The sequence below is a fragment of the Sceloporus occidentalis genome, unplaced genomic scaffold, assembly GCF_023333645.1.
Source record: "Sceloporus occidentalis isolate IW3139 unplaced genomic scaffold, rSceOcc1.0.p SCAF_6, whole genome shotgun sequence".
NCBI lineage: Eukaryota > Metazoa > Chordata > Lepidosauria > Squamata > Phrynosomatidae > Sceloporus > Sceloporus occidentalis.
Window position 1 is genome coordinate 61,709,869 of NW_028316986.1, and position 220,132 is coordinate 61,930,000.

The window sequence follows — 220,132 nt, forward strand, 5'->3', positions numbered from 1 at the left end:
CCAGACTTTTTCAATTAGATATTGATGGGGGAGCCGAAAGAATGCTTAATTTAATACTGAATGCATTCCTGACTGGACCTTCTTGGAAGATGACTGGAGCATGTTTTAGTATATTGGCAAAACTTGGAAACATTACTTTTCATGTTGCAATGCCCAGAATTCACATACCACCATGTTCAACTTGTCCAACTTGTGTCAAATGATGGGTGGTGCTGAGGAGGGGAAGAACAGAACAGTTTAGATAATGTGACATGAATCAAAATTAGCTGAGTGTAGTGTGGTAATGAAGGTAAGAATGATGAAGAAATTTGCAGACAGAAAAGTGGGTACAATAAGGCCTGTCTTGCAACCACTATAGGTGTCCCTCATCATCCAGAGAGTGATGTATCTATAACTTGTAACTTGTATCTATTAAAGTACTGTGACTACTATAACAATATGATTTGTGAAACAACCTTGAAAAGTTAGTGTCTTAACACATGCTTATAAATAAAGTTAATGCTTATTTTGTTTCCAGAAGAGTATGGTCCTGAGTGAGTTCAGTAACTTCAAAGACTACATGCCACCAAAGATAAAACACATAAAAGAGGAGGACACTGGGGACCCCAACCCTAATTCATTTAAGGGAAAATGTATTACGGGTAGAAGTGGGGCAAGTTTCAAGAACCAAGGGGTCTTCAGATGTTTATGAGGTAAAAAGATAGTCTCAAAGCATTGATGGGAAGACTGCCTTGGTCACTCCACCAAATGTATAAAATGCTTTAAAAGTCATTGGCCAAATATGTCAGCCACATCTGCTGTTGAGAAAATGGCAAACTCTCAGAATGGCTAGGAATTACACAAAATACCCATGGAAAGTGAGAACCATTTTGGTGACATATTCCACCTGTCCAGCAAAAGGAAGTGTGTGTGTGTGTGTGTGGGGGGGGGGATAGATGCATTTTCAGAAACTGAAAGAAAGTGCGTGTGTATCTTAGCACAGTAAGAGTGCTAAGAAGGATTTTTTTTTCCTTCCGTGCATGTCTTCTCTCTTTTAGACCTCTTTTTGATGGTCTAAAAATTGGGACATGGATTTGTTTGTAGCTGTCCCATGCTGCTTCTCTCTCCATGCTCAGCTTGGATGCAAATCACCCCCAATATTAAGAAATGCCCTAAAGCTGTACTGATCTGAATTTCCAGAACAAAATAATCCCAGCTAACCTGTCCCCTGAAATTTCTCACTACTTGAGTAACCACATTGGGTTGGATCTAAAGACCATTCACAGATGGAAAGATTCCCCTTTTCTCTTCTCTCTGATTGTACCCAAACTGGTAGCGATCTTCTCCTCTACCAGCAACCTGCCACAAGCCCCAGGCCTCTTGTTGAGGTAGCCCCCTTAAACTTCTAAAGATGCTTTTTAGGACACAGGTGGCTGCAGAGATAAGAATGATAGAATTTTATTTCCTGTCATGACCTTTTTAAAGTTAACATCATAGGGCCAAACAACACAGTATGGGAAACATATATCTTACTTTTTACTCAAAAGGAAGTGTGTGCAGTCCCACTCTGAAGCAAGACGACGGCAGGCATATATATGTAGTTTGACCTTGCATATTGCAGTCATTATTTTAGTGAGATAATCATTTAAATTCAAGTGAAATGCACTAAATCTCATTATAATGGACGTGGTGTTTATATTGTTTTTAAACGGTCTATCAGGTTAGAGGCTGTTTGGTTAACTGCTTATTCTTCCAGCCCAAGTTTTTGCAGACAGCTCAATGGATGTGGGGAAAAAAACCCAGCAAAAGAGGAAATGAGAGAAGAGGGATTCTGTCTGTTCTTACATTAATCAGATATGGGCAAGGAGAAGAGAGAGAGGAGTGAAATAGATACTGAAAAACTAACTAGTAAATATAAGAGTGACGATGTATGTTTCATGCAACCCAGAGAAGTTGGTTATCTCAGACAGACAGCAGGACACAGATTGGTATCAAATATATAGACCAAACAGATTCTGCCTTATTTACTTGGTTAAAACATAACTGTCTTCATCCCATTACTTCACTAGAGATATATGTGTATAAATAGAGATCATATTCCTTTTCAGAGCAGATGTGACTGTGTCTGCCATTTAAATCCCTTCTACACTTCCTACAGAATGAAGAGGTAGATTCTGGTCGGTGGAATCTGGGAATTGCCACTAACTGCAGATAGGGCCATCATGTTTTTGAACACTCCTTCCCTGGAAAATCATTATCCTCATGGCATTTCATGGCTAAAGGTATAAGACACATGAGGTTCATTACACCAAAAGGGTTAAAAAGACACATTTTAAATGATAATTTGAATTTATCATATTGCCCTACTTGCTATCTAAAACTGTAAACTTTAACCCTGCTTCCAGTTTTGGATTCTGTCACCTCAGTCTATCATTCTGTGTAATGGGTAGAATAGACCACAGATTTCTCCTCCGTTTTAAAATTCTGATTCTTGTGCCCTGGATAATAGGTTGCTGACACACTGCGGATTTAATGCAGTTTGACATTTTAACTGTCATGGCCCCATAATCCTATGCAATCCTGGGATTTGTAGTTTTTTCTGGCATAGATCTCTCTGACAGAGAAGGCTAAATTTCTCACAAAACTGCTGATCCCAGAATTCCATAGCATTGAACCATGGCAGTGAAAGCAATGTTAAACTGCATTAATTCTGCAGTATAGTTCCAGCCTGAGTTAGGGATATGGGATATGGGTTGTTGAGATTTACATACCCAGCTGCCCTCCATTTTTGTTGACAATAGTAGTCTGTAGATAGGCTGAGTGAAGTTATTTTGTAGTTTGACATTTTTGTATTTTATTTATTTGAATTGTGTGTGTGTGTGTGTGCGCGCACACGTGCGTGCATATGTGAGATTTGCTCAAAGTCACCCAGTGGGTTCCCCTGGCCAAGTGGGTGTTTGAAGCCTAGTTTTCAGAGTTGTACTCTAATGCTCAAACCACTATGCCATGCTGGCTGTCATCCAGAACTATCATAGAGCTACTGAATTCCACCATAGTCTTTCTATTCCTGGTGGAGATGGGGAGGGGTGAATAAAAAAAAATGTTTGGTTATATCCCTTTCACCAGATGTGAAGCAAATACATCATCTGATGAGGTCTGTCAAGTCATCTAAAGGTCTCTATAATAGTTTCATGTCTGGCTACCTTTCTTTTCTGGACATAGGGACATAGTCAGATGCTTTATACAAGTCATGGAATGTCATGGAGGGAGGCTTCAGTGGCTCTATAGAAGGGCTGCTGGTGGTGGTGGTGGTGGGAGTTTGATTGTTGTGAAGGGGAAAAGGAATACCAACCTCCACAGCAATCAAAAAGTATATGCCACTAACAGGATGCCAGGCATAATCTTCAGCCCTTCTGAAAAGGCTGTGGGATAAATTAATTACTGGTAAGCACAGAAGGAAATATTCCTGTATTTGCAGTCCTAACAGAAAAGGCAATGAATCTTTGTTTTAGGGGAGGTGGAGTGATCTAAGATAAATTATGGGTGAGCGCATCATTGTACAGTCAAATAAATTATGCTTTGATATATGACATACATTCTATGTTAATGGTATCAAATGCAATAGGGAATTTGTTGCCACAGGCAACTGGACAGAGCTGCAGGAGATTCTGATGAACAGAGGTATGTAATCTTATTGAAAAGTGGTGTGGGAAATAAGCAGCAACAATTTAATCCAATTTTACAAATAGCAGGTAAGAGTGACCTGCTGTTGAACTGATCAATTTTCATGGAAATTGGATAGGACCTCAAATCAGGCTGGGTTATTTTGTGTGTGTGATCTGGCACACTTTTCAGCACAGCTTGTGTTGTGAGGAAATAAAATTAAGACTATGGTAGCAGCACCAGTGCTTAATAATGTTTGTGGAACTATCAAGTTGGTTAAACACTGCATAAAGAAAACAGCAAGGAAAATTCTCTGTTGATGTTATGGACTCACAGTTGTCCAGAACATACCAGTGACTGTGTAATCCAGCCTTGTAAAATTCAGTACAGCAAAAAGTTCGTATACTTTGTCATAATTTGCCCCCATCTGTCAAGAGAAATATATCTGAGCATTTTGCAGCATGACAGGTTTTTCTAACCACAGGACTAATGGCCTCCAACGTTTGCCTTCAGGCTAAAATAAGAGTTCTGGTCTGCTTCTCTTCCTTTCTGAAAGTGGATAGAAAAATGACAGATTTGGATGCAAGAGAACCTGGTACAAATTCTCACTCAGCAATGGGATTCACTAGAATGTTTAGGGAAACCATCCCTCAGTCTATCTGACTTAAGAAACTTATGGTGAGAATAAATGAAAGAAGAATTCCAGCACATTTTATCTGTATGCTATAAAATTGCCTCAAAATCATAGGTAGTGCAATGAACAACACATATGGCAGAAACCTGCCTTTAAAGAGGTGGTGAGGGGAACTCCTACCATTTCTTTTTAAATTACTTTATATATTGTAGATCACAACTGTAGAATATACAGTTGGCCCTTCTTATACACAGATTTTTTTTATACATGGATTCAAGCATCCACGGTTTGAAAATGTTAAAAAAAAAAGTATAAATTTCAAATATCAAACCTTGATTTTCCATTTTTTTTATAAGGGACACCACTTTGCTGTGTCATTATATTTAATGGGACGAGTGTCCACAGATTTTGTTATCCACAGGGGATCTTGGAACCAAACCCCAGTGTATAACAAGGGTCCACTGTATTCCTTGCACTCAATATATCTCAAGAAAATACTTATGATGTATATACATAAAAGGCAAGAAAGAGGGGGAAATAATGTTTAGAAGGGATCTGTACTGTAGCAGATAAAATCCTGTTGGGGAGGCTTGTATACAATAAGTAGGAAGAAATTATCAGTTATTTCATTTCATTATTATACTTGTATACCACCTTTCTCCCGGAATGGGACCTAAGGTGGCTTCCAAAGAAAATCAACCTTAACAATAATTTAAAACACAATTCAAAATCCCCACATTAAACACTCTAAAATCATTTTAAAGTTATAAAAGTTTATAAAATAACTAAATTAATTAAATAGAAACACCAAGGACCAGCCGAAAGACTCTGGAGGCACAGGAGCCCAGCTGTCCCCCCCCCCCCCCATGGTCCTAGACTGTATATCATTTATACTGTTTTTTAGGATAGGGAATGGGGGATTGAGAATGGGGATTATTTTCTATTTTACTTCTTTTGTTTGTTTATTGCTATGTAATCTGCTTTGTTAATTTTATTGTTGCTGTGAATTGCTATGTATTTTTGCTATTGTGAATTGTTTTGTTATTTTACTGTTATTGTCTATTTGTTTTGTACCTTCTTTACTGTTGTTACCCGCCCTGATTCCTTGTGATTGGGTGGGATATAAATAATAATAATAATAATAATTACTACTACTACTACTACTACAAATCAGGAAACTTTCACGAGGGCTTTTGATCATGTAGTCCTTTTCAAGCAGCCTTCCTGTCCAACTTGGTGTTAGAACATGTTTGGCAGCAAAAGGGGAAAGATGATTGGAAATCAGGGAAATCAGGTGCCTAAATAGATGAGACAGGAAGGCACACAATGATTTTAAATCAGTTGTCAGTTGTATTATATACTGTATATAAAACGGAAAACATGCAGAGGGTAGCTGTGTTGGCCATTTAGTAAATTCAAACAAAACCCCACCAAACAGTGGTACCTTTATTGGTCAACCAAATGCACAATATACTTGTTGCAAGCTTTCGGAGCTCCACTGGCTTCTTCATTAGGCAAGATGTTACATACCAAACAGGAGGAAAATTAGAAATGTTAGTATGATGCCTGCATTTTGTTGGTTTTGTCCTTAGTTAAGATGCTAAGGGGAGGGCATCTTTAGCAGGCTGGCCCCTCCTCTTCTGGCCATGTGGCAACTGGGCAAAGTCCAAGAAATTTAAAGTCCATTTCCATATCAACAAGGACTCCTTACTAACATCTTACTAACAGGCATCTCTCCCCCTCCCCCCACCCACTTTCCCTCACCTGATTGCTAACACAGTACCCTGCTGGGAAAGCCTGAGGCCATATCGGGTCACTATTATCCCCAGCCAGATTTCTGTGAAGCATCTTTGAAGAGATCATAAATTATGTGTGATTTATTTTTAACTGACCTGGCATTACACAGGAGCAAAGTGAGATTTTGTGAGTGCCTTGGTTCACTCTCCAAGTTCCTAAGGATATCAGGGTGACTGGAAGGTAAGATAGGTGTTAAATATCTCTCTATCCTCTGTAATGACATGTCACCGTACCATCGCCATATGTCCCTCTGCCCCTGACAACTCAGATTTCTGGCCCATTTCTATTAAACTACACTTAACAATAGACAATAACTAAATATAACAATTAACACACCATAACACAGCTCTAAAATAACTAGGTTGTGGTTCCCAATTTGTACATACTAGGTTTATTGAACTAAATAGTTAACTACAGTATAACCCTACTCCCACTAAGGCCATGCCTTACAGCCAGCTTGACCTTACTACATCACCTTACCTACTGCCAGCTGGTTTATTACTATTATAAAGACATATCAGTACCCAGCAATATAAGATTTTTGATCAAGTACATATGACTTCTGAGATAACAATTGGGTATATAATAGAACTTGGGAAACTTTGGCTGATGTTTCCAATGGTTAGACTAGAAGGACCTGGGCAATGCAGGATCTTGGCCATGGTTGCCATTAAATGCTTTTGAAACTCATTAGTTTTAGAAATTATTTTCCTGCTATTCAAGAAATGCATCAGAAATGCCCCAGAGTTCACAAAGTTCACAGAGTTTATTACACGAAGGAGATCAGGAGTTTATCCCATGAATATCCTGGAAAAATTGCGTAATAACGCAAAACGATTTCACACATCTCACAAAACCCACCATTAGTGGTCACAAAGAAGCATTAACGCACATTTCAGAGACAATGCATTTCCGATATCACTTTATTTGCGCAATTGCATGTGATAATCATTCACGCAATTACTTGCTCTTTTTTTTTTTTGCTTTGTTTGCTTTAAATGCTCTTTAATCTCTCCTTAATGCCAAATTAGCCCAAGTGTGATGACAGCTTGTTGATTCTACCTGCAAAACACATCAGTTGCTATAGGAATTAGGCATTCAGGTGATCGTCTCATAACAAAAATCTGCAGTACAATCTCCTATCTGAAGTTTCAATTCTAAACCATGTGCTGAAATGACTGTATTACTTTCTTCAAAGCCATCTGCTGTATTCTTACGGAAATCAGTAGAGAAAGAGATATTGATATAGATTTTTTTAAGAATGGTTTTGCTAATGTTATGTGAACACTCACCACTAGGGTAAGATGGCTTCAATTAGATATGTTAATAGAGAACACCACAGTGACATAATGGCTTTTATTTCTGGTAGTAAATTTTAGCTGACACATCTACCTTTAAAAAAAAATCTGGAAAAATTCTATACTCCACCTATTATGTTTCTTTGTTAGGGGTTTTTCTCTCTAAAATGCCCCCCCCCCTTCCCCCCAGTCTCATGTCCAATTCATAAACAAATAACTGGCAATACTGAAGGAAGACATTGTAAAGAGAAGCAGTTTGAATTTGAACAATCATACTGTTGGACCTTTTAGGTTTTAAACTATAGCTATTATTTCAAAATACTTTGACACCAACATGGACTTTTGAGAATGCTTTCCACTGTATACGCTTCAGTTTTTTGGAGGGAATTGTCTTCTGCCTTCTTCTAATCTTTGTCTGAACTTTACTTGGTGTGTGTGTGTGTGTGTGTATAGAAAGAATTACATCATGTGGAAGTGTGGATAAAAAGAATAAAGGAAATCAACGAAGTAATGAGGGCATGAGACAGATTAAGATGAGAAGATCAACAATGTTCATAAGCAAAACAATGTAGCAGATAGTTTTTCATGGTTTTTTCAGGCTATGTAGCAGATGCCAATGTGTTATATTACAAATGACACTAGAAATTTACCAGAAGGAGGACAATTAACAATGGGCAGCTCGTAAGAGAATTTGGAATGCCAAATGAATTCGAGGGAAATGGAAATGATAGATTTTTTAATGATTTTATTTCTGTAATGATCCTATTTCTGTTCCAAAGAACCTTACTGTTATCACTTCAGCATGGTATAGAGATCCTGGTCCAATGGTCCTCAGACCTTTTGGGGCTACCCCTTCCTTTCCTCTTGAGCGACAATCCTGCTCCCCCCCCCCCCCATGCCTATTTCTTGGTATTAGGACTACTGTTCTACTTCAGATTCAAAACAACTAAACTTGGTCATTGCTCCCTTTGCATCTGTTCACCTTGGGTCACCTTGGGAGCAGCAACCAAGCAGCTGGCTGAGCAGTGAGTAAGAAGCAAAGGCCAGTGCAGGTGGGAGGCTTTTTGACTACTCCTTTAATGTGCTTAATTCAAGGACTGTGCCATTATTAAAAGGCCAGGATTGCTACCAAGCAAACAAAATAGCAATGCCACCCAATCAAATCTTGGTGACCCTGTGGATGAGACATTTCCAAGACACTTGTCCTCCATTGCTCTGCTTAGCTCTTGTAAATTCAGACTGGTTATCTCCCAGATTAAAACCATCTACAGTGCGCCCGCATCATACACAGACACACCATACGCGCCTTTCAGCATATGCTGAAAGCCACTAGGGAGCCCACAGGAGCACGCAGGGTGCAAGGGGCAGCGCACCCCATTAAGAATAAATGGGCCGTGTGCCCGTGGTGCACGCATGCCACCATGCCACTGCACCACCGTGCCAACGCGCCATGCACGAGTCCCATTATTTTCAATGGAGCTCAAGCATACGAGCTTTTTTTATGTGGGGGGTCCGGAACGAATCCCCCACGTAAAGAAAGGGCGCAATGTATTTGGCATGCGGTGTTGCTCTTTTTATTCTATCTTCTACCTTTCCTAGCATTATTGTATTTTCTAATGAGCCTAATGACTCATGTCTTCTCATGATGTGGCCAAAGTATGACAGCCTCAATTTGATCATCTTAGCTTTCAGGGATATTTCAGGCTTGATCTGCTGAAGGAGCTATTTGTATGTTTCTTTGGCTTTCCGTTCACTCTTCTCCAGCACATCTCAAATGAGTTTTCTTCTTAACCACTTTTTTCACTGTCCAGCTCGCACAGCCATACATAGTGAGGAGGAATACAATTGCATGGACGATTCTGTCTTCAATGCTCAGCTGTATATCTTTCCCCTTTCGGCCCATCCACACTATGGAAATAATCCAGCATGAAAACGAGTTATTTCCACAATGAATGCACCTGGTGCAGTTTGGGGGGAGAGGCAGTGAAATACCCTATTGCATTTTGCACTGGGTACCTAACCATTTCTTTTTTTTAAAGACCAGAGTGATCTGGATCTTTGGTAGTGCGAATGCACTGCTGAATCGATCCAGATCACTGGGATCATTCCCGGCCATGAGATGCCACCATGCTGATGTGAAGCAGCACCAGTGTGAATGTTAGACTGGGTTAATATGCCTTAGAGATTCAATCACAGTAAATGCAGTGGGAACATCAATTCGGTATTGCATCACTGGAGAGATCTGCATCTCTTCAGTACAAAAAAGTAAGAGTGAATGCCCCCTTTAGGATCTTTAGGATTTAGGCTCTTGTCTAGTGCTTTCATAGCTGCCCTTCCCATTGCTAGTCTTCTTCTGATTTCTTGGCTGCAGTTTCCTTTCCGATCAATGCTTGACTCAAGGTACGGGAACTATTTCTTTAACTATTTCGATTTCCTCATTGTCTAGGTTGAATTTATCTATCACATAAATACCCCATCACATATGCTTTCCCATTTCAACCACTTTTAGAAGCACTCAGCTACCGCACTGAGAAATACAAAGGGAACTGGCTGGTGCAGACCTGGGCATGAAGTGAAGCAATTTGAAGAAGTGAATGTGCTGGAAAGAAATCACAGGCCACACTAGGCCAGCTTTGCAACTGAGACACTGCTTCACGCTGCACCAGTTTCTCCATTTACTTGACCCACATTCCAGACCTTGGAAATGTTACCGGGGTTTCCACAGTCCCCCAGCCAACAGGATTGTGGAGGATTCTGCGAGTTGTAGTCCTCCCCAAAGCACTTTTCTAAGCTCTGCTGCAGTTTAGTCTCGTAAATTCAATGCTTGTGTTCTCCAGTCTTTTTCTATATTTCTTTATAGCCCCCCTTGATGGCCTTTCACCCCACCTTTTCTCCCCCTCCTTCCATTTGCAGAGCCACTTCTGAGCTTTAGTCATCTTTTTCTGACTGATGGAAACAGCCTGGCCCGGGGGGAATAGGAACTAACATTTCATCAGGTAGTTCATAAGAGGAATTCCCAGGTGGAGGAGAACAACCAGACAGAGGGAAGAGGATTGATAGTATGTACCGCCGCAGCGAAGCTCGGGGGAAATAGACCTGTTCACCGAAAGCACTCTTTTTTCTGGAGAAAGTATTGTTCTGGGCTGCCCAGCTCCCTGAGAGGCCAGAAGTCTTGGAGAAAAGACAAAAAGTTTGGTTCTTGTTATTAGGTGAGTACAAATAGATAAGCATTGGGGGCATCCTAGAATCATAGACTTGGAAGAGACCAGTAGGGTCATCCAGTCCAACCCCCTGCCATGCAGGAAATCCAAATCAAAGCATCCCCGACAGCAGAGATGTAGCCAGGATTTTGGGAAGGGGGGGGGTCCAGACTAAGTGCCACCATTATAATGGGGCTTGGGTGTGGCGGCGTGGCAGCACACACCATTCATTTTATCTAACGGAAGGGGGGGTCCGGGCCTCAAGACCCCCCCCCCCCCCGGCTGCATCCCTGCGGACAGATGGTCATCCAGCCTCTGTTTAAAGAGCTCTAAGGAATGAGATTCCACTACACTCTGAGGGAGTAACAGCCCTTACTGTCAGGAAGTTCCTCCTAATGTTGAGGTGGAATCTCTTTTCCTGGAGCTTGCATCCATTGTTCCGGGTCCTGTTCTCTGGAGCAGCAGAAAACAAGCTTTCTCCCTCCTCAATATGACATCCCTTCAAATATTTAAACAGGGCTATCATATCACCTCTTAACCTTCTTTTTTCCAGGCTAAACATTCTCAGCTCCCTAAGTCGTTCCTCATAGGACATGGTTTCCAGGCCCTTCACCATTTTAGTCACCCTCCTTTGGACACACTCCAGTTTCTCAATGTCCTTTTTGAATTGTGGTGCCCAGAAATGGACACAGTATTCCAGATGGGGCCTGACCAAAGCAGAATAGAGTGGCACTATTACTTCTCTTGAACAGGGCTATCATACTGCCTCTTGACCGTCTCTTCTCCAGGCTAAATATCCCCAGCTCTTGGTAGCCTCCAGCTTGTTGGGGGCAAATAGCGTACAGTTGTAAATCGCTTAGAGGCTGCTTAGTTCAGTATGAAGTGGTACAGAAATGAAGATGCTATTGCTATTGCTAGGGCCTCAAACGGAGGGCTCTCACTCTATACACACTCTAGTTTGAGATTCCACTCTTGTGGAATCTTGGGATTTGTAGTTTGACAGGGGCTTTTGCTTCCCTGGACAAAGAGGGCTGGTGTGGCCTCACCACACTACCAATCCCAAGCCTCTGTAGGATGGAGTTGAAGTGGTGTCAGACTGCATTACTTCTCCAATGTGGACGCCCTTTCAGATTCTTTGGATGCATCCACACTGGGTTTACCTGCCACAGCTCCATGCTATGGAATTCTGGGAATGGTAGTTTGGTGTGGCACCAGAGCAGAACAAAGTAATATCCCCAGAATTTCATAGCATGGAGCTGTGGAGTGAAAGAGGTGTCAAACTGGATTATTATGGCCTAGTGGTTTGAGCTTTGGGCTATGACTCTGAAGACCAGGGTTCAATTATTATTATTAATCTCATTTTATGATATCCTGCCTTTCTCTCGTCCATGAAACCCACTGGGGGAGGGGAGGACTCCCCTTGGGCCAGTCACACTCTCTCAGCCTCCTCAGGGGAAGGCCAGGGCAAGATTCCTGTGAAGAAATCCCTTACTACAATTGGCATCTATTTATGGACAGCATTTCCAATAGGAGGAGAGGGAGGTTTTTCACCTCAGATGGCCAGGTGACTCAGGCCAAAGGCCAACTGGGAAGAGGGGGGGGGAGGGCTGTGCTTTATCCCAAGGCCACCAAGGGCCACAAACAAGAGATGGACTCTCTTTATCCGTCCAGCAGCTCAGGCACCTTCCCTTTGTGTCTGTGAGGGAAGCCCCCTCCTGACAGTGGAGACCCAGCAGGGGAGAGTTGGGGGGACGGAGAACTTTTCTTTTCCTTCCTTCCTTTCCTTTCCTTTCTTCCTTGGGGAAGCCCTGGGCGGGGGCTGAGGGGAGGCGGGGGCGTTGAGGGTGTTGTGACTCTGAGGCAGCCCTTCCACTGCACCAACCTGCAGCCAGTGGCAGAGGCAGAGGCGGCGGTGGCGGCGGCATCCCCTCGCCTTCCTGCTGCTGCTGCTGCTGCTGCCGCCGCCCTCCCGGGGTCCTCCTCCTCTTCCTCCAAGGGACCCCGTTGTTGCTGCTGCTGCTGCTGCGGAGAGAGGGGCTGCTAGAGAGTGCCGCAAGGAGCCGCTTTCGGGCGGACTGCAGCGCGGCGGAGGCAACAAGCTCCCTTCCCCTCCTTTCCCCCGGGCCCCTCCTGGGTCCCCTCACATCCCTCAGGCCCCGGGGAGCCCCCTCCCAACCCTCGCCCTTTGTTCTCCTCCCCACGCCCGACAGCCCGCCTTTTCTTCTTCCTCCCTCCCTCCCCTTTCTTTCTTTCTTTCTTTCTTTCTTTCTTTCTTTTTCCCCCTCCCTTCTGCCTCCCTTCCCTTTTTCTCTTCCTTCTTTCATTCTTCCCTTCCCTTCTATCTTTCCTTCCTTCCCTTTCTTTTTCTTTCCCTCCCTCCCTCCTTCCCTTCCGGGCCTTGCTTCGGGGGGGGGGGGTCATGCCAGGGGGATGGAGGGCCGGGCGGAGTGGCTGGGGGCCCCGCCGGTGCCTTCCCGCCGGAGCGAGGCGGGCTTCGAGCAGCTGCGCCTGAAGAGGAGCGGCCCGAGCAGCCGGGAGCCCTCGCCCGCCCTGGCCCGCCTGGGCTCCGGCTTCTACTCCGCCGTCAAGCAGCAGGACTACAGCGCCAGCGTCTGGCTCCGCAGGAAGGACAAGTTGGAGCACGTAAGAAGGCAGCCCTCGCCTCTGGCTCTCGCTCTCGTTTGGCTTCAACGCTGCTCGAACTCTTCTTTGGATCTTTGCTATGCAATTCTGGGAGTTGGAGTTTGCCCACAACAAACTCCAACTCCCAGAATTCCATAGCAAAGAGCCAAAGAAGAGTTCGAGCAGTGCCAAACCAGTAACAGACTGCCTGGTTCTTGCATAATTTCTATCACGAAGAAGTGGGATGAATGAAAGCATCCTGGGTTAATATAGTCCATAGCTATTTGTTCTTCATCCCTCTGCCATCCCAGATGCAAAGTTTGCTGCATGCTCCTCCTGGGAAGGAGCATGCCTTGAGTTTGATGATGCAGTCGGCTTGCTTTACAAAGGTGGCGACATGACTCTCTACCACAGAAGACAATGGTGCTTTGTATGTAAAAGACCGTAGGGACAAACAAACCGACATAGGAGCCATAGGGACCAAAGGCCATAGGAACAAACCAACTTAACATGAATTAGCTTCTCGAAGGAAATTGCTGCATCCAAACATAGTGTCTCTTCTGCACGCACATGAGGGGCACATTGCTAGGAAAGGAGCCTGTGCCAAATGATGTAATCCAACAGATTCGTCAGTGCAATAGCTGAAAGAAGTGTTACATTCTGTCTATACATTCCTATGAAATACTGTTTATCTTACTAAATAAGAGAGTGTGTGTCAATACGGCTAAATTGTGGGTCGCAGTTGCAGGAAAGTATAATGTGGTAAAGATCAATCAGCCGCAGGAAATGACAGTCTTGAAATGGTATTGTAGAAATAGTGGCCCCTGAGTTCCTTTTTCAGCACAAGGGGACCTTGATTCAACAAGGCTTCCTAATAAAGCAAAAGGAAAGGCTAGTAGCTTTACTTTAATAGGCCTGAAGGTCCCTATCTGTCCACAGCATTGCCTTTTGTTACAAAGTACCTTGGGCTGAGATTGTTATTTGTTAATCTCAGCATGACCCCAAAGTAGCCAAAAGTACCGATAAGGAACCTATTGCCACATAACGCAGCATATTATGAATTTATTTTTATGTACTTTGGATTTGTGATCTGCTGTAGGTCCAGGAGCAACTTTTATAAAACACTTTCTGAAGGAATAGCTATGTTTGTCTGTTGCAGGAAAGTCAACAAAAGAGCCTTCTGTCACTTAAAAGACTAACTCATTTTATTCTGGCATAAGCTTTGGTGGACTACCTCCCACTTCATAGTCCACCAAAGCTTATGCCATAATAAAATTAGTTATTAAGTTGCTTCAAATTTAGCCTTTAAGATGCCACAAATGTCAGTGTTGTCTCTATAAAACAAACTCGTTGAAACAAAATTATGGCGCGCATATAAACATATATATCTATGTGGAACATAAGATCCAGTGATAAGCAGTGCCTCTGGCAGATAATCAGCCATGAGTTTGGATGACAGGCTACTGCTTAAAAACAAAGATAAAAGATAAATGAATAATTTTCTTATATAGGTGACACACACACACATATATAGGTGGCACACCATATCCCATTAAACTAATGCAAGTAATTATACATAGGTTTGGTATATAAACATGGATTTGCATGACTACTATCAACTGAGTAAAATGGCACTAACTTGCAGCCCTCTCCTAGTATAGATGTATACGTATGCAGTAGAACTTGTTCCCAAATAAGCATGCAAAGGATTGCAGCTATAGCGCAGCTCCACTTATTCTGGTTTATAGATTGAACAGAAAGGAGACTGGGCTGACACTGGCGCATATACTGGCTTCTGCAGAAACACTATAGAAAACATTTCTGTAATCTATTCCAGACTGTGTAGCATTTATTGGAATTACACTGTAATTTATAACTGTGTGACGATCTCTAACTTTTTGTCAGGAACAAGTCTTGCTCCGATAGATATTTATCTGTAGCCAGTATACAATATACATTTCCTAGACATGCATGTATGTAGCCACGTTCCACTGCTTGTCAGCTAGTGGGAAAAGGCATGTTAAGAAGGACAAACAAGCATTTTTAAAAGGTCTGCCACTGAATTCTGATTTGACAATCTGACTTGTGGGTGGAGCTAGTTCTTTATATAAGCGATTCACTGTCGTTCAGTTTGATGAGGATACCAGAAAGAGGCAAACACTATCCATTGCCTATTGAAGCATTCATTGACCTATGACAGCAGTAGAGAGGATATCATCTGAACAGAAGCCCCCCACATCAGTGGTGGGAGAGGTAAGGCATCTTGGGATACTTGAAAATGTAGGAACGTGCCTTTGTATTGAGCCAGATCATTGCTCCATCTACTCTAGTTAACTATGACTGGCTGCATCTCTCTGGAATCTCAGGCAGAATTGTTTTCTAACTGTACCTGGAGATCTTGGCATTTTCTGTTGGTCTTCCACCCAAGTACCAATCGGGCTATACCCTGTCTTGCTTTGAGTGTGTTAAAGACTGGGTAGTATGTGAACAATGGGATGCCCATAATCAGATCTATAGGCTGTTGTTTTTAAAAAAACCAAAAGTGAAGGTGGTAGGTGTTCCTGGAGAAAGCTGCACCACAGACCACTGCAGATTAGAGTCATTCCTTTTTCTTGTCACTACTTTTCCTGTCATGTTTGAAGGAGGTCAGGGAATCCTGGAAAAGATTCTGGCTCAGTAGTAGCGTGGCCACAAACTATCTGTGTTTGTGAGAAAACTGCTGAGAGTCCGTTTTTCCATGGATGTTAAACATGGATTTTGTTGGGTGTGGAAAAGATGACAAGTCTTGGTTTGAAGAGCAGGGACAAAACTTTCTGATATAGCTGTGTTTCATGATAAGTCCTATATTAGGTACTGTGAGGCAGTCACCTCAGCTGGCAGATGCTGATAGGAGCATTGGCTGAAGTGCGTTGCAGGAGAGAGAGCAATGTGCTGTGCTGCCTGTCCTGTTGCCATCTGGAGTGGACACTAGGTCATCATCAGTACTGAAGAAAGATACAGCTGCCACCCTGATCAGCATTGGTACATGGAATGAAAAGCATGGATGATCTCATTCTTTCCATCAGATATCAACATATCATGGGTCACCCCTGCTGGGTTTTGCATTTTTCAATGTGTTTTGCAAAACAAACAAACAAACAAAGAAAAAAACACCCTGTTTATTTATGTATGTGTATAGTCTATGAAAGGAGAATTGTGCAAACATTAAACACAGTTAGTCCAATATTTGCACCAACTTTGCATAAGAAGGGAAAGGGTCTGTAAAGCCAGCACCTGGTTTGCCTTGGGCTGGGGTGACAGAAAGAAAGAAACTCACAGAGCATAAAATAGCGTTGGAAAACTAACGCCTTCCAGTTGTACATGTCTAGTACATGTCAGAGAACTCCAAAATGCCACTGTAGAACTTGTGTATTTCTATGCTCTTTTACACCCGTGTTCCATTTCTTTATTGTATCAGTGTTACTATCACGTGTGCATAGGGATCAAACTCTCCTGTGAATTTGAATTGATTATAATGTTCCCACAATTCAGGAGCCTTCATATTTTCCAGAGTGGCTTGGTGTTAATTTGTTGCAGTAAACCAGCAGTCTTGTGGCACCTGAAAAGACTTACAAATGTACTAGAGCTTTGGTGAAGTATGGCCTGTTTCATCAGATGAAGTATTATAACATGCACTATATTTTACTGTAATAAATGTTCTATTACTGCATTTTCCTCAAGATGTTTTATTGCTCAGATTTTGTGTATCACCTGAAATGGAAGACTGGGAAGTGAAACTAGTATTCTGAAATATTTTAGTTTTTTCAACATTTTACCTGAGCAAAAAAACCCACAAACAAACAAACAAACAAACAAAAAACCAAATTGATATAATGTATGAAAACTCTGTGTAAAATCTGTGCAAAGCATACTAACAGATAGTGTACAGTTGGCCCTTTGTTTTTCTGGGTGGGGGGTCCATTCTGGACGCCTCCATGAAAATGGGGGATTGTGCTTATTGAAGCTCCATAGGCTTGAATGGGGCTCGCCCCCATGCATGCAGTCCATACATACATGCCATTGTAAATAGGAGAGGTCTCCGCTCTGCGCATATTCAAGGATGCGTATCTCAGATCTGCGAGGTAGGAGGGGCGACTGTACTGTACTGTCTTCAGATGGTTACAAAGATTTACTGAGTTCAGTTGGTTTTAATTTAGGATATTATTGCATGGCCATTTTTGCCCTGGCTATGCACGGGATGGGATTGCGGTGGAACGTGGGGAAACGGGTGCTACCCTGTTCTTTACCACCAAAACCAGCTGGCAGAGTGTGCCCAGGGGGATGGGTGATAGTTCAGTATTTTATTGCACATGCATGTGTCCCTGCCACTCAAAAAATTAATTTAAAAAAAAAACAAAACCTCTAGGCTTTAATGTTTACCTATTTAGTTTTTTTTTCTTACCTGAGAATCCCCCCTCAGTTTTCCCTTTAACATTATGACAAGAAATGTTTTTCACTTAGCAAGATGTCTGAGATGTCCTCTTGCCCATAGCAAAGGAGAGATGGTAGCACAATGATACACTAGTTTTACAGTGAAAATTTATCTGTAGGGAATGATGAAACAGCATTGCCAATAAAGTGGCTGCTTGTTGTTGTTAATGGCTGACAGGTCAACTTCGACTTACAGCATCATAAGAATGAGAGATCTCCAAGTCACCCTGTTGTCTACAGCCCTACTCAGGTCTTATAAACAAGGACTGTAGCTTCTCCGAATGAGCCTATCCACCTGTAGTGTGGTCTTCCCCTTTTCCTGCTACCTTGCATCTTGCCAAGCATTATTGTCTTTTCTAGCGAATCATGTCTTCTCATGATACAGTGATTTATAGTGAAAATTTACAGTGAAAATTTCTTAGGAAGGAAAGATGAGACAACTTTGCATACCTCTGAGCAAATAGACAACACATCACTGAAAAGGCATGCATTTATATATGGAATTTCAGAGACAGCTAGTGTGTTGTAGTAGTTTGAATGTTACACGAAGAAGCTGGGAGACCAGAATTTGAATTCCTGCTTGTTCATGGAAATCTACTGGGTACCCTTGGAAAGTCACACTCTCTCAGCCTCAGAGGAAGGCAAAGGGAAACCTGCTCTGAACAAATCTTGTCATTTGATAAGCTTGCCTTAGGGTCACTGTAAGTTGGAAATGACTTGAAGGCCTATAACAAGTTAATAAATATAACTGCTAATTTAGAAATAATTATTAAAATTTATATAGAAACACAGCATATGTCATCATAGTGGGCAAGACTACAATCAGGTAAGTGTGAAACTGCTCAGTATGCTGTCGAGTTATTAATTTTGCATAGGAGACTTCAAGGCCCTTGCTCTCACTTCTTATGGTCCTTTACAATGAGTGACTGCACAGCCCTTGAAATAGAAGATTTTTAGACAGTGACCTCAAAAGCAAGTTAACTTATTGCATATCTGAAACAGAAATGCAAGGGGAGCACATGATTTTGGAGTAAATTAGATCTACACAACTTGATACACCAAAATGAGCACAGCCAAATTTACTCTATAAGAGCTGGTTTACAGCTCTAAGGCAGGCAGTAGAAGAAGGAACCTATACCATTGGTTTCATTCTTTGTTTAGCTAATTTGGTTTACAAAGCAGTGATGACACTGGGAGGGGTTTGGAGTGTGTGGACTGCACCAGCTGACACCCCAGAGGAGGGGTGACACGTGGTTGGGGCCCCTTCTTGCTTCAGAGGATGTGCATGTGCTGGTGCTACTGCACCCAGCCTCAGTTCCTTTTCCACTGCCCAGACAACAAGTGAGGCAGCAGGATGGATGAAGAGGCAGGGGAATCTGCCACTGCTGGCAGCTCTTACAAGATCTGCCCGAGCAATGGGAAGCCAGGGAGGGGGGAAAGGTGAGCGAGGGAACAGGCCACTGCCCCTCACCCCCCAGCAGCCCCTCTGCACCTGGTGACACCAAGGGTAGTGACCCCACTATTACAAAGAAATGCAGATCTTGAATAGACATATAATGAGCATTCTTTCCTTGTTTTTTCTCCCCCATCCCCTTTTAGTGAAAGATAGGTCCTATTTGCCCCTTTCAACAGGATGTCATGCAAGGAGTTTTAGAATTTGCCAAGAAAGCGAGAATAAGCTATAATTATGCTTATGTTTCATTTGTGTTTGTGTGTGTGTGTGTACAGCACTTTGGCCACATAATGGAAAGGCATGGATCACTAGAAAAAACAATTATGCTAGGAAAGGTAGGGGGTAGAAGAAAGAGAGGAAGACCACAAACCAGATGGACAGACTCAATCAGGGGGGTTATAGGCAAGGGCTTGCAGCATCTGGGCAGGGCAGTGGAGGACAGGGATTCTTGGAGATGTCTCATCCACAGGGTTGCCATGAGTTGGAACCAGCTTGAGGGTAGCCAACAACAAAAATTCCTTTCTTTCTTTACTAGTAGTCATGATTCACAATGAATTCATATTTGGTTTAATATGATTTTGCAGTTAATGGATAAGGAAATGAATAAATCAGCTTTGGGAGATTGAGGCCTGTTGCAGACGGGCCTTAAAGTATGTGCTGAGCACGTACTAGGGTTAGGAAGCGGCGGCGCTTCCGTACCCCCCCAACCCTAGTACATGCTCAGCACGTACAAAATGGCGCCGGCCGATCCACACGGCCGCCACCATGACTACGTCATGACCACGCCGCCTCCAAATGAGGCGGCGCGGTTGTTACGTAGTGGGGCTGCGCGAAGGCGCTTAGTGCACCCTTTCTGCAGCCCTGGAAGGAGCTCCGTTTCGGAACTCCTTCCAGGTTTGCGTCACTGGGTGCAGCCTTTAGATGACTATGCCCAGTGACACAGAGGAGAAAGGGGCCAAGCGGCCCCTTTCTCCTCCCCGCCGCCGTGGGGTGTCCTTGGGGCTTGAAGCCCCAAGAACAACCCTTTCCAGGCTGCGGGGAAGCGGCCTTTTGCCCCTTCCTCGTGGCCCGGAAAGCGGCGGATCGGGGCCTCAGCGGCTGCCGCTCTGGCCACTGAGGCCCCAATCCGGCGGGGAAAGGGGCAGGTGCAGGCCGCCGCTTTTTGGCAGTCTGTAACGTGCCTTAGTTTTTTTTTTTTTTTTTTTAAAGAAATGACTTTTGTAATTCTTCTTATGCATCCTAAAGTATTTGTGGATTAGCGAGGGCACTGTGATGCAACTTCCTCGAAACAAATACCAAGCTGGTTGCAGTGTGAGAGGAAATCAGTGTCTGTCTCAGAATAAAATGGGTCAGTGTACTGGTGCCTAAGAGAAGGGAAGTAGAAACTCTCTTACTTTGTGGATTAGTTTGGCTGCTTGGGAACTATGGAAAAGAGGAGTGCAAAACTCCCTTGGTTAGCACTGTAGGAACTGAAGCAGAAGTGTTGGCAAGAAGATGGTGGAAAATATCTATGAATTCTTATGTATAGTTACTGAATATGAATAATAGAATATGTCTTTATATACTTATGAATATATAGTTCATTGTGCATATACTGCACAATCCATGTTGCTGTTTGTCCATGATTTACCAGAAGAAGGTCTAACATCTGAATCTTCTTCTTGACTTAAATGTTTAAGCTCCCCTTGTGTTCTGCAATTACAATTAACTTACGAATTGAAATATTCAAATACAAACACTTGATTTATGTTGTTGATATTTTTAGTCTTAAACAAGTGGTTACATGATAAAGATCTTTAATGCTAGAGTTTTAATATGTGAGATTAAATAACACTAATGTGAGAAATCTGATTTATGTCTGATAGGTTATAGTTATTTATGAAGAATGTCTCTTTTTATGGGCAAAGAAAGCTTTCACTAATATTTCCCCTCCCCTGATGGGTGAGAAAGTGAGTTTACCCTGTTTAGTTGCTGTAAATATGTACTGTCAAATTGGATAGTGACCCTATCAACGAGAGACCTCCAAAACATCCTGCTCCACTCTGCTGAGGTCTTGCAAACTCAGGGCTGTGGCTTTCCTGTCACTCCAATTCTAATGGGGTCTTCTTCTTTTCCTACTTCCTACCATTTTACCAAGCATTACCATTATGTTGTTTCATATATTGCCCAGAGTATAATCACTTCTAAGTCAAAGAGGTATCTGTAAGTCTTGCAATTATTGTTTAGTGGAATTCTTGTGCTGTACTTCCATTTGCCTCTCTTTCCCATGCTCTACCAACCTTTATTTTACTCATGCAACTTACAGTGTGGCTATACAATATCAGAGGAAGACAAGAGACTGATGAACAAATCCTTGAAGCTGTTGCTTACTTATGTAATTTTATTTCCCTCTGTAAAAGTTGTTTTTGGATTGCAATATAAATTCTGTCAAGCCCAGACAATATCTAGATAGGAGAGAAAAGGTAGGTCAAAAGACCTCCATGGCTGATGGACCTGACAACCTGAAAGTCTCAGAAAAGCAAAATAAATGATAAAGATCTTCAATCAGCAAAATGCATAAATCATTAAACCTTTTGCAGCAGGTTTTGTGCTGTGAAGACATGACTGGAATTATTTGTGAGTCAAACTGAGTAACAGAACTTTTCAGCTGAATATAAATGGTTTTTCCAACCCTGTATATATTAAATGGAAATCTGGACTAGAGACAGAAAATCAACAGTATTACAACAAGAGATACTGCATCTTGCATCAGTTAGTGTAAAATTACCCTTGCTTTATGGAGGAACTGACTGTGACATAATTGTAATGTGTTTCTTCAAATTACTTCATAAGTTAGTAGGTGTAGTTTTTGATTGCTAAGAAAGGAGGCGGCCAAGTGTCAGAATGCTCCTTTTGACACTTGATTAAATCATCTAGAGACTGGTTATCCCAAGACATGTACTGCTGCTTGGTCTACTGCTATATTAACTGGGCTCAGAGTTCTCAAGTGTCATCTCCAGAGACATATACAAACTTGTAAACCTTCTGAGATACACGTGTATGAATGATCTCTTGCCCGTGGCAGTAGAACATCTTAGCAGTAGCTTATCTTTGCCTCTGTGAATCACACTTTCACCAGTTGTATTGATTATGGGAATAATTGTTTAACACAGAAGCATAAAGAATATGAGTGATCCTTCTTTGAAGAATGGCTTTTATATAAGAGGTCTGCAGTTACAAACTATACCACTTCTTACATGGTCTTAAGTAGCTCCTGTAACAAATAAAGCTATTCATACTAAGACAATTAAGCACACAATCAAAGGAATAAAGTATAAACTCATATACCAGACTTTAATACAGGCTTATCACAGCTGAGAAAGCTTCTGAAAAAGTTGTGGGGGTTTTTTGGCCAAGTTTTTTTTTAATGTATGCCCCCCCTCCCCTTTATCCTCAGCATCAGCATTGGGAGGATGGTAAAGGAAAGCTGGAGAAACATTGTTATAGTAATGCAACAAAGCTTGAGTGAGGAAGGAACAGGAGTAGCTGACATGTACCTGCTTACAATAGGCAAAATTAACAGCAGGTGCCTTTGGAATCCCTTACTGAGCATGTGTGAATAGCAAACAGAGAAAAGGGGAGAGAAGATAAGTCTTATTACTCTCTCCCCGACATGTTCTTCAAATGCATTAATCTATGTTTCACTATCAGAATGTAAATTATTATAAAAGTAGAGACTGCTGGGGAAAAAAACCTTATTTTAATGTGATTTGGATGAAGCCTTGATATAGTCTGTAGAAGATTCCAAAGGTTTTTGTTTATTCAAGGCTTACCTGACCTGGTTGTTTCATTTCACATGTGCATATCTTTAGTTTTTAGAATGAAAAGTTTGCCTAAAACATGGCCCCTTTCTCATTTGCGTCGCTGGCACAGCCGTGTAGAGGCTGCGCCAGCAACGCAAATCCTGGAAGGAGCTCCGAAACAGAGCTCCTTCCTGTGCCACCAAAACAGCATCCCAGGCGCTGTCGCACAGTGTGAGAACATCACTTCCGCGCTGCCTCGTTTGGAGGCGGCATGGTGGTAACGTAGCAATGGTGGTGCCCTTGTGTATAGGGCGCTGCCATTTTGTATGGACCCAGTCCATACTAGGGTTAGGGGCATCAGGAAGTGACGCCCCTTCATAACCCTAGTACGGACTGGGTCCGTACTATAGGCGCGTTTGTAACGCGCCATAGTTTTGGTTTCTAGGGGGAACCACAAGGGTTGGGGCTAAGCAAATCTGGGGTTATAAAGCTTCTGGGAGAGAGAAGAAGGAGGAGGTGAAAGGAAAGAACAAGGGGAAAAAAGTGTTGGGCAAAGATTCATTTCAGTCATATCTGATGCACAAAGATAGAACTGGCACAGGTGTGTGTGTCTTCAAGTCACCTGTTGACTTATGACAACCCCATGAATTTCATAGGGTTTTCTTAGGCAAGAAATACTGAGAGATAGTTCCTTCCTCTGAAATATGGCCTATAATACCTGATATTCATTGGCAGTCTCCCTCCAAGTACTAACCAGGCTTGACCCTGCTTAGCTTCCAAGATCAGTCAGAATTTGGTGCCTTCAAGGTATTTAGGCTCCTTGGCATAAGGATACTCTCTGCAATATTTCACAGATGAAAACTGGAATACATGCTCAAGCCACATTGTAGTGCAGTCAAGAAGGCAAATGGTATTAATCAGGAAGAACAGACAAGCTAGGAGAAGCTGCAGCAGTTTGCTTTCACCTGAGTTTAAAGGGAAAGTCAAGGTTCCACCCCCCTTCTCCACTTACCCCTGCTGAGTTGAGTTGAAAATTACTTTTACATTTTGAACCCAGTTTGTAGCAGCTGAAGCAAGCTGAAGACAAAGGGGAGGAGGAGAGAGAGGCATTTTAAATGTAGCAAAAATGTTGGATGACAGAAGATTAATTGCGACTGCCTCTGCAAAATCAGGACAATCTGTGGGTGTGCAAAAATTGTGCTTATAGTTTTGGACTAGGGGTGGGTCTGGATGACACCATTATAGCAGTTTCACATTGATTTAACTGTCATGGCTCTGACATACAGAATCCTTTTGTTGTTGTTAACTGCCTTCGAGTCAATCCCAACTCATGACCACCCAGTGGATGAGACATCAGTGAGAGAGGCCCCTCCTGAAAAGCCGGCTCCTGGCCTCCTGAGGGACGCTGCCACACCCCCCACACCACCGGGGAAGGAGCTGGGAGAGCTGGTGGAGGACTACTTCTGCTGCTGCCCCCCCCCCCCCCCATGTCACCGGGGAAGAAGCTCCCCAGAACTGTGGAGGACTGTCTTGCCGCTGTGGTGGCGTTTTACCAGGGGGGAGGGGTCAGTGAGAGAGGCCCCTCCTGAAAAGCCGGCTCCCCGGCCTCCTGAGGGACGCTGCCACACACCCCACGCCACCGGGGAAGGAGCTGGGAGAGCTGGTGGAGGACTACTTCTGCCGCTGCCCCCCCATGTCACCGGGGAAGAAGCTCCCCAGAACTGCGGAGGACTGTCTTGCCGCTGCGGCGGCGTTTTACCAGGGGGGAGGGGTCAATGAGAGAGGCCCCTCCTGAAAAGCCGGCTCCCCGGCCTCCTGAGGGACGCTGCCACACCCCCCACGCCACCGGGTGGAACTTTTTTTCCCCCCCTGCTATTTGTATGGGGGTGTTTTCATGTATTCTTAATTGTTTTATAGCATATGATGTTTGTACAGGGGGGTTGTAATTTGTGATCTATGATGTTTTAACTGTTGTATTATTGCTGTAATTTGTGATTTATGATGTTTTAACTGTTGTATTATTGTTGTTCACCGCTATGATCCTTGGAATAGCGGTATATAAATAAAATATATTATTATTATTATTATTATTATTATTATTATCACCAAAACTCCCTGTCATCCACTGCTTTGATTAGGTCCTGCAAATTCATATCCATGACCTCCTTAATAGAGTCCATCCATCTAGCATGTGGCCTTCTTCTCTTTTGGTATCCCTCCACCTTTCCCTAGAATTATTGTCTTTTCCGGTGAGTCATGCCTTCTCATGACATGGCCAACGTACGACAAATAGCTACTGGGCAGCAGCAATAGTGGAGGGTGACACTGGCAGAGGATTTCTCAAAAAAAGCAGCAGTGGCACTACAGCTAATGCCTGTTAGTTACTGCACGGAGGGAAGCACCAGTAGACCTCTTTACCTTTTACCACAAAATCCCTAAAATCAGACAATCCAAAATGAAACAAGAGATAGTGTCAGAAGATGAAACTCCCAGGTCTGAAGGCACACAATGAACTACTGAGGAAGAGCAGAGGACAAGTATGATTAACATTGTGGTTACTGATGCATCTGGACTCAAGCTAAAAGGACATTCAGCTGTTGACATGCTCGGAGAAGAAAGGAAAGTTCAAAGCTGCACAAAACATAATATAGGAACATGGAAGATAAGAAGCATGAATCAGAGGAAGCTAGATATAGTAAAACAAGAAATGGAACTTATAAACTTTGCAGTATTTGGGATGAATGAGCTAAAATGGGCAAGAATGGGACATTCTGAGTCATATGTAAAATAATGTTTTTATCTGGAATTGCAAATCTAAGAAGAAACGGAGTGGCATTAATAGTGATGAAAAATGTAGTAAAAGCAAGCAAAGGACATAATCCAAAGTATGACCAAATAATATTTTAAAAAATACTCCAGGGAAAACCCATCAATATAACCATAATGCAAGTTTATGTTCCAGCTACAGAATGAGACGAATGAATTAGAAAAAAAAACCTCCTCTGAATATTCCTTCCCTAAGAAAACCCTATGAAATTCATGGGGCTGATATAAGTCAAGAGGTAACTTGAAGGCTCATACACAGAGGAAAAGGAAGAAGAAGAAGAAACTGAAAGATTGTGTGCTGGACTCCAGGATGAAATTGTTCTTACACCAAAACAGGACATGTTAATCATAGGTGATTGGAATGCAAAAGTAAGAAACAGAGCAGAAACAAAGATTTTAGAAAAAATTGGACTGTAATCAAGAAATGAAGCAGGAGACTGACTGATGGAGGGGCTCTACATACCATCCTGAAGGGGTGGCCTGCAGCTGCTCCTTTTTGCTCCGGATCGGGGCTGCAACAACCTCACGCTATGGCTCTGGTCTGGCCTGTTGAGGGCACAAAAAGGAGCCGTAAAAAACGGCTCCTTTTTGCACTCCCGAAAGGATGCCATAGCCATGTCAGTGTGGCTATATGACACCCCTTCTGTGCTGCATCATGTGGATGCAGTGCCAGAGGTGTGCCATGATGCTGTGCTCCATCTGGAGTGGCGTGTGGTGTCAGGGCACCCTGGGGGGCAGACTTGGGTATGCATCATCAGGATGCTGCACTCTGATTCTGCCCCCAGACTAGCCTTTCAGACCGGTCTGTAAAGGCCCTGAATTTTGCAAGAACAAGAGACTGCATCCACAAGATCTGAGAAGTCAAAGGTAAATTTAAATCAGGAGTGGGGATGGTCTATGTGTCTATGATCAGTAGAGAAAGACATTACATGACCATAACCCTAAGTCAAAGTCGACTTGACGGCAGGTTACAATGACTAATGAATGCGGAAATTTCTCCAGAATGGTCAGTGAGTATTTATAGTTATTATAAATGCAGTTCAAAGGAAAACTTTGGACTTGTAGTTCAAGTTGTTTTTGTAGAAGTGTTCAGATTTATTGAGGCCTATTGTATTTTTGAAATGGAATGATGGAAGAAACTTGGTGAAGAGAAAAGCCTGGTGTATGATTTGATTCACAGCAGGACTATCTGTCTTGAGAAGTTTCTCTTTCCCTGAACTCTGGATACTGAAATGAGTGAGAAGACAGTTAAGTGGTTACTGTAGTAAACAAACCTTAGTAGAACTATAAGGCAGTTTACCAGTTTAAAGAAGACATAAAATATGATATTCTAATGGCTAGGTGCTTTTGGTGGCCTTCATGAACTTCACATTGCCCTTGAGAAGACATTTAAAAAATCCATCTCTGAGAACAATGGAAAAGTGTCTTTCCAGGTTGCTGTCCCTCAGCATGTCCTTCATCAGTTCAGAAGTTGTGGGGAGAAGAAAAAGGATGAATTAGAAACCAGCGAAATGGATGTGAGGCTGGATAGAGATGCCTGTGGATCCAAACCAGACTACATCTCATTACCAAGTCCCTTCCCTTCCGTTCATTTTCCTTAAGCTTCAGTTTAACAGATTTTTTGCTTATTCGGGGGCTATAGGGATCCCTATTAGCGTATTTGTCTTACTTTTGAGCAAAGAGATCTCTTGCTTTGAACTTGTTTTTGAAGCTACTCCTGGCTATTTCACTTGCAGTAGCCTTTTGAGCATTTCAATTCTTGCTTTATAAACATTTTTGGACAGATACAGCTTTTGCAGTTTCTTACAATATAGTTTATTGATTTTTTTGGTTTTACTTCTTCTTTAGTTCTTTGAGAACCAAACTTCATTTGTAAAAACATTTGTTTCTCTATTTTTATGCGAAAAGTTTTCCCCTTATAGCAGTGGTTCCCAACCTGTGGGTTGGGACCCCTTTGGGGGTCGAATGACCCTTTCATGGGGGTTGCCTAAGACCATTCGAAAACACCTATTTAATTACAGTTATGAATTAGCAACAAAAATAATTTCATGGGTTTGGGTCACCACAACATGAGGAACTGTATTAAAGGGTCGAGGCATTAGGAAGGTTTGGAACCACTGCCTTATAGAGTCTCATAGATTCTATAGACAATAGTACATTCCAGATTAGTATTCCTCAACTTTCCTGTGTACCTAAAGGAGCCTATTTCTTTTTCTTGGTATGGGATAAGTAGCTACAATTTTTCTTTGTGTACATGTGCACACACCTTCACAGACTTCCTTTATTTTTAAAATTGAGTGACTATGGCGCTTTACAGACCACCCAAAAAGGGCAGTCTGCCAGCACTGCTGGTTGCTGCGTCCAGGAACCGCAGTGGACAAACCGCGCGATTCCCGGATGCAACAAAAAAGAAGCCCCAAAATGGGGCTTCTTCTTGCAGCACGGAAATGGCACCGCAAGTCGCTAATGGTGCACCCGTGGCACCATTTCCACCATGCAATGTGCGGACACTAGGTGTCTGCGACATCAAGATGGTGGTGCCTGTGTAGAACGGGCGCCGCCATTTTGTATGCGCTCAGCGCATACTAGGGTTAGGGGCGTTCGGAAATGACGCCCCTTTCTAACCCTAGTATGTGCCAATCACATACCTTACGCGCATCTGTAACGCGCCTATATAACTTAATAAATAATTAACTGAACTTTGACCATGCTGAATAGCTGGAAGTTCTAGGTGGATGCAATATATGAATTAACATATATCTGGTTTATTGGTATATTCACTTGGCTGCAGTCCTATATATACCTACCTGATTGTATGCCACAGTGAAATTAAAGGGACTTACTTGTAAGTAAATGTGTACAGGTTTACGATGTTAAAAGTAGGATCAGTTCTCCTATGAACCAATAATCAGCAGGCTTCTATTGAGAATTCAGAAGTTTTTCAAGATAAATGTTTGGGTCTTCCTTGGTTGGTGGTGAACAAAATACAGGGTTATTCAAAAAATTTGGTGCAAATGTAAAGCATGGTCAACAGTAAGAGATTTGGGGAGTTCAGCAAACAGCTTTTGGCATAGCCCAAGTCTTCCCAACAAGAACTAATTTGGCTTTCCACCATTCTTTTTAAACTGCCTTGTATTTGGAAGATTTTTTGTTTTATGGATAATATTATCTATTATATTTTATGGTTTGTTAATAACAATAACAATATTTATTTGTATCCCACTTCTCCAAAAAGATCAAAGCGGCTTACAATAAAACATCCATAAAACACATTAAGCATACAATAAATGTCTCATTGTTCATTGTATCCCAACCCCTCCCAACCTGTCCACCCAATTAGTAAAAGTAGGGCAGAGGCAGTGGGTGGTTGCTAAATAATTAGTTAGATAGGAGGTTGTTGAAATGTTAAACTGGGAAGGCCTGCCTGAAGAAATACGTCTTGATTGCCTTTCTAAAGCTTTCAAGACTGGTGATATATGTCAGATCTCCTCCAGCAGGCTATTCCATATCTTGGGAGTGGCCGAGGAAAAGGTTTTCTGAGTAACTCCAGCCAGCCTAGTTTTAGAGAACCTCAATGTGCGGGGCAGATTATATGGTAGAAGGCGATCCCGTAAGTAAGCTGGACCCAGGCCATGAAGGGCTTTAAAGGTTATAACCAACACCTTGTACTGTGCCCAGAAATTAATAGGCAGCCAGTGAAGAGACTTTAATATAGGTGTAATATGGTCACCTCTATATCTTCCAGCAATACACTGCAAACCAAAGTGGAATCAGATGGTAAAGGACAATATAAAAACCTCTTTTAAATAAATAAGTGACTTGAGTGTACCAACAAGTGCTTTTGTGCAACACTGGTAGGGAGAAAGCACAAGAAAAACCTCAGGTGTACCCTGCGGGAGACACTACCCTGTACAGATCTTTCACTGGAAAGAGGATGGCAGTGGAAAAGAAGGGGCACAGAAAGCTAGGAAAATATATTGTTAACATGAGCTAGTTACACTTATTTAGCCTAGACTGCTGTACAGTTTGTGCGGATAAAATGAGCAAGGTGAATAATATATGTTTTCCCTAAGTTAGAGGGCAAGATATAAACGTAATAAAATTCACAATAAAATGGATTTGAAGTTGATTCCACAGAATAAACCTTATCTGTTGGCTGTCCTATACAGTTATTCCTCCTTTTGCACGGACTTTGGATCTGCGTCCCTCGCTTACTCACGAAGGGCAAATGGAGGGACTTAAAATGGGGTGTGTACCCATGGCGTGCACCCGCAGGGGCCTGCAAGGGCACATCTCTATTTAAACCAATAGGGCTTGAATATCAGCGGATATCTGTTTTTGCAGGGAGGGGGGTCCAGAACGGATCCCCTGCAAAAACAGAGGGGTTACTGCACTTCTTTTTCCATCAGCAGCTCCTAAACTCTGAGTGTCTACAGTATCTGTGTTCATTCAACACAGATACTGTAGTATTTTTATGTGTTCCATTAAAAAGAAGAAAAGTTGAGCCATTTCAGTGTGTCCACTCTTCTCCTACTTGACAAAATATGATTGTATACATTGGAGCAGCCGCAAAGGAATAAAAAAAAAGAACTTGAAAAATATTGTGAGTTGCAAGCCTTGGGTTGAGAGGCATACACATATGCTCTCAAAATTTCTAGTTTTTCCTAGTAAGAATTGTTTAACCCTTGTTTTATTAATTAATTAATATTATTTATGTATCCTGTTCCACTAAAATTGAGATTCAAAGCAGCTCAAAACTTAGAAGAACAAGACAATTAAGAACATTGAAAAAGAGAACACACAAATATAATAAAACTATTTGCAGCATTAAAAGCAGTCACACTTTAATAAAATAATAAATTTTAAAGAAACAATTTAAAATATTAAACAAGCTGTTTTTAAATTATTTTTGAATGTTATTAAAGGGGAGAGGTGGGTGGTATGTCAGGAAGATACTATATAATCCCTATAGGTGCAACCTACAACACACAAAAACCAATATAATATACCTAGGTGTCAAGACTTGCCTTCAGAGAGCTCTTCATATATTGACATTAGCCAATACTAGACTCACTGAGATTTCCAAGAGGTCCAGTCCAAGATAAACCCTCTGTTCAAATTTTGCAAATCCCCACTACCTGTAGCTGTAGACTGGAACTGAGATGGGGCTCTGTGGTACCATTTCTCATTGTTCTCAGCAAGGTGTAGCCAATCCTGCACAAAAGTTTGCCAAAAGAAAGGACAACAAAGATCCTCACATACCTCCCTGAAGACTTAGTGGCTCTTAGCGTTTAAGAGCAGAAAACTGGCATCATGTCACCAAAAGTGCAACTTCTTTGGATTTGTTCAATGTTTTCCATGTCAGAGGTTAGTATGTCAACCATGTCAGAGGGTGGAGGGCATGCCATTGTACTAGGATATATACATTCTGTCTAATATGGGAAGGCAGCCCCACAATATCCATCAAACTAAAGTCCTTTCAACAAATGTGCAGATTTGTCACAAAGAAACCTATAAGTGGAAACAAATATGAGATGGAATTGCAAAATGATGAATCTGACCTGGTTCCCAAGAGTCAGCTTATTTCCCAAGGGTTAAAACAAATGGTCCTACTTTGGGAAAATATAATGCTTCTGTTTTTCAAAATGGTGAAGGGTCACCATTAACAGTTTTGGTCCAGCTCCTTACCTGGAACCACTGGTGACACAAGTCTTTTTGAAACTGCTGTGGTCAATATCTAGACCAGTCTCTCAGGCCTAATTTAAGTGCATTGTATAGTTTGAATGCTGAGTAAGAAGGACTCTAGGAGACCAGGATTTGAATTCCCACACAGACATGGAAGCCTGCTGGGTGACGTTGGGCAATTTATTGCTTCAGATGGAAGCAATGGCAAACCTCCTTGGAATAAATCTTACCAAGAAAATGCTATGATAGGATCACCATAAGTTGGAGCTGACTTGAAAGTACACAAAAACCTGCTACAGTAACCTTCAGCAAACTGCTTCTGTATGATTGACCAATCCTCTGTGTTTTGGTGGTAATGAATAAAAGGATTAGCGATGTGTGATGTTTGGCACATGTGGTTACTTCCTGTACCAGCAGCTGTAGTGGTGATAAAAAGGTAGTATAGCAAATAATGATGGGATAGAGGTAACCAGCATGTAATATAAAGAAGTGTGGTAAAGGATTACGGAAGAGTAGGGGGGCACATTATCTTTCCAGGACCAGGAAACCCTGGAGGGCTTTGCCTGCTGTTGTAAAGAAAATATTTTTTGTCCCCAAACACCCTCTATGGAGCATAGGGGCATGTCTGGAGTCTTACTTGGTCCTCATGGGGTATTTTGGGATATTTTAAGGTCCACATTTCTTTCAGAATAATTTCATAAAATGCTTTTATAGTTAAAACAAACTGTCTCCCCCTCCCTCTTCCCCCTTGTTCTTTCTCCACTTCGCCTGCTGCACTGGTTTAATGACTCAATAATAAGTGGCTGAAGGATAGAAGGATTGTCTTCATCCTGCCAAAGCGATGTATGAAATTGTCTACATTGTTCACAGGCTGCATATTTTCTTGGTTTTCATGTTTTATTCTCTTTTAATTGGAAATGAGCACCTGTTCCTATATTACTTAAGCTAGCAGTCACAAACAAATAGCAGATGCACTGTTTCCTCTTGGGATGAATAAATTATGTGAACAAGTAGAGGGAAAAATCATGTGTGGCTGGCTACACAGATATGCTTTTTAGTGGGTGATACAAAAGACAAAGCCTTTGCCGTTTCTGTTTTCATATGGTTAATAACCTGAAGAGAAGAAAGCTTTGGAATACACAATAAAAATCTATAGAAAAAAAGCTGCTGCAATAGCCTTATAACATACTAGATCTCCTCCTGCAGCTGTAGATCATAAACAGAAGACTGCAGCATTTGGGCAAACCAGATCTAGAGCAGCATGACTAAGGTTGTGAACTATACTGACTTCACAGCATCAGTGATAACATTTCCCACAGCTTTTAAATCGTACATGAAGCAACTGTAGCCTTCTCTCCCCGCAAATTGGATTAAGGCTGCAGTGTTCAAAAATGGATGCTTGAACTGTGCCATTTTCCTTGTCTGGATTTCCTACCTAGCTCTTATTTGTCACCAGTGGAGTGGAGGGATGGCAACAGCACTTTGAACCAAGAAAAAAGACACCAGAGGGGCTTTAAATATTTATTCAGCATCAACAGTTTGAACTGTGATGTGGGGCTGGCATAGTTGTATTTAACAATTGAAACCTGACTACACATCTGATTAAGATCTCCATATGTGACCTCTATTTTGGGATTGTCAATAAGGGCAGTTCACCCCCACCTTGATTTTTTTTTTTTGTCCCCTCAAGACAACTTTGGAGTTGTTACATTTCAAAGCTCTGCAGAGGACTAGTATGGGAAAGATTCAGGATCCAATGTTACATATACAGTTGGCTCTCTGTTTTTGCAGAGGATCTGTTCTGACCCCTCCCCCCCCCCAAATGGAAGCTCACACTTATTCAAGCCCCATAGGCTTGAATGGAGCTTGCCCCCATGTGTGCAGCAAGGAGGTCTCCCCTCTGCATATATTCAAGATCCATGCATTAGGAGGGGCAACTGTAATCCGCTACGGATTGCATTTTTAAAAAAGTTCTTTTCAGTAAAAATAAATACTTGTTTTAAATAAAAAGAAAGGTATGCTTTACATTTATAATTTTATTCATACTATAATTATATATATAATTTATTTAAGTTTTAAAAAATCTGTAATTTCAGACTATAATTTACTTAATTGTGTTAGTTATGTGATCAGACCTTATTGACTAGTAGGATAACATCTCATTTATTTACTGTGCTGGTCATCAGTTAGTTGTGTCATATGTTTTGTTTATAGTATATTTTCCCCTTCCACCTTTGAGCATCATAATTGAAAGTGCTATCATCATGATTGTTTGGTCTGTAGCCAATACTTTTAGTATGCTGCTTAAATGTGTAGCCTCAAAAGATCAATTTTATAATTAGTTGTGAAGCAATAAATTTGGACCGCATAGGCTGAAGCAAAATAATTTTATACTGTTTTGGAAGAAATGCTGGATTGAAAGAGTACCAGAATATAAGGAATTGATCTCAGAGCAACTTGCTGCAAGTTGAAGAGCTGGAAAGCTTTATAATACATAATGTGAAATACAAGTATAAAATCACAAAATCATAGAACCATGGCATTGGAAGGGTCCCTGTAGGCCATCAAATACAACTGCCAGCTCAATGGGAAATCCAGGTAAAGCATCCACCGAAGGTAGCTGCTCAGCCTCTTTTTGAAGATGTCCAGAGAAGGAGACCTGGCCACTTCTCCAGATGAGGAAATAACCTGATGTGACAAATATCATACATGGTTAATCCTTTTATTCATTACCACCAAAACACAGAGACTTGGTCAATCATGCAGAAGCAGTTTTCTGAAGGTTACTGTAGCATGTTGTTATGTACTTTCAAGTCAGCTTCAACTTATGGTAATCCTATCATAGCATTTTCTTGGTAAGATTTATGCCAAGGAGGCTTGCCATTTCTTCCCTCTGAAGCTGAGATAGTTTGACTTGCCCAAAATCACCCTTTAATTTTATCCAGATGCTCTCAACTTGGCTTCCAGGATTGATGTCCTGGTTCTCTTCACTGGTGTAAATGTCCCTGACATATAAGGCTACTCCCTGCCCTTTCTTGTTTGGCCCATTTCTCTTAAAAAGTCATACCCCACTATTACAACATTCCAATCTTAAAACTCATCCCACTTGGTTTCAGTGATGCCTATTATACCATATTTGCTTTGTTGTGCTAGGAGTTCAAGTTCATCTTGCTTCTTTTCTATGCTCTGTGCATTAGTGTAGAGACATCCAAGACCATGTGTCCCTTTTACTTGCTGCCTGTGCAAGTTTTTTTGCCTCCCACAGTTGGGTCCTTGCACTGTTTTCCTTGTTCCCTCTATGGCAGTTTGACCATTTTCTCCAGCCCTTATTCCTTCCAGAATATTGTCTCCCTCCCCCACATAATTCAGTTTAAAGCCCTCCTGATCAAATTCTTAAGACAGTTGGCAAAAATGTTTCTGCCAACTGGCGTGAGATGCAACCTATCCCTTGCCAGAAGCACCCCCTCATGGAACCACAGCCCATGATCCAAGAATCCAAATTGTTCTCGGTGGCACCATCTGCAGAGCCAGTTGTTTACAACTGCTATTTTCCTCTCCCTTCCTGGACCATGCCCTTCAACTGGCAGAAGAAATGAGATGACAACCTGTGCATCCATCTTTTTCAACTTCCTCCCCAGAGCCTCATAATCCCTTCTGATATTCTGAAGGCTGTGCCTTGCAGTATCATTGGTTCCCACATGGACCAAAAGGAAGGGGTAATGATCAGTAGGCTTGACAAGTCTTGTCAGCCTCTCTGTCACATCATGGATCTTTGCCCCACGGAGACAACACACCTCCCAAGACATCTTGTCAGGCCCACAAATCACTGCTTCTGTACCCCTCAGCAAGGAGTCTTCCTCCACCACCACACACCTCCTCCAAGGCTTAGCAGCAACTATTCCCTGTGGTTGTACTCCCAGGCTCCCCTGCTCTGTCCCTGAAGTCTGTCTATGCTGCTCTTTCTCATCATCCCTGATAAGGGAAATAGCTTCAAATCGATTCTGTAGCTGCAAGCTCCCAAACCGATCCCTGGTTTCCCTACTTCTCTGTGTGACATTCCTCTAGCTGTCTACCTCCTGTGTATGTGAAGTGACCTTCTACCCAGCAACTTTCTCTAAGTGGTCCCTGTCCAAGACCATTTGTTCCAAACCTCTTGCTCCCTAATATGATGAAGTGTAGCTATCTGGGCCTTCAGCTGCTGGGCCTTCTCCTCCAAGAGGGATACCAACTTGCATTTGGTGCATGTGAAGTCCCTCACATCCCTAGGCAAAATGACAAACATCCCACAAGTGTTGTAGGCTATTCCCTTAGTGTCCATACTGAGAAGTCTTAAGTAATCACTGAAACAGGACTGTGGGCTTCCTCCTCAAAAAATCCCCCAGTAAACACCAACGTAAAAGGCCTCTGATGGCCTGCCCTTTTCAACAATCTCCGTCAGTGAGCTCAATCTACTGGGGTATAATAAAAATAATAAAAATTTTATTTATATACCGCCCTTCCTCAGATCAGGGCGGTTTACAACATTTTAAAAACATTACACACCATTAAAAAACATTACAATAAAAAACAGAAAAGCCCCGAGATAGCTGGTCCTCTTGCCAGTGAGGAGGAAGGAGGTCCATAGGACAACTTAGTCGGGGAATGCGCTACCAAAAAGGAAGGTCTTCAGATCCTTTTTGAATTGGGCCAGGGAGGTGGCCGAGCGGAGCTCTATGGGCAGCGTGTTCCAAAGGGCCGGGGCGGCGATGGAAAATGTCTTCCTAGTAGTGGAAACAAGCCTGGCCCCGGGAACCCTAAGTAGTTGCTGCCCAGATGTTCTGAGGGTGCGGGACGGAATGTATGGGGAGAGGCGGTCCTTCAGGTATCCTGGGCCCAAGCCATTTAGGGCTTTATAACTTTATAGAGATCTCCTGGCTGCTAGCTTATTTTGAAGGCAAGTTTCTGACTTACTTCCTCTGAGCAAAAACAATACAGAACAAAGTCCTTTTTTTAAAAAGGAAAAAAAATTAAAGGAGAACTTCTAAAACAAAGTTTGCAGTTCCCCTGCTGCTTGGGTTGTGATTCAGAGAGAGGGAATAGCAAAAGTCAGCAAGTGGCACTTGAACAGCTACTGAGTCAGCTGATTGTGGAGATGGGCTTGAAAGCAAATTTGGTAAATGGGCCCTGAATTTGGGTAATTAGAGCCAGAATCAAACATTGAACTGAAACATTTTTCTCATTGGCTGAGCAGGTGGTTAAATGTGCTCAGTAACTGGAACAGTTACCACTATTTCTGCTTGGTCTTGCATCCCACATGAGTTTACCTAGGGTTGCCAGAACACAGGATTTGGATCTGAACCTCCAGTGTTAATGAGTTTTCTCCCAGTGGGAGATGAAAGTGCAAATTCTGCACTGCTGCAGGCAAGAGACTAGAGGACTGTGTGCATATCTCCACATCAACAAGTGGAGCAGCAGCTTGTAACAAATTGATAGGCATAATTGATTTGTTACCTCAATAGACTCTCTGGGGGATTTATCTATTTACTTAGCTTCCTTCTTCACTCTATTCCAACTATAGTGCCAGAACTCACCCTCTGCTCTGCATTCACATTCTACCTAGAAGCAAGTAGATTAAATTAAACATTCTTTTATCTCATCTCTTTAAGTAGGTGAGAAATATAACCCCCCGCCCCCATTTTTTATATTTGGATTTCTGTCTTGATTTCCAAACATAAACTTATGTTCTCTTTCTGTGTTTGTGTATGTGTATGTTTAAATGACTAGCTGTGTGCCACTATGGTTGGCACTTAATGCACAACACTTAACGACATTACTGGGGACTATCCCTAGCTCACAGGTTTTGGTCTAGAAACCTCAGGGTCTGAACAAAATGGGTGCTGAAGCTTTGAAGCCAGCACTCATACAATACAATACCCAAGACTTTCTTCTCCTTTGATCTGTTTGTCCTGAGACCTGTCTCTCACCTGGAAACTTGGGGAAGCAGAACAAATCCCTGAAACTTCAGCAGATACCCTGAGACCTGGCAACCCCACCTGCAAGTATTTAGACTGAAACAGTATATAAACATGAATATAGGTTTTGTTTTATTTTTAAATGCAAGTAGATATTTCAAAACATTAATAACACAGTTGAGGTACAATAAACAGAAAGTATAACATGACAATTCAACTCTTAAAGGCAGCCTAAATATAATCTTGAAGTAAATAAACTAACTAGTTAAAATTTTGGCTGCAGGCTTACTCTATATACTCATGTATAAGTCTAGAAATTTTAGTCAAAAAATTGACCCAAAAATCCAGGCCTGACTTATCCAGTGTAAAATCCTATTAAAAACCCATCCCATTGTCTGAGTAAAGAGTATAGTCCAACCCTGGAGCATCAAAAAGAAGCACCAACCAGTTCTACTCTCTCCACCACGGTGCCGCTTCTGGCCCCTTCGAATGCCTTGGCAGGAAAATGGCAGTGGACAGCTCTTTAGCATTCCCCTCAAAGGAGCACCAAGAGTAATCAGATCTTGAAGCATCTGAATAAGACATTTGTGTATGTTTGTCAGTTTTTCTGGTTTAACATCAGGCAAAGTTATCACATTAAAGTTAAAGACTATAATGGCTGCTAATGTAGCTGCCATTTTCTTGGCTTTGCCTTTTCATCTTTTTTTGACAAGTGTGCATTTTCTTAGCCCTTCCTGTGTCTGGTAGCTCTCCCACATACCATACAACCACCATTTACGATAGTTCCCTCCTCATCAATCCAGCTTTTAGGGTGAACACAAACTGTTATGCCTGCCAGAATTTTGTTTGTTCTTTGGCATTATTTTCCTTTGCTTTGTCATTTACATTCTTGGTTACATGTTCCTAAGTTTGCCCTCAACTTATCCATGGACCATATCAAAAGCTTTACTTTGGGCCCAAAAACCTGAATTTGACTTATACATGAGGTCAGAGGTCAGCTTAAAGCTGAGTGTATTGTATACAGTATGTCTCTCTGTAAGTGGAAACAATAGAGACTGTTTAGAACTTCAATAGTATCTGTGCTTTCTCTAACAGTAACTCTCTGAAAAAAATAACAGGAACCTCTTTTCATGTAGGTGTTTTTTCTCCCTTGACATTAACTGTGACCTTTCTGCTTATCATCCTTTCTGTTCACCATTCACCTTTTAGCATTATGCTTGCTTTGCCTTCTCATTAAGCCTTTCCAAGTTACATGTTTTACAATGTTTCATTCTTCACCTTTATTAATGCCATTTAGCTATAATTTATTATTTTCTCTTCCTCTCCCTTTCTTTGCAATACTTCCTAGAAATATTTGTAGAAGCTCACAATTATCTAAGTGGCATACTCTACAAGTCCAGTATTGCTTCAATGTACTCTATATAAAGATTTTATTGACCTTGTTTTTTACCGCACATCCTCACCTTTTGCATGGAAAATGAGAGTGTTTGGCAATTGCAACCACACAGCTCTCATTACAACTTCCCAACTGTACTGTACAATGTGGAATGGGAGCTCATTCTTAACTTCAACGGCAGCAAGCAGTGAGCTCTCTAGAGAGCTGGACATTTTTAAAATTCTGAGTGAAACTAATATCTTTGGGAGTTTCCAGCCAATTAACTAACTCAGCTTTCATCTGCCTCAGCTTCTGTGCTCTTAGGGCTTTCTGATTAATTGCTTCAGGGTGTTCTGCTGGTGTAGTGTTTTTACATTTTTGTGCTGATCTGTTACATTTGATGCACAATTCACTACTAAGCTATGATTACAATCTTTCCCAAGTCGCTGTTTCATGGGACTAAAAGCAGCAGAGGGGAAGAGATTTCATACTGAGTGACAGAATGATCAGTACACTGCCATCACTATTATTGAGGGTGAGATTTTATAATCACCTAAGCTTCATCTTTAGAAAGTAACTCCAGGTTATCAGATACCTGGAAATCAGAAGTGATCATGTGCCTGACATTTCTACTATAAGAATTCTATTTTTTTAAAAATAAACAGTGGATTTTCATTTATTAAAATCAAGAAAATTGAGATGCCATTTAAAAGATGATTGAGTATTTTAAACATTTTTGAAAATGTCTTTCCATTGCTATGATGTCTACACCATGACCATTCTCTGCATGTCAACAATGTGAAACTGGGCTTTGTCTGTAGATGTAAACTATGTTTAATGGAAATTTCTAATGGGATGAAATAAAGATTAAATTCAACAAGTCAAAAGGTCTCATAAAGCAGTAATGAGCAAAGTAGTAAGGGGGAAACATGTATCATCCAGTCACTTAAAACTCATATTCATAAAGACAATAAATCCTAATAGACTAATTAAAACTAGGTTGTTCCTGGACAGTCATATAAGCTGTCATAATACCTGTTTTTGTGTTGCATCTTTACATTGCAGATTTAGATTAATGATAACAATCTAAGGTTTCTCAATATAGGCTTACTGGACAGCACAAACAATATTATTTCAGAGATTCCATTCAAATATCTAAGAAATAGAATATAAGGTGATCATTTTCAAGGATTAAAATTAAATTGTTTTGTAGTTGTTAGTTTTACAAGATATCTATTCAGAATGTCTTTCAGTGAATAGATGAGGTACTTTGAATAAAAGATTGGTGCTACTGTTTGCCAAGTTTCTTGTAAAAGTTCTGGCTGCAAATTCTTCCCTTCCTCAGAGCCATTGCAATTTTCATATTTTGAAAGATTCTCTATTATTTTGCTTTCAGTGAATTCTTATTTGAGGAGAAAACATATGGAAATGACTACTTCTGTAAAAAGAAAAAAGTACACAACTTTTCTAGTTCTGGAAATTGCAATGCTCATGTATTCTTACTTTATAGGTTGCACCACTACTGTTGGTACATCACTCGCATGAACGGTTAGACATAGCCATTCTATACCATCTACACCAGCTTTTTCTCACAGTTAGATCTTTCTCAAAATCTCTTGTCTGTTGCCTCATTTGCTTTGAGATATCTAGTCTGACACTTTTGTGATCATCTGGCAACATATTGCTCAATGTACTTGAGTGATTTGATTTGTTTTGTATTATAGTAGCAAACCCGCACCATATACCGTATTTTCCGGCATATAAGACGACTTTTGAACCCTTTTAAATCTTGTGAAAAGTTGGGGGTTGTCTTATAAGCCATGTATAAGGAGGCCGGAAGGCAGCTCCGCGGGCCAGTGCACGCCCGCCCTGTGCCGGCCTTCCGAGGCCTCTGAGGAGGTCGGGAGGCAGCTCCGCGGGCCGGCGCGCGCCCGCCCAGTACCAGCCTTCCGAGGCCTCTGAGGAGGCTGGAAGGAAGCTCCGGGGCCCGGGGCCCGCCCGCCCAGCACCGGCCTTCCAGCCGTTTGGAGGCCCGCTGGCACACGCATGACCTGCTCCTTCCTTCTCAGGCCTCTGAGGAGGCCCAGGTCTCCACAGAGGCCAGAATAGAGCAGTGCAACCTGGCGCGTGCACCCGGCCTGCTCCGTGGCCTGGCGCGATTGTCACTGGCCTCCTCCTGCCTTCCAGGGGTAGTCTTGTACGGCGAGTATATAGCAAAGTCTATATTCTTGTTTTAATAGTTGGGGCGTCGTCTTATACGCCCCGTCGCCTTATATGCTGGAAAATACGGTAAATGTAATATTAAGAGAAATGATGCTAGAGGAAGTACCAGTTGTTGTTTAAGATAAAAGTAAGCACTTAGATTGCCTTAAACCACATTGTGGCCAAGATTTGGATTTTACAAGAATAGCCACCTAGTATGACTAAAACAAACATTTTTAAAAGATTTGAGAAACAAGAAAAAACAAAACAACCCAACACCTTGCACTAGGCCCCTATTCTAGCCATAGTTGCCCATCCCTGATTTAGAAGGAGCAATATTCACAGGGAATTCTCTTTCACAAAGGGCAATGGCTTACTGCTTTCCTCTAATGAAAATAGCGTAAACACACTGGCATTATTGTTATGCCATATATAAGTGTAAGATAAATATATGGCTGCATATATCTTTGGTTGTTTTGGAGGTTGATATTTTCTTCCTCTGCAGTAACTAAAGCCCCCAGGTCTCATTATTTAGCCATTGTAGCTTCCCCCATGGCCTTTTAGGGGCTGGTGGAGAGTAGGTGGCGGTGGCTGACTATGTCCTTATGGCTAAGGACAAAATGATTATCTCATCTGCTGAGACCTCTGGAGTTGATATCAGTGGATGATATCATCAGTTTGCATCTGGCTAGGATGACATAACCAGGCACGTCTCCAGTCACCACCCCCACCCACCCCCACACATACACAACAACAACAACAACAACAACAACAACAACAACAACAACAATATCTTTATTTCTATACCGCTTTTCCTGGGATCAAAGTGGTTTACAAATTCAAAGCAACTATACAGCACAGGATTTACAATATAAAATACAATCAGAAGTACATTAGGTTAAAACAACATATAAAAGCAGTTAAAATCTTGAAATCACACTTAAACATCCTAATACATTTCACATTACAGGATAGGAGATAGGAGGATACATTCTCTATGATGGATCAGGAGGGTATGCTAAACTGAATGGCCGTGGTGGTGGTGGTAGGGAGGCTGCAGAAGCTAAAAAATGAGTCCAGATGGTAGCAATTTCTCCATTTTACTTGCTTCCTTTGCCTTTTTATAATATGGGGCAAGCCATATTGAATTAGAGTGGAGCTTACATCTCTGTAAACATGCATATTAGTGAAGTTGAGAGAACAACTTAGAGCAGGCCACTGAGAAAACAGATTGAATCACTCAGTCCGTAGCCTTTACTTTCTGGGGAGGGAAAGGGGATATTTATAATACAAAAGAGAAGGCACAAGCAATGATTGTAACTCTCCCTTCCACAAACAGACAAGTACCCCTTTCCACTTCTGCCATCACAAACACCTAAGCAGTGTTGTTGTCTCCCTTCTGCACATCTCTCTTCTTCTGCTCTTTTCTTCTATTGAATGTGATGATGACAGCTGCAGCAGCTGCTGCTCAGAGGTGGAGGGGAAGAGGGAAAGGAGACAGCAGTGTTGGTTCTGGTGTTTTCACATACCACCCTGTAAGGAGGTGGTAGCTGGCATCTTCTGAATTACTTTGTCCTAAGGATTCTAGGAACAAAGTCATTATGGGAAAGGAAAGGAGAAAAAAATGTCTGTGCTATGGCAAACATTTCCCAGCTATGTTCCTACAGGCTTTATGTTGGCTGCCCCAATCTAGATCCCACACATTGCCTCCTCTTTTGGTAACTTGCAGAGACTGGCAGACTTGCTGTGGCAGCCACTATTACTATAGTGCTACCAGACTGAAAAGTGAACTGGGATCCTGTACCTTTAATGAAAATGTAGAAGAAGCAATTTCAGCAGTTGTTGCTTGTCATACAACAAAACAAGGAGTCACATTTTCTGAAATTCCCTTTTCTAAACAAACATTAGACACTAATGATTAAAATTATAGGAGCCCTCTCCATTTTTCATTTTGACAACACTAGATACCATGTCCATTTTCATCCCAGGTTTGGGAAGGTGGAGAAGTGCCACCACCTCTGAGAAGGAGAGAGGGCAGAGAAGAGGAGAGGCATGGAGCTGTAGCTGCAGAATGGGTTTGCTGCTGAATTTTGTGACATATTGCCTGGTTGTAAAAACCTCTCAGGTTTCTACTGAGCTTTTTTTTATTATTATCATTCAGGAGTTATAGGGCCAGTACGACCAGCACTAAAAGCCACCTTGTGGGCGGCATGGCGTTGTGCTATACACATGACACACACCCTGACGCTGCCCAGACATCACCTGGAAGCCACCCGCCTGCCCACAAGTGGGCTGGCTTCACGGCGCTCTGGCAGCACACCACAGGAGTGCAGAAAAGTTGTGGCAGCAGCAGAAAAGGCACCCCTTTGCTGGCTCAAAAAGGAGCTGCATTTTGCCACAATCCCATGTATAAGGAGTTGTGGCTTTACATGAGCAAAGCCCTCAAAGGCAGTCAGAATCATAAAATCATAGAGTTGGAAAAGGCTACAAGGGCCATTCAGTCTAACCCCTGGCTGTGCAGGAATAAATAAGCCAAGCACTCCCAGCAGATGGCCATCCAATTTCTGTTTAAAAACCTCCAGTGAGGGAGACTCCACCACATTCCACACCACACTGCCGAATAACTCTTAATGTCAGGAAGTTCTTCCTAATGCAGGGAATCTCTTTTCCTGTAGTTTGAATCCATTGCTCCGGCTCCTAGTCTCTGGAGCAGCAGAAAACAAGCTTGCTCCATACGAGATCCTTTTAAATATTTTAAATGTTTAAAAGGTTATAATGTCACCCCTTAACCTTCCTTTCCTCAGACTATACATTCCCAGCTCCCCAAGCCTTCTTCACAAGACATGGTTTCCAGAGGCACCTGCAGTCACTGCCATCCTTTTCTGCCCTGCATACAGATGAAAAAAACAATACATTTGGCTGGCAAAAAGAACAGAAGAGAGGAGAAAGAGGAGATTGTGGATGCTTCCAGCTCTGCCAGACCATCTTTTCTCCTGAGGAATGGGCCTAAAAATCTCAGCATCTGTCTGAAGAAAGACCTGCTGTGTGTTCTGTTTTCACTGTGGGAGAGAATCCTAAGTTCCATTTCGGGATGAAGGGAGGGCTGCTCATGCCAATCTTTATGTAAGCCAGCAGGGCTTCTGTTCCCAAGAATATATTATTTCTAAATTGGTTATCAGAATATGAAATTGTTACATCTGTGACTTTTTTGCTATGTTCTTTCTATATTGGGTAAGATGCGGGGTGTGAAGTAGCTTTTCTCAAGGCCATGTGGCTCAGTCAGTCAAATCTTGTGCATTAAAACATTAAATCTTTCTATGTTATGGAAGGGCTAAATATGGTGCCAATACAAGTGATTTTCTGTTCTTCCATGCTAATAGAATTTGGCTCAAGAAATTATTTTAATGCTCTTTAATAATTTGTGCCTTTTCAGTTATTGGTTAAATTGTGGATGGACTTCAGTGCATGGTTACATTTAAAATAGCAGTTCATTAAATAGTTATAAAATATCATTAACAATGTAATTCTGTACCTAATCAGAAATACCACTACTGAGAAATAATGGAATAGTAATACTGAATTAAACAGGACTTCTAGGGTTATGTTTATTGGATTGCAATCTTTATAGCTGAAATACCTCTTAAAATACTAAAAAAGGAAAAAAATATATTATAAATGAGTATTAGTTAGATAAATTATAGAATCAAAATAATTGAATTGGAAGGGACCACATGGGCTATTTAGTCTAACCCCCTGCCATGTGTGCAGATGTGTACATGCATATCACAAAGGCACAGCAATTAAATGAACACATGCAGACCACTATACCAAAAAAAAACCGGTGTTAGTGGGTTGACTGACAATTTATACATATTATTTCTCCATATACAACCCCATCTTTCTGTATTTCAGATTTCTGATTACGCATCTTTTCCAATCAGGACCCAGCTTTTACATAGACATTAATATTGCTGTGTTCCTTTGAGTCGTTTCTGATATGGCAACCCTAACGCAAACCTATTATGGGTTTTTGGGGGGCAAGATTTGTTCAAAGGAGGTTTGCCATTGCCTTTCCCTGAGGCTGAAAGCATGTGGCTTTCCCCCCAGCGGGTTTCTTGGATGAGCTGGGAATCTAACTCTGGTCTCCAGAATCATAGTCCAACACTCAAACCATTTTGCTATACCACTGTATATAATGGTCTGTATATATAGTCCAACACTCAAACTACTACATCATGCTGGCTTTCACAAACAATACATCATATTTTATAGGTTTCAAATATTTTCTGAAACGTTAGCATTAAAACGTTAAGATTTGTAATTAATTTGGTACAAATGCAAATACTTGATGCATTTGCAGTACAACAGCAATTTCAATTGACAGCTTGTGCAGCAATGTGCTCCCTCTAGTGGTCAAAAAGAGAGGAGATTTTATTAAAAAATTACAAAGCAATAGTATGGATAAGGAATATTGAGGGTGGTTGGTTTGGTTGACTTTGTTGTTTGTCATCTGTAGAAAAAAAAAATCCCATCAGTTTTTCACTAATGGCAAAGTGCTTCACATCCTTGAAAATACTACAGGAGGCTCATTAATGTGACTGCTATCTGATTTATAGGATTAGATGTAGAAGAAAGTACAGTCAGCTCTCTGCATCCATGGATTCTGCATCCATGGATTCAACCATCCAAGGCTTAGAAATATTTCTTTTAAATATCCAGAAAGCAAACCTTGATTTTGTTATTTTATAAAACAGACACAATTCTACTATGCCATTGTATATAATGGAAATTCAGCATCCACAGATTTTGGTATCCATGAGAGTTCCTGGAACCAAAACCCAGCAGATACCAAGGGCCCAGTACTTCTTCCCATGAAAAGTAAGTGCCAGTCCATTGTGACAGATGTGTTCCCCCATCCTTCTACACTCCTTATACTTTTTGACATAAGTTCTTTTTATATTGTCACCCTTGTCAGGAACGTAGCCAAGGGGGGTGTGTCTGTGGGTCCAGACCTCCCTTCTGTTAGATACAATGAATGATGTGTGCTGCTGCGCTCCAGCCCCGTGGCACTTAGTCTGGATCCCCCCCTCCACTTCCCAAAATCCTGACTACATCCCTGCCCTTTGTAGTTGCTGTTCAATGTCCTAATATAGTTAATATTATAGAGGCATATTGTATTATTTTCTTATGTACATTTAACTTAGTAGATCGTATATGTGAGTAAACATTTTGAATGCCTACACTATGCTCCAAAGACAAAAAAGAAATTGTGGAGTTAATCCGTCTCAAACAGATTTTATCTTTTCTTTATTATTTCCCCCAGACCTGAAGATTTTTTTTAAAAAAGCATCTACCTGGATAAGCTTCTATTTACCCTCTCTTCTTGCTTTTGTCCTTCTCTTCTTTCTTCAGAGTAGCATCATGGTGTGGGAGCAGGGCACTGGAGCAATACATTGCCCTGTTCCCTTCTTCCTGCAGAACCTCACCAGTTGTTGCTATTGCCTTGCCTCCTTCCCTGTGCTAACTTGTCCCACCCCTCCATTCTTCCCTTTCCCGGACTCTACTCCATCTCCTCTCTTGTTATTTACACTCTGCTGCTGCATCACCAATCCTTCTCTCTTGCTCCTTGCACCCTGCCACTTTGTTTCTCACCCTTCTTTCCCACTTTTCCCCCACTCCCCTCTCCCTTTCCTCTTACGCTCTCACCTCATCTGGTGAGGTCTGCTTCTTCCACTTTCTCACTTGCATCACTCACTTTCCCTTCCCTCCTACTTCCTCCCCTAGCCTCACTTCGCACTCTTGAACCACTCCTTTCTCTCTCTTCATCTGTTCTGCTACTTGCACCACTTGCTCTCCTGTCTTTGCTACTCCTTCCATTGGTTCAACCCATATCCTTGCAGTGTGTCCCTTCCTTGCATCTTGTATTCTGGTGCCCACACTGCTGTCTCTTGCTTTCACCTTATTCCTTTCTCAATTCACTTTTCACCCTCAGAGTTCACCCCCCTTTTTTTCTTGCACTCTGCTGCTTCCCTCCTGCTCCTTACCCTAAAATTACCTTTCCCTTCCTTCTTGTACTCTGCCACCTATGTTGCTTGCTTTCCTGTCTGTCCTACTATTCCTTTGCCTCACCGTGCACCCTTATGGTGTGCCCTTTCCTTGCTTCCCTGTGCACTTTGTCACTCACACAACTTACTTTTGCTTCCTTCAGGCTTGTAGTTCCCAGGTAGACTTGTTTCCTGCAAGACAAGTGACATAAGAGTGCCTCCATGTTTTGCTCCATATCCCGACTTCTACAAGGGCTAGAGACTTACTTTATTTTAAAGAAATGAAAGCTTGAAATTATGATCCAAATAGGCACCACTCCACTATTAGAGTAAAATATGGCTATCCTGGTGGTATGGCAACCCTACCTGAGGACTGAGGTCTTCTATGGAAGCCCTCCTCTGTCTCACACCTGTGGGAGCATTAAACTGTTGAAGGGCATAGGACAGGGCTTTCTCTTCCATGTCTCTCTATTTGTTGAATGTCCTTTTCCTGGAGGTGTTGTGTACTGTTTGTCTTGGGCTCAGAAACCAAAACCTCAGTGTAAGACAAAAAGCTTTATTTAGAAGCCCAGAGCAGTTCACAGCATTATGGATATTGTTCATTATGAGATATTTCAGTTACACTATATTAAAAAAATCACTAAGCAATTCAAACCTTTTGCCCCTTTACACCTGCTTGTTAGTAATTCCCAGGCTAGATAGCTATTCTCTTCCACACACACCCAACACAACATGTCCCAGCATTCAATTTCTTGACAGAAGGCATGGGTGGGGCCAGTGTTGATTTTATTCTGTTGCCAAGCCAAACTATGACATTTTATTAGGCTCCTAATAGACCTTAGCAAAAGTAGGTGTTTGTGGTTTATTATTGTATGCCTTCAAGTCATTTCCAACTTATGATGTCCCTATTTTGGCAATTTTGTTTCAGAGGGGGTTTGCCATTGCCATCCTCTGAGCTGAGAGAATGTGACTTGCCCAATGACACCCAGTGGGTTTCCATAGTGGAGCTGGGATTCAAACCCTGGTCTCCAGAGTTATAGCCCAAGGCTCAAACAACTACACCACATTGGCTCTCTACATCTACAATGTTTTAAACTGTTTTAACGTTTAACCTATTTTACCGTTTCAATTTGTTTAGTATGTTTTAGTCCATTTAAATTATTTGTGTTGTTTTTAATTCTATATTGTTTTAATTTTTAACTAAATTGGTTTTAATTATACTCACCCTGAGATTTCATGATAAAGGATGGTGTATCAATAATTTAATAAGCAAACTATCACCACCACCACCATCATCATTATCTCCAGTTGAGGTCCAAATTAAAGATGATATTTAAAAATGTCTTTACACTTAAAAAAACCTAAACAGTAGCACTGTGTGTGTGTGTGTGTGTGTGTGTGTGTGTGTGAGAGAGAGAGAGAGAGAAGGAAAGAAAGATACAGCAGCATGATTGCAGCCAGCAGGGATGGGAATCTTTTTCGGTCTACATAATTATAATACTTTGATGTTAATTAAATTGTCATGGCTCCCTCCTATAACATTGTATGATTTATAGTTTCTTGAGGTATTCAGACTTCTCAACCAGAGAACTCTAGCCTTACCACACTGCAAATCCCAAGATTCAATAGGATGGAGCCATGGCAGTTAATGAATCAAAAACTATAACTGTTCATAGTTTTCTGTGGGTTTTTTTGGGGACTATGTGGCCATGTTGTAGAAACTGTTCAGTGTGAGAGAAAACCCCATTACTCTTGGCAGTACTTTGAGTACTCCTTCTGACACATAGCAGTTTCATTGAGAGTCATTAGCGCCAGATTTTAAAGTTTATGGGCAAAGATGTTCCTTGAGATGTTAAGATGTGTAATGGCTCTGGGGTCATATCCTGGGAAGATCTAAAACAAGAACTAGAGAATTCATATGAGGGCAAATACATGTGCCATGGGATTTCATTTTTGCATGCTAGAATAAAGAATTTCAAAGTTTGTTAAATTATTATTTCTCTTCACTGGGTAAGATAAAGATAGTTATCTAACTTTTTTATTTTTTCAACTTTTATCGTAGCATTTCTACAAACAACCCTATTATTTTTGTATAAAAATGTTTTTTTTTGCAAAAACCTGTATTGTTGTTGTTGGTTTTTTTTACAAAAACCTATACTTTGTTCAGAAAACACCTTCTGTGTGTAAAACTTGGGTGTGTATGTGACCGCAAATTCAATTTTTATAAAGAGTCTTAAAATGTGACAATTTTTGTGGCAGTTGTTTTTTTTAAAGATGGTCTCTGAGTGTGCAGACCCCCATTGTTTTTGAGGATAAGCACATTTGTACTTATTTTCCCCCCTATTCCTGCTCCCATCTAGGGATCTCTTGAAGTGGAAACAGCCTTTCTAGAATGGAAAGACAGAAACATCCAGAAACATCTTAATCCCATGTGATCATGGAAGCTAAGCAGGGTTGGACCTGGTTAGTATTTTCAAGGGAGACTTCCATGGAAAACCAGGTGCTGTGAGGCTGTGTTCAGAGGAAGGAAGGCAATGGCAAGGCATCTCTAAATAAATGTTGCCAAGAGAATCTCATCATAGGGTTATGGAGTAAATTTTAGGGCACATATAAACATTTCGTTCTAATAACTTATATGAGGAGTTGTAGTTACTGCACTCTTATCAAAAGCCACTAGAGGGCACATAAAGACAAAGAAAAAATCCCACTTAATGTAGTAAGAGAGAGAAAGGGATGGGTCTTTTAGACTCAGCCTGTCCCCTTACCTTGTGATCATGCTTTCTCTCTTGGGGAAGAATGTACACATGGTATAAATACCTGCCTGTTTCATTTTAATTGTTCAGAACAAAAGTCTCAGTTTTTCTTCTTCTGTGAGGCAAAACAGAAAAAGAGCTTTGCTCATTTTGCATAATATTCACTTTTGTGAAGCAAATTTTGGTAGAATTGCAGGACTGATTCTTGGGCAAATTACTATCATTATTGTCTTGTTGCAGGCACTTTTTGCAAGGTATAAGCACTGGGTGACTCATTTCTGTCTTCTTTGCTTCTTCTGTCTGCACGTATTTTGCTAAATGAGATACTGGTTTTTTTCACACAGGTTTCCTGCACAAATTGTGGGGGAAATTCATTGGAAAAAACCTGATTCCCATTTTTATTCTTGTACAGGAGGTGGAAAACCTCTGTTATAGTGGACAGTTCTTTGAGAGAGTGTCTCAATGTGACCGGACACTTTTTCTTGTTGACATGAATTATTTAACAAATATTGTTTACATCCCTAGCTCGCTCATGCCTCCTTGCCTCAGAGATTTTGGCATTCTGGAGTTTACCATTTCCCTTCTTGTTCAGGCAGTTACTAAAGGCCATTTCTGCAGTCCAACAATCTCCATCCATTTCTTCCTCATCTGGAGTCAACCTTGTGTTGAAACATCTTTTGCCCTCTCGCCACCCAAGACTCCTTTTTGTATTAGGTCCAGTTCTTGGTTTTTCAGATGAAGAGGTCAAAGAGAGGTTATGCTTTTGAGGTGAGTAAGGAGGTAAGTAAGGTCAGATAGTGGCATAGCTTTGGCAATACTCTGATACAGCCTGTAGGACTTTGACAGCTGCCATTCATATCTTAAGCTGAGGACAGAAACAAATTGAAAGCAAAGGTGCTTATTTCAGAACTAATACAATGTCTTCTCTCCAGAATGTCTATCAAGTAACTGGAACCATTCTTTACCAGCAGCAGTTTCTTTACCAAAGGCATTCTTTCTTAGCTGCATATTTAAAGGCAATGCCACACTGTAGTATTTCCATCAGGATGTCACCGGGGCACAATGTTGCTGTTTAGGTCTCTGTGTTCTGTCAGTGTGTGAACCAAACAGAGTGCTCTGATGTCGAGGAGCATTTCCAAGCTTCAAAGTGATCCTTAAGAGGGAGTTTGAGGCTACATCCACACTGCAGAAATAATCCAGTTTGACACCACTTTCAGTGGCATGGCTAAATGCTGTGGAATTCTGGGAATTGTAGTTTTATGAGACATATCCTTCTCTGTCAGAGAGCTCTGGTGCCACAAATAACTACAAATAACTACAATTCCCAGACTCCCATATCATTGAGCCCTGGCAGTTAAAGTGGTGTCAGATTATTGTTTCCGCAGTGCGTATGCAGCCTAAAACTATCAAGGAAAGGCATTTCCCCAGTTAGTTGAGATTATAATCATATCTGTCTTATTAAGACTGATCTTAAGTGTATTTGCTTCAGTCATTCGTGCCTGTATCTGCTGAATATATACATATGTACAACAGTGATTCACTTACCAAATTATTGGTGGTTCTAAACTTTATGTTTCTGAGTTATCACATTTCTTTTCAATTTAAATATGAGTGCAATAGTGTTCTTGGGCTCTGTCACAATGTTCCACATATCATCTGTTTTACTGTGAAACTTGTAGGAAAATGAGGGCTAGACATGATGTCATTGGATCCCATTGGTCTGTGGAACAATAATATTCCAGCAGCAGATAAATTTGTGCACTCCAGTAACCAAAGGACCACTCTGCCTCATTATCTGTGCTGGAGAGGCACAGTGCAGGATTGTAGCCACCTTTCTGGGCAATTGGAAATGAATTCAATTCCATTTAAATTGTCACTTTTGTAAATTTTTAATTGTACTGTGCTTTTAGATTGTAAGCTGCTTTGAGTCCCAATTTTAGGGGAAAAGTGGGATACAAATAAATATAATAATAGTAATTGTATTATAAGTTGCATCACTCTTGGTCATTGTGGGGCCTGTGGATTTGTCTTGTTTTGTTGGTGTCAAAGACACCAAAATAGCATTACAATACCCTTTAAAGCCCCTTTAAGATATTTAGGAAAGAGTTTTGGAAAAAAGGGCTATTGGAGGTAGTGACCTAGGGGTCACTAAGGCCAAACTGAATTGCCTCAAGGGTGATATGTGGCTTGGGATGAATGTCTGTGACCCATGAGATAAGTAATCAGGGTGGGTACCATGATCCCATACTGTCATTGGGCATGGTACTCCCAATTCCTAGTGTTCCCAGTGTCATCCATCACCAACACACATCACTAGTAACTCCTGCTGGTACCATCTCTCCACTTTCTACTAGACACTTTCTTGTTTTCCCAACAAGTGGAAAAGCTTCATCTGGGCATTACATTGCTGTTACTTTAACAGGGTGGCTCACTGTCTCAGGTAGGAATCTGAGTGTGCTGTGACTCAGGTCAGTCAGATGGTGCTACCTGTTGAAAAACAGAAGTTATCAGGGACAGTAAGGATGCTGCTGCTCTGTAAATAATCCAAGCTACTGTAATAAGTGGTAATAAAGACAATAAAAGGTGCTGAGAAGTCTAAGAAAAACCTCAAGAGAATTACCCCCCCCCCCAATTCAGGTAAGTTGTCCAAAGTAGTATGTACCCTGAAAAAGGCTGAAAATAAAACTTTGTAGCAGTATGATTCCACTTGAACTGCAATAATTCTATCTATCCTATGGAATCCTGGTATTTTCAGTCGAAGGAGAAGCAATTCAAATTCAAATTTAGAGAGCTCCTTTTCCATTGGATGCTGCCATGGCAATCAAAGAAGAATCATAGTACTATAAGTACAGTGTAGAAGGACCAGTGCAGTGGCTATTAAAATGTGCATTGTAAGGTACAGCTTTGGGCCTCTGATTTTGGTAGTGATTTAGAAGCTGGCTGTTGAACTATCTTGTGTGTGTGTGTGTGTAGGAATCTTTCTGCCTGTGAGCTATCCTTTGTTCTTTTCTTTTCTGCTATGTCTGATTTTCTGTTCTGTTTTAATGAGTAATCTGTGATGGTAATAAATATGGATTGACTGTCTAGTCAATTGACAGAGAACATACATTGTTATCAAATAATTAATGTGAATGTTTATTGGTCCTCTCCTCCCCCTTTTTCTCTTTGCAAGTTTTTCTTTGCGCTCCAGAAAAGCTGGACCACTGGAAGAAGCCTTTGTTCATGTAAAAAAATAAAAGGAAGCCAGGTTTCCATAAATAAATCCCCATGTTACTTTTCTGTTCAGTCTATTTTATTTGTCAGTCTTTTCATGCTCTTATTAACCACCTCTCTATCATATCCTGCAGTTATTTTCCAGTGTCTGGCACTCTCTTGAGTAGCTGTTACTAATAAAAATTTTATGAGATCCTTAAGATGTGTGTCTTTATTTTCATCAAAAGTAAACAAGATGTGATATTAAAAAGCTTTGTTGTACAGATTGGCAGGTTATGTTTGCTGCTTTCATACATAGCCTTCCAAAAGTTTTAACATATGAATAAATATATCATATATGAATAGCATCCCTGTGACACTATTGCCCAGCCAGCATACTGGACAAAGATATTTTTGTTCATGTTGTCCAATTTAACTGGGTTTAAGTACCATCTGTGGGTAAGCTTCAATTCCATTTGTCTTATGTTGCTGAAATGGATTTCATTGGTTTCATACACCCCATGTCTTTTCTTTCTTTGTTTTTTTTATATATTAGACCACTACTAATTTAGAATCAATACACTTTTCTAAGGCTTCCTTTTGTTTCTTGGTCCTTGAAAGTGTGAGGGAACATAATTTTTCAGTGTGAGAGAGTTGTATTTTTCGCTCTTAAAAATGAAAACAAACTAGAGATTTGTGTGATGCAGTGCTGGAGAGAGGGCTTTATATCCAATTGTGATTGCGTAGCAGATTTGACATTCAATTTTCACCTTTTTATTCAACCAGCTGCAACCCCCCCCCCCCCTTACATGTTCTCCTGAAAAGCTGCTGTTGAGAAGAAGCAGTTTCAGTTCAAAACCAGTGCTTGGCATCAGTAGTGCATGAGGACAAAGAAATTGAAGCTAAATTGAGGCCCCTTAAGAAGAAATGAAGCCACTTTAAAACAATGCCTCCAAGTCCCATCCCATATGCAACCATACATTCTATTACATTGCCCAGAAATGAAATGGACACTGACCAATAAGTATCCATTATGGAGGAATCCAGGTAAGGCTTTTTCCACAGAGATCTTACAATCTAGGCATTTTAGAACCTTGTCTTGTAGTACTAATAAATAATAAATAATTTATTTGTATCCTGCCCAATCAACGAGGAATCCGGGTGGCTAAGAACAGTGGCAGTGCAATAAAAATACAATAAAAAACAAAGTAACCCCTTCCCAGCCCCCCAGCTATATAAAGCAGACAATAACAGTAAGCAATATCAATGCAGTTGCAATCAATAGGAATACATAAGAATGTTACAAGTCAAACAAGGTTCATAGAAAATCCTTTCCCCAACTCTTTAGCACAAGTCCACATCAAAACAATATTAAGCGAATTAAATATAAACATAACATAATGCCTGATAGAAAAAACATAAAAATAGCAATTACAATATGTCAAAAACCATAATTCATATACCATAATAAACATCAAAAACTACAATTTATCACAATTAATAAAAAAACAATTATAAGAGATCAAAGTTTAAAAGAGGCAAAAACAGTTTCCACAACAGCCTGCCAGGCTAACGCCCCAGGAGCCGACACAGGTGCCTCTCCACCTCCTCTGCCGAGCAAGGGATGGATGGAGTGGGTGGGGGGAAGGCACAAGCGGAGGTTCTGAGGTCTCTGCCAGGCCAACGCCCCAGGAGCCGACACAGGTGCCTCCTGTCCTCCTCTGCCAAGTGAGGGACTGATGGAGTGGGTCTGTTTGAAATAAGTAAGAAGGCACTGTCTACTTCCTTTACTCACTCAGCCAGTCACCATCTGGCCCTTTCAGTGATCCAAGAAGGGCATAGTTGTAGTGAACATGTAATAGCTCTCAGTTCTTAAAGGATCCATTGCACATCCAAAGATGTACAAACTGAAAACAATCCATTATTATTGGACAAGCAGGGCCCAAGATTACATCTTCTGAGAAACTATTAACTATAGCATCCAAGTTGGATCAGCTCTGCATGATTTTATTGGCAAAGTTCCATGCAGATTCTTCATAGTGGGCAGTTGAATAATCTGCATTGTGTTCTCATGGACTAAAATGCAACAGATCTCAGATCAGTTCCATTGGGCAGCTCTTTGAAGATGGCGGAAAAGAATAATTTTTGGGTGTTCAAATATTGGGAAGGGAAGATTTAGGAATGGAGAACACATTGTAAAGAAATTACAGGTAAACCAGCTGGTAAGTACATAAACAGACATGACATGGAGTTTGTAAATTTGTTATTGCCCATTGAACAGTCTAGTTTATCCATTTTAGCATTCTTGCCAAGCAAACCCCAGGATATATTTTCCTTTGGGTCATTATAAGTTGGAAATGACTTAAAAGCAACAACCATGGCAACAATAGAATAATAATAAAAAACTAATAGTAAACAATAATTATTAAAATATTAATCTTTAGCAATAATTAATAAATAAAATGGATCACAATTAATCAGCCTAAAGACCTTCAAGGCAATGGATCCTGACTGATCTTGGAAGCTAAACAGGGTCAGGCTTAGTTAATAATTGGAGGGGAACCATCAAGGAATACCAGGTGCTTTAGGTTGTATTTCACAGGAAGGAAATATTGCTTGTTTAACAAAACCCTTAGGCAAGGTACCTTCAAGGCATACACAAATCTCATTTAATGCAGTGGCACAGCTATGCATTTTTTCAGAAAAGCGCCCACTTTACACCTTTAGTGAATTAACACATAGTTATAATTCTCTGATAATGAGGCAGATGGTATCATAAATGTGTGGATATGCATAGCCTAAGAAAATAATGTTCCTATTTCAAAACTATGACACACACTGACATATATATGATATAAAATAATTCGACTGTAGTTGCAAACCACTAACAATACCACCTTTCCTACACATACATATAGGAGCACTGGGGAAGAATGGTAGCCATGTGCCCAAAATAACAGGTCAGAAAAAGCTGAACTGTAAGATTTGAACTAATCAGACAGTGATTCATCGCTATATTTTATTATAAAGTTACGTTAATTCCTAATTCAACAAAAATATGTGATGAAGATGATAGTTTCAGCTTATCAGACTTATCTATTCCTGGCTGGGACAGAGTGGATCTTTTAGGCTCCCTTCCATGGGCCAGAAGTGAATCACTTTAGGCTACAAGAATGGGAGTTGCTATCCAACAACATCTGAAGGACCACATATTCTCTGCCTCTCATCTTAAATCTGTTTTTGAAAGGTGGTGAATATGAGGTTTTGTTTTCTGGGTTTTCTTTTTCTTTTCCCGGCTTCTTTGTTCAGGAGCAAGGGCTTGAGCCTACTTGAGATAGATGTGCTGCTACTGGATTCCTAACTAGTCTGAGTACATTGAAAAGATAGATTTCAGAAAGGAGCACCGGGGAAGAACCGTAGCCATGTGAACAAAGATAATTTAGGACATAAAAAGGTGAACTGTAGGATTTTAACTAATTGGACATCCATTGCTAGCTTCCCCCCAGACATTTGGGTGTAAGGAACATTCTTCCCACCTTTGGATCAGAATTGTGGGCATATAAATGTTGAGGGTGTGATTCCCCCCCCCCCCCATTTGTATGTGTTTTGTGCATATGTGCAGAGTTCATTTGTACAAAAATGAGTGAACATGGGAGGAGAGCAAAGAAGGCTTTTTCCCCCCCTCTGCCTTATCTCCCTAAAGGAACTGAGCCCTCCCAAAAGGCATCCTACTCCATCCTGGCCTCTGAGGGGGAGAGAGGGTGGGCCAATGCCATCAGGCCTATCCTTAAGATACAGAGCCCTCCATCTGTCCATCTGCCTTGGTCCAGGCCTCAGAGGGAGAGAAGAATGCTGGACCTGATCCCCTTCCCCACAACCATTCCCTTCTCTTTTTGTGTCGTGTCTTCTTAGATTGTAAGCCTGAAGGCAGGGAACCGTCTAATTAAAAGATTTTATGTACAGTGCTGTGTAAATTTACAGCGCTATATAAATAAAACTTAATAATAATAATAATAATAATAATAATTGTCTTTGCAACCATAGGCATAGTATCTATATGAATACTGTGTGTGATATTGTGTGTGTGTGTGTGTGCGCGCGTGTGCGCATGCATGTGTTTCCACAATGGATATAGATAATTTCTTCTGCCTTCTCATTACTACTATTTTTATTTTTATTTAATTGTAATATAAATAGACCACATTTTTTGACATAGACCTCTGAAAGCAGTGAATGATGATAGAAAAGTTCCAATAAAACTACAATATTCTACTGTATTCAAACTAAAAACAAAACAAACAGAAGCAAATAGCAGCAATTAAAAAACCTACCTACAAAGAAACCCCTCTAACAAGAGAATTAATGAAGAGATTAAGCTACTACAAAAACAAATTGACTTGGAAAACGTAACAGAAATAAGGAAAAACTTAAAAATGCCAAAGCAAACCACATTTGAACATTCAAACAAAATTGGTAAATGGTTAGCACTAAAACTGAGGGAGGGGAAAAATAGAAGTATAGTAACTGAGATTAAGAATAAGGATGGGAAACTGGTCCGGAATGAGAGCATAATAGAAGTCTACCAGGATTTTTATGAAAAGCTTTATAAACCGCAGATTATAGATAAAGAGAAAATGGAAAAATATTTGGATAAAACTGAGTTGTGTACACCATTAGAAGATCAAATGAACAGTCTAAACTGAGACATATCCATAGAGGAAATTACTCAAGCAATAAATACCTGTAAGGAAGGCAAGGCGCCAGGCCTGATGGCTTCACTGCCAAATTCTATAAGACCTTCATGAACGAATTGATGCATCCTCTTAAATGCACTATGAATGCTATTTTAAAGGAGGGAATTCACAAAACGTGGACTAAAACTTGTATTGTGGTCATTCCTAAAGAGGGTAAAGATTTGTCAGATCCTAAAAACTATAGGCCTATCTCCCTCGTAAATTTAGATTACAAAATTTTTGCTTATATTAGCTCAGAGATAAAAGATTTCTATGCAAAATTGGATTGACATAGATCAAAGGGGGTTTCTCCCAAATAGACACATGGGAGATAATTTGAGGATTATACTGAATACATTAGAATTTTATCAATATCATAGCGATAGTAAATTAGGCATACTGTTCGCCGACCTCGAGAAGGCATTTGCCACTGTGAATTGGAGGGTTATACATGGATTATTAATATAATAATAATAATAATAATAATAATAATAATAATAGTTTATTTTTATCCCGTTTTTCCAACTTTTGATCAAAGTGGCGTACAGATTTAAATAGAAAATACATCAATATAAAACAAGTAAAAACTGCATTTAAAAACAATCTTGATAACAAAAACAGGGCCAGCTGAGTAGGGAAATCCATAAACATTGCAAAGTCATCGACACAGGGGGTAGAACATAAAATGACATCTCATGGGGGGAAGGCTTGGGAGAAGAAAAAGGTCTTAAGATTCTTCTTAAAGAGATCTAAAGATGTGGTGGAGCGGAGCTCGTCAGGGAGATTGTTCCATATTCTAGGGGCTGAGATAGAGAAGGCCCGTTGCGAGGTCCTCGCATAACGTGTAGTTGGGACCTCCAGCAAGTTCTTCCCTGCCGATCTGAGTGTGTGGGGCGGATTATATGGGGATAGGCGGTCCTCCAAGTACCCTGGGCCCAAGCCATTTAGGGCTTTATAGGTCATTGCCAACACCTTGTATTGAGCCCGGAAGCAAATAGGCAGCCAATGGAGATCTTTCAAAATAGGTGTTATGTGGTCTGACCTGGAACACCCAGCAACCAATCTCGCTGCCATATTTTGCACTAACTGTAGCTTCCGGGTTTGGTACAAGGGTTGCCCCATGTAGAGCGCATTGCAGAAATCCAGTCGAGAGGTTACCAGAGCATGTACTACAGTTTCAAGGTCCCTCTGGTCCAGGTAGGGGCACAGCTGGCATATCAGCCAAAGCTGATAACAAGCGCTCCTGACCGCCGCATCCACCTGAGATGACAGCTGGAGCGACGAGTCCAGGAGCACTCCCAAGCTGCGAACCGAGACCTTCAAGGGGAGCATGACCTCGTTCAGGACAGGATGGCAAAATTCACCACCCAGACCTGGGGAACCTATCACCAGTACTTCCGTTTTCTCTGGATTCAGACTGAGTTTGTTTTCACTCATCCAGCCCCTTACCGACTCCAAACAGGCATTTAGAGGCGAGATGCCATCCCTAGTCACTGCATCAGTCAGAGACACAGAGAAACAAATTTGGGTGTCATCAGCGTACTGATAACACTGCACCCCGTATCTCCGGATGATCTCTCCCAGCAGTTTCATGTAAATGTTAAATAGCATGGGGGACAGAATAGCTCCTTGAGGGACACCAGATGTCAGTTCCCTCTTATCGGAGCAAATGTCCCCCAGCTGCACCATCTGGAATCTACCCAAGAGGTAGGAACGGAACCACTGGAGCGCAGTGCCCCCGATACCCAACTCCCTCAGGCATTCCTGAAGGATACCATGGTCAATGGTATCGAAAGCCGCTGAGATGTCCAAAAGCACTAACAGGGACACGCTTCCCCTGTCCATGCCCAGATGGAGATCATCGACTAAGGCGACCATGGCAGTCTCAACTCCATAGCCCTCCCGGAAGCTGGTTTGAAATGGGTCTAGAAAATCCGTTTCATCCAAGATCAATTGAAGCTGGAATGTGACCACCCTCTCGATTACCTTCCCCCAAAAAAGCAGCAGCGATACAGGCCGATAGTTGTTATAAATCAGGGGGTCTAAGGAGGGTTTTTTTAGCAGGGCTTTCACAACTGCTAATTTCAATTTAGATGGAAATTGTCCCTCTTTTAGAGATGTATTAATTATGTGGTGCAACATAATTAGCACCACATACCCCCCCGAGCTGCCAGCCATGAGGGATAGGGATTGAGAGAGCATGTCATCTTCCTGACACTTCGAAGGATCTTGTACACTTCCTCGGTACTAACAAACTCAAAGTGATCCAGTTTAACAGGGTCCACGGAAGCTCTGGACACCTCTCTAATAGATTCTGAAGAAATACTGGTGTTGAGATCAGCCCTTATCCAAGAGATTTTATCCACGAAGAAGCTGTTAAATTTGTCACACATTAGACAGAATGAAACTCACACATAAATTTGGAAATTGGATAAAAGAGATCTATAAGTTGCAAACCGCCCAAATATGTATGAACGGGCAAAGATCTCGAACCTTCCCTATAGAAAGAGGCACGAGTCAGGGCTGCCCTCTTTCCCTCTTACTCTTCAACCTGGTAATCAAATTGTTAATTAAAGATATTAAACAGGACAATGAAATTAAAGGCCTTAAAATTAAGAAACATAATTTTAAAACAAGGGCATATGCAGACGATTTGGCTGTTATATTAGATGAACCTAACCACAGCATCGAATTAGTTACGAAGAAATTTGAAGAATTTGGCGAGATTATAGGGTGAAAAATTAATAAGGAAAAATCTGCTTTCATAACCAAAAATCTTACCCCTACAGAGGACATAGAAATACACAACCTAACAGGAATAAAAGTTCAGAAAATAGTAAGGTATTTGGGAATAAATCTGACCAATAAGAACATAAATTTATTTGATAAAAATTATAAAATTGTATGGGATAAAATCAAGAAAGATTTGTGCAGATGGAGTGGAATGAAACTATCACTCCTTGGTAGAATAGCGGACATCAAGATGAGTGTATTGCCCAAACTAATTTTTTATTTTCAAATGATTCCGATATCGATTAAATAGAAAATATTCAAAAATTGGCACAAAGAACTCTCCTTTATTTGGGATGGGAAAAACCAAAAACCCAATTAAAAGCATTACAAGATTTGAAACAAAGAGGCGGCTTAGGGATTCCAAACTTGGAATTATATTATGATTCCTGTTGTCTTGTTTGGCTGAAGGAATGGATTACCCTTAAAATCAATAGTCTGCTGGCTATAGAAGGTGAAGGCCTCCATTTTGGATGGCATGCCTATCTCATGTATGGAAAAGACAAGATTAATAATATTTTCAACACCCACTGTATTAGAAGTTCACCAGTGGACGTCTGGAAGAGATATAGAAAACGATTAATACCAAAATTACCTGATTGGGTCTCCCTTCAGGAAGCCTTACAGAGAAGGGAAACTATCCAAGATGAAAATTGGCTCACTTACAAAGTGTTGCTGAAAGGTAATAGAAAAGAAGCGAAGATAAAAACCCAAGAAGAGTTGGTAAGGGGGGAGGGTCATATAATTAATGGATTTCCATATAGGCAAATTTTTGAAAGGTTTCATTTGGATAAAAAATGTTTTGGGTTCATGGAGAAAGATAAAGAACCAGAGATTTTCAAAATTATTACTTCTGTGACGAAAGAGCTAATTGGGAAAATCTATAGAATCCTGCTGGAAGAAAGCTTAGAACCCGAAATAGTCAAAGAAGAGATGATAAAGTGGGCAAAAAACATCGGTCACAACTTAGAATTGACAAAATGGGAAAAATCTTGGAATAATGTAATGAAATATACAGTATCACAACGAATCAGAAAAAACTATTCCAAAAGTTTTTATCGATGGTATTTTACCCCTGAAAAATTTCTAAATTATACAAAAACAGTAGTAACCTATGGAAATGCAAAAAGAACCCAGGCACTTTATTTCACTGTTGGTGGTTGTGAAAAGAAGTTGAGAAATATTGGGATACAGTTAATGATACCTTGTCAGAAATATTGAACACTCCTATGCAGAAAAAAACTGAAATGTACTTACTGAATATGTTTGATGAAGCTATAGAGAAAAAATATGGTAAAATCTTGTTCTATTCGATCACCTTAGCAAGAATAAACCTGGCGCAGAAGTGGAAAGATGGAAAAATGCCTGACAAAAAAGATTGGCAAATCAAACTCTATGAGGCAATAGATATGGACAAATTAACATTGGTGCTAAGAGGAGAAGCGACATGCGGCATGGATCAAATTTGGAAACCTGTGACAGAATATCTTAAGAGAATATGGAACTCTAATTCACTGATGAAATAATGAATAACACCGTGAATGGTATAATAGCAAATGGGAATATTTTAGAATGTCATCTCAAGGGGGAATATTAATGCTCTTGTTAAAAGAAGAATAAAAAATTTTAGGCTTCAAATGACACCGATCATGGTCATTTAGCCATGTCAAGTTTTCGTTGTTTATGCAATATGTAGATGATCGAGTGAAGATACAAATCTATACTGTAGAAAGAAAGTTACTTTTACTTTGAGTTTATACAAACAGCGTTCAAAGGAGAAGGAAGTTATCTTATGTTGGGAAGATAGTAAGAAGAGTGGATGTCAGCAAGAGGAATTCAGATGGTATATGATGGAGTGAGACAGAGTGAGAATTGAGAAGTTAGAAAGTTGTGAAGATAGGAATAGATTGTTAGGAAAGTAAAGGGTACAGGGAAGTATAGGAAGATGCATAAGGTATGAAGGTTGACTCTGTTGAATATCTGTAGAATATATGTTAGTGTGTACATGTTTTATTTTGCAATTGTATGTATGTATGAATGAATGTTTTTATTAATTCAATAAACCTATTTAAAAAACCTATTTAATACAGCCAGTATTAATACATTGGTATATCCCGTCAATGCACATGGTTAAAAGCCACTTGAAAGAGTGTTTTAAAGCCTTGGTCATGTCAAGAGTGAAGAAAATGACAAGGGGCTACACAGAGAGTGGATACATTTAATAAGTTAAATAAATTATTTTTGTGACAGCTTGAAGCATTGAACCCTCCACTAATGATCCTGTCCCATACACTGAGCCTCCACTTGCTTTTAGAGGCAGGGATCTATAAATATTTCCTATCATAAAGGTATATTTATCCATTCTTCTCTGTCTCAGCAGTCCATCTTCAGGCAGCGAAATGATTCTGAGATTTTTAGAAAAGAAGCAAGGTTTAAGGCAGGGGTCGGCAACCCCCAGCCCACGGGCTGTATGTGGCCTGCCAAGGCCAGGGGACTGGCCCGAGCCCGGTGCTGCCGCCGATTGCCAAAGGCCCCGCATCAGTGGCAATCCGGCAGCACCAGGCCCTTCGCGTGGGGCCTTTGAGGACTGCCGGCCTCCTCCCTCTCGTGTGAGTGGGCAGGGCCTTTGGGGGGCCGCCGGCCTCCTCCCTCTCACGTGAGAGGCTGAAGGCCCCGCTCACTCGCACGAGAGGCCAAAGGTCTCTTGCGCAAGTGGGTGGGGCCTTTGGGGGGCCGCTGGCATCCTCCCTCTCATGTGAGCGGCTGCTCACGTGAGAGGCCGAAGGCCCCGCTCACTCATGCGAGAGGCCAAAGGTCTCTCATGCAAGTGGGTGGGGCCTTTGGGGGGCCGCCAGCCTCTTCCCTCCTGGACCTCTGCCTCCAGCAGGTGAGTGAAGGAAGGAGGAAAGGAAGGAAGGAAGGAGAGAGAGTGGAAGGGAGAGAAAGAAAGGGGAGTGGAGAAAGATAGGGTAGGAGGAAGAGATGGAAGGAAGGAAGGAGAGTGGAAAGGAGGGAAGGAAAGAAAGAGGTGTGGAGGGAGAGATGGGGAGAAGGGAGAATGAGAAAAGGAGGAAGGAAAAGGAAGAGAGGGGAGGAAGGAAGGAAGGAAAGCAAAAAAGAAAAAGGGGTGTGGAGGGAGAGACAGGGAAGGAAGGCAAGGGGAGAGTGAGAAAGGGAGGGAGGAAAAGAAAGAGAGAAGGTAGGAAGGTGTGGAGGGAGAGATGGAGAAGAAGAAGGAGAAGGGAGAATGAGAAAGGAAGGGTGGAAGGGAGGAAGGAGAAAGAGAAGGGGAGATGGGAAGGAAGAAGGGATGGACCTCTGCCTCCAGCAGGAAGGGAAGGAAGGAAGGAAGGAAAGAGGTGTGGAGGGAGAGATGGGGAGAAGGGAAGGGAGCTAGGAAGACAGGAGGGAGGGAAGGAAAAAGGAAGGGGGATGAGAAAGGGAGAGGGAAATAAAGGAAGAGGTGGAAGGGAGGGAAGGAAGAAAGGGGAAATAAAGGAAAGGGAGGAAGAAAGAGATGAATGGAAGGAAAGAAAGAAAGAGTAAAAGGGAGAGTGAGAGAGGGGGAATAAAGGAAATGGAGGAAGAAAGGCATGGAAGGGTAGTAAGAAGGTGAAAAGGAAATAGAAAGGGAGGAATAAGGAAAAGGAAGAGAGAGACGGATGGAAGGAAAAAGAGTGGGAGAGAGGGAAGGAAGTGGGAGAATGAGAAAAGGAGATGGAATAAGCAAAAGGGAGGAAGAAAAGAGAATGAATGTGAGATGGGAGGGCGGCAGGGCCGGCAAAGGGGGGGAGGCCTCCAGCGCTGGCGCCCCCATCAGCTTTTTTGCCAGCCTCTGACAGGGCCTGGGGCCCCGTCAGGGGCTGCAAAGAGGGCGAGGCCTCTAGCGCTGGTGCCCTCGTTGGCTTTTTTGCCGGCTTTTTTGCCGTTGGTGCAAACTGGAGCCCGTTCGGCCGAAGGAAGGGACCGAGGAGGAGAGGGCGGGCACATGCTTCCTCCTCCCCGCGGGGCTTCGGCAGACCTGAGGTGTCCTTCAGAGGACACCTCAGGCCTGGCGAAGCCCCGCCCCTGGAGGCTGGAAGCTCCACCCCCGGCACGCGGCCCCACCCCCGGAGGGTGGAAGCTCCCCCTCGCCTTTGGCCCCCCAGTTGTCTGAGGGACAGCAACCCGGTCCCCGGCTCAAAAAGGTTGCCCCTGGTTTAAGGTCTCAAAGACATTTGGCATTGGTCCAAACAGTATACTATCTCATAGGAAAAGCAGAATTAAGTTATGTCTCAAAGCTTTTTGGTATTCTGATTGTTTATTCCTTTAAGTTTCTGAGTCATCTAATTGCTTGTTCTTTTTGCCCTGAAAATTGTTTTTCATTTCATTTTAAGAATATAATATAATAAATCTTTATTACATTCATAGACCAGCACGAGAGCATTTTACTTTAAAACTAAGCACTGTGGGAAAAGAAAAAACTATCTCCAGCTAGCATGTGGATGCACATTTTGCCTACAACACAAGCTATCCCACTTTCTAGTTAAGGGTATAAGGTGGTTAGGAGAAGCCCGTGTTTCACATCACTGTGTATTTATGACCATGGATTTGGGTAGCTTAGTAAACCTTTGTGCAATCATGCAGATAGGTACTGTGACATTTCTGCTTTTAGTCAATCCACAGAAAAAGCTTTAAGACTCTATACGAATCCCTTTTGAATAAAGAGGTGGGGTCCGTTTTCTACCTCAACAGTGAAAACATTGTAATTAAAGCAGATGTATCTTTATATATATATATATAAACATACAAGCACATCCCAAGACTTCTTGATGCAAGCCCTCCTTTTTCTTGCCTGGATTGGTTGATGATTTTCAAAGCCTCAAAGCTTGCAGCTGAGTGACTGAACTGAAAGCGGTGGTGATACAATTTCCACACATCTCTGTGCCTCTAAAGCCTCCAGTGGCTCCTCTAAGCAGTAGTACATCCACAGCTTGTTTGACAGTGCTGGACTTCACGGTATCAGAATGGTAAGAAGCTCTTTTCTTTTTACCAGGTTAAGAACCAATATTGCTGCTTAGAATAGAAAATTATCGGTAGTAGGATCTGCTAGGGAAAGCAGATGAGTGTAATTATTTAAAGCAAACTGCAAGTGGCTAACAATAGCACTGTCAATATTTTGTTGGAAGGGAAAAGCAAGTTGGTGACAATCCCTGGCAGTGATGATGTACAGTTAAACAAATGAGAGGGTTGCTGTTTTAAAGGAGTCTTGGTGAATAAAGGTGGGTGTGTTTGTGTTTTCAGTAGCATTGGTATTTACGTATTCAGAGGTAAATAAAACAAGTGTTCCAGGAACAACACTGATATGGATTTACTCTGAATGGCTCAGTAGCATCTATTGATTTTTGTATGACTTTGAGTGGGTGTGTTATATACGCTTGCAATTGGTAATATGTTTATAATTAAAGCAAAGTGTTGTAATAAGCAAACATCCACATGTATAAATATATAACATAGCTAAAATCATAGTAGTATACACAGTGTAATTATTTTACACTGAAGGATCTGTGTGTGTATTTGAAGTTGTTAAATAATTACTAGCAGCAGGAGAAAGAAGGTTGCACAGCATTCTTTGTAAGCATTTGAATCCACCCTAACTGGAAAAAGAAAACACAAATGTTCATATTTAAACATACAATGAAGCCAGTCTCCTACATGAAAATGTAACCATTTTAATAATTTATCAGAATAAAATAAAATAATAATGAGAGTACAAATGCAAAAGATGCACACAGCACTAAGAAAACATTTACTGGAGTAGAAACCAGTAAGCAGTAAGCTGCATTTAATTGACAGCTGAAAATATATTATTCTCTCTGTACTTTAAAGAAAAGAAGACAATTTGACACAACATGTTTTTTATTAAGCAGAACGCATCATGCAAAACCACTAAACAAATATTTTTCAACAATTTTGATTTCTGAATGCCAGCAGACATACACACATACCACTATGTACACTTTCAGTTGTGGCTTCAGTACATCCCAGTATCCAAAGAAATCAACTGGTAAATGGCTGGGTACAAGAGTCAGAATTGTAGCATATAGTACAGAAAACTGACTAAGCATGCTGTTTTGGCAGAAATTAATCTCATGCTATTTGTTCCAAATAAACAACAACTAAAGGTTCGTTTTCTTTACTATTTCCACAATATATCATACTAAGTGGACTAGACTGCTTTAGTGTACTGATTTGCTCCCTTGCTGTATTTGTTCATTTTTTAAAGCACTGTGCTAAACTGAACAGATAATGTTAAATAGGTTTTAAATGTAATGCTTATATGAGGTGACCTATCAGTACTTGAAAATCAAAATGAAAAACATGGTCTTAAGTTTCCCATAACTGGACATAACTCAGGAGCTATCTTCACTTTTCTTTTCATTAAAGAGTTATGTCCAATTATGGGAAACTTAAAACATTGTTTTTCATTTCAAAGAATAGTGTTCATTGGTTAGGTTTAGGCAGAATATGACTGTAACATACATATAATATGGGTTGCTAGTATACCAGGAGCACCTGAATACTTTTCTGACAAAATATAAGATTATGAAAAATCACGTAGAGGTGAAATAATCTATCTGATCTTTATGTATTTTGTTATGATAATTTATACATAATGAAGAGATCCCAAAGGTACAAATACTGTATGGTATTCACCTCTTTGCTAATTATATTATAATATTTGGAACATTTTACTTGCATTTTTAAGGCCTAATACTCACGTGTTAGACAATAACATATAAAGCTGAGACCTAACCTTCTCTTGATAGTAGGATGTTAGGAACAACAGGACAATTCATACAGTTGTAGCACAAAGAGATACTGACTATGCTATAGAAGGTAGCCTATATATTAGGGCAACATATAGTCTTTTGTTAATCAAGATAGAGTCTTGAATTGTTCCCAAGAGGGGGAAATGTGAAAAATACATATCAATGTAAATATGTTCACATGTACCTTCATAAGATAAGCTGCAAAAGTATGGATGGAAAAGGCAGATGACTGGTGACACAATTGCTCCACAGACATATGCCTTTTGGCAAAAATGGGCTGTGATGTTCACCCTTTAAAACACTGAAAACACAGTGTGAGTGAAGAGGGAATATTTAAATTTTTTTTTAAAAAAATTCAAAAATTAAATTAAAAATTTAAATTGTTTATTTTTTAAAAAAAACCACATCTTACCAAATTTTCACTTTAACCACATAAAACAATGTACATGTACTAAATTTAGGCTGTGTGTATGATACCGCAATTGAAATATATACAGTGCGTGTGCTGGAGCCCCATTGGAAATAATAGGGCACGCACCCATGGCACATGCCTCATTACTTCTTCCGGGGTGTGCAACAGGCTTTTCTGGTGTGGCTTTCAGCATATGTTTGCCAGAAGTTTACATCACAACTATTGCCATTTCATTCAAGAATTACGATTTATGAATAACATCAGTACCATAAGTCTTACTAAGGATTCTGTATGGTGTGGTATGGGAAGAGCTCAATGTGACACCATGAGTTACTGCACTGGGTGATACCAACCCGAGTGATGCCACTGACAAAAGCTAAACAGTGTTTGACCCAAAATCTAAAATGTGTGTTGGCATTTTATTTACATGCTGTTTGCCTTGAATTAATACAGCAAAAGTTGTTATATTCTTTAACCTTACAAATTTCTATGGTAAACCTACACTATTTACATAATTTTGTATAGAGACTTTTTTTAAAGAAAGAAATGCAGATTTTTGTGTTACACATTAAATCCAATGCCTTATATGGCTTCTGCAAAGGGGCATTCATCAAAAGGTACTGTGTAAAGTGATTAGCAAAATGAATCTGAAAACTGAATTTTTTTCTGTTGCTGTGTGTAGAACTGGATGGAAAGTATCCATTTGACTGGCACATCAGAACTGCAAAATCCTTACTTTTTTGAACTTTTTTTTTGCATGTAATACTTTATTACAGACATGCCAGGAAAGCTAATTCACAATAATTTCAAGCATGCAGGAATATAAAACTGTAACAGACCACAACAGCTCATTAGCACTCCATGCATAATACTTTAAAGATTCAGACATTAACAGAATGCAGTGAAGCACAACCACATACATTCACCGAAGCAGTACCAATTTTTGTAAAATTAAGGTTTGAACTTTTTTGAACTTCTGAACAGCAATGTTACTGGGACATTCATTGAAGTCATAGATTTCTAAGGTCACATAATAGCAAGAGCATATGAGGGATTGCCAGAATTCTCTTTGCATTTGGTTATTGAAATCAGCTTCAATGTCCAGCTAGACAATCCCACCATACACTGCACTGATACCTGGTTTTGTGAGGTTCACAGGTACTACACTAAGATAGAAAATGTTGCTTTGATATTTTGGAATTGTGTTCTAGGAAGAGGTATTTCTCAAACTATCAAGTCTCCTGTAGCATTTGTTACCTCTGTCTTAATTACTTCAGTTTCCAATCCATTCTTTATTGCCTTCCTAGTGCTCCTGCAGGAATAAACTTGTATTGTAGAATTTTGAAGCCTGAAAATAACAAGAGTTGCTATGGGAACCAATTCTTAGCCTTGGAGGGGATCTTCTTAACTCTGTTCTTGGGGGGCAAGGGAAGAAAAAGAAGAACAGAGATTGGGGCCAAGAAGTACAAGATCTAAAGCAGATAAAAAGACATTACTCTTGAGTCACAGGGATTTCTACAATAATCTTAAGGCTCTGAATAAGCATTTCCTCTGTGAACATACAAACCTTTAGATTCTGAAGTAGGCAGTATTTTTATTCAGATTCATTCATATCTGGGTTTAAGACTGAGTTTGGGTCTGCAATATGTTTGGTCACCCTAATGGAAGGCTTACGCTAGGGAAGTGTCAGGGAGAGCACAGCCCTGTTAGTTCTCCTGGATTAAGGTATCCTAGCTGTGTGGTTGAATTGGATATAGTTTGGTTTAAGTTTAAGTAGGATGTTATTATGATGGCTATGGTCCTATCCTGCTGTTTGGTTGCTGGTAGAAGTGGACAGTTGATTTGATCTATGGCATCTGGCCTGTGTATGTCAAGGCTCTAGCTTGTCTTCCATTCCCCGTTATATTTAACAACTTCAGAAAGTCACCAGGGGAAATCATGCAAAGGTTAGGGCTGCAGTGTAATCAATATGTGGATGGCATATATAGAAACCATGGAATATTTTGATAGGAGGTGATACTAGGCTGGATAAGGACAAACATGCTAAAGTTTAATCCAGACATGACAAAAGTACATCGCATGGATAATTCTTTGAATCAGAGTAAAGAGATTCAACTGGTATTACATGTGGCAGCACTTTTAAGAACTCCATCCATATTTCTGGACCCCTTCTGGAATAGTAGCTGACTGTGGCAACATATTTAGAATAGTAGGCAAGAGTGCTTTTTACCAAGTTTAGTGGTTTGTAAGCTACAATCTTGTCTGGGAAAAGTGGACCTAGATTCACTTATGTATGCTCCACTTAGAGGATTATAGCAGTGGTAACTCAACATTTTTACCTTTGGGACTCCTCTTTACATCCACATGTGGACATTGTGCCCCTTCCCCATGTAGTATATGAATAAAATATTTTGTTTATTTAGTGTGTATATTTTCATTCACACATTAATGTATCTTCATATTTTTACATTTTATTAGGAAGTACTGTACAAATTTGAACAGTTTTATTTAAGTAAATTCAATATTTAACTCAGTGCGCATGTAAATTTTGCACATAAAAAGTTTGGAAAGAGGAGGAGGAGGAAGGGAGGATCAAAGTCTCCAAGTCTTGTGTCCCTCCTCCCCCCTCCTGCCTTATGGTTTGAGAACAGACTATAGCAGTGATTCTCAAATGTTTTACCCCTGTGGCCCCCTTTACATCTACATGCAGACTTTATGCCCCACTGCTCAGTATAGTAGAGGAATAAAATATTTTGTTTGTTTAGTGTACATATTTTCATTTGTACATTCATGTATATTCATATTTTAACATTTTATAAGGAAATAGCATCATCTAAATTAGAACAATTTTATTTAAATAAATCCAGTACTTAACACATGTATACATTTTATACATACTATTTCACACAGCCACACTCACATAAGATAATGCTCACAGATATGTACACACACAGTCATGCTTTCATTCTTTCTTTCACTCACATGCATACTCATTTACTCTCTCTCACACACACACAGTCACACAGAAACATTTTCTTGTGGATATATAAGTATACACAAGTGCATATGTGAATTTGTAAAAAAGAGATGAAGAGGGTGACTGAGTGTATGTGTGAGAGAGAGACAGAATTTGTGCATGGTACTGTGTGTGAATGAATTTATCTGAGGAGGAGAGTTAGAAAAAGAGCATTACTGAGAATGCGTGAAAATTAGTGACTTTCTGTGACACACACACACCGAGAGAGGTACCAGTGTAGTGTGTATGTAAGAGTATGTTGAGGCTGCAGCAATGTCTCATCCTGAGAACTGGGGCAGTGACGGGAGAGGAGGGGGAAGAAAAAGTGGTAGCTTGGGATGCTCTCCCTCAGAGACCACAATCCAGTCAGTTTATACACTCTCCTCCTCCTCCATTAGAGAGAAGCAGCTGCTCTCAACAGTGGCATTCCTGCAACGGGGTGACACCCAGTGTGGAAGGATGGGACTTCTGGGGTGGGTGGGACTTCTGGTGGGGTTTCTGGAAGTCTAGGGCTGGAAGGATGTTTGTGAGGGCCTCAGCTGTGCCCCCACGGGCCAGACATGGCCCAGGGTAAGGTGGTTCAGGCCTACAGTTTGAGTAACTCTCATGCCCCCTGGGAGTCCCACCCCACCATTTGAGAACAAATGGATTACAGTAATCCAGTGAAATTTCCCAGATTATTGTAATTTACTGCATGACAGATATCTTTGAAAATGAGTTAGAAACTTCTGGGCCCTTCCTGGGGCAAGACAATTAGATCTTATTACATCAAATCAGCTGTACTGGTTGCCAGCACTTCCAGTCCCAATTCAATGTGTTGATTTTGAATACTAAAGCCTTAAATGGTTTGGGTCCAGGTTATTTTAAAGATAATTTTTATAGTCATCTCAGTTTTTAAGAGCCCCTCTAGGAGGCCTGCTCACAGCAAGATCAGTAGGACTGGTGACTACTAAAGATGGGGCCTTCTTGATATATCTCCTATCAAAATCCCTCTTAAGACAGAATTTCAACTATTTTTCTATTGGTGGTATTTTAAAGAAGCTTTCAAAATTCATCTCTTTTCTTATGTTTTTTACCTGAGGACCTTTATGTTATTGGCTATCAACATAAAATTTGAATCTGCATTTTATTGAAACTGGTGTTATTTGAACTTGTTTAGTTGAATTGTTTTGAACTAAACATGTTAACAGTGCTTTTATGCTGTAAGCCATGTAGGAAAGATTGGTTTTGAAGGTAGCCTGTCAGTGCCTGTTTTGCCTCCAGAGGGAAGCCGCAGCCACCAAACCACATGGCTTCCTTGCGGAGGAAAAAAGAACCCGCAAAAAGCAGGTTCTTTTAAAGCTGCAGGGGCGGTGTAACGAGTGTGGAATACAACAAAACAAGATGCTGATTAAAGAAATAAAGAAAACATCTGCCTCCCAACTACTCTTCAAACGCATGTTTGACTATCCTTGAACAGTCCATTATAGTAGCATGCAAAATGTCAGATGAATCTCAATCAGTAAACATGAATAATAATATGGATTTTGGTGCTGATAGCATGCAGTATGTACTATCTTTCTAAAGTGTTACCAAAGAACATTTATGATAATTTATCTCATAACATTCTGAGTGAGAAGGACAGTGATACAATACTAAAATTAGATCCCTAAACCAACACTCAGCCAAATGTTACATTAACAATGCATGTATCTTAAAAATGTTTATAATCTCTCTGTGTAATATTGTGGCACCTGTCTCTTGGTGAGGCTTGATATTATAAGTGAGTCAAGTGTTTTCTGAACTTTTAAATATATAAGTAATAATAATAAGTTTTATTTATATTGTCCTGCCTCTCCCGACGGATCGAAGCGGGATTACAGTCAAATTATGCAATCAACAATAATTCTAAAACAATTGTTTAAAATCACAATATAAACCATATGCAATCTAAAAAAATACAATATAAAATCTCATTGACAACCTGAGGTAGACTCCTGGCTTTCACTGGCCTCTACACTAACCATGCCACAAGATACTACAAGATTCTTTATTAAACTGTAAGTAGACCTTACATGAGTTTTAAATTGTAAGGACAATATTGAAGCGATGGTGCAGGGGCAGAGCGTAGTGGTTTGAACATTGGACTGTAACTCTGGAGACCAGGGTTTGAATCCTAACTTAGCCATGTAACGTGGCCATGTAAGTCCACCTTGGGAAAGTCACGCTCTCTCAGCCTCATAGGATGACAGTGGCAAACCTCCTCTGAAGAAACTTAAAATAAACCCTGTGACAGTGTTGGAAATGGCTTGAAGGTATGCAACAAGAACAACAACAATGGAGAGGCAGAATAAACTTGAGGATTTAGTGTCACTCAAAGAAAAATGCTTTTGATAAATTGCTTTGGACAACTTTTTATTGATACGTATAAATTTCCCCTTGTCCCTGTAATATACCTAGGATTATGCTTAGAAATCAACTACTAACGGTTGCAGTAGTCTATGACTAGATCTAGTCAGGAGTTAGGACCAATTCTATTTTCCACTCTTGAAGGACAGTAGCAATATAAAGCACCCTCAAATCATGTGGCCCTCCAGATGTTGTTGGACTGCAGATTCAATGGTACATCACCATTGCTCATGCTGACTAGAGTTAATAAGAGCTGCAGTGCCACAGTATGTGGAGGACCATGTGATTCCTACCCTGAGCTATATATATCTACAAACCCCAGATCTCTGCATGCTCAGAGTTTTCAGATATACATAACATGTAAAAATCCTCCCTCTTCCAAGGATGACAAATAAATAAATAAGTCAGGAATATTAAGGCATTCATGCCATACTAGGAAGGCTTTTACGTATATGCTTCTCACAATGGAGGAGACTTGACTTGGACACAGGAACTGATCAATCATCTAGTCTCCCTCCCATTGATCTGTGGCTTTACTGTGCAGAACTCTCCAGTACTTTAATAAAATACTCTGCAACCATCTTATGGATTCTTTTTGAGAAGAATTTACTGGTCACTCTTGGACAGGATGTGCAGCTAAAAGGAAAACTGGTCAAACTTGGTATGCCAGTTGGTGTTTTTAAAATAAAGTGGAAATAGAAAGGTGATTAAAGGTTAAAAAGATTGCTAATGGATGCCTGTGTAGAATTAGACTAACAGTAATACTATTTATGGCAACTGCCCAGACAGTCTTACTGTAAGATAATGGACATTCTGTATTTTCAGTGGAGGATCTTTATTGTTCAGAAAGAGTAGTTTTATGACTTGCTATGATCTTTTCCAAGGGCAGAACAAAAACACTAACATTTTATTCCCATAACTATTAAAGAAAATGGGCAAAAGTCATGATTATAAGCAGAAAAAAGAATCTGTAAGGTTGCAACATGTATCTACTTACTGGGAGTAGGCTCTATATAATTCATTAGACATGTGGGGAGGAGGGGATTGCGTTTGCTTAGATATGTATAGGATTGCACTTCTACAGTTTGAGGAACATGAGCATCAACATCAGAAGAGGGGGCTCCATCTCACAAGAACTATTACTAATGTCAATGCACAGGTACCCTCTTCTCTACACATGTCACTTGCGTGTGTAAACAATTTTGCATGTGCTAAACCCAATTCTCTCTTTTGTCACTAGAGTCACCATTGGATGTTCTCATCTGCATTCCATTTTTAGCATTATCATCAAAGACTGAGGATATGTTTGATTTTGTTGGCCAAGCAGGCTTGTCTCACACCCCTTAGATGGTGTTTCAATGTTGGTAAGACAGTAATTTAGGTCCAAATCACACTTAAGAAATACTCCAGTTTGCGACCACTTTAACTGCCCTGGCTCACTGCTAGGGAATTCTACAAACTGTAGTTTTGTAAGACATTTAGCCTTCTCTGTCAGAAAGCTCTGGTGCCACAATAAACTAGAATTCCCAGGATTGTCTAGCACTGAGACAAAGTGGTCTCAAACTGGATTATTCTGCAATGTGTTTTGGACCTCAGTGAAGAAGTTTTTCCTCAGCAAGGTCTCCATACGTCTGCAGAAATACTTCCCTACCTTTGCCTTAGAGATGCAACTCATCTTATAGAGGCAGGTCCTGCGTACTCTATTATCTTGTTTAGGAGATTATCACACATCTATTTTCACCCAATCTGGGCATAGTCTGGGCATCTATGATACTTTCCCGTCCTTCAAAAAGTATGCCAGGAATCTGAATCAGGTACGCGATGTGGCTGAGTTGGGCAAAAAGGCATGCAATAAGATCCGTTTTTACCCATTCAATCTCATGCCCAGCCAAAGCTTGGATCAGGCAAAAATAGACGTGCGATAATCTCCCATGTTAGACTACTTATTTAATGGGTTTGAATTACTATTCCCTTTTCTTGCTAATTTATGCCACCAGTTCTGCTTTATGGTACTTTGTTCTGCTTCTTCTATTTTCTGGGTTTGATCTAACATTGATTACTCTTAGCCATCTTGGAGTCCATTTTGCAGCTGACAGGTGGAATATGAATGTTTCAATATATAAGGCAGTGCTTGTTGTTCTAAATTACAATTATTACTATCTCCTTGGTGCTGTGCATATGAATTTGTGTGGATACATTCCATGGAATCACTGTGGTATTATTTCTATTGTTATGTTTTGATCTGTGCTTTCTAGCATGATAGTATGTAAAGTGTGCTCCCCACAGTAGTGTGTGCTGGAGGAGTTGCCACAGCAGTACTCTGGAAGTAGCTGTAAATTTTGCTGTGTTACTTGTTGCATTTGTGGCTATTTTGTTTTTCTTTCATCTTTTCTTCTGTGTACCCATATATTCACAAATACATCACACTGACATTAACCTTGGTAGAATACACACTGCTATACTGTACTGTAGCATCAATCGCTCTTCCCTGTTCAGTTAATACTAATCTTTCTCTGTAATGTGCACAATCAATGTGCAACTCACATCAATGATTTGTAATTAGCTGTAACAGGTAAACTACACCTTTTAGATTCTAAAATGTTTTCATTTTCCTTTAAAATATAATATTTACTCCATCTTCTGGCTTAGATACAATGGCTGTTGTTGTTGCTTTACTGTACTTAAGTTTTTGTATTAGTTTTAATGTTGAATGACTAATGCTCTTCAGTAAACTTTAACAAAGATTTTAAATAATTTTTTAAAAATGCACTTCTGGCACTTAAAACAAACAAAGTTCAGAATCCAGATATTTATTAATCTTTATGCATATCTAACACATTTATGAAGCTCTTCCCCTTCCTTGTTATAGGAAATATCTTCAGGATTTTATTTCTAGCTCTGCATGCCCATGGAAGCCTTTGCTTTGTTTACAACATTTCACATAGTTGCTTTGGAAGTCTAATGAACTCAATGTCACTTCTTATTAGACATTTATAGAATTGTACTGTTAAAGAACAGCCAACTATATTGCATTTCAAACATGATGAGACTTCCAAAAGTAGCTTATGATATGGCATGAAAGTCTGGTTAAAATAAATAAACATCAAAAATCTCACAAAGCTTGCCCAATCGCTTATGTAAAGTAACTGTTTTATTACTGTCTTTTAATCCAAACACAGTGTTGTGGAAGTTGAAGCTCCTGGATTCTAAATATTGTGTCACCATATCACATTGTTCTAAAATTACAGGCATTACAACACTTGGAGGCACAGAACTGGTTGCCATTGCTGCATGATCATATGATATATAATATAAAATATGATTAAATTTATTAAATAATTAAATAAAATTATTTTGTACAATTTATTTTTTCATTTAAAAATGTCATGAAATGGGGAGAGGGAATAACTGAAAAAAATGTATAAAAACTCTTGTAACCTTGGCCAGTATGGAGAAAACTTACCAAACTCCCTTTTTTCTGGAGTGTAAGAATGAAAGAAGATTTACATCCTTAATAAAATGAAACTGAAGTTTCATTAAAAAATGAAATTGTAATCTCCAGCTGTTGGCAATTGAGGTCAGCAGATGCCAAAGCTAGCACACAAATGCAAAGTTCAAAAAACAGTAGTAACTAGATTTTCTAATCACCCCATTGCTGTGCAGAAATGAAATTATCATATTTGCTATTGAAATGGAAGATGGGGAGATACTGAAGTAAAATGTCTTTTTAATGATGCCCAGGTGTCACACTGTTCAGTCACTTTTTCATATGGTTCATTTGCAATGAAAATAATTCCTGAAACCCTCCATTGCAAATATCCTTAAAATGTTTGTTTGACAAGTATTGATATGGAAACATTAGTAGGGAAAAAGATAAATCATTCTCAGGAAGATATAGTAACAGTGAATTGATCTCAAGCATTCATAAATAATAAATTGGCCTTGTCAGACAATAAAAGTTATGTTAAGATCTGTGGGATTGTGTTGGTATTTCTTCTGCTTGCAGGTTTAAACAGTGTGGCACAAATTGCTCTAATCTTTGAATTAAGTATGTCATAATATTTTAGCCTTTGCACTTTTTATGCTTAAGGTTCATCTAAGTTCTAAATACCTGCAGTTTGTTATGCTCTAAAGAAAGAATAACCATCTAGTTAATTTGTGAATATAAAAATCAGTATGTAGAATAGAATTGGATGCTGGACTAGATCTCTGTGAGACTAGGGTTCAAATCATTGCTCAGCTATCAAAATCCACAGTGTGGTTTTGGGCAAGTCACACTGAATCAGGTGTTAGAGCAAACCAAGGGGAAACCTCCTTTGTATAAATCTGGGCAAAAAAACTAGGATAAGATTGCTATAAGCCAAAGTTGATTCGAAGGCACATGCTTATGAATTTGTGTGGATATGTTCTAAGACATCATTGTAGTATTATTCCTATATTACTATCATTGTGATAGAGCTTTGCCATCTAGCATGAGTAATAAAAAAGTGTGCTCCCCATAGTGGTATGTGGGGAGCACAGTTTACAACAAAAACAGCTTACAGTGTTTTCATTCTTTTTATTCTATATCAGTTGATTTACCCACCCCCATATTTTGGTTCTATCAATAATACAGTACAAATAAGTTCTGGGAACTGTGATCACAGCAGAAGATCCAGATTCAACAGTGTGGGTGGAGGATAGTGACAAGGACATGATGGCATTATTGCCTAGACAGATGATTGAAAAGATGAAGTAAAAATGTCATGTAGTAGAAAGACTACCACTCCCAAAGTCAAAGTGGAATTGCAAACTATGCAATCCAGTGCAGACAACAATGCAAAGTAGTCTGTTGTAGATCAGTTTAACAGTCAATCCGGCTGTGGACATAACGTTTATAATAATAATAAATAATAAAAATTTTATTTATATACCGCCCTTCCTCAGATCAGGGCGGTTTACATCATTTTAAAAACATCATACAACATTAAAAACATACAATGAAAACAAAAAAAAAGCCCCGAGTTAGCGGATCCTCTTGCTAGTGCGGCGGAAGGAGGTCCGTAGGACAGCTTAATCGGGGAATGCGTTGCCAAAAAGGAAGGTCTTCAAATCCTTTTTGAATTGGGCCAGGGAGGTGGCCGAGCGGAGCTCTATGGGCAGCGTGTTCCAAAGGGACACTGAAATAACACTTCTGAGGGGAGTTTATATCAGGTGTAAAATAATTTTTTTTTTTTTTTAAAATTTTTATTAATAAAGTTTAAAACAATTACAAATATACAACAAAATACACAATACGATACACTTTATCACGTGTCACTTACATTCCATCACATACATCTATCATCCCTAAATACCGATCCTACATAGTTATATTATATAAATCCTCCATCTAATAACAAGTAGAATAACCTTATGTCTCATCTTCTTAACTTCTTCTTGGCTTCCTATCCTTTACTTACCTATGCCTAACCATATTAACTATCTACCTCTATCCTACTTTCTTTCAATACTTTCTATCTTCAGTACATTCTTTCTATCCCATTCTCTTCCTCTCTTGCTCACCTTTCTCATTCATTCTAAATTGACTTCCTGCTTACCATTCTTGTTACGGCTTCATTTAATCTTACTTTCTTAAAGTCTCAATGAACACTAGGGTCTATCTCTTTTGTTCTAGTTTATATCTAAATATGTATGCTTACTTAAATTTCCTTTTAAGAATTCTATAACTTCATTCCATTCTTCTGCAAATTTACTTTTTGTTTCGTTCCTTAATGCCTGTGTTAACTTATCCATTTCCATTGCATCATACAATTTCAACAACCAATCCTCCTTTGATGGTATATCATTAGATTTCCACTTTTGTGCAAAACACACTCGAGCAAGGGATATCATATAAAATACAATTTTTTCGTATCTAGTATTAATTTCCTCTCCGAATATTCCCAGAAGATAAAATTCCGGTTTTAATTGGATCGTAATATTCAGAATTTCACTAATAGTATCCTTTATCATAGTCCAATATTTTTTCGCCCATTTACAGGTCCACCAACAGTGGTAAAAAGTACCTGTTTCATTTTTACATTTCCAGCACTTGTTTTCTTTTGTTTTATATATCTTTGCAATCCTATCTGGTGAAAGGTACCACTGATAAAACATCTTATAAAAATTTTCCCTCAAATTTTGGGAAGCCGTGAATTTATATCCATTTTTCCAGACCTTTTCCCATTGTGATAATAATATGGGGTGTCCAATATTTTTTGCCCATTTGATCATTTGATATTTTATCACTTCTTCCTCTGTATCATATTCTAAGAGCACTTTATAAGTTTTACCAATTATTTTATTTTTTTCAAAAGCCAAAATTTTCCCTAATTGTGTTTCTTTTCCTTTTTCCTCAAATCCATAAGTTTTTAGATCCGTCCTAAATCTTTCATAGATTTGCCTATATACTAACCATGATCCCTTCCATCCTTCTTCTATTAATTTATCCTTTGTTTTAATTATCCAAATCCCATTTTTATTTTCTAACAAATCACTATAATTAAACCATCTGTTATCGCTAATCATTTCCTTTCTCTGAAAAGCTTCGTGAGGTGAGACCCATCCACTTATTTTCGGTAATATTCTGTCCCTATATCGATCCCATATTCTCATTAGGGACTTCCTAATACAGTGGTTCGTAAAATTCTTACTTTGTTGAGTTTTCCCATACACCAAATAGGCGTGCCATCCAAAATTTAAACCATCTCCTTCCAATTCTAGTAATTTTTCATCTTTTAGAGTTACCCATTCTTTGATCCATGTTAACACACATGCTTCGAAATATATTTTGAGATTGGGAAGATTTAAGCCACCCCTGTCTCTAGCATCTTGTAATGTTTTTAACTTAATTCTCGGTTTTCTCCCTCTCCATATGAATTGACTAATGTCCTTTTGCCAGTCTTTAAATGGTTTATCCGAATTAATAATTGGGATCGTTTGAAATAAATATAACATTTTGGGCAGGACATTCATTTTAATAACTGATATTCTTCCCAATATCGATAAATTTAGTTTATTCCAATTTATTAGATCTTCTCTTATTTGGGACCATAGCTTCTTGTAATTATTCTCGAATAGCTCTGTAGATTTTTTAGTAATTTGAATTCCTAAATATTTGGTCTTTTTTTCAACCTTTATTCCAAATTTCTCCTCTAATTCTCTCTCTTCATCATTTTTTATATTTTTTGTCAGAATAATTGATTTATCTTTGTTAATTTTACACCCCGTAATTTTACCAAATGAGTCTAATATTTCCAAAAGAACTTCTAGACTTTCCCTGGGGTTTTCCATTATTATTATCACATCGTCTGCAAAAGCTCTAATTTTATACTCGTATCTCTTTATTTTTGCTCCTTTCAGTTTAACGTTCGATCTAACTTCTTTTATCAGCAATTCTATAACTAATAAAAATAATAATGGGGAAAGGGGACAGCCCTGTCGCGTTCCTCTCTGAATACCTATAGTTTTTGTTCTTTCCCCATTAATTCTTAGTTGGGCTTTTTGATTATCATAAATTTTACCCACCCAATTAATGAAATTTCCTTTCACATTAATTCTCTCCAATACTTTCAAGACCAAATCCCAATTTACTGAGTCGAAGGCTTTTTCAAAATCTAAAAAGAATAGACCCAATTTTTTCTCATTATGTTTGTCATAATATTCCAATGTATTTATTACCATTCTTAGATTCTCCCTTATATATCGATTTGGTAAAAACCCTCTTTGTTCTTCATCTATTATTTTGCCTAAATATACTTTTAGTCTTTTTGATAGTATTGAAGCAAATATTTTGTAATCATTATTTAAGAGAGAAATTGGTCTATAATTTGCCGGATTTAACTGATCTTTCCCTTCCTTATGAATCAGGGTGATTTCTGCTTGTTTCCATGTTTCCGGTATCTTTCCAATCAAAGCCTCGTTCATTACTCTTTGCAAAGGTTCCAAGATTTCGCCAATAAATGTTTTATAAAATAGTGCGGTAAATCCATCATTTCCTGGTGCCTTACCACTTTTACATTTCTTAATTGCTTCTTGGATTTCCTCTTTTGTAATTAGTTTATTTAGATTCTCTTGTTCATCTTCCTTAAGTGTTTGGATCTTACTATTAGCCAGAAACTCTTGTATTCCCTTCTCTTCTTCTTTTTGCCTTGTATATAATTCCTTATAATATTCAAGGAACACTTCTTCTATCTCTTTTTGTTGTGTTAGTATCTGATCTCCCTTCTTTATCCTATTGATGGTATTTTTTCCTTTTTCTTTCCTTAACTTATGCGACAACCATTTACCTGTCTTATTAGCATGCTCAAAATTATTTTGTTTTGCAACTTTTAAGTTTCTTTCCAATTCATTAATTGCTTCTATTTCTAATTGTTTTTTCAAGACTTTTATATCATTGAGTATTTTTTTATTATCTGTTTTATTTTTCAATTCTTCCTCCTTCTCCTTTAGTATGTTGTTTAGCTCTGTTATTTTTTGTTTTTTCCGTCTCTGATATATTATATTTTGCTGAGTAAAAAAACCTCTTATTGTAGCTTTAGCTGCATCCCATACTACTGCTGTGTCAACCTCATTATCTAAATTTTCCCTAAAAAATAAAGTTATCATTTCTTTCGCTTTTTGGACCACCTTTTCATCTTTTAACAGTTCTTCATTTAATTTCCAGAGGTATTTCCTAAGTGGTTCCTTCAGATTCAATACAATCGGATTGTGGTCAGATATCTCTCTATTTAATGTTGATACCTCTTCTATTTCTTTAGTCAGTGAATTAGAAACTAAGAAAAAATCTATCCTTGAAAGGGATTGGTGCCTTTCTGAGTAAAAGGTAAAATTTTTCTCATCGTTGTGTAGATGTCTCCACGTCTCAATTAGGGAGAAGTTTGAAACTAACTTAAAAAAATTCTTAGGTAATTTGCCTTGGCTCATATCAATTTTCTTTTCAGAGGCTCGGTCTAATTTAGGTTCAATCACCCCATTGAAGTCTCCTAATAGGATTATGTGTTCGTAGTCAAATTCTGATATTTTTTTGTTTAGTTTGGCGTAGAAGGTATTTTTACTTTCTTGAGGTCCATAAACACCTACTATTAGTATTTTTCTTCCTCCCCAGCAAATTTCTACTCCAACAAATTGTCCATTTCTGTCAGTAAATATCTCCCTTGATTCTAGATGGTTTCTGACATATATTATTACCCCTCTTTTACTTTTATCAATCGAACTTATATATTCTTTCCCTAGTTTATTGTTTTTAATCAGTCTAATATCTTTTGTTTTTATGTGGGATTCCTGTATACAAATAATATCAGAATTAGTTTTCCCTAGATATTGGAATACTCTCTTTCTTTTCTGGGGCGAGTTTAGGCCTTTTACATTCCACGATAAAATTCTCATATTTTCTCTATTTCGTCCTTAGGTGTAAATATGTATATACGTATTAAAGGAAGCAAGACGGCTTTTTCCAAAAAAGATTTAAACTTTATTTAAATAATATAGTTTGTTTAATCCAACAGTAAGAAGTCAATTAGTTGCTAGACTAAAATTTTAGTTAATTGCCGGGAAATTTAAAAAAAATAATTTCTCAATCAGTAAAAAATATATGAATTTTTCTAACTTCGGGACTTATTACACTGTTAAATGTCTTTCTTAGTTCTTCACTGTTTCTTCTGTTATCTCCTCTTCTTCGTCATTATTCCCATCATCACCATCTCCTCCTGGTTTGTCTCCCCCCTCATCTTTCTCTCCCTCATCCTCTGTTTCCCTTTTCAGACCGATCAGAAACAGTCTTGCTTTCTCAGTCGAATTTAATCTCACTTTCCTCTGTTTCCAAGTCACTATGACTCCTTCCAGATCATCCCATTTATAAAGAATTTTCCGGGCTTTCAGTTGCTCGATTAAGAAGTTGTATTCTTTCCTTCTTTTCAAGATTTTCCCAGGGATGTCCCTTAAGACTGTAATCTCTTTGTTTTCTATCATCAGCTTTGTAGTAAAACTCTGTCTTAGAATTATTTCTTTTGTTTGCTTTCTTACAAAGTAGATCACAACATCTCTCGGGAGTTTTTTGATTTTCGCAATTCGGGAGTTCAATCTGTAGACTCGATCTATTTCCCACGGGAAGAGTGTCTCCGATTCCCCAATGAATTTTGCCAATATTGGCGTGAGTAGGGTATATAAATTCTCATTTACATTTTCAGGCAAGCCCCTCAATTTTAGGCAGTTTTCTCTTTGTTTCAATTGTAGCCTCAATATTGATTCCTGTTCCTCTTGTTGATCTTTATATATTGTTTCCACCTTCATTTCCATTTTCTTCATATCGGTTTCTAATTTTTCCACCTTCCCATTGATTTTCTTCAGATCCACATCAATTTTATCTAGTCTTGAGGTCACTTCTCCTATTTCATTTCTCAGTTCTCTCTTAAATTCTGCTTTTAATTCGTCTCTGGATCTTTCTATTGCTAAGTTTGTTTCCTGATGCATTTTCCTTATTTCTTCCATCATTGTTTCGTTAATTTCTGATGTTCTGGGAGGTGTTTCCAGTGAAGATCTCCGAAGAGTGTTGGCTGGTTTCGCTCCAGTTTTTCTAGTACCCACTACCATCTTGGGTATAGTTCAGGCAAAGTGGATTGGGACCAAAACAAGCAACAAAACAAACACAGAGACAATAATAAGTTCTTGGAACTTTGCAGAGAGTTGTTTTCTTAAACTATAAATTAATGGTTATCCAGATTCAAATTCTATATTGAATGGACTTCAATCCCCAAATTCTCCTTTCGAATTCCTAAATCTTCAAAAATTTCAAACAATTTCAGGGGAATCAGAAAACTAATAATAAAAATCCAATAATTTCAAAAAATTCAAATTTTACCAATTCCTGGATTTCAGTCTTCGATTCTTAATTGCTTATCAAGTTTAAGTTTTACTTTTCTTTCTAATTATAGTTTTGCGAATTTAATTTCAAATCTTTTAAAATTTCAAATTTAAATTTAAATTTCGCAAATTGGTTAAGATTCTAATTTTAAGTCAGATAGTATTCCTAATTTAAATTTTAGTTCCAATTATCTAATTTTCAGTTTATAATATACTTATTTGTCCTTGATCTATTACCCCTCTTTCAAGATAGTTTTCCAATAAAATTATCTGAGTTTACTATAAGAATTTGTATTCAGTTCACCTCCCCTTATTTTATTGCTCACATATAGACAAATTTACTTCTTTTCTTCTATGATCTAGGTGCTCCACCCCCAGACTATCAGACAATGGGAAATAATCTCCAAGGTTTAACTTAAACCCAATCAAGAGCAAGGAACTACTTTCAATTTCAGATTTCAGTAAACTCCAGTTGACCCTTCAACTGGAGAATAAATTCTTATAAATAATATGTAGGGTCTTCCTTTACAATCCAATGAGCTACTTACTTATTACTTTCACCAGATAGTCAAGCTTAGTTTCCTTTTTGGATTCCTTTCTTTTTTGAAAAAGAATCCTCAAGTACCTAAAGAGAAAAGGTGGGATACTATGATAACAAATTAAATGCATATACTACACAATTTAGGACAGTGAGGCCCGACTTTGTTAACTACTCCCCTTCTTCAAAACTTTCTATTATATCAAAGAAAGAGATCACAATTTAAATCTTGAATTCCCCTTTTTCCACCTTAATAAAGCATTAAATTTAATAGAGAAATACAATTAGGGTTTCATATATATCTATATCTATCTATATCATCTATCTTTGCTTTTAGCAAGGGTAGAATCATACATGCACTGTAGTATTTTGGATCAGTTTGTCCTTTATAATATCAAAGTCTATGTAGTCAAATTGGATTGCTTTTTCTTCACCTTTGAATTCTGCTGGTAGTTCATTCAGAAAGGCTGCTTCTATAAAGTTCAAAATAAATAAAGAGAGCGAGGGAAAGGAAGAAAAACAAATTGTTTCAGTCCTTAGTGGAAATATAAGACAATGTTGCTGTCCTTAATATTGTTACTATATTTCCTTCTGGCAGCTAATGCTCTCTCAGGTCTTTCTGCTTCCTCTCTGCTTTATCTCTCCACCTTGGTAGTAATTTTGTCCAGCTGCTTTCTCTTCCTTGATTGAAGCCACCTGCATGAAACCTTGGATATAGAGAAGCAACAAGGAGAGAAGGGGAGGAGCTAGAGATATGGAGAGTAGTAGAACAAAGAAAGGAGGGAGAAGAAAGTAAGAAAGAGAACAAGAAACCAATAAAAAGAAAAAAGAGAAGAGGGAGAAAGAAAGGAGAGAGAGGGAAAGAAAGAAAGAAAAGAAAAGAAGAAGAAAGAGGAAAAGAAAAAACAAACAAACAAACAAACAAACAAACAGTCTTTGTTCAAATTTCAGACTGCCTTGGGCTCCATTATTGTCGTTTTCCACACTCCCTTTCAGCAATAGTTATCTCTCCCACTTGTCTGATGTAGGGTCTCAGTTCTCCACTTTTTTTTTACAGAAGGCAAATGTAGGACGCTTAATTTAATAGTCAGTATCCATGTCTTTGAAGTACACAAAATATACAGCACAACACCGTTTCTCTCCCTTATGGCTCGAGCCTCAGTCAGCAGCTCAAAATCTCACTTAGTTCACTTCGCCTTCTCCCCTTCAAATAGGAGGTTGGAATTAAATATAATCAGCCGGCTTTCTAATTGTTTGATCCTTTTCAATCTCTAGCCTGTAGATAGATCCCTCCCTTTCAGTAGAAAGTATCACCTGGGCAAGCTCTATCTTCTTCTTGTCTTCTTGTCTTCTTTCCAGAGAAAAAAAGTTAAAAGTGGTGGCGGCACTTCTGCCAACAAGCCGCGGCTTGTGGCTCCTCGCTGCGGGCGTGGACGCTCGGGCTTCCCTTCTCGCTTCGCCGCCTCTCGCAGTCCGCGGGCCGCGCCGGCATCTAGCGGCTCGCGTTCCGCGTCTCCGCGCCTCCGATCTTGCTCTCCCTTCTCTCCTCAGGGCAAGAGTTCCGAAGCGTGGGGTCACCAGTCGAGCCCCTCTGCTTCCCCTTTATCGGGGGGACCCGCTTGACCGGCTGGCAAGTCACTCCAGCCAGCCCCGACCCCGCAGCCTACAATCACCCTCTGGAGCCTTCCTAGAGAGGTGATTCTTGCGCCGCCATAACCACCGTATGGAGTCCGTTCAGGTGTAAAATAAATTTTAAAAACTAAATAAACCAGTAAAAAATAAAAAATTTAACCAGGAAGACATGTCCACTTCTTTTGTCTGTTAAATTTGGGATGGGTTGCAGGCCTTCTAAAATATTAAGGTTAAATTGAATTATCTTCAATAGAATTTGGAGCAGATTGCACTTACTTATATTCTCACTTTGGGGGCTGGTATTATTCAAAAATGTTCCATTGTTATTTTCTTTACTGCCATAATAAAATGTGATGTTTTTTGATATACCACAAGAGCCTGTTATTGATGTGAAAATGATATTTGCATTTGGATAATAGCTCTGTAATTTCTGGTGGCTGATTGTGTATTGACAAATATTGCAGTCTTCTTAAGGCCAAAAGGAACTATCTTTAAAATTAATGTTGTATTTAACACAGAGAGCCAGTGTGGTGTAGTGGTTTAAGTGTTGGGCTAGAATTCTAGAAGAACAGCATTCAGATCCCTGTTCATCCATACAAATTCATGAAGTGACTTTCAACTCACACTCTGTCAACCTAAGAGGCAATGGCAAACCTCCTTAGCATAGATCTTGCAAAAATAAAAGCATACAGTCCCCCCAAATTAAAACAATCACCCCTAGGATAGAGTCTACATAAGTCTGAGTTGACTTGAAAATACAGAATAAGAAAACAATTCAACACTTCTGTGTTTGTATCTTTGTCATTTGCAATTTATCCCTACTCTATAGTTTTTGTGGGTTTTTTGGGCTATGTGGCCATGTTCTAAAAGAGTTTCTTCCTGACGTTTCACCAGCATCTGTGGCTGGCATCTTCAGCATATATATATATATATATATATATATATAACGTCAGGAAGAAACTCTTCCAGAACATGGCCACATAGCCCGAAAAACCCACAAAAAACTATGGATGCCAGCCATGAAAGCCTTAGACTTCATATCCCTACTCTCTTTTGTTTTTCCATTGTTTTTCCATTTTTTTCCTTTCTTGAACTAGCAGAATGCCACTATGTGTGGCTAAAATTTAAGATAACAATTTCAAATGTAATGGTGCTTAGAGAGAGTTTACTCAGTCAGTGTAAATAATAGCAAATGATGGAGGGGTGGTGTGGAATGGTGCATCTCAGGCATATCTGCCATTTTGATATTCTTTTTGTATACTTTCATGATGCAATTAAAGTGGAAATAAATGTATTTAATGCCTTTTTTAATGTGATATAACTAAAATGCATGGACTTTGAAACTGGTAGTGTGTGTGCCTAACAGATGCCCTTTGACTTTGAGATTAATTATAAAAATGGTGGAAGGAGATGGTAGTAAATGCAGAATGGTAATACTGTCAGTTTCGAAATCTACTAGTAGCCATCTTGTCTAGTTAGTTTTCATATGAAATTATGCATATACCTATCTCTTAATAATAATATCAGCATTTCCAATAAAAGAAAATATTAGATCATACAGAAATCATGAAAGAAAAGTAAATGATTAAAGCATTTATTCTAGTTTTGTCTTCAAGCAAACAGCATATTATTTTTGTTCTTTTAACAGTTTTTGTTAACTGAATTTGTTTATCTCCTTTTCTTTCAGACTGTGTAAAATGTGTCACAGATAAAGAGTGGTGTAAATTCCAACTTTTGGCTTTTTAAAGGGGGAACATTGCACTTTTCATGGGATTGCTTTTCAGAAACAGTTAGCTGGTGGTTTCAGGAAACAGAGTATTAGAATAGACAGATCTTATTTAGGATGTTTAAGTATTGGCAACATGAACTAGAAATACTTTAAGTGGATTATTCTTTAAAATATTCATAGTACATTAATAACTGTGTGAATGCACTGTGAGCACAGATTGCACATGAACATATTTGTTCATTTATTGAAGAAATAGGTGGAGTGTTTTATGGAGAAAGATGATACTACAGATTATTACACAAGTTCTTTTAAAATGTGTATATGTGTGTGTGTGTGTGGGGGGGTGACACTGTGTTCAGTACAGTTAGAAAAACCTGGTACTTTCAAATAAATCAAAGGAAAAGTAATTTTCTTTATATATTATAACTGCGAGGCATATACTTATGACCATATTCTTAAGACACATAATTTTGTACAAAATACATAAAGATGATTACATAATTTTGTTGTGTTTATATAGCAAACATAAAAATGCCTAGCTTATTATGTCCAGGGATCCATCTAGTCCATTGTCTTGTTTCCCATAATGGACATAGTATCGACTCCTTCTACTGGTTCCTTTGTAGCTCTCCTGTAGAAGGGCACTCTCCCACAGAAGAGTGCCACTGGAAAAAGAACAGAATCCAACAGAATTGGGAGGGATGTACCCTTTTCAGCATCCCCATGTGCCCCAAGAGAGGTGTTTGAGTTCTTGGAAACTCCCTGGAGCCGATGTTAGGGCAACTATAGAAGTTGGGAAAAGGAAGGAAGGAGAAAGAAGCCTGCCATGTTGACTCTTTAGTGCCAGTGTAACAGTGAATTTAAGCATGGCAACAGTACATTTAGACCAAATTATAACCCCAGGGGCACAGTGGTTAAATGCCAGCACTGCAGCCACAAGGTTGTGAGTTTGATCCCAGGGGCTCTAAATTTGACTGAGCCTTCCATCCTTTTGTAGATCAGGAAAATGAGTACAGTGGACCCTTGCCTTATGCAGGGGATCTGTTCCAGACCTCCCTCCCGTGTAAGGCAAAAAACTCATATGTTCAAGCTGCACTGAATATAATGGAGCTTGGGCGTGGTGGCACAGCAGCGTGTGTGCACCACAGGCACGCACGCCATTCATTGCATTGCCATGTGGCTTCAGTGTAAGCTGAAAGCCACATATAGTGCTCCTGCATATGGCGTGGGCACACTGTATTCAGATTGTTGGGGGCAGTTGGCTCCAAGATTGTAAACTGCTTAGGGAGTGCTAAGTTCACTGATAAGTGGTATAGAAATGTACATGCTATTGCTATTAGTTTGTTGAAGGCCACTGAATCTGGTTTATATTATACTGTGTGTACATGTTGTTTCTTCATAAACATTACCTCTCTATGCAGCGAAAACACCACCAAGTAGATGTGGATGGCTCTGAATATTGGTTGCTGGCTGCTTTTCTGTTGCAGTAAATGAAATGTAAATATATTTTGGCAGTGTATTCATATTGTGAGCCAAGAGACCACTGAAAACAATACTCGGAGAGTAGACTATCTTTATGGTTCACATTAAAGATGTTAGTTTAACCTTATGACAGGTTAGAAAGTTAAACAAATGCTTTTTAGAATTATTATGCTGCAGTCACTTTTCCATGTATTTTGGAACCATGTTTATATAGGGTAGGTGCCATTGTCTCTGTTCTCCTTTAATTTTAGTGGACCACTTTAGTATTCTAATGTATCAAAATGTCAGTGGTGCTAAACGTATAAAAGTTTGTTTTGGGTGGTGTGTCTGTGGTCCGAAACACACTGTAGAAATAATCCAGTTTGTGATTGCTTTAACTCAACTGACTCAATGCTAGGGAATTTTTGAAACTGTGGTTTTGTGAGACATTTAGCCTTCTCTGTCAGCGAACTCTGGTGCCACAATAAACTACAATTCCCAGGATTAGCACTAAGCCATGTCCATTACAGCAGTTTCAAACTGGATTATTTCTGCAGTGTGTTTTGGACCTGTGTGTTATGATCTTGAAATAACATGCTAAATAGTTCAAAATATTAGATTTTTTAAACTAGTTTTGTTAAACTCTAAATATATATTCAGTTTTTACAGTCTTTAGAAAATACTCAAGTCATGGGCCTGTGTATCATAATGGAGTTCACATGAAGAAAAACCTGTAGCTACTTGACACATTCCATACCATCTCAAGTCTGATTTCTAATTTTAAATAACAGTTTGATAGTCACTTTTACGTTAGTGCTTGCATATTAATCTTTAGCATAACTTGTTAGGTAAGGTCACACTCAGAGGCCTTCCACAATATTGTACACTCCAGCATTTTACATGAAAATTGCGATACATGTGGCCAAAGGTACATTTACAAAGGGTGCATCAAAGGGTACATGTACGCTGTAGAAATAATGCAGTTTGACACTACCTTAACTGCTATAGCTCCATCCTATAGAATCTTGGGATTTGTTGTTTTACAAGGGCTTTAGTGGATCTCACAAAATCCCAGGATTCTGTAGGATGGAGCCATGGCCGTTAAAGTGGTGTCAAACTGCATTATTTCTATAGTGCAGATGCACACCAAGTGTGATCAAAATGGTACAACATTATTAATGAGGAAAAGTGCACAAGTTATCAAATGCTGCAGCATTTTGCTTTTGTCCAAGCCTACTGGGCAAAAGTGCACGATTCTGCCTCCTCCCCTCTTGTCTCTCTGGCAGAGAACTAAGGAGGAATATGGGAGGGGAAAGTGTATCTGGGACATTTTTAAAGCAGCTGGAAAACTGGAATGGCACCACCTTGAACAGTTGTGGGGTATACAACCAAAGAAATGCTCTGTACAGGGAGCAAGGAGGAATCTGTTGTGATAAATATCTGAATAAGTATGTCTAGGTATCCTGTTCACTGAGTCCTTAATAAATAAATTAATATCTTGACCAGAGAGGTGTTTGGTATTAAAAAAAAGTTTTTTCTATTCATGTTTAAAACAAACAGGTAAGGCTCATTGAACCTTGCTAAATGTTATTGAAGAGAAAATGGAATAAGAATGTTGTTTTCCTACAACAGCTTTTAAAACACGCATAGTACTTTATGGCAAAATGTTTCATGACAGAACAACTGATTCCAAGTAGCTTTATGGCAGCCTTTTTCCACATTATGATTAACATACACATTGCTTTCAAGCAATGGATTCCGGATAGTTTGAGATCAGAAAGAGTTTCTGTTAAGCACCAGACAGCCTCACGTTGTTCAGTTTTTTAAAGAGAATATTATCCCCTGCACTCTAAAGGCACCCCCTTTAAATAAATACCTGTTTCAGTTGTTAAAATGTTACAATTTTTTAAAAATGGGTGGGGGATGTGTTAAACATAGCCCTCTATAAGGTCGCTGTCCGCTGCTTTTGCTTCTGTGGTGTGTCTATTGATGTGAGGCACCAGAACAAATTTTTGTTGCAGTTTATAATTGCAGAACATAGAATATATTTGAAAACCCTAAATACAATTAAATATATAATCAAGTAACCAAGTATACAAAAACTATGCAAACAATCCTGGAAAATGACCAGAATAGCAAAACATTAACATTCTCTCCCTTACAAAAACAACTAGAATCAATTGGTTCATGTTCTAATCTATGGAGCACCAGAAGACAAGATGACTCTTGTCTTCTACATGATATCCCTTCAGATAATTAAAGACATCGGGTCACCTCTTCAGCATCTCTTCTCGAAGTCAAACATATCCAGCTCTTTAAGTCATTCTTCATAAGGCTTGGTTTCCAGATCTTTGATTATCTTGGTTGCTCTCCTCTGAACACGTTTCAGCTTGTTGATATCCTTGAACTTCAGTGTCCAGTAATGGATACAAATATTCCAGGTGAGGTCTTACCAAAGCGGTGGGAAGTGGGACTACAACTTCCCTTGTTATGGACACTATGCTTTGATGGAACTGAAGCTCTTAATGTACTGTTAAAGTTACAGGCTGTGACTCATACTGTGTCTTGTGTTCTGTTGTATATGTTGAGCTGATGGTGAGAAGAGAATGTGTTTTGTACTACACAAAAGCAGCTTGTAGTACTTTATTTTATTTTTATTTTTTTACAAAATGTGATTAAAAGTAACTTTCTTTCTAAACATCTTCTTTCCAAGCTCCAGTTGTATAGCAAGAAAACTGACCAGTATAGGCCACAGATGTGTCAAGCAATGTCTATAAATAAGGCAAAAATGAAATGTCATATTGGTGTATGAATATCTGTCAATAACATTCAAGTCCACATAAATTATTTCTGTGCTTTGATTTAAACTTTAGACACCAAATCAGTTTTGCATCTAAGCTATTATATATTTGCTTGTAAGTTCCTATAGAGTAATGGGAAAAGATATGAAGGTAAAAAAAAAAGGAGACCTGGAAGACACTAGTACACTTCTGAAACTGTGGTCTTTGGAGCACTGGTTTTCAGTGAGCGACATTCAGCATTCAGTTAAATAGTTGCTATGATTTTGTTGAATTTTAAAAATGTATTAAATAAAGTTGGTGAAGCCACCAGAAATGTTCAAATGGTCTGCAAATGTGAGAAATTGAGAATCTATACCGTAGTACAAATTGTACTTTATTCTTGAGCTCACATGCTGGACTTTTGGAGTTTTACTTTATTTAATCCTGTAATTTGGGGATTATTCTAACTGTGACCTCTCTCAGAACATTGTTGTTAGAAATACAGAGTTGGTTGTTTTTTTTTTAAGTTATACATTTTAGAAAAGAATATGGGGTTATAAGCAATGTTGAACATGTGGTAGCAAAATTGTCTTCCCTCAGTTTCCCACTGTGCATCTGGCCTCTTAGGATCCCATTCTCATCATCCCAAGAGTCTCCTTTTGTTTTCATTAAATGTATGCAGGAGTCACTGTGAAAATGTGACACTATCACTAAGCTGTCAGGGTCCCTTTTGTCAGGTTTCCTCTGCCATGGATTTATGATTTTATGTTGATTGTTATTTTGTAAATTTCCTTTCCCGTGGATTTATTATTTTATGTTGAGCTTGTGGTTATCAGTTAGAAGTAGTTTCAATTTTACAGCTTGTATTGATGTTGTAAACAGGTGCAGAGCCTAATGGTGGAAAAAACACATACTGTTACCACAAGCCTCCAAGGTTGTTTAGCCAAGAAAGGAATGCAAGAGACTGAGGTGGTGTAGACATGAAGAGGGCTAAAGGACTGTTATGATTATGAATGTATGAGACAGTTCTGGCAAAAAAATGGATTTCTGTTCTGAGCTGCTGCAATAAGCTCTTTCTGGTTCTTCCACGAAGCCTAGTTATTGAGTTAGCTAGAAACAGAGCATCACATAAGCCCTAGAATTCTGCCACAGCATTTACCAGGAGTCCTGGTACATGGAATGCTGCTGTAAGCATAATCAGCACATCCTGGGTACCAGAACCTCTGGGAAATGGTATTTCCTAAGCTCATGATGCCCAACAAAACTTAGGAAACATTAATGGATGTACAGGAGACTTAATGAGCAGGTCTTCTATTTGCCAAGTAGTATGAAAGAAAGGTCCATGAGACTGGCATAAAATTTAGAATGGTTTTGGGCTTGGCTTGTAATTTTATTGATTTATTGATTTGATTTCTATTGTGCTCTTTTTCTTAAGGCTCAGGGTGGCTGGTAATCTTATACAAAAACACAGAATCAAAACTACTTAAAATCTTGTGAATGAATCCTGTACTGTGAATGAAATGTGATATTTCCCTAATGTATAGATATGCACCTCAATCAGATGGTATATATCTTCAGCCATGCAAGATAGACAGCATCCATCTTCAAATGTGCATAATACTATATACATTGGTGTACATTTAGTTTTTACCTCTGGTTTCTGGTCTAGCTGGATTGGGGTAATTAGTAGACGCAACTTTCTTTTGTGAAAGCTGCATGCATACTTTTCATGGTACTTTATGTGAATTGTCACTATGATTTCAAATGGAACTGGTGGGCTTTCGACAAGTAATATAGCTTACCATGTAGCACCACATTATGTTGTGCATAGTGATGAGACCTAACTTAACAAGTTAACTTGTTAAATTACTAACTCTCTCAATTTTCCTTGTAGTTTCTCAGAAAATCATTAAATTTGAACACTGAAAGTGAAAATATGCTTTAGTGATCTGAGTCATTGGAATTGGTTGGAATTCATTAGTTTGGTTCCTCAGTCCCTACTGTCTATAGATAAGATTAGAATTGAAGGGAATTACAAAGCTGAGTTGTTACAGGTAACTGTTAGGTAGTCTAGAAACAGAGAACTTTCTAGAGTTCAGGTCAGAAGAAGCAACAATTAAGGAATAGAAAAGCTTGGTGAGCCTAAGAGCTGTACTGATAACTGAGATAAGTCAAGGATGATTTGTCTTATCTCAGTTATCTCCCATTCCATTCAAGTAAAACTTGAATGGAATGGGAGTGGAGTCAATAAGGGCAGTCAGGGTCCTTTCAGAATGCTGACTTTCTGGACCTGAAGGAAAGGTGTTTCTCTATTCCTGCATGTGCCTATATGGAAGGAGAGCCTTTCTCAGGGTGTGTGTATGTGTCATTGTGACTCTCTTCAGTAGCTTCTCCTCTGCTGATTAAATTCTGAACTGGGTTTCTGTTGCAAGTTATGATTGTATACAACCTTGCATAATAATTTTTGAGATAAATTGCAATTAATCTCTTTATAACCTTACTTACACTTGTATAATTAAGTGAAAGGTTTTCCTCAAATCATTCACCATGTTTTTCTCTCAGCTGAAGCTATCCTTTTATGTTCATGCTCACATCTCAGTGCCTGTGATTCCATTTTTATCTCAGAGTGGAAATGATTGGCATATTTTATTAAAAAAATATCTTTCTTCCATATCCTAATGTGTGATGCCCATTCTTAAGGCATTAATTTTAATAGGGGTGATTTTAATATGAATTTCTATTGTGGCAAGACCATGAAAAATAAGTAAATGTTCCTATCAAGATTAAGACACTATATTGTGGAGTGATTTTGTATAAGTTTTCAGCTCAAACCAAATGAGGTTCTAAAGGAAAAAAAACAATTTAGTCTATAAAATTTGTTATACTAACATTCGTTACAACATATTCAGTTCTTTTTAGAAGTATGAGAATTATAATTTCATTTCCTAGCATTTTTATTGTCTCCATTTTAATCTCCTTAATCTCTTTCAGTCCCAGCAAAAATGCATTGTGATCTTTGCACTGGTTTGCTGCTTTGCAATTCTGGTTGCACTGATATTTTCGGCTGTGGATATTGTGGGAGAAGATGAGGATGGACTTTCAGAAAAGAACTGTCAAAATAACTGTCGGTAAGAGGTAACAAAGAAAACTTCTCTTTAGGGGTTGGTGACAATATCAATATGCCAGGAAAAAAATAGAAACTATACAAGGTTACAAATTTGACTACGTTTACTGAAAAAAAAATGCTTATTTTTTTGTATGGTTGGTCCTCCACATTTGCAGCTTTGACTTTGCAGATTTGATTATTTGTGGTTTTGATTAATAGGTTCTCTCTAGGAATCTCTTAAGTCCTCCAGTGCAATTTTGCTGGAAGTTGGCCATAGAGTTGTGCTGGAGAACCTAGAAGTTCCTGGAAAAAACACTTCTCTGTACATTTATAGGTCCTCCACCTTGAATCCTTGATCAACCTCTGGCAGATGTTGACAGAATTGCACTGAAGGGCCTGGAGATTCCTAGAGAGGTGTTCAGTTTGGTAAAAAGAATACTGTTTTTTTATTTGCAGTTTTTTCAGTGTGGAGGGACCACTGTATTGGATTCATACATCCAGTGCAATAATCAGAATTTCAGAATCTTACTTTCAAAATGTTTGCACCTGATAACACAAACTGTTTGAACCCAAGGTTCTTTTTGTGTTAACAGAAAGCTTTTTAAATTGCACAGCGCTTAACATCATTCATCAACATGATTCTTCCCATTGCCTATGCATAGCCAGATTGTGTATTCCTTTTACACATTCCTCTCTCTCATATTATATCAACCACATATTCACATGAGAGAAGTTCAGAGGTAATTTAGACTTCAATGTAAAAACTTCTTTAATGTCCAGTACTATAGCCAAGTACAGTGGCTTGACTGCTGACCCATATTAGCAGAATATGGCCTTCATAGGCCCCAAACAGACAGGCTGAAAGCACTGTGTCGGTGCCGAAATTAGGGTTCCAGAGCGTACAGGAACCCTAATACGTATGGACGGTGCTATCTTTATGTGGCGCTGTCCATACGTGGCACGCATGCATGACACAAGCACGGTGCCGCGTCCACAACTCTGGGTGCCATGCTTGCATTGTGGACACATCATAGTGTGCCAATGGTGCACTGATGACATCCTCTCCCCATGCCCAAAAGAACCTGCTGTCTTTATCCACAAGATTTCTTGTGGATAATGATTTGTTTATGTGTTTTTTTAAAAAAATCAAATGAAATAATTCCCTGGGTGGGAAATAAAACATGGTGTTTATCACACTATACTCTTATAGTGCTACTATTCCACTTTAACTGCTCTAGCTGCCTCCTGTTGCATTCTGGGATTGGCAGTTTTAAGGAGGGGTATTTAGAATTCTCAGGCAGGGAATCTGAGGCAGGAAACCCCCAGGATTAAACATGATACAATTAAAATTGGAGATTAAAATATCTATTAATAACACAATAAAAATATAACGAGAACAGAGTGGTGGGCTAATACATGATGTGAGGAGTGACCATTCTGTGGCCGGATGCAGGAAAGTTCCATACAACATTCAGGAAAGGCCTGTCTATGCTGGCAACTTGAGGGATCTCGTCCGGTAGGCCGTTCCATAGTCTGGGAGCAATTGTAGAAAAAGCCCTCTGGGAGGTAGCAGTTAGTCTGGTTTTTAAAGGCTGCAATAGGTTCCTCCCAGAGGACCCGAAGGTGTGGGGCGGATTATATAGGAGTAGGCGATCCCTCAAATAGATTTGACCCAAGCCATGTAGGGCTTTAAGGGTTATAACCAACACCTTGTACTGTGCCCAGAAAATAATAGTGAAGAGATTTTAGGACAGGTGTTATTCGGTCACTCCTAATTTTTCCAGTGACCAGCCTGGCTGCCATATTTTACACTAGTTAAAGTTTCCGGACTAGGCACAAGGCACTAGCCTTCAAGTCATGAAGTTACCAGTGAATGTACTACAGTTTCTCGGTCCTTTACTTCCAGGAAAGGGAGCCTGGGATGGTGGTGGGACCAAGAGAAAGCCTTTTCCTGAGGATCTTAGGGTTCTAGCTGGTTCATATGGGGAGATACGGTCTCTCAAATAGCATATTTAAAACACATGACAAACACACACAAAGCACACTGCTTCACACACTGCAACTCCATAGTTAAAATTTAGAAGCCTGCCTAAATAAATACACTATCTATAAATAAATAAATCAAACAAAACAAACAAAAAAGCTCAATAAGACATGTAAATTACATTTCTGGGAAAGGAGTAAATGCAGGAAAGAGGCCACTTTAATCCTGTACCTGACTGCCTACAATCACTTAGCCTAGAGAAGGATTTACAAAACTTAAACTTTGCTGAAACTTCCATTCATTAAGATCAGAGAACTTCCTGGAGTTTAAGCTGAAGAACTGCACAGTTCTCTGAAGCTTTAAATTTAGCAGCTTTTAGGAACTTTTGTATAGCACTTTGATTAGTCGCACACACACACACACACAAAAAGAAGGAAAAAAAGAAAAATAATAGACTTAGATTATAATTTGATAACATTACAATTTCTTTACAGGCTACTTAAATAAAAATTTTTTAAAAAAATTCTGTCCCACCCCTCTGTCCAGGACAACCAGGGTGGCTTACAAATTAAATCCAAATCCTAATATCCCACCCCCCTTAAAATACATTTTATCTGTACAATGAAACATCTTGTCCAATCCCAAAACAATCAAGGATATTGGAGTTGCTAGGGCATATTTCCAAAATTGCATGAAGCTATTTATTCAGAGATGTGCCTGTCTGTTTTTGTTTGTTTGTTTGTTTTTTGTCCTGAGAACAGAAAGAACAGATAACTCAAATAAATGCATGAACAAACTGACCTGTGGACATTGAAGAGAAAATTTCAGAACTCCATTTATCCCAAAGTTTAAAACATTTTAAAAAGTAATTATTTGCTTCTGCTCTTCCTCCTTCCATTTATTACCTAAACTAACTTGCTAACGTTATACATTATTTGAAGAGTGCTACATCATTACTACATTTTTTCAATATTTAACTTTTTATGATTTTAAAAGTATGCTTTAAAATACAAAAGTCAGAGTAAAGCCTTAATTGTATCACTTTAGTGACAAAAAATGTGAGCTTTTGAATTCTGGAATTATTGATCAGATATAATGGTATAGGTCTTCACTTCACTGAGGGCTCTATTTCCTTTTAGCAAGTAGGTATGACTACCAATCAGGCTTTAATTTTTTTTCCCATCTAGCATAACATCTAAATTTACTCTCAAGGTTGGTAGACATAAAGATTGTCATGTTGTTCCTAAAGTTCTGCTCCAAACTAACTCGAGTCTGCTTTGTCCAAGGCAATGGAGAAATCTAAGGTAACATAGGCACAGTACAGACTGCTGAGAAACGTCAGCCTGCCAGTGCCTGTTTTTACTCCGAAGGGATGGCGCAGCCCCCAAACCATGCGCCATCACTCTGGAGTAAAAAGAACCTGGAAAAACTGGGTTCTTTTGCGCCTCCTGAGTGATGTCACGAGTGCGCCAGTGGCACACTCGTGATGTAACTGGCGCAGCGCGATGTGTGGACGTGTACATGGGTGCTGCCATTTTTGAGCTGCTGGCATGTTTTAGAGTTAGGGACCATGTGGTTGCTGCACGGTCCCTAACCCTAAAATCAGCACCAGGACAGTGCTTTTGTGTGGTCTGTACCATGCCATATAAATCTTTAAAGGTTACAACCAGTTTTTTTTGTGCAGAAATGAGAGAGAGAGATTGATACCTTCTCTGTTAATCACTGGATCTATAATCTCCATCTTGCAAGTTAGTCTTCTTGCACAATGCTACATCATCTGGCCAGTTGCAGCTTTAGAGATACATACACCATACTATGGCCCATACACTAGGCCAGCTTTTTGAATTTCTTATTTCTTTCCCTTTTACCAAGACCTGTTACAAATGGGCCTTTAAGTACGGACTCAGTCCATACTAGGGTTAGGAAGGGGCGGTGCTTCCGCACCCCCCTAACCCTAGTACGGACTGAGTCCATACAAAATGGTGGTGCCCCTTCCACATGGGGGCCGCCATGATGACGTCACGACCGCGCCGCCTCTATACGGGGCGGCGCGGACGTGACGTCGTCGCTCCGCGTGAGGGTGCTTAATACGCCCTTTGCGCGGAGCAGGAAGGAGCTCCATTTCGGAGCTCCTTCCTGGTTTGCATCGCTGGTTTGCATCTCTGGGCGCAGCCTTCAGATGGCTGCACCCAGCAACGCAAGGGAGAAAGGGGCCAAGTGGCCCCTTTCTCCTCCTCCCCGCCGCCGTGGGGTGTCCTTGGGGCTTGAAGCCCCAAGGACACCCCTTTCCAGGCTGCGGGGAAGTGGCCTTTTGCGGCAGATCAGGGCCTCAGCGGCTGCCGTTCTTGCCACTGAGGCCCCAATACACCGGGGAAAGGTGCGCCTACAGGCCGCCCCAAAGGGGCAGTCTGTAACGCGCCCAAGTATTTATATTATATGTATCACTTGCTACATTTGTGACACCTTAGTGGTTCAGTTAAGATATCACTCAACCCCGAATTTTGTGTTATGTTCAAGGAATATAATGCTGCCTTTAATTTATTTTATTTGTTTTTACTTAAAAATACAAAACAATCCCCCAATCCAAAATGACTTCCTCTTGAAGTGACACTTTAAGAGTACTAAACAATCGTTACTCAGTGCACTAGAAAGTAATGAATTACTAGTCCTTAAACTGCTTTTTAAAAATAATACTGTTATGCCTTTGTTACACCCAAAAGTAGTAAATTATAGACAATGTTATTGGTAATGTGTTATTTCCATGACAGTTAAAGTGGAATCATAGTGCTATAATTGTTTAGTGTGATGCACTTTTACACAGTTACTCAAGTAATCCAAAAATATTACTGATAACAGAAGCAGTGTGATAATTAGGAGTTGATTGGGGGAGAATGAGAAGCCAACTGCACATTCATCAAGCACTGGGCCTCTAATGAATGAGAAGCCTGGAGCATTTCACTAGTCCAACCTTTGGTAATCTGGCAGTGAGCACAAAACTAAGCTTCTGTCCAGGTGCATTATTCCCTTCTTTACACCCACAGATGGATTAGTGCTTTATAAAACTTTTAATCACTTGCTATGCCGGTGACATTCAATCTAGGCACCCTTTTGTTCTTTCTTCATTCCCTAAGTGATTGGGATAAAGGCTTATGCAATATCTAAGACCGCTTTTATTTCTCCAGAAGCTGAGCCAAACTACTTCTGTAGTTTTTGTGGGGTTTTCGAGCATCTGTGGCATCCCACAAACCTTTCATAATATATTAGTCACATTCAGAATCATGAGACTTCAAATATGATTTTATGGTCAATAGTGAGTGGGGTATATATATATACTGTGTGACCCGTGGTTGAGAGGAAGTGATTTACATGTTAATCTTTGTGTTGGTCTGTTCTTGAATGGCAAGACCTCAAGATGTTTATTTAATTAATGATCCATTGTCTGCTAGGAAAGCCCCTGACCCTGGATGGTTTTCATTTGCATGGTCTTGGTCTTGATTTTGGTGTTTTTCAGGATTGGTAGCCAAACTTTGCTTACTTTAAGGGTTTCTTCTTTCCTGTTGAAGTTGTCCAGGTGTTTATGGATTTCAGTGGCTTCCCTGTGCATTCTGCCCTAATAGTTGCTGGTATGGTCCAGAATTTCAGTGTTTTCAAGGAGCATTTTATGTCTCGGATGGTTTACAACGTGTTCTGCTATGGCTGATTTTTCTGGCTGACCCAGTCTGCAGTGTCTCTCGTCATCCATTTCAGATGCTGGTGAAACATTAGGAATAAACTCTTCCAGAAAACAGTCACATAACTCGAAAATCCCACAAAAAACTATGGATTCCAGCCATGAAAGCCTCCGACTTCACACCACCTCTCTACTTCTCCAAAACCATCTGCGAACAGGTCATCACCTGTTTTTCCCCCCAATATAGTATTGAAGATGCCTTGCTGCCTTGGTTTTTAGATCAAGGTGTTAATCAATGTTAATTTAAGTTTTTTTCTAAAGATCAGATATGTTCGGCAGCACAGATTTCATTAGGATTTCATTTCATTCTTGCTCATGTTTTATCTTCCCCACTGTGCATAATATAGTTAGGCCAGTGTGTTTAATTTTACTCATCAACATTTATTCATTCTTCTCCCCAGAAACCTTCACAGAGGACTTCTGCAATAATCCATTTGCCATCTTTTAAATTCATAGTGTAGGAGAATAAAGGTCATTAAAGCAATTTTGTGCAGATAACCTCTGAAACTATACATTTTCTTTGGATGAAGGACAAAAAGCATTTCTTCATTCCATATATATATATATATATATATGGATTTTGGAACTTTATCTTGCATTATTTGAATGTAGGATTTTGTATTGTTGATGAGTCTGGGAGACAGCAGTAATCCTTATCTATTACAATTCTGGTGACCTTAGAAATCATGTTGTGGGAATGAGTGAATACAAGTAACTGTTTCACTGCTGGTCTATCTCTTTCACTATTGTCTGAACAGAGGGGCAGCAGCTCTCCATAGTTTTAGATAATTTCCCTTGCCATCCTGACTTCTCAATGTATCTGAGATTTAAACTGGGATATTATACAGTGGTCCCTCCACATTTGCTGGGGTTAGAGATGAAGGACCCCCGTGAATGTGGAAAAGCCCCAAATAAAAAACCACTCCCTTTTACCTAAGAGACCACCTCTGTAGGGATCCCCAAATCCTTCAGTGCAACTCTGTGGTCAACATCTGCCAGAGGCTGATCATAGAATCATGCTGTAGTACCTACAAATGCCTAGAGAAGTGTTTTAGAGTTGTGCTGGTGTTCCTAGAGATTCCTAGAGAGAACATATTAACCAAAACCACAAATAATTAAATCTGCAAAGTCAAAGCTGCAAATGTGGAAGGTCAACTGTACATGCAGTTTTGTATCACAGAACTATGACTTTTTCTCTTTATTGAATCATTGGGAATTAGTCATGTGTAAATTAAAATTGATTTGATGGGTTTACTGTAGATCTCAGGTCATTATGTAGCTTCATTGTACTGAAATCATAAATATTTGATTCTAAACCAGAATTTTTTAAAAGGAACACCTTTAAATTATTGATTTAAAAACTATGAAAAACCCAAATGCAATGTAAAAATTCTGATTTAAAAATCAAACTATTAAATTGCATTCCTCCCAAATGGTAACTGATGCCACATTTAACTTTGTATGGAACCCAACCTATTTGTTTTCACCTATCACAGTCTAATTCATGCTTGATACCTGAATTGAGCACAAGAGCACTCATAAGAGCCATGGCACTGTACATGTTGTCTGTGCCCTGGCATTCTCACATGAAGTGACCCCATCTTCTTAAGCTTCGAGCCTCTCTAAGGAGGTCCTAAGGGTCTTTAACTCTTGTTTGAGTATGCATAGAACCCTTTGAGAAACTTATTGAAGTAGGGCCCCTTTTTGTATGGAAGTATCTCTTTGCATTCAGAACATTGGTAGAAGTTGCATACAGACCTCTCTACTCAACATGGTCAAGGTGCCTTGGATGAAAATTAAATTAATAAGCCAAAGATAGTAACAACCAGCATCAGAAGTAATAAACAGCTTCTAACTTTGGAAATATGAAATCACTAGGGTTGGTGTCACTCAATGTGGTAACTCATGGTTTCACCCCCATCAACATCCTCCTGTAGCAGACTGTACAGGAGCAGACTGTACTTAGTGGCTCTTTCCCAGGCCTGGAAGGTTAGCTTGCTAGCTAAGTCCACTTCTGCTGGACCACCACCAGACAGAACAAGGGAGATCCCTCCCGCCAAGAGCCTCTGATCCCACAAAGTCCTTGGCAGCCCTTCCTGTCAGCTCTGCACTGGTCACAGGGATTCCCCACCCAAGCATGCCTAGCTCTCCAGAGCTCTCTTTCAGAACACCATGGAGCTGGAGGCCCGGCCCGGCCCGGCCCGGCCCGGCCCTGCCCTGCGCCCTGCCCTTGCCTTGCCCTTGAAGCAGCAGCAGTCACCACTAACAGTCAGGCCAAGAGATCCCCACTCACCAGTGTTGGCTGGGAAGGGCAACTTATACACAGCAGGCCCAGGTTAATGCTGTTGACTCAGCCACTGGACCACTGCTGCTGCTACCACCTCCATCCTGTCCCTCCTCCTCCTCCAGGGCAGCCCCTCAGCTGTTCCATACTACAACTCCCAGAATTAGCTTGCTGGCTAAACTAGACCAGTCAGTCTTAAAGGTGCTTTAGCTTTCCTCTCCCCTCCCCCCACACACTTTGTAGCTGTAGTTCTTTTTTCAAGTCCCACTTCTCTTCCAGCACCAATGTTTTTTATAACTGCACAAAAATTTTATAGGCAGTCATTTTGGTTTCACCCCCTCTGATTCTATCAGCTGGTGAAGTTTGAAACCCCCACACTTTTAGTGAAACAACCGAATCTTGTCTAACTAAGAACTAGGGATGTAAATTGGAGTCAAAATTCTGCTCATTCCTGGAGAAGGGTGAGAAATATATTTACAGTTCTCCGTGCAGGTGAAGCGTGAGAAAATTAAAATGTTTCATCTCTCACACAAGATAGAGCTCACCCATTCCAATTAGGAAGTTGGTGGGAATTTTCATTTGAAATTCGATGTTCTGGATAGTTTAATGGTTTTATTGCCTCAGTACTAAGCTGATTAGTTAAATAGCAGGGATGCATTTGAATCTGTCTCTCTCATGGGTCTAGCGTTGTTGTTGTTGTTGTTGTTGTTGTGTGCCTTCAAGTCATTTCTGACTAATGACAACCCTAAGTCAAGCCCATCTAGGGGTTTCTTGGCTAGTTTTGTCCATTGGGGGGGGGGTGTTATTGTCTTCCTCTGAGGTTTTCTTCTGACTTACCCAAGGTCTCTTAGTGGTTTTCTGTGGTCCAGCTTGCCTGGTGCTTTTGGGGGGCATCTTAGATCTTAATAAATAAGGCAGAGAATTCAGTGAATTCACTTATTATCTTTATGTATTATCTTAATTATAAAACTAAAAAAAAGAAAAGAAATGAAATCATTGTCACTCTTTGCACAGGGGCATCATTCACACAGAGAACCAGTGATACCTTTATTGGCCAACCGAAATGCACAATATACTTGTTGCAAGCTTTTGAAGCTCCATTGTCTTCTTCATCAGGCAAGATGTTACTTACCAAATAGGAGAAAAATTGGAGATGTTAATAAGATGTCTACATTTTATTGTTTCTGTCCTCAGTTAAGATGGTATGCAGAGGGTATCTTTAGCATGCTGGCCCCTCCTCCTCTGGCCATGTGGCAAAAGGGAGAGTTTCAAAGCCCAGGAAATTTAAAGTCCATTTGCATATCAACAAGGACTCCTCTTTCATGAAACGATATGTCTCCATTCTGGTGAGGCTATCTTGCCTGATGAAGAAGCCAGTGTTTTTGTTGTTGTTGTTTTTATTTATATACCGCTATTCCAAAGATCATAGCGGTGAACAGCAAGTAAGCTAATTAGCATGTAAGCTAATTTGCTCCCAACAGTCTGGGTACTCATTTTAGCGACCTCAGAAGGATGCAAGCCTGAGTCAAGCTTGGGCCCTTTTGCTGGTCTTGAACTCGCAACCTTGTGGTTTCGAGTGAATGGCTGCAGTACAGGCATTTAACCACTGCGCCACCAGGGCTCCAGTGGAGCTTTGAAAGCTTGCAACAAGTATATTGTGCCTTTTTGTTGGCCAATAAAGGTATCACTGGGGCAGTCTGACCGCCCCAAAGAGACCGGCTGGAGGTTCCCAGTTTCCCTCCAGAGGGACGCCACAGCTGTCAAACTGTGCTGCGTCCCTCCAGACCAAAAAGAACTCGGAAAAAACAGGTTCTTTTTGGCACACCGGGACGACGTCACCAGAGCACCATTGGTGCACTGTGATGTGTCCAAGACGCAAGAACAGCGCCCGGGGGTGCGGATGTGGTGTGGCGCTTGCGTCACACATGTGAGCCACGTATGGATGGCACAGTGCTTTCGTCCTGTCTGTTTCGGGCCACTGTTAGCTGTGTTATTGTTTGAATTTACTAAATGGCCAACACAGCTATCCCTGCATGTTTTACAGAGAACCAGTTTACATTCTGAGCCTCCAAATGTTCAAAAACTTGTCCGTTCACTTGCTGTCTTAATATTCTTTTGTAACACACTCCTCTGAAAATAATAAATTTGATTAATAAAGTCAAAGATGAAGCAAATTCATATATTAAGACAGGAGAAACCTTTTCAACTATAAAGGGTTGGCTTCAGTTTCAGAAAAGTTTTCTCGTTGGTTGCATTCCAGTGATGAGTGAGGCCAAAGACAAGAATGTTTTAGTGTAAAGTTCTTACTACCAAGTAATTAAGCTGATGGTGTCATGGGGAAGTGGATGAATCCAAAAAGGATTTATATATAAAATATTGCAAAAGCAGACACAGCATCATGAATTTCATTTTGTAATTATTTCATTATCCTAAGGCATCCACAATCTTAAAATCTCAATTCTATCATGGGAATAAAGAAATCCACCATAGAAATACTACCTTATTCAAATCTATTAAAATACAATATAATTAATGTGACAGATTTTGTTTCTGTATGGCAAAGCATCTCCAAATATTCTTTACCTAAGAAAACCCTATGAAATTTGTGAGGTAGCCACAACTGAACAGATGAACAGAATACATTTTTGTTTTCCTCAACTCTCCTTCTAAACCTCTGCTTTACATATAAATTAATGTAATTATGTTCTGAGAGTAGCTATAGAAATGTTAGTATTAGTAGGTATTGCAATTAGGTGCATATTGCTTTATTCTTTATATTGTTCCACTCGGACACATTATAGAAGAAAGGCACTGTTCTAGTCAATATTCTGTCATTACAGAATATTCTGGACACTTTGGAGTTTCCATTACAATCCTATGGGAAAGGAAAAGATTAATGCCTTTTGGCAAGAAAAATCCTTAATACTGAGTATTAAATAGATTTCACACATTCCCCAAAGCGCATATATCTTGTTTTAACAATTACAGTCCTGAACACAGGATTTTGGCAAAAGTATTTAGCCTTTCTTCTCTGAAACATTTTTCCTCTGAAACATTTAGTATTTCATATGCTTCAGTTTGCTTTAGAATGAATGCTAATTGTAATAGTCAATTGATGCATACATCTAATTTCTTTTGTAATAAATATGTTTTTTCTTGAGAGAGAACAATTTATTACTGTTCTATATATGGAGGTTTTTTGAATAGCACAGAATGTATATGCATGAAGTAGGTTATTTCAATTTAAAAGACCATTTGTAAAGTTATTGTAACAAAATCATGATAAACCATAATAATCATAATAAATTAAATAGCTAATGCACTCTGGTAATGGGAGTTGAAGCTCCAAACTTCTAGTTTTCTTGGTCATATTGCCATGGTGCCTTCAAGATGCTCCAGCGGTGTGCGGCATCTAACCACTGAGCCACTGGAGCGCCTTGAAGCTGCCTACATCTGGGCAGCCATCTGGCTTCTGGGCAGCTTCAGGGCATCATCAGGGCATGCGATGTGTAAATGCCACTTTCTGTTGTTGCCCTGAAGGCATCTTTTAAGGGCTGTCTGTTCCAGCCCTTTAAGTGGAAAGTATTTCTAAGATTCATCCATTTAAAGGGGAAAATATCTGCTGACCTCAGTTCTGACATTCTTAAAAATCTGAAAGTAATGGACTGGACATAATGATGTGTTGCACTCAAGGTTACAATAATGCTGCCACTGTGGGTGAAATCCATGGAGGTGTACAAGCCATTCTTAAAGGAAAGAACAAGAAAGCTATTTTAATGGATATTTGGACCATTTGCTTAGCTTGTGCAGTCAGCACTCTTTTGCTGCAAATGCATTCTGTGTGACATTTTTTGGAACTCTTGAGGTAATGCTTGTTTTTTCTTTGCTGCTTTGCTGGTGGGATGTGTTAAATAACTGGAGTGTCAGTAAAAAGGCAATATACAACTCCCTGGAGTGTTGATCACGCTGCAGTTAACCCAATCAAAGAAAACTTTGATATGTTTGTGGCAACAATAAAAACTCTTTGTGAGCCACATGGAAATTTGGACATAAGAGGTGCAGCACAAGGTCTTTTGTCTGCTGTCTGTGACTTCACTTTCTGTATCCAAAGGGATCTTGTACCACCTTTGCGACTAACTTAAAAAAAGAAGTTGATAACATGAGCTTTTGTAGAGTTCAGCCTACTTCATCTCAGGAAGTAGTGTCAAGTCTACAAAAGCTCATGCTATCAACTTCTTTCTTTCTGTTAATCTCAAAGGTACTACAAGATCTCTTTGTACACTGATTTTTCAGACTTACACTACTATGCTTTTGAATTTTATCACATTTCTGTGCTACCTGTACTTCTGGTGTCATATACTTCAGGAAGTTAATCGTATACAGCAGTACCAGCCAACAAAGGTGCCAACAAGGTGCTGACAAAGCTAGAAGTACTGAGAATTTTCTGCATGAAGATGACAGACATAGACCCAGTACATATTGCCAAGAAGTGGTGTCCAGACAGCGATTCTGAGTTAGAGACTGCACACCAACCGCACGGTCCCTAACCCTAGGACGTCATGGCGTTGTCGTAATGGAAGCCTCTCGTCCATATGGGGGCCACCATCATGACATAAGCGATGTGCAGTGTATACATGTCACTGCACGTTGCTTACATCACGAGTGTGCCAGTGGCGCACTCGTGACATGTGCACGGCATCCCAAGAAGAACCTGTTTTTTCTGGGTTCTTTTTAGGGCGGAGGGATGCCGCACAGTTTGGCTGCTGCTGTGTCCCTGCGCAGGAAAATCGGCCGCCTCCAGCCAGCCTTTTTGGGGTGGTATGTACCAGGCCTTAGTGGAGCATGCAGCTGAAAAAGCACTTTTAAAATCAGATAAATATGTACAGTGGGCACTCCCCTTATGCGGGGATCTGTTCCAGATCCCTCCGCGTAAGGGAAAATCAGCATATGCTGAAGCCCCATAGGAATTAATGGGGCTCACGCTTGCAGAGCACAACGGCACAACAGCGCACCTCTGCCATGGGCTCATGTCCCATTAGTTCTTCTGGGGCACACCATGGGCTCTTCTGACACAGCTTTCAGCATACGGTAAAAGCCGCGTATGGCATGCCCGCGTAAAACGCAGATGCACTGTAATTGCAGTAAAGATAAGAGCCAGGTTCAAGAAGAGGATAGCAGGGGAGCAAGCAAGTGATGCTGGACTCCCTTTGCAAGGAGAAAATATGAGGATGATGCTTTAGTGCAGTGATGACTTTCATTCTGAACCTCCAGATCAGATGAAGAGCCATTGAGGAAGTAGCAGCCATGTCTGAGGCTGTGCAAGCAAATAATCTCATTTGTGCCACTGAAGAAGAGTTAAAGGTATCCATTCCAAAACTGAATACTTTCTGTCTCCTAGAGTGCAGTTTTACTAGAAATACCAAGGCTGAGAAGGTACATGCAGAGAGCAGATTGATCTGGAAGAAGCCAAAACTGGGCAATATTAGATGCTTTGAAAGTCATAGCTGAATAGAACTTCCTAGAACCTATCTCAAACATTTCACCTAGCCTAAAGTTATTACTGATGATCTGTGTGTCTATGGCTTCATGTGAGAAGAGCTTTCCATATCTGAAAATTATAAATAACTATTTTCAGTCTACCATGGCTTTCTGATCTTGCTATATTTTCTAGTGAAAGTGAATTGGCAATGGCATTAAATCCAATGAAGTGATTAACAAATCTGTAACTTTGAAGGCCAAGAAAGGAAAGTTAGGATTTTGTCAAGATGTTCACTAAGTACTGAAATGCTTGTGTATTATTACTATTATTATTGTTGTTGTTGTTGTTGTTGGTATTATGCCTTTTATGAGTATCTTTCCATATATATTAAAGTTGTAAAGTTGCCCCTCCTAACTCGTGGATCTGAGATCTACGACTTCAGTTATGTGTGGAGGGGTGACCTCTGTCATTTCTAATGGCCCACACACCCGTGGCATGCTTGAATATGTGTGAGCCTCCGTTTTCACAGGGAGGTCTGGAACAGATCCCCCATGCTAATGGAGGGCCAACTGTAATTTAAATTTGCTAGCCACATGGCAAAGAAAGTTAATACATTACATTTTCTATAACTTTTAAGCATCTAAAGAAGAAAGTAGTTCAAAGACACAAATATAAATCCTTTAATATTAAGTGTCAAAGCAGAAAGATATACATTCTAGACCTCTGATATTTATGGAGTCTGTGAAGAATTAATTGAAAATGCTAGCTAAATTCATGGGTTAAGCTTTATAGCATTATGTCATCAGACCTAAAAAATCTCAGGACTGACAAATTGCACTTTCCCTTTCCTGATGGAGAGTATGCCTTCAAAAAGAGTACTGTCCACTGAGAGCTTTTCAAATATAAGGCTGTCCTCTCTAAAGCAGGCCACATGATCACCCTAGTAGTCACAGAATAAATGTATGTGAAAGCTCAATTTTCTCTTAGCCACTGGTAGTAGAAATGGTGCAAAACTCATAAGGAAACATAAGCATTCTTGTAGAAGCTAAATGTTATCCATAATGATGCCTAGTTCAGTTGCTTCATTAGGCCTTCAATAAGGTTAGAAGAGATAACTTGCTCTATTTTTATCCTGGAACAGAAGTGCAAATTATAGGTCATACCCCTTTGTTCTATTTTCCAGTCTTTAAATTGAGGATTCAGGATGTATTTAAGGATAATAATTCTTGTCTAGTTATATCATAAGAATGTCCTGAGATTTTAAGTAGATAACACATGAAAGCAATTCATAATGGAAAAATGACTGATATGTATTAAAAAGTTTCATTCAGCCAAAAGCATTCTCCTTTCAAAAGGGAAAAATGTAATAGCTTTACCACAGTCTTCTGACAGATGATAGTGGTGATGATGATGACTTTAAAAGATTCATTTGTGGCTTGCAGTTCCTAAAAGAATACACAGTATGACAATATTAATTAAATCTTGTTAAATAATTTTAAAAACTAAAAACCTTGCGAGAAGCACAGTAAAGATGGAACCGGTTTGGCAAGTTTGTGATAAAATGGTTTGTGACACCAATCAGTTTCTATGAAATCTTTCTGAATGTATGCATTATGAAAAACCCAGCAACCTGTACTGACATGTAAGAGAGAGAACAAAAAGGAGAGAGGTTCACTGTTGCAGAAAGAACCAGCAATGTCATCTTAATATTACCATGGGGGTTTGTAGTTATTTGCCACCACTTTTCATTTTTTACAGTAGTTTGCATGTACAGTCGGCCCTCCCTATCCATAGATTTTTTATCCATGAATTCAAGCATCCACAGCTTGAAAATATTCCAAAAAAGTATAAATTCAAATAGCAAATCTTGCTTTTCCATTTTATATAAGGGACACCATTTTGCTCTGCCATTATATTTAATGGGACTTGAGTATCCATGGATTTTGTTATCCATGGAGGATCTTGGAACGAAACCCTTCCTAGCAGATAACAAGGTCCCACTGTATATTGATTTGTAGTTCTTATGTATTTATGAAACAATTGCTTGTCAATCTTTGTGTAAGTGGCTCCATAAATTATCAGGAATTTGAATGAGATTTCCCAGGCCAGAAACTAGTATCATAATAAACATGGCAAAAGGCACCAATTGTCTACTGATATGTTAACATGTAATATTTACTGATGACAAATTTGGGAAATTTTTCCAGTTCTGGTTCTTGAGCCCTTCATTTTCTTTGCATCTTGTACCTCCGAGCTTCTTGCTGAGTGGAAACAGCAAGAATCCCTGAATTTATTATATTGTAGCTTTTAAAGTTACATGATGCTTAAGCATTCTCATCTTGTTTATCCTTGCAATAGCCTTCTAAGCTAGTTGTTATATTTATTTAAAATATTTATATCCTGCCTCAAGAAGTGAAGTCTTTAAAATTTATGATTATATTATTAGCAGGTATCGTTTTTTCTAGAAAATATTCTGGAAAAACTGCAGCAATTAATTCTGTTGTGAATAAAGCCTATGCAAGGTTTTTTTAAATTTATTAAATGCTGTCAGGGTGGTTGACTAAATCAATAGTGTGTTCTGGAGATACTCCTCTGTCCCTGTCTCTTCTCATTTCCCCAAATCAGTCAGAGTTCAGAATAAGGGAGGGGGAGTAAGGAAATCAGGGTAGGGAGAAAAGGTAACAAAAAGGTATTGTGTCTTTAGAGTAATAGAAAGATCTGTTCCATGGTGGTACAGTAATGATATAGTGATACAGTTTGCTGATATTAGAAGAGACTGCGGAAAAGAAAACTGTTCTTTTTTCAGCCATGAAAATGTAAGTTAAACTGAATCTGCACACTGAATGGATCAATAATATCATATCCACTCATGTTTGGTTCCAGGAATCACTATGGATACCAAAATCTGTGGGTGCTCAATTCCCATTAAATACAATGGCACAATAAAATGGTATCCCTTCTATAAAATGGCAAAATCAGGGTCTGCTTTTTAGAATTTATGTACATATATGTGGAATATTTTCAAGCCATTGATGTTTGAATCTGTAGATAAAGAATCCATGGATAAGGAGGGCCGACCGTAATTTCACACTCTCCAACTGTTCCAATGTGACAGTTCTATATTCTGTATGACAGGGCCAGTCCAGATTAATCCTCTTTCGTTCCACTTTTTCATCTACTTTTAAAATGTCCCACTTCCATTCTACTCTTCTTCCCCCTCCCCCATTTACTTCAAATGTTGCAAAATAATTCAAAGGACAAAAGTAGTTTGCACTCCGTTAAGCCAGCTGTAGGGAGGTGAGTGAAGAGATGGAATCTTGCCATTCCCAGTGCACTCAGGCAGAAGTTGCACCCTCTCCTATCTCATCTGTTCTTCCTCATTAATAACTTTTGCCATCTTGACCACAGGCTGATATTGCTTGGTTACATGTGCCCTGGTTTTCATTTGTGAAATGTTGGAGGGTGTTTAATTTTTAGAACAGATTTTATATCTTTGTACATGGTGTAAGATTCTTTGACTCAGGCGACAAGTGGGATATGGGATGAATGTATGAATTAATGAGATGTTTACCTGTTTTTAGTTTGGAAGTATCAGTAAATTCTAGGAATTCATTTTAGGGTGCTTTCTTAGAACCACAAAGAACCTGAGAAAGGGAAGGAAATAAGACACCCTTTTCTGTTGAATTTATCACTGTTTCTTCCGGGGGGGGGGGGGGGGAGGGGAGGCAAGTTTATATTATAAAATTTTCAATATAAGGAAAGATTATGGTGGAAGTAAGCAGTATTCCATGTCAGATAAGGTCATCAAGTATTTGTATAGCATGTGAAGCAAGAATGTAGTACTGTATCTTGAAGGGTCAAATGGGAGGACTTGCTGTACTTGTTGTTGTTGTGTGCCTTCAAGACGTTTCTGGCTTATGGCAACCTTATCATGAAATCTTTTTTAACCTTTTGTTTTATGAACCAGATAAAAGCTTTCATTACTGTAGATAAAGTTTCCCAAACTTGCATGGTAAATTAAATGATTCTGTGGAGGGCGGGGGGAATCAGAATGCTAGAGCATAAAACTATTGCCTTTATACTAACAGTCTTATCACATGACAAAAGAAATCTGACACATAGTGGGAGAGAAGAAGCTTTCTCCTACCTCTGCACATGCTGTCGGAGACCTTATATTCTCTTCCCAAGGCAGACAGTCATAAAAGCATGTCTTTTGTCATACTGGAAAATTTGGCAAAGGGTATACTTTTATGACTGTCTCTCTCTGGAAGGAGAATGGAAGTGCTATGACATATGGAGAGATAAGGAGAAAGCTGCTTTTCTCTTGTTGTGTGTCACCTTATGTTTGTCATGCTATAAGGCTCTAAGGACCTTATCGCACACACAAATTTAAACGTTCTAGGGACTGGAGGAGGATGCTCGTGTGCGTGCGCGGCCGCCCAAAAACGGATTTTATCGCACACAATTCAGTCCTCCAAGAGGCCCCGTTCCGTCCCCCGTCGCGCACCCGTTCGCGTCCAGTCCTGATGGGCGTGATTTTTGCCTGACGGATTACCTTCCGTCGGCAAAAAATGGCGCCCATCAGGACAGGACGCAAACGGGTGCGCGCCGGGGGACGGAACGGGGCCTCTTGGAGGACGCCTTCGTGTGCGATAAAATCCGTTTTTGGGCGGCCGCGCGCGCACACGAGCATCCTCCTCCAGTCCCTAGAACGTTTAAATTTGTGTGTGCGATAAGGTCCTAAGTGTCTCTAAGGACTGACCCAGGAGAGTTTAAAAAACAAAGGTTTGTGATAACATACACTTGTAAATAGGGGTTTTTTTTTAAAAAAAGAAACTGTCTTTTTTGTATCTCCTCAGAGTTGCTCTTGTAGAAAATATTCCTGAAGGCATAAACTATTCCGACAGTGCACCTTCTCATTTGTCTCTTTTCCAAGGCTGGATGAATTTACTTAATATGGCTAAAAAATCTGTTGACATAGTATCTTCCCAATGGGACCTCAGTCACAGTCATCCATCTGCATGCCAGGTATGCATTATTTTAGTGTCATGTATTTGATTATCTGCTTGTTTTGCATTTGATACTTTTCAGTAGCTGAACTGTTGAGATATATTTTAAATTGAGATATCTTTTTTGTTGTTGTATTGATGAAATGGCTAATTTGGACGTTTCAAATGGGCTGTGAGTAAGGTTGCCAAGCTTCAGGGCCTATCCCATTTTCTCTGATTCTCAGGATGAGTGGGAGGAATCTCAGGGCTTGCACGTCTCACCTGGCAACCCTAGAATTAAGTGAATTCTACTTAATTCCTTTTTATGTGATGGATATACAGCCATGGAGCTTCTTTAGAGTCCACTGCACAAAAAAGGCATAAACAAGAGGCTTGGGAATCATGGTGACTTTGTTTAGGATAGAGCATTGGAAACCTATACTCCTTTTCATTTGATTTTGGGTTTTACATTTCATTTATTGTGAGGAATAGGATACCATATTTATGAACAATGAGATCCAACCATTTCCACTGATTCTATATATAGAATAAGATGTAAAATAATATTCAGATGTTTTGTGCTCCTTTGCTTGTTGGGAAAAAATCACTTTTAAAAGTTGACATTGACAAAAATGATTTTTAACAGGGCCATCCACATAAAGCAGCCAGCTGTTGTCTTACAAAGAAAGCAATCACTGTACATTTATAATCAGCACTCTTCCAAGGATCATTTTAAAACCTCCTAAGCGGAGTAACCAACTATGCATCCAGAACTAATAATAACTTGACTCTCGGAAATACTAGAACTAAAGAAAAACTACAAGTTGGATTTCTTGGATAACTTAGGATAAAACTAGATGTAACACTAATATTGACCAAGAAGTCTGAGTGGTATACCTCCCAATTCTTCTGCTACAGTTAGCTATGTTCCCCTCCTGCAGCCCCATTGCACCTGACAAAACTGCTCTGGCGGGCTGGGAAGCCATCTGGTGAAGGTGTTTAGCATGTGAGGCAGGAGAAAAAGGAGCAGGGGGAGAAATTTCCAGTTTTCTTGGTACTGGATACAGAAATACGCATTGAATACAGAGATATGCCATTGGTTCTTGGCCATTCATTTTGTTTATGTATCTTTGCCATAGACAGATAAAAATAGTTGAGCAAATCTCTCCTTCCTTCTCTCATTTGTGGTAGTGAGGTGACTGGTAAGGAGGGGTCAATTCTCAACTACACATCTCTTTGAGTATTAAAATTGCACACTCCAACTCATATTTATATGTTGACAGAAAAGATGTGAACAAAACCTATGGCTGCTGTAGCATCATCTAGTTTGAACTTTAAAAGAAGTTATTTTATATTTTGAAATGGGGCTGCATTTTTATTTATTGATATGATTGCATTGTAAAAAGTGGAAGTTTAGAGATAAGAAATCCAGTGTAAAATTCCAGATTTTTCAAGATCTGAGTATTTTTTCTAGAAACTAGAGTGTTCTGTGACAAATAAATGAGAATAAATGTTTCATTTTCACCATCATTCTGTCCCAAGAGTTCAAAGAAGGTCACAATATCCCCTTATCTCATTTTCTCCTACAACAACTCCTGTAAAATACTTAAGCTGATAGTAGCTTTCTTAAGACTTCTAGTGACCTTCCGTTGGCTGAGCAGGATTTTCAAATTATTTAAATTTTGTGGCATTAAAAAACTGCATATCTTACAAAACACTCTTATTTAAGTTGAACACATATCATCAACTCTAGTGCAACTTGAGATATGTCTTCCAGAAGACAGTTTCAAGTTCCATTTAGGAATAACATTTTATGATATAAAGACTCAAATATATATTATGTTATATTTGCATGTTTTCTTAATTTAATAATAATTCCCAAATGTTTTTCCACTTACAGGGGCAGCATCTTTTTGAGAAATTACAAGAACTACTATCTCAAAATATTGAGATCAAATTAGTTAGTGATATTCTTCATAAGGAGTCTAGATTATTAAAGGAATTGAAGAAAAAAGGTAAGAACAATTTCTATTTTGTAATATAGTACTTCCACATTAATAAATGAAGGTTGTATTTCTCCTTGAAATGAGGGAGACTATTATTATTGTTAATAAATATTCAAAAACCTTGGCTGGATTGTCCCATATAAAGATAAGTGTGCTGAACCTATATTGATTTCTATGGGAAAGTTAAGTCCCCGCATAAATATTTTTCATTTTGACAAATGAAATTTATGTAAGTGCTTCACTCTGGCTCTGCTAGATATTAATAAAGGAACCATGTTGTTGTATATAGATGATGAAATCCGGTATAACTCCTATCTAAAGTAGATCCAGTATAAACAATATAATTTTAGGTAGTTGTTACTAACAAGTCCTGTTCATGTCATTGGATCTTCCTTCTCTAGGGCAAATTTTTCCCAAAATCTAGTAGGGCAACTTAGAAATTGGTGAGTGCAGTCATCATAGGCTTTATGTGGAACTCTCAGTTTCCTCACTAGGGAAACTGTGAATTATCTTTACATAGACAACAAGTCTATGATTTCATAATGGTGTTTTCTTTCCGTTTTATGCAATTGTTTTTGTTCTGTATAATTGTGAACCAGGACAATGGTAAAAATTGGGTACATCAGAAATAGAAACATACTTTGTCAATGATACATTGTTAATGTGTAGTCATGGGATAGGTTTTATATGGGATGAGTATTGTGATTTTATTGTGGTTTTAATGTTTGTAATTTTATATTGTTTTAGCAGATGTTTTAATTGTTTTATTGCAATATGTTTTTAAATTTTTTATTTGTGAGCCACCTTGGGTCCCTTCGGGAAGAAAGGCAGGATAGAAATTAAATATAAATAAATAAATAAATAAATAAATAAATAAATAAATAAATAAATGATTTTAATTATTTTTGCATGCTATACTGTATCTTTAAAACATTTCTGTGCATTCATAGTAACCTTTTGCAGTGCTAGATCAATCATTAAGAATAAAGACCATTGAAAATGACATACTATAAAATTAAACATCTACTTGTAGTAGTACAGGATTACCTAGCTACTATAAATGAATTCAAGTCTTCAGGGGCAGATTAACTACATCCAATGGTAAAGAACTGGCAGAAGTAATGTCAGAACCACTGGAAATCATCTTTGAGAATTATTGGAGAACAGGAGAAGTCCCAACAGACTGGAGAAGGGCAAATGTTGTCCCAATCTTCAATAACAGGGAAAAAGATGACCCAAACTTTTATCACCCAGTCAGCCTGACATCAATACCAGAAAAGACTCTAGAACAGGTCATTTGAAAAGACAGTCTATAAGCACTTAGAAAGCACTGCTGTGATCACTAAAAGTCAATATGGATTTCTCAAAAACAACTTATGTCAAACTAATCTTTTTTTTAATAGAGTTACATGCTTGGTAGATGAAGGGATGCTGGTGATGTATTGCATCTTGATTTCAGTAAGGCATCTGACAAGGTCCCCCATTATATTCTTGCAAAAAAATCCTATAAAATATGGGCTGGCAACCTGGAGTGTCTAGTGCTAGAAATACTTTGATTGTGTATTCCTGCACAGCAGGGGGTTGGATTGGATGGCATTTGTGATCTCTTCCAACTCTATGAGTCTGTGCATATGCGTGTAAGAGAAAATACCTGCAACTGAAATACATTTATGAATAGTATGTCTTATATGAAATACAGCTATAAATACTTTATAGTTATAATTATTTGGAGATTTAGCTTTAACCATTAAATAGCTTTCAGGGTTTTGGCACATTTTATTAACAGGCATGGATGGACATATGGGTGTTCCTTCACGCTCTCTCTCTCTCTGTGATATAATGTGCAATCTTTATTTCTTCCTATGTGATGTGATGTGGTCAATCCCTGTACTATTTGGATCTTTAGTTTTGTCAAATGCTGATGTTCTGTGGTGTAAGTGAAAAAACACAAAAGAAAAAAAAAAAAAACACCAGAATAATCACTTTTTCCAGTGCCATGTATTGTTTTGGTCTCATCTCAAAAAGGGAAAATATTGATATTGACAATAAGAGCCAGACAATATTTCCTTCATAGCAGCTGCAGACACTTCCTATGAAGATCCTAAAGAGGACATAGCTATAAAACTGGCTTAAAGTCAATTTAACAGTCTGGTATTATTTATATAAATTTTAACTTTAAACCAGTTTTGCTATTATCCCTTCTCCTGAAGACCTCTGGGAATTGTAGTTTTAAGACACTGATCATTATTTATTGATATTTCTCACATTAGCTGCTTTCAGCATTAACATTGTCAGCGGCCCTGAAAAGAAGGAGATGGTCTTTCTCCAACTGACTCTTTTTCTTAAGACTGCTTAATCTGTTAGCCTTCCTAAGATTGGCTAATACTGGCAGGTTCTAAAGGGTTAAAATCCTGAAAGTGGACTTTTAAAGTCAGGACATGGGAAACTTCTCCCACCAAGTGACTAAAATTCATTAAATCTTTCTCTGTCTCTCAATCTCCCCTCTCCCTCTCTTTTTCCTGCTCTCTCTGATGTCTCCCTTCTGTTTGGAGTCTTCAGTATACAGTGCACACTTCCCTTATGTGGGGGATTGTTCTGCCTCCCACATAACGGAAATACTGCGTATGGTGGAGCCCCATTGAAAACAATAAGGCTTGTGCCCGCAGTGTAGTGTGCACACCACGGGTGCGCATGCCATTGCCTCTTTTGGCAATGCTGAAAGCTGTGTATGGCACACCTGCATATAACACGGGCCCACTGTACTCTTAAAATCTGTTCTGGATAACTGGCAGATTGTCCAGAACAAATTTTAAATATGGCTTTTTATTTATTTATTTATTTATTTATTTATTTATTTATTTATTTATTTTAGCAGTCTCTTATATTCCCTCTTAAGATCAAGCCATTCGGGGGAATTATTTGCGTGTTCATGGATCTATATTCCCTATATTTCTCTATCAGGGCCTGTTTCTTATTAAAGCAGTCATGGTCAAACCAACTTAAATACAAAAAGATATGGAACAGATTCCCTTTTTCCCCCCCACACACAAGTCCAACTCTAATTAATATTTTACTTTATGGAAGCTGTTATTTTCACAGCCAGAAAGAAAAGTAATTTTGGTGTATCATGATTGAGACAGTTCAAGCTGATGTTCTCCTGAACAAAACCACTCTGCTCATAAGAGAAAAATAATAATGTGATTTGCTCTTGGGAGATAGATACTTCCCCAGCATAATCTGAGAGCAATCTTGATTGTTGGGAAGAGACTTAAACCATTTGTCTGCTAGTTATTTCTAATCTAAAAGACAATTTTAACAATCACAGGAAAGTTATTAGGATAAGGTATTGTTTGGCCATCGGGGAGATTCAGTTACATTTCACATGAGACAGTGTAGTATTTGAGCTAGTTTTTATATGTTGGTGTTTAGCTAGGTCAAAAATACTTCTTACATGATTGATATAGCTATTTCAGTGAATAACATGGAGGCAGAGAACTTGCACTCTGAGGAATGTCTTATTTAACAATAGAGGGGAAATTGCTTATTTCAAAAAGACTTTTAAGTTCTTCAAGACCAAGAATTGGTCAGTGTGATCATACAAAAATAGGCTTGCCATTTTAAATCATAACTGCATTTTTGACGAGCCAAACTTAATATCTAACACAAGCAAAAATTTGTTTTTCCCATAATAAATTATCATCCCTTCTGTTTCTTATGTCTTGTGGAGCAGTGGCAGTCTGTAGTTCTGGGTAGTTGTGTACTGACTTGATTTAAACTCTTTCGGGAGTGCTCCCATCCTTGATGTTATCATTTCTGCAATTTTTAAATTTACTGTGTACTATTTTCACATATTAGGAAAAATTATGTATACTTTGTTTCTATGAATACTTAAAACCATGCTGATTACAATTGTATCCTGTGTAACAAAGCAAGGAAACAAGCTGATAAAAGAAAATACAGCACGCCCGTGCCATACGTTGGCTTGCCATATGCGGACTTGACGTCATGCATATGGCGAGCCTCCATTAAATGAATGGCACATGCACCTGTGGTGTGCACATGGCACAGCGCGTAGGAGCGCACTGGCATTGAAATCAACAGGTCTTGAGGTCCCACTGTATTTCTTTTACATTTGGGGGTGGGGGGTGGGGGGGTTTCCAGAATGGATCCCTTGCCAAAAAAATCGTGACTTCACTGTGACATAATTCTTCTCCTGACTCTAGTTGTATTTTTCTCTTGGCTATATTTTTGTGTAGCATTTTTTTATTATATTGTACTGCTCAACAAAGTAATGACAAAATATGAAAGCAACATTAATTATTGTCTATCTAATTTTGCATGTATAGAGCTTTTTAGATATCCCAAATGCCATGGGGGGGGGGGGGGGACAGGGAGCAGAGGAGGCAGTGGCAATAGTGAGAGAAGTAAAAAGAATGGAAGAGAGCAATAGAATCCCCCCCCCCCCATCTTAATGAATAATATATAACAATAATAAAATGTGTAACACAACCGGGGCGGCTTACATGTTAAAAACATACAATCCCCACCCCCTTAAAATACAATTAAACAATTCATAATTTAAAACATACCTTAAAATACGTTTAAGGCGGCTTGTCTCTTCATTATTCTCTCCTAATGATTTCGCTAACTATTTCGCTCTGAGACAGTCTCTCCTGATTTTTCTTCTACTACTAATCTTTTATCATTCTCAGCTAAAAAAAAATCTGTGTTTCCTCCTATTTGTTTGGACGAACTCTCTACACTGCTGAACTCTTCCAAACCTGCAACTTGTTCTCTTGATCCAATTCCTTCTTGCCTTCTAATCGCTATAGTCCGTTCCTTACTGCCCTCGCTTCTCTATATCTTTAAGCTCTCTCTCTCTCTCTCTCTCTACTGGCTCCTTCGCTTCGGTCTTTAAACATGCTTTAGTTTCCCCTATTCTGAAAAAAAACTTCTCTCGACCCCTCTTCCCTGTCTAGCTATCGTTCTATTTCTCTTCTTGTTTTTCTTTCTAAGGTTTTGGAACAGGTCGTTTATTCTCGCTGTCTTGAGTTTCTTGAAGCCAACTCCATTCTAGATCCCCTTTAGTCTGGTTTCTGCCCACGACATTCTACAGAGATGACTCTCACAAAGATCTTGGATGATCTTTTGCAGGCCAAGACTAATGGCCTTTATTCTGTTCTTGTTTTTCTCAATTTGTCTGCGGCCTTTGACACCATTGATCACTGTCTTTTAGTTGATATACTTTCTGACCTTGGGTTCTCAGACTCTGTCCTTTATTGGTTTAAATCCTATCTGTCAGATAGGTCCTTTGCAATGGTCACGGGTGGTCAAGCTTCGTCTTCTATTCCATTATCTGTTGGAGTACCCCGGGGCTCTGTTTTGGGTCCCCTACTGTTTTCTCTTTACACATTGTCCCTAGGAAAACTTATCAGTTCTTTTAGCTTCTCCTATAATCTGTATGCCAATGACACTCAGCTGTATCTTTCCTCCCCTGACCCTTCTCTGTGTCTTGAACAGCAAGTTTCTTCTTGTCTTACAGCTATCTCTCAGTGGATGTGCCATTGGCGTTTGAAGCTCAATATGTCCAAAATGAAGCTTCTTGTTTTTCCGCCTAAGTCTACTCTTCAGCACTCCTTCTCTGTTTCTGTTGATGACATTTCTATTCAACCTGTCTAGGAAGCCCGCAGTCTGGATTTCATTTTTTATTCTTCTCTGTCGTGTATCCCCCAAATTCAGGCCACAGCCAAGACATGTAGATTCTTTTGGTATAATATTGCTAAAATCTGACCATTTCTCTCTGCTTCTACTGCCAAGATTTTGATCCATGCCCTAGTGGTCTCACGACTAGATGTTTGTAACATCCTTTCTCACCTCCCTCATTTACTTTTGGTCCAGCATTCAGTTGCATGCATTATTACATCTGCTCACTGTTTTGACCATATCTCTCCTTTATGGTCATCCCTTCACTGGCTCCCTCTCCCTTTCCGTATTCAGTATAAGCCTCTGTTGTTGACTTTTAAAGCCCTGCATGGGCTGGCCACTACTTATTTATAAGAGCTTCTTTCCCCTCACCATCCCATTTGTGCCCTCTGTTCGGGTAGTCAAGGTCTGCTGTCTCAGCTTAGTATTTTTACTGCTCCTTCCCAGATTCGCTCCTTTTCACTTGCTGCCCCTGATTCTTGGAGCCTCCTTCCCCCACGAACACAGGTCATCACTTCTTTAACCAGCTTCAAAGCTGAGCTAAAGACTATACTGTTCAGGGAAGCATTCCCAGGCATTGCATGATTATTTTTGATGTTTTTAATCTGTTGCCTTCTTTGTATTAATATGTATTATTTTATTATTTTGTAGAATGTACGCCATAGGCAGGCATATTTTTATCTATTTTTTCCTATTTTATTGATGGTATATACAGCACTGTGTGAATTTACAGCGCTATATAAATAAAGTGTAATAATAATAATAATTAAAATAACAACATACGAAGAAACAGACAGTTCGGAAAGTGACTGTGGCAGAAATCATGGGTATGACGGGTTTTATTGGTGGCTGGTTATCTATTCAGGAAAAGCCTGCTGGAAGAGATCCATCTTGACAGCTTTTTTAAAGCTGTTTAAGGTGGTAATATGATGGATCTCATCCTGCAGGCCATTCCATAATCTGGGAGCGATTGCCAAAAAGGTCCTCTGGGTGGTTGCAGACAAGCTAGTTTTCATGAGTTGCAACAAATTCCTCCCAGAGGACCTGAGTGCGTGGGGTGGATTATACGGAAGGAGCAGTCCTGAAGAAAAAGAAATAGAGATTGTGACTGTATGGCAACTCTGTGCCTACCTTCCTTACATGTTTGTTGTTGTTAACTGCCTTTGAGTTGATTTTGACTCATGCTGTCCCTATGTACGAGAGACCTCTAAGTCATCCTATCCTCAACCACCTTGATCAGTTCCTGCAGACTTGCAGTTGTGGGTTCTCTGATTGAGCCTATCCATATGGGATGCAGTCTTCCTTTTTTCCTATTTGCCCTCTACTTTCCCAAGCATTATAGTCTTTTCTAATAAGTCCTTATCATGATATGGCCAAAATACAACAACCTCAGTTCAATCATTTTTGCTTCCAGGATTAGTTTGGGCCTGATCTGCTTTGAGACTTATCCATTGGTCTTTTTCATGATCCATGGCATTCTTAGAACTCTTCTCTAGCACCACATCTCAAATGATTTTTTTTCTTTCCACTATAAGCTTTCTTCACTGTCCAGCTTTCACAACAATACATAGAAATGGGAAATTGATGGCATGGACAATCCTAACTTTGGTATTTAATTATATATCTTTACAATTCAGGATCTTTTCTAGTTCCTTCATAGCTGTCTTTCCAAGTCATAATCTTCTGATTTCTTCACTGCAGACTCTTCTTGGATTGATGATTGAGTCCAAGAATGAAAATTCCTGAATGATTTCAATCTTTTATTCACTTACTTTAAAATTATGTAGATTGTCTGCGGTCATAATGTTCTGTTTCCTTGATGTTCAGCTGTAAACCTGCCTTTGCACTTTCTGCTCTGACCTTCTTCAATAATACTTCATACCTGTGGTATTTTCTGCTAGTATTATGGTGTCATCTGCATATCTTAGATTGTTGATGCTCCTCCAATTTTCACAGCCCTTTCCTCTGAGTCCAATCCTGCTTTTTGTATGATGTTCTTAGTATACAAGTTAAATAGGGTGATAAAATGCAGCTTTGCTTGATCCCCTTTCCAATTGGAAACCATTCCATTTCTCTGTATTCTGTCCTAAGTGTAGCCTCTTGTCCTGAGTACAGGTTACATATCAGGACTACCAGATGTCACGGCACACTTATTATTTAAAGTGATTAATATTTTTTTCATGATCTATACAAAGGCTTTGCTATAGTCTATACAGCACAGGATGATCTTTTGAATTTTTTTAGTTCCTTCCATTATTTAGCACACGTTTGCTATATGATTCCTAGTGCCTCTTCTTTTCCTGAACCCTGATTGGATACCTGGCAATTTTTGCTCCACAGATGGTAATGACTTAAAATTCACAAGACTCCCAAATTACCACTGAGAAAATGTGGGCTGCAAATGACATAGCACTGGGAGGCACAATTAGCTTGTGAGCGGTTATGTGTATGGACATTACAGCCTTGTGCAGATGACTTTTTTTTTTTTTTTTGCCTCATTTGGTTGGGAACAGATGTTGAAAGATCATGTTCTGTACTATTTGCCCAAAACATGAAAAATATTGAGAAATGATTTTTTTATATCAGTCTTGTTTTAGAATTTTATTTTAAGTGAAAATCTTAACTGCTTTTTAATAAGGCTGGCACTTTTTGTTGATTGAGTGGAGCTAGTCAGGGTTCATTTCCATTTCTCATATCACTAATTTCTTTGAAATCCTAATGGAAGATCTTTTGAAATGTATCTAATATACAAATAAAATAATCATAGGACACTACTACTCTTCACACTGCTGAATTAGTCTTCTTGTTAGATCAGAGAAGACTTTCAGGAACCTTAAGAGTTTATAATTTTCAATTCCTGCTGCCCCTGCCCACTTGATGCAGGAAATGCAGAGCTGCAACATTCCCCACAAATGGCTCTCTAGCCTTTCCATGAACAATCAGTAGTCCATGAATACTTTTACTGAGAGAAGCACATTACTTTTCTGGGTAACTGGCTCACTTCTCAATTTTCTGTTACTACTGATATTCTCCTAAAGTTTAGTTGAAATCTATCTATTTTTAACTTAAGTTCAGTAGACCTAGTCCTGTTTCCAACTGCAGGAGAAAACATGTATTTGCATTCTTCAGTGAGACAACCCTTGAGGTATATGAAAAGTAGATACATTGACTTGAAGAATCATTACAGCTTGTTTATTTTGTTTGGTTTAGTCCATGTATCTTGCTACATTTTTGTACTGAATATTATCCATGTACTGGTGCCCTTTCTATTTCTCCCATCCACAAGACTACTTAAAAGGTTTACATAAATGTGTAGAATTATGAAATAATTTGTTTGAAAATAACAAATGTGATATCTCTCTCTTCCCAGCTGCTGTCTTTCCCACATACAATGTGTACAATGTTCTGTATAATGTATATCTTTGACTATTGATTGTTCATGGAAATACATCAACTTTTTTATGGATAGAATCATTGCTCTCCTTTAATAGCCTCCCCCCCTTCTCTCTTCTGTTTTTGTGTCACTGTTTTTCTTCTCATACTTCATTATGGTCAATTTTGCATATATTGAAAGGGCCTGCTGTGATGTTTAGTGAATTTACATGTTCAGACATTTGTACTCTGCTCAGTGGAGCTTTAACTATTACAGTGTCAACATTCAACATGTGAGATGCTCTATGGGAATGTAAGCTTATGCTTGCCACAAAGTTCCAATGAGAGTTAAATGCTAGAGAGAGGCATACTCATTTACAGTGTTTTTACTTTTTACATTACTCTAAAGTTCAGCGATAGATGCATTGGGTTGATGGGAGGTGGGAGGTGAAATATAATGAAAGCTCCCACCTTAGATCTCATTTGTAATTCACCTGCAGCATCAAAATGAAGGCTCATTTTCTCATTCACTTTGCAGGAAAGTGTGAAACCAGACCCTCTGATGAGATGATCAACAGAATGAGGGTAAGTCATCCTGGAGTGAGACATAATGTGGAAAGTTAGATGAATATAAAATAAAAAGTTTTTTTTAAGGCAAAGAAAACCCCATGAAAATTACTTTTATGTTCCCATGGAGCTTCCATATTTGAATGTTGACACTTTTGGATTCTTTGTGACCCAGTTAATTGCATTTGCAGTTGGATATGATGGACTTTGACTTTAATCCCAGCTCTCCCAGATACTCATTGGATGATGTGGAGCCCATTAATGTCCACCAGTGTTAGTTAATAAAGGACAATATTAAGTCTTGTTCAAATGATGAGCAGTATGGAGGCCATTTGAAACTGCATTAGCTGTGCAGCTGTTGAGCAGATGCCACCATAGAGTTTTCTCCATTTGCCATAAAATTCCCAGATATCTTGATCAGCAGATTGAGATAGTGAGTCGCTCCTCTCAAATGGTAAATTGCATTAATTATCCAACATGCAAGTTCTGTTTCAAGTGATCTTCACCTGCTCAATCAAAAGAATCAAAATTATTTATGAAATGGAATAACATCCAGTGCAATGTAGTGAACAAGGAAGAGAGGAAAAGGAATTTCAGATCATAAAATCATGTTAAATGGCAAAGTTATTTAAACAAATGCAAAATGGGTTATATTATAAAGTTGTGGATTTCAAAAGCTACTGAAGTGCTGAACTAAGAGATGGAAGAAAAGTTCCATCAAGGAAGGCAAGGACTCCAGTAAACAGAATATAAAGTGTTTAACCTTATATAGCAATGGAGTTCTGGTGGCTGGAAGTGTCCATGTTGAGGGGATGGTGAGTATCCTCCAGATTTTAAACCACAACTTAAAGGGGTTGGCAAAGTGCTGAACCTATTCAAAGGTGTCTTGAATTATTCCATTAAAGTTTGGACTAAAATCTGGGTACATTAACATGTATGCGCACGCATGCACACACACACACACACACACACACACACAATATGGAAGCTACTATGAAGTGTTAAACTTTCTTGTGCTGTTTTCCTGGCTCAGCTCTCCCTCCACACCAAGTTTCATTGCTATGAAATGTTAAACTTTCTTATGCTGTTTTCTTAGCTTCTTTCTCTTAGTTCATGCTGATCATACACTTCAAAACAGTTACTTTTCATATGTTTGCTTTATTCTTGTGCTCATGTAGTGTGAAACATATACAAGACACTTCAAAGAAATAAATAAAATCCACTAATTTGGCATATTTACAAAGTAATAACATTGTTATAAAGGAGCATATATATTATAAAGGCAGCATGTATGCTCATGCTTTATATTTATCTCTATATTCAACAAGTTCCTGGAATAAGTGTAGGCTACAGTTGGCCTTCTACTTTATCCCTTTGTATAGTTCATTGTATGAAAATGAATGGTCCTAGTTCTTAAATTCCTTTTGTTTCAAAGTTAAATCAGAAGATTACTTGAGTTGTCTTATCAGAACTCTTATATAAACATGACATTGGTATGAATCTGTCTGTTATGATGCAGTGCCTGTACTTGAATAGTAAGGGGTACATTTTTCAAGTCTGAAGTCACAAGTAGCATTCCTACTATAACTCCAGTTACCAAGGGCATGGGGCTGTTGGTCTGTATTCTTAGTTTTAAAAGACTTTCCCCATTCATTATCTGTAGTCCATGTATAATTATAGAGGGTTATAATAACATAGCAACATTGGATGGATCCAATCAATGCTCTATTTAGGGTTCTATTCACATAGTAGCCAATCTGTTGCCAAAGGAGAAGCCCACCAAAACGACATGAGTACAACTAGGGATGTAATTCCTCACTAAGTTTTTTCTTAAAAGTAGTAATGAGTAATTTCAGCTTTATTTTTCCTACTGCAACAAAGTCTTCAAAGTTTTCAAAGTCTAGTCACCATTCGGGACTTATTTTGTGCAAAATTTGCATATGGTTGGTTTGTGCAGAAAACAGCATTTTCTTCATGGAAAATAATACTTCAGAAATATTAATTCATGCATAGAAAATGCTTTTTTTCAGCACAGAAAAAGCTGTTTTCTATGCAAATCAACAATGTGTGAATTTTATGCAAAATAACCCCCAAATACATTTTCTTTACAGAAAACAGTATTTCCTACAGAAATTGAAGTATTTTGTTTCCTAACAAACAAAAAAATGCTGTTTTCTATGCAAAACAACCACTTGCAAATTTTATGCAGAATAAGTCCTGAATGGGAAGATTCTTGCTATTCCTGGATTCTTCTTGTCAAGGTTTCCCAACACTCAAAATACATGTCTGTTTTTTACATTTTAAAAAATATTTTAAAATATTCTTTCCCTTTCCTAAGCGCAACAGCACCTTTCTCCATGAATTGATATTTAGAAGCATACTGCCTCTAGCACTGGAGAGATCATAACTGGTAGCTATTATTAGAAAACGGAAAAGATTTAGGTTCTGCCATAATATGTGGAACAGAACATTTGTTGCCCATGCACATAAACTATAGTGAGAATAGACTAAAATAGAATATTTCAGTTTTCCACTCAGAAGTGACATTTGCATACTTGTGCACATGCATGGACAGTGCTGGTAGAAACAAATTCAGCGTGGTGGGTGGAGATACTTTTGTGTCCTTGCATTAGCTGGATTGTGTGACTGTTGTCATCCAGCCTGGCCCCTTTCTGTTGAAAATATTTGAAGGGTAACCTAAAGCCTTGGCACCTATATCTTGTTTGAAAACATTTTTGTGCCCTTTCATTGTAGCTCATAGAAAGCAAGAGTCAGCTCCACCAATGTGTAACAACAATTTCACTGTAAACATTTTTACTTGTTAGTAAGTCCCATTGCTTCCATGAAAAGGGACTCTAATTGCAGCCTCATGAAAAGTTCTGTGATGTAATTGTGATGACCTCTCTTGAAATATATGATTTGCTACTATCCTGTGCATCCTTGTTTGCATTTTGTTGTTTTGTAGATGGATAATAGAGTTTTTATATGGATAATAGGCAAGTTTTATTCACTCATAGAATTGTAGAGTTGGGCAGGGCCTCATCGGTCACTAAGTCCAACCTCCTGCTCAGTGCAGGATCTTCAGCTCCAGCATCCCCAGGAGGAAGCTCTCCAACCTCTTTCTGAAAACATCCAGAGAAGGAAAACCCACCATGTCTCTAGTTTGATTCTAATCAGCTCCATTGTTGACCCACTCTTATTCTCAAAAAATTCCTTCAAATGTTTAATGAATATCTACTCTCCTAACTTCTAAAATCTGACTTCAAACCATTAGTTGCAGGCTTATTTGCACAGTCTGTGTAAGTGAGGCTGCATTATTTTTCATCACTACCATACTTTAATTAATTTCTTTCTCCTTTTTGAAACCTTAGGAGGTTGGATCAACACTTTTTTTTAGAAATGATTTACTTGTGGATTTTTTTAAAGGAATAACTCATTAATGTTATTCATTATTTAAAGCAGGGGTGGAGATCATGTGCCCCTCCATATATGATTGAACTTCTGTTTACAGCATTCCTTGCCATTGCATATGCTAGCTAGGACTGCATGGAGGTGCAATCCAGCATCTTTAGAATCATATAATTCCAATCCCAATTTAAAAGGTAATATGTTAGTTATGTATTTTTCAGAAAAAAAGGTAAGCACTTTTTAAAGTAATTAGTTTTTTTTAAAGAAGGAAACAACACATTACATTGCCCGTTTTACTTCCCTTAAACCCCTTTATTGGATTTAAACAATGTGTTGACAACATCAGTTGATTTTTTTTTTTTTTGTGCTTATCTGTGAAGAATTAGTCTTCTGTTTGGGCAAAAGTGCAGATATGACTTCTATATTTCTGTACAAAAATGTTACATTGTCATCTTCATGGTTAATGTTGTTTAGATAGTCAAAAGCACAAAGCAAAGTTTTGGGAGTTTAGTCAACCATTAGTTCAAGAGCTAGAGAAGTTCCACAGTTTTTTTTCCTAAACAGTGTGTTGATTTTTGTGTGTGTGCTGGTCTATGAAGAAGTGAGTTAGTCTTCTGTTTGGGCAAAAGTACAGATATGACTTCTAAATTTCTGTACAAAAATCTTAACATTGTCATCTTCATCTTCATGTTTGCTCTGTAAAGTTCACTCTCTAAGGCGTGAAACAGATGAGCTAAATAAAGTGATTTCCAACTGCTTACAAGGCAGGGCGTTTAGACAACACACGCCTCGAAAGTGGCTGGAAACCAAACCAAAGCTGTGTTCAGGGGTTAAAAACTGGAACAAAAAGAAGGTAGGATATTCCAATTTAGCCTGAAAAATGCACATCCTCACGCCTGCAAATAAACGCCCTAATATTGAATGCAGGGCTGTGGCAGAGCAAAGACATGAAAGTGTGACAACTCCAATGAATCAGTACAGTGCGCTCGCATCATTCGCGGGCACCTTTTACACAGCTTTCAGATTATGCTAAAAGCCACGCGCCGGGAGAATGAATAGTGTGCTGCACCATGTGTCATGCACGAGCCCCATTCTATCCAATGGGGCTCGAGCATACATGCTATTAGCCTTATGCTGGGGAATCTGGAACGGATCCCCAGCATAAGGCAAGGGTGCACTGTATGTAGAGAGATCATGTAGCACTTTTGAGACTAACTGAAGAAAAAAAGGTGGCAGCATGAGCTTTCATGGACTTCAGTCCTCAGATGCCTATAAGTTAGTCTCAAGATCTCGCTGCATACTGATTCTACAGACAAACACGGCTATATCTTTGATCTCCAATGAATGTAATTTCAACATATAGAAACCAGCTGGTCTAACAGGGGAGCATGGGGTAAAAAGGGATGAAGGGGGCATGTGGGAGGGGGGGCTCAATGATTGTACTTTGCCAATATATCACTCAAACATTGATGCACTGATGCAGGCGGCACATTGCATGTGTGACTGTGTGGCCACTCAAACAGGCGGCCATGCAATGGGATGGCATCTGGGAGTTGCTGATGTTCGGGATTTTGTGAAAGTTGATGAAAGGAAAATTACCTTTTTCTTTGTAGAATTAGGAAAACCATGTTAAATGAAAAAAAAACTTCATATCGACTCTCCATCCTGATATATCTTTGATATACCATTAACAAATTATGTTTTCATTTCATCATACTTCTCTAACATTACTTCTTTTTTTAATGTGACTGCTGAAATTGAACAAGATTTTTGGTCCAAGTATGTTTGTTCTCCTGTATGGTATTGTAACTCTTCATGTGTGACATTGCTGTACACTATTAAAGAAATACACAAAAAAAAAAGGTTTAAACATGTGCTAAGCCATTTAAATCATGTTTATAAAGCTCAAAATAGGAATTCTATAAATGGTAACATTATGAATAATTGAATATAATTGTGTATAATGCATACTTGTATAGCCAGTTATACAATATATACTACACTACATAGTATACCTCATATGCACTAATACTGTGATATAATTTTTTTATTTCGGGGTGACCTTTTTAAAAAAACTTAGGGGAATTAACACTTTTTTATTTGTTTTTAAGCAAAAGTTCATCGATTTATGATACAGGAAACTTTTTTTTAAGTTCAACTTTCATATGCCTAGTATGCATATAGTCACTTCCATATGCTGTGTTTCAAAATACACTAATGAGAATTATTGAAGTCTCTAAAACGTCTGAATTCCTTAGGACTACACTATTAAATTTTGAAATGAAAGATTACATATTCCTTTCATCCTTTTAACTATCTTGTTCTGTATTTTTTCTAGGTGCAGAAGTGATGTACATGAACTTGACTGCTTATAATGATGGCCATTTGCAGTCATCATTCTGGATTGTGGATAAACAACATGTATACATAGGGAGTGCCAGTTTAGAATGGAGTTCACTGGGACAGGTAATTTCAATTGCAAAATCAGAAGTACTTAAAAGTAAACAATGGATAATTTCATTATGAATCATATGATGCATCATAGTTGCTTTTGTGCATGGAAACTTTACATTATAGTTTGTGATGGAAAAAACTCCTAAGCTCACTTCATAATATAATATGGTTGGCTGAACTTTTCCTCAACTATGATGAGAGTAATGGTTCTTCCAAGTCCAAGTTCATATCCTCCAACTGTAACACATTTGGCAGGGACAGACCTGATAAATCCTCTGTTGTCCCACATTTTGAACTGTTTTAAAATGTCCCAGTTTTTCTGTTCTCCTCCCCATTTTCCCCTTTCTCTTCAGCTTACTTCAGTTGCTTCAAACTGAATTCAAAGTGCAAAAGTAGCTTAGACAACAAAGCACAGGGGAAAGGAAAGGTGAAGTGGAGCCTTACTCATCCAAGCAGGCTTAAGCAGCCTCTTCCAGACTGTGTGTACTTCTCATTATTAACTTTTGTCATCTTTGCCACAATCTGATGTTGTTTGGTCACATGTGTCTCAGTTTTTATCTATGGGATGTGGGACGGCCTGCGGTTTGAATGTGGAACTTTAACTGTGCTCCTGGTCATACCATTAGATATCCCTGTCCTATGAAAGGATTCCTTATCAGTGCAGAAGATCCAATTCACACATAAGGATTGTAAGACCTTTGACATTCAGTTAACTAGATCCTAGCATAGGAATTCTCAGAGTGCTTTGGTGCATTAACACCCCAGTTAACTCACAGGTTAAACATGATGTTTGCCATGTGGTTAAAAAGAGAATTAGCTGGTTAAAAAGAAAAAAAATTGCTAGCAGGATGGAGGGAGCTGAATCAGGACCCTAATAAAACTTGGATCCTTGACCCACATCGCAATCCTAATTCGATTCATGGAGGGGCTCCCCATACTTCACCAAGTAGTAACAAGTCTTCCTCTACTTTTGCTTTATTCCTGATGTCTTAGTGGAGATTCTGTTATGTCTAGCCTGTTTAGGTAATGAAAGTTAGAAACAGAACTGGTATTTTCAGCACCTTAAAATCCATCCAAATAAGCAGTTTTGTTTTATTCGGCTGCATTTGTAAAAGAAAAACCTATTCAATTATTCTTGTTGATTGTAGCAAAATGTTGAAAAATGCTCTTTAACCTTGCTATTTATCAGACAGCATACTGCAGTGTCTTGAATAATAACAGTATTTATCAAATCACCTTCTTTGCGTAGGACCAACATTTTTATTTGAAACTAAATATCTTTCAGCTTGTTCTACAAGTGACAGTTTTAAATATGAAATGTTAGCATATTTAGACAGCTAATTTTTTAAAAAATGACATCTCTCATGGAGTGAGAGCAAATATTCTTGTGTCTCTTCTCATGCAGCTAGAATATAAAATGTTGAAATTGTCTCTGCCTTGGAGACATCTTGCAGCCAAAAAGAATCCTGGCACTATTTGTTTCCTTACATGCCTGCCTTACTTGCCATCCATCCATCAATCAGCTCTGCATATAACGTTCTACCAATGTATGAATTAGCTTATGTAACATATTGTAAGGCCTTTGACAGGGTTCCCCATGACATTCTTGCAAACAAGCTAGTGAAATGTGGGTTTGACAAACTGTTACATGGATTTGTAATTGGTTGACTGGCCGACCCCAAAGGGTGCTCAGCAATGGCTCCTTTTCATCCTGGAGAGAAGTGACCAGTGGGATCCCACAGGGGTCTGTCCTGGTGCCAGTGTTATTCGACATCTTTATCAATAACTTGGATGGCAGAATTGGGGGCATACACATCAAATCTGCAGATGACACCAAACTAGGAGGAGTAGCTAATACCCCTGAGGACAGGATCAATAATAATAATAATAATAATAATAATAATAATAATAATAGGATTTATTTATATGCCACCCAATCACTGGGAATCCGGGCGGCTTACAACAGAGGGGATAATAGACGATCCCCTGCCCTCAGGCTTACAATTTAAAAACACATGACACAAAAGGAGAAGGGAAATGGGGGGAGGGGATCAGGTCCAGTGGCTGGGCCTGCCTGGTCAACTCCCTCATAGGCCGGAAGATGTCAGTTATGGAGGGAGGAGTCTCTTCTTCCAGGCTAGCCCTGATGGAGCTGGGCCTGCCTGGTCAACTCCCTCATAGGCCGGAAGATGACAGTTATGGAGGGAGGAGTCTCTTAATAGATTAGACCTTAATAGATTAGAAAGCTGGGCCAAAGCTAACAAAATGAATTTCAACACGGAGAAATGTAAGGTACTGCACTTAGGGCGAAAAAATGAAATGCACAGATATAGGATGGGTGACACCTGGCTGAATGAAACTACATGTGAAAGGGATCTAAGAGTCCAAATGAGTCAACAGTATGATGCAGCAGCTAACAAGGCCAATGCGATTTTAGGCTGCATCAGTAGAAATATAGTGTCTAGATCAAGGGAAGTAACAGTGCCACTCTATTCTGCCCTGGTCAGGCCCCACCTGAAATAATGTGTTTAGTTCTGGGCACCACAGTTCAAAAAGGATGTTGAGAAACTGGAGCGTGTCCAAAAGAGGGCGACTAAAATGGTGAAGGGTCTGGAAATCATGCCCTATGAGGAACGACTTAGGGAATTGGGGATGTTTAGCCTGGAGAAGAGAAGGTTAAGAGGTGTTATGATAACACTGTTTAAGTATTTGAAGAGATGTCATATTGAGGAGGGAGCAAGCTTTTTTTCTGCTGCTCCAGAGATTAGGACCTGGAGCAATGAATGCAAGCTCCAGGGAAAGAGATTCCACCTCAACATTAGGAGGAACTTCCTGACAGTAAAGGCTGTTTGACAGTGGAACACAGTCCCTCAGAGTGTAGTGGAGTCTCCTTCTTTGGAGGTCTTTAAACAGAGGCTGGATGGCCATTTGTCAAGGATGCTTTGATTGAGATTTCCTGCATGGCAGGGGGTTGGACTGGATGGCCCTTGTGATCTCTTCCAACTCCATTATTCTATGATTCTATATTGGTTCCTTTAAGTAATAGAGATGAATAAAATAAAATAAAGTACACTACATACATATAGTTTTAACATTGTTGCTGTTGTGTGCCTTCAATTTGTTTCTAACTTAAGGTGAACCTATTCTGGGTTTTCAGGGCTGAGAGTGTCACTCAGTAGGTTTCCATGTCTGTGTGGGGAATCGAGCCCTGATCTCCAGAGCTGAAGTCCAATCCTCAAATTCTACACTATCCTAGCTCTCAAGTTTTAATATAATATGGAATAAAACTTATATCCCAGTAAGGGCTATCCTAGAGACAATCTTTTGTTGCATACCTCTGCCCACCTCTGTAGATATGGGGAAAGGAGACTAATGGGGAGGCAGGAGTACAGACCCAGCAATTTCCTGGCTTCCTGGAATGCATAGATGGTTTGCAAAAGAGTTGGGGAGTCTTATCTTACTTATCCTGAAGTTGAAGAAGATCAAAAGATAAAAAGATCAAAAGCAGTTTTCTTACTTTATCCATAAATACATTTCTCTGCCAAACCCTTTGTACTGCCTGAGAGCCTTAGAAGGCAAAGTAAGTACCGTATATACTTAACTATAAATCGACTTCATGCATAATAAGTTGAGGGCAGATTTTGGGGCCAAAATGATGGGTTTTGATATGACCCATGGATAGGTTGAGCATAAACCTCAGGGGCATATAACAAAATGAAGCATAAAGAATGAAGCAACAGAAAACAATGCCAAAGAACAAAATTTCAGCAGGCATAACTGTTTGTGCTCATGCTAAAGGCTGCGTGGATGAGAGCAGAGTGGGGACAGTGCTTCCAAGACACTCTTGCCTTTTACGAGGGGATGGTTCCTTTTTTAAAATAAGAGTTAAAGTACAGCACTTACGCTGACCCATGGATAAGTCAACTCAGTTTTTGGGGTCAATTTTTAACCTAAATTTCTACACTTATACATGAGCATATACAGTAAGCATAAATCAAGAACTACCAAGACAGGCAAGTCAATATTTATGTATCACATAAGACTTTATTGCACTAGCTAGAAAAGCAGAACTTTAACAGGATAAAAGCATCTTTGGCTGGTATTTATCGCACAATGTCATGTCCATCCTGTTATTGTCTTGCATTTCATTCATTACCATAGTACACTTGTTCACTGATGGGCAAAACATGTCAACAGACTCTCAGCCTCACTCCTATTCCATTACTGCCTTCTGCTTCTCAGCCTGTCACATGGAGTGAATGGACATGATTCTGCTCCTCTCCACCCTTGCAGTGATCATGGCAGCCAAGACCCTTCCTCCCAAAAAGTCACATTTGGCAATGCAGAAAACAGATCATGGGACCATGGATCACCAAAACACTGGGAGGGAGTGAAAGGACAGGCCCAATGCCATCGGGCTTGAAGAGGAAGAGCCCTCCCCTCCCTCCTTCCAACGGTCATCTTCTGGCCTTAGAGGGAGTGAAAGGACAGGCCCAACACCATCAGGCCCAGCCTCGATTAAGAAAAAGAGCCCGCCCTCCAGTCCATCTGCCTTGGTCCAAGCCTCAGAGGGAGAGAACTGCTGAACCTGATCCCCTCCCTCCCCCCACCATTCCCTTCTCCGTTTGTGTTGCGTCTTTTTTTTTAGATTGTAAGCCTGAGGGCAGGGAACCGTCTATTATCCCCTCTTTTGTAAGCCGCCTGGATTCCCAGTGATTGGGCAGCATATATAAATAAATCCTATCATCATCATCATCATCATCATCATCATCATCATCATCATCATCATCGGGGAAATTGCAATAAGAAATGATGCTAAATTTGTATGTTTCCATTCTTAAACTAGTAAGTGTATAAGGAGTTTATGATGGGTAAAGAAATTGTCATGGCTCAGTGCTGTGGTGCTTCTTCATCTTATCTGTATACCTTTGCACTGTCTTATTAAGTTGAAATGGGAAGATCTAGTGCAGTCACTATGATGGGTAGCCCTTCATACAAAGGGGGTGGGGTAAAAAGTGTATTTAAATGTAAGTTGTCATTGATGTAAAGCTCTCTTTTTGTTAGATTTCTGGTTTCCTTCAGTCTGTGAACCAACATATACAATGCTGTCGGGTCTGTGAATTGTCACAGAACTGGAGAATTCATTTTGGCTTGAAAGGACTACAGAATGTTTGTGTGATGTAATAAAAATCCTTAATCCTCTACAAATCAACATATTTTAATGTCATATTATCTTTGACATCTGTTTCCTTCAGGTTTGTTGCTTGGTTACATCATAAACTCTAGAAATTAGTTGGATCTTCAGCATTTACTTACTGTGAGCTTCCCCATATGCCCTGACTCAGCATAACTGAATTTATGTTTGCCTCTACAAATTATAACAATCCATCTTTAGCATAAAGTTTCCCATATAACTCAATTCAACGAAAAAGTAAAACTGTAGATATTTAGTCAGCCTAACCTGAAATTTTGGCCTAAAACTGGCTATAAATACAAAAGTATAAAATTAATCTGTCGTATTTCCAAGCCAGAGCTGAGGACTTGGTCATTTGCATTTCTCTTAAAGACAGCTGCATCATCTCATTTCAGAGCTCTATGTAGTAAAAAGAACACTGTTGTCAGTCTCTTACACTTTTGAAGTGAATGGGTTTCTTAGAGTTATGAAAAGACCCATCTGGCTCTTTTAAGATAAGGCATTTATGACATTCAATAGAATTAAGTTCTTTTAGTTTATGTCTAACAAAATGTGGGTTGTGAAAAACTGTTTTCTCACACGTGCACTTGAGATAAAGTTGTACTGGAATTCGATACATTCAGGGAGAAATCCTGAGGGAAAGAAGGCTAATAGTAGAGTACTCTTGTTGTTTTTAGCTGCCCTTGAGTTGAGTCTACTCATAGTCACCCTATGTATGAGACATTCTTAACCCCCCACCTCCCTGCATCCTCCACTGCTCTACTTAGGTCTTGTAGATTCAGGCCTGTGTCCTCCCTCACTGAGTCTAGCCATCTGGCGTGAGGTCTTCCTCTCTTTCTACTACCTTCTCCCTTTCCTAGCATTATTGTTTTTTCTAATGAATAATTCCCTCTCATGATATGACAGTCTCAATTTAGTCATCTTAGCTTACAGGGAGAGTTTAGGCTTGATCTCTTCTAGCACCCATTTGTTATTTTAGCAATCTGTGGTATCGTCAGCACTTTTGTCCAGCAACTCATCTCAAATGAGTTGATTTTCTTTCTGTCCACTTTCTTCATTGTTCAGCTCTCACATCTGTACATGATGATTAGGAATACCTTGGTTTGGCCAATTCTAACATTAGTGTTTAGTGTTATATCTCTGCACTTAGGATCTTGCGTAGTTCTTCCATAGCTGCCCTTCGCATTCCTATCTTCTTCTGATTTCTTGACTGCATTCTTTCTGATCAATGTTTGATCCAACGTATGGCAAATCTTTGACTATTTCAGTGTCTTCATCATCTAGGATGAATTCATGTAGAACCTCTGCAGTCATTATTTTTATTTTCTTAATATTCAATATTAATCCTTCCTTAGCACTTTCTTTGACTTTTTTTTAGTAATTGTTTCAGGTCTTTCTTTCTTTTCTCCTTTTTTTTGCTAGTATTATGGTGTCATCTGAGTACTTTAGGTTGTTGATGTTCCTACCTCTGACCTTCACTGCTCCTTCCTCTGAGTCTAAGCATGCCCTGCATATGATATTTTCTGCATACAAGTTGAACAAATAGAATGATAAAATGAAGCCTTGACTAACCCCTTTGCTGTTTGAGAACCATTCTGTTTCTCTCTATCTTAGTGAATGGAAAATTAACTTTGGGGAAATTAAATAAATGTGTGTGTTTCCACTTTACTAAACCAGGGTATGTTATTAACAAATAATTTGAGCCACTGATAAACAAAATTTACAATAGTAAGAGTACCTGTTATTTTCTTATACACTGTTTATTCTTATAGGCAACAAATAAATGGTAAGACAAATAGAAATCACTGGATAATGTTTTAGATCAAGCTTTATGCATTTATTTCACAGTGAGATAACAATGTCATGCACTTATCTACTTCTTCATTTATCTATCCTTTCATGACATGCTAGACAATCCACTCTTAATGATTTGCTTTTTGGTTTCACAGATGAAGGAACTTGGTGTCATCGTGTACAACTGCAGCTGCCTGGTGTTAGATTTACAAAGGATCTTTGCCTTGTACAGCTCATTAAAATCCAAGAGTAAAGTCCCACCTGTATGGTCTAAAAGACTGTATGCAGTGTATAACACTGATAATAAATTGACCCTCAAGCTGAATGAAACCAACTCAAAAGTCTTTGTTTCGGTGAGTTTTATCTTGCTTTTATTGGTTAGTTTGGAAACTATTTCCCCAGTTTATTTTTTTTACATATATTCTTTACTTGGGATTGAAACTGCTATACTCCGAATTATTGTTTACCTACTACAATTCTTATGTCATCTAAATAGTGCCATTAGTGATTGATTCCCTTGTCATTGCCTTAAAACGTGGCTGTCGCTGATTTCTGACTCAGCCACTTATTCTGGTACTGATATATTTTACAGTTCCATTCTATAGCTTCCTTAATTTTAAAGAAGTGTTTAAGAGTAGGTTGAGGATGTGTATAATCCAGACACTCTGAAAACAAGTTACAGCTTTGCATGAGATGCATATCTATATGGACACTCCCCTTTCTCCTCAAGCTTTGTGTTTGCAAAGATGAAGATTCATTTTGCTGGCGAAAGTGCAGGAGGCAGAGAACAAGAAATAGCATAGCCTAAACCAGAATAGATTAATTTGAATCATTATTTCAATCAGGAAGAAAAAAGACTGATTTAAATGACAGGTGTGAATAATATTTCTTATTGATACTGACTTGGAAGTAACAATTCCTATTGATACTTAATGAAAGGTATAGATTTCTATTGTTACTTAATAGGAGCTACACTCTGGGACTCTGGTGGGTTGAGGGGGGTCATAAATAAATGCCTTGAATAAAATAAACAATACATTTTGACCTATAAAGCCCTATGCAGCTTGGGTCCAGGCTATTTGAAGGACTGTATCACCCTATATGAGCCCACCAGAGTACTGAGATCATCTGGAGAGGCTCTTCTCTCTGTCCCACCACCCTCTCAGGTGCGTTTGGTGTGAACAAAAGAGAGGGCCTTCTCAGTGGCTGCTCCCAAGCTTTGGAACTCCCTCCCTAGAGAGGCCAGGATGGAGTCATCTTTACTATCCTTCTGATGCCAGGTAAAGACGTTCCTGTGCAGCCAGGCTTATTAAGCTGAGAAGGACTGGGTTTGTAATGCTGAGCTATACAAATTTTACTAGTTTGCATTTTAATATATTATATTTTAATTTATAACTGTTTTAATCCTTAACATTGTTTAATTGTTTTTTAAATTTTATATTTATGTATTGTTTTTAAATTGTATTGTTTTATACTTGTTTGTCGCCTTGAGTCCCTATATTGGGAGAAGGCGAGATATAAGATGATGATAATAATAATAATAATAATAATAATAATAATAATTGCTAGGGAGCCACATTAGCCCCATGCCCAGAGACTTTGGAGGACCATACCTATCCCCCCTCCCAAATCTTGCCACGAAAAAAAATGCCTTTAGAACATTCCCATAAAGAATCACAACTAATGGATTCTCTTCTGTCAGGGATGCTTTGATTTGGATTTCCTGCATGGCAGGGGGTTGGACTGGATGGCCCTAGTGGTCTCTTCCAACTCTACGATTCTATGATTCTATGATTCTTAAGAAAGATTCAGCATGAAAATGTTCTAAAGACATTTCCTCCAAAAGTTCAGAAAAAGAAAAAAAAATATGCAGCATAAGGTAACTAAGACATATAACCCTCTGCATTGGGAAATTTTGTCTTCTCTTTTTCATAAAGTTGTGATTTTTTCATTCTTTTACACATGCACACACACACATGTACACAGAGCAAATAAAAATGAAATGTCCATAATTGATGGTTAGTAGTAAGCTCTTATGGGGAAATTAGTTTATTTTCAAGAGGTTTCTGTGCCTAGTGGGTAAACTGTAAAGATGTGAAATGGAGACATTATAATATCAGTACCTGTTTGTTTCTTTGTTTGCTTACTAGTTACATGTACCTCCTTCCTTTCCTCAAGTGATCCCAAGGCACTGTATATGGATTTTCTTCTCCCCACTTTAACCTCACAACATGATAGAAAGTAACATGCCCAACATCAACCGAGATCTCCCAATCTAATCCCAGTCTAATCACCCTACCACACTGTCTTCAGGAAAGCCTCATTTAAACAATTCTAGCTATAAGAGTCACTAATTTGCTTTAGCGATAAATTGTAGGCCAAGCACACTTATATAAAATATATATATAATAATAATTAACAGAAATGTAATGTAGACTAACTTAAGTGTTTTTCTAAACATCCATTTTTATCTACCACCCCATATAAAATACAGCCAGCCATTATGTCCAGGATAGTCTATTTCAGTCCAGTTCCAACAATCAATCAACATTTGATGGTCATTGAGCATGCTTAGTCCATGTTAGGCTTTGAGATTGTCTCCCCCTCCTTCCAGAGAATTCCCTCTGCAAAGATTCTTTTTTACTTCTTCAAATGTTTGTCACTCACCACTGCAACACCAGCCTACAGATTTTTCCTTCTTCTGAATGAATTATGCTGATTTGTATGTATCAGAAAATTGTCCACTGTCAGAAAGTGAATTCATTGGATTGCTTATAGCCAGAATGACTATTTTTAAAAATAAAAATCATGTTGTGCTTACATTACCATCTAATTAAAAAGTGGTAGCAATAGTAAAAATATGTACTAGGAATTCTTGTTTGTTTTATGCCATGGACATATTACAGTAAAACTAGATGCTCTCCCTTCAGCGATCCTTATAGTACAGTTGCTAAGCAACAGAAAATAATCTCTGTAAGGATGATAAACACAAAAGAACATGTACGTTCTGTGTAAGGTCATGGCAGCTGCTGACTGCTTTTCAGTTTTAATGACTTCACTGGTGTTTGAATTATTTATTATTGCATTACTATCACTCATGCACAGCCAGGATGTAGCAGTGACAGCATATAGTACATTCCTTGCTGGATGTAATTTTCACAGACAAGAAGGAACAGAGAGGAGTTGATATAGTTGTTGTCATGACTGGCGGTGGCAACAGCAGCATCAGCAGCATTTGCATAGCTGTCAGCTAAAGAAAAAAAAACCCTTAAAAGCCACCAGTAAACCATAAAACTGTTAAAATTAAAATGCACAATTTTGTATTGCTTCTTATTTTTCAGGCACATAAGCTTTGCAGGCTATTAAACTGTACAACATGCTATTATCTTGTGTAAAACATACCTTATATATGGTCCAGTACTCTACATCCTCTACTTAAGTATACATGCATTACCTAGACCCTGACAAATAATTGAATTTCCAATTTAAAAATGTTGATTCCTTATTGAGACCTAAAACTTCCAGAGTACACACAATCTGGATTCATTTGCCACATGCTGCATTACAGAATGTGAGATAATGACTGCACTCCTTTGGGGGAAAAAGCTAGCCTGTCGTCCATGATACAATAACTTCCTCTTTTGAATGTGACTCTTTTGCTTCATAGATTTGAAGAAGTGTAGTAGCTTTGAGTATTTATTCTACGCTGAAGAAAGATGAAAGGCTAAATCCTATCCCCTGTACAGTTATGAGCTTTTTATCTTCACAGAATTCTCCCAAGCTCCTTTGCCCTAAGGACAGGGTATTGGATATTGATGCCATCTTTAGTGTTATGGATGATGCTGAACAGTTTGTCTATATTGCTGTCACAGACTATCTTCCTATTATCAACATCATAAATGAGACAAGGTTAGTGAAATACCAGAAACCTATTTCTTTGTCATTAGAGTTATTTGTTTTGTTTTTTTAAAAAAAAGCCACACCCCATTCGTCTAGAGGCTCAGAACATAGGATGAACCAAATGAAGGAGATACAATCATGGCCATTTCTGAGTAACTCATATTCAAGCATCAGCACTAGGCTGTTGAGAAAAATATAAAAGATGGTGTTCGTTTTCCTAGCAGCTGCGTAAGTGCTAGAATAAAAATCAGCACTATTAGTGCAAGCAACACCTAGCTTAATGTTGCAGTGAGCAGCATAACAACTTGTAAAAGTAGAATCATCAGACTAGATTTCACGTTTCAGCAAGGATGTAACAAGCGTTCTGTGAGCAGTAGCAGCTTTGTGTCAGTACACTGACACAATTTGGATTCAACCCCATAACAGTTGTGAAAGGTGCCTTTATTTATTAGGCAGAAGTATATTTAGAACCATAGATGATAGGGGCCAAGCACCCCTGACATTCAACTGAGAAAGAAGGCCAAATCTCTTTTCCTTTTTTAAAAGAGACCAAATTGCCCAAACTGTTCTGCAGCAAGTATCTGTGAGATCAGAAATTACCAATGTGCCATTTGACATACTATATTTGAAATATTTTTTCTTAACATATTCATTTAAGAGCAATACCTAGGCCTTATGCTTCCAAGAGAAGGATTCTTCTGCATGTGGTAACCTGGAGAAGAACCAATTATGGTGGATGTGAACACCTAACACAAAGGCTATCCTTTGCAGGCTCTGTGAGCAACATCAGTGAACCCTAAAACATTGCACTTTCCTTCTGACATTTATATCTACAATTTAAAAACCTCTAAATTTCTAGTAGGTTTTAGGATTGTCATGTGGGGTTTGAAATGCTGAGCTAGTACCATTCATTTGTCACTGCATGAAAGGTGACAAGATCATATCCCAGTACTGGCCTGACCAGAAGAAAGATTCCTTGTACTTGTTAACTGCCCTTAAGTGGACCAGCTGTCCAGTGGTGACCCTGTGGATGAGACATCTTCCAGTCCCCCTGTCCTCAACCTCTCTGCTCAGGTCCTGCAGGCCCAGGCCTGTGCTCCCCCCCCCCCCCCCCTGAACAAGTCTAACCATTTAGCATGTAGTCTTTTCATTCTACCGCCTTCCATCTTTCCTAGCATTATTGCCTTTTCTAATTATTTGTTTTTCCTCATGAAGTGGCCAAAGTCCGACAGCCTCAGTTTAGTCATTCTGGCTTCCAGGGATAGTTGGGGATTGATCTGTTCTAGCACCCATTTGTTTGTCTTCTTGACCATCCACAGTATCCTCAGCACTCTTCTCCAGCATCACATCTCAAATGAGTTCATTTTCTATCAGCTTTCTTCACTGTCTAGCTCTTATATCCATACATTGAGATGAGGGATACAATGGCTTGGAATATCCTCATTTTAGTGTTCACAGTTATGTCTTTACACTTTATAATCCTGTCCATTTCTTCTATAGCTGCCCTTCCCAGGCTTAGTCTTCTTCTGAGTTCTTGACTGCAATCTCTGTTCTGATCAATATTTGAAGCAGGATAAACCCTTTAACTATTTCAGTTAGCTAGGGTGTCATTATCTAGGGTGAATTCTTGCAGATTTTCTGTGGTCATTATTTTTGTTTTGTTTTTAATGTTCAGCATTAAATCAACTTTGGTACTTTCTTCCCTGATGTTTCTTCAAAAATCTTTCTTCAGAAAGATTCCTTACCACACTTTCAGTTGTAGTTAGAATTCTGAGCACAGTCATGTCTTGCTGCAATTGGAGACGAATTCTCCACTTATTCTTCTCTGGCGTTCCTTGTGATATCATGGACTCGTGTTGGAAAACACTGTTCGATTTATTGGTTATATAATAAAATATAAGATATGTTGTTGGGAGGGCAGACAGTTGGGATTAGTGATGGATATGGATAGTCTATATGAGAAGGTGTGGAAGATTCATGTTTCAGAGTCAGGTTTAGAAATAAATGAGTATTTATAAGGGTCTGAGTTAGCGAGAAAGGAGTGTGTGGTGTTTTAAATGTAATAATTATTCTGCCTTGTTATGCTTAACTTCTGTAACAAATAATTGTTTTTGTTTGTATACAATTGTAGCATCTGGGAATACTATCTAAATGAAATCTTGGATTCAGACAAAGCGTTTGTGGTGGCAGCACAAACGCTTTGTCTGAATCCAAGTGATATCCATTGGGGATGGAAACTGAATAAATCTTCATAGTAATCTCAAGGGCATTTAGATTGTCCTCACAGGAGTTTGTCCCTATACTGGTGGCAGAGGTGAGGATCAGGGAAAGCCCTCAGTCTTGGTAATTGCAGTAAACACCATGGAGGCTGTTACATCTGGTGGGTTAAGGAGTAGAAACTCCACATTTGTTAACAGTGGTGGGATTCATGGGATGTAGAGTTGTCCAAGCCACACATTTGGTGGCTTGGGCAACTCTATATGCCACTCCTTTGGTCAACCGCATGACAGAAAGGCAAAATACACTGCAGAAATAATCCTGTTTGACAGTGCTTTAACTGCCGTGGCTCAATGCTAGGGAATTCTGAGACCTGTAGTTTTGTGAGACATTTAGCCTTCTCTGTGAGAGAGCTCTGGTGCAACAACAAACTACCGTTTCCAGAAATTCCTAGCACTCAGCAGGGCAGTTAAAGTGGCATCAAACTGGATTATTTCTGCAGTGTGTTTTGGCCCTTAGAAATCAGTTGGGACCTGCATTCTTCCACAGATGGCTTGATCCTCAAAAGCAGCCTTCAGTAGAAAAGTCATTTCTTTAGTGTCCTTATAACATCTTTCACTCTAGACATCAGTAGATATAGGACTTGTTCTTTTCAGGTTTTTTCCTAACTAGAAAAGCCAGTTTTTCCAAAACAAAGATTTTAAAATAAAAATAACACTGGCTGCTCTCTCTCCACAGGTACTGGCCATATTTGGATGGAAAGATAAGAGAAGCACTGATTTTACGCAAAATTAAAGTACGGCTCCTCATAAGTTACTCAAAAGAAACAAATCCACTCACATTTAACTTTGTTTCATCTCTTAAAGCAATTTGTACAGAGGTTACTGGCTGTAATTTAAAAGTCGTAAGTATTCTTCCTGTTATTTAAATCTAAAAAAAATTAAAATAGTTTTGGGGGTGGTACTGTCTCATAAACTACAAGAAATAAATGTTTGAATGACACTTTTACACTCACTGCCAGTTATAATAAACAATCTTCTTCCTTTCTAACTCAATATAGTAATGGCATCCCAGTGTCAAATATCTCTGTTTACTCATCTCACTTGTTCAGTGAACTTTTTTTGCTTATATTGCATTTGATTTTCATGGTTCAGCACATTCTGGGGCTATGGTGTTTGGCTCCTTCTATGGATACTGATAAAAGTACAGTAAATTCCTCTGAAGAAGAGCTGTTTAACAGAAACATGTTTGGTTCATGAATATTTATTGTCTCAAAAATATTCTATATACCTTTTTACAGCTGTCCTTGAGTGCACAACTGGGGAAGTTTCCTTAGAATTTTTCCTTCCTGCATAATATATACAGACCTCATCCAGAAGTAGTGGTATATTATTTTTAGTGTTAAGCAAATGAACCTTGAGGTTATTAGTTCGCTCCTCTGCTTTCTTGTCATTGCTAAACAGAGATTGAAGTCTTTCTCCTCTTTTTAACACTGCACTATATTATTATGTCTGAACCAAAATAAAATGTAGCTAGTCTTAACTGTGATTTAGGGAAACAATCTAGCTTCAAACTATGGTTTATTAAACTAGCTTCTTTCTCTAAATAATATTTAAGATTATTTATATACCGCTATTCCATTTGATCACAGCGGTGTACAACAATTGCAATAATGATACAATACAAGATAAAAATTGCAATAGATAATTAAAACTTACAAAACAGTGCACAGTATACATAAAATCAACATTAAACCAAGCCAGCAATATACTCAAAGATGTTAATCATATAGGGGGGGCCACACATATCACGGAACATCAGGGAAGGCTTGATGAAACAAAAAGGTCTTCAGTCTCTTTTTAAAGAGATCCAGGGAGGTGGCAGTGCGGAGCTCCTCGGGGAGGGTGTTCCAGATCCCAGGGGCCAAGATGGAAAATGCCCTTTGAGAGGTTGACCTATATCTTGCAGAAGGGATCCTCAATAAACTCTTCCCAGATGACCTGAGTGTGCGGGGCGGATTATATGGGGAGAGGCGGTCCTCCAAGTACCCTGGGCCCAAGCCATTTAGGGCTTTATAGGTTATAACCAACACCTTGTATTGTGCCCGGAAGCGAACAGGCAGCCAATGGAGATCATACAAAATTGGTGTTATATGGTCGGCCCTGGAGCGTCCAGTGACCAGCCTAGCTGCCATATTCTGTAATAACTGAAGCTTCCGGGTTTGGTACAAGGGTTGCCCCATGTAGAGCGCATTACAGAAATCCAACTGAGAGGTTACCAGGGCATGTACCACTGTTTCAAGGTCCCCCCGGCCTAGGTAGGGTCGCAGTTGGCGCATCAGCTGAAGCTGATAGCAGATGCTTCTGACCGTCGCATCCACCTGAGAAGTCAGCTGGAGCGACGAGTCCAAAAGCACCCCCAGACTGCAAACTGAGTCCTTCAGGGGGAGCGTGACCCCGTTCAGGACAGGTGGACAAATATCCCCCCCCCCTCCGGGCTGGGAGAACCTATCACTAGCACTTCCGTTTTCTCTGGATTCAAACTGAGTTTGTTTTCCCTCATCCAGCCCATTACCGACTCCAAGCAGGCATTTAGAGGAGAGATGCCATCCCTAGTTACTCATCAGTCGGAGACACAGAGAAACATATTTGGGTGTCATCAGCGTACTGATAACACTGTGCCCCGTGTCTCCAGATGATCTCTCCCAGCAGTTTCATGTAAATGTTGAATAGCATGGGGGACAGAATGGCTCCTTGAGGGACACCAGATGTAAGCACCCTCTTATTGGAGCAGACGTCCCACAGCTGCACCATCTGGAGAGGTAGGAACGGAACCACTGGAGCGCAGTGCCCCCGATACCTAACTCCCTCAGGCATTCCAGAAGGATACCATGGTCAATGGTATCGAAAGCTGCTGAAATGTCCAAAAGCACTAACAGGGACACGCTTCCCCTGTCGATGCCCAGACGGAGATCATTGACTAAGGCGACCATGGCAGTCTCAACTCCATAGCCCGCCTGGAAGCCGGTTTGAAATGGGTCTAGAAAATCTGTTTCTTCCGAGATCCCCTGAAGCTGGAAAGCAACGGCTCTCTCGATCACCTTCCCTAAAAAAGGCAGCAGTGAAACAGGCCGATAATTATTCCGAATCAGGGGGTCCAGGGAGGGCTTTTTTAGCAAAGGTTTTACTATTGCTGATTTTAAACTTGATGGAAAATGTCCCTCCCTGAAAGATGAATTAATTATATGGCATAGCATAGAAATGACCGCCGTCCCCCCCTGGGCTGCCAGCCATGAAGGACAGGGATCAAGAGAGCATGTCGTCTTCCTAACACTACGAAGAATCTTGTCCACTTCCTCGGTACTCACAAACTCAAAGTGATCAAGTTTAACAGAGTCCATGGAATCCCTGGATACCTCTCTTATAGGACCTGAAGAAGTACTGGAATCAAGATCAGCCCTTAGCCGAGAGATTTGATCCGCGAAGAAGTTATTAAATTTGTCACAGCAGGCTTTAGAAGGATCTAGAATAGGGTTCGGGGGGGGGGGCAGTTGTGTCAGCTCCCTCACCACCCTGAACAGCTCTGCCGGATGCGACTCCGCGGACGCAATATGTGCAGCATAGAACAAATGCTTTGCTGCACTTATTGCCACTCCGTAGGCTTTCAAAAGAGACTCAAGGAGTGTCTTGTCAGCTAAGTGCTGGTGTCCTTGCCAGTTGCGCTCTAGTCGTTGCACGGCCCGCTTCCTTTCCCTGAGATCTTCCATGTACCAGGGTTGCTTATTGGAAGTAGGCCGGAAAGGACGCTTGGGAGTGATACTCTGTATAGCCCTGGAGAGATCTGTATCCCAGATGTTAGTCAGGGCATCAACAGAGTCGCCGTCAGTTCCAGCCATATATCCCTCTAGGACTTCTTGGAACCTTTTGGGTTCCATCAGCCTTTGAGGGTGGACCATCCTAATAGGTCCTCCACCCCCGGGGCGGGGGGGGGGGGGCTTAGGGTAGAAGCCTTGATTTGAGCCTTGACCAGGAACTGGTCCGTCCATGATAGGGCAGAGATATTGAAGACCTCTGCCCACGGAGTATCCATGTCTGAACTAAAGACGACGTCGAGAGTGTTACCAGCACAATGTGTGGGCCCTGAAACCAATTGGGACAGGCCCATGGCAGTCATGGTAGCCATGAACTCCCGAGCCGCACCAGTTGGACCATGACTGGCCTCGAAAGGGATGTTGAGGTCCCCCAGGACTAGAAGCCTAGGGGACTCCAGCACCAGTTCCGAGACCAGTTATGTCTGTTCGGCTAGGGAGTCTGTTAGCGCATGGGGTGGACGGTAGACCAACAGAATCCCCAGACTGTCCCTGGCCTTCAGGGTCAGGTAGACGCACTCGATGAAGTCAGTTTTTCGGACATGGTTCCTGATCAAAGGAAGGGTGTTCTTATGGACCAAGGCAACACCGCCCCCCCGCCCACCTAACCTGATCTGGTCCTTAACTGAGTACCCGGCTGTTTAGGGTTTCGATATTATGATAAACATAAGGTGATTTTAAGATGGTAGCAACTCACAGCCACAGCGTGGAAGAAGGGAGACACATGAGCCCCAAACCAGGCTACTGACTCTCTTTCTTTTCTCTCTCTCTCTGATGCTTTTCAAAAATTAAAAAAAAATATACTTATTTGTCCCCTGCATGCTTTTTCTCTCTATTGATCAAAAGCCTCAGCTTCCATTGGAGTCTTGAATATAAAGTAGAGCAGTTGAAAAATGAACTGAAAATGAAAATGTTCTGTTGGGGTTTGGTTCCAGGACCCCACATGGATACCAAAATCCATGGATGCTCAAGGCCTATTAAATACAATGACATATTTAAATGGTTTCTCTTGTATAAAATGGCAAAATCAAGGTTTGTATACAGTATTTATATTTTTTTAAAATATTTTCAAACCATGGATGGTTGAATCTGTGGATAAAAAACCCCCCATCGTTATGGAGGGTCAACTGTACTTAATGAAAGAGAGCAAGCCTAGTTCCTAATGTTGGGTGCTGGAGGGAGTGTGTGTTTGGCAACAGATACTCCTTTGCTGTCCTTCATCAGTGGAGCTCCTTTTGCACCAGCAGTGGCCAAGTCTTCACCAATGTATATGTTTGAGATACAACTTTCTCCACACTCAGAAAGTTGGTGATCTTCATATTTTCAGTAACAAGCAAGACACTCTGAGATCTTGCTGGGCAGCAGTATGTTGCAGCTAAGCTGTTCTGTTCACCAATATGGTTTCAGTTCGGATCCAGCTAACCCCTCATTGCCTCCAATTAGGGGAGAAATTCACTCAGATTTGGTTCTAGGGCCCCATAGATATCAAAATCTGTGGATACTGAAGTCCATTAAATACAGTGGCATAGTAAAATGGTGTTCCTTATATAAAATGGCAAAAATCAATATTTGCTTTTTGGAATTTTTTTCTTTTAATATTTTCAAGCCATGGATGATTGATTCCACAGATTAAAAAATCCATGGATATGGAGGGCCAGTTATACATCTCTTTCTTCCTGATCAGCAATATTTGGTAGAACTTTGGTTGTGGTAGCAGATCTGCTACATTATTGTACCCCTCCCCGTAGATGGCCACCATACACAGGAGGGTGGTGGGTGGGAAGTTGTCCTGGATCCAAACCCCAGTGGATACAAAGAATGCCTGTATTCAGGCATTCATCAGCACTGTGCTTGCATTACTGGCTTGCATAGGTTTACCTATAGTGGCATATCTGCAAAATTTGGCACAGGTAGTTGTTTTCCTCTGGATGCTTCTTGCAAGGCAAGACTCTCCTTTCCCTGAGTTATTCCTTCTGTATCTGTATATCTTTTTCCTCTGAAATACCTTCTGAATGTAATCACGGTAATTGAAAGACCATTATCCCTGTTTGTACATTCAACAATTGGCAATTAGATACCACACTTTAAAAAATTACCATGGCAGTTTCATTGGAAAACATCTAGAATGCAATCACTACTGAAAAAGCCATGTAGAATGTCACACAGTCACAAAGTCCTTATAAATCTTGTTTCATAATCTTGTACTTTTTATTTTCAATTTTTCAGATGTGGTACGTTACCATTTTTACTTTTTACTACTATGGTCATCTCTGGCTTTCACTAACTTAATCTGTCTTCTTTCATGCAGAAGTTCTTTGATCTTGAAGAAGAAAGTGCTTGCTGTTTTAAGGAACAAAAGAATTGTTCCATTTTCAAACTAAACCGCAACAAATATGTAGTAACTGATAAATCTGCTTATATTGGTAAGTACAGTTGTTATTGTTTGTTGTTTGTTTATTTGTTTTTTATTGTTGTTGCTGTTGTTAGTGTTAGTGTTAGCATTAGTATCCTGCTCTTTTCTAAGAACTGGGACTCAGAGGAGCCTGATTAATCCAATGCTAGATTGAATAATGCATGTAAGGTCCAAATCTAAAAGCCGAAGGCCTAATTTAACATCTTCACTTGTTAGTAAATTCTACATGTGAAAAGTTAAATCCCTATGACATGATTTAACATCCATTCATCCTCCCTATGAGCCACTGAGAAAATCGTGCAAAAAGTAAATACAATCTATTTCTGAAGAAAGGAAAACATAACAGCATTTGCTCTGACAGAAGAAAGCTAAGCAACAGTTGTTCTTGAGCAATGTTGTTTCTGGTGTTAACATATTATTGAATGTGCTTTTCATTTATTTATAGGTAATTTTGACTGGGTTGGAACCTATTTTAATCAGAATGCTGGAGCTGGCCTGGTCATCAACCAAGCAGAGACGGGAAACAAAACAAGTATAATCAAGCAACTTAAAGCTGTGTTTGAAAGGGACTGGTATTCACATTATGCTAAAAGTTCGGCCACAAAAATTCCAAACTGTTTAAGCTACAAACACAGCAAAGCAGCAGCCAATAAGACTGCCATGAGCAATATGAACTGAAGCCTATTTTACCGGCCAGTGCAACTAATTGAGAGATAGAATGGGACTGATACTGGCCTCTCCTTTCATATTTATGGACAACAGACTTTTAAAAAAGCAAAAAAAAAGTTTATAGAAAAAAAAGCACACTTATATAAAATATTCTTTAAACTATATTCTCTATACTGTATTATTTACAAATGTTAGATTTGTTACTGCTGACACTGAATGTCATTTATGCTATATTGTTGTGTTGGAGGTATCACATTGAAATTTAAAAGCATGTTTTGATCTTTCAGTTACAGTCTTATTCCTGCCTCTCCTGATTAACATAAACAAGCATAAACATGGTAAGTGTATTCTTAGAGTGGTTGATGGTAAAGTTCAGCTTTTACTCAAATGAAAAAATATGGGTTTGAAGAAGGTCTTTATCAATATAGACAATATAATTCCAGTTTACATTTTTGTTTGTTTAAGCATACAGTTTTTCAGCAAAATCTGCCTGTGTTTATCACATTATGTATGATTCACATCTATTTAAATAATTCAATTCTTGTTCTGCTTAAACTATAAAACTAAGGCCATAATTGAACAAATTTCAGTTTTTCTACCAATGATGCACTTACCCACTTACTTTTTAAATTTTGGGGGGAAATGTTATTATGAATATCTTGTCCTTTTTACTGTGAGAAGACACTTTTAAATTATTTTTTCCTTTTTTCATAGGCCAACAATAGGTTGCATGCCACATGAGTCTTCTTCAAAATAGTCTCCTTGCCAATTTGAGGGAAGTGCTTATTACACAAAGCTACAAGGGTTAAATTGTTTCTATAATACTGATTATTCTAATTTTAAGAAGGTGTATGAGGTGTGATATAATCCACTACAGGCATAGAGCCATACCCAGAGTCTTCTAGTAAGTCTTAATAGATCTCTGTTAACCCCATCTCTCCTCTCCAAACAGGCAGCTCAACAGCAGAAAATTATGGAAATTTAAATTATTTGGAGATGCCTCTCATGTTCCCATCTATCCCTTCATCTTGGCCCAGTGTAAATCACTTGCCCTTGGAATATGAGTAGCATGAGAGACATGCTACTGCCATTCTTTTGTGTTTCCGTTAATACCAAATGACACATCCAGATGGAACAAGAATGGGATAAGTGTGTGTCTGTGTGTGTGTGTGTGTGTGTGTGTGTGATAAACTTCCCCCTGATCAATCTATTAACAGGATTTAATGGTGAATTAATGATGGGAGGAGGATGCTTGCCTCCATGTGAAAATCGCCACAGAGACAGAGGGTTGGATGGAAATACAGGAAGCATGAGCACAACTCCCATTCTCACCAGAATCCCATTATGTGTGTATGCTTAGAGGTGTGGTGAAGACCAAAACAGGCCTCCATTGAGCCTTATGTGTATATAGCTGCAGCATTCTTCATGTGAATGGATTGTTCTCAAAAATGGTTTGGCCCACAGTTAACTTTCCGAAAGTTTAATGGCCATTGATTATTGCTGGAAGGAATTAGTTTGAAAATTAAGATTATTTTTGCCTAGATCCTTTGGATGGAAAAGAGAATGGCTCTGAAGTTTTCTGTATGATAATAATTATACTAGGGGATGTTCAAGGAACAATTCATTTTACTTGAAAACAAATATTAATGATATCTAATTTTTCTTCTAGGGAAATGTTCTTAGGTTCCAGGGAAATGTTCTTCCAGGGAAATGTTCTAGGTATCATTGGCTTCTCTTTTATCTACATTTTCTACAACAAAAATAAAATGAATGCTCCATTTTAACATAAATAAGAGCAGATTTCTTTTCTAAGATCCAAAGCCACTGATGATACATGTCAGCACTAAGTAATAGGTTTCTAAAATGACCAAATTTGAGCAGTAGAATTTCTTTTTCTTCTCATAAGAATGATACAATTTAATGTTGGCATGAAATTGGCTGAAGGTGTGGGAAGAACCTGGTTAACTATAAAAATGCAGTTTATATGTAAACAGTTCATCTCTAGTGTTGTTGTAAGTCACAATAGTTTTGAAATAATTTATCAGTGGAGTCCCACTACCGTGATTGGGACAAAATAAATCTATGACTTTCCCATCAAGCATCAGTGTTTCTCCAAGCTGAGGGAACACATCCCGTCCTTATGCCTTGGTCTTAAGCCAGTGTTGCTTAACTCTGTTTCATGCTGCTTATCAACCGGCACACAAGTTGTTTGCCACTGGAACAGCAGACAGAACAGTTGCAAGACCTACTAGATCAGACATTGGTTGCAGCTCAAGGTTTGGAGTCCTGGTCAAATGATCTGGAAGAGTCAATGATGTAGGGATTGTCCACTGATCTTTCCCACAGTGCTGAAAACACAGAAGTGGCTGGGGGGAAGTTACCTTACTTCAAGATGAACTTGGCGGGTGGAGATTTTGATTGTCGCATGGGCAGAACAGAATTTCAGCCTCTGCAATGACCAAAAATGCAGATTGTGATGGTATAAAGCCTGCTTGTAATAGCATGCCAGTCATTGTTTTAAAGATGTTCTCTGTTGAAACAGAGGTTTAAAAGTTTTCCAAAACATATTCTGGGAAAGAAAAGCATATATGGAATCTATATTCAATATTTTTTTCTCAAGACAATGGAAAATTATGTTGCTCCTTCAGTTGGTAATAGAGACAACCATTAATGGTCTTCTACTGCATTAAAATTTCTTAGGCTAGAGTGAGGAATGCTTCAGAAGCTGCTTTTCAAAGCCAGGAACTTTCCAACTTGGAAAAGTGGCCGCTGAAGTGCACTTGGGAGCTGGTATGCAGCCAGTCTGTACTCGGTCAGTTGAATCGCCAGCAAATTAGGTACGATAATTCCTGCCTGCATCCCGTGTCCTGGCTGCATCTCATTAGGGTGCAGTTGGGTTAAATGTACATGTGATAAGCTCCTAAGATAAATAGGACTTAATATTAGGCAAGTGCATTTTGAATTGCACTGTTGTTGTTTTTTTGCAAATGGTTTCTTAAACACATTTGGGTGAGAACATACCTATCTGTTTATAGCATCTGAACAATTACTGGAGATTAAAATTTTATTTTTGTGGATGTTCAGAAGTGCAACCTTTGGTTGTTGCTTGGTTTTTTGTTTCTTTGGGTTTTGTTGGGTTTTTTTGGATCTGCAATCCTAAAACAAATCTATAATTAGTGCCATCACTGTGGCACTTTCCGACGCTTCTTTTGGCATTGCATCATCTGGACACAGTGCCAAAGTTACACCGTGATGCTACCCACCATGCAGTCAGGTGCATGGTATGACAGCGGCGTCAAGGGCATGCTTCGTTTGGATGCCTCTGCCCCAAGGCTGGCATATAACACCGGTCTATTCAACCTCTAAGTCTAAGTAATTGTTCCACAGCAAACTATTTTCCCCAGAATTCCATAGCATTGAGCCAGAGCAGTTAAAGTGGTGTCAAACTGGATTATTGCTGCAGTGTAGATGCAACCAGAATAAACTCTCCTGTCCCAATGACCACTTCTCAAAATCTGATCATGAATGCAGAACTGATTTACACATCTGTAACTATTCCATATTCATGATTGCTACTTAGTCACAATTGTGACACTTTTGCCACAATCATAATTCCTCCCACCCCATTCCACATAACCAGGTATCAGTTGCATGGGGAGAAGGGGATTCTTTTTGCTGATGTTCGGAGAATGAATGAATCATATTTCTATCAGGTTTGGGGAGGCCCATTCTGGAAATACAGTCCGTCCTCGCCTTACGCAGGGGATCCGTTCCAGATCCCGCTGCGTAAGGCGAATTCCGCCTATGCTCGAGCCCCATTGGAAACAATAGGGCTCGTGCACGGTGGTGCGGCAGCACATGGGGTGCAACGGGCACGCGCGCCCATTCAATTGAACGGGACGTGTCGCCCGTTCCGCCCTGCGCACGCCCCGCGGCTTGAGCGCATATGCTCAAGGCTGCATATGGCGCGTCCGCGTATGGCGCGGGCACGCTGTATTACTTAGTTGTGTGTGTGTGTGCGTGTGTGTGTGTGTGTGTTAACTGCCCTTCAGTCAGCCTTGACTCATGGCAGCCTTGTGAGTGAGACATCTTCCTGTCCTCCACTTCTCTGCTTACATCCCGCAAATGCAAGCCCATGCCCTCCTTAAGAGTCTAGCCATCTGGTGTGTAGTCTTCCTCTCTTTCTGCTGCCCTCTACCTTTCCTACTAGCATTATTGTCTTTTCCCATGAGTCATGCCTTCTCATGATGTGGCTAAAGTACAACAGCTTCAATTTCATCATCTTGACTTCCAGGGAGTATTCAGGCCTGATCTGTTCAATGACCCATTTGTTTGTATTTTTGTCCATCCATGGTATCCTCAGCATTCTTCTTCAGCACCACATCTGAAATGAATTTATTTTCTTTCTGTCAGCTTTCTTCATTGTCCAACTCTCACATCTGTACATGGTAATGGGGAATACAGTGGCTTGGACAATTCTGACTTCAGTGTTCTTAAGTGTACTTAACTGAGTAGAAGATGTAGAATACTGGCCCAGTTTTGTATATAACCCCAAGCTATTTTCTATGATATTTTTGTAATCTAACACTAAATGCATTATTCTTATAGTCACAGAACTACCTTCTCATTATTATTTTTTTAGTCATAGATATGGTGCATATTAGTGGCCTAAAGATTGTGCCACAAAGCTCTACATACTATTATTTACTTCAATAGTCCATTTGTATTAGCCAGCACAAATCCTATTCAGTTGTGTGAATATTCTTTCACTGACACCAATATGCAATCAGTTTATTGACAATTACCTTTAAGAGGCAGAGGAGTGTCATTCATCACTGAGAACTTGTAAAACTTCTCAGATTTTTGATTTTTTTTAATTGGATTGCATATTAATGGACTAAATTTGTGCTCTAAATCCCTATATTATTATAAGGGATTAAATGGTTTGATGCTCACTGAGGCTGCTGCCACACTGCAAAGTTAATGCAGTTTGACACCGTTTTAACTATTATGGCTCCAGCCTATGGAATCCTGGTATTGATAGGTTGTTGTGGCATCAGAGCTCTCTGACACAGAAGGCTAAATATCTCACAGCGGTTGCACATCTGAGAAGCCCATAGCATTGAGCAATAGCAGTTAAAACAGTGTCAAACTGCATTAATTCTGCAGTGTGGATGCAGCCATTGTTATTTTTATCCTAGCACAACTACTATATGTTCTGCAACCTACAGTGCTGGTAGAACATGCAGCAGAGCATGGAAATAAGCCTCATACCTGCTCGGAATTATGCATACTGTCACTATTTGTTTAGATACCTAAGACATACAGGTGATACATACTGAGGTATAAACCCATAAGGCATATCAGCTATGCCAGGTTCAAGGTGAACAAGCTCTAATTGATTTCTAGATATGAATTCTTAACCCAAGGCTTATATTGTAGGTTACATAAATGAATTTGTGATCATGCCAAGTTGTAGTACGCTGTGCCATTGAACAACAGTACAGCTGCTTATATTTCTTTAAATTTAGAGTAGATCCATTCAATCAATTAAGTAACAGATGACTTGTCAAATTTCCATTTATTCAGTGGGACTACTGTGACACTAGCAATTGTATTTAGCCTATAGTAATACAACATCCCAATTTCTGCTGGTTTTCCCTCTTTACTATACTTTTCTATGTGGTCATAAGAGATTACAGTATGCCAGATGTTCATTAGCATCAGCACATCTCTCTTCATTAAAAGATCTTATTGTGTGTCATGTTTCAGCTTGTTGACAGTGGCTGAAAGAGTTACAGATTACCATGGGTAATTTTGGGCAGAAAGTGTGATTTATAAATATTAATGAGAATAAATAAGATAAAGAATACTGAATTCAATCTTTTTACATTAGAAGACATAAACCCCAATCAAACTGATACATAGCTGTGAAGCTGCATGCAGCCTTGCTGTTGGAAAATATAAATGCAAAGTAAGAGGGGAAGCATATTAGCACATTAGCTAGAATTTCATTGAATCGCTTATCATATCATTCCTAGTTGTAGGCTGATGCTGCTTTATTTGTTATAGATATACATGCTGCCCTGTGCTAAAACTTTCAGGGTGGCTTACAGCTTACAGTACAATTCCATTAAAAAAAAACTTTGTTTAGCTAAAATGGTACTGAAGCAACAGCTAATAAACAGCATAAAGGGGAAACAAAGCTCATACAAAATATTTCAAATTGGGAAACATTTTAAAAGAGAAGTTTGCCTGAGGCCAAATAATAAAGTTTTTAGAAAAAGCATTTCAGAATTGAGGTACCACCACTAAGAAGGCCATATCTCTAGTAATCACCTTCCTTACATCAAGTGACAGGGCACCTTACAAGAGACCATCAACTGAAGATCATAAGGTTTGGTAAAGTAAATCTGTTGAAGGGTGTGCATTCATTATTTCCTGCCTTAAGCATAAATGGCTTCAAAGGTCAAATTATCTCTTTGAATTGGGCCAAAAAAATGGGCTACTTAGTTGGTACCAAGATATCAAGAGATCTTCTAATATGATAAGAATATGAAGTTCCAATGCCACTACCCAGTTTTGTGTCATGTTTGATACCACAATACAGCCTTTAATGATTGCCAGCATGTTATAGGTCTTGCTACAAGCCCAGCCTTATATTGTCAGTTTTGTATTGTTCATGGGATCTTACTATACTGACTGTAGGTATTTTTATCAGTGTGTTCATCTCTAACAGTCATGGCTGCAATGCCAGCATAGCACAAGAATTAGGTCAACACAAGCACAGCTTTCTGCCCAAATATTTTGGACCAAGCTGGTCAAATAGCTAGTGCAGGAAGTTTTAAGACCAAAGCAACTGTCTGTTATTGCTTTAGTGTTGCAACTTTTATTGTTGTTTTTACACAATGTCAGTGAGACCTTGTCACTCAAATTACTTTTTCAGATGTTGGGGCCATATATGACTGTTTCTTTAATATGGCTTCCAGTTTATTTATTTATAGTGTTTCTACCCCACTTTTCAGCCACAAAGTCTTACAGAGCAGCTTACAGACTGTTTATTAGACAGTTCTCTGCCCTCAGGTTTACAATCTGAAAACTCATAACATAAATGGAGAAGGGAATGGCAGTGAGAAAGGGGATCAAATCCAGAAGATACTGCTGATTCTTCTCTTCCTCCAAGGCCAGGGTGGTAGCAGTTAAAATGGAATAGGTTTGTGCGCCTGTTGTTGCCTTCAGGAGTTGTACCACTTAACTTGATTTTTTCCCTTCCATATTTATGCAGTTTTGACATCTAACATACCTCTGTGTATGAAGAAGGATCTAGTCTTTTGCATTATCATAAGAACCAGTTTTCATGTTGCACATTATAGAACATAAAGAAGCCAGGCACTGAGCTTTCATTCCCATCTGATTTGTATTTCAGATCTTCTGGTGCAGTAGCAGGTACCTGTTCTATACAGTTATGAATTGACACTCCTTAAGAAGCTCATTTGCTTCTATTTCATACGGTGTTCGATTTCTTCTGTTCCTGCTTTCATTGTTCACTAGACAGGAATAATGGGCAGAATTTTTGCTCCAGTTAATGGGTTTCAGAATAGCCTTCACTTTCTGGGCAACTACTGTAGCATTACGTTTGTTGGAAATTGATAAGTGTCTCATCTTCTGATGAATGTGATATCTACATATTATTCTGTTATCACCCAGACGTAATTAAGACCTTCTGGGGCAATACACACACCTAAATTCAATTATTAGTCCCGACTAGAGCAGTGCCATTAAATCAAGGGGAATCTGGCAAGACAACATATACTTAAGTTTCATAGATTCAATGGGTCTAGTCTATTTAGGACTACCAACTGGAATCAGGCCATAATTAAAATATTAGCTTCTCCATACCCATTGTTTGGATTTAGAAGGCACTTTTCCATTTGCTTTTATTACTTAAAAAAACCCAAGGCTTTTCTTTGTTTATTACGCTTCTCAGACAAATGTTTTGGGTTTGTAAATTAAAACACAGGGATTTCAACATTAGCTTTATATTTTAAGTGGACTGAAACTCATGCTACGTATAATGCTAATTACACAATAATGGGCCTTTGAGATGAATTCTTTCATCTCAAATCTATGAGACAATAATTTCTCACCTTATGTTTTAAAGGGCATGCATTTATATAACTATATAAATTATTTATATAACTTCCAGCTACAATCTTATACACACTCACCTCAGAGTAAGCTTTGCTATACTCAATGGGACTTTCATCTGAGTAAAGACATAGGTAAAAAGTCATAAAAAGATTAAGAAGGTCTTGTTCATTTTCTTCTCTCCTCATTTGTTCCTTTCAGCAAACCTTATTATTGATATCATGTTTTATAAAAGCCACTTTTCTTAATTTTCTTCCAATATTTAATAGACAGTTTTGGATTCTCATTTCATTGCAAACCTGCTTGCATGGCCAAAATGTTCCTCTATATCTTACCAAATTATTTTAAAAAAAACATGTGAGAGAATTGCAAACATGTGAGAGAATTTCTTGCTTCTTTGTGTCTTCTTTTAATACCGACATTCTTCATATTGCTTCCACTTCATCAAGACAAGAACAAAATCAAACTCTTTTTCACATTACACTGGCCATTTTTTTAATGAATATGAGTTGGCTTCAGGATCTCCCTTCCATGAATGGAAGGACTGCTCATAGAAGATGCCATCTCATCCTAAGTCGGGAGGTCTCCCTCTGCACCACAGCTCAACCCTTTTAGCAGAGACTCCAGACCCTCTGTGCAACATTTTCAGTAGAGCAGAGGGGCTGGTCACGGGGAGGTTGTGATCAGTATATTTGCTTCAGCTAGAGACATTACATAATGAAAATGTTGATCCACACCATTATCTGAGGTGAGGATGTGATAGATTAAGAATCATTTTTCCTTGTTTAAGTGGCATAATATCTACCACAAAAGTTATGCCTCATATATGCTAACTCAGCAAATATTGGCCTGTTGTTATACCTAACTAAAGTAGACCCACTGAGCCAGTGGAATTTACCTATGTGTTGACTCACCATTAAACAAATGATTCAAGGGGTCTACTTTAATTGAGACTAACCAACAGGATTCCAGCCAAAAACTGCTTACTTGTTTCATTTCATTTTCTTTAAAGTAGAAAAGAAAAGAAAGAGATAAAAGTCAACATATAATTTGACAACAAGTTTACTATATGGCTCTTGCATAAAGCTACTAGGTCAGTGATGATGAACCTTTTAGATATCGAGTGCCCAAACTCAAAGGTGTTCCCACAACGGGTGCCAGCTGGTGCCAGGGGGACTTCAGCTTTCTGGGGGTGGGACTTCCCCTCAGACAGCTGAAGGCCCTTGAGGGTAGCAGGGAAGAGGTGGAACAGGCATGTGCCTGTTTCTCCTCTTCCCTTTCCCTCCTGGGCCTCCCCTGAGACAGCTGAAGGCCCACAACAGCCAGAAAGAGGAGGAACAGATGTATGTCTGTTCCTCCTCTTCCTTGCCCTCCATGTGCTCTCAAAAATGGTTTCATGTGCCATTTCTGGCACGCATGTCATAGGTTCACCACCACGGTACTAGGTGATACAGAAGGGATACGCAGGGAACAGCCTAAAGATATATTTATTATTATTATTATTATTATTATTATTATTATTACCCTAACTCTCCAACAAGATCGAGGCGGCTTACATCAATAAAATCTATACAATACAATAAAATAAATCCCACTATGCGCTCCCTCCTTAACCCAGATGTCAGATGAATGTTGGATTCTGATACCATCATTCCTTTGCTAGGAAGCAAATTCTTGGCTGGTCAAATAGGAAAGCCTTCTGAAAAGTAAGAGACTGGAAAATATTTGCTGATGGATTTATTACAGCACCCATTTCCCAGATAAATTGTGCCAGTTTCCTTTGCCAGAAATTGCTGTCTGAAAATAGCAAGAACGATCCATAAATTTTACAATGGGTAGTAATGTTTTGGAGAGCACTGTATAATGTATATTAGTACTTTTCCTGTTCTTTTGATGCCCAGGAGCAAAAATATCTAAACTCCCTTTGAAAACTGCACGGTTAACTGATGCGGTAATTGAGGGGTTCAGGGTAGGATATGAATCATGCAACTTTCCAGATGCTGTAACTCCCTGCACTCTTAGCCAGCATAGCCAAATGGTAAGGAATGATGGGAGTTATAATCCAACAACATCTGGAGAGCAACAAAATTCTCTCCTCTGGAGTCTGTGAGCAGAATACTGACAATGTATGTTTTATAGCATACCTCATTTCCATTTGATCTGGGCTGGCAAAAGACGCAACACTGAAAGCACTAGAGGGGCTAATAGAAATTAGCAAGAAGGTGGAAAACATGCATGATCTTACAATTTACTTTGTATTTCCAAATTCTAGTTCCTTTTACCTCTGAAGGGGCCTAAGATGAACACAGAAAGTGTGCTTAACTATTTTAATTACTTGAGACATGCCTTACAGAATCTTCAAGGAGTTATTTGCATTGATTAGGCCTGTTGTATGGAACTGTTTTCTAGTGCACATATAAGAACTGAAACTTGCCTCTACAAGAGAGTTGCTGCAAAGTATTTTTAATTAGCTGATTTATATTCGAATTATCAATGTGCTGTGATTTCCAAAAACAAAATACAGAACAACTGCTGCATGCTTATATAACTCATTAGTTTTATTATGATATGCATTTTATGAATGCCTATGCATTGTAAATGCTTTAATACCAGAATATAGAATGTTTTGTACTCCTTTTCGTAAATATGCTATATTTACTGCATGAGTCCATCATTATTCTGTTGTGCACATAAAGAGCAACCAAGAAACATGTGGTATTAATAACATTGTAGTTACAGTAGTTAGTTTCAATCCATTGTAAAACAAGTTTGTACCAAGACATTTTTTTAAAGAAAAGTGGCAGGAAATGTGCTTCCTACAGACAGTGGGCTTGGTTCACAGCAATACATGAATCAGTGATTAACATGTTCATAACATCAATGATTTTGTATAAATGGGACTAGAGGCCTTAACCTTATCCAGATCCTGGAGACACTTGCATAACTCAGCAGGGCTGTATCAAAATTAGTGTTTGTCTTTGCAGAATCCCAGGGGTAATCTGTAACAATGTGGGATTGTGTTGAATAATTTACCAGATATGTTATTCCAAGACCAATTTGTTTTGATATAAGAAGTAGATGGTCTAAGCAATATCATTTGTTATTACCGTAGTCATTGCCAAATAATAGTAATTATTTTTCCTGACTAACTTTACATCCTAATCTATATGAGGAACATATGTATTAGAAATAAATCTACTAAAGATCTGTTAAATATTATTTTATTTCATTGTATTGCAGTATAAGCAACCCCAAACCAAGATGTGTTTTATTTGGTAAACTACTCCTGAAGATCTTTTAACAATCGTTGGGGCTCAAACATGACCTTATGTTTGAGTTAAGTGGGATTTTGTTTTCTTCTTTTATTTGACCAGCCGACTCGCATTCTCTATCACAGTGAAGATTGAAATGTAATTCAATGTGCTCCCTGAGGGCTGTTGTTTAAAGATTGAGGAGTTTATTTAAAACTCCTTTGGACTGTCAAAGCTGATGTCATGCTTTGGATCCTTATCTTTCTTTATAATCCTCCTTATCTTAAATATGTTTAACCTGACTGAGTACAGTAGACTTGTAAGTACAAAAAGGTTTCTCTTCAAAGATCTTCCTTAACTTGGTAGGGGAGAGGTACACTTTGGAGAAGACAAGGCCTCCACATACAAATAATTGGGTATGTCTACAGTGCTCTTGAGTTTCATCATGCCAGTCACAAAGAGGGAAGGTAGAAAAGGCATTGGACTTTGTTTCCTGTTTCCTTATCCTATATATCTGAAAGGTAAGCAACCATGATGGAGCAAAAGGCATGCAATCTCCTTTCATGGTCCTTTCGATCAGGGTCACTGGGTACAATCATGTCATAGGGGAGCAATTGGTTGTGAACTGGGTCCATTGTTTACAGTGTTACTACATGTAACCAAAGATCAATATACTTGACCACTTGTTTGAACAAAAAAACGGGAATACCAAAGGGACAGATTGATATAGAAATATCTTTTTATTGTATTAGAGGTTTTCATATCTGAAAAATCTCTGTCTGATTGAGGGATCCAAAAGAACTACTGTTGAATATTGAAAGAGGAATGGCAATATATTTATACTGCTGCAAACTAAATTTCCAGTGATATAATACTGAATTAAAATATTGTGTAATGTATTAGTTTAGAGATATATAAATATTTATTTTAATGCCAGCATTATTTATTTCTTTACCCATGGCTCTAATAGCCAAAAATTCCTGACATGATACAGAATGTATTTCTCACAGCATTTTATTTGGTCCTCCAATTTGTTTTCCAATGCAAGTTTTCATGCCAAGCAGAATTATTTTCCTTTTACTTCACAGAAATAAAGAAACATGTTTCAGTACATTATGCTGCCTTTTCATTAAAGTGTAAAATCTTTGCAATCATAGAAAGGTATTAAGTAATAAAATGACTGAAGACTAATGGTGATACGCATAGTCTGAAAAATAAACTTTATTCAGAGACTCCTCTAGGCAAGGGAAATGTGTCAGGAGGTTGCGGTATTCCTTGCTGTAGTTATCATGGTATTATCATTATTATTAAAATACCAACCACATTTCTGTTTACCTGCACTATTTTCCTGGGGGGAAAAATGGCACCAGCTGCAATATTTTATTCCCACCGTCAAGTGGATTTCTTTTAAATTATGCAACCTATCAGAACAACAACAACAAAAATCTCTTTCTTCTTTTTCTCTTTTTTCCCCTTAAAATGTTATAATGGTTTAAGTCAACAGTGAAATAGGACTTTTGCACTGTAACACTATGGCCTGTTACAGACTGCCAAAATAAAGCTGCTTCGGGTCTCTTTGGAGGCATGCTATTTAAATGATGTGTGGGTCCTAAGAGTCCGGAGGTCGTGCCAAAGCCACACTACATTCCTAAGCACTGGAGTGCAGCTTTGGTGCAGCTTCCGGATTCTTAGGGTGCATGCATCATTTAAACAGCATACCTTCAAAGAGACCCGAAGCAGCTTTATTTTGGCAGTCTGTAACAGGCCTAAAACTCTATCTGGGGGGAGAATAAATTTGGAGAGGTGAAAATTTGCCCTCCAATTATAGGGCTATTTCAGCTAGCCACACTCTGGTTAAACACACACACACACACACACACACACACACACACACACAAATTGGAAGAGCCCTGGTGCAAATCCAAAAGATTGCTACAAATAACACCATGAAGAATGGAATGAATTGACACAGAGGAAAACCCATGGAGCTATATTGTGATAATTTACATTTCTTTAGACCAATGTGTATGAACTGTACAAAACAATTAAGGGCCTGTACAGACCAGCATGAAAAGCCAGCTTCTGGCTGGCTTGGGGCATAGCATATGCATGACGCATGCCCCCAAAATGCCCAGAAGCTGGCTTCGCACCACCCAGCTGCCCGCATGGCAGCTGGCTTCAGGGCACTCTAGCAGTGCAGCGTTTACACATTTGACCACTGTAAAGCCATGGCAGAGTGGAAAAAGCTGACTTTTTGCCAGCTCTGAAAGGAGTTGCCAGATTGGGGGCGCAGCATGCAGTTGCTGTGGCCCCAAGCTGGCTCTCTTTCAGGGTGGTCTGTTTGAACAAATCACTTTTCTATACTTTATTTTAAGTTTTAAATTGCAAGCAGTGCTGTAGAATAAGCACTGGTGCAAGGTAGGGTGAGGGAGAAAGCAAGAGTGATAGGAGAGTGAGTGGTATGAACAAAAGAGTGCAAGAAGCAAGAAGGCTTATTAGCATATCTTACACCCCCTGCACTGCATTTGGAATTTTATATTTTGATATCTAGAGCCAAGCATGTTTTAATAGGTTGCAATGACCTTCGGAACAATAAGACATTTCCCATAGAAAAAGCACATTGACCTGAAGACATCTGGAGGATCTAAATTAAACCATAATAAATGCAGAATGGGTTGCTGGTCACCCTGTTCTCTACACAGGCTTTCTGCATATACTCTTGCACTGCAGACAAAGGTGATTCCATTGTACTAAGGCAAGTAAGGCCATATCTGCTACCTGCTCCCTGCCATATTTCCAGCCAACATCTATATTCATCTATCTTGGGGTTGGCCCCTATTCAATCACTGTTTGTTAATCCAGAGTGAAGATCATCCACCAAAATTGCCCTTTTTGTTAATTCCTTGAGAAGGCAATCAAACTCTTGTGCTTCATGTAAGAATGTTAAGTACCCTAAAAGACACCAAACAGGATATAATAACCAACCAACACATGGTCACTTTGCACATTCAGCTGCCACCTACCAGAGTTCTGTCCAACTGTCTAGAGCAGAGGTTCTCAAACTTTGATCCTCCAGCTGTTTTGGACTTCAACACCCAGAAGCCTTTGCCAGCATGGCCAATGATGAGAGAATTTGGGAGATGAAGTCAAAAATCTCTGGAGGACCAGAGCTTGAGAACACTGGTCTAGAGCTTCTTCTACCTGTATCACCCTCAGACACTGTCTGAGTCACATTCTACTTTTCTATGGACTCCTCTTCAGGACTGGCAAATATCACTTTCTCCAAACCCTAAATTCCTCTACTATCCAATTTTCCAAACCTCTACTTTGGTTAGCCTTGCATGGTGTTTCAGACTGAATTGGTACTGTTTGGTTTCAGTCTTGCATATTTCTAAATAAAACCTTTATTCACCAAACTTGAAGTCCTCGTGCAGTTAGTCCTAGTATGCATTGGTGAAATGATCCCCCAGTTACCCACCTCTTGCAGGCCTCCTTTGAGTCAAGCAATTCCCCCAACATTTAAGGAGACACTGACACAGTTGATGGAGACCCCAGGTTCCAGCCCCACCTTTTGGGGTCATAGGCTTACCATGAAGGCATGAGATGAGGTGGGAAAGGGAGGAGCAGAACGAGTAGCTTGATCAGCAGAGCTACAGAAGAAAGTGAAGGGTGTATTGCTAGGGCTTAAGGTGAGATGACTGAGTGAGTAAAAGAGAAGGTAGAATAAGGTGAGAGATGAGAGGTAACGGGAGGGAGGGAGGGAGGGAGGGAGGGAGGGTGAGAAGTACAGTGGCAGGTTGCAAGGAACAAGAGAGGTATGCATGATGCAGTGCAGGGTGCTTGAGAGGGGAGTGTGTTGTCACATGGTGGGGGAAGGAGGAAAGGGGTTAGGAGATATAGCACCACAGTGCCAAGAATGAGAGAAAGTAGCATAGTTAAGGCATGAGGTGAGTCCAAGGAGAAAGAAGAATGGGTGTTGGGCAAGTTAGGAGCACAGAAAGGAGTCGCAGCAGCAACAGCAGTAGAAGTCTTCCAGGGCAGGGGGAACCAATTCATTGCTCCTGTGCTCTGCATTCTGAGGCAACCACCTCATGATCCTAACCTGAGGGGGAAAGGAGCTGGAAAAAAGTGACTGAAGAGGGTAAATGGAGGCTTAGTGAAATAGATAATTAATCTGAATTTTTTAGGGAATGGAATCTAAGCATATCATTGCATGAGGTTTGAAAAGGGGAATAGAAGCAGGGCAGTAGGGCAACATTGTCACTGACCTGTAGCTTGTCTGTAGTTCACCTATGACTGTGGCATATATTTTCATTGACAGGCAAAGCCCATAAATAGCTGCCAATCAGTCTTCCATGTGAAAAGCTTCCAATTGCCATTCAGGATGAAGCAATTGCACCATCTCAGTCTCCTCCTCTCTTCCTGCCCCTCTCCTCCTTGCTAGTCATGAGCAGGCTGGCTTTCTCCTTTTTACACTTTCTTTTATCTAACACACACACACACACCACTAAATCACATTGCCATAGTTGCTCAAATGTGTTAAAAAGAGAAATAAAAATAAAAAGGGAAGACATACTGGGTAGAGCAAGAGGTAAGGGAGGTTAAGGAGCCGTCTGAGAAAGAGAATGCAGGACCATAAATGGCAACAACACTAATTGAAGACACACACGAGAAGTATTGCTCCTGAACCAATATGTATCTGGTTCCTTGCATTAACAAGAAGGGGGCTCATGTGATAATCTCCAAAGAATGATAATTTATATGTCCCTGGAATATGGCACAGGCATTTCAACTGTTTATTCACATATGTGTCCTACTAAATAATGCATAAATCAGAGAGAAATACCATTTACCAGTACAATGTAAACTCTATCAGGGAACAAGACAGCCACTATTGTTGTGCAGATGCAGAAAAGGTTTATATAAAGAAGTACAATGAAGATGTTGGAGGGAACACATCTGCCACATTGGATTGGCACTTACTTTGATTTTCCTTCATTAGATGTATGTTGCCAGCTATTTACGCACAAGTTTGAGGTGAAAGGATATAATTAATGAAGTCAGATGGGGTGGAAATGGCAAAAAGGATAAACATATACATGTAACTGCCTGTGTTTACTATGCTGGTTGCAGCTAAAACCTTCTGCCACTTGTCAGTTGCTTCACATGAAAATCTAGGAACTGGCTAAATAAATTGTCTGAGGATCAGCTTCCTACCCTCTTACCCTCTTCCAAACTTTGGCAGCAGTGGAAGAAAGAAAACTGGGCTCAGACAAGAAGAAAAGTTGATGGTTCATGCAAGGGTAGCAGTGGCAGCAGCACAGCAGTGAGCAAGAACAGATGAAGAGCAGCTTGAGCTGAGCCCTGCTGTTGATGCCAAACCTCTCACAAAAGACAGCAGTGCTGGTTGCTGCCTTTTGTTCTCTACTCTGAAAGAATCTGAAGAGGAAAGGAAGAGCAAAAACTGTCAGAAAGATCCCCCCCCCCCAACTGATAGGGTCTAACCGCTAGTGTTCTGTTTTAGTTTTCTTGCCGCTTTTGTCACAATTTGTATAGGGGCATCTGGACATGATGTATATATCCATCGCCGCCCCGGCCCTTTGGAACACGCTGCCCATAGAGCTCCGCTCGGCCACCTCCCTGGCCCAATTCAAAAAGGATCTGAAGACCTTCCTTTTTGGCAATGCATTCCCTGACTAAGTTGTCCTACGGACCTCCTTCCTCCTCACTGGCAAGAGGACCGGCTAACTCGGGGCTTTTCTGTTTTTATTGTAATGTTTTTAACGGTGTATAATGTTTTAAAATGTTGTAAACCGCCCTGATCTGAGGAAGGGCGGTATATAAATAAAATTTTTATTATTATTATTATTATTATATCATGACATTTAACTACTTCATTTATCAATATATTGTTGTTGACAATGGATGATTGATTTATGGGGGCAGCTGGTGATTTATGGCCTTATTTATGGTATGATTGGTGACGTGATAAATTATACAAGGTATAAGATATGATTTGTGGTTTGATTTATGACTGGAATATTGACATGTGATTGACTTATTGCATGATTTATGGTTGAATTTATGAAATGATTTATGGTTTGATTTGCAACATGATTTAGGATTAGGTGTATACACATATGTCAATTCTGTGACAAACAATAACATGGATTTATGGCTGTCAAACTGTGATTTATGACCCCGATACAGATAAAGTTGTGGCCATTTATTACCAACAAAGAGGAGAACAGACTCCTTTGTGCCAGTGCAAAGAGACTGGAGTGGAAAGTCATGGAGATGGGGGAGGAGGAGGTATACTGGGCTTTGGAACAGGGAAGATATAACTGGAATAACAAGCGTGACGAATCCTGCAAGTATCATGCTGGGCCTGATGGAACTATCCCACTGAGGTTTCCCCATCTTAAACTGGTGTTAGGGATTCTGGAGCATCCTTCCACATCTTCCTTGTTTATCAGAATGCCCAGTGTGAAAAATAGAACTTGGAAAATATTCTTTTGTTGCCCTACAACTCCCATACCAATTTGATGTGTCAAATCTATAACTGGGGAAATGTGTGTGCACTGTGCATGCGTGTGTTTAAAGCAGATGTTGGGAAGGGCCTATTTTGGGGTGTAAAAAGAAGAGGTTGGGGAAATGTCAGGATACGTACCTCTGTATATGTCTCAGCAGAAAACATTCATCACACTTGAAATGATTTGGTGTGTTTTGACAAGGATGGAAGCAAGGTAAAAAAAAATATAATGTAAGATGCAACATATGGGCAGACATTCTGTAATTTTTGTTGTGATTGCTACAGATATGTAACAAATGCAATGATGTTTAGCTTTCTTACTGTGGAAGATCCTAGATCAAGCTTTACCAAGAGCACAATCCTAACCATATGAGCATTTGCCCTTAATAATCATGTTTAGAATTGTGACCTTCAGGGATAATCTTTACTCCTAACATCTCCACAATGCAAGGCTCCCTCTTCTTACAACAGCCTATCCATGACTGGCCTGAGAATGCTTAAACCATTGTTGCTGGATGCAAATAATCTAAATTAAATGTTTCCAGGTACTCTGTGTAAATGAAATTTGTTGTTGTTAACTGCCATCAAGTTGACTTTGACTTATTATGACCCTGTGAATGAGAGACTTCCAAGTGTGGTGTTTTGGAGTAAGTCTACTCACCAAAAGCCATGCTCAGCTCTTTCAGATGAGGGATGGGGCTTCCTTGATTGCGTTTATCCATATGTAGTGTAGTCTTTGTTTGTTCCTACTGCCATCTACCTTACCAAGCATTATAGTCTTTTCTCGTGAATCATGTCTTCTCATAATATGTCCAAAGTACTATGCTCTTGGTTTTGTCATCTTAGCATCTAGGGAGAAGATATGATGTGAATGGTCCTGTTTAGCCAAGATTATCTCAATTTCCATCTAGAAATATATGTATCATCATGTATTACACTTTGCCATGCTCTGAGCAGCTGTGGTTGATGTTACTCCATCAAGACCTGCCCTGCAGTGACCTATGCTATGTGTCAGGATTTGGTCCTGAATTCTCACAGCCTTGGATGCTCCTGACATGGAAAGCCCATCAAGGTCACATATTGGTTTATGTAACCAAAAGAGCAGAAATGAAAAAGAATTGTTTCTATTGAGCACCGTTAGTCATAAACTGCAGTCATTTTTTGTTAAGAACAGCCATATTTGTTTTAGAACATACAAATAAAGAAGAAAAAGGAAATGGATGAAATGTATATTTTATAGCTGAGCATTAAAAATGACACATGAAGTTCTGATTTATTCCACCATGCCTCAGTAGAGTTAGTCCCAAACATCATGTGATGAGAGCTTCAGCAAGCTAGTCCTATTGTAGTTTAGAAATAACACTTCCTAAGTTTAATTTGTAGTCACTAAAAGGTCAAATACACATACTGTATATACTCGACTATAAGTAGATCTCATGTATAAGTCGAGGGCAAGTTTTGGGGGCAAAATTAAAGATTTTGATATAACCCATGGATAAGTCAAGGGTCAAACTTAAGGGCATGTAAACAAAGGAGGACAATGCCAAAGAACTTGCAAAATTGCAGGAGGTATAACTGTATTCCCACTGAAAGATGGATGGATGAAAGAATAGAGGGGGCTTAGTGCTTCCAAGAGAGACTACACTCTTGCATTTCATTAGGAGTGGTTTCTATTTTTATGAGGTTAAAGTACAGAACTTACATTGACCCGTGGATAAGTCAACTCAGATTTTTTGGGTCAATTTTTGACTAAAATTTCTAGACTTATACATGAGTATGTACAGTAATTGCAGATATCCGTGATGTTGCCCGATTTCAGGGCCAGATTAAAATTTCACACTAGAAAGGAGGTATATGCATGATGGAATATAGTTTTAGAGCCTGCATCAACCCTAACTAGTGGCCTGAGATGGTGGAAGTTGTCATCTAAAACATCTGGTGGTTCCAGCTTGGAGAGACTGCATGAAAGGCCATGAGCTTTTGAGCAAGTGAATGGCCGGGGATGAAAAGGAGTGGAAATTATCCTTCTAATCCTTCTACACCCTGGATATTTTTTGGCACATACACTTCTGTTGTTCACTTTTTAGAACCAGGCAACTGTTACTATGTATCTGCACATCATTAGTGATGGCTGCTGTCTTCCGTGTCAGCGATGTGGTCAGTCTGTTCCTTTGTACTCTGAATGTTAATGGAACTTGCCAAGGAGCTGAATTTGTTCAGGGAAAAGGTTTCAGCACCTTCAAAAGAATTCCCTTCCAGCTTCTTATGTGAGGGGAAGCAAATCTTTTGAAGGTGCTGAAAGGCACCTACCAATACTATCTGTCATGTAATGTCTAGTTAGTATGAAGAGGTAAGTAATTACAAGGTACTTTTGTTGTTTGTCTTATTTTTAATATATCCTCATAAATTCATGAAGAGCTTTGTTTCTTCATACTGGTGTATAAGGTAACTAGTGTAGAGGGTGGATTATTGGAATTCAACATGTTTCATGGAATTATAAACAGAAGTATATGCTGGTACGATATGACAAAGAGTTTCTGTTCTTTGCTGTCCAGACATCAACAGTTAACCTGCTTGAGACTGGGAAGATGATAGCAAAGATAAAGAAGCTTACTATATACTTCTTATGGAATGACCTTGACTAAGAATCCAGTGTTTACCTTTGTAAAGTGAAGACTGGCTTCTAGCAGACTACTCTCTCTGTACTAAAGTTAACTGAAGTCAGCAGGAGCATGACCCATCTCTCCTACCTGACAAATAACATAAATACAAGACTGAACTTAATCCCTGTTACCTTACAGATCTTGCAAAAAAAAAAAAAAGTATTTTCCATAGTTTCATAAAGTGATGTGTGTCTTTGGTAGATCAGAATCTCATATTAGTGTCACAACTTTTGTAGTTCTTGTTGTGGAAATTCTCCATAAAATCCAGTATGAATTCTTTTTGCTCACTTCTGCCATTTAATTAAGTTCTGTCTCTCTGATCTCTACATTTAGGCACAGCTACATAACATCATTGTGCAATAGGGAGGAAACAAATGCTCACTATGAATATTCTTATTAGTATCATACCCATACAATTACCTCTAAACTGACAAGTGCAGAGCAAGTACTGTATTTTCTGGGGTATAAGACTACTATTTAACCCAGGAAAATTTTCTCAAAAGTTGGGGGTCATCTTATATGCCGGGTGTTGTCTTATAGGGCTGAAACTTCTGAGCCGGACTGGAGAATCTGCGGTTGCCGCATATGATGGGGGGAGCTCAAAAACAGCCATGGCTGCATCCCCTCCCTATGTGGCAACCGCATGAAAGCAGCAAGGGTGGCGCTGTACAAGTACGGTAGAAGAAAATCTTGGAGACAGAGAGGGCTGGGCAGGCAGGGAGAGCTGACCAATCCAAGCAGGCTTTGTATACAACAGGTTTTCCTGCTAAGTACCTGCATGTCATAAGCATTTGTATTAAAATTACCTTATTGAAATCAAATCTGGTTTTTTTAAATTTTTATTTGGTGTGCGTTGGAAGAGGGGTAGTCTTATACAGTGAGTATATCCCAAACTCTATATTTTAACTGGAAAAGTTGGGGGTCATCTTATACGCCCAGTCGTCTTACAAGCCAGAAAATACAGTATATGGTGCGTGGGAGTTGAATGGACCTTCTTTTCCCTGTCTCTCAACCACTTTCACAGTTCTTCTACTGAAGTTTCCTTCTTTGGCGCCTTATACTTCACCTTGATTGGGTTTTGACATTTTTCTTCTTCAAACATCTCTCCTTGGGACCTGGAGTTATTTCTGCACCACAGTCAGGTTCAGCTGTCCTTTCTTCTATGGGAGCTGGATCCTCTCTGCAGTGCCCAGGATCTTGCCTCAGGAGTCAATTGTTTTAGAGAAGAGCTGTCAACTGGAACCTCAAGTTCAGCCTCCAGTACTAAAGCTTATTGTCCTGGGTCCTCTGAAGAGGACTCCTCCCAAGGAGAAATAACCTCTATGGCTGCTATACCACAGATAACAGTGAACTCAGCTGCTAAGTGCCAACAACTGTGACTGATATGGGATTCCTAAGAAGCACTAGAGAAATTCAAAACACCTTTTGGGGGGAAACACTGAGGGGTCCCAAATATACTGAACATGTTCAGTGACCAACACAGAATACCAAGAGTATCTGTTGTGGGTGTATCTTGAGAGAAAGAATGAAATTAAATTTGCTAGAAGAGGTCATGGAGAGGTAATACGGAAAGGAGACAAGAGAAGGAACTTAACAGAGCTGGTGACTAAAGAGTTCACAGACTGATGTGAACATTTGTGGAAACATACAGGACTTTCGTAGATTATAAGCCTGACGGCATGGAACCATCTAATTAAAAGATTGTATGTACAGTTCTGTGTAAATTTACAGTGCTATATAAATAAAGCTTAATAATAATAATAATAATAATAATAATAATAATAATAATGTACTTTGTAAGACTTTCTGCAAAACATGGTGAAGTTCTATTTCTCACACTTTCTTGTGGATCACTTTTAACCTTTTAACATTTTCCTTTATTATCAATTCTCCCCCCAAAAGATAACGAAGGTCCAAAACACACTGCAGAAATAATCCAGTTTGAGACAACTTTAACTGTCCTGGCTCAATGCTAGGGAATTCTGGGAACTGTAGTGTTGTGAGACATTTAGCTTCCTCTGTCAGAGAGTTCGGGTGCCACTGTAAATGACAATTCACAGGATTCCCTAGTACTGAGCCAGAGCAGTTAAAGCTGTCTCAAACTAAGAGAAATTGCTTCATTTTAGCCAATGTGTTCTATATGTATTTATAGAACGTATGTGTCTTGGCTTCATTATCATATACCCTTAATTATATTGGGGAGGGGGAAGCTGGAGGCAATACAGCCAGGGTGGTTTTTTTTTTTCCTTTTTAACTGTTGATTAAAAGGTCAGTCCATTAAAAATTACATCATGAATATCAGCAATAACTAATACACTTGACCTTTTTTAAAACACATACACACACACAATTGTGCACAAGTAATCTATTGTAGTAATAAATTGAGAAAGCACCTACTGGTGAGAAATCAGAAAGTAGAGGAAAATCTCAGAGCTTGTATTCTTCACAGCACAATCCTATAATCCCCCCCACCCCCCAATAAGTCCAGTTGAGCTCAGTAAGACATTCTTTCATCACTCAGTCTTCTGATGAAGGTGCAAATCCCTTTGAAATAATTCAGTAACAATACTAGTCATCTCTTGTTTTGGTTTTCCCAGCAGGTCTCTGGCCTTGATTCCTTCATACTTCATACTTGGCCTTGTAGTGTCTGTTCATGGAACCTTCCTCATCACAACAAAGGCTTCACTGCAAATGAACCAAACAAGTTTGCCTTTCATCTGCCACAAAAAACAAACAAACACTAACTTGTCTATTCCTTTTGATAAAAGTACACATCATTTATCTACTTTTCTTTTCCGGTGAACATCTCTTTTGATTTTTCTACAAAAGAGCCTCTGCTTCAATCACCATTTTAAATTATTTACTTAATAAAAAAATAATAATTTTGTTCTTGCATTATTTTGAAAACTAAATTTGTTGTACTTTCATAACCAGCAAAAGTAGGAATTATCTGATACAGAGTATTACATTACTTGTAAGTTGTTACTTCTAAGCATTGGTGCTGGAGGACTTTGGAACACTCCATAAATGATTGAAAGATCAAGAAGAAAAGAGGGAAAGTGGAAGTGTTTGGAGAGGACAAAAAACAGAACAAAACAGCTGAGATCCTATATCACTGCAATATAGCATGAATACCCACCAGTAGAGTTGTATTCTTCTTGCTTAAGACAGTGCCTGTACTGGATACCACTGTAGCACAATGTATGTGGATCACTACTAAGTATACTGTACATGACCAAGATCCCATTATGCAACTCATCACATCAACTTCTGAACACTGCATTGGAGTTTCAGTCCTCATTATTGAATGAACAGTAGCCCCCTGCAGCTGGGTGACCAAAGGCCTTCCTTTTTCTGGACATGTCCTACATTTCAATCTTATGTTTGGGGGTCTGGGAAGAATTCTCAAGCATCCTCTCTTTTGAGCCATAAATCCTGTCCTTGTATCATCTGGTAGTTCAACAGATTTATTACTGCCCTGGCTGCTGCAAAGAGCTGTGGAGAAGGCTGTCACTGAAAATGTGGTAGTTTTGTTTGTTTTTTGGGTTGGAGGTGTGGAAAGAAAAGGCCTGACAAGATGTCTCGAGAGGTGTGTTGTCTTCCAGGGGCAAAGATCTGTGATGTGACAGAGAAGCTGACAAGACTGGTCAAGCCTACTGACCAATACCCCTTCTTTTTGGTCCACGTGGGAACCAATGATACTGCAAGACATAGCCTTCAGAACATCAAAAGGGATTACGAGGCACTTGGTAGGAAGCTGAAAGAAATGGATGTACAGGTTGTCATCTCGTCTCTTCTGCCAGTCGAAGGGTGTGGTCCAGGAAGGGAGAGGAAAATAGCGGATGTGAACAACTGGCTTCGCAGATGGTGCCGCCAAGAACGATTTGGATTCTTCGATCATGGGCTGCGGTTCCATGAGGAGGGACTTCTTGCAACGGACGGGTTGCATCTCACGCCAGTTGGAAGAAATGTTTTTGCCAACAGTCTCAAGAACTTGATCAGGAGGGCTTTAAACTGAGTTCCGAGGGGAAGGGAGACAATATTAAGGGAGGCGAAAGGGATGGCGAAAATAGTCAAACTGACATAGAGGAAACAAGGCAAACAGTGCAAGGACCCAGCAGTGGGAGGCAAAAAAACTTGTACAAGCAGCAAGTAAATGGGACCTGTCTCATGTCTCTACACTAATGCACAGAGCATGGGAAATAAGCAAGATGAACTTGAACTCCTAGTACAACAAAGCAAATATGATATAATAGGCATCACTGAAACCTGGTGGGATGAGTCTCATGATTGGAATGTGGAAATAGAGGGGTATAACCTTTTTAAGAGAAATAGTCCAAACAGGAAAGGAGGAGGAATAGCACTATATGTCAGAGATATTTACACCAGTGAAGAGATCCAGGACATCAGTCATGGAAGCCAGGTGGAGAGCATCTGGATAAAAATCAAAGGGGAGGGAAACAACAAGGATGTTATGGTGGGAGTCTACTACAGACCCCCAAGTCAGACTGAGGAATTGGATGATATCTTTCTAGAACAGATGACCACACAGTCAGAAAAGAGAGATGTAGTAGTGATGGGCGACTTCAACTATCCTGATATTTGCTGGAAGTCAAACTCAGCAAAATCCTCAAGGTCTAGCAAATTCCTCACTTGCCTGGAAGACAATTTCATGGTCCAAAAGGTGGAAGAGGCAACAAGGGGGTCAGCTATTTTGGATCTGATCCTAACCAACAAGGATGACTTGGTTAATGGGGTGCAAGTGGTGGGATCCTTAGGTGGAAGTGACCATGTTCTGCTGCAGTTTGTAATACAGTGGAAAGGAGAAGTCAGGCATAGTCAGACATGCTTTCTAGAATTTAGGAGAGCGGATTTCAGTAAACTTAGAGAAGTATTGAGGGAGATCCCATGGTCAGAAATACTAAAAGGGAAGGGAGTTCAGGACGGATGGGAGTTTCTCAAAAGAGAAATACTGAAGACACAATTTCAAACAGTTCCAGTGAGAAAGAAAAATCAGAGGTGTCTCAAGAAACTAGGATGGATGACTAAGGAACTTTCAACCGAGCTAAGTTTGAAACAGAACATGTATAAAAAATGGAAAAAGGGGGAAATCACGAAAAAGGAATTCAAGGAAATAGCAGGCATTTGTAGGGGTAAAGTCAGAAAAGCTAAAGCGCAGAATGAACTCAGGCTTGCTAGAGAGGTTAAAAAGAATAAAAAGGGATTTTTTGGATATGACCGCAGCAAAAGGAAGAAGAAGGAAATGGTAGGGCCACTGCATAGAAAAGATGACAAAATGCTAACAGGGGACAGAGAAAAGGCAGAATTACTCAACACCTTCTTTGCCTCAGTCTTCTCAGAAAAGGCAAAGGGTGCTCAACCTGAGGATAATGGAGCAGAGGACAGAATAGGGGAATTTCAGCACAGAATAAGTAAAGAGATAGTAGAGGAACACCTTATTAATCTAAATGAATTTAAGTCTCCAGGACCAGATGAACTACATCCAAGGGTACTAAAAGAACTGGCAAATGTAATATCAGAGCCACTGGCAATAATCTTTGAAAACTCCCGGAGAACAAGAAAAGTCCCAGCAGACTGGCGGAGGGCAAACGTTGTCCCCATCTTCAAAAAGGGGAAAAAAGAGGATCCCAACAATTATTGTCCAGTTAGTCTGACATCAATACCAGGAAAGATTCTGGAGCAGATCATTAAACAGAGAGTCTGTGAACATCTAGAAGGCAATGCCATAATCACAAAAAATCAACATGGGTTTCAGAGAAACAAGTCATGCCAGACAAATCTGATCTCTTTCTTTGATAAAATTTCCAGCTTGGTAGATGAAGGGAATGCTGTGGATTTAGTATATCTTGATTTCAGTAAGGCCTTTGACAAGGTTTCCCATGACATTCTTGCAAACAAGCTTGTAAAATGTGGGCTAGACAAAGTAACTGTTAAATGGATCTGTAATTGGTTGACCAGCCGAACCCAGAGGGTGCTCAACAATGGCTCTTTTTCAGCCTGGAGAGAAGTGACCAGTGAGGTCCCACAGGGCTCTGCTCTGGGCCCAGTGTTATTCAACATCTTTATCAATGACCTGGATGACAGAATTGGGAGCATACTTATCAAATTTGCAGATGACACCAAATTAGGAGGAATAGCTATTACTCCAGAGGACAGGATTAACATTCAAAATGATCTGAATAGACTAGAAAGCTGGGCCAAAGCTAACAAAATGAAATTCAACACGGAGAAATGTAAGGTACTGCACTTAGGGCAGAAAAATGAAATGCACAGATATAGGATGGGGGGCACCTGGCTGAATGAAACTACATGTGAAAGGGATCTGGGAGTCCAAGTAGACCACAAGTTGAACATGAGTCAACAGTGCGATGCGGCAGCTAAAAAGGCCAATGCAATTTTAGGCTGCATCAATAAAAGTGTAGCGTCTAGATCAAGAGAAGTAATTGTGCCATTGTATTCTGCTCTGGTCAGGCCCCACCTGGAATATTGTGTCCAGTTCTGGGCACCACAATTCAAAAAGGACATTGAGAAACTGGAGCGTGTCCAAAGGAGGGCGACTTAAATGGTGAAAGGTCTGGAAACCTTGCCCTATGAGGAATGACTTAGGGAACTGGGGATGTTTAGCCTGGAGAAGAGAAGTTTAAGAGGTGATATGATAGCCCTGTTTAAATATTTGAAAGGATGTCATATTGAGGAGGGAGCAAGCTTGCTTTCTGCTGCTCCAGAGAACAGGACCCGGAACAATGGATGCAAGCTCCAGGAAAAGAGATTCCACCTCAACATTAGGAGGAACTTCCTGACAGTAAGGGCTGTTCGACAGTGGAACACACTCCCTCGGAGTGTAGTGGAGTCTCCTTCCTTGGAGGTCTTTAAGCAGAGGCTAGATGGCCATCTGTCGGAGATGATTTCATTTGGATTTCCTGCATGGCAGGGGGTTGGACTGGATGGCCCGTGTGGTCTCTTCCAACTCTACGATTCTATGATTCTAAGGAGGATCTGGGTTAATGAAGTAGATTAGGGGCACCCAAGTGGAACGGGGAAAGGGCGAAAATGTGCTCTTTAGGTTAAGGAAGAAGGAGGAGGAATGAAAACTATTGCAAACCAACAAGGCATTTGAACAAAGATAAATTCATCACAAAAATATTGTTGAGTACATTATAAAATACTGTATATGTAATAGATGTAAATAAACTCTTTTAAATGAATATACATTTATATTAGTGGTTTTAGCTTTTATTTGGTAACATCCTACATTTTTCTTGAATGTCTTGTTCTTGTTCTGGTGTCTTGTTCTTTGCTGCTATGAATCTGTTCACATTAGCATAATGTGTTCCACATGTAGTCCTCCACTTCTGTGCCTATCAACTGGTTATGGTCATTGGGCAATGTCCAATAAAAGTACTTTACCTTTTCATTGCAACTTATGCCTGCAAATGTCACTAACAGGATTCGAAGCACAATCAGATCATCAAAGGTGAGGGGTCATGGTGACAGGAAGGTGAGTCAATCCAAGAGGGAGATTCTTGAAGGGCAGATCCTGGTGCCTTGGGAACCCAATGTTATGAGTGCCTGTGACATACAGCAGCTGCTTTCATTCTCTCAGTACTGGATGTTGCTAGAGCATGCCTGTCAGATTACATTTTCCATCTTTTGTTCTGCCCACATTCCTGAACTTTTCACAACAGTCTAACTCACCATAAATAAGCAGACAAAATATTTCTATGCAGATATGAAATGTGCTAGAGAAGGTTCGCTGACATGGGAGTAGAGCCAGGAAAAAAGAAATCCTATGCTAGACTGATTTATATTTAGTGATATCAGAAACCCAGGGAGATTCATTTAAATAAAAGAGGGGCATAGGATTTTATATGAAATGTTACAGGGTAACAGGATTCATGCTTCACATAGTTCTTCAAGAATAAGAGCAAAAGTGAACACTAAACTAGAAAATACTCCAGCCCACATTTGATCAATTGTCTGTGATTTATACATATCATCCCTTTTGTTCCCCGACACATAGTGGATGACAGACTGTTAGAGATATATGCAAACATAATCCTATTTTACATCAATACATGCCCCTTTTTTGTCATTGCAGAGGCTGTTACTGTCTTCCACCCTCTCAAACACCAAAGCCTACCAGGATCCCCAAACAGCCCATTCTCTTGCTGGTGGAGAGCTGAGTGGGTCAGAAGAGACTATGGCTATGTCTCCATAGCCTGACAAACAATGGTAACACCATCCTACAAGACCCCATAAAACTGAACAGAATCATAGAATAACCAAGTCAGAAGGGGCCCATGGGTCATTGAGTTTAGCCCTCCTGCTAAATGTAGGATTTCTAACTAAGGGCCTGAACAGACAGGCCAAAACAAAGCTGCTTCGGGTCACTTTGGAGGTATGCTGTTTAAATGACACACACATCTTAAGAGGCCAGAAGCTGCGCCAGAGCTGCACTCCAGTCCTTAGCACCAGCGCTTAGAAGTAAAAACCACAACTACAAATTATGACTTCCCTCCCTTAACTGAAGACCATAGTCCACAATTGCTTGAATATACTTCCTGATTATGATAATCTAGTCATACTTCTACGGCAAGTCTATTATTACTATTTTATGAAACCCCTAATCAATAATTTCCCCCATGATTGTCTCAAAAGAGCAATAAACATGTCCCAATCCTTCTTAAAATTCAGCAAAGATGTATCCTTAATCAACAATGTCCATCTGTCCATTTCATCGAGTTCATATATCTTCACCAACCAATCTTCTTGTTTTGGAATATTAGCTTCCTTCCATCTTTGGGCATATGCAAATTTTGCAGCAGTAATCATATATTGTAGCATTCTTCCATATGTTTTCCATAATTGTCCTTCCATTATTCCCAATAAATAAAATTCTGGTTTCTTCTGGAATTTTATTTTTAAAATGTCTTCCAACATCATATGAATCCGAGTCTAAAATTTATCATGATCACCACATATGATAAAATGTCCTGATCATGTACTGACATTTCCAACATTTATTTGTAACATTGTTATGCATCTTGGAAAGTCTCTCTGGTGATAGATACCATCTATACATCATTATATAAACATTCTATACACATTTTACATTATAAAGTTTTCCTTCTAATAGATTTTGTTCATATCTTTTCCCATTGATCTAATTTCATTTCCCCCAAATAATTAAATACTTGTAGAAATTTTACAACCATCTTTATGCCATGTCCCGTTCACCTTGTTGAGGCTATCATCTTCTTCTCCTTCAACTTTTCTTCTTCAGTGCAGGATCTCCAACTAGATCAATCCCAGCAGTTAGCTGTCCAACCTCAACAGATCACTCAAAATGCTGCAAAATCATCATGGTGGTATTAACTCATTTCTGGTCATCATTCAGATACTTTGGCACCCAATTGGTTGACAGCTTCATGTACTCATATATTTCCTTTGGAGTTTTCTTCTGCAAGAACAGGAACTTCATGACAGTCCTTGAAAAATCAGCCCTTGAAGATCCACACTTTTCATTGGCATGGTTCTATTAATGATCTGGCAAATTTCAGAAATTAGAGTTTGCCAGCTTACAATATGAATGAACACTCTTTCAAGCTTTATTGTTGTTATTAGCTGCCCTTGAGTCAACCCATACTCATGGCAACCCTGTGGATGAGACATCTCCAAGAATCCCTATCCTCCCCTGCCTTGCCCAGAAACTGCAAGCCCTTGCCCATAACCCCCCTGATCAAGTCTATCCATCTGTTTTGTGGTCTTCCACTCTTTCTTTGACCCTCTACCTTTCCTAACATTATTGTTTTTTTCTAGTGATCCGTACCTTCTCATTATGCGGCCAAAATATAATAGTCTCAACTTGATCATCTTAGCTTCCAAGGAGAGCTCTGGTCTGATCTGTTCAAGAACACATTTGCTTGTCTTCTTGGCTGTCCACAGTATCTTAAGTACTCTTCTCCAACACCACATTTCAAATGAGTTGTAGCTCCTACAACCTTTCTTCATATATTTTGTTCTTTGTTCCTTGTATTGTTCCTGTTGGCCTTTTCTTAGCTTGCTCTAATTTATCTATATCCTTAAAATGATGCTCTCAGAACTGAACACAGTACTTCAGATGAAGCCTGACTAGTGCAGAATATCATCGGACTTCTTTAGAAACTATGGTTTGCCTTCTTTGTGTAATGTCCCATTGCTGTGTCATGTTTAACATGACAGAAATGTTATCAGTTTGTGTAGGCATAGCCAGATGCTTCTCCCATTCCCACCTCCCACTCTCTGCCAGCCAAAGAATGTCCATTCAGGGGGGCTATCACAGCAAAACCACAAGTTCTGGAGGTGATGAGTAGGAAGCCATAATGGAGCTCCACCTGCAGAATTCATTTGCTGTGCTGGTCAGTAAAATATCTTTGCTATTGTATAGGTTAAAATGCACTCATCCTGGATTTGTGAGGTGCTGCATCCACTGATTTTGCATTTTTTAAAAAGAAATGTGTGAAGCTTTTGCTATGTGTGAGGCTGAATGTAGCAGTAAGCCACAGATGTGGATATCTGCACTTCTTTCTGTTAATGAATCCTTTTTAAAATTATCAAAGCCAGGTGTCATGAGCACACATTCCAGAAGTCAACTGTGCTTTAGGTGAAGAAGTAACAGCAGCTTCTGGAAACCATGCCCTATGAGGAACGACTTAGGGAGCTGGGGATGTTTAGCCTGGAGAAGAGAAGTTTCAGAGGTGATATGATAGCCCTGTTTAAATACTTGAAGGGATGTCATATTGAGGAAGAAGCTAACCTGTTTTCTGATGCTCCAGAGACTAGGACCCAGAGCAATGGATGCAAGCTACAGGAACAGAGATTCCACCTCAACATTAGGAGGAACTTCCTGACAGTAAGGGCTGTTCGACAGTGGAACAAACTCCCTCGGAGTGTAGTGGAGTCTCCTTCCTTAGAGGTCTTTAAACAGAGGCTGGATGGCCATCTGTTGGGGATGCTTTGATTGAGATTTCCTGCATGGCAGGGGGTTGGACTGATGGCCCTTGAGGTCTCTTCCAACTCTATGATTCTATGATTCTAAGTATTTCTATTAATACACTTTGAATGCTTTCAATTTCTCTTTAATATGTTGCTTTTTTGGGGGAGGGGGGTTCTGTCTTTTCATTATGTGCCCATGGTAAGCTACAATATTGTTTTGAACAAATCATAAAAGCAAGGACCAAATAATACTGAATCCATGCTCTTAAGGTATCTTCTTGTCAATCCTTGCCATAGAAAATGTCATGCCATTCCTCAAAATTAACTCAGGAAATCCACTATCTGGAAGAGCTATACAAAACCCAGGTTTTCATGGGTCTGAAAAGTAGTATTCTATATTTTCACTTAACCCTCTTTTTCAGGCTTGCTCTCTAAGAGAACCACCTGGATCTTGAGTAAAAAGCTAATTGTACATGCCTACATGGGAGAAATGTCAACAGAAGCTGCATGCCAATGAAACGTACTCAAGTAATAGATGTTAGTGATTAGAGACTTACACTGGTGTGAAATTAGTTATTTCTGGCATGAGCATTAGCAAGACTAGTAGACAGAAGCCCAAGCAGCTATTTTATGCCTGAAGGCATCCATTATTTCTAACTGTGTGTTTTTGCCTAGGTATTTATGCTGTACTTTCTGACTGGCATGCTACAGAGTGCTGAGGAGCACTCTTCATAGAAAAAGAAGAGGAAGATGGTATTCATTATTATTATTATTAAGCTTTATTTATATAGTGCTGTAAATTTACACAGCACTGTACATACAATCTTTTGATTAGACGGTTCCTTGCCCTCAGGCTTACAATCTAAGAAGACAAAACATAAAAGGAGAAGGGAATGGTTGTGGGGAAGGGGATCAGGTTCTGGAGTTCATCTTTCCCTCTGAGGCCTGGACCAAGGCAGATGGACTGGAGGGAAGGCTCTATATCTTAAGGATAGGTCCGATGGCGTTGGGCCTGCCATTTCACTCCCTCCAGGCGGGATGGCTTCACCTTCCCCATCTCTGGATGATGGTGGATGAAGGGGTGGGATCCTCTTTCAGGGAAGGCCGGATGGAGCTGGATTCCCCTTCCCCCTTTGGATGATGGTGGATGGAGGGGTGGGATCCTCTTTCAGGGAAGGCCGGATGGAGTGGGCTTACCCTTCTCCCTCTGGATGATGGTGGATGGAGGGGTGGGATCCTCTTTCAGGGAAGGCCTGATGGAGTGGGCTTACCCTTCTCCCTCTGGATGATGGTGGATGGAGGGGTGGGATCCTCTTTCAGGGAAGGCCGGATGGAGCTGGATTCCCCTTCCCCCTCTGGATGATGGTGGATGGAGGGGTGGGATCCTCTTTCAGGGAAGGCCGGATGGAGCCGGATTCCCCGTCTCCCTCTGGATGATGGTGGATGGAGGGGTGGGATCCTCTTTCAGGGAAGGCCTGATGGAGCTGGCTTCCCCTTCCCCATCTCTGGATGATGGTGGATGAAGGGGTGGGATCCTCTTTCAGGGAAGGCCGGATGGAGCTGGATTCCCCTTCCCCATCTCTGGATGATGGTGGATGAAGGGGTGGGATCCTCTTCATACCATGAATACATTTGGTATTCATGGATACGAAAGCCAAAAATGTAATGCACAGAGAATCACCAATGAAATATGAAGCATCTGTGTGCATGTCTACATCCATTTCTATTCATAGAAAAATGAGCACCAGTATTCACCAACCCTTTCAGGACTTTAGCTAACAGCATGGAAAATGAGTGTAGATCATAAGAGACAACATTAGGCAAGATGGACCAATGGATTATCTCAGTATATATGGCAGTTGCACAGGGTTAGAAGGCAGACACTGCACTGCACCAGCAGACCACTGGGACAGAACCACAGCTCTTGTTCCACTGGTGGTAGTGTCTCCAAGCAAGCAAACACACATCACACAATGAATTAATCAATACATCTATGGATAAAAGGGATCAGGGGTCTATTGGCAGACTTTTTTATTATAGAGAACTCTACACTCAGCTCTAAATGAATCTGTAAAGTTGGCAACCATACTTTTAGTAGTTATTTACACTGGCTAGAATCATGTTCAGTAGTAACCCAGTTTTATAATATCATAACTTTTTAGCCAGGGAACACCCCAACCAAAGACTTTCTGAGGATCAAGGCATTGGAAAATGATTGCATTGCAAAACAGAATCATACAGTTGGAAGAGACCACAAGGGCCACCTAGTCAATCCTCTTGCCATTTAAGAATACACAATCAAAGCACTCCTGACAAATGACCATCCATTAAAAACCTCCAAAAGAGACTTCACGACCCTCCAAGGCAGCATATTCAGCTGTCAAATAGATTTTACTGTCAGAAAGTTCTTCCTAATATATAGATGGAATCTTTTTTTCCTGTAGCTTGAATCTATTGCTTCATGTTCTAGGGCCTCAGCACACAGCTGGTAAAGAGCAGTTGGAGCCCATTTTGGCTGTGATCAGACTGGAACTGTGGTGACCACATGGCCTGCTCTTGAATCAGGCCACCGCCACTGCAGTCTCAAACCAGCACTGCCAGGAGCCGGATTAAATCTCTTTCTTTTTGCTCTGGTCCTTTGGACCAGAGTGCAGCATCAAACCAACTTCTGGCTGCTTTGGGAGCATGCTTCATTTGAATGCCATGCCCCCAAAGTAGCTGGAAGCTGCCTTATGTGGCCTGTGTGTTTCAGGCCCTAGTCTCTGGGACAGCAAAACAAGCTTGCTCCGTCTTCAATATGACATCCTTTCAAATATTTAAACATGGCTATCATGTCACCTTCTCTTCTCTAGGCCAACATACTCAGCTCCCTAAGCTACTCTTCACAAGGCATGGTTTCCAGACTTTTCACCATTTTGGTCATCCTTCTCTGGACATGTTCCAGATTGTCAGTATCCTTCTTGAATTGTGGTGCCCAGAAGTGGACACGGTGTTTCAGATGAAGTCTTTCCAAAGCAGAACAGAATGGTGGTAGTATTTCCCTTGATGTAGACCAGCAGTTCTCAACCTGTGGGTCGTGACCCCTTTGGGGGTTGAACGACCGTTTCACAGTTGTCACCTAAGACCATCAGAAAACACATATTTCCTATGTTCTTAGGAACCAACACACCACAATTTTATGGTTGGGGGTCACCACAACATGAGGAACTGTATTAAAGGGTCACAGCATTAGGAAGGTTGAAAGCCACTGATTTAGACAATATACTCTTATTGATGCAGCCTAGAATCCCATTGGCTTTTTTAGATATCATATCACACTGTTGACTCATGTCAACATGTGATCTATTAAGACTCATAGATCCCTTTCACATGTACTGTTGTTAAACCAGGTGTCACCCATCCTATACCTGTGCATTTCATTTTTTTACTGCTCAAATGTAGTATCCTACATTTCTTTCTGTTGAAATTAATTTTGTTAGTTTTGTCCCAGATTTCTAACCTACTAAGGTCATTTTGAATTCTGATCCTGTCCACTAGGGTATTAGCTATCCCTCCACATTTGGTTTCATCTCCAAATTTCTTAAACATGCCTTCTATTCCATCATCCAAAACATTAATAAAGATGTTGAATAGCACTGGGCCCAGAACAAAACCCTGTAGTACCCCACTAGTCACTTCCCTCTAGGATGAAGAGGAGCCATTGGTGAACACCTTTGGGTTTGGCTGGTCAACCAGTTACTAATCCACCTAACAGTGGCATTGTCTAGCTCACATTTTACTAGCTTGTTTGCAAGACTGAATTTGTCAAAGACCTTACTGAAATCAAGATATGCAACATCCACAACATTCCCTTCATTTACCAGTCTTATAAGTCTTATCAAAATAAGAGATAAGATTAGTCTGGCATGATCTGTTTTTGAGAACCCATGTTGGCTTTTAGTGATCAAAGCATGCCTTTCTAGGTGCTCACAGGCTGTCTGTTTAATGATTTGCTCTAGAATCTTTCCTGGTATTGATGCCAGGCTGACTGGGCAGTAATTATTTGGGTCTTTTTGAAGATGGGGACAACATTTGCCTCCTCCAGTTTGCTGGTACATATCCTGTTTGCTAGAAATTTTGAAATATGATTTCCAGTGGATATGAGAATACTTCTGCTAGTTCTTTTAATACCCTCATCTGGTCCTGAAGACTTGAATTCATTTAGAGTAGACAAGCAGTCCTGTACTATATCTTTTCCCATTCTATGCTGTATTTCCCCCACTGTGTCATCTGCTCTATTTTCCCCAAGCTGAACACTGTTTCCCTTTGGGAGAAGATTGAAGTAAAGACAGAGGTGAGTAGTTTTGCATTTTGTCTGTTTTCTGTTAGCATTTTGCTATCTTCTCCATGCAGTGGCCCTGCCATTTCCTTGCCCATTACCAATAAAAGACATGGGTGTAGTACAGAGACAATTTATTTGGAACTGGATGGAAAGGAGATTTAGAATTTGGTGTCATTAGCATAATGATTTTATGTAGTTTACATTATCATTTCAGAGCCAGTGTGATGTGGTGGTTTGAGCATTGGCCTATGACTCTGGAGACCAGAGTTCCACTCAGTCATGGAACTCATGGGCAACCTTGGGAAAGTCACACTCTCTCAGCCTCAGAAAAAGGCAATAGTAACCCCCCTCTGGCAAACAATAAAGCTAAATATTGGGAAATCTTTCCAATAAAACCCTGCAATGTGGTTGTCATAGGGTTGCCATAAATTGGAAATGCCTTCAAGGCACACAACAAAATTAGATTTTTAATATGGTGATTTTTAAATTGTGTTTTAATTTTATTGTTTTGTTTTTAGCTTTTTTGTTTGTGAGCACCTTGCATCTCACACTAGGAGAAAGGCAGCATATAAATACAATAAATTAATTAATAAATGTGCCTTCTCTCTCACTGAAATAACAATGGCAATTTCCTGCATTTCCAAGTGAAGCTAAATTTCTTATGACATAAAACAAATTCCCCAAAAGTCACCTTAGGCAAAACAAACTGTCACTCTGCAGGCAGCCAATGGCTTTTAATAAATATCCTGGGGGAGGGAGAGTTAGCAGGGGCGATGAGGCTGCTTTGCTATGAGTGGCAATGATAATCGTAGAAATGGATTTGGATTTTTTTTTTACCTCTCTCCTTGTTAAGGCGGGATTACAAACTGGATATTTTTATTGTTTTTCCCATCTAAAAAGGTGTATATAAATAGGATGTCCTATATTTGAGCTATGTTTGGAAACTTTAGCATGTGCAGTTTGGAAAAATCCAGAGATGTCTGGGTAGACAATATGAAAATATGAATATAAGGCAGGTCTTGTCATGTGGATGATTTTTTTAAGACCAGAATCTACTTTATCAGAGTTAATAAAATTAATTAATAGCTTCAAAGCCCTTTCTGGTTATCATGGCAATTCATCTAAATCTAAGGCTACAGTTCTTGGAGCTCATCCTCCATCTGGATTTTTTGCCAAGTGCGAATGGTGCACGTGCCCAGAATCTATTTGTTAGACATATTGGTTCATCAGGATATTACTCAAATAATTAAACTGAATTTATCTATGTAACTTGCTGAAATATCTCTTGATCTGAATAGGTGATCATCACTCAAGTATATAGATTAAGGGCAAGACACTTAGAAATAAAGTTTTACCACATACAGGCTGGGTTTGTCTTATCTGAAATGCTTGGGACAAGGACTGTTTTGGATTTGGGGATTTTCTGGGATTTCAGAATACATGTATTTGCATAAATATACATAATGAGGTATCTTGGAGATGTGATCCAAATATAAGTGACATAGCTTGCAGGTAATTTTATACAATATTTTTTAACAACTTAATACATGAAACAAGGTTTGTGTACACTGAACCATCAAAAAGCAAAGGTGTCACTATCTCAGCCATCCATGAAAAAAGTTTTAGTTTTTGGAATATTTTGGATTTTGAAAATCTGAATAAGGGGGATTCAATCTGTATACTGGATACAATTCAAAGTATATCCCTTTAAAAAAAAAAGAAAGAAAATTAATACTATATTCAGGGCATTTGCACAGGGGGCTACATCACCCGGCTTATCATTCAAAGGATGCTATTGTTGTTTCAGAATTTGGATGTAATTTTCCAGATTTGAATTCATTTCATAAGTCATTTACAAATAACTGGAAAGTACAGCCCTGTGCATACAGTATTCCTCGGATAACCATGGAATCCACTTACTTGGAAGCTCTTTGTGGATGGACTGCCTTAGCTTCTGTTGCCAGGGTGAGGGGAAAGAAAAAGACTGTGCCTTTGCAAGTTCTGCTGCCAGGGTGACAGGACATTGATTTTGACCATTCCAATTTGATCTAACTGTTCATGCTAAACCAACTCTATGGGACAATCCTCATCTGAAAGTTGCAAGACAGCCCTTTCTATGCAATAAATGAATTGACTGTGATATTTATACTTTGGATGAATTGATTCTTGGCTGAGACCAAGAATTTTTGCTATCCTCAATAGTAATTTTTACTTATTTGTTCTCCAAAGGTGCACTAATGCCAGCATTTACAATAGCAACACGTTTTGGTATGCCATCAATTCTGAGTGCCACAGCAACCTCTATTGCAATAGAACCATTCATTATATTCTCAGCAAAACTGAAACCAACAATATCGTTTAAAATTCTTGTTGGAAAGAATAAAATGATGGAGTTAAAAGTTGAGTGGAAGAAAGAGTTAGAGTGTCCTGTGGAAAGCAACCAACCGAAAACTGTATTAGCTTCAACAGCTGAAATCTCTTTAGAGCCAGAACTACATTTAGTACAGCAAAAAAATCACACCCTATTAGAAAAAAAATGTTAATGTCAATTTAATGTTAATGATATCATACAGGTAATGCTTCCCTGTGGCATATAATATGTGTGTGTTCCATGGTTAACCTTTTTGCATGGATGTCTATTCTCTAACCCTTTGCACCCTGTGAAAAATCTCCTCTTGGCAGCTGCCAAGTGCCAGGGGTGCTGCAGCTGCTGTTTACTAGCCCAGGAGGGAAAGAGAGAATTGGGACAAATGATTCAAACAATGAAGAATCCAGTGGTCTGGGCTGTAAAGGGAAAAGAAATGAGGGTGCATTCCCTAGAAAAATACTGAATTTCTGTTCAGCACTAGCTGAAATGCTTTACATATATGCATATTATATACATGCAATGGAAATCTTCAGCCATTAGTGCAAGGATGGGAAATGTATAGTCCTCTAGATGTACTCATAATTTCTCTTGCAGTCTAACACCATCCGGAGAGCCATAAATTCTGTGCCACTGCATAGCAGTTTCTCAGTGTGTCTCATCAAACAATGTGTGTGCAAGCATCATATATAGACAATTCCACTATTACACTGGCTGTCTTGAGCAAAATTCTCCATGCACATTTGAATTCGCTCTGGTTATTACTTCCATTGTCTCCACCCCTACAAAGATCAGAAGCTCACTATCAGACTCCCTAATTGGATGCAAAGTGATTTTCCCCCTCATTAGAGGACATAGTATGTAAGCTATCTGCAAATTGCCATAAAAGCAACAGACATTTGCAGTATCAGTTACTCCTGGCATTCACTGGCAGAAGGTAAGTGTTAAAAACAACAGCATCAGCATTTTAATGAGCCGCCCTCCTTTTTTTTTTTTTTTTTTTAAGAGTGATGCTCATTAGTTGTTGTATCAGTCATTTATGGAACAGTTCTGAGAGCTTAGTTGACAGAGATGGAATTCATAGCATTGCTGCTCATATCCATTGCTCTCAGGTATCCTTTCCTGAGTGTTACACACCTCAACAGCTCAGGTTTACAACTGATTCAGCCTTGCCTGAAGCCTTGTTTCTCAGCTACAATGATTTGTATTTCAGTAATGCTGCAGTTTAAGGAGGTAGTAGGATTTTTAAGAAAAGTTCTGTATGTAAATCAGGAAACATCAGCCTCTGCCAAATATTCCATGGCTTGCACATTGATGCTTTTAGTGATCTCTTTACTTCTTGGGAGCACTTCAATCAAATTAAAGTGATTTAACTTCCACTGGCATAAACAGGATCCAAACTTATAATTAACAGCACAGTCCTAAATATGTTTACTCAGATGTAAGTCCACCTGAGTACAATGGGACTGTTTATACCCTCCCCCCCATGTGGATATAGCCTTGCACCTCATGTGATATTAAATTTTATCCAGCACTTCTGTCCTCAGCCCAGATAGATTTTATATACATAACAGCAGGATTCAATGGACATATTTTTTGCTGATCCCCAGTTCTCATGGTATTGACACGAACATTAGAGACTCATACCTAAAATTAGCAATGGAGTGAAGGTTTGTCTTCTGAAAAAGATGGTTCTATATTTGAATAATTCATCTGGTGTTGAGCCTGTTCTAAATGGGGTTATGGTCGTTTGCAGGATCGGGGCCTGAATCTAATTGAGTCCCAACTAGAGTTGCCTCATTGAATCAATACAATGTATGTAATTTAATAATAAGATGTAATTTATCAGTCAGCAATGACAGTCTACTCTCATAAGGACTGCAGTTGGATATAGGCCTAAATTAGCAATGTGGAACACTCTAACCCAGTTTTAACAAAAAAAGAACCAAGCCACCTCAGTAGCATGAAGTGTCTTTGGAAGAGCTTGAAAAAGTTATCTGCTAGCATGTCTAATACCTAAATTTAACTTTCTAAAACTACAATCGAATATGTCATTTGGTTCCTCTTGAAGGCATTTTTTTGGGGGGGGGGATTTTGCCATAGTTTCTCTTCCTCTGGGCTGTTTTAGGTACTGGGGTCCAATTTTTCCTAGATCAGAAATGATTAAAACAGTCAAGGGGCAACCTAAACCATGGCAAAATTGTCCCCATGCTTCATAAACTTCACCACAGGGGCATTTTGAGTTTTTAAAACATTTCCAAATACCAATAAATAGGGATGAAACAGCTCTCCAGGGTTCGGTAAGATAAGACGTATGGCCTCTGGACTTTGGAAAGTTGCTCTTCTCTGGTATAAATTTTCAGACCTTTCATGAAAATAGTCTGCATGTCCCCTGCCAGCAGCTACCTAACTAGAATACAATATTTCCTTAAAAAGAGCTGAGAAAGATAATTTTATAAAGTAATTTATTCCCATTACTTGGTACAGTGTGTGGAAAGAAATGGGTTGTAATTACTCGTTACAACATTGAAACAGTAACTCATTGTTTTATGTGCTGTATTCCTTTCCCATTACTTTTTGTTACTTTGGGGTGGAGAAAAGCCTGGAGAAGAGAGCCTACTGGGAGGACCAGAAGAGAATGTCATATCCAGGCCTGAGGCACAAAGTTGTCCAAGCCTGTAACAAGCACCCATTTCTTCTATCCTTCAAGTCACTTTTATGGAGTGCCAATAGTTGTTATAGTTGATACAACATGTGGCTTATCAAAGCACTTTGTTCTTCTGAGCAGCTAACAGACTTTTGTGTATTTGGATGCTGTTTCTTCAAGGGGCTTATAAGAAAGAAACAGCAACTCTTCATTCTATTTTTACTTAGCCAGCAGCCCTGAGTGTAAAGCCAGCAATTATGGCTGGGAAGCCTTGATTATGTAAATGTATTTGTTTGTTACATTAGCTGAAAAGTTCATGGTGAAGGTTATTTTATAGTTGCTAATGCCTTACATGACCATCACTTAGATAAATAAATGAAATAGCATTGAGAAAAGCTAGCATGGCCTTTTCCCATTAGTGTGGGCTGAGCCAGAGGCTCTTTGGATATTAGAGATATTGGAATGAAGAGAGGGATGCCTTGATGCAGACAATTCAGGGACAGGCAGATTTGGTTAACTGATGAGATCCTGTAAATGAGTGTATCACACTCTTCTGAAAGTGAATTTCTCTTCAGAAGATATCAGGAACACATTCTGACTGGAGCTGAGCGTTGACAACCAACAGTGAGATTACTTGTTGTTGAAGATGTTCAAGATTTATTTGTCTATAATTGCTAAAAAAAAAACCACCGTCTTAGATGGGAAAAGTTCCCAGTGTTTATCTCTTTTACTTTACAGCCCTTGTTCAAGGGTCCATTTATTACTATTGATTGCACTCTTTTAGTGCAAACCAGAGCAGAAAATAATTTTCAAACATAGTCAACTTTCTGTGAAATTTCAAAATATGAAATTTAAGTCATGACTCCAAATATCACAAACAGAATGCTTCTGCTTTGTTGGAACTTCCAACTTGCTCTGACTTAGGATCTCATTTCAGGCCTGGTGTCTTAAGTCCCAGGAATTTAACTTGGGGTTTATTTGGATAGATGTTCTCTACTAGACAGCAATGTTGAAAGGCAACTGCTGTGCAGTGGGCCCTTGCTATCCACTGGGGTTTGTTTCCGGGACCCCCTGTGGATACCAAAATCCCTGGATATTCAAGTCCCATTACATACAGTGGTGTAATAAAATGGTTTCCTTTATATAAAATGGCAAAATCAAGGTTTGTTTTTTTGGAATTTATATTTTTTGGAATATTTTCAATCTGAGTATAAAAAAATCTGTGGATATGGAGGGCTGACTGTATATCCATGTGTGTAATGTGTGTGTGTGTGTGAGAGAGAGAGAGAGAGAGACAGAGACAGAGACAGAGACAGAGACAGAGACAGAGACAGAGATCAGAGCTTAGAAGTAGTTAAAATAGTTTTTTGTAATTGATTCCTTGCCCCCAATAACCAAGGGTACAGACTGGTAGTAAGCACCAGCTTGGGAGTGGCATGGGGCATGGTGTTTGGATGATGCACGTCCCAACGCTACCCCCAAGGTGGCATCATGCACCCACCTGACCACATGGTGGGCGGCATTACGGTGCTCCTTTGGTGCAGTGTTTGCATGCCGCATGCCAAAAGGAGCGTGGGAAAGTCCTGCTGCAGTGGCAAGGGTACCATTTTTCTGTGCCAAAAAGAAGTGGTATTTTGCTGCTTCTTTTTGACCAGGAAAAGTGTCGGATCGGGGTTGTGATGTGCAGTTGCTGCAGCCCCAATCCAGCGCTCAAAGAGGTGGCGACAAACTGCTCCTTCTGGATGGTTTGTTTTGCCCCTTAGTCAAGGATATAAGCCAAGCCTCTCTCCTGCATTATAGTCATAAAATCTAGGAATGTTGTGGAATTAAAATCACCAAATTAGACTTGCCTTCTTTTTAACCAATAAGGAGGAGACTTTCCGAAACAGAGTTCAAGAGACTGAGAATGTTCTCTCAATGGCACTTGTATGTGACTGAGCATTGTCAGGGAGGTCCTGGCTTGTACATTCTCTAAAGTGCCTCATGGTGGAGAAGAATGCCTGCTGATTCCTCTACCATGTGTGAGTTCATGTGTGAGTTTCTCCAGACAATCAGGTGTCAGTATGGAAGACCTTGGCTCACATGGATGGGAAAGGAGGAAGAGGACAAGGCCTTCAAATGAAGTCTGTTGGTGTCAGTAAAATTTCAGCTGGGACATTTTCAAATTAGTGGCCTTCAGTGCAATTAGTTTTCTATTGTAGCCACCACCTGCAAGCAAAGACACACTCAAAAAGACTCAGTAATAAAGACAAGAAAGCTTTAGAGTTTTTTTGAAATTTTATTATATAATAGCCCTATTTTTTATTATTCTTATACAGGGGGGAAAAGTCACTTGAGTATACAACTCTGCTTCACCAAATGTTTCACATAATGCTCTGAAGCAAGGAAATAGAATTACATTTCAAACATTTCCTTTTCATGCTCCAGGAGCCTAGAGCTAAGTGTTCTCAAAATCAATGTGAACCAAATTAATCAGGAATCCAAGGCTTGTCAGCCTCATATTAATGTAAAATTAGCTTGATGGGTTTCTCATACCATGGAGCATTCCATCCCTCTAATGGTGCTCTCTATCCCGCTAATAATTTCATAGTTTTTCTCAGCACATTACTTCCCTTTAAAAACATATTAGAAAATGTTGAAGTGATGGACAAGATGCAGCAAAGAGGCCTACAGAATATTCAAGCCAATGAAGAACTATTTGTCCTGACCATCATAATTCCCCAAGGGTTTTGAGAGAAAATGCTGTATTCTACTATTCAAAACAGAAGAACTGTAGAATTGCTGCTAATGGAAGAACCAGGAAAAACTGTAGCAGCTCTGGACAGTTAGAGAAAAGAGATGATTTTTGATATCCTGCACCCTGCATTTCAAGTTATTCTTAGTTTACCTGATTGACAGTTACGAGGTATCTATTCCTTACTGCATTGAAAGGTTAAAGGTACACATTAAAGGTTATAGGTTCACATTATGGACTATAAGTAGATGTAGTCACACTTCACAAAGGGTTCATTGTAGATATACCAAAGGCAGCTTGAAAAGGTCAGACATTCAGAAAGGAGAGAAGGTTGCTCATGGATAGCTGAGTGAGCAACCACACAGGTCATCAGGTTATAGTCTTTCCTATTATGGTGGGATGTATTATATTCCCACTTAAATTGTTTGAATCAAATGGAATTGTTAGAATTGTTTCTAAACTTGCATCTCTGTATGTAGAAGGGAAAGGAGATAGGAGGAAGAGAGAAAAGAATAATTATTGTATATACTTGATTATAAGTCAACCTCATGTAAGTTGAGGGCAGGTTTTGGGGCCAAAATTATGGATTTTGCCATGACCCATGGATAGGTCAAGAGTAAAACCTGGAGGCTTCTTCAGTGTGTGTATGTGTGACTACAGCAAGAGAGACTTTAGTTGAGGCTTTTTGCTTCAGTGTTTCAACTTTGGTTTCAGCTTTCAGCTCTCACACCAACAGTGGCAGCCTGCACGGGTGGGAGAGGGACTCTGGCCCAATACAGACAGGCAGAAAAGAGCATCGAGATGCTGCTCCATTCTGCCCCATACAAAGGCTGCAGCAACCAAACACTGCAGCCTCTGGGAGCCATAAAAAGAACACGCTCCAGGTAGGTTGGCGCCCTCATGCACAATGATGATGTCCACATGGTGCCGTGCCATTTGGAGGCAGCACCACATGTACGTTATCATGGGGGGCCCCATGTGGACAGGGGTGAGTCATGATGGCACTGGGGGTGCACGATAGGGCTCAGGAGCATGTAGATGCTCCGCATTCCCGAGCGCTAAAATCGGCCCCATGACGGCGCTTTTTGCACATCAGTATTGGCCTCTGTTTGTTTGTTGAACAGCAATTAATCACTTTGGACTCTTTCTGCTTGGTGCAAAAGAGAAATGAACTGCTCTGCCAACTGTATGGGGAAATCTGAAAGAGTTGCTATGACATTACCATACTGACCCATAGATAAGTCGACCTGGGATTTTGGGGTCAGTTTTTGGGCATAAATTTTTAGACTTATAGACGAGCGTATACAGTAGCACATTCAAATATAATGCAAATTTCTGCTTTCTTGCTTTGGTGACATCTCTCCTCTTTTTTGGATGATGTCTAAGTGGCCAATGTGTTTGGCTACCTGTGAGAATTGAGTTCTCTCCCCTCCCAGACTCAGGTGAGGAGGGAAGGGCCTCCCTTCTGCCAGAGAAACTTACCAAACCAATTTCACAAACCTGCCAGATAATTTTATCACAGATGTAAATGATATTTTCAAGCTATTGCCCAAACCTCCTCCACAAGCTTAATACTGATAAAGTGAATTCAAAATGAGCAAGCAAAAGAACAGTAGAATACACTGCCTCAAAGTGTGGTGGAGTCTTCTTCTTTGGAGGTTTTTAAATGGAGGCTGTATGGTCATCTGTCAGGAGTCCTTTGATGGTGTAATCCTGCACAGCAGAGGGTTGGACTGGATGGCCCCTGTGGTCTCTTTCAACTCTAGGATTCTAGGATTATTTTTATAATCAGTTGTACCCCATGTTTCAAATTTGCATGGCATTCCTGGCTACAGAATTCTGGATGCTGTAGTCAAAAGAAATTCTTTTTGCAGGTTCTGGAAGAAAAATTGATTAAGGAAGTAATGCTAGGATAATCCTGTTGAGAAATCCTGGTCTTTCACAGTTGCCTTCACAAACAAAGATACATGTTTTTATTTTGGTACCTTATTGCAGGGAGGAAAAGATCTGAAATAGATTCAGGATTGCAAATTCAAAAGTGGGTATTACCGTACATAAAAATGCTGCCGCTGCCACCAGAAGACTACAACATGGGTCCCAGCCATGCTCAGCCAGCCACTTTGCAAAAACGGGAGCTTTCCGTTTTTTCAAAGTGGCTGACTGAGTGCAACTGAGACCCAGGTTGTAGTCTGCCGGCAGCAGTGGTGGCAATTTTACTTCTGGTAAATTTTGAATTTGCAACCCTGAATCGATTTCGAGTCTTTTTCTCCATGCGATAAAGTCCTTGGAAGATGTAGCAGCAATAAGAGAAGACAAAACTGGGTAACAGCAATTGAGGCCAGCAAATTGTGACACTGGAGCACATAGAGCAATTCTGGGATATTTCTTTCTGGCTCTGGATACCCACATTTAGCTCACAACAATAACACACAACAAGCTGTGTTTACTTCTTTCTTGTTTCTTTCTTATAACCGTACTCCTCAAATGTTGTTGATCACTGCAAATGTTTACCCTTCACGTCTAAAGCACTGATTCCCATTTATGTGTCACCACACTCTGTCAGTGACTAATGTGTTTATACAATGCAGGAGAAAGCATTCTTTTCTTGAGTCAATTTCAAGGGGAAAGGTGAGAGCTTTTTTTTTTTAAAGCCAGGTGCAATGTGTTTTGTGTTTGGTTAAATTGCTGCTCATTTTATTAAACTATATTTAAAGCTATTACTGCTTAACTACACATTATTTCTGCTCCCACTTACAAATGACAGGTCAATGTGTGCCTGTTCCATTATAAATGGAAAACATCATACAGAAGGAACCATTTCAGTAGCTGAGATTTTTGACAGCATTTTTAGAACCACAGAAAAATACTTCGGCTCTCTGCTTGCTGCCTAGTGCCACTCTTTTGTCCCTATCAGAAGATGGCATGCCAGATAAAATGTTTCTTAAAAATCTTGTGTTATACTCTTATCTGCCTAGCTGACCCTCTTCTTGGAACAAGTAAATTGCTGATGCAGAAGCAGGTTCCAGAAATGCCCATTGTGGTTACAAACAAATGCTAAGCCAAATGAGCCAGGTTTCAGCCAAGGACAATGACTAATGCATGCTCTAATAGCTCTTGTTACATACTTTATAAATGGGAAAGAAAGGAGGCAGAACTGTGTGACAATGAATTTGATTTGAATTGTATATAAATTAGAATGGCAATAAAATTATTGCCATTCACATGTACTTCTCACTTTAACTATATTGCTTCATTGCTGTCTTTCATTGATGTCCTTGGGCTCATTCCCACTACGACTTACTTTGAATTGCAGATCAGGTTAAATGTCCATCGTTCCCATTTGAAGTCAGTTTCGATCAAATTCTGATCTAAGAGAGTTCCTTAAAAGTGGGGTAAATGCAGAAAACCTGCTCTTATTTGACACAACTTTTCAAGTGGTCCTTTTGAGAAGAACCGAATCACGTGTTGTTGAGTGTGCTCAACAAGTGGGAATGACCTTCAGATCAAAATTGCATCTCACTGGAGGAGAGGGACTATGGCAGAAGGGTTAGCAGGGGGTGTCATCCATCCAGCTTTCGGCTGCTTGAAATCCGCCATTTTTTGAGGAGTCTGGAGACTAGAGTTTGAATCCCCACTGAGCCATGGAAAACCACTGGGTGACCTTGGGCAAGTCCCACTCTCTCAGCCTCAGAGGACAGCAATGGCAACCCCCCTCTGAAGAAACTGGCCAAGAAGACTCTGCAATAGGGTTGCCTTAGAGTTGTCTTTCTTTCCCGGGACTTGCCCTACATTTCAGCCTTCTCTCCAAAATGTCCTCCATTCTGAGCTTGACTAGGAAGGATGTCCTCCAGGTCCAGCAAGGCTGGGAGGGCAGCACCTCAACTCCTCATGTCCTCCAGGTCCTGTAAAGCTGCGTGGTCACCACCTCAATTCTCCATGTCCTCCAAGCCCTGGAAGGCTAGGGGGCACCAATTCAGCTCCCCATGTCCTCCATGTCCTGCAAGGCTAGGGGGCTTTTTTTTTTAGGGGATCTGTTTTATTATTTTTTTGTCTGTGTGGGGGGTATGTGTTTAAATAATTTCTTAAATCAGAAATGAAATTTCTCATCATGCAGTAGAAGCACCAAAGTGAGCAAGGACTTTTCTATAATTAGCAAGTTTTCCTATCATGGCCATGCAGCTACGAGGATAAAAAGTGAACGGAAATAAAGAAAGTTGATGGGGGGGAGCACCACAAAAGATCCTCATGAAGCTGAAATTATGGATGACTGTGTTGCCGAAATTATACCTGGCCACGTCACCAATGATGCAGTGATGTAGTCAGCTTGACTGGCATTTAAAAAAGGGAGCAACGATGTGGTGCAAATACAAGTGGACAGTGGGGTCCAAAAAAAATGTTTCATAGTAGGAACAACAGTCAACAATCCGAATCAAAACCTCATTGCGAACCAGTTTAAATGTAAATGGGAATGATGCCCTTGTCTTCTTTCTGTGGAGTAGCTATTTAAATATTCATGAACTCCATTCTCACAGGTAAGAATGAATATATTTTTTATTTTTCTCTTTGCTGAAGGAAAAATATTGAAAACAGCAGTTTTTGAAATCTATGTGCAGTTTGGGATTTTTTTTTTTAAAGCAACAACACCCAAGCACACTTGTGGATCTTTTTGCATAGAAAACAACATTTCTGCACAGAAGATATATTTTCTGCACAGAAAACAGCATTTCCTGTACTGAAATGTTTTTTGGACAGCAAATTTTGCTCTCTACAAAATAAAACTTTTGCACAAAAGACATGCTTTTCGTGCAAAGTAAGTCCTGCACTGTGAAGATTTTCACTCACCAGGGAATCTCCTTGTCAAGATTTACTCACATTTGAGAAAATTAGTTTTCAACCATTTTCCAAATATTTTTGAATATTCTTTCCTTCCCTACTGTAGGATGCAAAAGCCTTGTGCCATGAGAGCAAAGGCAAATCCCCTCTGAACAAATCTTACCAATACAATCCCACAATGTTTGCTTTAGGGCTGCTATAAATCAGAAATTACAAGTAGGCTCAGAGCAACGTATCACCATATATTGGAAAGGGGAATATCAGAGCATGGAAAAATTATTTTTGTGGGCTATAGCTGATCATGATGGCTGAGTGATTCTAGGAATGGTCACTCATAGAATCATAGAATCATAGAATCATAGGATAATAGAACTGGAAGAGACAAGAGACCACAAGGACCATCCAGTCCAACCCCATGCCATGCAGGAAATCTCAATCAAAGCATCTCCAACAGATGGCAATGCAGCCTCTGTTTAAAGACCTCCAAGGAAGGAGACTTCGCTACACTCTGAGGGAGTTTGTTCCACTGTTGAACAGCCCTTAGTGTGAGGAAGTTCCTCCTAATGTTGAGGTGGAATCTCTTTTCCTGGAGCTTGCATCCATTGCTCTGGGTCCTAGTCTCTGGAGCAGCAGAAAACAAGCTAGCTCCCTCCACAATATGACAACCCTTCAAGTATTTAAACAGGGCTATCATATCACCTCTTAACCTTCTCTTCTCCAGACTAAACATCCCCAGCTCCTTTTCCTCACAGGGCATGGTTTTCACATCCTTCACCATTTTAGTCACCCTCCTTTGGACACGCTCCAGTTTCTCAATGTCCTTCTTAAATTGTGGTGCCCAGAACTAGACACAATATTCCAGGTGGGGCTTGACCAGAGCAGAATAGAGTGGCACTATTACTTCCCTTGATCTAGACACTATACTTCTATTGATGCAGCCTAAAATTGCATTGGCCTTGTTAGATGCGGCATCACACTGTTGACTTATGTTCAATTTGTGGTCTACTTGGACTTCCAGATCCCCTTCACACATAGTTTCATTCAGCCAGGTGTCCCCCATCCTACATCTGTGCATTTCATTTTTCTGTCCTAAGTGCAGTACCTTACATTTCTCCGTGTTGAAATTCATTTTGTTAGCTTTGGCCCAGCTTTCTAATCTATTAAGGTCATTTTGAATGTTGATCCTGTCCTCTGGAGTATTAGCTACTCCTCCTAGTTTGGTGTCATCTGCAAATTTGATAAGTATGGCTCCAGTTCTGTCATCCAAGTCATTGATAAAGCTATTGAATAGCACTGGGCCCAGGACAGAATCCTGTGGGACCCCACTGATCCCTTCTCTCCAGGATGAAAAGGAGCCATTGTTGAGCACCCTTTGGGTTCAGGCGGTCAACAAAATACAAATCCATGTAGCAGTTGCCTTGTCTAGCCCACATTTCACTAGCTTGTTTGCAAGAATGTCATGGGGAACTTTGTCAAAGGCTTTACTGAAATCAAGATTTACTATAACCACAGCATTCCCTTCATCTAACAAGCTGGTCATTTTATCAAAGAAAGATATCAGATTTGTCTGGCATGACTTCTTTCTCTGAAACCCATGTTGACTTTTTGTGATTATGGCATTGCTTTCTAGATGTTCACAGACTCTCTGTTTAATTATCTGTTCTTGCCAAAAAGTTTTTTTGATATGGTTGATTTTTGTGCCCTAATTATCTGTTCTAGAATCTTTCCTGGTATTGATGTCAGATGAACTGGATGATAATTGTAGGGATCCTCTTTTTTCCCTTTTTTGAAGATGGAGACAATGGTTGCCCTCCTCCAGTCTGTTGGGACTTCTCCTGTTCTCCAGGAGTTCTTAAAGATTATTGCCAATGGCTCCAATATTACATTTGTCAGTTCTTTTAATACCCTTGGATGTAGTTCATCTGGTCCTGGAGACTTAAATTCATTTAGATTAACAAGGAATTCCTGTACTATCTCTTTACTTATTTTGTGCTGAAATTCCCCTATTCTGTCCTCTGCTCCTTTATCCTCAGGTTGAGCACCCTTTGCCTTTTCTGAGAAGACTGAGGCAAAGAAGGTGTTGAGTAATTCTGCCTTTTCTCTATCTCCTGTTAGCATTTTGCCATCTTCTCCACGCAGTGGTCCTACCATTTCCTTCTTCTTCCTATTGCTGCGGACATATCCAAAAAAGCCCTTTTTGTTGTTCTTAACCTCTCTAGCAAGCCTGAGTTCATTCTGTGCTTTAGCTTTTCTGACCTTATCTCTACACTTGCTAGCTATTTGTTTGAATTCCTCTTTGCTGATTTCCCCATTTTTCCATTTCTTATACATGTTCCGTTTAAAATTTAGCTGAGCTTAAAGTTCCTTGGTCATCCATCCTGGGTTCTTGCGACACCTCCCATTTTTCTTTCTCACTGGAACTGTTTTAATTTGTGCCTTCAGTATCTCCCTTTTGAGAAACTCCCATCCATCTTGAACTCCCTTCTCTTTTAGTATTCCTGACCATGGGATCACCTCCAGTATTTCTCTAAGTTTACTGAAATCCGCTCACCTAAAGTCTAGAATGCATGTCTGACTATGCCTGGCTTCTCCTTTCCACTGTATAACAAACTCCAGGAGAACATGGTCACTTCCACCTAAGGATCCCACCACTTGCACCCCATTAACCGAATCATCTTTGTTGGTTAGGATCAGATCTAAAATAGCTGACCCCCTTGTTGCTTCTTCCACCTTTTGGATAATGAAATTGTCTTTGAGACAAGTGAGGAATTTGCTAGACTTCCAGCAAATATCAGGATAGTTGAAGTCACCCATCACTACTACATCTCTCCTTTCTGAGTGTTTGGTCATCTGTTCTAGAAAGGCATCACCCAATTCCTCAGTCTGACTTGGGGATCTGTAGTAGACTCCCACAATAACATCTCTGTTGTTTCCTTCCCCTTTAATTTTTTATCCAGATGCTCTCCACCTGGCTTCCATGATTGATGTCCTGGATCTCTTAACTGGTGATATATACAGTAAGGCTATTTCTCCTCCTTTCTTATTTTCCTATTTCTCTTGAAAAGTTTATACCCCTCTATTCCTACATTCCAATCATAAGACTCATTCCACCAGGTTTCAGTGATGCCTATTATATCATATTTGATTTGTTGTGCTATGAGTTCAAGTCCCTCTTGCTTATTTCCCATGTTCTGTGCATTAGTGTAGAGACATCTTAGACCATAGGACCCCTTTATTTGCTGCCTGTGCACGTTTTTTTTGCCTCCCATTTTTGGGTCCTTGCAATGTTTGTCTTGTTCCCTCTATGACAATTTGACTATTTTCTCCAGACCTTTTGCCTTCCAGAATACTGTCTCCCTCCCCCACATAACTCAGTTTAAAGCCCTCCTGATCAAATTTTTGAGACTATTGTGGAAAACGTTTTTGCCAACTGGCATGAGATGCAACCCATCCCTTGCCAGAAGTCCCTCCTCAAGGAACCTCAAACATGATCCAAAAATCCAAATCATTCTTGGCGGCACCATCTGGGGAACCAGTTATTCACCTCTGCTATTTTCCTCTCCCTTCCTGGACCGTGCCCTTCGACTGGGAGAAGAGATGAGATGACAACCTGTACATCCATCTCTTTCAGCTTCCTTTCCTAAGCCTCATAATCCCTTATGATATCCTGAAGGCTGTGCCTTGCAGTATCAGTGGTTCCCACACGAACCAAAAGAACGGGGTGACAGTCAGTAGGCTTGACAAGTCTTGTCAACCTCCCTGTCACATCATGGGTCCTTGCCCCAGGGAGACAGCACACCTCCCGAGACATCTTGTCAGGCCCACAAACCACTGGTTCAGCACCTCTCAGCAAGGAGACCCCCACAACCACCACACGCCTCCTCTGAGGCTTAGCAGCAACTGTTCCTTGTGGTAGAACTCCCAGGGTCCCTTGCTCTTTTGTTACAAAAGTAACAAAAGTTTCCACTAAGCAGAGTAGATTGTAATATACACTCTTTGTGCTTATACAGTATATTATAAGTGACCTTCCTCTTCCATTTTGAGAGTAGCCCTATTGAATCAGACCAAGACCTATCTTGCCCAATATCCAGTTTCCTACAGTAGCCAACCATTGCCAGTATTTCTGTCCTGATGCTTCCCCTGACACTTGATATTCTGCTGCTTCTGAAAATGAACTCATAGCATATCCATACCTGGAGGCAGTGAGTTCCATAGATTTTAAAACAGAGGAGGGTGACCAATATGATGAAAAGTCTGGAAACCATGCCCATTGAGGAGTGGCTTAGAGAGCTGGGTCTGTTTAGCCTGGAGAAGAAGAAAGTTAAGCACTGTTTAAATATTTGAAAAGAAACATATTGAAGATGGAACAAGCTTTGCTGCTCCAGAGACTAGGACATGGAGTAATGGTTGCAAGCTACAGGAAAAGAAATTCCATCTTAACATTAGGAAAAACTGCTGAACAGTAAGAGATGTTTGACAGTGGAACTGACTCCCTCAGCGTGTGGTGGGGTCTCCTTCTTTGGAGATTTTCAAACAGAGGCTGGATGGCCATTTGTTAGGAGTGTTTTGACTGTGTATTCCTGCATGGCTGGGGGTTGGACTGTATGGCCCTTGCAATCTCTTCCAGCTCTATGATTTATATGAACAAGCTGAATGAAGTACCCTTTTGCAATTCTATTATAAATAATCCTGATCATCCTGTTTCTTATTCTGGAGAACTATTTGATTCTGGGAAACATGGACTAAGAGTCACAAAAATGAAGAATGCAAGCAGCAAGTAGGTATCACAAAATGTCACAGTCTGGAATGTACTTGTTCAAGACCCTCCTCCAGGATATTCCCTTTCATTCCCACTGTTGTCCAATTTTCCATTTATTTCTCCAATTGTCAGACAATATTCTGTGGTCACTATGCATGCTCAGTCTTACTGGTCTGTTTTTAGGAGGACCTCCCTTTGATTTCTTTATTTTTGGCCAGAATGCTTTGCTTTCCTGCAAATTCTCATCACCCACATATTTGATGGCACACATGTATAAGTGTGTGCGTATGTGTACATGCTCTGCATGTTTACATAAGCAGCGTATACTGTAACTGTGTTTACAGCAGTAAGTCCCATTTAGTAGAGCAGGGCTTATGCCAAAGTAAATCTGTGAGGTTTATGCAGTAAGGCTGATTCACAATCCATCAGCATCAAGTGTGCCTTGGTACTGTCTGAACATCATACATGGATAGTTCTTTCACGCAACCTTGTGCCATTTCCAAGGGAACTCTTCCCAACAGTTCAGTGGCCAAAGAGCAAGTTTATATTCAACACATGAAAAATCAGCTGATTCAGTAGCACGATTGAATTGCCCCTGAGAGAGAGGAGTAGGGACAGTAAGTCTCTGGCTTTTGTTCAGCATCACCACACAGACACACTTCCTGCCAGCCCCAGCTACAATGAGTCCCAGAGCAAAAGTTTTCCTGGCTGATACTGGTGTAGCTTCTTTGAAAAAACAAAACAAAACAGAAAATGACATAGATACTGTTATTAAAACAAAAAAGTGGTTTTATTGTTCATCAAAAGCTATCCTTACAGAAATAGGGGGGATCTCCTCACCATCCCAAGCATGAGCCATTTTTATAACTATACATTACAAAATCCCCAAGGCAGCATGGGCTGTGCTGTCAGGGGGATTCCAGGCTTTGTAGTCCAAAACAACCCTTTTTAGATTCCTCTGCATCCTTACTTGTCAGCCTAAATTCAGGCTGTGGTAAGAGAGACTAATTATTTTATGTCTTTCTTCCAAGCAATCATCACCAACCTCTCCAAATGAAAATCCAATTTAAAAAAAGTTATTTCCCCTTGAATTTTTTTTTTAAAATGTCCAGCTGGTGGGTATATTGCAACAGCATGCAACTGTAGGGCCCAGAAACACCCTACTAGTACACAAACATGCTGGCATTTAATGTTTGCAATGGGAAATCATGGTTAAAAGCTAGTTGGCTTACACAGTGGCCCCTGAAGTGTGGGTGAGACACACACATACATTCTTGATAATTATTGAAAATTAAGTTTCATTCCTATATTATACAAGTGAGCATGTGGTGCCACCTAGTGATCAGTGTTATGAATCGTGCTCCCACAGTATATCAGAAAATGTAAAAGGCCAGGAAAATCATGAGTAACTCATAGATTCGTAGAATCATAGAGCTGGAAGAGACCACAAGGGCCATCCAGTCCAACCCCCTGCCATGCAGGAAACTCCATTCAAAGCATCCCCAACAGATGGCCATCCAGCCTCTGTTTAAAAACCTCTATGGAAGGAGACTCCACTACACTCCAAGGGAGTGTGTTCCACTGTCGAATAGCCCTTACTGTCAGGAAGTTCCTCCTAATGTTGAGGTAGAACCTCTTTTCCTGGAGCTTGCATCCATTCTTCTTGGTCTTAGTCTCTGGAGCAGCAGAAAACAAGCTAGTTCCCTCCTCAATATGACATCCCTTCAAGTATTTCAACAGGGCTATCATATCACCTCTCAACCTTAAACATCCTCAGTTCCCTTTCCTCATAGGGCATGGTTTCCAGAGCCTTCACCATTTTAGTCACCCTCCTTTGGACACGCTCCAGTTTCTCAATGTCCTTCTTAAATTGTGGTGCCCAGAACTAGACACAATATTCCAGGTGGGGCTTGACCAGAGCAGAATAGAGTGGCACTATTACTTCCCTTGATCTAGACACTATACTTCTATTGATGCAGCCTAAAATTGCATTGGCCTTGTTAGATGCGGCATCACACTGTTGACTTATGTTCAATTTGTGGTCTACTTGGACTTCCAGATCCCCTTCACACATAGTTTCATTCAGCCAGGTGTCCCCCATCCTACATCTGTGCATTTCATTTTTCTGTCCTAAGTGCAGTACCTTACATTTCTCCGTGTTGAAATTCATTTTGTTAGCTTTGGCCCAGCTTTCTAATCTATTAAGGTCATTTTGAATGTTGATCCTGTCCTCTGGAGTATTAGCTACTCCTCCTAGTTTGGTGTCATCTGCAAATTTGATAAGTATGGCTCCAGTTCTGTCATCCAAGTCATTGATAAAGCTATTGAATAGCACTGGGCCCAGGACAGAATCCTGTGGGACCCCACTGATCCCTTCTCTCCAGGATGAAAAGGAGCCATTGTTGAGCACCCTTTGGGTTCAGGCGGTCAACAAAATACAAATCCATGTAGCAGTTGCCTTGTCTAGCCCACATTTCACTAGCTTGTTTGCAAGAATGTCATGGGGAACTTTGTCAAAGGCTTTACTGAAATCAAGATTTACTATAACCACAGCATTCCCTTCATCTAACAAGCTGGTCATTTTATCAAAGAAAGATATCAGATTTGTCTGGCATGACTTCTTTCTCTGAAACCCATGTTGACTTTTTGTGATTATGGCATTGCTTTCTAGATGTTCACAGACTCTCTGTTTAATTATCTGTTCTTGCCAAAAAGTTTTTTTGATATGGTTGATTTTTGTGCCCTAATTATCTGTTCTAGAATCTTTCCTGGTATTGATGTCAGATGAACTGGATGATAATTGTAGGGATCCTCTTTTTTCCCTTTTTTGAAGATGGAGACAATGGTTGCCCTCCTCCAGTCTGTTGGGACTTCTCCTGTTCTCCAGGAGTTCTTAAAGATTATTGCCAATGGCTCCAATATTACATTTGTCAGTTCTTTTAATACCCTTGGATGTAGTTCATCTGGTCCTGGAGACTTAAATTCATTTAGATTAACAAGGAATTCCTGTACTATCTCTTTACTTATTTTGTGCTGAAATTCCCCTATTCTGTCCTCTGCTCCTTTATCCTCAGGTTGAGCACCCTTTGCCTTTTCTGAGAAGACTGAGGCAAAGAAGGTGTTGAGTAATTCTGCCTTTTCTCTATCTCCTGTTAGCATTTTGCCATCTTCTCCACGCAGTGGTCCTACCATTTCCTTCTTCTTCCTATTGCTGCGGACATATCCAAAAAAGCCCTTTTTGTTGTTCTTAACCTCTCTAGCAAGCCTGAGTTCATTCTGTGCTTTAGCTTTTCTGACCTTATCTCTACACTTGCTAGCTATTTGTTTGAATTCCTCTTTGCTGATTTCCCCATTTTTCCATTTCTTATACATGTTCCGTTTAAAATTTAGCTGAGCTTAAAGTTCCTTGGTCATCCATCCTGGGTTCTTGCGACACCTCCCATTTTTCTTTCTCACTGGAACTGTTTTAATTTGTGCCTTCAGTATCTCCCTTTTGAGAAACTCCCATCCATCTTGAACTCCCTTCTCTTTTAGTATTCCTGACCATGGGATCACCTCCAGTATTTCTCTAAGTTTACTGAAATCCGCTCACCTAAAGTCTAGAATGCATGTCTGACTATGCCTGGCTTCTCCTTTCCACTGTATAACAAACTCCAGGAGAACATGGTCACTTCCACCTAAGGATCCCACCACTTGCACCCCATTAACCGAATCATCTTTGTTGGTTAGGATCAGATCTAAAATAGCTGACCCCCTTGTTGCTTCTTCCACCTTTTGGATAATGAAATTGTCTTTGAGACAAGTGAGGAATTTGCTAGACTTCCAGCAAATATCAGGATAGTTGAAGTCACCCATCACTACTACATCTCTCCTTTCTGAGTGTTTGGTCATCTGTTCTAGAAAGGCATCACCCAATTCCTCAGTCTGACTTGGGGATCTGTAGTAGACTCCCACAATAACATCTCTGTTGTTTCCTTCCCCTTTAATTTTTTATCCAGATGCTCTCCACCTGGCTTCCATGATTGATGTCCTGGATCTCTTAACTGGTGATATATACAGTAAGGCTATTTCTCCTCCTTTCTTATTTTCCTATTTCTCTTGAAAAGTTTATACCCCTCTATTCCTACATTCCAATCATAAGACTCATTCCACCAGGTTTCAGTGATGCCTATTATATCATATTTGATTTGTTGTGCTATGAGTTCAAGTCCCTCTTGCTTATTTCCCATGTTCTGTGCATTAGTGTAGAGACATCTTAGACCATAGGACCCCTTTATTTGCTGCCTGTGCACGTTTTTTTTGCCTCCCATTTTTGGGTCCTTGCAATGTTTGTCTTGTTCCCTCTATGACAATTTGACTATTTTCTCCAGACCTTTTGCCTTCCAGAATACTGTCTCCCTCCCCCACATAACTCAGTTTAAAGCCCTCCTGATCAAATTTTTGAGACTATTGTGGAAAACGTTTTTGCCAACTGGCATGAGATGCAACCCATCCCTTGCCAGAAGTCCCTCCTCAAGGAACCTCAAACATGATCCAAAAATCCAAATCATTCTTGGCGGCACCATCTGGGGAACCAGTTATTCACCTCTGCTATTTTCCTCTCCCTTCCTGGACCGTGCCCTTCGACTGGGAGAAGAGATGAGATGACAACCTGTACATCCATCTCTTTCAGCTTCCTTTCCTAAGCCTCATAATCCCTTATGATATCCTGAAGGCTGTGCCTTGCAGTATCAGTGGTTCCCACACGAACCAAAAGAACGGGGTGACAGTCAGTAGGCTTGACAAGTCTTGTCAACCTCCCTGTCACATCATGGGTCCTTGCCCCAGGGAGACAGCACACCTCCCGAGACATCTTGTCAGGCCCACAAACCACTGGTTCAGCACCTCTCAGCAAGGAGACCCCCACAACCACCACACGCCTCCTCTGAGGCTTAGCAGCAACTGTTCCTTGTGGTAGAACTCCCAGGGTCCCTTGCTCTTTTGTTACAAAAGTAACAAAAGTTTCCACTAAGCAGAGTAGATTGTAATATACACTCTTTGTGCTTATACAGTATATTATAAGTGACCTTCCTCTTCCATTTTGAGAGTAGCCCTATTGAATCAGACCAAGACCTATCTTGCCCAATATCCAGTTTCCTACAGTAGCCAACCATTGCCAGTATTTCTGTCCTGATGCTTCCCCTGACACTTGATATTCTGCTGCTTCTGAAAATGAACTCATAGCATATCCATACCTGGAGGCAGTGAGTTCCATAGATTTTAAAACAGAGGAGGGTGACCAATATGATGAAAAGTCTGGAAACCATGCCCATTGAGGAGTGGCTTAGAGAGCTGGGTCTGTTTAGCCTGGAGAAGAAGAAAGTTAAGCACTGTTTAAATATTTGAAAAGAAACATATTGAAGATGGAACAAGCTTTGCTGCTCCAGAGACTAGGACATGGAGTAATGGTTGCAAGCTACAGGAAAAGAAATTCCATCTTAACATTAGGAAAAACTGCTGAACAGTAAGAGATGTTTGACAGTGGAACTGACTCCCTCAGCGTGTGGTGGGGTCTCCTTCTTTAGAGATTTTCAAACAGAGGCTGGATGGCCATTTGTTAGGAGTGTTTTGACTGTGTATTCCTGCATGGCTGGGGGTTGGACTGTATGGCCCTTGCAATCTCTTCCAGCTCTATGATTTATATGAACAAGCTGAATGAAGTACCCTTTTGCAATTCTATTATAAATAATCCTGATCATCCTGTTTCTTATTCTGGAGAACTATTTGATTCTGGGAAACATGGACTAAGAGTCACAAAAATGAAGAATGCAAGCAGCAAGTAGGTATCACAAAATGTCACAGTCTGGAATGTACTTGTTCAAGACCCTCCTCCAGGATATTCCCTTTCATTCCCACTGTTGTCCAATTTTCCATTTATTTCTCCAATTGTCAGACAATATTCTGTGGTCACTATGCATGCTCAGTCTTACTGGTCTGTTTTTAGGAGGACCTCCCTTTGATTTCTTTATTTTTGGCCAGAATGCTTTGCTTTCCTGCAAATTCTCATCACCCACATATTTGATGGCACACATGTATAAGTGTGTGCGTATGTGTACATGCTCTGCATGTTTACATAAGCAGCGTATACTGTAACTGTGTTTACAGCAGTAAGTCCCATTTAGTAGAGCAGGGCTTATGCCAAAGTAAATCTGTGAGGTTTATGCAGTAAGGCTGATTCACAATCCATCAGCATCAAGTGTGCCTTGGTACTGTCTGAACATCATACATGGATAGTTCTTTCACGCAACCTTGTGCCATTTCCAAGGGAACTCTTCCCAACAGTTCAGTGGCCAAAGAGCAAGTTTATATTCAACACATGAAAAATCAGCTGATTCAGTAGCACGATTGAATTGCCCCTGAGAGAGAGGAGTAGGGACAGTAAGTCTCTGGCTTTTGTTCAGCATCACCACACAGACACACTTCCTGCCAGCCCCAGCTACAATGAGTCCCAGAGCAAAAGTTTTCCTGGCTGATACTGGTGTAGCTTCTTTGAAAAAACAAAACAAAACAGAAAATGACATAGATACTGTTATTAAAACAAAAAAGTGGTTTTATTGTTCATCAAAAGCTATCCTTACAGAAATAGGGGGGATCTCCTCACCATCCCAAGCATGAGCCATTTTTATAACTATACATTACAAAATCCCCAAGGCAGCATGGGCTGTGCTGTCAGGGGGATTCCAGGCTTTGTAGTCCAAAACAACCCTTTTTAGATTCCTCTGCATCCTTACTTGTCAGCCTAAATTCAGGCTGTGGTAAGAGAGACTAATTATTTTATGTCTTTCTTCCAAGCAATCATCACCAACCTCTCCAAATGAAAATCCAATTTAAAAAAAGTTATTTCCCCTTGAATTTTTTTTTAAAATGTCCAGCTGGTGGGTATATTGCAACAGCATGCAACTGTAGGGCCCAGAAACACCCTACTAGTACACAAACATGCTGGCATTTAATGTTTGCAATGGGAAATCATGGTTAAAAGCTAGTTGGCTTACACAGTGGCCCCTGAAGTGTGGGTGAGACACACACATACATTCTTGATAATTATTGAAAATTAAGTTTCATTCCTATATTATACAAGTGAGCATGTGGTGCCACCTAGTGATCAGTGTTATGAATCGTGCTCCCACAGTATATCAGAAAATGTAAAAGGCCAGGAAAATCATGAGTAACTCATAGATTCGTAGAATCATAGAGCTGGAAGAGACCACAAGGGCCATCCAGTCCAACCCCCTGCCATGCAGGAAACTCCATTCAAAGCATCCCCAACAGATGGCCATCCAGCCTCTGTTTAAAAACCTCTATGGAAGGAGACTCCACTACACTCCAAGGGAGTGTGTTCCACTGTCGAATAGCCCTTACTGTCAGGAAGTTCCTCCTAATGTTGAGGTAGAACCTCTTTTCCTGGAGCTTGCATCCATTCTTCTTGGTCTTAGTCTCTGGAGCAGCAGAAAACAAGCTAGTTCCCTCCTCAATATGACATCCCTTCAAGTATTTCAACAGGGCTATCATATCACCTCTCAACCTTAAACATCCTCAGTTCCCTTTCCTCATAGGGCATGGTTTCCAGAGCCTTCACCATTTTAGTCACCCTCCTTTGGACACGCTCCAGTTTCTCAATGTCCTTCTTAAATTGTGGTGCCCAGAACTAGACACAATATTCCAGGTGGGGCTTGACCAGAGCAGAATAGAGTGGCACTATTACTTCCCTTGATCTAGACACTATACTTCTATTGATGCAGCCTAAAATTGCATTGGCCTTGTTAGATGCGGCATCACACTGTTGACTTATGTTCAATTTGTGGTCTACTTGGACTTCCAGATCCCCTTCACACATAGTTTCATTCAGCCAGGTGTCCCCCATCCTACATCTGTGCATTTCATTTTTCTGTCCTAAGTGCAGTACCTTACATTTCTCCGTGTTGAAATTCATTTTGTTAGCTTTGGCCCAGCTTTCTAATCTATTAAGGTCATTTTGAATTTTGATCCTGTCCTCTGGGGTATTAACTATTCCTAGTTTGGTGTCATCTGCAAATTTGATAAGTATGCCCCCAATTTTGGCATTCCTTGTCAGAGACCTGCACCTTGCTCCCATGAACAGCAGTACTAAAGCTCTAGCAGAGAATTTTTAGTATCCTTTGCCATTCTACAAATCCCAGAATTCCAGAGGGCAGAACCTCGACAGTCAAAGTGGTATGAAGCTGTTGGTGGCATCAGACTCCAGGCAATAGTTTAGAATGATTGTCTGAAAACATCCTAAATCTAAACTACTAGATCAGCCTTCAGCACCTTCTTGTTATCCAGATGTGTGATCCAGATAAGAGGCATTATCGGCCAATTAGCAGTACACAACCTTCCTTAGCCCCTATTATCAATTAATGTAAATTAATCATTGAACAATTTTAAACCTTGTAAACCTAAAACAAATAATTTCAAGATTTCTACTGGGGTTTACAGCTGCATAACCTAATACATCCAAACAACAAGCAATAAATTGCAAGGCATAAGGGGAATAGCTTTTGTTATCATGTGTTTACGCCAATGCTTACTGACATCTATTTAGAAACAAAGAATTGGTTAAATATTTGGCTGCTCTAATCAGATTCTTGCATAATATGCAGGGGGTCCGGCAATCATCACACAATGGTAAACACAATGAAATTGTTTAGTTCACTCCTGTTTTTTCACATATACAATACAGAGGTTGTTGTGAAATTTAGCAAACAGATTTGGTGAAGAGCATGTAACCTAAGAGTAAAATGATGGCCATAATCCTGTTGATGCATTAAGCTCATGGTTGCACTTATCAAAGGGCTACACAGTCATAGTAAGAGAAGGGAGATAAAACCTGCCAGCTTTGAGCTGCCTGTTTCTCCATTGCCTTCCCTCTTTCACAGCCTCTGCACCCATGCTGTCACCTCTTACACCACTATAGTTATGCTGGTGTAGTTTATCAACAGGGCTGTCAGACACTCAGGTACATATATATCTGATCTGATCCAATTTCTACCTCTTCTCTGTGATCTCATTTTGTGGCATATATAAACTCTCTCTCTCTCTCTCTCTCTCTCTTTGCATGTATGTACGCATATACACACAGAGAGAGAATCTACACATGTCACAATATGAGTTCACATTCAAGAGAAAATAGACATTGGACCAGTTCAGATTATAGATGAGTGAATTACATTTTGAATATTTCCACTCACTCTCTCTTTCATGCAGAAACACACATAGGCTGCACAAAACCAAACATACAAACATATACATACCAGAAAGTCTGGCTCTGAATTTTTGATTTTGATTTTTAAAAAAATCATGTTTAGGGACTAGGAACCCAGAAGAAGGGAGGAGAAAAGAAGACTACAGCTCAACTTGCCTGCATAATTTTATCTCTGGAATATAGTAGCAACTACTGAAATATTTATGACCCTCATGTATAGGAGGAGACTTTTTAAAAAACTGGTATTAGCAACCTTTCCATTAATAAAGGATGTGTGTTACATGAAAAACATAGCATAGAGAAATTAATGGAATATACAATTATGTCACATAATGTAGAATCATTTTGTTGCTACTTATCATTAATAATTGCAAGTTGGAATCCTTGGCCACCCAACACAAATCATGCAGAGGTCTATTGATTCCAATCACCCAACTTCCCATCCCTTCCTCAATCCTCTTTTTTGCCCCTTTTCTTATGCTTCTTCTTCCTTGTCTTCATCCATTATCCTCCCCACTTACCCCTACCATCACATTTAATATACATCCTTTCTTCCAATGCACAATTAAAGTCAGATTCCTAGGGTTCACAGGTGGTCTCTTACCCTGAACATTAACAGATTTATTTCACCTTCAGCAATGCCATTGCATTATATTTCTTAAGACTACATCTGTGGACCTAACATCTGGCTAATTTTGTGAGGTGAAATTGCATGGTCTTGGAGCTGCTAATCTCACAGTTTTTCTGCCCTGATGCAACACTGCGATGGTGCACTGGTACAGACGACTTGTCCTCCTTTTTTCCCTCTCTCTCACAGAACAGAAGTTCACCTGGGATGGAGCTGTGTGTTCCTGATACTCTTATTCAGGGCTAAGCCTGAGTTACATCATATATTCTTGGACAAAGAGTCCATAAGTACTCCTACCACAGGACAAAGCTGATTCAAGAAACTCTGTGAATAGACACGATCATTTCATTGTGGGTTTCTGGTAGGTTGGCACCAGGGCACTCAAGGTCCACTCCTGGTTATATCTTCATATATTTGAGATTAAACTGGAAAGAGACAGAGAGAGACTTGCTAAGAACATTTTCAACCATTCTTTACTTTTTATATGTCACAAGAGTTAAAGCAATGTTAGCAGCAAAGATCGGGCACACATTTCTTTCTCTATTGTCCCATTTCATTATTGGGTATTCACATCATGGCCCAGTTCAGATAATAACAGTTTGATGAAGCAGAAAGGGACTCAGACACTCTCCTCACTTGCCTGGAGAGTTCCTTTCCACAGGCTCTTTGGCTCTAATCATTGTGTGCTGTTAAATCATAATCATTATCATTACCATGGATGTATTTTTCATTGGTTTTGATATTATTGATTAGTTAATAGCATTTTTAATTTTTGTGTGAGGTAAACTTTTAGCTATGTTTGTTCTAAACTGTTTTATGTCACCTTGAGTCTTGGGAGAAAAATGGGAAATGAATAAATAATATCTGAATCAGCAAGCTTTGTGAGTTACGTGTTTATCTTCCAAAGCAGAATCAACAGACATGGTTTGAGGAAGGCTTCTAGGTCTGATTAGGAGAATAAACACTAACTCGGTTTGCCTATTTGGACAATACGGAGGAAAACCAACCAGAAAGGAAACACCTGGAGCAAATCAGGCTCAGACAAAATTTGCTGTAAGCATGACAAAGAATGAAATGAAACATGGCCTACAGTGCCAGAAGCAGTCTAGAGGTTCATGCATACCCTCCAACTGCCTCAGTTTGGCACAGTCCAAGTTAATCCTCTGTTTTTCCATGTTTTCAGCTGCTGTTAAAATATCCCAAATTCTCTCTCCTTCTCCTGCTTTCTCCCTTTATCTTCAGTTTATTTCACTTGCTACAAACTGAGTTCAAAATGAAAAAGTAGTTTGCCCTAAATTCAGCAGAGAGAAAAGACGAGGGAGTGGAATCGTGCCCTTCCCAGTGGACTGGGGCAAAAGCAAACTGCTGCACCATCTCATAACTTGACTGTTCTTCATTATAGCTTTTGCCATCTTGACCACACCCTAACGTTTCTTGGCCACCGGTGAAAGGTTGGAGGGTATGGTTCTCCTTTCCATATTATTTCTGATACTGCAGACCATGTTGTGGAATATTTTCTGAATGAAAAGGTCCTGCAGAACCAGTGGACTAGCCAGAAAAGGTGCAGGTGGCTCCTGGGGAAAGGTCAAACACAGGTTTTAGCATAAAATCTATCCCCACCTAATTGATTGATCCCCAAAATACCCCAATTACCAACCTGTTACTTTCCATTCAAATATAGAAACTGTGCAAAATTGAAAGTCCACATTTCATTTGCTCTGTATTGTGCTTATAGCAGACTGATTTGGACATCACTTACAGATAGGGTTGCACTGTTCCCTAAAGAAAAGGGTAAAATTTAATATCAAAAAAGGTGAAATTATAGCTTGGAAAGTAAACATTGTACAGAAATAAGGTCAAAGGCTAAGACATTTCTTGATGGAAAATCCAGAAGAGTTAAAAATTAAGCCCTAGTTCAAAACTTGACAAATAACTCTAGGTTCCAGCAGAAATCAGGTTGGCAATTCTTCATTTATGGGGTCAGGCTAATTTAAGTCTTGGGAAATCTCCTCAACCCGATAGCTAAATGCTTTAGATAGCAGCCTGATGACACAAATGTTTATTCAACAGCAGATAAAGTCTTGTTCCTTTTTACCACTTTTTGGTACAATTGTTGCAGAGTGACTCCCTGCACCTCACCCTCACTTTTGACATTGTGAGCCTTTTTCCCATGATAAAGGGTAAGATGTATTGGCTCCTAGAGATAGCTAACTTTAGCTGAGACCTAGGGCCCATTCACACTACAAAATTATGGTGCTCTTATTTGACTTTAATTGCCATGGTTCCATTCTATGGAATCCTGGGACTGGAGATTTAGGGAGAGGCATTTAGAATTCTCAGCCAGAAAGCTCCAGTGCCTCACCAAAGTACAAAACTCAGGATTACATAGGATGCAGTCATGGCAGTTAAGTGGACTAATAACCCTATAATTCTGCAATGGGAATGGGTCCCTAGTGAAATTTCACAAGAAGTATGTCTGCTTTCATCCACTTACTGCCCATGAAATACTTACCAGCACTGCCTGCCTCAAGAACTAGTTACACTGAAATTGTTTCCTATTCCCCTATGAAGGGATTGCATTAGAAAGACACAACATTGGCATGGCATGTGTCATAAGGATCTGCAGTTAGGTGCAGATCTCTTTCCTTGAAGAAGACCACATGAATTGTTATATTTTAATCATGCATATGCCCACATGATGTAGTGGTTTGAGTGTTGGCCTAGGACTCTGGGAGACACAGATTCAAATCCACACTCAGCCATGGAATCCTACTTGGAGACCTTGGACAGGTCACTCACTGTCAGTTTTAGAGGAAGATGATAGTATACCTTCCAACTGCCTCACATTGGCAGAGGCAGTCCTGATTCATCTTCTGCTGTCCCACTTTTCCAGCTGCTTGTAAATGTCCCAGTTTCTTCTTCCCATTTCCCCATTTGTTCTCAGTTTACTTCAACTGCTGCAAGCTGAGTTCAGAATGCAAGAGTAGTTTGCACTCAATGAATTCAGCAGTGCGGAGGGGAGAAGAGGGGCAGAATCTTGCCCTTCCCTCTCAGCTCAGGTAAGAATAATCTGTTGCAGCCGCTCTTAGACTGCGTATTCTCATTCATAAATGCTGCCATCTTGATCATGCTCAGATGTTGCTTGGTCAAATATGTTCCAGTTTTCATCCTTGAAATGTTGGAGGGTATGCAATGGCAAAATATCTCTGAATAAATTTTACAAAGAAAACCCTATGATATGGTCACCAGAGTCAATTTGAGGACACAAAACAAAACAATACCTGTATGGGACACAACAATACCTCGGTGGAGCAGAAAGGACACAAGATCTACAGATAGACAGAGGAATACAAAGAAGCACTGCAAGAAAGCACATTTTCACTTAAGACTACCTTTTGCCACCTGAACTCTTGTTTGATGTTACTTCTCTATGCAGCCAGATGTTGTGTTGTTAGACAGCTATTGTAATGGAGTGATGAGAGTACTGGGTTCTGACACAATTTCAAACAGTTTCATTGCAAGTTGGTTCTTTTCCCACCAAGCAGCCCTTTGACAGAAAAATGTTTAGAATCTGAACTATGTCATCACATCAGGTGCAAGGCACTAGAAGCAACTATCAAGTAGACTTCTACTTTTCCATAATACACTGTGTTTTCCATAGATGTAAACTGTAAACTGCTTTAGGAGTCAATTTTGGCCTGAATCCTGTTGTTAGTCCCAACTAGAAAACACCTACTGAATCAACGATACTTACTTAACAATTCAACAATTGGTTTAGAAATGAGTCTATTCTGTTTTCGATTAACCAATAATGTTTCAGATCTTTGTCTGAAACCCAAGGTATATATAACTATAGGATATATATAAATACAAAGCTTTCTGAAATAAATTCTTTCTCTGCCTCACAGGACTGTTGTGCCCAAATGAATACACACCCTTAGTTTGTGAACGTTAATAATTCAACTATAGACTGGGACTGAATCCTGCCAGGGTAGAGTAGATGCTTTACATGGGAAAAGGTCCCAGCCTGAATCTTCAACATCTTTAGGTACAGCTAAGAAAGACCCATAATTGATCAGAATAGACAATACTGAATGGTTGGGCCAAGACAATTTTTGAAATTCTTTAACTCATATTTGGAACAGCCTCAGATTACTCAAAAATGAAATCCAGCTGACTGTGGAACATTTTGTTCAGCATTCAATGTCCATGTAATAGGCAAGCTGTTAAGAAATTAGGTCATGCAATACAAGACCTCACACCTCAGTAAGTAAAGTGAAGGGGAAAATATCATACTTTCCTGAAAAAATATCACACCCTTGCTGTGTCTGGCACATAGGAAGGTGATGGTCAGAGCTGCAGAAACTGTGATTACTATAACACTACCATAGGCCATGCTTGCTATTGCAAATTTTCAAACATGTTCATGAAAATCTTTCCCATAAATCCTGATAAATAAACATTTATTATGATCAATCAATCAGACATCAAATAAACATTAATCAACCATAAATCCTTAATAAATACATTATTGGTGAGATCAAAATTAAATATCATTTCTTGTTGGGTACCAACCACATAACTACCACTGAGAAGATGGAGTGACAAAGTTTGGGAAGTCACATCACCAGCCAATTAATTTTCAGTTATAATAAGCATTTCTTCATCTCAAGAAAATGCAAAAATGGGAGAAAAACCAAATAAAAAGCATACAAGAAGAAGACATGTCTCAAGAAGTGAGGTTTTTTTTAAAAAAATAATCATTGAAAAATAATAAAACAGCTTCTCACAGCATCTCAAATAATGTTTCCCTCACATGTGGGCATTAATCAAATAATATTATCTCATCAGCTGGTTCCCATTTATCAGTTCCTTGCTTGATTCATTATTCCCCTACCAACCTCCATTCTTGCAACTCCAGTTCCAAACAAATCCATTCTGTTAACAATCTGTATCAGAACTGAACCACTAGATACATCTACTTTAGTTAAAAAAAAAAAGAATACCCTGTACTCTAAAAAGATCTACAGACTGAAACAGCTAGTTTGTAAATCTATCAGCCCAGTCCTCCCCATGTTTCTTTGAATCTGTTTCCTGCTGTGCCCAAAGTAATTTATTCTCCAATAAGGCTGTAATCCTCTGCCCTCTTACCTGGAAGGAAGTTCCACTGAACTCAGATAGATTTCTCTGTAGGAACATATAAAATCACAATTAATGACTTGTAGGGCAGAAGTGTAGTCTTGGGGATCCTTCAGGTGTGGATCGATACCTAACTGTTCACAGCTTCAACCTGGCAGGTGAAAGGTGGGCAGAATCCACAGCAGGAAGTGTCCCAAAGGGTTTACTTTGGAATTCATGTCCAACACGCATGGTGTAGACATTTTTTTGGTTCAGTGTATGTATAACACATATTCAAATACCCAAAGGCTCACAGAACTTCTGAAACTCATGCATCCCTTCAGATATTTGAATACACACACACACACACACACACACACACATGCACGTTGTTGTTGTATGCCTTCAAGTTCCTTCTGACTTATGGCGACCCTAAGGTGAACCTATCATGGAGTTTTCGTGGCAAGGTGTTTCAGAGGAGGTTCGCCATTGCCTTCACCTGAGACTGAGAATGCGTAACTTGTCCAAAGTCACCCAGTGGGTTTCATGGCCAAGCAGGTAATCAACCCTGGTCTCCAGAGTTGTAGTCCAGCACTGAAACTACTATGCCATACTGGTTCTCAGATACATACTTAAACTGAACTA

At 39.7% G+C, this 220,132-nt stretch overlaps 2 protein-coding genes across 2 annotated transcripts; one reads left to right on the forward strand and one right to left on the reverse strand.

Moving 5' to 3' along the window:
- Positions 1-13,001: 13,001 nt before the first annotated feature.
- On the forward strand, positions 13,002-151,435 carry PLD5 (phospholipase D family member 5). Its single transcript, XM_089528402.1, has 10 exons — positions 13,002-13,214; positions 95,090-95,226; positions 113,541-113,709; positions 115,570-115,684; positions 131,064-131,191; positions 138,323-138,520; positions 141,937-142,076; positions 145,023-145,188; positions 150,461-150,575; positions 151,011-151,435. The coding sequence occupies exons 1-10, from the start codon at positions 13,002-13,004 to the stop codon at positions 151,241-151,243; spliced, it is 1,614 nt and encodes a 537-aa protein (XP_089384528.1). The 3' UTR covers positions 151,244-151,435.
- Positions 54,496-59,252, reverse strand: LOC149310824 (uncharacterized). The gene is made up of 2 exons (XM_089528349.1): positions 58,588-59,252; positions 54,496-54,676 (listed from the first exon to the last, which is right to left on the reverse strand). The coding sequence occupies exons 1-2, from the start codon at positions 59,250-59,252 to the stop codon at positions 54,496-54,498; spliced, it is 846 nt and encodes a 281-aa protein (XP_089384475.1).
- Positions 151,436-220,132: the final 68,697 nt, after the last annotated feature.

Bases quoted from the DNA above. Each gene is read 5' to 3' on its own strand.
- PLD5 (XM_089528402.1), top strand. From the start codon at position 13,002: ATGGAGGGCCGGGCGGAGTGGCTGGGGGCCCCGCCGGTGCCTTCCCGC. The intron at 113,710-115,569 runs GTATGCATTATT...TTCCACTTACAG, and splicing joins GTCATCCATCTGCATGCCAG to GGGCAGCATCTTTTTGAGAA. The intron at 138,521-141,936 runs GTGAGTTTTATC...TTATCTTCACAG, and splicing joins ACTCAAAAGTCTTTGTTTCG to AATTCTCCCAAGCTCCTTTG.
- LOC149310824 (XM_089528349.1), bottom strand. From the start codon at position 59,252: ATGAAACTGCTGGGAGAGATCATCCGGAGATACGGGGTGCAGTGTTAT. The intron at 54,677-58,587 runs GTACTTGGAGGA...TATTTCAAACAG, and splicing joins CTAAATGGCTTGGGCCCAGG to ACCCACTCCATCAGTCCCTC.